At 56.5% G+C, this 271,319-nt stretch overlaps 19 protein-coding genes, 1 long non-coding RNA gene and 2 other non-coding genes across 48 annotated transcripts; 8 read left to right on the top strand and 14 right to left on the bottom strand.

Annotated features, from left to right (window-relative positions):
- Positions 1-6,965: 6,965 nt before the first annotated feature.
- Positions 6,966-29,525, bottom strand: LOC122458390. 2 transcript variants are annotated; one of them, XR_006278423.1, is made up of 3 exons: positions 28,678-29,525; positions 26,397-28,158; positions 6,966-8,519 (listed from the first exon to the last, which is right to left on the bottom strand). It is a non-coding gene; the product is annotated as an uncharacterized LOC122458390 (long non-coding RNA). The 2 variants fall into 2 exon arrangements; XR_006278422.1 differs by lacking the exon at positions 28,678-29,525 and having other exon boundaries at positions 26,397-28,254.
- IER2 (immediate early response 2) lies at positions 7,150-9,743 on the bottom strand. The gene has a single exon (XM_038378709.2). The coding sequence runs from the start codon at positions 9,572-9,574 to the stop codon at positions 8,852-8,854; it is 723 nt and encodes a 240-aa protein (XP_038234637.1). The 5' UTR covers positions 9,575-9,743; the 3' UTR covers positions 7,150-8,851.
- On the top strand, positions 14,265-25,322 carry STX10 (syntaxin 10). 3 transcript variants are annotated; one of them, XM_043506936.1, is made up of 8 exons: positions 14,270-14,430; positions 14,829-14,998; positions 16,101-16,195; positions 16,758-16,820; positions 17,328-17,444; positions 18,173-18,279; positions 18,772-18,866; positions 24,780-24,919. In XM_043506936.1, the coding sequence occupies exons 1-8, from the start codon at positions 14,396-14,398 to the stop codon at positions 24,908-24,910; spliced, it is 813 nt and encodes a 270-aa protein (XP_043362871.1). In that variant the 5' UTR covers positions 14,270-14,395; the 3' UTR covers positions 24,911-24,919. The 3 variants fall into 3 exon arrangements, with proteins under 3 accessions (XP_043362872.1, XP_043362871.1, XP_038235174.1); XM_038379246.2 differs by having other exon boundaries at positions 14,276-14,430; positions 19,340-25,322; XM_043506937.1 differs by lacking the exon at positions 18,772-18,866 and having other exon boundaries at positions 14,265-14,430; positions 19,340-25,322.
- A 5,631-nt stretch (positions 29,526-35,156) lies between the features above and the next one.
- Positions 35,157-59,879, bottom strand: NACC1 (nucleus accumbens associated 1). 8 transcript variants are annotated; one of them, XM_043506932.1, is made up of 7 exons: positions 59,659-59,816; positions 43,416-44,352; positions 41,916-42,095; positions 39,137-39,242; positions 38,688-38,785; positions 36,893-37,148; positions 35,157-36,506 (listed from the first exon to the last, which is right to left on the bottom strand). In XM_043506932.1, exons 2-7 carry the CDS (start codon positions 44,305-44,307, stop codon positions 36,494-36,496), a joined length of 1,545 nt encoding a protein of 514 aa, XP_043362867.1. In that variant the 5' UTR covers positions 44,308-44,352; positions 59,659-59,816; the 3' UTR covers positions 35,157-36,493. The 8 variants fall into 8 exon arrangements, with proteins under 8 accessions (XP_043362867.1, XP_043362866.1, XP_038234076.1 ...); XM_043506931.1 differs by having other exon boundaries at positions 35,157-36,493; XM_038378148.2 differs by having other exon boundaries at positions 41,916-42,098; positions 59,659-59,815.
- A 7,163-nt stretch (positions 59,880-67,042) lies between these two features.
- TRMT1 (tRNA methyltransferase 1) lies at positions 67,043-83,044 on the top strand. 4 transcript variants are annotated; one of them, XM_043506929.1, is made up of 17 exons: positions 67,043-67,159; positions 68,986-69,370; positions 69,814-69,869; positions 70,553-70,680; positions 71,412-71,599; positions 72,212-72,327; positions 72,677-72,789; positions 73,479-73,627; positions 73,892-73,975; positions 74,363-74,432; positions 74,516-74,650; positions 74,843-74,928; positions 75,326-75,434; positions 75,719-75,795; positions 76,461-76,580; positions 77,207-77,321; positions 83,000-83,044. In XM_043506929.1, the coding sequence occupies exons 2-17, from the start codon at positions 69,006-69,008 to the stop codon at positions 83,012-83,014; spliced, it is 1,926 nt and encodes a 641-aa protein (XP_043362864.1). In that variant the 5' UTR covers positions 67,043-67,159; positions 68,986-69,005; the 3' UTR covers positions 83,015-83,044. The 4 variants fall into 4 exon arrangements, with proteins under 4 accessions (XP_043362864.1, XP_038234068.1, XP_038234070.1 ...); XM_038378140.2 differs by lacking the exon at positions 83,000-83,044 and adding an exon at positions 77,462-77,697; XM_038378142.2 differs by lacking the exon at positions 83,000-83,044 and adding an exon at positions 77,462-77,697 and having other exon boundaries at positions 67,058-67,159; positions 68,955-69,370.
- MAN2B1 (mannosidase alpha class 2B member 1) lies at positions 78,083-100,551 on the bottom strand. Its single transcript, XM_038378139.2, has 24 exons — positions 100,377-100,551; positions 98,500-98,602; positions 96,739-96,912; positions 94,606-94,799; positions 94,128-94,260; positions 93,163-93,305; positions 92,135-92,251; positions 91,640-91,722; positions 90,967-91,087; positions 90,521-90,599; positions 89,918-90,027; positions 88,526-88,633; positions 88,154-88,270; positions 87,268-87,486; positions 86,520-86,617; positions 86,025-86,142; positions 85,311-85,429; positions 84,601-84,702; positions 83,914-84,001; positions 81,527-81,607; positions 81,010-81,246; positions 79,530-79,679; positions 78,887-78,989; positions 78,083-78,576 (listed from the first exon to the last, which is right to left on the bottom strand). The coding sequence occupies exons 1-24, from the start codon at positions 100,446-100,448 to the stop codon at positions 78,449-78,451; spliced, it is 2,997 nt and encodes a 998-aa protein (XP_038234067.1). The 5' UTR covers positions 100,449-100,551; the 3' UTR covers positions 78,083-78,448.
- Positions 100,552-103,490: 2,939 nt separating this feature from the next.
- Positions 103,491-107,656, bottom strand: LOC119845754 (PAT complex subunit Asterix). Its single transcript, XM_038378456.2, has 4 exons — positions 107,503-107,656; positions 106,229-106,334; positions 105,212-105,309; positions 103,491-103,709 (listed from the first exon to the last, which is right to left on the bottom strand). Exons 1-4 carry the CDS (start codon positions 107,550-107,552, stop codon positions 103,643-103,645), a joined length of 321 nt encoding a protein of 106 aa, XP_038234384.1. The 5' UTR covers positions 107,553-107,656; the 3' UTR covers positions 103,491-103,642.
- LOC119845752 (WD repeat domain-containing protein 83) lies at positions 107,623-113,747 on the top strand. 2 transcript variants are annotated; one of them, XM_043506924.1, is made up of 10 exons: positions 107,623-107,736; positions 108,411-108,567; positions 109,028-109,148; positions 109,536-109,641; positions 110,251-110,299; positions 110,421-110,547; positions 110,884-110,951; positions 111,577-111,685; positions 112,167-112,281; positions 112,413-113,747. In XM_043506924.1, the coding sequence occupies exons 2-10, from the start codon at positions 108,465-108,467 to the stop codon at positions 112,566-112,568; spliced, it is 954 nt and encodes a 317-aa protein (XP_043362859.1). In that variant the 5' UTR covers positions 107,623-107,736; positions 108,411-108,464; the 3' UTR covers positions 112,569-113,747. The 2 variants fall into 2 exon arrangements, with proteins under 2 accessions (XP_043362859.1, XP_043362860.1); XM_043506925.1 differs by lacking the exon at positions 107,623-107,736 and adding an exon at positions 107,795-107,871.
- DHPS (deoxyhypusine synthase) lies at positions 112,995-118,767 on the bottom strand. Of its 3 annotated transcripts, XR_006278420.1 has the most exons (11): positions 118,659-118,767; positions 118,145-118,381; positions 117,750-117,914; positions 117,365-117,486; positions 116,879-116,975; positions 116,342-116,428; positions 115,343-115,448; positions 114,860-114,963; positions 114,481-114,606; positions 113,869-114,340; positions 112,995-113,828 (listed from the first exon to the last, which is right to left on the bottom strand). XR_006278420.1 is itself a non-coding variant. In XM_038378446.2 (10 exons), exons 2-10 carry the CDS (start codon positions 118,346-118,348, stop codon positions 114,245-114,247), a joined length of 1,107 nt encoding a protein of 368 aa, XP_038234374.1. In that variant the 5' UTR covers positions 118,349-118,381; positions 118,659-118,767; the 3' UTR covers positions 112,995-114,244. The 3 variants fall into 3 exon arrangements, 2 of the variants coding, with proteins under 2 accessions (XP_038234374.1, XP_038234375.1); XM_038378446.2 differs by having other exon boundaries at positions 112,995-114,340; XM_038378447.2 differs by lacking the exon at positions 116,342-116,428 and having other exon boundaries at positions 112,995-114,340.
- LOC119845753 (guanine nucleotide-binding protein G(I)/G(S)/G(O) subunit gamma-7-like) lies at positions 118,736-125,429 on the top strand. Of its 2 annotated transcripts, none has more exons than XM_038378455.2 (3): positions 118,736-118,868; positions 122,604-122,696; positions 124,065-125,429. In XM_038378455.2, exons 2-3 carry the CDS (start codon positions 122,604-122,606, stop codon positions 124,188-124,190), a joined length of 219 nt encoding a protein of 72 aa, XP_038234383.1. In that variant the 5' UTR covers positions 118,736-118,868; the 3' UTR covers positions 124,191-125,429. The 2 variants fall into 2 exon arrangements, with proteins under 2 accessions (XP_038234383.1, XP_043362862.1); XM_043506927.1 differs by lacking the exon at positions 118,736-118,868 and adding an exon at positions 121,481-121,575.
- LOC119845748 (F-box/WD repeat-containing protein 9-like) lies at positions 125,428-140,953 on the bottom strand. Of its 5 annotated transcripts, none has more exons than XM_043506920.1 (11): positions 140,821-140,953; positions 137,857-138,282; positions 136,581-136,717; positions 135,752-135,979; positions 135,180-135,292; positions 132,478-132,569; positions 129,190-129,338; positions 127,880-127,993; positions 127,176-127,265; positions 126,584-126,649; positions 125,428-126,183 (listed from the first exon to the last, which is right to left on the bottom strand). In XM_043506920.1, the coding sequence occupies exons 1-11, from the start codon at positions 140,891-140,893 to the stop codon at positions 126,109-126,111; spliced, it is 1,563 nt and encodes a 520-aa protein (XP_043362855.1). In that variant the 5' UTR covers positions 140,894-140,953; the 3' UTR covers positions 125,428-126,108. The 5 variants fall into 5 exon arrangements, with proteins under 5 accessions (XP_043362855.1, XP_038234366.1, XP_038234367.1 ...); XM_038378438.2 differs by having other exon boundaries at positions 135,851-135,979; XM_038378439.2 differs by lacking the exon at positions 140,821-140,953 and adding an exon at positions 140,021-140,175 and having other exon boundaries at positions 135,851-135,979.
- LOC119845751 (WD repeat domain-containing protein 83-like) lies at positions 140,822-145,701 on the bottom strand. 2 transcript variants are annotated; one of them, XM_043506926.1, is made up of 10 exons: positions 145,585-145,701; positions 144,754-144,910; positions 144,173-144,293; positions 143,680-143,785; positions 143,022-143,070; positions 142,774-142,900; positions 142,369-142,436; positions 141,820-141,928; positions 141,224-141,338; positions 140,822-141,094 (listed from the first exon to the last, which is right to left on the bottom strand). In XM_043506926.1, the coding sequence occupies exons 2-10, from the start codon at positions 144,854-144,856 to the stop codon at positions 140,939-140,941; spliced, it is 954 nt and encodes a 317-aa protein (XP_043362861.1). In that variant the 5' UTR covers positions 144,857-144,910; positions 145,585-145,701; the 3' UTR covers positions 140,822-140,938. The 2 variants fall into 2 exon arrangements, with proteins under 2 accessions (XP_043362861.1, XP_038234379.1); XM_038378451.2 differs by lacking the exon at positions 145,585-145,701 and adding an exon at positions 145,495-145,538 and having other exon boundaries at positions 144,754-145,056.
- Positions 145,689-149,626, top strand: WDR83OS (WD repeat domain 83 opposite strand). Its single transcript, XM_038378457.2, is given in 5 exon segments — positions 145,689-145,818; positions 146,851-146,956; positions 148,090-148,132; positions 148,135-148,186; positions 148,941-149,626. Coding segments are annotated over 5 exon segments (318 nt in total). The 5' UTR covers positions 145,689-145,768; the 3' UTR covers positions 149,008-149,626.
- A 3,023-nt stretch (positions 149,627-152,649) lies between these two features.
- FBXW9 (F-box and WD repeat domain containing 9) lies at positions 152,650-163,051 on the bottom strand. Of its 3 annotated transcripts, none has more exons than XM_038378443.2 (11): positions 162,900-163,051; positions 160,613-161,038; positions 159,316-159,455; positions 158,588-158,716; positions 157,917-158,029; positions 156,725-156,816; positions 156,370-156,518; positions 155,107-155,220; positions 154,396-154,485; positions 153,811-153,876; positions 152,650-153,410 (listed from the first exon to the last, which is right to left on the bottom strand). In XM_038378443.2, exons 2-11 carry the CDS (start codon positions 161,034-161,036, stop codon positions 153,336-153,338), a joined length of 1,392 nt encoding a protein of 463 aa, XP_038234371.1. In that variant the 5' UTR covers positions 161,037-161,038; positions 162,900-163,051; the 3' UTR covers positions 152,650-153,335. The 3 variants fall into 3 exon arrangements, with proteins under 3 accessions (XP_038234371.1, XP_043362858.1, XP_038234373.1); XM_043506923.1 differs by having other exon boundaries at positions 162,731-162,936; XM_038378445.2 differs by lacking the exon at positions 162,900-163,051 and adding an exon at positions 162,134-162,464.
- A 2,221-nt stretch (positions 163,052-165,272) lies between these two features.
- TNPO2 (transportin 2) lies at positions 165,273-195,359 on the bottom strand. 3 transcript variants are annotated; one of them, XM_038378437.2, is made up of 25 exons: positions 195,079-195,359; positions 192,397-192,510; positions 191,974-192,049; positions 190,545-190,694; positions 189,412-189,518; positions 186,644-186,777; positions 185,223-185,304; positions 184,192-184,314; positions 183,209-183,327; positions 181,483-181,543; positions 179,163-179,331; positions 178,732-178,884; positions 177,614-177,839; positions 176,654-176,825; positions 175,858-175,944; positions 175,487-175,594; positions 174,944-175,102; positions 174,766-174,853; positions 174,010-174,108; positions 173,302-173,397; positions 172,404-172,479; positions 170,325-170,424; positions 169,369-169,443; positions 168,399-168,529; positions 165,273-166,971 (listed from the first exon to the last, which is right to left on the bottom strand). In XM_038378437.2, exons 2-24 carry the CDS (start codon positions 192,493-192,495, stop codon positions 168,422-168,424), a joined length of 2,667 nt encoding a protein of 888 aa, XP_038234365.1. In that variant the 5' UTR covers positions 192,496-192,510; positions 195,079-195,359; the 3' UTR covers positions 165,273-166,971; positions 168,399-168,421. The 3 variants fall into 3 exon arrangements, with proteins under 3 accessions (XP_038234365.1, XP_043362854.1, XP_043362853.1); XM_043506919.1 differs by lacking the exon at positions 195,079-195,359 and adding an exon at positions 193,533-193,658; XM_043506918.1 differs by lacking the exon at positions 195,079-195,359 and adding an exon at positions 193,455-193,547.
- Positions 177,104-177,174, bottom strand: LOC119846171. Its single transcript, XR_005289772.1, has one exon. It is a non-coding gene; the product is annotated as a small nucleolar RNA SNORD41 (small nucleolar RNA).
- Positions 180,302-180,369, bottom strand: LOC119846170. Its single transcript, XR_005289771.1, has one exon. It is a non-coding gene; the product is annotated as a small nucleolar RNA SNORD41 (small nucleolar RNA).
- Positions 195,360-197,157: 1,798 nt separating the features above from the next.
- Positions 197,158-203,492, top strand: LOC119845707 (RING finger protein 11-like). The gene is made up of 3 exons (XM_038378322.1): positions 197,158-197,351; positions 200,081-200,250; positions 201,626-203,492. The coding sequence occupies exons 1-3, from the start codon at positions 197,232-197,234 to the stop codon at positions 201,795-201,797; spliced, it is 462 nt and encodes a 153-aa protein (XP_038234250.1). The 5' UTR covers positions 197,158-197,231; the 3' UTR covers positions 201,798-203,492.
- Positions 203,493-206,144: 2,652 nt separating this feature from the next.
- On the bottom strand, positions 206,145-218,768 carry TRIR (telomerase RNA component interacting RNase). Its single transcript, XM_038378321.2, has 3 exons — positions 218,241-218,768; positions 208,291-208,368; positions 206,145-206,814 (listed from the first exon to the last, which is right to left on the bottom strand). The coding sequence occupies exons 1-3, from the start codon at positions 218,520-218,522 to the stop codon at positions 206,707-206,709; spliced, it is 468 nt and encodes a 155-aa protein (XP_038234249.1). The 5' UTR covers positions 218,523-218,768; the 3' UTR covers positions 206,145-206,706.
- A 120-nt stretch (positions 218,769-218,888) lies between these two features.
- Positions 218,889-228,168, top strand: GET3 (guided entry of tail-anchored proteins factor 3, ATPase). The gene is made up of 7 exons (XM_038378320.2): positions 218,889-219,294; positions 220,077-220,224; positions 220,840-220,988; positions 222,825-222,975; positions 223,369-223,476; positions 226,747-226,944; positions 227,516-228,168. Exons 1-7 carry the CDS (start codon positions 219,134-219,136, stop codon positions 227,645-227,647), a joined length of 1,047 nt encoding a protein of 348 aa, XP_038234248.1. The 5' UTR covers positions 218,889-219,133; the 3' UTR covers positions 227,648-228,168.
- A 5,835-nt stretch (positions 228,169-234,003) lies between these two features.
- On the top strand, positions 234,004-240,486 carry BEST2 (bestrophin 2). Its single transcript, XM_038379129.2, has 9 exons — positions 234,004-234,941; positions 235,223-235,317; positions 235,912-236,145; positions 236,940-237,094; positions 237,648-237,725; positions 238,209-238,361; positions 238,637-238,717; positions 238,966-239,120; positions 239,348-240,486. Exons 1-9 carry the CDS (start codon positions 234,733-234,735, stop codon positions 239,925-239,927), a joined length of 1,740 nt encoding a protein of 579 aa, XP_038235057.2. The 5' UTR covers positions 234,004-234,732; the 3' UTR covers positions 239,928-240,486.
- Positions 240,487-245,760: 5,274 nt separating this feature from the next.
- Positions 245,761-266,523, bottom strand: HOOK2 (hook microtubule tethering protein 2). The gene is given in 24 exon segments (XM_038378862.2): positions 245,761-246,069; positions 246,282-246,353; positions 247,278-247,350; positions 247,352-247,386; positions 247,725-247,828; positions 248,117-248,199; positions 248,453-248,487; positions 249,962-249,967; positions 250,769-250,856; positions 251,061-251,198; positions 251,965-252,034; positions 254,021-254,108; positions 254,335-254,445; positions 254,634-254,835; positions 255,879-256,019; positions 256,359-256,507; positions 259,202-259,282; positions 259,490-259,552; positions 259,804-259,871; positions 260,562-260,694; positions 261,239-261,289; positions 261,794-261,866; positions 262,285-262,370; positions 266,366-266,523. Coding segments are annotated over 24 exon segments (2,229 nt in total). The 5' UTR covers positions 266,477-266,523; the 3' UTR covers positions 245,761-245,901.
- Between the last annotated feature and the right edge of the window lie 4,796 nt (positions 266,524-271,319).

Here is a 271,319-nt window from a genome sequence, read left to right as displayed (position 1 = left end):
AGCACCCCTACTACAGAGCCCCCCCCCATGTCCCCATGTCTGTCCTGGGGCCAGCTCGCTGTGGTGCCAAGATTCCCCCCAAAGCTCTGTGGAGAACTCGGCGGGGGGGTACTGTGGGGGGAACTGTGCCTTTAAGAGGGAGAGCACCCCCCCATACACACATATCAGAGTCTATTTTAACCGTGGAGACTTGTTGCTTCTTCTTGCCTGTCCCTCCCGCCCAGGTGCCAGGGACCCCCCTCCCCACACACCTTCCGGGGAGCTAGGCTGGGGGGGGGGCGGGGCCAAGGCTCTGTCACTGATTTGGAATGTGGGGTGCAGGGGAGAACAGGCAGGCACCAACACGCCCCCCCCAGTCTTACTCCATCTCGGCTCCCAGATCCCAACTCCCTGTGGGGCAGTGCCCAGCCAGCTCCATGCCGACCTAGATTCACCTGCTGCCACACGTCGCTGCCTAGTGGTTGGAGCAGGGGACGCTGGGAGTCAGGACGCCTGGGTTCTGGCCCCGCTGCTCGGCTCTGAGGCTGGCACCCGGCACTCCTGCTTCCCACACAGGGCCAGGGCGCAGACTGGAGCAGCCGGTTCAGTGACTGACAGTTTCAGCCTGTGGCCCTGGGGCAGCGTCAATCTGGGGCGCGTAGGCGTGTTCCCCCATTCCAGGGCGGGGAGCGCCCAGCCCTGCCAAGCCAGTCCCTTACCCCCCCAGCCCAGCCACACGGGCCCAGCTGCTCACCGCATGGCCAACCCGGGGATGGAGCCCAGCACTGGACAGAGTGCGGGGGGGGCAGACCCAGAGCTTTGGGCTGGCAGTACTAGGGAGGTAAATACCCCCACCCACCCACCCCCCACACATGTAGCCAGAACCCTGGAGTTCCGACTCCCAGCCTACTCATCCCCCTGCATCACTAACCTGCTCTAACCCCTAGACACCACTCCTCTCAGAGATCCAGGAGGCCTGTCTCCCATTCCTCCCCCAGCATCAGTTTAGCTCTACTAGTGGGTTGTGGGGATCCTGTGTTTGGTCTAGTGCCCCCCCCAGACTGTCCTGCTTTGGGACAGGCCCCAGCTCACTGAGCAATGACCTGTGGAGCAAACCCGTCTGCACCCACCCAGCCGGCTCCAAAGGTCAGGTGCTGGGCCAGGGCCCCATAGGCAGTTGCCCATGGGGCCGTGAGAGTGACCAGCCTAGGGAAGCCACCGGGTGGGGGTGTCATCAACAGACATCCCACACACACCTCCCAGGGGCTGATGACTGCACCCAGAAATGCAGCTCTGCTTCCAGTCCCCTCCCTCCATCCCCCCACACTCGCCTCCCAGAGCTGGGGAGGGAGCCCTGGCTCCCGGCCTCCCCCCTGCTCTAACCACTCCACCCCACTCTCCGCTCAGAGCGGGGCTAGAACCCAGGAGTCCTGGCTCCCAACTCCCCCCTGCTCTAACCACTAGACCCCACTCCCCGCCCAGAGCTGGGCTAGAACCCAGGAGTCCTGGCTCCCAACTCCCCCCCTGTTCTAACCACTAGACCCCACTCTCCTCCCAGAGCTGGGCTAGAACCCAGGAGTCCTGGCTCCCACCGCACCTCCGCTCTAACCACTAGACCCCACTCCCCTCCCAGAGCTGGGATAGAACCCAGGAGTCCTGACTCCCTCCCAGCCCCTTCCCCTGCTGTAACCACGAGCCCGCCTGTATGTGCCAGCCGATAACAGATGCCCTAACAGGCCCCCACAGGGGTGTGCCCCCCTCTCTACCTGCCTCGCCTTCCCCCCATAGCTCTGCAATGGCCTGGGCCCCTTCCCCTGTGGGAGCTAGAGAGCAGGAGGGAAGGGGTTACTACAGAGCAGGGGGGGCTACCCCACCCCCCATTGTTCAAGGCCTCCTCCCCCAAGTTTCACCCCCCCACACGCTTGGCGCCCTTCCTGTCTGCACAGGCTGCGCTTGGAGGGGTTGGCTGGGCCTCAAGAGGAAGAGGAAGCAGGCGAGGCCTTGGGGGTGGGGGAGGCAGCTGCTGCCTCAGAGAGATTGGAAGCTTCTTTCCCCTTGCAACGTCCACTCCCTGCAAGGAGAGAACCCAGGAGTCCTGGCTCCTAGTCCCGTCCCCCCACAACCACTAGACACGACTCCCCTCCCAGAGCTAGGCATAGAACCAGGAGTCCTGGCTCCTAGCCCCCCCCAACCACTAGACACCACTCCCTCGCCCCAACCTCACCTTCCAGAGCCAGGCATAGAACCCAGGAGTCCTGGCTCCCAGCCCCTCCGCCCTCAAAAAATAGTACCTGCCTTCCCCCAAACAGCCTCTGCCCTATATACAACTGTCCCACCTCCCCACATGTGCCCCTGCCTGCCCCCTATCACTACAGCATGTGCCCTCCATATGCTCCCCCTCCCCCATAAAATACCCTTCAAACCTCTGCACAGGGAGGCTCGCCTGGAGCTCCCTTTCCCCCTCCAGGAAATCCTTACAAAGCCCTTTGGGGCACATGCCAGCAGCCCCCGCGCCCCAGCCTGGCGCCGCACCCGGCGTTGGAGCCACCGCCCTGGGTGGGGGACACGAGTGGCCGGGAGCGGTTCTCCATTTTCCCAGGCCGCCTCCCTGAGCCGCAGGCATGTCAGCCCATGTGGAGCCAGGGCTGAGCGGGGGGCGGGAGCCTGCATGGGGGCCAACCCCCCCGTAATGCACCCCCTCCCTATGCCTCCCAGGAGAGGACTCATCTCCCTTCCCCTCCCCAGGGAAGAGAATCCCCCACCTGGCCTGGGACAGAATCCCTCACCCGGGAGAGGGATCACAGCCCCCCTCCCCCCGACTCCCAGGGTGGGTTGGGGGGAGAGAATATATATGTGTTTGTGTGTGTGCGTGTGTACGTGCGCACACCCACAAACACACACGTTAGAATTCAACAACATAGAAACACAATTTACACACACACACCCTTGCCCCCACCTCACCCCTGCTCCAGCCAGAGAGAGAACTCAGGAGTCCTGAGCCCCAGCCCCAAGTGGAAAGCTGCATGATCACGTGTAGGTACATGACAGGCTGTCTCCATCCAGGAGATTTCCGTCCCCTCCCTGGGCCCCTCCGTGTCCTCCCTACGTTCCCGGGGTGTGCGGGACTCCCACATTCCCTGCACACCTCAGAGCATGGGCAGGGAGGGGCCAGACAGGCTTATTACAGAGACCCAGGCTGGGCAATTACAGGGCACGCCTCAGACCCATTTAGCACCACCAGGAACTGCCTCCCAGGGAGGCAGCGTAGTCTGGTGGTTAGAGCAGGTGAGGGGAGTCAGGACTCGTGCGGTCTGTGCCTGGGTGTAGCAGGGGAGTGGGGTCTAGTGGGTAGAACAGGGAGGCTGGGAGTCAGGACTCCGGGGATCTACCCAAGCTCTTGGAGAGGAGTGAGTCTAGTAGTTGGAATGACTTGCTGGGTAAGCCACTGTGACTCAGTTTCCCTACCTGTTGGAACAAAGATAGCCCTGCATGCAGTGGGAGTGGGGAATTGTGCAAGTCCCATGGGAATCGCACTCTAGAGGCTGCACTTCAAGCCTTGAAGCTCTTTGACCATAAACTCTTTTGGGTCTCTAACCCACTAGCCCCACTGCCCTCCCAGAGCTGGGGATAGAACCCAGGGGTCCTGACACCCAGCCCCACTGCTCTAACCATTACACCCCACTGCCTCCCTGGGTGGCAGTTCCCTAGGGCCCTGCTGTTAGAGCAGCAGTATTTGTCCAGCACGGCAGCCCAAGGCAGGGCAGCAATAACCAGGATCAACAACTATCACCCTCTTGGCCCTGCCACTGGGCCTGTGTGTGCTCCCTGCCCGCCCCCCCACCACGGCTCATGGGCGCCCGAGGGTGCCCGGCCCCTGTGAGAACACCGGAACCTCGCCTGTGGCCTGGGAACCGGCGAAGCAGAATGGGCCCATCCGCCCCAGCATCCTGTCTCTGATGGGCGGCTGCTAGAAAGGAAGTCGTCCTCTAATACCACTGCACGGAGGGCAGGAGGGCTGGATTCTGCCAAAACCACCCTCTTGTCAGGCCCTGCTGCAGCTGCATGGGGGAAGAGGAGGAGGGGGGCTGGAGTCTGCCAGACACGCCCCCCCCAGGCAGCCTACAGCTCTATCCTGTCCCACTGCAGCTGCTTCCCCACCATCTCTCTGCTGCTCTGTTTCCTGCCCAGTTGTCCTTTCCCTTCCTGCCACAAACCTCCTCTGAGCGCACCCCGGGAGCTTACCACAGCACTTCCCATCATGCGAGGAGCTGCCATCGGAAAAGGGGGGGCAGGCTGAGCTGAGGTGGGGGTGTTCCTCATATGATCATGACACACGCACACAAAAGCTAGATGAAAACCCCAAAATACTCTTGTGGGAAGGTTGTGACATCTCACAACTTTTATTCTTAGACTCCAGACCGAGAACAAGCAAGGACCCAAAACCAGAGACAGACAAATTCAGGCTGCTCCCTAAGGCAGAGAAATGCAATTCACCCCATCGTACTCGAACCTGGCTGCTTGGCCCAGATCACGCACATCCCTACAGAGCCCCTGCAACCAGGCCCAGGAAAACCCCAGCCAACATAAAGCAACAACATTTGCGCTGCGCCACAGAAAGTGGTGGTCAAACCACAGATTTTGGCTGCTTTCAACCCCCAATTTTAAAAATCAGCATGAATTTCCAAGTAGGACAGCTATCCTCACTCCTGCCGCACACCGGATTTCACAGCAGCATCTGGGAACAAAACTCATATCCTCCTGCACTCGGGCCCCCTTCTTGCTTGAGCAACAAGAGACTCACCACTCAGTGTTTACACTACAGGGACTATGACACACCAATGAAAAGTTTGGACTCCAGCCACTAGAGGGGAGCTGCACAGACACAGTAACCAGCTGTTTAAGCTGGCTACAATATCAACCATGGGGGCTTTATTCTGTGGTAACCTTAAAAAAAATACATGGTTAAGATACTTGTTAAAGGGTGACAACGCCTGCCCTGGCATTTCATTTACTTGGACTTCACCTATGCAAAGAGAGGCAGGGCAGCCCAGTGGTTCAGCATGAGCCTAGGACATGGGTTCAATTCCCTACTCTGTCACATGCTTACCATGTGACCTTGGGCAAGTCATTTAGCCTCTCCTGGTTTCCCATCTGCACACTGGGGATAGCCTTGCTGAAGTAGAAACCGACCTAGATCTGTTTTAGTCACTTCACACTAGTGCAAACATGGCACCATCAGGCTCAAAGCATGTGGCACTAGGGCTTCCGCATATCTAGGTGACTGATTGGAAATACAGCCCAGCCTGGAAGTAGCAAGAAGGTTGAATGCCTGGGTTCTCTCCCCAGCTCCACCAGTGACCTCAGGCAAATCCCACCCCTGCTCAGTGCCTCCGTTTTCCCTCTTTCTGCCACTCGTCTATGTGAGCACTTGGATGCACTTGTTTGTACAGCACCCAGAACAGGGCTGCCGGAAACAGCTACAATAGAAACAAGGAGATGCAGCATTGGGCAGCTGCGTCATGGACTCGTCTGTATTAAACACCTTTGATTTTAACAGGGCTAGAAAGGTCAGAGGCTGCACGAGCCATGGAGACTCCCAGTGTGGAAGGCTACGGCTGAACACTTAACGGGAACACACACACAGCCCTTAGGGGCGTCATGGATACACACACTGGCTGTAAAAATCCTGCACCAGTGTAAATCCAGCCCAGATGCATTAACTTTGTTTGACAGGGTCCTTTACACAGGGCTTTTGGGGGGCAGTTGGAATCAACCTGCCTGCCTTGGTGGGGGGCGGTCAATGAATGGATGCGAAACTGAGGTTTGCCTTGCTGCAGTCTGGATCACGCAGAGCAGAATTCCTGAAGCCCAACCCCCAGCCTGGCTTTGACCACGGCCGAGGAACTGATCCGGTCACCGGCGGCTGGGGTGAGCGGTTCCAGGAGACAATACGCAAAGTCCTAGCCCCTTTAACGCTGGGGAAATAATCAAAGAAACCCCCACAGGCCTGGCTCAGATTACCAGCCAACAGTGCTTTAAGTCCAGGGATCCATCGTTCCCTCATTTGTGCCCCCGCCAGGGCTGGATCACCAGGACACAGGTTACGCTTTCAATGCCCTACCAGCAGCAATTGTGAACCTATCCCCCACCACAGCTGCAGGACCCCTGAGCACCCTCCCGTACCTTTCTATACAGCTTGATTATTTTGCAGGGGCATCACAGCAAGGCCAGAGGTTGGCTCCCAGCTCACAGGGATTGCACCTGCCTCCAGCAGATGTGCTTCAAACCTGCCTCTCTTGTGCCAGACCAATAAAAGATCCATTTTATCTCGCCAGTTATAATCCCCTCGCAGCCATGCCAAGCTCGCTCATCTACCTCCACGGAAGTCATGTCAACTGTTTCAGAGGACACAGAACCAACCCCTCCCCCAACCTGAATAGTTTTAACTGCCCCCTCAGCTGGCAAGATGCCCATGTTTATAAGGCAATATTTCTAACTAGTTAGAAGTCTGCAGTTACTAGGCCATTTAAACCTCTCCTGTTTGCACTCCCACCACAACCCAAGGGCACTGTTACGCAACTTGATATTTCTGTCACCCTGGCATGGGGTCACCCAAGGGGGAGGCGGGATCACAAAGGGATATAGAGGCCCACACTTGGGGGAGGGAGAGAAGTGGGTAGATACTGGCTGGGCCAATGGAATGAATCAGCCTCCTTCCACACTGGATCCTCTACTGTGTACAGCACCAGGGACCTACTGTAATAAACAGAATTCACAGCCAGCCTCATCCACGAGGGGTTAGGAGCCCATCTAGTTTTTGCTCAAGGCCTGACATCAGTGGCAGCTGCGTCTGTCCAGCCTGGAACAGGCCAAACCAAAAGAAAAGAAAAAAGAAAAATGCATGCCACTAAGTTTAGCCAGGCCTTTACACAAAGCACACAAAAACCCACCCATTTCCATGACAAATGCAGAGCGCCACAACTTCGCCAGTTTCACAAATGATTTTTATTTAACACAAAAACTTAAGGACACAAGAGGAGGAAACCCCAGTCCATGCGTTTCCCCCCCCCAAGACAATAAAAAAAGGGGGAGCTATAGATATAAATTACAAGTATTCAAGACACATGAGTAACATTTAAAAAGAAATGTCTCAACTGTGTAGGGTTTCCCCCCCCCCATTTGTTTTAATCCATTTGCTAGTTTCCTCTGCAGGCAACTAGCAAACTCAGGGACCAAAGAATGATTTTTGTTCATACATGTACATAAAGCCATCATGACATTCACAAACACAGACTGATCTGTCCCTCCTCTCCTTAGACTCGAGGAGAACTTAAGGGGCATCTGATTTTAAACAAGACAGTGGCGTGGGGAGGGATCTTAGACCCACCAGCCATGACAACAGAAAGATGGCCAATTGTCAGTGTTTTACAATGGGATTTGAACATGTGACAATTTTCCTTTGAAAATTCCAGGGTGGCGGTGGGTCACCAGGATTTCTCCCCTTCTCCAACACGCTCTTCTCTTTCGATCTTCAGCAGTTCAGATCAAGAATTTTAATAATCATACCTTACACTGATTAGTTCAAATAACTCAAAACTCTGAGTAAAGGAAACTTCCCTCCACCACCCCCAGACTGAGGAGGAAATAAAATCCCTCCAGAGTCTATGATTTTCGTAGGGTTATTTTTTTTTAATTATTTTTAAACTTTTATTTGATTTTTAAGAGCAAGCAGCACAAGACAGTCTCCTCTCAGTTCCCCTTTACAGGGTTAAATGAGTCAGGCTGACACATACCCCACCCACACCTTGAAAAACCAGCTCCACACACACACACAAACCTACAGGCGGTCTGAACAGGAAATTCCCCGCTGCCTTTCTAGATCCAGTGTGATGCAATGACTGGTCATATGAGTGGCGTGTCATAACTTGTAGGCCTGGTTGGAAGTGGGTAAAGTTTCCTTACTGAATCCTGCTTTGAGAGCTTTTTGTTGGTTAAAGGAAAAAAGGCCTCTTGGAAAAAAAACAAAAAACAAAAAACACTTTTTTTTTTAAAAAGTACCCCTGAGGAAAGAAATCTAGTAAGTAGGACACCCATCTTCCACCATCCCCCCCCCTCTCTGGGGGTGCTGGAGAACGAAGTCTAGGAGGAGGGCTGGAGAAACCCAGCCCTCCCTCCCTCTGGACACAACAGATCCCTTTCTTGAATATTTCTCAGCACTGTCCGCTCTCTTTTAAACCCCTTTATCTCGCAGCTGGCCGCCAGGTCTGCAGCCCCTCTCTGTCCTCCCCCCCCCCGCCAGCAACCATGCTGCGATCACAAGGACACAGAACACGGAGGAGAACAGGCCAAAAAAAGTTTCAAGTTACCAAAAACCAAAAAAAACACAACCCCAACCTTTCCCCCCCCCCGCCGCCACCCGAGGGTTGGGGTTATGGAATAGCACCAATTGATCCCAGGTCCGCGCACAGCATTTCTCTACACAAAACTAAACCATCTGTCAGTGAGGAGCTGGCAGGAAAAGCTCGGCCCGGTCTGCGAGTCTCTGGGCCAGAGCCCCCCCGGCACACATAGCGGCGGCGTCTCTCGGTCCTTTTGTCTCGCCTCCCCCCCTGGACCCAGCAGGGTGGGGAGGGACGTGCGTGGGGAGGGGAGGGGAGTCCGATCTTTCTTCCGCTGTCCTCTCAATCCATCCCCGGCCTTCGTGTGCCTCTCTCCCGCCCCCCCCCCCTCCGCCAGGGAGAGGGGGGCTGCGCCCCCAAAAGCGACCCCCCCTCCTGTCCCATGGCTCCCGCCAGGAGCCGAGCGAGGCGCTGCGCGCCGCGGGGCCGGTCCCCCAGCCACGAGTCCCCCCCCAAGCGGCGGGGAAGGGGATTTAAAAGGCCACCACGGCTCGGACCAGTATGCTGAGCACCCCGTCCCCGGGCCGGCAGCCCGGCGTGGGCTCGGGGCCCTTGGGCGGGCCGCCCCGCAGCATCCCGGAGAAGCGGGTCTGCAGGACTTTGGCCAGGCTGGGGAAGGGGCCGTCCTGTCCCTGGGGCTGCCGCTCGCCCTCCTCCTCCTCCGCCGCCTCCAGCCGGGCCTTCTTGGTGGGCACCAGCCCGGCCTCGGCCGCCCCCGGCTTGTCCAAGCTGCTGCTCCGCCGCTTCCGGCTGGCTTTGCCCGGGGGCGGCAACGAAACCCCCCGCGCCGGCCGCCTACCCGCCCCGGGCGCTGAAGCCGCCAGAGCGGCGGTCGCCTGGGGCAAGTCCCCGCTGCTGTCCTGCGTCTCCATGGGCTCCGGATCGCCGGCGCCCGAGCCGATTCCACGGTCCGCGGGGGCTGCCCGCTCCTCCGGGGCCGGGGGGCCGGGGCAGGCGGCGGCGGCCGGCAGTGGGGGCTGGCCGGCCCCTTCCTCCCCCAGGCAGGGCTGCGGCCCAAGTCCCCCCTCCTCGTCCTCCTCCAGCTTGGCGGAGAGATAGACCTCCCGGGCGCTCCGCATGACCAGCGAGAGCTGCAGGCTCCGGTGCAGCCGGAGGCCGCCGCGCTGCAGGCGGGAGTTGTACATCTTCCACACCGACAGGGTCATGATGCGCTGGGCTTCCTTCTGCACCTCCATCCCGGCCGGCGGCTGCTCCGGCCCGGGGGGCTCCTGCGCGGCTCTGGCGGGTGCGCGCGGCCGGCACCCTTTGCACCGACCGGAAAAGTGTGGAAGCGGGGGGGGCGGAGAGAGGGCGGGGCTGCGCCGGGGTCTTCCCACCCCCGCGCCGCCTGCTGCTGCTGCTGCTGCTGCTCCGGCTCCGCCGCCTTTTGTTGCTGAGCCTTTTACGCCTCGAACCCACCGCCAGGACTAAGCCCAGCCGCGCCCAGCTCCGTTGCTTTTATACCCCGGGTGATCTCAGCGCCCAGGCCGCCCCCGCCCACTCCGTCAGCCGCATCCGGCCTGTGCAACGCGCCGCCACCCCCAGTGGCTACTGGGGGGGAGGGAAGGGCGGAAATGCCGAGGAGTGGGGGAGGGGAAGGAGGAGGAGAAAGCCGCCAGCCGCAGCAAAGCGGCTGAAGCGGGGGGGGGGTCAATGCAACAGAAACACCCCCCCCCCCCCCCCTCCACGTCTAGCCACGCGCGACCTCTTTTGCAAAAGCCGCCAGACGCCCGGCCACTTTGTGCTTTATTATGCGCGTCCAAGGGAGCGATCGGCGCTGGTCTGCGCGCGCAGTGCAGCCGCTGCCCCCGGGTCGGCTGCGAGGCGCCAGCGCCAACTGGCTGTGCAGAGCCAGCGGCGCAGCAACTATTGCACCATGCCTGGGTGCGCGCGATGTATTGATTGCTGCGGCTGCTGCACGTGCACGCCCAATGCGATAAATAAATGCAGCCACTGCACGCCGTGCAATACAGCCCGCTGCACAATCGAGCTGTGTCTGCAACGCAATAACGGGAGCACAAGCACTATCGCTGTGTTAAGTGCAAATGCAATCAGCCAATGCAGCCTGTGAGTGGAACCCTCAAAAGCAGTATTTCTGTGTCTGAGCAAAAAGCACTATCTCCGTTTAATGCAGTCTGCCAAATAAATCCGTCTCTGCGTGCAATGCAGCAGAAGCAGGCAATCTCTGCTAGATAAAAGGCACTTTGTGTGCATGGAATGCAACCTCCAGGGCAAATGCAAACATCGCTTTCTCTGGTTTCAGAGTAGCAGCCGTGTTAGTCTGTATTCGCAAAAAGAAAAGGAGTACTTGTGGCACCTTAGAGACTAACAAATTTATTAGAGCATAAGCTTTCGTGAGCTACAACTCACTTCATCGGATGCATCCGATGAAGTGAGCTGTAGCTCACGAAAGCTTATGCTCTAATAAATTTGTTAGTCTCTAAGGTGCCACAAGTACTCCTTTTCTTATCGCTTTCTCTGTGTTTTTAGCTGCAACTCTGTTTCAACCCACGGACTGGAGTCATTGCAACCTCTGCGTGCCGACTGCAAAATGTGTGCCTGTACAATGCAATCGTTGCGTCTCCGTGTCATGCCCATAAACAAACCGTACTATAGCAAACCCCGAATCTGAGCCAGGACTTGTCGTGAATGAAATTTTACTCCCTTCGTTTAGGATGCGTGTGCCGGATGCAAGCGGCTGCATTGCAAAACTGTTTCTACTCCCCTCATAAGGTACTAATGCTTAGCACTGGTATAGCGCTCGAGCCACCCCAAAATCGGTGTTGGCCATGCAATCTTTCTGTAGTATTATTTTATGCAAAAATCAGCTTCATGCCACCTACATGAAATTGAACGTGCGAGCGCGAGAGATGGAGCCAGTTTAATCTCACCACTTAAGCTGGCTCCAGAAAACCCAAACCCTCCCAGGCAAAGCTGCTTTAAGCCCCTACAGCGACTGCAACATTTCCCCGAATTGTTAGAAGCGCCATTGTAAAGAAACCCCGGGGCGACGCAAGGGGGGCTCGAGCTCCAACGCCAACCTGCTGTCCCCTCTTTTCCTTAGGATCATATTCTCGGGGCTGCAAAGAGGCCGCAAGGAACACCTCCCCCGCCCGCCTACGTTGAGGGAATGCAATGCAGCGGGCCCCGGCCACGGCCAGGGGGGTCGGTGCTGGGGCGCACGAATGGGGGGGGTTAAAGGCAAGCCCCCACCCCCGCATCTCCACGCTTTGCCACCTGCCCCACCGCAGGCCCGGCCCCCCAGCCCCTGTTCCCCAGCGATCGCTTTAAGAGGAAGGAAGAGGAGGATGAGGCTCCGCCCCACTTCTGAGGTCACCCGAGCCTCCCGCTGGTTACCGTTTCCATGACTATATTAGGGGGCCATGACGACAGGGGGCGGGATCCGAACGCCGCGCGCACCAACGTTCCAAAAGGGGCGGCGTTTGCAACCGCCTCGCTTCCTCTTTCCGTATAAGGGCAGAGGCTGGAAAGCCCCGTTGTGGCCTATGGGGAGCGTCCTTCCGGGATCCTACGGGGGGGGGGAAAACCACCTGCTCGCGCGACAGATCCCGCCCCCGCAGCCTGCCTGTGCGTACAGCACGTGGGACTGCACCCAACCCGGTGCCCCCCCAATCTCCCTCCATCCCCCCCACCTGCCTGTCACCCCACAGCCCCCCAATCTCCTCCCACCACCTGCCTGTCACCCCCACAGCCCCCCTACAGGCCACAGCCCCACCAATCTCCCCAACCCACTCACCATCTGCCTGTGATCGCCCCCCACTTTCCCCCCAGCCATACCCTACCTGCCTGTCACCACCCCACCCACTCACTCACCACCTGCCTGTCACCCCCAATCGCCTGCATCTACCACCTGCCTGTCTCCCTCACAGCCCAACTACATGACAGCCCCCCACAATCAGAATACACACAGCGAATCTTCCCCCCAACTCCCTCCATAATGACTACATGACACAACCCATGTCCCCCACCACCTTCCTGTCACCCCCACCCACACAACTCCCCCCACAACCCATCTACACAACACATCCATCCACAATATCCCCCCTACAATCCGACTAGATGACACAACCTCACTACACACATCTGAGCACAGTCTGACTGTACAGAGCCTACTTCTCTCACCCACTCAACTCCCCCACACTATCTGACTACTCACAATCTGCCTCTACATCCCCCCAACCCATAGCCTCCCTCTACACATATCAGCCAACTCTCCCCCAACTCGACTCAATAGAACCTGAGGACACACATCCCCTCATAATCCAATTGTACACAACCTACCTGTAAACACCTCACACACGCTGCCTGTCCGCCTCCCCCCCCCCACAATCTGACCACACACATACCCCACAATCTGACCACAACCACACCCAATCTGACTGGACACAGTCTACCTGTACATAGCTCAAACACACATACACCCTGCCTGCATGCCACACAACTCCCCCACACACCCTGCCTACACACGTAGCACACCACCCTCACACTATCCTCCACAACCTGACCATCAACAAACCCCACCTATTATGTCAGATGCACACAGCCCCCCCCACCCCATGGCTACACATAAAGGCTCACCCCACCCACCCTGCTGTCCTTAAGTGCTCAGTGTCACCCCTCACGAGGCCTCCCAGCAGCAGCCCCCGCGGGGCCAGGGGCCCATGGAATCAGCTACCAAGAGTCATGAGAAATCCCCTGGGGCAGGAAGGGGACAACCAGTAACCCCACAGCAGGGACTAGTCCTACTGGAATGAAATAACCATGAGGAGGAGGAGCTGGAAGTGGAGTCTAGGGGCTGCGGGGGGGGGGCTGGGTTCTAGTTGGGGGGCAGAGGAGCTGGGAGTGGAGTCTAGGGGCTGGGTTCTAGTTGGGGGGCAGAGGAGCTGGGAGTGGAGTCTAGGGGCTGGGATCTAGTTCTAGTTGGGGGACAGAGGAGCTGGGAGTGGAGTCTAGGGGCTGGGTTCTAGTTGGGGGGCAGAGGAGCTGGGAGTGGAGTCTAGGGGCTGGGTTCTAGTTGGGGGGCAGAGGAGCTGGGAGTGGTGTCGAGGGGCTGGGTTCTAGTTCTAGTTGGGGGGCAAAGGAGCTGGGAGTTGAGTCTAGGGGCTGGGGGGCTGGGTTCTAGTTGGGGGGCAGAGGAGCTGGGAGTGGAGTCTAGGGGCTGGGTTCTAGTTCTAGTTGGGGGGCAGAGGAGCTGGGAGTGGAGTCTAGGGGCTGGGTTCTAGTTCTAGTTGGGGGGCAGAGGAGCTAGGAGTGGAGTCTAGGGGCTGGGTTCTAGTTGGGGGGCAGAGGAGCTAGGAGTGGAGTCTAGGGGCTGGGTTCTAGTTGGGGGGCAGAGGAGCTGGGAGTGGAGTCTAGGGGCTGGGTTCTAGTTCTAGTTGGGGGCAGAGGAGCTGGGAGTGGAGTCTAGGGGCTGGGTTCTAGTTCTAGTTGGGGGGCAGAGGAGCTGGGAGTGGAGTCTAGGGGCTGGGGGGGCTAGGTTCTAGTTGTGGGGCAGAGGAGCTGGGAGTGGAGTCTCAGGGCTGGGGGGCTGGGTTCTAGTTGGGGGGCAGAGGAGCTGGGAGCGGAGTCTAGAAGTTAGAAGTGGGGCGGGCTCAGAGTCAGGACTCCTGGGTTCTAGTCCTAGCGGGGGGAGGGGCTAGGAACAGAGTCTAGCAGCGGGGTTGGGGCTGAAGTCAGGACTCCTGGGTTCTAATCCCAGCTTCCGAGTGGGGGATGGGAGAATCCGGACGCCTGGGTTGGGGGTTGGGTTCCAGCAGGTCCGTGGCGGGAATTCGGGGTCAGCTCAGCCTGGCCCCTCCCCCGCCCGCCTCTTTCCTCCATGGACGGTTGTGAATGGGGGGAGCCTCGCCCCCCCCTGCAGCTGCCTCCCGCCCGGCTGGATCCGCCCCGCCCTCAGCAAAGGCGGCGGCCGGAGCCTCGGCGGGGCCTGGCCAGCGCCGGTCACATGGCGGGGAGCGGCGGCGGCAGGCAGCGGAGCCGGGGGCCGGGGCAGCAGCATGGCCCTGGAGGACCCGTTCTCCGCCGTGCGGAGGTGAGCCGGCCGCGGCCCGCGCAGAATCTCGGCCCCCCCCTTAAAATGGGGCTGAAAATAGCACCGATGGGACCCCGTGCAGAGAGCCCCGCGGGGAAACCCCCCCTCCAGCCCCCTTCCCTTCCCCCGCTTGGAGGAAGAGCCCCCGCCGAGACCCCCCTCCCATCCCCCGTGCTGCGGGAGAGATCCCTTCCCATCCTCCTCGGGGGGGGGCGACGGCTGTTTAAACCGGATTTCCTTGCGGGGTGCTGAGATGCAGCCACCTCTGGGGTGGGGAGGCGGAAGAGAAGCCAGACAGGGTTCGGCAGCGCTGTGCCGTCTCCCTGGGGGTCCCCTCCCTGCTCCTCACTAACCCCTCACCCCCCCTTTCGCTTTGCCAACCCCCCCCCGCCCCCCAGGGAGGTGCAGAAGGCGGTGAACACGGCCCGGGGGCTCTACGGGCGCTGGTGCGAGCTGCTGCAGGAGACTCGTGTGGTCAGCGCGGAGGAGTTCGACTGGACCACGAACGAGCTGCACAACAGCCTGCGCAGCATCGAGTGGGACCTGGAGGATCTGGAGGAGACCATCCATATCCTTCTGGGGCCCGGGTTCCCCTGGGGGAGCCCCCCCGCCAGGGCTCTGCCCCGCTCCCCACAGCGCCCCCTGCTGGGAGTAGCCGGGAGCCCCCCCCCCGTGCCAGGTCTCTGCCCCGCTCCCCACAGCGCCCCCTGCTGGGAGTAGCCGGGAGGCCCCCCCCGTGCCAGGTCTCTGCCCCGCTCCCCACAGCGCCCCCTGCTGGGAGTAATTGGGAGCCCCCCCCGTGCCAGGTCTCTGCCCCGCTCCCCACAGCGCCCCCTGCTGGGAGTAGCTGGGAGCCCCCCCGTGCCAGGTCTCTGCCCCGCTCCCCACAGCGCCCCCTGCTGGGAGTAGCTGGGAGCCCCCCCGTGCCAGGTCTCTGCCCCGCTCCCCACAGCGCCCCCTGCTGGGAGTAGCCGGGAGGCCCCCCCCGTGCCAGGTCTCTGCCCCGCTCCCCACAGCGCCCCCTGCTGGGAGTAATTGGGAGCCCCCCCCGTGCCAGGTCTCTGCCCCGCTCCCCACAGCGCCCCCTGCTGGGAGTAGCTGGGAGCCCCCACAGCGCCCCCTGCTGGGAGTAATTGGGAGCCCCCCCGTGCCAGGTCTCTGCCCCGCTCCCCACAGCGCCCCCTGCTGGGAGTAGCCGGGAGCTCCCCCCCTGTGCCAGGTCTCTGCCCCATTCCCCACAGCGCCCCCTGCTGGGAGTAGCCGGGATCACCCCCCCCATGCCAGGTCTCTGCCCCGCTCCCCACAGCACCCCCTGCTGGGAGTAGCCGGGAGCCCCCCCCATGCCAGGTCTCTGCCCCGCTCCCCACAGCACCCCCTGCTGGGAGTAGCTGGGAGGCCCCCCCCATGCCAGGTCTCTGCCCCGCTCCCTACAGCACCCCCTGCTGGGAGTAGCCGGGATCCCCCCCCATGCCAGGTCTCTGCCCCGCTCCCCACAGCACCCCCTGCTGGGAGAGTCCATGGGAATGAAGGGCAATCCAGAAAGGTGTTTGAGGTCTATGGGCTGGTTGGGGCCTCTTCCACCCCACCCACGCTCTCCCCTCCTCTGCTCCCCACTCCCACCCCTGGACTCTGTCTGTGCCCCACGCGCTTGGTCCTTAGCTCTGGCGCACGCATCGTGGACTCAAACCCTCGCAAGTTCAGGATCGAAGCCAGCGAGCTGACGGAGAGACGGGCCTTCGTGAAACAGATGCGGGACTCTGTCAAGGTGGGGAACCCCTGCCCCAATGCACCACGACCCGGGGTCCTGTGTGTGTCTCTGTCTAAGGCACCGCGCCGCCCCCTACTGGAGGATTATGGGAACTTAGACATCCTCTGAGTGTGTGGGGTTCTGCTGCCCTCTAGTGGGGCACAACAGCTAATGCAGTAGAGGGACCCCAATAGATCAGGGAGGAGGAGAAACTGAGTCAGGGATCATGGTTTCTAGCAGGTTGTTTTGAAACTGTGTGTGTGTGTGTACTGGACAGAGCAAGGGGCTGAGAGCCAGGACTCCTGGGTTCTATCCCCAGCTCTGGGAGGGGAGTGGGGTCCAGTGGTCAAGGCAGGGGAAGTCCAGGACACCTGGGTTCTGTTCCTGGTCTTGCTGGCTGTGAGGAGGTCCCTTCCCTTCCCCATGCCCGCATTTCTGTCTGTGAAGCTGACGGGGAGGGGAACCCCCATGGAAGTGCCCCGGGCTGCTGCTCTCCCAAGGCTCCCCTCTCCCCCCTCAACAAAGCCCTCTGCTTCCAGATCAATCTCGTTTTTAACCCCTTCCCTTTCCTCCATCGCAGGAGATGCGGGATCACGTATCCAGCCCATCAGCCCTGGCCGTCACTGAGCGGAAAAACAGAGAGGTACCTGGTCCTGTCCTCCCTGAGCAGCAATAGGAGCTCCTGGGGGGGGGGGGGAGCACAAGCCCACAGCACCGCCCAGGCCGCTGCAGGGACGGGTCCCATAGAAAGGCCTATAGCCCATCCCATGCCCTGGTACGCTGTCCTCTCTGTCCCGCAGCCGCTGATGGGTGAGGCTGGAGTGGCAGCCCCTGGTGGCTGGGATCCTCCATCCAGGGACAAGCTGCCCAAACCCTGTGGTTTGTTTGGCCCCCACTCCTCTGGTAATGAGGGTCTTGCTGTGTAGGGGACGGGCTGACAGCAGGGGGAGGAGGCCAATAGCGTGGAGTTTGCGTTGCTATCCTCCAGATCGGAGCCAGTGCCCCCTAGAAGGGAAGGGCCCTGTCCCCCATTCCCCACCCCCCTGAGCCAGCCAGTCCCCATCTCCCCCCTCATCCCGAGTTACTTGCTACCCCCAGCCGTGAGTTGCCTGGATGGGTCCCCGATCAGGGCTCTGCTCTCTCCCTGCAGATGCTGATTGGTGGTGGGGCCAGCCAGAAGCCCCCCCTGGAGCAATACGGCCCGCTGCGTGCGGAGCTGGTGTCAGCCAATTCCCGCTATATTGAGGAGCAGCAACTGCATCAGCAGGTGGGGAGCCTTCTGAGGCCACAGGCTGGGGCTGGGGGGCCAAGAGGGGACAGAGATACGCCCTGCTGCGTCCCTAGTCATGAAGATTAGGAGGAACACGGTGTCTCCCCCCTGTGACCTGGGGATGGAACCCAGGGTCAGATGTTCTGCTCTTGCTTTAAATCAGAGTGAAACTGATGTCACTCCCCTAAAGCTGGGGTGTGGGGGGGACGATCTGGATTTAAACCAGAGGGATTAGAAGCATGACCTGGCTACATGTCAGACCCATGGGCCCATCTAGGTCTGTATTTCTCCCCCGCCCCAGATCCCTGTCCTCTGGATCAGACCCGGGCCCATCTCCCGTCTCCATCAATGGCTGGCACCGGCTGCTCCAGAGGAGGATTCCTCCCTTCCAGCCCCTGTAGTGATTAGCTCCGGGGGCCTGGGGCCGGGGCCTGACATCCATCCACCCCATCTGAGAGCTGGACCTAAAATTACCCAAGCTACCACCCCCAGGCCCTGCATGTTGAACCCCTTGCAGCAGGGAGTTCCACAGCCTGGGGATTAACCCAGCAGGCTGGAGGTTGCAAACTTTGAGGGGGTGGGGGCAGCAAATCCTCCATCCCGCCATCCCAGTTCCCTTCTCCCATCACCGTTCTGGTTCTGATCCAATCCCCCCATAACGGGACCCTGTCACACATCCCCCCCGCAATGACCCACTGGCTTTTCCTACCTCCCTTCCCCGGCAGCTGATCATAGACCAGCAGGATGAGCAGCTGGAGCTGGTGTCAGGCAGCATCCGAGTCTTGAAGCACATGTCGGGCCAGGTTGGGGATGAGCTGGAGGAGCAGAGCTTGTGAGTGGGGTGCGGCGTGGGGAGACCTGCTCTCAGGCCTGGGAATGGGACATGAGGCCTTTCCCCACTAGGGGGCACCAGCTCTGATCTGGCCCCAGGGCAGGAGATTGGCTGGCTGGGGGGGGGTGGGACAGGAGGCTTTTCCCCACTAGGGGGCACCAGCCTCAGATCTGAAAATCCTTCCTATCTGGCCCCATGTGTGAGGTGAGTTTGGCGGGTCTCAGCCCAGTTCTTAGAGGGATGACAGGTTCTCAGAGGAGAAGCCCCACCAACATGGGGGGGTGGAGGGAGGGAATGGGACAAGCCCCCTCCTGACACCTTGGCAGGGGACTGAAAGCAGCAGTGACTGGATCCCCTGACACCAGGAGCTAGGCATATGTGGGGGGGGGAGGTGGCAGGGCGGGTGTTTCCATGCCTCTCCCTGCTTGACCATAGCCCCCTCTCTGGGTGGGTGCTGCACCCCGAGATGACCGCTTGACCCTGGCTTGGCAGGATGCTGGAGGAGTTTGCCCAGGAGATGGACAGCACCCAGTCCCGCATGGATGGCGTGCTGAAGAAGATGGCCAAGGTGTCCCACATGACCAGCGGTGAGGAAGGCATTGGGCAGGGGCAGATTTTTCAAAGCATCTAGGAGACTTCAGAACCTGAGTCCCCTTCCTGTCTCTGGGAAGGGAGTGGGGTTCAGTGGTTAGATCAGGGAGGGGCTGGGAGTCAGGACTCCTGGCTTCTATCTCTGGCTTTGAGAGGGAAGTGGAGTCTAGTGTTTAGAGTCAAGAGGAACAGAGAGTCAGGACTCCTGGGTTCTATTCATGGCCCTGTGTGACTTTTGGGGCAAGTCCCTTCCCCGCCTCAGTTTCCCTTCTGTAAAACGGGAGGGGGGGGTAGTGATCTCTACTCCTGGGATGTGTGTGCAGGTGGGAGGGAGATTTCTTTAATATACCCCAGGCAGCCTAGAGGTCCCTAGTGTTGGTGCTTAAGCCAAACCCCCTCCATCTCAGAATCGCCCCTGCCACTCCACCCCCCACTCGCTGCATCTCCCCCTGTGCTTCCTCCTCCCCAGACCGGCGCCAGTGGTGTGCGATTGGCATTCTGCTCGTTCTCCTCATCGTGGTGCTTATCCTCTTCTTCGCTCTGTAATCGACTGGCCAGGACTGCGGGGGGGGGGGGGCGGGAGGCAGCACTCTCCTGACCACCCCCCCCTCCATGCACATGCCTCCATCCTTGCTTGGCAAGCAGCCTGGGAGCTGCCCACCCGGTGCCTTTCTCTGACCCTTGGGGCTGGCACCTGTGGAGAAAGAAACGGCACCTCCAGGTACCAGGGGAGATTCCTGCTGGAAATCTGGTTCAGGTCCCCCCCAGCCTTTGCTTCCACAGCGGGGGCATCCTCAGCCTGTAGGGGCAGTAGCAACGTGCTGGAATGGGAGGGCGCTTCTGATCTCTCCCCAGATTTGGGAGGGAGGGGAAGCCAGTTAATTGGTACCTCTACCCCCCATCTGCAAAGCTAGGAGCTGGGAGGAGAAGCAGCTTGCCCATCCCATGTTCCAGGATGGGATGGGGCAGCACAGCCTGTGCCACCAGGGGACGCTGACTAATCACACCAGCTCTCTGCAGCCTGTTGCAGGTAGAACAATTCCTACGAGCATGAGATGCAGACTCAGCGGTTAACAACCTCCCCTGCTGCATGGGTTTAGGGCTCCCCCACCTTAAAGCCCAGCTGCGCTTTGCCAGGCGTGTGCTCACTCCTCTCCCCTCCCTGGTGGGGCCGTCATTCATTTTTTGTACGAAAAGACGAAATAATTCCTCGGGCGGGTTCTCATGCGAAGGGTTTTCAGTTAAAGAAACTGGGGGTCTTGTTGCTGGATTTTTGCTGCCTTAGTGGGGAGGAAGAAACCTGACTGCTGTTGTTGTTAATTATTTGTATTATGGTAGGGCCGTGAGGCCCCCATGGTGCTTGGTGCTGTACAAACATAACCAGGACGGACCCTGCTGGTGCCTCTGCCACGGGGGAGAGACTGCAGTGCATACTGGGAGATGTAGTCTGGCCAGGGAGCAGGGCCCATGGGGGAACCAGGAGTATGAGACACTCGTTTCTACAATTCCCATGATGCACTCTGGCAGCTGAGCAGCTAGGAGAGACTGCAGTGCATGATGGGAGATGTAGTCTGGGCAGGGAGCTTGGCCCACAGAGGAAAACAGGGGTGGGAGTGACTCCCAGCTACTGCCCAGTGACTGGGCTATAGGGAGCGAGCACAATGCATTATGGGAGATGTAGTCCAGCAAGGGAGCAGGACCTGTCGGAGGAAGTAGAGGCGTAAAGGACCTCCAACTACAGCTCCCGTGTGACAGGATCCTAGAGTCTCACGGCCTAGCTGGAACCTGAATTTCTAATGTAAAAAAAAAAAAAAATTTTTTTTTAAAAAAACCTTTAAACAAATGCACAATAAAGCAGCAAAACTGAGGACCTGAGCCCAGTTTTTTGTCCCTTTAAAGGGGCCTGGTTTTTGTCAGTGGCTCCGTGCGCTGAGATGGGGCTGGCCTTGGCAACGTTTAGTGCTCCGTCACTGGGGAACTTTGCAGTGCTCTGAGAAGTGACTTTTAAGACCAGCTTAGCGTGGGGGCCCAGCTCCCCAGCATCTGTGAATCATCCATCACTCCACTGGGGTCAGTGGGGCCAGATCCCCAGCTGCTGTAAAGTGGCGTTGTCCCATCGGGATCAATGGGACTGCACTGATTTACACCTGCTGAGGCTGTAACTGTCCCGGTTGTGTGTCTAACATCAGTGGCGGGGCTCCGCAGAGGGTGTTAATCCAAGTGGCTCCTTGGCCGTTATGCCAGCTGAGAATCTGGCCCCCGGCCTTCCCAAGCGCTGCCTAGAAACGGGCCCAGCCCTGAGCATGCAGCAAGCCCGCAGGCAGAGCCGGCACAGAACGCGACGGCGCCTCTGGGCGCTGCGGGGGCCTTGTTGCGAACACAAAGTCACCGGGGCTGGGTTTTGTCCCTCAGAGGCAGCGGATCTGGCTCCTGTGGGGATGGGAGGGCATAAGAAGAAGAGATCTGGGGGCAGATCCCAGGCACGAGGCGTAGCTGGACACGGGCCCAGCGTCCAGCGCTTGTAATTGTGGTAACCTGCAAGGTTCTGGGTCTCTCCTGGGGAAACAACACATTTCCCCCCCCCCGCCCAGCCACTCTCTTCTCCGCAGGCAGGAATGGGGCTGCGAATGGCATTGGAGCGGCTGAATGAATGGAGACAGCTGCTAACGAGGCCTGCCCCTCCTCCCCCCGTTATAAAGGCTGGATGAGTTTGGGTGACTGTTGGCAGCTGGGGGCGGGGGGTGCCTTTAAGCCACAGGGGGTCAACTTCTCATGGTGCTACACCTGGGGGGACAGGGCGGGGTGCTGCTTGGTAACGTAATAATGAATAAGCTCATGGGAGCGCCCCAGCAGGGGCTCCCTCTGCTCTGTCACCCCCTGCAGGGTGCAAAGGGAGCTGCAGTGGGCCTCTCCCAAGAGTTTCTATCTGTAGCCAGAGGCGGCTGTGTGTACAGCCACTGCACTGCTTCAGAGGGGCAGGGGGTGATGCACGGACACCCCTGCAAGGCGCCCTGCCTGTGCTGTGATGGGGTGTATGAACCCCCTACTGGGCAACATGGGGTTAAGGGATTATTTTGGGCCCCGCCTCACTACTCTTGCAGCAAATGTTCCATCTACGGAGGGAATTAAAAGGCCGGGAATGAGCTTGTTTGGGGGGGCAGTGCAAAGGGAAGCCTCGAGGCCCTGACACAGCTGCCCCAAGGGGACCCACACCAGAGAGGGAAGGCTGGACCCACACCAGAGAGGGAAGTATGCTGTGGTCCTTGGACATTGGTAACCACCCCTCCTTCCTTAGGGTGGTTTGGATTTCCCCACCCGGAGAAATCCTTGGACTAAGCTGACTTTGTTGGTGGGGGACAAGAGGAAGAGGCCAACCTTGTTTGCCAGACTGCTGGTAGCCCACATGGGCCTGGGTGGGAGCCCCGTGGAGCGAGAAGGCCCGGGTGCCCCTCCCCACACCCCCCTTGGTAGTCAGAGGTTGTGGCTGTGACCACTAGGTCACTCTCCCCAACCAGACCCTGCGTGAGGACTATTACAGTTGGATGGTGCCTGCTACCACGTGGGAAATGAGCCCCCACACCTGCCCCAAAGCCATGTGCTGCTTTTCCTGGGGTATCTGAGAAGCTAAAGAAATCTTTAATAATGGGGTTTTTATATTCTCTCATCACCGCTCTCTGTATCACGTTTTACAGTATTTTAAAATTCCAATGGAAATTGGGTAACAGGGGGATGTCACGGCCTGAACCAGAGTTGATGAGTCTCCCTGAAATGATCTGTAATCTGCTAGAGGCTCCAGCTGAGTGGGGGGGAAGAGAGGGTGTCTCGTCTTGCCAGGCGCTGCCCCCACACCCCCCTAGCTGAGATCAGGGCCCTCGTCCCGCAAGGCGCTGCCCACACACCCCCCTAGCTGAGATCAGGACCCATGTCCCGCCAGGCGCAGACAGAGGGTCGCCTGGCTCTCCACGCCTACTGTCAATCTGGAGTCACTCCGTTACAGCCAGGGGCTTGGCATAGACTGTGCACCAGCTCGGCACCGCTGTGCTTTACTATCATGGTTTTCAGTGCCCTGGGACCCATCCTGGCCTGCTCTGCACAAACACGGGAGGCAGCTGGCTGCCCTGATGTGCTAACTAGCCAAGCTAGCCCCCAAGTGGGGACAGAGGGCTGGCCTCCAGGGGCAGTGGGCTGGCTGCAGGGAGCACGGGCATGCCCCTTGCTGGAATCCTGTGCCCAGGCCTGGTGGCCGCACAGCCAGGAGGCTGGGGCTCAACGAGTGAGGGGGGCAGACACATGCCACGGAGCGGATTCAAGCTTTGGAAAACCTGCTGGGCACTCCAGCTGTTCCGCTTACCCAGAAAGTTAGGGATGATGTGATAGCCTCATCGCACCCTGGTGGCATCACGTGGCTTGGCTGTGCTGCCTCTGGACTTCGGCTTCACTCAGACCTGGGAACTGAGAACAAGGTGCCCCCTTGGCGGGGGGTCTCATCGCTTCACTCCTTTTGAAGAGTACAAAGAACCCCCAGGAGTCCCTCAAGTCCAGCCCTGGGGTTACTGCCGACGAGTGGCCCCCCAGCAGGAGAACCCTGCTCCAGGTGCTGGGCTGCGGGATGGTGCACAAGAAACTTGCGCTCCTGACGGTGGGTTATTCTTCATGCTGGCCCTGCACTTCAGGCTGGCTCCTTGTCCGGGGCTCCCTTTCTGCGCTGGCTGTTTCCCTGCTGGCTTGGCGAGGTGGACAGGAGTGTGCGCATAAGGCTTGACCCCGCCACCAACAGGTCTTTTAGCAGGGCTAAGTGCTTGTTGGTCAATGACCTGCCCAGATGGGGTCCCTCCCTTGGGAGCAGCTCTTCAGGGACGCATCAGGCCCTGCCTCCCCTTAAAGGGGCCGGCCAGCCCAGGACATATGACTCAATCCTGGACTGTAAGTACCTACATGGGGAACAACTCTTGGATAACAGAGGACTGATCAGTCTAGCAGCCCAAGGGTCAACATGAGCCAAAGGCTGGAAGTTGAAGCTAGCCCAGTGCAGACTGGAAATGTGGTGTGAAGGTTTTAACCGGGAGGGCATTTAAACACTGAAGCAACTTACCTGGGGTCCTGGTTGAGTCTCCACCACTGGCAATTTGTAAATCAAGATCAGATGTTTCCTTAAAAGATTGTCTCATAGTTCAAAGAGGAATTAATTTCAGGGAAGTCTTCTGGTCACAGAGAGCCCTTCTGACCCTAAATAGGTAAAGGGAGCAGAACGATCCCCTATTTTTGATGGGGAAACTTAGGCACAGAATTGGCAATGACTTGGCCAAGCAACTAAACCCAGCTATCTCAGGTGCCTTAAACACCAAGCTCCAGCTGTTGGCAAATGCCTGGGATGTGCACGTGAAATCAGGATAGAAAATAACCAACCAGGTGTGCAAATTTGTTACAAACCTTTTTATTTTTTATTAACATTTCTGAATTCCTCTTTTTTTTTTAAATCTTTACAGTAGTTAATGTGCAATTGTCGATACTCTCAGGTCACAGGAATGAGGGAGTCACAAAAATTTCTTGGCACTTATAACACAGAACAAATACTGGCATTATTGGGGGGCGGGGGCAGGGTTAGAACAACAGCAGGGGGCGCCGGGGAGCAAAGAGTGAGTTGCATTAAAAAAAATTTTTTTTAAGGTTTTTTTGTTTTGTTTTCCTCTTTGTAAGTAAGTTATGATGGGGGGGGGCAGAGACGGGGGCATCAGGGGGAGAAACGCTTGAGATTATAGAAGCTAATTGCATGAACTGAAAGCACTTGGAAGGTGTCCATGCTGCATTGGCACGCTCTTTGAACAATCAGGCGTTCGTGCTTTTTAAAATGTAAATTAGAGATTTTTTTTTCCCCTCAGTTCGTTCTTTTTTGTTGTTGTTGAAAAAGAAAACAAAAATCAACGATGATGGCAACAAAAGGGAAACCAACCCAAAAGCAGCGAAAAAACCCAGGTGCCGCCTCCCAACTCAAATACGTAAAGTGAAGTCCCGATTGGAAAGAAAACTCAAACCATCATGAATAAATTTGCCAGCTCAGGAAAAAAAAAACCCATTTTGGCAGGGAGTCGGGGGGGGGTGCTTCCCACTTGAGCCTGGTGCTGCGGGGGGCAGATTGCCAGGTTTCTAGCATGGTTAATTTGGGGCGAAGGGATGTGTGGCTAACACACTGGGGCCTGGGGGAGGAGTGTGTGGCTAACATCTCGTTCCCAGGCAGGGATCTATGGCATAGACTCTCCCCTGGCTCCTGCGATAGTGTCAAGTACACCGACGTGCAGGGGCATCTGGGACTGCCGGCACATTGCGTAAGGCACAGCAACCCCCATCTTTGGGTCTCCCGAGTTACAGTGTCAATGAGGCTGGGAGCACGCTGGGTGGGGGGGAGGGGTGTACGCCCATCTCAGCCCTCTTGGAGCTGGTGGGGAAGGATAGGGGCAAAAAAAGAGAAAATTCAAGCTGCAGAAAGTGAGACCTACACCCATCTCAGTTCTGGTGTCAAGCCGGAGTCACTCCTCTGAGCTCCGGACAATTCGGAGTCACTCCATTACAACCAAAACATCAGCGGCGGACTTGCACTGGCATAACCCAGCTCAGCTAAACGGGGCTGCGGCAAACCCATTCCCACTGGGCCCCCCGCTCCAGAATCCCCTCCCCCTGCGTTATAAACTAAAGCCCAGGTCCTGAAAGGCATTCGCATGCCCAACTCCCCTGGAAAGTAAGCATTTAACTCCAGAATCTGGGACTGAAATCGCTTTTCCCTTTTACAATATTAAATCTAAAGGCCAGTTTCCAAGCAGGGGAAGGAGAGGGGAGTAACCAGCAGAACCAGCCCCCATGCAGAACCAGTTCCAACGCCACCAGATTCCTTATTGTGAGCTACTTTCTCCCCCAACCCCAAAGCTTTCTGGCAGGCCAGCCGGTGTCTGCCCACATGCCTGGGAAGTTTTGGGTCCGATTCCCCAGCAGCACAAAGGGATCTGAAAGTGCCTATGGGGTGCACAGGGCCTGGGAATTCCACCCTGCATAGGGTGCTTCCCAGGTAGTGGAAAGAGGGGGCAGACCAGGCTATTCTGTGTCTCCCCCAAGCCTGAAGCGGGAGGACGAGGCAAGGGAGCAGAAAGGGAGCGTAGAGCTTGGGCACCCCTCCCATGAGGGGTTCAGTTTGATCCCCCCGAGAGGATAAGCCCAGGCCATCCTTTAGGCCGAGGGAGTGGGATTCTGATCTGGCACTCAGGCCCCAGAGAGAGGAGAACCAGGACGATCCTTGCTCCTGCCACATCCATCCCATCACTATTCCCTTCTCCCTCAGATCCTCCCCCCTGGCCCTTCCTCATTACAGGCCTAGATGCTTTAATCTCTAGGTTCCCACCAACACAGGTTAAAACCCACCGGGGGGAGGGATGGGGGGGGGAGTGTTCACTTCAAAAGATAGTTCCCCCCGCCCCATACTGATGCGGACAGCAACAGCACCACCAGGTGGCCCATCTGGGGAATAGCAGCATTCAAACCTCTCTTGCCCACCCTTGCCATGTGGATCGAAGATCATGCCATGGCTCTGCACTGGCTCAGGCTGGGCCAAATCAATCCACGGGCCCCAGTGTCTGAGCTAGGGTGGGTAAGCGGGAGTGAAAGGGTTAAAGGGAAATTATTTGGGAAGGGTCTGAGGTCGGGCATGGGAAGGACCCCAGCCCTCCTTTGCAAAGCAGAGACTGGTTCAACTCATCACATGCGAGGGTGCTGACACCTGCCACCCCGACACTGGGAGCCAAAGGGAAAAGTTGGGAGCTCAAGCTCCAGTCAGACGGTCCCCAAACCACACAGACACAGGCCACACTTCCGAATCTCCCCTCCACGCCTGAAGCCCTGGGCTGACATCACCCCAGATGGCAGGGATCCCTGCTGTGATCTAGTGCAAGAACAGGGATCAGGGAGATCTTAGAAGCAACCCCCATCCCAGGGGATCTCCTGCTAGCATCCAGATCTGGCTGCTTTTCCCCAACCCTCACCACACTACGTGCCCTGCCACATCCTCACCACAAACATTGTCAGCTTGCACTGCCCTCGTCCCCTGTTGTTCACCAGGCTGGGTCAATATTCCCTCCATTTCAGTGGGGGGGAACTGAGGCACAGAGATGGAAGGGACACCTCCCTGTCACAGAGCTGGGAAGAAAACCCAGGAGTCCTGGTGTGATGGCCACACCTCTGGAGCTAAAAGCAGAAGCTGCTACAGCTTGTGCCAGATTGTCTGCGGACCAGGCACAGAGAGGGAGAACGTAACGGGGCTGCACGCTGATCCGCAGCTTTCACTGGCCACAGTCCCTATCCACCCGGTACTGCCCTGCTCCGTTCACGTGACAGCTCCCTTCCTGCCTGTGTAGAGCAGATCCAATCACAGTACCAGCCCCGGCAGCCTGCGCTAGAAAGTGACAGAGCCTCAGTGCTCTATAGCCAAAGGCTCTAGCAGAACAGGACCATCCACTGGTAGCTGTGCTATTCTGGTCCCTAAGTCAGATCCTGCCCCACTTCCTGTTCACCAGGGGGGAGGATTTATATCCTGGGCCAAGGAATCTGTCCCAGTCAGCGTAAATGAACGAAACATTACAAACAGCCAGCCAGGCAGGGCGGCACAGTGGGGAAGGCACTTGGCAAAGTCAGGAGAGCTGGATTCTGAGTGGGAGTGTGATCTAATGGTTAGCGCTGAAGGAAGGGTAGGGGGAAGAGGGAGCCAGGACTCCTGGGTTCTATCCCCAGCTCTGGGAGGGGAGTGGGGTCTAGTGGCTTAGAGCAGGGGGGGCTAGGAGCCAGGACTCCTAGGTTCTATCCTCAGCTTTTCTACGGATTCCTGTGGGTCCTGGGGCAAGACACCTCAATGCCTCCCTTTCCCCACCTGCAAGACAGGGAGGGTCCCCCCACGACCCACTTTGAGAGGCCCAGACCCCAAGCCCCTGCAAATAAGTATTGTAGGAAGGCTCTGGAGAAGTTCACCCCCCACTGGCGTGACTATATTACCACACAGGAATCCTACGCCACCGGAATGCAGGACTCCAGGTCAAAAGTGGGACAACCTAGAACGTCGTGGGGGAAGGATGTGGCCCCTGGCCTGACTGTCCCCACCTGATGGCCGACTCCACCTCTACTCCGGGACTCACAGCCCCGTCCCCCACCTAGAGACAAGACGGCTCGCAAGTAAATTCAGTGCAGCGGGGGCCTGTGCTAGGCAGATGCTGTGAAAGTTCGACCCCACCTGTGCCGGTGCCCCTCAATCCTGACCTGCAGCCCCCTGCTCTCCCAGCCGTGCCGGTGCCCCTCAATCCTGACCTCCAGCCCTGGGCTTCCCTCCCTGCTCCACAGAGCTCTGCCGGTGCCCCTCAATCCTGACCCGCAGCCCCTTGCTCTTCCAGCCATGCCGGTGCCCCTCAATCCTGACCCACAGCCCCCTGCTCTCCCAGCTGTGCCGGTGCCCCTCAATCCCGACCCGCAGCCCCCTGCTCTCCCAGCCGTGCCGGTGCCCCTCAATCCTGACCTCCAGCCCTGGGCTTCCCTCCCTGCTCCACAGAGCTCTGCCGGTGCCCCTCAATCCTGACCCGCAGCCCCTTGCTCTTCCAGCCGTGCCAGTGCCCCTCAATCCTGACCCGCAGCCCCCTGCTCTCCCAGCCATGCCGGTGTCCCTCAATCCTGACCTCCAGCCCTGGGCTTCCCTCCCTGCTCCACAGAGCTCTGCTGGTGCCCCTCAATCTTGATCCGCAGCCCCTTGCTCTTCCAGCCGTGCCAGTGCCCCTCAATCCTGACCCACAGCCCCCTGCTCTCCCAGCCCTGGGCTCCCCCCTGAGCTCTTCCAATGCCCCTCACTCCCCACCCTCAGAGCCCCTTTGTAAGGACTATGGTATGTGCTTCAGATAAGCATCAGCGAGGGGCAGGTAACAGCCGAGCGGAGCGAACTCTCAGATGCTGTATCTATCTAACAACCTAGGCCCCACTTTGATCCCCCTCAAAGCCCGGCCGCCATCTCAGCTGACACCCTGGGGCACGGAACCGGAGACCCACCCCAGGGCTAAAAGCAAGAGCTGTCACACATCTGCCCTAGCCCCAGAGAGCAACCCACACCCTCTGGCAGAGGACAGAGACTGGGCAGCTATAGGGGAAGTCAGCTATTTCCCATCACCAGGCGCCTGCCCCTTGCTGGACAAAGGCTTCTAGGACTCTCAAACAACATAGACCACGCTAAAACAAGTCACTCTCACATTTCTTTAAAGGGCTTTTTTACCCCTGCTCTAGGCTCTCTGTTTTCTAGACTGTTTTCATCGCTCTGGAAAATAGGATTTTTGCGGGTCTGGTTTCAATATTTAAATCTTATCACCTCCCTCCCCCGCCCAGAGGGGAACTCAAAGTGAAACTGACTGGGGAAGAGAAATATTAAAAGTGACCACGAAGCGAATGAACCACCATGATTCTCCTGTAACACAGCGGGCTGGGGCTATCATGGGCAGAGTAGGAAGATCTGAGTTCTGATCCTGAGGACAAGAAGCAACGGGCTAAAATTGCAGCAAGGGCAGTTTAGGTTGGACATTAGGAAAAACTTCCTGATTCTCAGGGTTGTTAAGCACTGGAACAAATTACCAAGGGAGGTTGTGGAATCTCCATCACTGGAGATTTTTAAGAGCAGGTTAGACAAACACCTGACGGGGATGGTCTAGATAATACTTAGTCCTGCCTTGAGTGCAGGGGACTGGACTAGATGACCTCTCAAGGTCCCATCCAGTCCTATGGTTCTACGGACAGGGCAGGCATTGTACAATCCCCTCCAGTCTCAGAATCCCTGGTGGTTATAAGTAAAACAGCTGAAGACTTTGTAAAAATATGTTGTAACAAACCTATCGCCACCCCAGATTTAACTGTTATCACTTGCAATTTCACAGCAGGATTAGAACTCAGATCCTCCTGTTCTGTACATGAGAACCCCCCAGCCCTCTGTGCTACAGGAGAACCAGGTTCCTAGATTAGCAGTGTTGGGCTCTTGTCCCACAGGTGAGCAGTTCAGATTTCAGCCGGCAGAGTAGCACGGGGCTCCCAGCCATGAGCCTGGCCGCTTCCTGTCAAGCTTTACAGAATGTGCCTCTCTTTAATGACAGACAGACATAGTCCCATTGAATTCAGTGCCCAGAGCGGAGCATACAGGCTTGGGGCCCTAACAATGCTTTGACAGTATCCTTTCTGACAGTGAAATAAAGTCAGGTTATAGTGTCATTGGGAAGCCAGTTATTCCCCTCCCCCCCTTCATAATGATTATTTTTAAATCAAGAGGGGGGGTGGGGTGGATAGCGAAATCAGTAAAAATATGCACCAAAAAAAACATTTCATACACCACCACATTTACAAACCACACGTTGAAATAAAGGAGCAATTAAAAAAAAGTTATTTCAAATAACTAACAAACAACACACGCTCGTCTTTGATTTCTAGTGAGTTACCATGATCCCAGTGTCTTGACTTTTAATTTCTTCGAAAGCCAAATGAACAGACGATGCTGATCTAGTGACAAGTTTTACCACGCAAGCCACCAGCAGCCAGACCAACGGGCTCCTGAACAAGAAATCTTTCCAAACAAATTGCGATAACATAGGGATGGGAGGAAAACGAGGGGAGGGGATAGACGAGTGACATTTGGTCCAAATTTGGAGCTGTGACCAAGTTTCAAAGTTTGTCCCAGCGTGAAGCATTTTGCCGGGGTTCTTCACAGCTGATCAAAAGCCCAGAAAGAAACACTGAGAGGGGGAAAAAAATAAAATCAAAACCTTTTCCTCCAACATTTGGAATTTTGCCAGTGGGCGGCGACGTTTCTGAATTGTAGAAAAATCTCACCCAAGCTCTGGGCTCAATCCCACGGCCCTAGGGCCCGATCCAGCAAAGCGCTTAAGCCCATGCTTAACTTTAAGCATATGAGTCGTCCCACTGACTTCAACAGAACTTCTGGCGAGCTTAAAGTTAAGCAGGCTCCATGGGGCTTCACTGATTCAGGTCCTAGTGCTCAGCATCTCACAAGAGCAGGACTCAAGTTATCCGAGGGTAATGCACAAGGGGGCGGAGTCTGCTTTTCCACTGACAAGTTGGCATACCTGGCAGAAGGCTGTTCTTAATGGAGCTGCAGCCAATTCATACCAGCTAAGGATCTGGCCTCACTTACTTTAGTAGAGCTACACAGATTTACATCCGCTGGGGATCTGTCCCACTAGGTGGAATTCACACTGGCTCGTGTCTTTTTTGTCACGTTAAGTTCTAGTTCAAGAGTGTAAGTGACACATAGATCTGGAGCCAGCCTGCTGAATGGGGGTGAATTTTACATATTCTGATTTAAAAAAAAAAAGTCTTCCAATCAAAGAATTATATTTTGATATTACACTCTTCAAGTGTTAAAAATACATACACTAGAAACATTTCTGTGGGAAGGTGTCTCAAACCCCCCACAGCTGGTGGCTTAAAAAATATTGATTAAGAGGATTTATGCTCTTACAATTTTTGGAAGTGGAATTTTTGCAGGCAGCTGTTTTCCAAACACACAAGACTGGTTCATTTCTTTCCCCCGACTCCTCTTTTCACTAAAAAGAAGATCAAACGGTCAGACATTCCAGGCGAGGAGGAAAAGTTTTTACTAAAAAAAAAATGTAAGCAAAAAAACCCTCACCCTTTTTTTCTACTGCAACTGTGGGCGTGAGAGAGAGGGGAATGCATTTCCAGTTAAAAGAAATCATGACTAATAAAGATTGTAAGCAGCTTTCAGATCTATTGATGAAAAACACTATATTAATAATATCACCCCACTCTTATACATAGCGGGAAGATCTGGATAATTAAAAATCTGATACAAAATGCAGCTGCAAGTGTGTGATCACCACACCATTGCAGAGTGGGCAGAATGGTTTTACAGCCACTCATACTTCGCATGGGGATATTCGGCAAAGTAGTTTAATAGGGAATAAAGGACACAGATCCATAGAAATGTAGGTCTGGAAGGGACCTCGAGAGGTCACCACATCCAGCTCCCTGTGCTGAGACAGGGACAAGTAAAACTAGACCTTCCCTGACAGCTAATTGTCCAGCCTGTCCTTAAAACCCTGCCACCACCTCCCTGGGACGCCTGTTCCAGAGCTTAACTCCTCCTCTGGTTGTAAAGCTTTTCCTAATATCTGACCTCAATCTCCCTTGATGAAGTTTAAGCCCATTCCTTCTTGTCCTAGCTCCAGTGGACACGTCCCCTTTATAACGGCCCTTAACACGTCCGATACCCTCCCCCTCAAGTCTCCTTTTCTCAAGGTTAACCATGCTCAGGTTGTTTAACCTCTCCTCATTGGCCAGGTGTTCAAAACCTTTGATCCTTTTCCGCGTTCTCCTCTGGCCTCTCTCCAGTTTGTCCACCTCTTTCCTAAAGTGTGGCACCCAGAACTGGACACAGGATTCCAGCTGAGGCCTTACCAGTGACCCTCCCACACCTTACCCACCACCCTCCTGTTAGTACATCCCAGACCGATACAAGGCTTTTTAGCAACTGCCTGGCTTTGGTGGCTCACATTCATCTGTATCTAGAACTCCCAGATCCTTCTGAGCCATCCGACCTCCTGCCCAGCTATTCCCCACTTCATAGCTGCACATTTGATTTTTCCTTCTCCAGTGAAATACTTTGCCCTTGTCTTTACTGAATTTCATCTAGCTGGTTTCAGACCAGTTCTCCAATTTGTCCAAGTCGTTTTGAATTCTAGCCCTGTCCTCCAAAGTGCCCACAACCCCACTCGGCTTGGACATCTGCACATATCATAAGCGCGCTCCTCACTCCATTATCCAAGTCATTAATAAAAATATTGACTAGAACCAGACCCAGGTCTGACCCCTACGGGATGCCGCAAGAGATGTCCTCCCAGTTCTACAGCTGTAACTCCTCTGAGTCTTCCCGCCACCCATCTTATACTAATTTCATCTAGATCACATTTCCCTCATTTGCTGATGAGAAGGTCATGTAGGGCCGTGTCAAAAGCCAACCTAAAATCAAGATCTACCATGTCTACTGCTTCCGTCCACCTGCAAGGCCAGTCACCTGTCAAAGAAGGAAATTAGCTTGGTTTGGCGTGATTTGTTCTTGATCAATCCATGCCGGCTATTCCTTGTCACCCTATTGTCCTCTAGGGGCTTATAAATTGATTGTTTAATCATCTGTTCCACAGCCTTTACAGGTATCAAAGTCAGGCTGACTGGTCTGTGATTCTCGGGGGTCTCTTTGCTCCCCTTTTAAAGATCAGCACTATGTTTGCCCTTCTCTGGTCCTCCGGGATTGCTTAAATCCTAATGACCCTGCCTGGGGTAACCCACACCAAGGGCTCCATCCAGCATAGCATTTCCTCCCTGAACACCATCAGCTTTGCATCTACACCAGGTCTTGTGGGGGACAGCTGTGCTGGGAGGAGGTTGTGATTATGTCACACACCTGGACAACACAGCTATGCTGGCAAACCTCTGTTGCTAGACTAAGCACTACACACAGTTGCACCGGTTTAAGGTCAATCGGTTTAGTTGTGTGTGGACACACTTATATGGGTTTCAAACCGGTTTAGCTTGCGCCTGTAACTTTAGAGGCACGAGTCAGGTTTAAAGTCGTATAGGAATGTCCACACACACACAAACACACACATACATACACAAACATTGCATCTAGTTTAACTGCATCGGTGTGAAAAATCACACCCTTTGATCCAGCAATATAAGTGCGGTTGGAGGGTAGGTTTGAGAGAAGGCAAGCGCTTCTGGCTTTGTCTTCTCGGCAGATTTAACCCAGGTTCAGGTGCTGGTTTCCCCCATCACATGCTTCTTATTCAGATACCGCTACCCAAGCCACAAGGTGCAACTGCCACCAGGCTCCAAGCCACATGGTGCGGATGCTAAGTTAGCAATAGGAGGGATAAGCTAACTGCAGTCACAACAATCCATAGATGATGGTCCTCCAATCCCTTCCCACAAGCCCCCGCAGTGGCCAATGCTGGGTATTCTCTAGCCGTATGACCCAGGGCCAGAAGCGATCTGCCTTCACATGCCTCTGCTTAACGTCCTCAGGTTCACACCACTGCAGCTTCACCCTTGCTTCCCTCAGGAGGCTCAGGTGAATGCTTCCAGCACAGCACGGCCACAGTTTGAGCCCTCCAATCGGGCGGAGCATGGTGGGTGTGAACTCCCCCGGAGACAAGCCAACAATGGTTTTGATTTTCTAGCTTTCTACTAATCCCCTCTCCCCATCCACCGTCACACGCGCAAATTGATCCAACTTGCTACAGCAGCTAGAGAGACCGTCCGCACGGTGTTACGCCTCCATCCTTAACCTCGAACAGCCAATTGCCCCAGTCTGATCCCGCTGGGGTACATGGCTACACAAGGGGGATGGGAGAGGGGGTCGGACCCCAGCAAAGTTACTATTCACAGTCCCCAACCCCTGAAATGTAGATTTTTTTACATTACATTTTAAATGTTTTTTTTAAAACTTGCCCTGTCCCCATAACATAATTATGGGGAAAGTTTTATTTGCTCCAAGTGGTACCAACTTCCGGGATAGGGCACTGGCTAACAAAGAAAACAGAAGGTTGCAAAAAAAAAAAAAAAAAAAAAAAAAAAAAAAAAAAAAATTCTAAAAGGGATAAAAATGTTTTCATGTTGGCATTTTAATTTCCAATTTGGGGGTCTGGGAGGGGAGGAGTGTGGTCGTTTGTTTAAATTTAAAAATGTTCACAGATTCAACAACCACAATAGTAATTATACTTAGCAGCTTTTCCAAGGCAAGAATCATTATCCCCATTTCACAGATAGGGAAACTGAGGCACGGAGAGGGAAAGTGAGTTGCCCAAGGCCATGCAGTAAGTCGGTAGCAGACCTGAGAACAGAACCCAGGAGTCCTGACTCCCAGCCCTCTGTGATAACCACCAGTCCACACACCATTCCCAGAGCTAGGAACAGACTCCAGGAGTCCCTGACTGCAAAGCACAGAAGTGAAACTGACCAGAAAGGGAAGGTGAAATTAACCAGTGTCATTTCAAGAAAACATACAGCATCAATTCCAGGAATGAAAACAGGCCCTAGTGCTTAAGAAGCAGCATGTGAATAGGTCAATGAACACAAACCATCCTTACAGATGAATCCTGTCTGTGTTTGCAGGATTAGGGTTTACATTTTTAAAATCACAACTTGGGATCCTGCCATTAACAGGAAGGGATTCAAATAGATTACCTTTTTTTTTTTTGGCCTCGACAATGCCCCGTGCTATTGAAAAAACAAGCATGGCCTTGCATATGGCATTCAGGGTCTCATCTCTATGGGATTTTGGTTTTACATCAGTGTAGCTATAGCGCCGTCAGCGTCAACTCAAAAAAAAAAAAAATCAGAAAAAAGTTGCATCAGTTTGAACAAAATCCGTTCGCCCTGAAGCCGAATGTTTTATTTGCAGCGTTTTTTTACAGTATTTCTAAAATAAAATGGAAGGTCATTTCTAAACCAAATGTTACGATGAAACGCTGAAATAGTTGCATCCGATGAAGTGAGCTGTAGCTCACAAAAGCTTATGCTCTAATAAATTTGTTAGTCTCTAAGGTGCTACAAGTCCTCCTTTTCTTTTTATGGATACAGACTAACACAGCTGCTACTCTGAAACCTGAAATGGTTTGAAAATGTCAAAAGAAAACGTTTTGGGGGAAGGGGTTGGCCAAAACAATTTGGTGAAACTGCCCCGTTTTGGTGGCGAATCTGCCTTTTCCAGCCAAAAGAGATTTCAGCCAACGAGCTCAAATTTCAAGTTAGCATAACATGACACCCCTTGGCTGGAGACTGAATCTCAGACTTGAGGCGATAAAAGCCAAAACTACTACTGGGTGAGCTAAAAGATGTGACCCATTAGAGGATTCAAACCTTTACATGCCGCCTGGCCACTCGAGGGAGACAAAGCAACAGGGAATTAGGTTGGCTCTGCCCAAAGTTCAAATCCCCATAGAGGTCACTTGTGAGTCGCTGCAATAGGATTTTACACTACCTGGTTGGAAGGGGAAAAAAGAAAAAAATCCAGTGTAGACTCAATGTGAAAAGACATTACAGCCAGGAGCGTTGCTTTGTCACTTGCTTTAAAAGAAAAAAGCCCCCATTCAGAGAGACACACGTTACGACCCATCCTTATTCTCCACCCTCGTCACTGCAGCCCGTGGATGGATGAAAGAAATCAGTGGGACTTTAGCACTTAAGATGAATAAAGTCAAATGCCCATTTTGACTGAATTCAAGAGGAACATAAAGAGGTGCTTAAAGTTAAGCGCATGCTTACATGCTGTCTTGAACAGATGCTTTTTAGAAATCAGGGTCTTAAATTCAGATTTTTATTTTCCTGTAAAATCGTACGGTCCCACTTTGTACGAAGGCTCCATTCGTGAGCAGTTTGCACAGGGTTCATAAAGCTTGAATGCATGGTTAATCAGTTCTCAAGGATGGCGATCAAATCCAATGGGAAGCTTAGACCCAGCTGCAACACATCCTACGCTTCTGTCTTTGATATGCTTGAAACATGATCCATCATTTATTACCCCTTTGCAAACCACCTATAAAGAGAACCTGCATATAAAGCGTGATCAATTATTTATAGATCTATTTAACGAGAGGTCATTAAAACCATGAAGGGGAGGAAGGGGGGAATTTCCCCAGTTTGACTCACAGGGCTACCCAAGAAAACATCCACCCGCCCAGTAAGAACAGTGTGAGATTGAAATTGCCCACGCCACCGACTCCTCTCTCATTACCCACACTGCATTAGGAACAGAGGATGATTTTGTTTTTTTAAAGAGACGGTGCAACTTTTTTCCCCCGGCAAACCGAAAAAAAACCCCAAAAACACACATTAAAATCAAATCAAAGTGGGACGCTAAAAATAATCAACTTAAGAAATCAAAATAAAATAAATCAGTGAATGGAAAGGGCTAACGGGAGGAAACGGTTTTTACTGGAGGCTCTCAGCCGAGGTCCCTGCATCCCCGTCGTGACTGCCTGTCTCAAAGCTGTGCTCCACTCCCATGATGTCCGGCTCCATCTTCCCAGTGTCGTTGATGAACGTGGTGTAGGTGTCACCTTCTGCCATCAGCAGCTTGAGCTTGGGGATCCAGCTCTTACGGACCACGCGCCGGGCGTTCGTGCACATGTCGGCGGCGATGGCGTTCATCTCACTCTCCTTGAAGTTAGGGGCAAAGTTCTGGCAGTAGACTGGGGTGCGGGGCGGAAAAAAAAAAAGACACTTATTAGTCAGGCAGCCACGCTAGCACCCCCCGGCAAGTGTGTTGCGAGATCCCCCCCTCCCAGTGCCAGATCCACAGAGGACAGGAGACCATTACAGCCCAGTTCAGGGGCCCAGCGTAATGCTAGGATGGGGAAGCGAGGGGGTGTTAAGTAGAACAGGGCAAAACACTTCCCCCCACCCCAATGAAAAATGCAGCTTCAGTAACACCAAAGTGTTTTGCAAATTCACGTTCGTTTCACCTAATTGCTCATTTAGGGCAAAAGCCTAAAAAAAAAATTATACAAAAAAAGAATTGATTTTTCGGTTGGAAATGACTTTTCGTTTCACTGTTTCCTTCCAAGTTCAAAGAGAGTTTTAAAATGGTCAAACCAAAACACGCTGTTTTCAACGAAACAATATGTTTTGTTCCACCCAAAACTTTTCTTTTTCCAATCTTTTCATTCGCCAACAATTTCTGAACTTTTTATTTTCATTCCCACCAGAAACTAAATTTTTTGTTCCACCCAAACTATTCATGGTTTATTTTTACTTTTTGATTCACCAAAATTTTGAAACCTCTCCCCTCTCCTCCCCAACTTTTCTAAATTGTCAACAAATGAAAAATCTTCTCTTTGCCCTTCTGTAATGTTAGAAACCAACTATCGCAAAGCAACCGACAAACAAAAATCCCGTTTTCCAGAGTGATTAAAATAGTCTAAAAAGTGCCGAGATCAGATATGGGGTATAAACGGTGGGAATTATTATTATTTTAAAAAACAAGAAGCTTTTTAGTTTGGGCCTACATTTTTTGACTATCTCTCTGCAGCCTCTGGCCAGCAGGGGCATGATCTCAGTGATGGGAAATACCTGTCTCTGCCTTTAGATCCCCATTCTCTACCCTACCCCGCCCCGCCCCCACACATAATGAGTGTAATTCTCCCCCTGTGTATCTGGGGTCCTCCTCTATGCTGTTCTGCAAAGGAGTCTGGCCCTTTAACAGGGGGCGGGGGAAGGATTATCCCACCCCTTCCCCAGATGGAGAGTACAAGGGTCATGTGATGGGGAGCATGTGACTCAGAACTAGGGTGACCAGACAGCAAGTGTGGACGGGGTGGGGGGGTAATAGACACCTATAGAAAGAGCCCTGAATATCGGGACAGTCCCTGTAAAATCGGGACACCTGGTCACCCTAGTGAGAACAGAATGCAATGTTCAGAACCAGAACCAGAGCTCCTGGAGACTTGGCATCACAGCCCCGTTCTGTGCCAGCTGGGTCTCTGGGCCTGCCCCCCGCTGGTCTCTGGACGCTCAGGCCAGGATCTCCGTAATGAGCCTGATGCAAAGGGCATGACACTCAATGAGGAAGACACAACGGGCTTTGGGTCAGGCCCCAGAGTGTCACTGGGATGTGGGGCAGTACCATCTGCTGCGAGACAGGCTTTCGGACCCTGGCTCATCCCCCACGGGGCCCAGAGGATGCAGCCTTGTGGAGCCCCTGGGCCCAGCAGAATCACCCCTGCACTCACACTTCACGGCATGCAGCACCCTGCTGTCCAACGGCTTCCGGCTGGGGTCGTTGGTGGACGAGCGGATGCCAGTGCCACAGCTGTTTGCCAGAGTGTTCCTAGCCAGGGGAAAGGACGGAGAATTAGAACTAAAGACCCTCTCGCCAGTGCCCTGCTCTGACCCCTAGACTCCCATCCCCTACTCAAATGTGGGCAAAGAACCCAGGAGTCTTCGCTCCCAGCGCCCCCTGCTCTACTCCCGTCAGTCCCTTACCATTGGCTGGGGAGAACCCAGTTCTGATTCCTGGCCCCTTGTGCTCTAACCACTAGGCTCCACTCCGTTCCTGGAGCTGGGGCTAGAATCCCAGAGTCCGGACTCCCAGTGCTGCGTCAGGCCTGGCAGGGCAGGGAAGGGGACAGGAAGAGAGAGACGCAGGCCCACCCCCACAATACAGAAAGCCGAAATTCACCGATCAAAAAAGGAAGCCAGAAGCCGCCTCAGAAGCACTTTGTGCCGCGTCCCTGCGCTGACATGGCAGTTCATCAGCTGTGCCCGGGTGATGTACACGTTCGTTCCTAGGCGGGGTGGGGAAAAAAAAAACCATTATGACCCAGACATGTCCCTCTGACCCCCCACAAGGGGGTGCCACTAGGGAACAGCCTCCATTCCTGCCGAGCCTGCCCTTGGACCCAACAGAACGGAGCTGGAGCAGGAGCCTCAATCCCCGACCTGGCAGTGACAGACAGTGGCTTCTGCGTCGCGAGGGAGGTCCTGGCTTTGGGGCAACATGGAATAGGGGATGGGGCTGTAATGCTGCATACTCTAGGGCACGGGAGGTTAACGATGATGATTGGGGCCCACTGCTGTGCCCAGCACCCCATGAATCCCCCCACCATGACCAAATTCGGGGTCCCCTGCTATGCCAGGTGCCCCACAGACACCCCATGGATGAGATCAGGGTCCCCTGCTGTGCCACATGCCCCATGGACTCCCTCCTCCAACCAAGATCAGGGTTCCCTGCTGTGCTGGTCACCCCACAGACCCCATCCCCAGCAGAAATCAAGGTTCCCTGTTGTGCCAAGCACCACACAAGCACCCCCCAGCCAAGATCGGGGTCCCCCCAACACTAGGGCCCTACCAAATTCACAGTTGATTTGAGTCAATTTCACGGCCATAGGATTTTTTAAACTGTAAATTTCACGGTTTCAGATACTTAAATCTGAAATTTAATGGGGTTGTAACCCTGGGGATCCCAACTCAAAAGGAGGTCATGGGGACGGTGGGGGGGGGGGGTCGCAAGACTATTGTAGGGTGGGTCGCCGTATTGCCACCCTCACTTCTGCGTATGATGGGGAGCGGTGTCATAAATATACAGCTACAGGTAGCATAAAATCTCTCCTTTACCTGTAAAGGGTTAAGAAGCTCAGATAACTTGGCTGGCATCTGACCAAAAGGACCAATAAGGGGAGAAGATACTTTCAAATCTTGGGGGGAAGGTTTTTGTTTTGTGTTTTTTCTTTGTGTTCTCTCCTGTGAGGAACCAGGGCAGGGAAAATACATCTACTAAAGCCATATCCAAACTAAGCATCTAAGATTACAAATTGTAAGTAATAGGAAGGAAATGCATTAGATTATCTTTTGTTTTAGCTTGTGAATTTTTCCTGTGCTAAGAGGGAGGTTTATCTCTGGTTTTTGTAACTTTGAAGTTTTGCCTAGAGGGTTATCCTCTCTGTTTTAAATCTTATTACCTTAAATAAGATGTAAAATTACCTTCCATCCTGATTTTACAGAGGAGGTTTTTTACTTTTTTTTTTCCTTTATAATAAAATTCTGTTTTTTTAGAATCTGAAAACCCAGGGGTCTGGTCTGTGCTCACCTTGTTTACCTATCTGGTTGGTAGATTATTCTCAAGCATCCCCAAGAAAGGGTGTGAAGGGGTTTGGGGGAATATTTTGGGGAAACAGGAACTTCAAGTGGTCCTTTTCCTGAATCTTTGTCTAACTCACTTGGTGGTGGCAGCAGTACCCATCCAAGGACAGGGAAGGATTTGTGCTTTGGGGAAGTTTTTAACTTAGGCTGGTAGAAATAAGCTTAGGGGGTCTTTCATACGGGTCCCCACATCTGTACCCCAGAGTTCAGAGTGGGGAGGGAACCCTGACAGGGAGGGCGTCCTCACTTTTGAGGGAGGGGGGGATGGCCTATACCATGGTTGGGAGGGTGACAAGCCCAAGGCCTCTTTGACCTCCGAACGCTGGGACACTGCGCCCGGAGCCAGGGAAAGGCAGGGCTGGGGTTGCCCTGGCTGAGGTGCTCCTACCATATGGCAGGCTCCAGCTGCTGGTCCTGGCCAAGCTGGGAGGGACAGGACTTCCTCTTCCCCTGCAGGGGTTGCTCCCAGGGTCAGGTCAGATCCATCTCCAGGAACTTCCTGCAGCTGCAGGAAGCTCCACGGCTGCTGGCAGGGAGCCCAGCTCTGAAGGCCGCACCACCGCCCGCAGAAGCGCAGAAATAAGGGTGTCGTGGCAGGGTATTTGCCACCTCTGGCTGCGGCGTTGCTTTCCTAGCTGGGCAGCCGGCAGCATCCACCACTCTCCAGCCGCCTTGCTCTGAAGGCAGCGCAAAAGTAAAGGTGGCAACATCGCAACCCCCTACAATAGCCTTGTGACCCCCCACAACCGCAGTTTGGGTTGAGAACCCCAGTTTGAGAAACTCTGGTCTCCCCCGTGAAATCTGGTCTTCTGTGTACTTTTACCCTGTACTATACAGATTTCACGGGGGAGACCAGATTTCACGGTCCAGTGAATTTTTTAGGGCCCGCTCCCCAGACTGAGATTGGAGCCCTCTGTTATGCTGGGTGCTGCATAGAGAGCTCCCGCCCTTGAGCGAGTCCCCATCAGTCCAGGCCCTGCACAGACCCAGGGTGGGATGGGAAACTGAGGTACAGGGTTGGGGGAACTTGCCTGAGGTCACCCAGTGGGGCAGTGGCAGAGTTGGGAACAGAACCCAGGTCTCGTGAGCGCCAGCCCATTGGGCCTCACTGCCTCTCCCGTCACTGGCTCCCATTTGCCAACGCGCAGGAACACGTGCTCAGCTCCCGGTAAGGGAAGAACCCCACTGAGTTTGGATCAAGCCCTAAAATAGGGGCAGCACATTCACATGCTGCAATTTAATTAGCCCCCCGCCTCCGACCCCAGAATGGTCTCTGCCTCCTCCCCCGAGTTGGGCCCCCCCCACACGCGCACACACACCTGTCACAAGCTCCAGCTTCTCTGCAGGGTCACCCTCGTCATATAGCTTGGGGTGACACCGGTTCCCGATCTGGTTGATGAGCTCGGCCGGCAGCGACGCCAGGTCCTGCCGCACCCGGATCCGGTTGCGAGACTCAGAGGCCACCTGGTCGGGCAGGGCTTCCACCTTCTCTGCAGCCGCTGCTGGTTGGGGCCCAGGGGAGTAGAGGATGAACACACAGAACACAGATCCTAGGCCTAAACATTCAGTCTAGTGGGGTGGGAGGGGGGCTAGGAGCCAGGACTCCTGGGTTCTTTACCTGGCTCTGGGAGGGCAGTGGAGTCTAGTGGTTAGAGCAGGGGGGACTGGGAATCCGGACTCCTGGGTTCTATTTCCAGGTTTGCCGCCGACTCACTACAGCGACTAGGACCCGTGATTTTTTGTGTCAGTTTCCCTTTCCCGAGGTGCCGACGATGGTCATTTTTAACCCCTGCACAGATGGGATCTGGAGCGCGAGGGGTTTGTCTTTCCAGCTGGAGAAGAGCGAATTCTCCCCTATTACAATGGGGACCACCGGCCCAGCTCCTTTCCCCGGCCATGGGTCAGTGTGAATTTATCCCCTGGGTAATCGCCCCCTTGAAGACAGGCTTCTCTAGCCGCCGAGTGGGGTGAGCCCCGAGAAAAACCCGCAGCCTCACCAGTGAGCCCTGCTTTGATAGCAAGCTGGGTGTGTCCAGCCTGCTGGGAACTGGGCTGAGACTCAGCGAAACTCAGGACACAGATGCTGAGCCTTTATCCAAGGAGAAGCCTGGAACAGCTGGAGAAACCCCAGAAAAACCAGATCTCCAGGCCTCGCCCAGGTCATTGATTTAAGGTTTCTACGCCCAGATGTTGCAGCTTGTCCTTGTCCTACCCCCACCCCTGGGGTATTTCTCCTCACCACACTCCTAGGAGACAGGGCAGGGATCCCCAGTGTACAGATGGGAAACTGAGGCACAGAGAGACTGAGCAACATGCACACGGTCACACTGGGAACTTGTGGCGGAGCTGGGAATTGAACCCGGGTCTTCAGGGCATGAGGTATCGCCCTCACCACTGGGCCACCCTTCTTCTCGGTGGTTCTCTAAGCTCTTCCAGGCCAGACTCTCCAGCTAGTGTAGCTGGATTCACCTTGCAATGAAAACAAGCCCTTGTCCTCACCTGCCCATAACCCTGACAGCGAAGGTACCACACCCAGCAGCAGAGCAGAAGCCCCGCCCCATCCCTCAGCCACTCCCCAAAGGGGTGGAGCAATACAAGTCCCTCCCCTTCCCCCAGCCACTGCTCTAGGGAGAGAGCAGTATAAGCTGCGCCCCTTCCCAGCTCCCTGTGCCATGCCCCCAAGGGGGCAGAGCATTAGCTCTCCTCCCCTTTCCCAAGCCCCTCCCCAAGGGGCGGAGCATTAGGGCCCCTCCCCTTTCCCAGGCCCCTCCCCCAAGGGGTGGAGCATGGAAGGCCCCTCCCCACCCAGCCACTCTCACCTGTCTGCCCTACATTCATCATGCTGTACATCGTGTACATGTTGCAGATCTGCCGGTACTGCTCATCGGAGCCTTCCTCGGCCGCGTCCTCCTCTTCGTCCTCCTCGTTGTGATAGGAGCTCGGGCTGTCGCTCGTGTAGGCGCTGGACGTGCCGGGGCTGGTCTGGTCGGACGTGCTGGGCCCGCTAACGACACCGGACCCGCCGCCTCCTGCTTGCGCCCCCTGCTGCTGCTGCCGGTTGCCTCCGAGGTCCTGCGTGGAGAACTTGGCCATTTTGCGGCTCCCGTTGTTGCCTCCTCCCCCGCCACCTCCTCCCTCCTTCTGGCCGTTGTCCCAGAGCCGCTTGACCACGAAAGTGCACTGGACGGAGTCCGACTCCTGCTGCTCTGTCTTGACGCGGGACACCAGGGGCAAGGGGGTGTTACAGGAGGGCCAGGTGGAGGTCTGGGCCACGGGGCTCTGGGGCTCGGAGGAAGGGGTCTCCTCGGCATGCAGGCCCTGGGAGTCGCAGCTGGGGGAGCTGACCTTCAGGAAGAACTCAGTCCCTTTCTCCATGATCTCCTGGATCTGGAGGAAGCCGGCCGTGTACATCAGCAGGAACTGGTCTCCCACGTTCATGCTCAGCCGGCCCGTGTAGCAGAAACTGAGGATCTGCTGGAAGGACTGGGGCTGCACAGCCGCCGGCAGCTCCACCACCGCGCTCTTGCTGTTGTTGAAAAGGTCCCGGAAGTAGGAGCTGCTGGCCGCCAGGACGGCCCGGTGAGCCTTGAAGGCGTGGCCTTTCACCACCACTGAGACGTCGCAGTACAGCCCCTGAAGGCGCTGCTCGTTCAGGCACTCCAGGATGCTGTTGCCAAAGTTGGGGATCTCCATCTGCAGAGTCTGCGCCATAGTCGCCTCCTCCTGGCTTGGGGTGGGGAGGCGGTGGGGGGTCTGCTGGAGACAGGGAGGAGGGGAAAGATATGTGGGGGGGTGGAGAGGAGGAGATGGATGGATGGATGGATACGTGTGACCAGGGGTGGGCATGCACCACAATGGACGGGTGGGTGGGTATGGACCACAATAAGATACATCAGATGCATGGTGATGGACAGATAGGTACGGATGATAGCAGATGGAGACAGACAGGTGGGTGGGTAGGTATGACGACAGAGACAGACCGACGGGGTAGATGGATGCAGACATGGAGAGGGGAGAAGAGAAGACAAGAGGAAGGCAAACAGGGAGAGCAAGAGAGGAGTGAATGGCGGAAGAGAACCAGAGGTGGAGAGACACACGGAGACACAGGCAAGACATGGAAGCAGGGGGTGGGGGGAATGATAAAAGGGAGCAGGGGGCGGGGATATAAAAAGGGAAGTGCGTTAGCTATTTGCCTGGCTGTGGCGGAGCGGCCCCATTCCATCAGCCAGGTTCACATTAAGATCTTTAGGATGCCGCTGCATGGGGCCCGCTTTGTATCTAAACCCCAGGGAATGACACCCGCAATGGGGTCCAGTGGAAGCGGTTGAACCTGACACTTCTGGATCCCACAGCTGGAGTCCCTCCTGAGCTAAAAAAGAAGCCCATTCGCTCAGAGGCAACCGCAGGCTAATAAAACACGATCCATGTCCATAGGATACTTTCACAGACCCCCCAAGATCAGAAGAGACCATTGTGATCTGTAGAACCCAGGCCAGAGAACGGCCCCGAAAGAATTCCTTGAGCAGAGCTTTTAGAAACAGACCCAGTCCAGACTGGAAAACGATCAGTGACGGAGAAGCTGTCGGTACGTTGTTCCAGTGGTTACTCTCAGCATGAAAAATGCTCACCTTGTTTCCAGTCTGAATGTGTCCAGCTTCAACTTCCAGCCAGAGGATTGTGTTAGGCCTGCCTCTGCTGGACAGAAGAGCCCGTTACTCCCCAAGTAGATACTCAGACTGCGATCAAGTCACCCCTTAACCTTCTCTCTAATAAGCTAAAAGAACTGAGCTCCTGGAGGCAGGTTTTCTAATCCTTTAGATCCTTCTCATGACTCTTCTCTGACCCCTCTTCAATTTATCAACATCCTTCTTGAATTGTAGGCACCAGAACTGGGCACAGGATTCCAGCTGCGGTTGCCCCAGTGCCAAACACAGAGGGAAAATCACCTCTCTGCCCCTACTCCACATTCCCGTTTATACATCCCCAGATCCCACTAGCTGTTTTGGCCCCAGCGTAACGCTGGGAGCTCCTGCTCAGCTGATTATCCACCACAACCAAATCATTTTCAGAGTCCCTGCTTCCCAGGAGAGGGCCCCCAAGCCTGGAAGCACGGCCGATGCTCTTCATTCAGAGCCAGATACATTTACAGTTAGTTGTAATAAAACATAGTGTTTGCTTGCGCCCAGTTTACCATGGATCCAGATCGCTCTGTGTCAGTGACCCATCATCTTCATTGTTTACCCATCCCCCAATCGGTGACAACTGCAATACCTCACCCCTCCCAAACCGTAACGGTTTTATCTTCATAACCCGGCTGGAAGGTAGGGCGGTGCTGTTCTCCCCATTGTACAGATGGGAAAACTGAGCCACAAAGAAGCCCAAGGTCACACGGGGAGTCTGTGGCAGAGCAGGGAACTGAACCCGGGTCTCCCAAGTCCCAGACTGGTGTCCCACCCAGTAGAAATCCTGACACTTCCAGGGGAGCAAACATTGGACCCCTGCATCTTAAAGCCTTTGCTACCTCTGCTAGAAGATTCGGCTCTTTCCTCCAAGGCTGGGCCAGGCTCATCAAGCTCTAAGTGGCCCTGTCACCACTCCAAGGAGCCAGAGCAGCACACCCCATGGGCGTGGTGTGCACGTCCAATCCCTCTTTGACTCTTGCCAAGTTTTTGGTCTCCGCACCGTCCTGTAGCAGTGAGTTCCACAGGCTAATGATATGTTGTAGGGACAAGTATTTTCTTTGATCCATTTTGTAATGGTTACAAAGACACAGCACACCCGGGTGCGTGCACAAGCTCCTAGCGACACGGCCATCTTTCTCCACATGCTTGCTAACAAGGCAGGAAATCAGAGCCACTCTCAATTCCACACTCCCATCCCCGTCACTGAGACTTGCCAAGCCTATCAAATCGCTATGGAACAAAGCTGGGAGGAGGGTTAATTTATTCATGATTAGCAGAGCAATTTGTTAGACTTTTTTTTTTAAGCTAATTGATTTTTTTTTTTTAAATCCCAAGAGAACAGGAGAGACTCCACCTGCCTCTGACTCACAGGGCGCCCACCCTGGGTCTGGATTGGAGCCAGCACCCCCCAGAGAAGAAAGAGGCAGTGTCCCATTTCCTGGTCCCCTGAATCAACCGCTCCCCTAAGCTGGGGCTGGATGAAAGCTGGTGCCCCGTAAAGGGGAAAGGGACTGAATCCCATTCCCTCCTGCCCCTGAGCCAGCCAGTCCCCTAACCAGGGCTGGATCGGAGCGGACCCCCCGCAGAAGGGAAAGGTCCCATACTCCTTTCCCTAACTGGCCCCTGTGAATTGTACATCTTTTATGAGCGTGGGGGAGGTGAGATGCAGTGAGCAACGCAGGTCTATCCCGCACCATTTCGAGCTGTGGCAGACACTGAAACCAGGGGAAAAAACCATAAAGCGAGCGAGCGGAGAATAAACACTGGCTGAACTAGCCATGCAGGGATGCAAAGCAGGAGCACGGAAAGGTAACCAAGTGAACAGAGTATTGACTTATCCACCACGTGGTGCGCTTGTCTCCACAGACTTTACTGCTGGGAGCCGGGGACGGACATGTGCTGATCCGAGTACCCCAGCGACATCTCCCTAACCCCAGATCGGGGAGAAAACCAAGCCCCCTGTGGCTTTGTTGTCTCATCAGCCCAAGCCCTGATAAGCCGCCTTCTCTCCAGCCCTGGATTTAGCCATTTCAAGAAAGCCCAGCCACTGTGGGTACACCTGGGTGTGGGGCATCCCACACACAATTTTACATGGAGGTGTATGCGTGGAGGGGGGAAGAACAGCGAAGGTACAGGCAGGAGAAGGGATTTGCCTAAAGCTGCAGAGTGAATCAGTGGTGGAGCTGTAGAGAGAACCCAGGAGTCCTGGCTTCTAACTCCCCGCTCTACTCACTAGGCACCACTCCCCTCCTACAGCTGGGGATAGAATCCAGGAGTTCTAGCTTCTAGTCCCGACCCCCACTGCTCCAACACGAGACACCATTGCCCCCTTAGAGCTAGGCACAGAACCCAGGAGTCCTGGCTTCCCGCCCCTCCTCTCCCATTCTAACAGTACGGAATCCTCCACTCCCTGCCGCCCCAGCCTTGTTCCTTGGTAGCTGCCATGGAATTCCACCTCGTCGGCACCACGGCAGCACTTTGTAATAAACACAAAACTACAATCCCGAGCTCTCGTCTAGCATGTCTCACAAACAGATCTCAAAGAAGGTCATTGTCATCCTTGTTTCACTGATGGAGAAACCGAGGCACAGAGCGGGGTAAGTAACTCACCCAAGGGCCCCCAGCAGGCCAGTGGCAGAGCTAGGAATAGAACCCAGGTCTCCCGAGACCACTAGGCCGCACTGTGCTAGGCACTGTACAAACGCAGAACAAGATGACAGTCCCACTCTCAAGCAGCTCATGCCCCGTCGTAAACTTATTCGTTCTCTGCTCCTCCCAGTGCCAGAATTCCGAATGCAAACCTTTCTGGGCAAAGGCACCATCATAACAAGAGCAAGGGCAAGTTTTTCCTCCGCCTTATTCTGCAGGCTACTTATAAGATTCCTTCTAAAAAAAGAGAAGCAAAAGGAAGGTCTTGTGGTGAAGATAATGGACCGGGACTCGGGGGCCCGGGCTCTGGCGTCGCTCGGCTGTGTCTACCTGGAAAAGTTGAACTGGTTTAACTCGCTTTTTTGTTTTTTCTTTAAAGACCCAGGTAACCCCTGCACGGATGATCTGATTTCAGTCAAGTTTAAATCTGTCTCTAATCTACTTGAACCAACCCCAGAGAAGCCGCTTTTACACCAAAACCAGAGCGCCCCTTGGCACCGCTTTCACCCCAATTGGCTTACATTCACACCTTCGCTTCAAAACCAGCACAACTTTTTCATGCAGACAAGGCACTTCACATTTCTGGGACACAGTCCCCTCAGTGATCAACCAGAGGGACCCATCCTGCCTTTGTCTCTTTATTTATAGGGCAGCAGGGTTTAAGACCAGGAGGGACCATTAGATCCTCTAGCCTGACCTACTGTAGGCCCAAGATCTTCAGTTTCACCCATTTACCCCTGTGCTGAGCCCAGCAGCTGGTCTTTGGCTATAGCAGAGGCACCAGGAGGGATCTGGAGACTTCACAAGATGTAGGTTCCACCTCCTGGAGGTTTGTTCCAATGGTGAATCTCCCTGAGCGTTAAAACCTGCTGCCTTATTTCCAATCTAAATCTGTCTGGCTAGACTGAAAGCTCATTGGAGCAGGGCCAGTCCCTCACCCTCTGTGTGCGCAGAGCCTGGCATGATGGGGCCCAGCTCTCAGCTGGAGTGGGGTCTGTGCAGTGCCTGGCATGATGTGGCCCCCCATGCAAGACTCAGCATGAAGGGACCCCCAATCTCAGACGGAGGAGGGTCTATGCAGGGCCCAGATCCCTGCGGTGGGCAGGTATCTGTGCGGGCCCTGGCATGATGGAGCATCTAATCTCAGCTGGGGGAGTGGGAGGGGTTTGTGCAGGGCCCGGCAAGAGAGGGTCCCCAATCTTGGTTGGGGGGTGCATGACATAACCAGGCCCCAATTTCGCTCAGCACAAGCATCCTACGGAGACACGGTGATCTTTAGGTGAAATCCTAGCCCAGGGCAAGTTATCCTACAGCCCAAACTTTGCTAAGCAACGCAGCAAGAGAATAAGACTGCGATCTTCTCAGCCCTGTTCCCCCGACCATCATCTTACCCAACGGCCAGCCCCTACCGATCAGAGCTGGCTGACCCTCTGCCCTGATCCTACATACACAGCTCCAACTCTGAGCCACACCAGCTCTTAGCTTTGGAGACCTCTGTGGAGTCTGGCTCAGCCCAGCTCCCACCCTCCCACAGGTCGGTTGGTGCTGGATCAGCTGTCCCTAAGACTCTATGTAGCCCCAGCGCAAGACTAGCAACCTAACTTGCCTCTCTGTCTCAGGGACCCGCCTCCGGCGGGGAAGGGAATTCACTTGTTGTCCCTTCAATCCCGCTGACTGCAGCAGCCAAGGAAGAAACAAGACTGAGACCTGACAACTCGTTCCACCTAAGAGGCCACCTCCCCGATCGGGGTGGCTTTTCACCTCCCCAATCGGGGTGGCTTTCCACCTCCCCCAGTCCAGGGAAGATTAATACCTTCAGCCCAACTAGCCCCCCACGGTCCCAACCTCTCTCTCCACCCACTCTTGCATGCTCACCACCTGGTTCAGACACCTGATACCCCCAAATCGCAGGAGGAAGGGGTAGGGTAACCATCAGATCAGAAGGAGCCTTTCACATCAAACTCAGGGACACTGACAGACGGGCTGGGGAAGCGGAGACAGTGGTTCCCTTGAGAAAACCCCCCTGCACTTGCTATTGATTTGCATTAGAGGCCCTGACCCGCATCCCTGACCCAAAGATCTTTTAGCCTCAATCCACTAAGCACAGACACGATGGCACGCTACCATCTCTGCCTCTCCTGGGAGGGAGAGGGATACCACAGCCTCTTTAGTGGGGGTTCCCCTCTGCCAACCCCACTCCAAGCGAGGGGAACCCCCTGGTGGGCAGAGCCCAAAGGCCCTAGATTCCTAGGGAAACTGAGGCACACAGCGATGCAGGATCAAACCCAAAGTCTTGCCCCAGGGCAGTGGGCTCCCCCACAAGGCTGCCTCTGTGCCTTGGGTTTTGGAACATGGGTGACGTTGCGTTTTTAAAGTCACAGCAGCCCAGAAGGATCACTCTTTTTGCCCATGATCCACCAGAGAAACCGACTGCCTTGACCTATTTGCAAGCAACAGAGAGGAGGGCAGCAGATGAGCCGGCTTTCCCAGCAGCTGGCACATATGAGAACGAGACACCGGCAGGTTAGAGCATTTAACAGAACCTCAGATCCTTCAGAAAAGGAAATCTGGTGCAGTTTAAAGGTGCAGTCCCACTGCACATGCAGCAGGGTCTAGCCAGGGCTCGGGATACCTGGGTTCTGTTCTCCACCAAAGACCTGGAGTAAGTTACCCTCTGGCCTCAGTTTCCCCTTCTACTACTTGTTCACTTAGACTTTAAGTCTGTTGGGACAGCAACTTGCTCTTATAATGTATCTGCAGCACCTGTGCAACAGGCGCCTGATCTCACCTGCGGCCTCTAGGTGCTACCCGAATATGCCTAATAAGGGTCAAATCCTGCATTACTGGAGTCAATGGTGCAGGCTCAAGGGATAAGGAGGGGTAGTCCCTGTCCCAAAGAGCCTCCACACTCTCCTTTACTTTTGACATTTATCTCAGCAGGGCAGGGAGAAAGTTCTTTGTCAGTTTCATCTTCCCTGGTCTCCTGAAATCAAGGAGGTTTGAGAATCCTGTTTTGGTTTTTTTAGATTAATTTTTAAAACCCATTTAAATCAAAAAGTTTTTCTGCCCATAGTAAGTTCTGTAAAACCATTACAAACCCTGAATTCTGGGCCTGTTTATTGTAGACAGCAACAGACTCCAGAAGCTTTGCCTCTGTAATTTAACAGAGTGATGGTTAAGGGGTGACTTGATCACAGTCTTTAAGTACCTACCTGGGGAACAAAATATTGATCATAAAGTGCTCTTCAGTCTAGCAGACAAAGATCTAATAAGAGCTAGTGGCTGAAAGTTGAAGTTAGACAAGACACAAATTTTTAAGAGGGACAACTTACTAAGGGCTACCGTGGATTTGCCATCACTGGCCATTTTTAAATCAAGTTTGGATATTTTTCCAAGAAATCTGCTCTACCGGAATTGAAACCGGAATTAATTCAGGGAAATCCCACAGCCTGTGTTATTATACAGGAGAGCACACTAACTGATCACAGTGCTCCCTTCTGGCTTTATAATCTATGAAGAAAATGTAATGATTCTACCTTTAATTTGACTCTCAATAATATAAACCTGATGCTCATTTCTTCCAAGGTTTCACAGTATTCTGCACATGATCATTAACCAGCCTCCACGTGCAACCCACACTCCTTCACCTGAGGATGAGTCAGTATCATTATCCCCATTGTATTGATGGGGAAATTGAGGCACAGAAAGGCGAGGCGACTTGCCAGAGGTCACCCAGCCAATCAATGGCAGAGCTTGGAATCTAGAAGCTCTGGTTTCCAGCATCTCCAGCTCTCACTTCCAGACCACAATCTGTGCCAAAGACAGGAATAAGAATGGAGGAGTCCTGGCTTCTACCTTCCTATCCTAACCACTAGATTCTAGACTAGACTCTACCCTCCACCCACCTGGGAACAGAACCCAGGAGTCCTGATTTTCAGTCCTCCATCCTGACACCGATTTACAGGTACCTCCATACTATGGAAGCACAAGGCGTACAACATGAGGGCATTGCCAACCTCACCTCCAGCTAATGAGAACATTTGCCCCCAGTTTGAGATTCAGGAATTTTGGTGGGAGTCAGGACTCCTGGGTTCTATTCCCAGCTCCGCCACTGACCTCAGGTAAGTCATTCCCCCACTCTGTGATTCAATTGCCCTTCCCACCTGTGCCTGTGAAGTGCCCAGTGAAGTAGGGTCCCTTGATCTCAGCTGCAGGGGTCAGCGCCTGGCGCAGTGGGGGCCCACTGATATCGGCTGGGGCCTTTAGGTGCTCTTGCAATACAAGTTACTATCATCCAGTGGGAGGAAAAAAAAACGGCTTTGCCTGATCTGCACCCCCTAAAAGCCCTCTTGGTTTTTCTGGGGGCCAGATCGGGGCACATTGTGAAGCATGTTTCACACAGGCCACAAGAATAAGGCCTGTCTCTAGCTTCTCTAGGCTACCTTCAGACCTACCCACACAGCCACCCACTGCTGCATGTTTAATATCAAGTATCCAACTCCAGCTCTGTCAGAAGCATCAGAGGAATAAGCTGCCCATCAGCTGGAACCCTCCCCACCCAATCCAGCACCTACTCCTGCCACTCTCACAGATCAGCCTCCTTCGCTGCCCGGGGACCCAGAAAGCCACATGCCTGGCTCCTGCTGGGATCACAACCCTGATGGTTCTGTTTAGGCTTAAACTCAGTGCTCCCCAAGAAGGCACCGTAACTCATTGGCCTCTGTCCCAGGATCCCAATCACCCTCCCATCCAGAGCCAGGAGCAGAGTCCAGGAATCATGGCTCCTAGTCCACTAGTCCTGGAGCCGGGAGTAACCCCATGCGTCCCGACTCCCAGCCGCCCTGCTCCGTCCACTAGACTTCACCCCATCTCAGCACTGGGACGAGAACCCAAGAGTCACGGTTCCCAGCACTGTGCTCTAACTACTAGACCACACTGCCTCCCCAGTGCTGTGACAGAGCCCCAAGTTGCTTAGGGTTTGTGGTGTAGATTGGACGCTCCACTAGACTGTTATAGAGGCAGCCCTCAGACCCAACTCCCGCGCAAGGAATTGACAAGGAAGCAACACTGAGATGCAGGGATCGGGCAGTGCACTGGGGATCTGGAGACCAGAGTCCCATTCCCAGCTCTGCCACTGACTCTGGGCAACCCATTTCTCTGCTCTTTGCCCCAGTTTCCCCTCCCACACAATGTCTATTTAGATTGCAGGCTACTTGGGGCAGGGACTCTCTCGCACCCTGTATCTGTGTAGCACCCAGTACTATTTTAGGTACTTATATGGCCTCCCATTACCAGTATCTGAGCACCTCACAACTCCTACTACATTTATTCCCACCCCGGTGAGGCAGGGCTGGGCTATTATTCCCATTTTACAAATGGGGAAACTGAGGCACAGAGAGAGTACGGGATTTGGAGGTCTCTCAGGGAGTATGCAGCAGAGAAGGGAATTGAATCCATATCTCCCAAATCCTAGGCAAGTGGCCTAACCTATAAGGGGCTGAAGTCTGTGTACCTCAGAGGTAGCCCATATACATAATTCAGCTTGCTACCACTCTGTTTCCACACAGTTGTAGCTAACTGGATGATGATCCTGCCGGGACCGCGGACTGAGCTACACAGACCCCAGAAAAGGTCCAGGGATGAAGTTCAAGCTTAAAAAACAGGATTTATGCACAAGACACAGATACCACAACCTTTCCCCCCCAAATCCATAAAGAACTGCAACCCCCAAATTGCAACCTAATCAAAAATGTATTGAAAAAAATATACAATCCCCAAATAGAAATAGTAACCCAAACAAAATAATACATTAAAATATATATGTAATCCCAGCTTGAACACTGCAACCTAAACAAATGGAATAAAAGTGAAACACAACCCAAACAAAACAATGCACTTATATATATATATATATACACACACACACACACAACCTGAAACTTGCAACCCAAAGAAATAGAAAAGGGGAAAATGCAACACAACGTGTGTTATTATACACACGCTCTACATAAACCAGAAACCTGTGACCCAAACACAGCAAAAGAAAAAAAAATTAAATTAAATCAAATGCAACCCAAACCAGACAGTTAAACCTGCCCCTGCCCCCTTCAAAATGTAAATAAATAAAAAATGTAAACAATTTGCAACAGAAACAAATTGTAAAGCTTTTTTGGTGACGTGAAGAAATCCTCGCTACATGCTCACGTCAACCCACTCTGGGGTTGTTCCAGTTGCACGAGCCACAGAGTTTATCCAGGAAAAACTTCCTGGTTTTTTGTTTGGTTGGATTTTTATTTATTTTTTACAGGGGGAGATCACCCCTTTATCCCTCCCTCCCCTTTACCAAATACCACAAACTCCCAACACATGGCAAGGAGAAGGGCAGTCTGCCCCCCCCCCACACACACAACCTTCCGGCCTTGCTACCCCCAAATTCCCAAGTAGCTGAAGTTTACTTTAGGCTGGTGGCTTTCGGCCCTTCCCTTGTGGCTGGGAGTGCAAGAAGCAAGATAACAAAACAAAAACACATCTAGGCACAGGGGGCTGCTAGGATGGGGAGACCCCAACTACAGCTAGGAGACCCCATAAGAACTGCAATAGAAGGGTTTCTCCACCCAGGAGCCTGATCCATTGGGGAGATTCATCCCTGCCCCCACCCCCTCACCTCTACCCAGAAGGGGGTGCGTAGGGGGGAGGCCTCACCAGAGTTTATTGTGGGGGATGGTGATTCTCTTCCCGGGAGGGTGGGGGAAGGTCCCCTAACGTCGAGGAGATTGGGAGGGTCTAGGTGGAGAGTGGGGGGCAGCTAGAGAACTCCCCATGGGGCAGAAAGTTTCCTGAAGGCACTGTGGGGTGGGCAGGGGCTGAGCTGAGAGGCCTATTGGGGAGAGACGGGACCTGGAGAAAGGCCTAGCACCCCTCCAGACCACCCAGGGGAAGGGGTGAGTCAGATGGGGGGACTGCGGCAGAGGGAGGCATAGCCTGTCCCCTCAGCATCAGGGAACAGAGATAAGGGACTGCAGCAGAGGGGGAGCAGAGCAGGTCCCCCCAGGATCAGGGGGTTACAGTGGGAGTGTCAGATGGGGAGACTGCAGCAGAAGGGAAGTGGATCAGGGGATGCAGGGGGGTCAGCTGGGGGCTGCAGCAGAGGGGGGCTGAGCAGACCCCGCGGATCAGGGGGTGCAGTGGGGGGTGCAGCACAGGGGGGCAGAGCAGGTCCCCCAGGATGTGGGGGTGCAGTGGGGGTCAGGTGGGGGGGCAGCAGTGGGGAGGCAGAGCAGGTCCCCCCAGAATCAGGGAGTGCAGCAGCGGGGGGCAGAGCAGGTCACCCCAGGATCAGGGGTGCAGTGGGAGGTGCAGCACAGGGGGGAAGAGCAGGTCCCCCCAGGATCTGGGGGTACAGTGGGGGTCAGGTAGGGGGGCAGCAGTGGGGAGGCAGAGCAGGTCCCCCTAGGATCAGGGAGTGCAGCAGCGGGGGGCAGAGCAAGTCCCCCCAGGATCAGAGGTGCAGTGGGGATCAGACTGGGGGGGAAGAGCAGGTTCTCACCAGGATCAGGGGGCACAGTGGGGGTCAGGCTGGGGGGCAGAGCAGGTCCCCCAGGATCAGGGGGTACAGTGGGGGGGCAGCAGAAGGGGGCAGAGCAGTCCCCCCCAGGATCCGGGGGCGCGTCAGGCTGGGGGGGGGCAGAGCAGGTCCCCCCCAGGATCCGGGGGCGCGTCAGGCTGGGGGGGGGGCAGAGCAGGTCCCCCCCAGGATCCGGGGGCGCGTCAGGCTGGGGGGGGGGCAGAGCAGGTCCCCCCAGGATCCGGGGGCGCGTCAGGCTGGGGGGGGGGGCAGAGCAGGTCCCCCCAGGATCCGGGGGCGCGTCAGGCTGGGGGGGGGGGCCGAGCAGGTCCCCCCAGGATCCGGGGGCGCGTCAGGCGGGGGGGGGGGGCAGAGCAGGTCCCCCCAGGATCCGGGGGCGCGTCAGGCTGGGGGGGGGCAGAGCAGGTCCCCCCAGGATCCGGGGGCGCGTCAGGCTGGGGGGGGGGCAGAGCAGGTCCCCCCAGGATCCGGGGGCGCGTCAGGCTGGGGGGGGGGGCGGCAGAGCAGGTCCCCCCAGGATCCGGGGGCGCGTCAGGCTGGGGGGGGGGCGGCAGAGCAGGTCCCCCCAGGATCCGGGGGCGCGTCAGGCTGGGGGGGGGGCGCAGAGCAGGTCCCCCCAGGATCCGGGGGCGCGTCAGGCTGGGGGGGGGGGGCGGCAGAGCAGGTCCCCCCAGGATCCGGGGGCGCGTCAGGCTGGGGGGGGGGGCGGCAGAGCAGGTCCCCCCAGGATCCGGGGGCGCGTCAGGCTGGGGGGGGGGGGCGGCAGAGCAGGTCCCCCCAGGATCCGGGGGCGCGTCAGGCTGGGGGGGGGGGGGCGGCAGAGCAGGTCCCCCCAGGATCCGGGGGCGCGTCAGGCTGGGGGGGGGGGCGGGCAGAGCAGGTCCCCCCAGGATCCGGGGGCGCGTCAGGCTGGGGGGGGGGGGGCGGCAGAGCAGGTCCCCCAGGGTCCGGGGGCGCGGCGGGCGGGGGGGGGGGGGGGCGGCAGAGCAGGTCCCCCCAGGATCCGGGGGCGCGTCAGGCTGGGGGGGGGGCGGGCGGCAGAGCAGGTCCCCCCAGGATCCGGGGCGCGTCAGGCTGGGGGGGGGGGCGGCAGAGCAGGTCCCCCCAGGATCCGGTGGGCGCGTCAGGCTGGGGGGGGGGGGCGGCAGAGCAGGTCCCCCCAGGATCCGGGGGCGCGTCAGGCTGGGGGGGGGGGGGGCGGCAGAGCAGGTCCCCCCAGGATCCGGGGGCGCGTCAGGCTGGGGGGGGGGGGCGGCAGAGCAGGTCCCCCCCGGATCCGGGGGCGCGTCAGGCTGGGGGGGGGGGCAGAGCAGGTCCCCCCAGGATCCGGGGGCGCGTCAGGCTGGGGGGGGGGGCAGAGCAGGTCCCCCAGGATCCGGGGGCGCGTCAGGCTGGGGGGGGGGGCAGAGCAGGTCCCCCCAGGATCCGGGGGCGCGTCAGGCTGGGGGGGGGGCAGAGCAGGTCCCCCCAGGATCCGGGGGCGCGTCAGGCTGGGGGGGGGGGGCAGAGCAGGTCCCCCCAGGATCCGGGGGCGCGGCAGGCTGGGGGGGGGGGCAGAGCAGGTCCCCCCAGGATCCGGGGGCGCGTCAGGCTGGGGGGGGGCAGAGCAGGTCCCCCCAGGATCCGGGGGCGCGTCAGGCTGGGGGGGGGGGCAGAGCAGGTCCCCCAGGATCCGGGGGCGCGTCAGGCTGGGGGGGGCAGAGCAGGTCCCCCCAGGATCCGGGGGCGCGTCAGGCTGGGGGGGGCAGAGCAGGTCCCCCAGGATCCGGGGGCGCGTCAGGCTGGGGGGGGGCAGAGCAGGTCCCCCCAGGATCCGGGGGCGCGTCAGGCTGGGGGGGGGGGCAGAGCAGGTCCCCCCAGGATCCGGGGGCGCGTCAGGCTGGGGGGGGGCAGAGCAGGTCCCCCCAGGATCCGGGGGCGCGTCAGGCTGGGGGGGGGCAGAGCAGGTCCCCCCAGGATCCGGGGGCGCGTCAGGCTGGGGGGGGGGCAGAGCAGGTCCCCCCAGGATCCGGGGGCGCGTCAGGCGGGGGGGGGGCAGAGCAGGTCCCCCCAGGATCCGGGGGCGCGTCAGGCTGGGGGGGGCAGAGCAGGTCCCCCAGGATCCGGGGGCGCGTCAGGGGGGGGGGGGCAGAGCAGGTCCCCCCAGGATCCGGGGGCGCGTCAGGCTGGGGGGGGCAGAGCAGGTCCCCCCAGGATCCGGGGGCGCGTCCGGCTGGGGGGGGCAGAGCCGGTCCCCCCAGGATCCGGGGGCGCGTCAGGCTGGGGGGGCAGAGCAGGTCCCCCCAGGATCCGGGGGCGCGTCAGGCTGGGGGGGGGCAGAGCAGGTCCCCCCAGGATCCGGGGGCGCGTCAGGCTGGGGGGGGGGCAGAGCAGGTCCCCCCAGGATCCGGGGGCGCGTCAGGCTGGGGGGGGGGGGCAGAGCAGGTCCCCCCAGGATCCGGGGGCGCGTCAGGCTGGGGGGGGGGGGGCAGAGCAGGTCCCCCCAGGATCCGGGGGCGCGTCAGGCTGGGGGGGGGGGCAGAGCAGGTCCCCCCAGGATCCGGGGGCGCGTCAGGCTGGGGGGGGGGCAGAGCAGGTCCCCCCAGGATCCGGGGGCGCGTCAGGCTGGGGGGGGCAGAGCAGGTCCCCCCAGGATCCGGGGGCGCGTCAGGCTGGGGGGGGCAGAGCAGGTCCCCCCAGGATCCGGGGGCGCGTCAGGCTGGGGGGGCAGAGCAGGTCCCCCCAGGATCCGGGGGCGCGTCAGGCTGGGGGGGGGGGCAGAGCAGGTCCCCCCAGGATCCGGGGTTGCAGTGGGGGGTGCAGCAGAGGGGAGCAGAGCAGGTCCCCCAGGATCCGGGGGTGCAGTGGGGGGTGCAGCAGAGGGGGGCAGACCAGGTCCCCCCAGGATCCGAGGGAGCAGTGGGGGTCAGGCTGGGGGGCAGAGCCGGTCCCCCAGGATCCGGGGGAGCAGTGGGGGTCAGGCTGGGGGGCAGAGCAGGTCCCCCAGGATCCGGAGGTGCAGTGGGGGTGCAGCAGAGGGGGGCAGAGCAGGTCCCCCAGGATCCGGGGGTGCAGTGGGGGGTGCAGCAGAGGGGGGCAGACCAGGTCCCCCCAGGATCCGAGGGAGCAGTGGGGGTCTGGCTGGGGGGCAGAGCCGGTCCCCCAGGATCCGGGGGAGCAGTGGGGGTCAGGCTGGGGGGGCAGAGCAGGTCCCCCCAGGTCCGGGGGTGCAGTGGGGGGTGCAGCAGAGGGGGGCAGAGCAGGTCCCCCAGGATCCGGAGGTGCAGTGGGGGTGCAGCAGAGGGGGGCAGAGCAGGTCCCCCAGGATCCGGGGGTGCAGTGGGGGGTGCAGCAGAGGGGGGCAGACCAGGTCCCCCCAGGATCTGAGGGAGCAGTGGGGGTCAGGCTGGGGGGCAGAGCCGGTCCCCCAGGATCCGGGGGAGCAGTGGGGGTCAGGCTGGGGGGGCAGAGCAGGTCCCCCCAGGTCCGGGGGTGCAGTGGGGGGTGCAGCAGAGGGGGCAGAGCAGGTCCCCCAGGATCCGGAGGTGCAGTGGGGGTGCAGCAGAGGGGGGCAGAGCAGGTCCCCCAGGATCCGGGGGTGCAGTGGGGGGTGCAGCAGAGGGGGGCAGACCAGGTCCCCCCAGGATCCGAGGGAGCAGTGGGGGTCAGGCTGGGGGGCAGAGCCGGTCCCCCAGGATCCGGGGGAGCAGTGGGGGTCAGGCTGGGGGGGCAGAGCAGGTCCCCCCAGGTCCGGGGGTGCAGTGGGGGGTGCAGCAGAGGGGGCAGAGCAGGTCCCCCAGGATCCGGAGGTGCCGTGGGGGTGCAGCAGAGGGGGGCAGAGCAGGTCCCCCAGGATCCGGGGGTGCAGTGGGGGGTGCAGCAGAGGGGGGCAGACCAGGTCCCCCCAGGATCCGAGGGAGCAGTGGGGGTCAGGCTGGGGGGCAGAGCCGGTCCCCCAGGATCCGGGGGAGCAGTGGGGGTCAGGCTGGGGGGGCAGAGCAGGTCCCCCCAGGTCCGGGGGTGCAGTGGGGGGTGCAGCAGAGGGGGGCAGAGCAGGTCCCCCAGGATCCGGAGGTGCAGTGGGGGTGCAGCAGAGGGGGGCAGAGCAGGTCCCCCAGGATCTGGGGGCGCGGGGGGCCCCGCCCCGGGGCGCGGGCCGGCTCCCACCTGTGCACAGGGGCGGTCTCCGCGCAGGGCTCAGCTCGCCCTGGCCTCGCGGCAGCAGCAGCCATTCATTGCCAGCCCAGGCCGGCTCAGCCGAGGGCCGAGCGCTCCGATGCGGCAGCGGCCGCCGCCGCCAGCCGGGCCTCCCCTTGGATCAGGCGCACACACGCCCAGGCGCGGCTAGCTGAGCCCTGAGCTGGCTGCTCCCTGCTGGGCCCAGGGGCGGCCCCTCCCCCTTCCCCTTCTCCTGGGCTGGCAGGGAAAAGGCTCTGGGTGAACTTGCCAGCCAGGCTTTGGGCTTATCCCTGAGGAGGGGGGTGCAGAGAGGGAGAGAGATGGGGTGCATGGGGATAGATAGATAAGAATAATAGAATCATATGAATCTATTACGTACACACACAGAATAATAGAATCACAGAATTATTCTATAAAAAGAACAGGAGGACTTGTGGCACCTTAGAGGACATTAGATTTAGCATGCATATATAAATATGGAAATAAGTTTAGAACAGAGAAATTATATATGTATAATAGAATCATGAGTCTATTATTCTTATCTATATATACACACAATTTTTCTGCACTTAACTTTATCTGTATATTGTTGCTGTGTTAAAATTCTACAATCATATAGTATGTAAAAAAGTTTACTGCATAGAAGTTGCATAGAATAATTCTGGTTTCAGAGTAGCAGCCGTGTTAGTCTGTATTCGCAAAAAGAAAAGGAGGACTTGTGGCACCTTAGAGACTAACAAATTTATTAGAGCATAAGCTTTCGTGAGTTATAGCGCACTTCCACGAAAGCTTATGCTCTAATAAATTTGTTAGTCTCTAAGGTGCCACAAGTCCTCCTTTTCTTTTTGCGAATACAGACTAACACGGCTGCTACTCTGAAACCAGAATTATTCTATGCAACTTCTCTGCAGTAAACTTTTTTACATACTATATGATTGTAGAATTTTAACACAGCAACAATATACAGATAAAGTTAAGTGCAGAAAAATTGTGTGTATATATAGATAAGAATAATAGACTCATGATTCTATTATACATATATAATTTCTCTGTTCTAAACTTATTTCCATATTTATATATGCATGCTAAATGTAATGTCCTAGCATTACATTTATATATATATATATATATATATAATGTTTATAAACATATATATAAAGTAATATGATTAAAATATCATATATATATGTTTTAGCACAGCAATATATATATAAAAAGTTTAGTACACAGAAATAATATATGTAGCTATATATCAGAATAATAGAATCATACATATATTTTCTCTGCACCAAATGTATGCATGTATTTCTCTGCATTAAACTTTTTCCTTTCCTGTATATATATCAGTGTAAACTTACATATATATATAGATATATATTACATTTAGTATCCTATCACTAAACTTATATATATATAGTTTTTATAAACTAATATATATATAATGTAATGATATATCATAAACATATATATGTGTATAAAGTCAATATATTTTATTATAATTATATACCATTTTATGTAGAGAAATATATAAAGTTTGGTGCAGATAAATCCTATGAAATGGAAGGGTCAGACTCAACAGATCTATAGGAGAGGCAGGTACCATGCTTAGGAAGTTTGGATCCAGAAGCAAAATGCATCTACAAAAAAAAAAAGTTGGGGGGGTTGTTGTGGGAGGAATGGATTAGAAGGAGATTTTCCCACCTCTAAATTTGGATCCGGGGTAAAAATGTGGCTGGGAGGTTTTCCCCATGATTAAGCCCAAAATATTCTCTCTCTGTCTCACACACACACACACAAAGTAATTTCTGGATTTGGAGTAGGGGGAGGTCATCCACTGCTTTGGATCTAAATTGACCCCCCCCAAAAAACTAAAATTTGGGGTTTGGATTGAAGGAAGTTTCTCCCAATTTTGGATCCAGAACTGATCCCCAAAAACACAAATAAGTGGGGTGGAGTAGGAGGAGAATTAACTCCTGAAACCATAATTTTTGGAGGCAGATTAGAAGGAGGGTTCCCCCAAATTTTGGACCCAGAACTGACACTTTAGAAAGAAAAGTTGGGGTGGTTGAATTAAGGGAAATTTCCCCCATATTTGGCTCCAGAAATGACTCCTTTAAAATCTTAAGAGGAGAGAGGAGATAAGGAGAAAATTCCCTCCAAACTGAGGGGGAGAATGTGGATTTTCCAGGTGGGGTTATTCCTGGATTATTCCTCACCCACATTCCCTTAAACCTCATTTTTATGGCCCTTATCCTGCCAGGTGCACCCCTGATTGGCAGGAGGAGTTGGGTGCATGGGTGGGTCTTTTTGGAGAGGGATTGGATTTTCCAGTGGGGTCTGGACCCCTGCCCCCTTTTATAGCCCTGGTTCTGCTGGGGGCATCCCGAATTTTCAGGATGTTCAGATCTGGGTTGCTGAGAGGGCATTTGGATCCTCTCTATATTTTGAGGGTCGTGTTATTATCTGGGGTTCTGGCTCCACATCCTAATCTGAAATTCAAGACCAGCCAGGAGAAAGATTTGACAGACAGTTGAGTAGCCATATGTGGGGAAGGACTAGGATGGGCCAAAAGGCCTTGTCTGGCTGTGGAGTCTGCAGGCCTGGCATGCACCTGGGGACCCTGGAGCGGGTGGGGAATCAGCTTCATTTGCAGCATCCCCACCCCTTCCTGGGATGCTGCTGAGGGCTCTCGGAGGGGTTCAGGAGCCTCATGGGGGGAGATGACATTGACACCCCCCCCCCAAGCCTGTGCAGAGGACTAGGGAATGGGAATACAGATCTATACCCACTGAGCCCCTCTGCTCCGTGGGGAGGGGCGGAGGAGGGGGAGGATAGGGCCAGTTATGGATCTCCAACCCTCAGGTTATGTGCGGACCTCAGGGCATCTGCTGGATCCCGATGGGACTGGGGGTCGGGAACCATAGCTCAGTCCACAAAATGGCCCTTCGAACCAGTGGCATGTTTTGCATCCCTGCTGCCATGAGGCTTTCTTGACATGGCTGCATTTTGCGGGATACTCGATGGATGTCTCATGCCGCTCCCTGTGTTGTGCCATGGTGATTTCTATCAGGTTTCAGAGTAGCAGCCGTGTTAGTCTGTATTCGCAAAAAGAAAAGGAGTACTTGTGGCACCTTAGAGACTAACAAATTTATTAGAGCATAAGCTTTCGTGAGCTACAGCTCACTTCATCGGATGCATTTGGTGGAAAAAGCAGAGGAGAGATTTATATACACACACACAGAGAACATGAAACAATGGGTTTATCATACACACTGTAAGGAGAGTGATCACTTAAGATGAGCCATCACCAGCAGCAGGGGGGGGAAGGAGGAAAACCTTTCATGGTGACAAGCAGGTAGGCTAATTCCAGCAGTTAACAAGAATATCAGAGGAACAGTGGGGGGTGGGGTGGGAGGGAGAAATACCATGGGGAAATAGTTTTACTTTGTGTAATGACTCATCCATTCCCAGTCTCTATTCAAGCCTAAGTTAATTGTATCCAGTTTGCAAATTAATTCCAATTCAGCAGTCTCTCGTTGGAGTCTGTTTTTGAAGCTTTTTTGTTGAAGTATAGCCACTCTTAGGTCTGTGATCGAGTGACCAGAGAGATTGAAGTGTTCTCCAACTGGTTTTTGAATGTTATAATTCTTGACGTCTGATTTGTGTCCATTCATTCTTTTACGTAGAGACTGTCCAGTTTGGCCAATGTACATGGCAGAGGGGCATTGCTGGCACATGATGGCATATATCACATTGGTAGATGCACAGGTGAACGAGCCTCTGATGGTGTGGCTGATGTGATTAGGCCCTATGATGGTATCCCCTGAATAGATATGTGGACAGAGTTGGCAACGGGCTTTGTTGCAAGGATAGGTTCCTGGGTTAGTGGTTCTGTTGTGTGGTGTGTGGTTGCTGGTGAGTATTTGCTTCAGATTGGGGGGCTGTCTGTAAGCAAGGACTGGTCTGTCTCCCAAGATCTGAGAGAGCGATGGCTCGTCCTTCAGGATAGGTTGTAGATCCTTGATGATGCGTTGGAGGGGTTTTAGTTGGGGGCTGAAGGTGATGGCTAGTGGCGTTCTGTTGTTTTCTTTGTTGGGCCTGTCCTGTAGTAGGTGACTTCTGGGTACTCTTCTGGCTCTGTCAATCTGTTTCTTCACTTCAGCAGGTGGGTACTGTAGTTGTAGGAATGCATGATAGAGATCTTGTAGGTGTTTGTCTCTGTCTGAGGGGTTGGAGCAAATGCGGTTATATCGTAGCGCTTGGCTGTAGACAATGGATCGAGTGGTATGATCTGGATGAAAGCTAGAGGCATGTAGGTAGGAATAGCGGTCAGTAGGTTTCCGATATAGGGTGGTGTTTATGTGACCATCGCTTATTAGCACCGTAGTGTCCAGGAAGTGGATCTCTTGTGTGGACTGGTCCAGGCTGAGGTTGATGGTGGGATGGAAATTGTTGAAATCATGGTGGAATTCCTCAAGAGCTTCTTTTCCATGGGTCCAGATGATGAAGATGTCATCAATGTAGCGCAAGTAGAGTAGGGGCATTAGGGAACGAGAGCTGAGGAAGCGTTGTTCTAAGTCAGCCATAATAATGTTGGCATACTGTGGGGCCATGCGGGTACCCATCGCAGTGCCGCTGATTTGAAGGTATACATTGTCACCAAATGTGAAATAGTTATGGGTCAGGACAAAGTCACAAAGTTCTGCCACCAGGTTAGCCGTGACAGTATCGGGAATACTGTTCCTGACGGCTTGTAGTCCATCTTTGTGTGGAATGTTGGTGTAGAGGGCTTCTACATCCATAGTGGCTAGGATGGTGTTTTTAGGAAGATCACCAATGGACTGTAGTTTCCTCAGGAAATCGGTGGTGTCTCGAAGATAGCTGGGAGTGCTGGTAACGAAGGGCCTGAGGAGGGAGTCTACATAGCCAGACAATCCTGCTGTCAGGGTGCCAATGCCTGAGATGATGGGGCGTCCAGGATTTCCAGGTTTATGGATCTTGGGTAGCAGATAGAATACCCCAGGTCCTGGCTCCAGGGGTGTGTCTGTGCGGATTTGTTCTTGTGCTTTTTTCAGGGAGTTTCTTGAGCAAATGCTGTAGTTTCTTTTGGTAACTCTCAGTGGGATCAGAGGGTAATGGCTTGTAGAAAGTGGTGTTGGAGAGCTGCCTAGTAGCCTCTTGTTCATACTCTGACCTATTCATGATGACGACAGCACCTCCTTTGTCAGCCTTTTTGATTATGATGTCAGAGTTGTTTCTGAGGCTGTGGATGGCACTGTGTTCTGCATGGCTGAGGTTATGGGGTAAGCGATGCTGCTTTTCCACAATTTCAGCTCGTGCACGTCGGCGGAAGCAGTCTATGTAGAAATCCAGGCTGCTGTTTCGACCTTCAGGAGGAGTCCACCTAGAATCCTTCTTTTTGTAGTGTTGGCAGGAAGGTCTCTGTGGGTTAATATGTTGGTCAGAGGTGTGTTGGAAATATTCCTTGAGTCTGAGACGTCGAAAATAGGATTCTAGGTCACCACAGAACTGTATCATGTTCGTGGGGGTGGAGGGGCAAAAGGAGAGGCCCCGAGATAGGACAGATTCTTCCGCTGGGCTAAGAGTATAGTTGGATAGATTAACAATATTGCTGGGTGGGTTACGGGAACCATTGTTGTGGCCCCTTGTGGCATATAGTAGTTTAGATAGCTTAGTGTCCTTTTTCTTTTGTAGAGAATCAAAGTGTGTTTTGTAAATGGCTTGTCTAGTTTTTGTAAAGTCCAGCCACGAGGAAGTTTGTGTGGAAGGTTGGTTCTTTATGAGAGTATCCAGTTTTGAGAGCTCATTCTTAATCTTTCCCTGTTTGCTGTAGAGGATGTTGATCAGGTGGTTCCGCAGTTTCCTTGAGAGTGTGTGGCACAAGCTGTCAGCATAGTCTGTGTGGTATGAGTATTTGCTTCAGATTGGGGGGCTGTCTGTAAGCAAGGACTGGTCTGTCTCCCAAGATCTGAGAGAGCGATGGCTCGTCCTTCAGGATAGGTTGTAGATCCTTGATGATGCGTTGGAGGGGTTTTAGTTGGGGGCTGAAGGTGATGGCTAGTGGCGTTCTGTTGTTTTCTTTGTTGGGCCTGTCCTGTAGTAGGTGACTTCTGGGTACTCTTCTGGCTCTGTCAATCTGTTTCTTCACTTCAGCAGGTGGGTACTGTAGTTGTAGGAATGCATGATAGAGATCTTGTAGGTGTTTGTCTCTGTCTGAGGGGTTGGAGCAAATGCGGTTATATCGTAGCGCTTGGCTGTAGACAATGGATCGAGTGGTATGATCTGGATGAAAGCTCGAGGCATGTAACCACACACCACACAACAGAACCACTAACCCAGGAACCTATCCTTGCAACAAAGCCCGTTGCCAACTCTGTCCACATATCTATTCAGGGGATACCATCATAGGGCCTAATCACATCAGCCACACCATCAGAGGCTCGTTCACCTGTGCATCTACCAATGTGATATATGCCATCATGTGCCAGCAATGCCCCTCTGCCATGTACATTGGCCAAACTGGACAGTCTCTACGTAAAAGAATGAATGGACACAAATCAGACGTCAAGAATTATAACATTCAAAAACCAGTTGGAGAACACTTCAATCTCTCTGGTCACTCGATCACAGACCTAAGAGTGGCTATACTTCAACAAAAAAGCTTCAAAAACAGACTCCAACGAGAGACTGCTGAATTGGAATTAATTTGCAAACTGGATACAATTAACTTAGGCTTGAATAGAGACTGGGAATGGATGAGTCATTACACAAAGTAAAACTATTTCCCCATGGTATTTCTCCCTCCCACCCCACCCCCCACTGTTCCTCTGATATTCTTGTTAACTGCTGGAATTAGCCTACCTGCTTGTCACCATGAAAGGTTTTCCTCCTTTCCCCCCCTGCTGCTGGTGATGGCTCATCTTAAGTGATCACTCTCCTTACAGTGTGTATGATAAACCCATTGTTTCATGTTCTCTGTGTGTGTGTATATAAATCTCTCCTCTGCTTTTTCCACCAAATGCATCCGATGAAGTGAGCTGTAGCTCACGAAAGCTTATGCTCTAATAAATTTGTTAGTCTCTAAGGTGCCACAAGTACTCCTTTTCTTTTTGGTGATTTCTATCGTCAGGCTGCCGGGGTTGCAGTCATGATGCGGCCACATTAAAGGGGGAGCAGCCTGACAGTGATCCCCAAAAGAGGGACAAGCCCCCCACCTGGCAGGACTCCTCTTTAACCCAGTCCCTCGCTCAACTGCCCCCCACTACCCATTCTCAATGGGATTGATTTTCCGGTCGCGTTTTGGTCACAGCCGCCAAGCTGTTTGTCCCTCTAGCCGCCCTGTACGTGGCACCTCCCATTGGCCGAATGGGGGCCACCTGATCGCTCCCCGCAGAATACAATATGGCGCCTCCCTTGTAGCTGCTCCTAGAAGGCGTGGAGGGAAGGCTGAGCTTGCTGCGCTCTCTGGGTGAGGGAAGCCTGGGGTGTTAATTGGGGGAAGGGGATGCTCTGCCCCGCACCCCAGGGAGGGCCCCGTGGGCTCAGGATTAATTTAGCTTTTGGGGGGGGCACCTCAAATTTCAGCTCTCAAATCCTCTGCCGGGGGGGATTATTCTTCCCCCTTCCTCAGAGTTATCCTGCACGAGCTCAAAACCTGGCATCGGCTCCTCAAACGGAGTCACCCCCCCCCGTTCCTCCCCCACTTTAATTCTGAGGGATCGAGGCCCCCTAGTCCTTCAAGCAGTTTGAACTGGCTCCCAGAAAATATCAGGCTGGGTGGGGGGGGATGTGGGAATGTCTTTCAATGTCATTGTAAGTATCATGATACTTGGTGGCTTGTTCTCCCCCCACCCCTTCCGAAAACCTTGGCTCCTTGTCTTGTGTGACTACCTGAGAATCTCAAGCTTTTGTTTAAGAAAAAATAACCATCCATCCTCTATTAGAGTCGCTACCAAAAACCCCCAAAACCCACCCTGTGGTATCTGAACTGTTTCATCGGGGAAAGCTACTGCAAAAAAAAAAGGGATGAATATAAGAATGACCCTACTGGGTCAGACCAAAGGTCCATCTAGCTCAGTATCCTATCTACCAACAGTGACCAATGCCAGATGCCCCAGAGGGAACGAACAGAACAGGGACTCATCAAGAAATCCATCCCCCTGTTGCTCATTCCCAGCTTTGGTGAACAGAGGCTAGGGACACCTTCCCTGCCCATCCTGGCTAATGGCCATTAATGGATCTATTCTCTATAACTTTATCTAGTTCTTTTTTGAACCCAGTTATGATCTTGGCCATCACAACATCCTTTCCTGGGGAAAACCTAGACTGGTGACCACCCTAGTCCTTGAGCTTGTGGTGAAAAGCTTGAAGATGTGAACCCCCATGGCACGCATGCCAGAAATCAAATAAAAAGAACCCCATGTGTTGTTTTAAAGAAATCTGATGACTAATTCTTGGATGCATGGGGCTGACAATGCTGTTGGATTGCAGTAACTCCTAGGAGTCCAAGCCATGGAGTAGGGTCCTGATGTGCGAGGCGCTGTATGGACACAAAACAAAAAGATGTCTTGTCCTACAGTGCTCATGATCGAAGGGTTTGTCTACACATGGTTTTTGCACTGATTTTTTTTTTTCCTATGTATGTAGTTAAATCATTGCAATGCCTTTACTGGGGCTGTGGTTATAGCAGTATAAAGATGTGCTGGTAAATTTACCAAAACAAGCTCTGTTGATCTCAAAACCCTTATGGGGCAGGGCTGCATCCACACCAGATTGTTGCAGCAATTTAACTAAATCAGTTTTTTTGCAAAATGCAGATAATAGCACACAGTGGTCATGAGTAGAAAGACATTAAAGATTGTGCAGTGCTTGGGTGCTGCAGGAATGAGAGCTACGGAAGTAGTGTTTGCATGCTCGTTGGCAAAGCCACTTCATTGTCCTAATTCAGATTCCTCCTTAACTCTCCTTTGCCATGATGACTACAAAAAACTTGGCAGTACAGAGACCGCTGTCCATCACGCTCGCTGATAGTTTCCTTCTGCTCCCCTGTCTACAGCCATCTGTTCCCTTTTCTTATATTTAGATTGAAGGCACTTTGGGGCAAGGACTGTCTTTGTTCTGGGGCTGAACACTGCCTAGCACAGTGAGACAGTGGCTGTGACTCTTAGGTGCTACTGCAATACACCTAATAACGAGCCCAGTGCACTACCACTATACAAACCGTAGTAAGACCATAGTTTATAAAGTATTTGGGGATCTTTCAGGGACTATTTCTCTCTTGTATCCTGGAGACAGCTGTGACGCAAGATGTTCTGATGAAGGCTAAGTTCACTTCACTGGCTTGGTTTATAAGACACTGCATCTTGCAGCAGGGCAGAACTGTAACAAATCAGCTGGCTGGAAGGGGCCAGAGATTCCTGCCACCTGAAGATCTGCCAGCTAGAAAGCTCTGTCCTTCCAAGCACATGGAGGGGGAATGCCCACAGGAAGCCAATGGCTCCCATCCAGAGCAGCGTGAGGAGCAGCCGCCTACATCTGATCTAGCGATGGACACTGGGAGCTGCGCTGGCCCCATGAAAACTGGGGAGACCGTGATCATGGAGGGGAAAGCGAAGATCATCTTCCCCAGTGCCAACGAAGTGTTCTACAACCCCGTGCAAGAGTTTAACCGAGACCTGACGTAAGTACAACCAAGAGGGGGGCCTAGAACTGTCTATACTTATCTGGCCCCCATCACGGTAATATATGAGCACTTAGTGCTGCCCAGCCTCACAGGAGGGTTGCAATTATCCCAAGACACCAAGGTTAAGTGATTGGCCCAGGTTCACACAGGCAGTCTGTGGCAAAGCACGGAATTGAACCCAGGACTCCAAAACACCACCGTTCCTCTCCTATTAGCCCATCCTTCTCTAGTGCTAAGCACCTGCTGTTGCGGGGGCCCTAATGTGTCACCAGTCAGGACCCCCAAAATCCAGTCACTTTTGAAATCAGGGCTAATGTTACAATAGAGAGAATTGCTTGGAAAAACTGAGCAGGAGCATGAGTCTACCAGGGGATGTGGCCTAGATCTGAGCCTTAATGAGCACTAAGGCCTGCGTGTGTCTCTCTGACCTTCCGCCTCAGGTGTGCCGTGATCACAGAATTCATTCGCCTTCAACTTTCGGCCAAGGGGATTCAGAGTAAGTGGAAATCTCTCTCTCTCAAGAAAATCCCCTGCCCCAATGCAGTGAGCAGGATGGTTAAATTAGTATGACCGTCACTAGCACGCTAGCTTTCAAGGCCAGACGGGACCACTGTGACCCTCTGGCCTGCTGTCCCACCCCGAGACTCCTGCCTTGAGCCCGGTGCATCAGGACAAGGGAATGCCAGGAGCTCGGCTCTGATTCTTAGTTATTCCCTTTCTGCGCCGCTTGCGGGCGGGAATGTTAAGCTGCTCTGTGCTCTCCATAGTTTGGGCTCCACAGGGGCCTCCTTAGCCCAAAGCTGAAGCTAGGCTGCTCTTACACGCTGCTCCCTATCGCCCCTGGGATGCAGGGAACAGCCAGAGTGCTGGATACTTTGGCATAGTGGGCAGATCGGGGTGTGGCGAGAGGCTGGGAACAGGGATGGTTCAGGGCCTTCATGTTAGCTCCTCAGCCTGGGAGGGTCCCCTGCACAGAGGGGCATCCCCTCCTTCTGCCCCCCCCAACCACAAACTGCAAGGCCTCTTTGCACGTCAGAGCAGCTCAGAGCTAGGTCCACTAAGATCTGAACCCAGAGATGCTGCCCAGTCCCCTTAACACCCAGATCTGTTGCAGTGCTGGAGTGGGGGGACGGGTGACACCCTCGCATCCGCCCCCACTGCTTGCTCTGTCTCTTGCAGTTGCCGTGCCAGGAGAGGAGAAGGTCGAGAAGGTGGTTGTGGATCTTTCCGAAGGGGAGGAGGCTGGGTCAGAACCAGTGCCTGAAGGGGAGGGGGCAGCGGCAGTGGCAGTGGGAGAAGTGTGCAAGGTGCGTATAAACCTAGCACTAGCTTTCCCATAGTGGCAGGGCCATCGTCTTGCCAGGCGTTGCCCAGAGTGAGAAACAGTCCCTGCCTCAAGGAGTTCACGGGCCAAAGAGACAAGCCAATCTCTTTTTGGGTAGGATGGGTGGGTTCCCCAAAATTTCTCCACCCCAGCTATGGCCCTCCCACTGCCTGATGTCTGATGCAGGGTGTGGGGAGGAGAGAGTCTCCCTTGACCATCCCCCTGCCCCAGTTCTTGGGCAGAAGCCGAACCACCTCCCTATTTATGCTGCAACTTTTTACTGCCTTCATCCGCTGCATTGCAAACAGTCTTGCTGCGAGCAACCTCCAGGCAGGTCTGCACTGGCCCCTCCAGCTCGGTGAGCATGCTGGGTCTTGCTTAACCTTGCAAAAGAATTGGAGTTTGGCATTCAGGCGGATGGAGAAACTTCCTAATCCAGAGCTGACTGCTGGGCTCCTGGCATCAGTGTCTGGGCAGGAGCCTCCAATACGCTGATGCATGTAACCCACATGATGGCTGGGCCGTGGGCAGAGGTGGATGAGCCTGCTTCAGCTGTGGCTACAGATCTGGGGCTTGTAGCTCGGGCATCAGGGGTTTGTGCTGTTGGATCCAGAAGTCCCGGGTTCGATTCCCCACCGATCGGTGACCCAGGGGGCGTGTGGGCTTTGGCTGAAATGTGGTCCCTTCTCTCTACCCTCCCCCTCCCCCGCGCAGGAAGGAGTGCGGATCTTGGAGGCCTTGGCCGCCTCAGGGCTCCGCTCTATCCGCTTTGCCAAGGAGGTGCCCGGCCTCCGAGCTGTGGTGGCCAACGATTTCTCCTCCAGAGCCGTCGAGCTCATGGCAAGGAACATCCAGTTCAATGGAGTTGGGCACCTGGTGACGTCGAACTTGGCTGATGCCAGGTAAAGCTGGAGGGATGGGCCACTCTGGCATCACGTGCGCTGAGCGGGCTGTTCTCAGCCACTCACCGGGTTGGCCTGAGCTTCCCAATCCAGCTGGCTCAGAAGCAGGAGGGTGAATGGCCTTGTGCCTGGAGGATTTTGGAGGGGACTGGGACTAGTTAGTTCTGGTGATGGGATCTGGAGACATCCCCAGGTGGCTGGTTAGCAGGTAGCAACTCTTGTGTCTAATGCGGTGGGCGGGTTTGGTGGACAGGCCTCCAGCAGCCACTATTGCTAACAACTACCCGCTCCTGTTGGCAGAGAGGTGGGTCGCAAGCTGTTTGGGGCAGGGATTGTCTTTGGGTTCTGTCTCTGTACAACACCAGGGGGCCCTGGACCACAACTGGGCACTTAGACGCTACTGTATTACACCTAATAAATAATCAGCCAGGAGGACTGCCCTATGCAGGGTCTCCAGCGCAGGGGCTGGGGGAGGAGCTGTGTGGGTGGGGGGCTTGGCCAGTCCTGCAATATCCTAAGCTGCGAACTGGCCCTGCAGACCTCCCCGGCTCTGCATTTAGGGACCCCCTCTCTCCCCCCCCCGCTCAGTGTCTGTCCCCATCCTGCCTGCAGGATGCTGATGTATCAGCAGAAGGCGGAGAAGCATCCGTTCGACATCATCGACCTGGACCCATACGGCAGCCCTGCCACCTTCCTGGATGCCGCCGTGCAGGCAGTGAGTGAAGGAGGTGAGTGGTGGTGGGGGGGAGCACCAGGGCTGCTGGGGGCAGGGGAGGTGGCGCTGCGAGCTTCCTCGCAGCAGTGACTTGCCACATTTGCAAGCTTCCACTGATGCCTTGGATGTAGGATCTGGTGGTTTAGAGGAGGGTGGCCAGGAATCCAGATTCCTGGTTCTATCTGTCCCAGGGGTAGATCACTTCCCTCCTCCACCTCTGAAGTGGACCCCAGCGGCTGTCTCAGGCTCTGGACTCTAGGCGGAGACCCATCTAGGCTGGTTTTTCCCATCCTGGAGCAGGTGAGGTCAGTGGCTAGGGGAGGAATCCTGAGCTGAGCGCAGCCGGGATGTCTCCCTTGCAGGCCTGCTGTGTGTTACCTGCACCGACATGGCGGTGATGGCTGGGAACAGCGGGGAGACGTGTTACAGCAAGTACGGAGCCATGTCCATCAAGGGCAAGTTCTGCCATGAGATGGTGAGTGGGGGTGGGGTGTCCCTGGGGGTGGGCGGGGCCTCTGCCCCCATGCCCCGTCCCATCCACCTGCCTCTGCTGTGCACCCTAGGGCAGCGGTTTTCAAACTTTAGCAACCCGAGGACCCCCATTTTGACTTTAAATTTTTTGTGGATGCCCAAGCCGGCTTCTAATTTTCCCTGGGGGTGCGCAAGCCTCCACTCAGCCCCAGGTCCTGCCCCCACTCCACCCCTGCCCCCAAGGCCCCACCCCTGCTCCACTCCCACTCCTCTTCCCCTCCCCCGAGCGCACCCCATTCCTGCTCCTCGCCCTCCCTTCCAGAGCCTCCTGCACGCTGCTGAACAGCTGTTCTGCAGTGTACAGGAGGCACTGGAAGGGAGGGAGAGGAGTGGATCAGTAGGGCTGGCAGCCCCGGACATGACTCGTGGACCCCCTGGAGAACCCTCGCTGACCCCAGTTTCAGAACCACTGCCCTAGAGCGAAGGGGAGCTCAGCCTGCTCACTGGCCCATTTATTCCTTGGACCCTATGTGCGATGGGAACGCTGGTCCTGTTAGGGCTGGGCTGAGACCTGGCGCACTTGTGTCCCAGGAGAGCTAGGCTGGGGAGATCAGGCCCAGTACTGAAGGGGAGCATGGCCCCCTCCCCACTCCTGCCTCACAGGCAGATCCTAGACCCCGTTTCCACACGCAGGCCCTGCGGATCATCTTGCACAGCCTGGACCTGCGCGCCAATTGCTACCAGCGCTACATCGTGCCGCTGTTGTCGGTCAGCGCCGACTTCTACATCCGGGTCTTCGTGCGGGTCTTCACTGGCCAGGCCACAGCGAAAGCCTCTGCCAGGTGAGCATTTCATCCTAGGGGCTGCCTGGGGCACCGGCCAGAACTGGCCCAAGAAGCTGAACGTTCTGTTAGCCCGCCCTGCTCTACACAGCACCCCCTGCTGGAGGGGCCAGGAGTGGAGTAGCCAGGTGCTCGTGTCCCCGTCCGTCCCCCCCCAGCCTTTCTGCCCTGCAACACCCCCTGCTAGCATCCCCACTGCTTGCTGTGCCCTGTCCCCACTCCCTGTTCCTCGGCCCATTGTCACTGAATCTCCTGTCTCTGCAGCAAACAGGCCCTGGTGTATAACTGTGTGGGCTGCGGGACGCACCGCTTCCAGAGACTCGGCAAGATGACCAGCCACGGGAGCAAGTAGGGGGCTCTGGGTTTTCCCTCACCCCAGGACAGTGCAGCTGTCCCCACCCACGGGACAGGGGCTGACTCCAATTCCTGGCCCTGGAGAGCAATGGGAAGGGACCTGTCCTCAGAGCTAGTGTCCACTGGACGGGAGAGTCCAGTGCTGGCCTGTCCCTAAGAAGATGCAGAATGGATGCAGGGAGTGGAGAGGGGATGACTGGTCCCTGGAGGGGGGGGGTCCCCAGCTGGAGGCGGGCCTGGCCTAGGAGAGCTGGGGGGGTGGAGCTGGACTAGGATATCTCAGGTTAGGAAAGGGGGCTGGGGGGGGCTGGGATGGAGGGACGCAGCTGGGGGAGGGGCTCTGCCCCATTAGATCTCTAATCACTCTTCTGATTGATTCAGTTTTAAATACTCGGCTGCCTCTGGCCCCCCAGTGGGCTCCTCCTGCGAGCATTGCCACCAGCGGCACCAGGTGAGCCCCCGGTTCCCTCCGGTGCACCCCACTCCCGGACGGCCGGGCATGCTGCCCTTACCTGCTCTGTTCTGTTCTCCCAGCTGGGTGGCCCCATGTGGGCGGAGCCCCTCCATGACCTAGCTTTTGTCCAGAGGGTCCTGTCGGCCTTGGGGAGCAACCCGGGACGGTTCGGGACACAGGATCGGATCCAGGGGGTGCTCAGCATGGTCACCGAGGTGAGGGGCCAATTGGGCAGCACCTCCGGGGGAACAAGCAGCATGGGGCCCTGCTGGGGAATCGGGTAGTCTCTTTTGGGTCTGAGTTGGGGAGCAGCTGGGAGGGTGGGACCCCTGGAGTGGGGGGCGTGGCCAGTTGGGTTTCTGGGGGTGGGGTTCCTGTGCTGAGCCACTGTGTTCCCCTCTGGCCAGGAGCTGAGCGATGTCCCGCTGTACTACACCCTCGACTGCCTGAGTAGCACCATCCACTGCAACACGCCCTCCCTGCTGCAGTTCAGGTACTCGGGGGCCTTACGGGACCAGCCAGCGGGCGCCGGGCAGAGCCAGGGGCAGCCCCTGCCCCAAAGAGCTTCTGTTCTAAACACCCCTGGAGTGGGTGGGAAAATGGGGCACAGAGCGGGGGCAGAGCTGGGATTGAAACCCAGACCAGGGGCCCCCTGCTCCACCAGGACATGCTGCCTCTAAGGCAGGGAGTGAGGCTGGGGTTGGAAGCATCACATAATTCCCCTGGGGGAAAGTGCCCCCCCTTCCACTCACCACTAGGGGGTGCTAGGCAGGGCCCAGAGGGGGAGAGCGCCCCCTCCTGAGCTGCCACCACCTCGGAGAGCCCAGGGGCCCGCAGGCAGCAGAGGGCTCCCACCCCAGCATGGCCTCAGGGCTCCCCTCCGGTTCCAGATCTGCCCTCCTCCACGCCGGCTACCGCGTGTCGCTCTCCCACGCCTGCAAGAACGCCATCAAGACGGATGCACCGCCCTCCGTCCTCTGGGACATCATGAGATGTTGGGTGAGTGGGGGTGGGGGGTTGGACTTAGCGTTTCTCATCTGCCCCTCCCAAATCAGGTCACCGCTGATGGGGATACCTGGAGCCAGTGAGCTCCCTCCATGCGAGCCCTGGCTGGCTGTGAGGCTGGTGAAGGTAGCAGGGGGAGGCAGGGTTTGGGGAGGAGCGGGGGGTCCTATCTGTTGCAGCTCAGGATTGAGGGGCACCGGCTGAGCTGCATGTGAAGGGAATCCAGGGCTGAGGGGGAGGGGAAGTCAAGGGAAAAATGACCTGATCTCTCTCCCCAGGAGAGAATCCATCCTGTGAAGAGAGAGCGACTCTCGGACACCAGCCCAGCCTTCCACATCCTCTCTGTGGAGCCCACGTACGGCCTGGGGGTTCAAAGGGAATCAGGCCGGCGCCTGGCGCGCTGCCCTCTTTTCTGCTGGGGGCAGGGGCTGGTGGGATGCAGAGGGGAGGCAGGGTGGCCTAGGGGGGAGAACGCTGGACTAGCACTTGAGACACCTGGGTTCTAGGCCTGGCTCTGCCACTGGGTCATGTCCCTCTGTGCCTCAGTTTCCCCATTTGTAAAATAGTGATCCTGATACTGACCTTCTTTGGCGATCACTGGGTAAGATGCAGGGATGTGGGGCTGGTATAACCTCTCCAGGGCCGGGGCAGTAGCTGGACCAGGGCCTGCCCCTGCAGTGCAGAGGGTCTGGGGGACGGCCAAGCCCTGCTGCTTCAGGGCAACGCAGCTGTCCAAGGCGGATTAAGGAGGAACTTTCCCCAAGACAGGTTATTCCACCAGGTGTGTTGCACAGCTGGGAGACATGGGCCTAGAGTGGCTTTGAGCCCAGTGCCCCCCAGCCCACTGGTCTGAGCCAGGGCAGCAGGGGATGGTGGGTGAGGAATACCAGGCTAGATGGGCTCATGGGGCTGATCCACTCTCCCCGTGCCTAGTTCTTCAGGATTCCCCACTCTAGGCTGCTCAGGAAGCCCCTCCTGCAAAGCACTGAGCCGTCTGTCTCCCTCTCCTCCATGCCCTAGGCTGCAGGCATCCTTCACCATCCGCGAGGACGCCAACCCCAAATCCAGGAAGCAGGGTCTGAAACGGTTCCAGGAGAATCCCGAAGCGTACTGGGGCCCTAAAGCCAGAGCTAAAGCAGGGTACGAGAAGCCGATGCACTGGGCCAAGATTGAACAGGTGGGGGAGGGTGCTCAGATGCAGGGCTCTGTGGTTCTATTCCTGGCTGTGTGGGCCAGTTCCTTCCTTTCTTGCTGCCTCAGTTTCCCCAGCTGTAAAGTGGAGGTAGGACTGACCCTATCTGCCTCCCTGGGGCTGGTTGGAGACGTCACTTATGTGCAAAGTGCATCTTTGACGGAAAGGCACCAACGGTGACAGCTGAAGAGGACACCTGGGGCCTGTGGGGAGGAGTTAAGGCTAGGGGGCTGCTGTTGTATCTTGAATCCAACTCCAGGCCAGGATGACTCTGGATCCGGATCAGAGCAAGGTCCCACCCCTGTGTGGCTACTACCCAGTCAGGCTGGTAGCCTTATCCTGCTTCCATTTGGTCTCTTTAAAGCCTCCAGCCCCAGTGGATACGTGAACGCTCCTCATGGCCCGCTGCTGCATGCTGTTATACAGCTGCTGTGCTCCACCCCAGAGCCAGCTGCTGTCACTCCTGCCCGTAGCTGTGCAAACTCCACTGCAGGGGCTGGAGCCAACCCTGGGGGTTAAAATAGTACTTAGACCCCAGCAGCCCTCCTCACCCAGCCCCCTCCTGCCTTTCCAGGGGGGGCATTTCCACCTCCCTGCAGGACAAGAGGAAGCTGCATCAGAACAAGCGGAAGGAGAGAGCGGAGGATGGGGCCCACTTGAAAAACATTCCCTGCAAGAGGCTCAAGGAGGTGAGGACTGGCCGGGATGGGAGGGGGAGCTAGAGCTGGGATGAAAGGGGCTCAGGGGGGATCAGAGGCATGGCAGCTCCTGGCCCCGGTGCTGCTGTAATAACCCATAACCCTGACACTAGCTTCTCTCCCTCTGCTAGGGGAGCTGCGCAGGGGCTGAGAAGAGCTGCCCCTCCCCTGAACCGGCCCCACAGGCTGTGAAGACCAACAGTCCCCCCCAGTAACCCGGCCCTGGGCAGGAACGGATGCTACAGGGCTTTATTTTTTTAGTTCAATGAAGGTGCAAGCTTTTTGTTTTAAGACTGACTGACTGTCTCCCCCACCCTGAGCCTCCGTGCGGCCAGCCATTAAAACAAGGGTCTCTCCTTTTTAGGGATAAGCCCAGACTCATGTGAGATGCTTCTGTGTGGGGCACACAGGGGGGAGCTCAGCTCCCCCCCCGACACACACACACACACACACACACACACACACACACACTTCCCAAAGCAGGCACCATGGGGAAGGCAAGGCTATGCCATGATCCCCCCGGTCTGGCAACTCTTCTTCCCCGCCTGGGCTGAGGAAGGGCCCTTCAGCCACAGCCTGGCTGATTGGACTCCAGGCAGGATGGTGGAGCTACGCTGCCTCAGTTTCCCCCCAGGCAATCGATCAGGCATGTGGGGGAAGACAGGACTCCTGGGTTCTATTCGCAGCTCTGCCCCTGCCCTGGTATGTTTCCTCTGCCTGCATCCCCCGAGCAGGACTTAGCCATAAGCACCTAGACTTGAGGTCCTTGTTTATTAACAATGGCACTTAGACCCACACAACCCTGGCCCCAGGCTGAAGGGGCAGGTGGGTAGAAATCAGAGGCTATGCTAAGGAGGTTTTTTCTGGGGGGTGGGCGGGCTGGACTCTGCCCTTCCCTTCTCCCCCAAAGCTGGCACTGCCTTAAAGCAGGGCCTGACAGATGCAAGTTTAGCTCTTGCAGCAGCCAGTATGTGGCCCCCGCCCCCCCATCTCTCCCTCATTCCCACCAGTCAAGTTCTCAGGTGGGCAAGGCCCCACATGGCTGAGTAGGGCGGCAGCAGTTCAGGACTCCACCTGGATGGCTTGATCCTGGGACGGAGGTGGGGGGCTGTCTCCCACTACAGCTCAGCCTGGCCCCCACTGGGGCCCGTGTACTGGATGGTGGCCAGGAAGGTGCGAATCTCCATGGGCTGCAGTGTGACTTCCAGCGGGTTAAGCGGAGGGTAGGCCTGGCGCCTGGCTGCACCTGGGAGAGGAAGCCAGGGGTTAACTGCCCGGGGCAGCAGCTGGAGTGCCCTGGGCCTAGAGGCTGCCAGCTTCTCCACCGGAGGGTGGACACAACCCTCCCATGTGTCCGTGAGTCCCCCCCGCCATGAGTACAGCTGAGGGGCTCTGGCCACATGCAAGACAGGGCCTCCCCCAAGGGCCCAATGTGCCAGCTGCCCACCATCCCCTAGGTAAGGAGGCAGGCACTGGCCGTGCTGTGCAGAACGGGGGGCACAGCATCAGGGCTGCTGGACACTGATCCATGCTTTAGCGCGGGGGTGGTGACCTACCTGTGGCTGGCCTCCAGCTGAGCTGGTTCATGGCATCTCGCTTCTGGTTGGCCACCAGGTTCATCTCCTGCAGGGAGGTGATGGTGAAGGAGGAGAACAGGTGCTGGTTGGGGAGAGACATGGTCAGCAACTTCCTCAGGTGGACCCTGCCCCCTTCTGGCCAGTAGGCAGCAGCAGCAGCTCTGCACCCCACCCACCCCTACAAAGGGGACTCCCGCGGTCTGGTGTGAAAACAGGATTCTGTGCTGCCTGTCCTCAGCCTCTGGGTGGGGCTGCTCATTCATGCTCCACCCCAGAGCTGGGTGCATTTCATTGCAAGGAATGGGAGCCCTGAGGAGACAGCAGCACCCACCTCTGGGGGCCAGGGGTTAGCATCAAGTGGGTGAGAGACCCCTCTATAAAACAGCTGTCATGCCCTATACCTGCTGCACCTTGTGTCTAAGGATCCCTTTCCCCATGTGGATGTGCAGCCATCTCTGGTGTGGGACATGGCAGCTGTTTTATACAAGGATCCTTTGAGTGATGCTAAGATCCACCCCAGAGGTGGCTGCATCTCAGCCCTAGGCAAGGGAGCCCGAGACTGTCAAATGCTTTAGATGAAAAAGCCTCTAGGCCAGCGGCTCAGCAAGTCCCAGGTACCTACCAGCAGGTCAACAGTGACGGGCTGGGAGCAGTTTGCACTCTCCCCTCTCTCGAACTGGTGCTCCAGGCGGATGAGGACGGAGCTGGGGTCCCACTGGGCCAGAGTCAGGAGATGGACAGAGGGGGGAAGCTCTTGCTTCAGAGCAGAGAACTGGGGAGGAAAGGGAGATATGGTGTCAAGCTGCCAGAACAGGACCACTAAAGGGACAGTTTCAGCAAACTTGAAAAAAAGTCACCACCTGCCCCTGAACTATTTCAGTTCCCCAGGCTCTGTCTGTGCCTGCAGGGCAGCACAGTGTGGCTACAACGCACTCCCCTTCTTGAGGGGCTGGCCTGCATCTCCCAGCATGCAGCAGTGTCCCCCTACCTACAATGGGAAGGGGGGACAGGTGGAGCCCTGCTTTCAGCAGAGCGCGGCTGGCTTGTCACAACCCCTCCGTTTACTTGATCCCTCAATTTTCTGTGGAAGATCAGCTTGGACAGAACAGGTGGTGATGATCCCAGCTGCCCTCACAAGTGAGTCACCCCAGTGTAGGATTCACTGGGGGGGCGGGGTGTGTAACCCCATTCTTGGGAGTTGTCCCCTCACAAGCAGGGAGCACAGGGCCATCAGCTCTAGCCCCTTTTGGCAGCAGATCTCAAAGCACTTTATGCAGGTCAGGCTTAGCCCCATTTTACAGATAAGGAAAGTGAGGCACCTGGTGGGGGGGAAGGGACTTGCCCTAGGTCACTGTGTTCTACCCACTAGACAACACTGCACAGTCTCTTCCAGACAGCACAGATTGAAAACAGGACCCTGGTATACAGCTGGCAGGGGTGGAGATTACAAGATTTGTTTTCACGCAGCGAGTTGTTTAGCCAGGAATGGCTATTGCCAACTTAGCAAAGGGAGGAGATGGGAAGAGAGGAGTTTAAAATCCAGTTATATTTAAACATCCCTGACTTAACGCTAAGTCTTGGCCAGGAAGAGGGCAAATACCTCTCCGCCCTCTGAAATTTTCCCAGGGGAAAATCTGGAGTCGTCCTGCCCTCAGCAAAGCTTCCCACAAAGGGATTTTGGCCCTAGCAATTTTCCTGCCTGAATTTAACCTAATGAGCAGAAAGGAGGCACCCGCTCCATGTGGGGGGTGCTTGACCATGATGGGGTTAACCTATAGTTCACCATAACCCCCCCCACCCCCCGATCAGTTGGCACTGGGCTGTGTTGGGGCGGGGGCAGGAGCTGTAGGACTGGGAGAAAGGGGAGAGGCATAGCGATCAGAAAGACAAGGATTTCCCTCCTTGTCCAGCTCAAAGAGCCCTGCTTTGGCGGGAGGTGAGTTGAGAGCTGAGGCTGTGTCCATGGAGAGCAGGGCTGAGACCCCCCCTCCCCAACTCATTTCACAAGTGGGTGAAGCAGTTGGGAACAAGCAGCCCCTGGCAGGATTCAAACCAGCAGCTCACAGTTCCCCTCCCTAAAGCACAGAGCCCTGCCCAGGCACCTGCTTGAGGCTGCGCTGCCCCCGGTGGAAGGAAGGGCCCCCTCCAGGTGCCAGGACCAGCTGGGGGGCCATGAACTCCTGCTGGGCCTGCAGGCGGTGCCGATCAGCTGAAGACTCCACCGTGTCCAGGAAGACTAGGTGCCGGCCCCGCACCACCAAGCCGTCATAGTAGACCCCAGGCTCCAGCAGGGGCTCCCCCACGCCGCGGTTGTCGTCGTAGAGCAGCCGCCGGTGCACCTAGCCGCAGGGAGGGAATGTCACAGCCGGGCGGCCCTCGCTGTTCTGCTGCATGGGGGGTGGGGGGGGGGGTGGGAGCGCCACCTGCTGGCCAGGCCTGGGCTCTGCACAGGTGCAAGTCTGGGGCACATGGGGTGCCACCTGCTGGCACAGTTCGGCTTCTGCAGGAAGGGGAGGGGAGTCCACCCTTTCTCCTCCCCATCCACCTCTGCCCGGGGGTGGGGGGGAGGAGGAAGAAGAGGGGCAAGATTCTTCTCTCCCCCCTTCCCCAATCTCTCACCATGAGCTCCATGGAGCCATCAGCCACGCTGCTGCCCCCCTGCGAGCGATCTGTCAGCACCGTCAGCTGGAACTTCTTGTTCTAGAGAGAAGAGCGAGCCCAGAGCTAACGGGGGTGGGGGGTGTGATGCCCTGCCAGGGAGGGTCACTCACCAGCACCCTCTGCTCCCTACAGCAGGTGGCAATGGGAGCATTCCCCCCTACCCCCCAGCAGCTCTGTTGCTTTTCCATCCTCTTTTGTCTGCCTGCAGCTTCCTGACCCCTTCGTGCACTGCATTCCCCGTCCCCGTGGCTGTAGGGGGAGCAGATAGGCTGGGATCTATGCAGGGAGCACTTGGCGGGGGGGGGGGGGAATCAAGAGAGTGGCAGGTGGGGCTGCATTTCTTCCTTCTGGAACGGCCTCCTTTGTGTGTCTCTGCAGCAGCAGCTCCTGCGCTTGTGACACTACATTCCATATTCCTCAGTGATATTTCAATACACAATTATGGCATAATTATGATGCATTTTGCACAAGATGGGTCATGGGAGGTGTCAGTGGAAAAGGGACGATTTGCTGAATGATTATCCTATTTGTATGCATGGATCATTTTTGTATCTGAAGTTATATATATTGGCTGTGTATTTCAGATGTATTTCATTTGAGGCTACGTCTATACTACGCACCTTTGAGCGACCCAGCCATGCCACTAAAAGGCACGCAGTGGCACTGCTGTTTGTTGGCAAGACTGAGCTCTCTTGCCAACAAAAATCTTCCACTCCCAACAAGCGGCGGTAGCTTTGTTGGCAGGAGAGCACTCCTGCTGACAAAGCTGTTCACGCTGGTGCTTTTCCTCTGCAAAACTTTTGGCGTGCGGGGGTGGGGTTCACACCCCTGAATGACAAAAGTTTTGCAGACAAAAGTCCAGTGTAGACAAAACCAGAGTAACACCCACAACCAGCCTTTCAGGTACAACAGGGAATAGCTAGTCAGGGCTGCTGGACTATGAAAAGGCTTGGCCTTCTTGTAAACGTTTCAACCGGCCTGTAAGTAACAGCTGCTATTGACCCAGCAAGGGCCTGAGACCAGACCACATGATACTGGACTCCATGTTGGGTACCTGTATTTTTCCACAAACTGGGTGGGATCTGTTGTTGAAAAAAAGGGTTCCCACCATATGTTTAAGCTATATAAGGTGGGGTGTGACAGCATCTAGGGGCCTCACTCCCCACCTAAGAGAACTCCCGGAAACACGTGAGGACCAAAGACTGAACTGGGGGAAGTGCTGGGCCCAGGCTAAAGGGATTTCTAGCCTGTGAATGGAAACGCAGTATACTGCTTGTATCAACAGCCAAGGTGAGAGATTATTAATTCATATCCAGTCTGTCATTTTAGGCTTCCTTTGCGGTTTTGTTTATTTACTAGGTGATAGATTTTAAGTGATAGCAAACAGAACTTGTCGTTAATAAACCTGTTTTTTTGCTTTATCTAACCCAGTGTGCCTTTGAGTGAAGTGTCCTGCACCACCCTGATGAGCCACACCTGGCATGGAGGGGCAGGGCCCTGGGGTGTTTCTGGGGCAGGCCGGGTCCTTGCACTGTGTCAGAGTTGGGTGCAGCCTCACTGCTGAGTATGGCCCAGGGGGAGCTGCACAGTGATCTCCCACCTCTATGCAGCCAGGAGCCTGTGTGCCCCAGGGCCAGGCTGGAGCCTCCACATTTATTTGACAAAAAAAATTTGCAGAATTTTCAAATATTGTGTGCAGAATTGTTAATTTTTTGGCGCAGAATGCCCTCAGGAGTATCAGGTAGTTTAGTTTGGGTGTGTGGCACCACCTGCTGTCATGTTGGGTGATAACAGGGCCTGGTGAGACTGGCTGTATCTCCGGCACAGCAGTGTGGGCAGGGCCAACCCAACTGTGTGTCCTACATGGGCGCAGCGGTTCTCAAACTGCACCCCGGGGTTGGCAACCTGTCACACCCGTCTCTGCCTTTGCTCGAGCCACTGCATGGGCCAGAGCAGATCTGGAGGTGTGGGAACGAGTGACCAGCAGCAGCACCACCTGCTGGCCAGCACTGGTGTCTGCAATGCTTCCCCCCCCAGGATCTTTACCATATCTGGCGCTGTAGGAATCAAGCCCTCGCCATCTTTATGGCATTTACTCCCCCACCCCGTTCCTGTGCAGACAGGACAGTGCTTTATTGATAGGGAAACTGAGGCATGGGGACACGCTGTCACAAGCTCCCACAGCAGACTCATCGGCAGAGCCAAGAACTGAAGGCCCAGGCCAGTGTCGCTACCTACTGAACCATCTCTGTATCTCTCCCCCCCCCCCCCACACACACACACACTATAGTGATGGGGAGGGGACCCAGCAAGATGCCAACAGGGGCCCCCAGTGGCCCTGGTACCTTGATATAGATGCGACTGTTGACGGGATAGTAGTTCCCAGCCACCGCCTCCGTCTGGCTCAGGTTCCATGTGGCCCGATAATCCCGCCTGCCATAAGCACCAGAGCCTCATTAAGCCCCGTGTCGGCCATCTCCCCCCCGCCCCTAATCCGGGGGGGTGGGGGGGGCAGTTTGGGCCTTGCAGTCCGGGGCACTGGGCAGATCCCGAGCGACAAGGCTCCCAGCCCGGCCCTGGCTGGGGAATGGACTGTTCCATAGCGGCAGAGGGAAGCTCCCCCTGTACCTAGCCCTGGTGTACCCAACATGCTGCCACAGTCCACATCTGACACCCCGCAGGGGGAGGCTGCTGGCTAACCATGGGTGGGTGTTGGCCAGGGCTTGTTGGAGTAGCTCATGCAGGGCCCTCCATTCAGGAACCTCAAACAATAATTAAGGCCTGGACGTTCATTAAGACACAGCCCCTTTTTACCAAGGGGAGAAAGGACTCGATAATTCAATGGAAGACATGAGGATGGAACCCAGGAGTCCTGACTCCCAGCCCTGCCCCTCCTCGCTCTAATCATTAGACCCCACTCCCCTCCCAGAGCTGCAGGGAGAACCCAGGGGTCCTGACTCCACCCTGGAATCATCCCCTCCCTTGCCCAGGAGGGATCGCCCCACTCCCAATGTCTCCCCGCCCCCCTTTACCTCCGCTCCAGAATCTCCCGCCCGTTGGAGTCCGTGTAGAAGCGTCCGTCCGTCTGCAGGGTCGTCTTGAAACGGCTGATGATCTCCTTGCCCAGCCCGTCACTGCGGCAGAGGGGGCAGCAGGGTCAGACGTGGGGTCTGGCAGCACACGGATTCCCCCCACCCCCAACACTTTCCATCTCAGCTGTGTCGATGGGGGGGGGTGCTCCCCTTGAAAAGCATCATGGGGATGGACAAATTGATGTGCCGTCAAAACTCCCAAATACTTGCATTTGGCAGCAGGGCTGCAGTGCCTCCCATTTTATAAACCTGGTTCCCTGGTCAGACTATCTCTCTCATGCGGCACCAGGGCCAGGGACTCCCATAATGCACCACCTCCTGCCCACAAGAGGGGAAGCTGTGGTGCATCGTAGGAAATGCTGTCCAACTAGGGAGCCCAAACCAGAGAGAATGGAAACGTGAGGCACTTGAACTACAACTCCCATGGCGCATTGCTCCAGCCCCCACCCCAAGGGGGAGGCTGTGGTGCACCATGGGAGATGTAGTCCACCCAGGGAGTCCAGCCCAGAAAGGAAAATGGGAGCATGAGGCACCAAAACTACAACTCCCATGGAGCATGGCAGCAGCCCCTCCAAGTTGAAATTACTTTGGTTTTCAGGCCGTGTCCTGTAGCAAAACCCTTCCATTTCCCACCCAGCTCTCACACTCACTCTACAGGGATGGGCCCCACCGTCCACTCCAGCTCCACATAGGCCTGCCCTGCATAGAGCCGCACCACCTGCGAGCACCACGAAGAGAAGTTCTGGTAAACCTCGTGCACCAGCTTGTTCTGGACCAGAGAGAGAGAGAGAGAGAGAAACACGTGTGTGCGGGATCCCCTCACCCAGCACTGCCTTGCAGGCACTTCTGGGTTAGGGCATGGGGGGGTGGGCACAGTTCAGAGCAGGATCCCACATCCGATGCTGAAATGCAGCTGCTTCTGGGCCGGGCTGTTAGCAGCCCACAGAAACTCAGCACAGCGTTGGAGGAGAGTAAGGAAAGGATCCTGTATTCAGCTGGAAGTGCAATGAGGGGAGATTGCAGGATCCTGAAAGGGGTTAGCTTTGATTGAGACATCACAGTAAGGTTAAGGAACATGCAAGGGGATCTTCAATGGTCATTGCCAGGTGGGACCATAGTTTTAAGTCTTACCCAAGAGCTAGCAACTCTGCTCTAACCCAGTGGACTCCAGTTCCCCAGCCAGACTTGGGAATAGAACCCAGGCATCCTGGCTCCCAGCCGTCCCCCCTGCTCTAACTGCTAGATCCCACTCCCCTCCCAGCTAGCTCAGGGCTAGCGGCATAAGGGAATAGGAGACAAGAGACTTCGGCTCCGACACCCAGCCCCCTGGAGGTTCCCACACGGGGGATGCCCCCACCACCTACCTTCACCAAGTACGTGCGGGCTCGCCTAGCCACAGGGAGGGGCTCGGATTGGTTGGGCCGGAAGATATATGCCCCGGAGGCCTGGTCGCTGTCGTCATTGCCAATGCTGGCATTGTACCTTGGCCAGGGGCAAGAGGGGGGTGGGTGGTGAGACAGCAGCCCCTGAGGAAGGTCCAATTGGCTGCCCAGAGCATCATGACCCCAATGCCAGGGAGACACACTCCGCCCTGCCCACCTACACACAGCTTCAGCACTGGCCAAGGGATCAAACTCTCTCTCCTGGCTATTACCCTGCTTTACAGCTGGGGAAACTGAGGCACAGAGGGACAGAGAAGAAGGTATTCACTTGTGCTCAAATGTGAGTCAATGACAGAGCTGGGAATAGAACCCAGTAGTCCTGATCCCCAGTTCCCACTGCTCTACCCACTAGAGACCACTCCCTCCCCAGAGGTGGGGATAGAACCCAGGCGTCCCAACTCCCCCCAGCTCACTGACCAGAAAAAGTTCTGAGACACAGGCAACGAGATGCTTTTGTCCAGGTTCTGAATCTCCATCAGGAGCCCAGTGACCGGGTCGAACAGAACCCGGAGGTGCTGTGGGGAAGAAGGCAAGAACATCAGTAGACCATGACCGGAGGGACAACCCACTGCAGGGCCCTCATTCCTCCACCTCCGATTACCCTCCCCTCCACCTGGGGGTCCCCCAGAAGAGATGCCCTGGGTCAAACAGACCAGTCCCTACCTGGTCAGATCCTCCCAGTCAGAAACTAATCAAGCGTCATCTTAAAGCTCGTTAGGTTGTTTACCTCCCACTGCTCCTATTGGAGGCAATTCCAGACATGGCTGCCTCTGATAGTTAGAAACCCCCTTCTCATTGCCAGCCTGCATCGATTCCTGGCCCGTTTATCCCCCTTTGTTCGTGTGCCAACATTATCCTTTAGCTTCAACAGCTCTTCCCCCTCCCGAGAAGCCTATTGCACAATATTTATTAGGCATATTACGGTAGCGCCTCCAAGCCCCAGTCATGGGCCTGGGCTGTATTGCGCTAGGCGCTGTACATTATTTATTAGGTGTATTACGGTAGCGCCTCGGAGCCCCAGTCATGTACCAGCTGGAGGTGGACTGACAAGAACAGAGACAGTCCCTGCCCCAAAAGAGCTGGCTGCTCCCTTGCCCTAGGAAGTGAAACTGACCTGACAAACAAAGTGAAACTGACCAGGCTGCACCCTTGCTCAGGACAGTACCTCATTCTGGATCTCCCTGAGGGACCAGGTGTCCACCCGGGGCTGGGCCTGCTCCCAGATCCGCTTGGCTAGCCTGGAGCGCAGGTCCCTGTTGGCCGTCTTCGAGATGGTGTAGGTGCTGTAGCCCAGGGGAGGGGCTGAGGCTGGGAAGATCAACTCGTGGGTGGCGTCTCCCCGGCCTCGCCTCACCGCCCGGGTGAAGTTTGAGACGGGGACAACCTGGAAACAGAAAGAAAAGCCGTCTGAGGCCCCATCGGGAGAGTCCGAACAGAGATTGTGCCACATGGGGACACCACGGGACTGATACACGGAGCTCTCAGGTTAAGCAGAGTCAGGCTTGGTTAGAACGTGGATGGGAGACCAAGGAAAATCCAGGGAGGGGGCTGTCTGTCAGCTCCTCAGCACTCCCCCCTCACAGTCAGTGCTGGCCCCAATGCCACAGAGCAATGCTAGGGGGCGCTGTGCTGCAGGGAGAGGGGTGGGAGCTCAGGAGGGGGCACTCCCTCCTTGGGGTCAGCGCTGGCCCCAGTGTGCACTAAGGGGCACTGCGCAGCAGGGAGCGGGAGCTCGGTAGGGGGCACTGACCCCAATGCCCCAAGTATCTGTGGACACCATCGCCCCCTAGAGGATGCAATCAGACCTGCTCGAGCGCATGCAATCGTACCACCCTCTAGTGGTGGCAGCAGGCAGAGCCTACACGAGCTGCAATGCTACTGCCGCTAAGAGACCCTCCTGTTGCTAGAAGATGCCCGAGCCCAATCCCAGCTAACAACTGAATCCCCTACAGGCCCACGACACGGGGGGCTGGGGGGGGGATGGAAACAGGTCAAGCAGGCAGCCGCAGGGAGGAGAGAAAGAACCAAGAAGGAAGACGCTCTGGCCCTACCTCATTCGGCACCATCTGTCCGTTGGGATTGGTCACCGAATACGAGGCTCCTTTCACAGGCAGCCGGACGTTCCAGCTCACACGCCGTCCCAGCGGGTTGTAGAGGATCACCATGAACTGGACAGACAGACAGACCCAGGTTAGCGGGACGCCCACCCGATCCTCCTCACCGCCAGCCAGAGGGAGCGGGTGCTATTCACTGGCTGAGCCCGGAGAGGATAAAAGCCGTCCTACAATCGACACGGTAAGGGCGAGTCTCCTCTAGCTCAAGTAGCCACCTGCCTTCTTGGGGCTGGTGGAGCTGGGTTCTAGGCCTGGCTCCCCTCCCGCAGTCTATACAACAACAAGGTCCCACAACTTGACTAGCCTTACGGTGCCGGCGAATTCGGTGAGCGGGCACACGCTGATATTGAGGTAGTTGCAAAAGATGAAGTTTTCTTTGTTGCCACTGATGCTGGCCAGAGCGTTACTGACCAGGACCTGCAAGAGGAGAGATGCCTCCCATCAGGTGAGAGACGAGAGATTCATCTCCTCACACACACACACACACACACACACCAGCTGTGAGTTTGACTCTAAGGGGGGCACTGCGCTGCAGGGAGCAGGAAGGGGGAGCTCTCCCTTCACAGTCGGTGCTGACCCCAGCAGCTTCCTGGGCAGTGATGCGGCCGAGGGGGGGGGAACCATCAGCCCCTCCCCTTCCTCCCTGTTGCGCCATCCTGCACCGCCTCCCTGGAGACGCAGGTGAGGGACACGTCGCTCAAGGAGCGAGGCGAGGAGGCGAAGGGGGGAGGCGAGCAGTGAGTCAGCAGTGAGTGGGGGTTCTCGCGGCAGACTGGGGTGTCTGGCAGGGGAGTGAGGAGGCGAGCGGCGGGTAGGGGACTGAGGAGGGATGCAACAAGCCAGAGACGGACGGGCAGGGGGGGCAACCCCCCCAAAAACCTTACCTAAATAAATGACAATGATCTGGATGTCTACATGCGCGTATTATTTTATTAACTTGAGGAAAAAATAAATAATTTTAGGAAAAAGTGTCAGTGTGGCCACAAGCAGGAGTTGGTGGCCGCACTCTGAGGCCACCAAAAGATTTGTTGCGAGAACCCCTGCACTAGGGGGCACTGCAGGGAACAGGGTGGGGACCGCTCCTCTCACAGTCAGTGCTGGCCCCCGATTCCCTGCACGGAGTGGGGGGCCCCAATGCCAGTATGGACCCCAATGCCAGAGGGTGGCACTAGGGGGTGCTGTGCTGCAGTGAACAGGGCGGGGCACTCTCCTCCCATGGTCAGTGGTGGCCCCAATTCCCCAACATGCAACTAGGGGGGTGCTGCGCTGTGATGGGCTTGATAGAGGAGGGAGCTCTCCCCTTGGGCCCAGCATGGACCCCAATGCCTGAGGGCAGTGCTAGGGCTCCGCTGGGGACTAGAGAGGTTAGCTGAGGATGCACTAAAGAGCATGCTTAGGCCACGAGACAGATATTGCCGGGTCTCCACAGCAAGGCATCACCAGGGCCACCCTTTGCTGAGGAGAGGAGTAGGGAGTTATTAGGGGGGTCCCCTTTAACTGAAGAAATCCCCTTGCCCGGGGCTGAGATGCAGCCACCTCTGGGGTGGGGCAATAGCAGGTCCTTGGCTACACCGACACCCCCTCTAAGCTGCCTTTTCCTTGGACCACGAGGCATGCTCGCTGCAGGGCGACTAGAGGAGGCAGAGTCAAGTTCCGGGATCTCTGGAGGGGAACAGGGGGCCAAGGAGCCAGGGCACGTACCTGGCAAGCGTCCCAGCCGGCAGCCAGGCGCTTGGCGTAGTCATTAGCCACGTGCTGCTTCTCCGTCCCGCTGACGGCGTCATGATGCTGGGCCACCGCCATGGCCCGGCCTGTGGAGGAGCCAGGGCATCAGGGGCGGAACTGCGCCAAACCCACGGGGTGGGATGATGCAGGGGGCAGGGAAAGGGGGATTGTGTGGCCAGACACCCCCCAAATCCAACCTCTCCAATAGGGGGCTGGACCTGCACCTCTCCTGCCTGGCCTGAAGACTCCCCCCGGCCCCCAAGCTCCAGCATCAACTTGGCAAACTGCCCAAGGCCACACAGACAGAAGCAGAACCCAGGAGTCCTGACGCTGTCCCCTGATCTAACCACTAGACCCCACTCCCCTCCCAGAGCCAGAGCCCAGGAGTCCTGACTCCAATCCCTGCAGCACTGCTTCACGTTGCTGGACGCCTGTGTATGGAGGAGGCAGCACTACTCTCTGCTGGCTGCGACAGGAGCTGTTCCTTTGTTCTATCTTCCCCTAGTGGCTGCAGGGGGCAGGATAAGTTTGGGGGGAATCCCGATAATGGGGTGATTCACGGCGCAGTGGCTCACGTACGGAGCACGGCACTGTCTCCTTCCCCGTAGGGGCCCGTCCTCGCCACCGGACCGGCCAAGGCTTCCAGCTGGTTGCAAACCTGCAAGGGGAGGGAGGGGGAAAAGTGATGAGAAAACATTTATTGGCATCTGGTAATTCTCCAGGAGGGACTCGCCGCTCCCATTTCATAGAGGGGGAAACTGAGGCACAGAGAGGGGATGGGACCTGCCCAAAGTCACACAGAGCCAGGGACTGAACCCTGGCTCCCAGCCCCTCTGCTCTAACCACTAGACCCCACTCCCCTTTCAGAGCTGGGGGACAGAACCCTGGAGTCTGGCCCCCTAGCTCAGACCTCCTCGCTGTCCTGCTCAGGGCAGGGCGCTGGGAAGACCGACAGGCAGCAGGTCATAGGGAAAAGGGACATGGGCGGGATCCCGGACTCCCTGCCCCCAGCTGGGGACGCCCACCTGTAGGAAGTTGTTGCTCAGTCGCTCGTAGCGTTTGAAAGCCGGCCGGCTGGTGAAGTAGCCTGTCCAGAACTGGTGCGGCCCGTCAGCGTAAGGGAAGAAATCGTCGTATTTGAGGGACCTGTGCGACACCAAAGAGGATCTCCTCTGCAACTCATGGGTCCAGGAGACCCGGACCTTCTCCCTTCTCAATCCACCCCACCCGCACACCGCCTGGCCAGAGGGGGGTAGCCTGCGAGCCAATGCCATAGCTCAGCCCCTGAACCCAGCACCAGCCACTCCCAGGGCCCGAGGAACAGAGAGGAGGGTTATAATGGCATGAAAGAAACTAAAGACAGCTGTGCTCATTTATATACTCCAGTGCGGCAATAGGGGATGCTGTGCAGCAAGGAGCGGGCTCAAGCAGGGAGCACTCTGCCCTTCCAGTCAGGGCTGACCCCAAGGCGGCACTAGGGGGCGCTGTGCAGCAGAGAACAGGGTACAGGCTCAGTAGGGGGCGCTCTGCCCATCCGGTTGGTCCCCAGGGCGGCTCCATCTTTACCCCTCCAAAGGAGAAGCACCAGGGGTTGGCAAGACCATCCTCTCCACCCTAGCATGGGGGGTGTGGGACAGCGCAGGCCACCCCAGGTGGGTTCCCGCCAGCCCCACGCCGCCCTCCGGCCCCGGTGCTCACCACGACAGGTTGGCTTTGAAGAGTTCCCACAGGTAGCAGGTGGGGGTGGAGTAGAGCACGTGAACCTGGCTCCCGTTGAGTTGCTGGAAGAGACACAAGGGGGGTGGAGGAAGTGGTGGGGCGATCGGGCCAGGTGGGGGATGGGCTCTGTCGTCCCCTAGAGGCCAGTCAGGGTAAGGAGTCTGCTGCAGCCTCCAGCTACCGGGCCTCGTTCCATAGCTCAGGCAGCACGGCCTGCCGCTCCCAGAGCCCGAGGACCCGGGTTCGAGCCCAGCCGTTGTCCCATCAAAGCAGGGCCCTGGCGAGTGCAACAGGCCTCGTGCGTGGGCCACACGGCTGCCCCCAGGGGCCTGGCCTGTGCGTCAGGAAGTGGGAGCCTAACCCTCTGCATCTGGAGCGGGGGAGCCTCTCCCGGCCCAGTATGCATCCCAGGTGGGTCCCCACCGGACAGGGGAAGCCCTGCCCCCAAGGGGCTCCTGCCCCTCCCTCCGTTACCTGCGCGTTGACATGTTTGATGAGCTTGTCCATGTTCTTGTACCACAGGTTGGCGTTCTCGTACTGGAAATCCGAGCCCATCGTCATGACGATGTGGTTGGTGCGGTAGTGCTTGGCCTGCAACAGAAGGAGACGCTTCAAGCTCCCTGCTCGGAGACACCCCCGGGCTCGGTACCCAGATCCTGAGCTAAGGCCTCCCCGTGGCGAGAGCCAGGCAGACAGCCAGCACAGGGAAGAGCAACATTGTTTTGGCAAACCAGAAGTGTTTTTTCTGCAGGAAATTCTGGCTTTGCAAAACGGGCAGTGGGCGGAAAAGTCATTTTGACGCGTTTCTGACCCTGCGGGGCAGGGGTCCCGGGGCACTGGGCCGACACACCGGTCACCGGAGACCGCCTGGAGAGTCCCCCAGGGAGACTCCCCCAGGGCGATCTTGGGGCAGAGGAGGAAAATGGAGACTGGTCCAAAATATTCAGCTGCGTATTGCAGCTGAACAGAGACTGGCTGCATGTCACAGGGGCTGGAGCTGTCCCTGAGGCAATCCCATCACAAGATGTGATCCTTACGCCCCTTTCTGGGGCTGGTCTGTTATTACCGAGCACAGGCACCGCGTTCCATACTCTACACGAAATTATTACATCGGGGCAGAAACGGCATCCGGCCACACAGTGGTGAAGCTAACAATGGACCCAAGAAACTCACATCCCCCAAAAGGGGCTTTACTACAGCCCCTCTCTGGCTATAAAATGTCACTTTCCCCCATGGACCAGCAATTCCCCACCCAATCTCCAAGCAGCCTCTAAGTGCCAGCCAATCACAAAAGTCAGCCACGAACAGCTGAGCGTCCCCCGACAGTGGAGGCAGGAATCGAACCCAGGAATCCTGACTTCCAGCCCCTTGCTTGAGCCACTACACCCCACTCCCTTTCCAGAGCCAGAAACAGAACCCTGGAGTCCTGGCTCCCAGGCCCTTTGCTCTAACCCCTAGACATAAGGCCAGCTGGCTGCAGAGGGTCCCCTCCCAGCTCTCACCTGGGCAGCCGCGGTTCCCAGGAAATACGCCACCAGGCTGTCCACATTGTTCTCATCGCTCACGTCATCCACGATGGGGCTGTCGGAGCAGAACTGGTCCCAGCAGAGGGACTGGGGTGGGTTGTAGCCGTTGGGGAGGACACCTGGATGGAGGGGGGTGGGGGAACAAGATCACCGGGGGCATAGGCACCTGGGTGGGATCCAGCCAGTGATACAAGGGACGATGCGGGTGTCGAGGGCCAGCACAGAGCCAGGGCCCACAGCTCTGCCTTGTGAGGGCCTTGTGGGGCCCACCCACTGATGAGCACAGTGGCAGGCAAAAGGAATTGGCCCACAGGGGTGCAAATGCCAGGGAGGGAGGGGGCTCTGGGGGAAGAGTGAAATCCAGGCCCCGAGGGGGGAAGATCAGACTCTGTCCAGCCAGGAGTACAGGCAGCATGGCCCAAGGGTGCTTGCTCCCAGCCCGATAGGGGCAGAGGCTGGCAGTGGGGAAGGGTCCCTGGCCCCTCCCCTGATCTGAAAGGGCCCCCAGCACTTGGCTGGGTGTGGGGGATTCCCAGGTAGACAGGGGAGCGTGTGCTCCCTGGGCACCTCCCCAGGCACCCAATCTCTGCCCCCACCCCCGAGTAGGGATGCCACCTCTGAAGTACAAAAAAGAGAGGGGGGGGGGAACAAAAAAGCCCAGGGGGCGGGACCCCCAGGCCAGACCCTCTCCTCCCCTCCATCCTAGGCCCCCAGCTGGACACCCCAGGTCCCATCAGGTGGGTCGGCCTGGAGGAAGCCTTTCTGCTTCTGCCACTGCCTCCCCCTCAACCATGAGTCTGCCCCCCTCCAACACACACACCTGGAGCCCACCCACCTGCCAGCCCTGGCTGCCCATTAGTCCATGGCACCGTCTGTCTGTGGCACAGGTGCCCCGCCCCCCAAAACTGGGACGTTCCAGACTTGCCAGAACTCCAGCTCACCGGTGAAGAGGTCAGCCCCGGGAGGCTGCAGGCTGGCGCTCGCTCTCCAGATCTGCTCCATCTCCCGCAACTGCTCCCGGTTGGCTTTGTCCTGGTAATCCAGTCGGCCGAAAAAGAAGCCGTCAAAACCCATCTGGAAAGGGGATGGCGGCAGGGGGGGTCAATGCCAAGAGCCTCAGAGAGCCAGCAAACACTGAGACCTCGCAGCTAGAGCACTAGACAGGAACTCAGGAGACCTCGGTTCTATTCCCAGCTCTGCCACTGGCCTGCTGGGTGACTTGGGGAAGTCCCACCCCTACTTCGTGCCTCGGTTTCCCCACCTGGAAAATGGGGACAATGCTCCTGACCTCCTGTACAAAGCACTTTGAGACCTGCTGATGGAGAGTGACACACACTGTCCCCAGCAGGCTACCCCCTTGGCCTCTGAAGTCCCTGCCTGTTGGGGGGGGCAGTTCCAGGCCCCCCCAGGGGACCTCACCTGGGCGAAGAGGGAGGCCTGCTCTCGGGAATGGCCGAAGGGGTCAATGTGCCAGGCGGCGCGGGGCCGGCCGCACTCCCCGAAGGTCTCCTGCAGGAAGCGCAGCCCCAGCGTCATCTGGTCAATCATGGCATTGTAGTGGGCGGCCGCCTCGTCATTCATGCACCAGCCGCCATTGATAAATTCCAGCTGCCCTGTAGGGAAGGAGAGGGGGCGGGTCGCCCTCAGCGCCAGGCGAGCAGGGAGGCCGGGCACCGCTGGGATCTGCAGCTGCCTGGTGGTGCCGGGGAAGGAGAGAAGCCAGGGACTTTCTGAGGGTGTGGGGCAGCGTGGACATAAGATGACACTGGCCGATATCATGTGTGCATGTGAGAGATGCTGATTCACACAAGCAAACACTGTGTGTGTGAGGCAGACACACACACTCACACGTGTAGGCTACCTGCAGCTAGGAGTGTCTGTCATCTGCTTTTTTACACCATGCCAATAAAGATCTGAATCAAGTTGTGCGAGAGACACAAGGCAACCCAAGCAGAAGCCCCACATGTACGTGTGCGAGAGACACACCCCAGACTTTTGCTCCCTCTGTGAGTGTTTGTTGTGAGGTACCCACCAGTACAGGCAAAGGGTCAGTGTGGGAGAGCGAGATCCACACACTGGGACAGGCACTGGTGTATACAGTACAGGCCAATGCAGGGATCTGATGTGTGCGCTGGCACACACACACAGGGAGTTTGGCTGGGTTGTTGTGTGTCCTGCCATGCACACCCACTGACTGACCCAGGCATATTATCTGGCATGTGTCTTTCACACACTAGCCTGTAGTGACATTGCACTCCATATGCTTTGTAAAAATATGTTTATAAGTGTGAGTATGATGTAACTGGAATATGCTGTATGCAAAAGATCTCTTGTAAGGCATCATTACAAAGCTTAAAATCCACTGAGTGTGGTCATCCTATTCGTATGAATGTGTCCTTCTTGGATCTGAAACTAGGAATTTGAAGTATAACTCTGAGGTCCTATTGTAATTATGCAAAGTGTGGGCCAATTAATGATGGTTTAGAATCTTGATGGCTCCCACTGACCAGGACAACTGGTTGTAAATGGTTTGTTTACCTGCAAGCCTTCCTGCGTACATGTATAGAAGAATGAGGTCTTACAGTGACATGTGATCAACCCCATCTTAAACCTGGAGCTTTTTCCATTTAGAAGGGGGGGGTGGGGACCCACAGAGACAAAGGATTCCTGCCTTGTACCAAAGCTATAAAAGGGGGTGGAACAGAACAAAGGGGGCTGCCAGTCATGAGAAATGTCCTAGTTACCACCTGAGCTGGAACTAACAAGGTCTTTACTAGGGGAAAGGATTGGGCCCAGACTAGGAAGGAATCTAGTCTGTTGAAAAAGCTTATTGGAACATCACTGAGGGTGAGATTTACCTGAAATCAGTTTCTTAATGTATTAGGCTTAGACTTGTGTGTTTGGTTTTATTTTGCTTGGTAATTTACTTTGTTCTGTCTGTTATTACTTGGAACCACTTAAATCCTACTTTTTATACTTAATAAAATTACTTTTGTTTATTATTAAACCCAGAGTAAGTGATTAATACCTGGGGGAGCAAACAGCTGTGCATCTCTCTCTATCAGTGTTATAAACGATGGACAATTTATAAGTTTACCCCGTATAAGCTTTATACAGAGTAAAATGGATTTCTTTGGGGTTTGGATCCCATTGGGAACTGGGTGTTTGGGTGGTGGAGACAGGGGACCTGCTAAGCAGTTTTTGGTTAAAGTCTGCAGCTTTGGGGGCATGGACCAGACCTGGTCTGTGATGCAGTAGGCTAGCGTGTCTGGCTCAACAAGGCAGGGAAAACAGGCTCAGAGGTAATTTCAGCACATCAGGTGACAGTCCCAAGGGGCACATACCTGGTGCATGTGTCAGTGTCAGAGACACACACCCCCACACCCAACTGAGGCAAAGAATCCCTGTGAGTGTGTCTCCCGCTCCGCATCTGCCCCACCTATGCAGACGCCCCTCTGTATGAGCGGGCTGGGGACACCACCAGACCCAGCAGTGCAGGTCACTCCACCTTCTGCCGCAAGAGCAGCACCCGGCTGGCAAGGGGTCCCTTACCCTCGCTGACCAGCTGCCTCACCGCCTGCTGCATTGGCTTCGCCTGCAGCCGCCACCAGCGGTAGAAGAAGGCCACCTCGACGTAGATAAAGCGCTTGGTGGGGTCGGCCAGAAGCTGGGGAATGACTGAGTCCAGGATGTACTGCACACCGGCGTGCTGGATGTTATTGCGTGCTGCGAAGGGAAGGCATGGGGCTGAGCGGAGACGTCCAGGGACCCATAAAGCAGGGACAGCAGTGAAGCCAGATCCCCCCTACCCAGCCATAGCACCTCCAGGAGGGCTGGATCCCCCCCTAGCCAAGGATAGCACCCTTGGGAATCTCAGATCTTTCTGTCTCTCCAGAGCAGGGATAAGCCTCCCTCCCCATAAATGCTCTGCACCTCCTGCAGTTCAAAAATCCGTCTCCCCCCAGAGCAGGGACAGCATCAAGGTGAGATCAGTTTGCACACACAGCACCCCCAGAGTCTCAACCATCCACCAGCCAGCCCCCACCCCATGGTCCATTCCCCACCCACTAAATCAGCCAGTTCCCACTCCCCCCGGCCTTGGTTGAAAGGCCCTGTGACCTAGGCTTCTGCTTAAGTCACACCCATCCTGCACTGCTTTCTCTATGGCCTGAGAGATAAGATGCTCCAAAAGCATTAATGTTTCCACTAACTATGTGCTGGCCTTGACTGATGTCATGGAAAAGCCGCCCACGTGAGATGCGGCCTCTAAAAGGTGAGTAAGACCACGGGCTTATTATGGCCTGCGGAGAACAGCAGGGAAGGACAAAGGTTCAACACGTTCCTTGGCCTGGCAAGGACGGATACAAAACGCTCTGAGGAAGCATGATGTAATGATGGGAGGGAGGTGGTGGGGGTTAGATTCCTGGCTTCTGGGAGAGGAGTGGGGTCTTGTCATTAGAGCACAGGGGTTGGGGAGACAAGGACTGAGGACTCCTGGGTTCTATTTCCAGGTCTGGAGAGGGAGCAGGGTCTAGTGGTTAGCGCAGGGTGGGGATTTCGGGACTCCTGGGTTCTAATCCCCACTCAGATTCACTGTGTGACCACAGGCAAGTCCTTTCCCCCAACCGTGCCCCGTGAAGCTAGGACACTTAGTCTGTGAGTGCATGTGAACTGCCATGAAATATTCTGACAGGCGACACAGACTTTATCAAGTATCTGGCAGGGAGGCAAGGTGGGATCTTCCCCCAGGCCTGAGATAGGTCCCTACAGCCCAGCCAGGGTTGGGAGGTGCTCTCTACCTCCATCAGAGGAAGTAAATATGACAACGAGATTAAGATCTCTGAGCAGCGCTTCCTCCCCTGCCCACACCTTGCTGCAGAAAGTAGCCCTCCCTCAGCTTGGACTCATGCAGGGTCATAGCCAGCTCTAAAGCCAACAGAAACAGGGATCAGATAGCGACACTGGCCTTCAGATTTGATCCCCCTGCGTGGGCTGGCTGGCTTAGTGTGTTTGGGGAAAGGGGATCCGGGGTGTTTCTGTTCTCTGGGAAACAGGGACAGCCAGAGTCTATAATTTCTGGTTCTGCCACTGGCCTATTGGGTGACCTTAGGCAAGTCTCCTCACTCTGTGCCTCAGTTTCCCCACCTATAAAATTGGGATGACAACACTGAACTCCTTTGTCAAGTGCTTTGAGATGTACTGATGATGAGCCTGAGGTAAGAGACCGGGATTAACCCACTGAGTCTGACGGCAGCAGCTCTGGTGCACGGAAACCCTCCCTCCCGCCCCTTGCACGCCGTCTCCGCCACATACCTCCATAAAAATACTGATCCACTGTTTTCAGCCAGCCCACGTCGTTGTGCGTGTGAGGGATCAAGTGGACATTCAGCATGTCTGGTTTAGTGGCCGGGCAGGACTACGAGGAGAAAAATAACTAGACATACTGCAAACTGGAGGGGAAGGCCACAGCGTACAAACAAACGCCATTGTAAGAGTTCTCGGGGCCAATAGGAGATACCTATCTGAACGGATATTGCTCGATGTAGCCAAAGAAGTTGCTAGAGGTGGAAAGAGGCAATTGTCTTCTTCGCAGCCCCCTGCTCAGAGCTGGACTGCTCCCTGCACTAGATTCTCCAGGACAAACAGTTACTAAACAATAAATCATGTGCCAACAGCAGACTGAAGGAGTTTTTCCATTGATGTAGTTAATCCACTTCTCTGAGAGTCAGCAGCTAGGTTGACAGAAGGATTCTAGCTGTATCTACTCCAGGGGTTAGGTTGTCCTAAGTCCAGCACTCATGGCACTAAATATTTCCACAGCCCTGAGCGACAGAGCTCGGTCAATCTAAGTGTTCAGGGTAGACCAGGAGTACCTGGCTGGGGAGTCAGGACTCTTGGGTTCTAGCCCCAGCTCTGGGAGGGAGGCAAGGTCGGTGGTTAGAGCAGGGAGACTAGAAGTCAGGACTCTGGGGTTTGATCCCCAGCTTGGTAGGAAGAGTGGGTCTAGTGGTTAGAGCAGGTTAGAGCTGGGTTCTACTGTCTGCAACCTTGAGCTGCAGGCTCCCCAGCTGTAAAATGGAAAGATTTCACCCTGGCCAGGGTGCTCAACTTTGCAGAGCTCACAATGGGAGGTGGCTAATTATCGTAATCATCATCTCACTGAGAGGAAGCAACAGTTTAGGGAGATGGTGCGGGAGGAAAGGAAGAGGAACAAGCTGCAGAAACAGACAAAGGCACCAATCTGCACAGTATTAATCCCCTAGAGAGCCCCCCACCCCACCTCCAGCACTGCTAGTGCTCAGCCCAAGCTCATGTGTTCAGTGCTCCCTGTTTTACTGAACTTGGGAGGGGCGGGGGTGACCCTGGAAAAGGTTAGTTATATGCTACTAGGACGAAGCATTGCTTTGAGACCCAAGCTCCCTGCCACGGCCAAGAACTGGGCGGGGGGGGCCCCCCCTCTGGAAATTAGACCCAGCCACTGCAACTGTCATCTAAACTCTGGACTGTCCTGCCTTCCCCACAACACAAGAGCACCCCCCACCCCACTACAGATCCTCATCCCCCCTTCATCCCAGTCTCAGAACCCCCAATGCAGCTGGGCCCTCCTCTCACTCCTTCACCTCCCCCTTCTCCAGCCAAAGCTCACCCACCCCTCAGAAACCCCTTCCCCTAGCCCCCTTTACCCCTTCCCCCAACCCTCCCTCACCTGCTGCTCCCCCCAAGAGATCTCCCCTATCCCACCACTGCCCACTTCCCCAGAGCCCCCCCAGTGTCTCCCCTTCAGTCAAAGCCCCCTATTTATCCCCTCCGCACAAAGCCTCCCCCAAAAGCTCATCTCCCCAGACCCCCTACTTCCATTAGCTCCTCCACAGGCTCCCACTTCCAGCCCCCCAGACCCTCGCTCTAATTCCATCCTACTGCCCCTCTCTCTCTCTCAGCCCCTTTGGCTTCTTCGCCCCACCTCGCTCATCCCAAGAGCCCCCCTACCCCTTAATCCGTCTCCTCCCCCGCCCCCCAGCAGCCCACTCTCCCCATGTCCCTCCCCTGGGGCTCCCTGTCTCCTCCGATTCTCCTCTCCTGCCCACTGCCTGCCCCGCTTCCTCAGTCCCTCTCCCTACCCCCCACCCAGACCCCCGCCAGGGCCCCCGATTCTCCTCCACGGGCCCCTGTTGCTGCTCCCCCCCCCTCACCTCGTAGCCACAGCCGGCCGCGGCCGCCCCCAGCAGCCCCACGCCCAGGATCAGCCCCACGGGCAACCCCATCGCCCGCCTGCAACCGCGTCCCCCGGCGCCTGGCGAGCCGGCGGCTCGCGCGATCACGTGAGCAGGCCTCCACGTGACTCCCCGGCCACGGCGGCCCGCTTCGCCCCCCACGCAGGAGCCAATCCGCGGAGACGGGGCGGGGCCACGATCTCCATTCGCACGTTGATTGGCTGAAGGGGAGAGGGCGGGGCCATGATGGAGGGCGGGAACGAGGGAAAGGAAAATATTGTAATTGACAGGCCATTTCTCCTATCATGTGCAAGGAGGCGGTAGAACAGAGGGCAGAGGGCGGGAGCGAGGACTTACTTCTACAAGGACCAATGGGAAGCAGAGCGAATTGACTGACACATCCGACCACCTATGAATTGCAGGTAGGAAGCGGCGTCTACAAGCCCCGCCTCTTATTCCAGAGACCAATAGACTACCTGGGAACGCTTGAGCGACAGTTGAAACCGCCTCTCACACGCAGGGACAGCCGGCAACAGCGTTATTAAACGGCGGCCGGTTCCCGTCTTCCAGGAGCCCGCGCTGGGCTCTGATTGGTAGAGAAGAAGAAGATGGGCAGGGAACGCAGCCAATGAGGCGTCGAGTAGCATTGTCGCGTGCAGGCCGCTCTTTCTCCTCAGACATGGCCTCCCTCGGGTCCAGGGACCCCAACCCCCGCATCAGGCCAGCCCCAGCCGGGCGCAGTCAGGCAGGGAAGGAGCAGCAGGCGCTGAGGGGGCCACAACTGACCCTAGGCTCCCCTCCCCAACCACGTGTTCCCTGCCAGCCCCCCCTCCCACAATGCCCCTTGGCTCCAGCCCCCCCACTTCTACTAGCCCCCCCAGCCTCCCCAGGCCCCCAACTGCTACTAGCCCCCCCAGCCCCCACAATCCCCCTTGGCTCCAGCCTCCCCAGGCCCCCAACTGCAACGAGCCCCCCCAGCCCCCACAATCCCCCTTGGCTCCAGCCCCCCCCCGGCCCCCAACTGCTACTAGCCCCCTCAGCCCCCACAATCCCCCTTGGCTCCAGCCCCCCCAACTGGTACTAGCCTCCCCATCCCCCACAATCCCCCTTGGCTCCAGCCCCCCCGGCCCTCAACTGCTACTAGCATCTCAGTCCCCACAATCCCCCTTGGCTCCAGCCCCCCGAACTGGTACTAGCTCCCCCAACTGCTACTAGCCTCCCCATCCCCCACAATCCCCCTTGGCTCCAGCCCCCCCAGGCCCCCAACTGCTACTAACCGCCTCAGCCCCCACAATCCCCCTTGGCTCCAGCCCCCCCAACTGGTACTAGCCGCCTCAGCCCCCACAATCCCCCTTGGCTCCAGCCCCCCCAGCTGCTACTAGCCCCCCCAACCCCCCCAATCCCCCTTGGCTCCAGCCCCCTCAATTGCTACTAGTCCCCCTGACCCTCCCCCAGCTCCACAACCTCCTCCTGCCACCCCCATCTTCCCTGCAGCTCCCACGATTGGCCCTAATTCCCAGTTCCCACCCCGCACCTAAGGCACCGCCCCCAGTTCTCACAACCCCCCCGACATTCCCATGCTCCCCCCAGTTCCCACAACCCCCCCACACACACACCTTTGGCCCCTGCCCATAGACACCTCTCCTAGCTTCCACAAAATCCCACCCTATGCACCTCCATCTAGCCCCCTCCCAAAAATGACTCCCCCATTGACAGCAAGCCAGAGGGCAGGGAGTGGGGACGGCTGAGGTGACCCTCTCCCAGGGGGCCAGTCTCTGGGGCAGGGATCTCAAACTCAAATCGCCACAAGGGCCAGATGAGGACGAGCACATTGGCCCAAGGGCCGCATCCCTGACACCTTTTCATATGACGATACAAAAGCATAGGCAAAAATGAAGACTAATCTAATAGTCTAATCTATTAAAATTCAATGAATTCGCTTTCTTAAAACTGTAAACACTCAGCAATGCACCTCACTCAAATGACAAAACACATATGCTTTTAGAATTACTTCTGTTAAAGCCCCCACCTTTGCCCCTGCCTCACCCCCACTCCACCCCTTCCATGAGGCTCTGCCCCTGCCCCGCCTCTTCCCACCCCTTCCCCAAAGTCCCTGCCCCAACTCTTCCGCCCCCTCCCTGCCCCTATTCCAACCCCTTCCCCAAATCCCCGCCCCATCCCTGCCTCTTCTCCGCTTCCTCCCCTGAGTGCACCATGTGCCCGCTCCTCCCTCCTAGAAAGTCCTAAGTGTCGCCAAACAGCTGTTTGGCAGCAGGAGGCGCTGGGGGGGTAGGTGGAGGAGAGGGGAAGCAGCACGCTCGGGGGCAGGGCGGGGAGTGAGGGGAGCTTGGCTGCTGGTGGAGTTGGCGCCTATGGCAGGCCGCAGGAAATAATCCACAGGCCGCACGAGTTTGAGACCCCTGCTCTAGGGGATGCCTCCTGAGACCCAGTGTGGGGCTCCCCCTTTGGTGGGCATCGTGGCCTGGAGTGAATCTCCCAGGGAGCTGAGGCTCGCCCCTTTGTGTGGGGACGGGGGCCAGGTTTACACCACCCCAGCCCTCCGTCCACATGCCTGCTGAATCTGAAGCCTCAGCCCTCCTCTGTGAAACGGTGCGAGTGCTTCTTAATAACCACGTTCCAGGCTCAAGCCCCCAGCGCTGCTGGCCTCGGACGCGAACTACAGCCTGCAGCATCCTGCTGGTTTGAAGCAAAAGCGTGTATTGATCTAGTGCTGGTGAAAAGGTGCCAACAGAACAAACCTCTGAGACTTAAGTCCTCTGTCCACAGAGCAGATGCAACATGGCCAGGAGCCAGCTTAAGCTTCCCCCTTATGCCGACCTCTCAGTGGGCGAGGACCCCACCCAGCAGAGAGCAATCTCTGTGGCCGAGTCAACACTTGGCCTCTGTGCTATCAACAAGTCAGTTAGTGCCAGTCATGGTGAGTTATTTTTACAATGGGGACCCTCAGAAACTGGACTGCGACCCACAAAATATCAGTTCGATGGTAAGTACTTTCAGCCCCTATGAAACCGGTGACAAAGAGATGAAAGGCACCATTCTACATGCGCAGAGATTGTTTTTTTAAACCAAAGCTCCTACAGCAACAACCCATTTATTTTGATAGCCGAGTGTTACAACACACTGCTTGTACAAACAGATGGTTCTAGCGTGTGAATCCTTCCTCTCTGCCGATAGCGTCTCTCTGGGATTTGCAAGAAGGAGGTGTGCAATGAGCTGTAATCTCTTCACCAAGGCGGGGACATGGGTTGGGGATTCTGTAGATAGGACATCACCACAGCAGAGATAGACAACCTGAATCCAGAGGAAGAAAATCTATCATTTTAAAACCCAACCAACCATGAGGTTTTTTATTATTTCAATATCCACCGTCATCTCTGGGTCTTGTACAGCATTAGCATGTTGGTGAACAATTCCCAGGGATTCGAAAGTACTTGCTTTCTCCACCATGCATACGAGGATTGCTCACCCACACAGAAATGGAGCCACCTCTACAGTGGAAGGCAGCAGCTGCTTAACATCGAACACTGTACAGTAACTCCCCACTTAACATCCTCTCGCTTAACGTTGTTTCGACCTTAGGTCCCTGCTCAATTACAGAACATGCTCCTTTAAAGTTCTGCAATGCTTCACTATAACGTCATTTGGCTGCCTGCTTTGTCCACAGCTAGCAGGCCCCCATCTGCTCCTCTACGTCCCGCTCCCCATAGCGCCTCCTGCCCACCAGCAGACCCCATGGATCAGTGCCTTTCTCCTCCTCCCCCAGCTTCCTGCCCATGGCAATCAGCTGGCTTACAGCATTCAGGAGGCAGGGGAAGCCTGCGCGCCAAGTCCTCACTCCTCCCTCCCGAGCAGGAGTCGGGGAGGGAGGAGGAGCAAGGACATGGTGTGCGGAGTAAAGGGGGAGGAGGGGGGGAAGAAGAGGTGAGTTAAGGGTGGGGGCTTGGGAGAAGGGGTGGAGTGGGTGGGCCAAGGGTTGAGCCCCCCACCCCTGGTTCTTGCAGAGTAGAGGAAGCTGCCACTGCTGGTGTGCAACAAGTTTCTCCTAGCCTACAGCACCTTCAGCCTCCTTGCCCGCCTCATTGTCTCCAGTGCCAGTGGGCTGTCCCTGTGTGGGGTAAGGTGAGGGCACCTCCCAACTATAGTACTGTACTGTACAACAACAACAGCAAAATTTCCCTGGAACCTAACCCCCCATTTACATTCATTCTTATGGGGAAATTGGATTCGCTTAACATTCGTTTCACTTTAAGTCACATTTTTCAGGAACATAACGACAATATTAAGTGAGGAGTTACTATATCAGTTTTTGACGAAATTTTTCATCCAACTGGAACTGCAGTGTAGGTATTTAAGGAAACAGACTGTAGATTCCAGAGTTGGTAATTGGTCAGGACACGGGTTCACTGCTCCGCCTTTAGGAAGATACCATGGAATTTAATATTCAAGAACGAATGAGACCTTGGTTTTAGATCTCATTCAAATGATGGCACCTCCAACAGACCAGCCATCTATCACCAAAGCACCATGCTGGGGCGCTGGTTCATTGCTGACTAGGATAAAGAGTGCTCTGTACTAATCACCAACACCATTTTACAGATGGAGAAATCAAGGCAGCAGGAAAGTGTCAAAATGCAAAATCATGCCGTATTAGTGGCAGTTGGGCACAGAATCCAGAAGTTCTGGCTTCTACTCCTCTGCTCTAACCACAACACAGACAGGCAGGCACATTCGGATGTATGTTTTCCATTCACATGGTGAGTCAATAAGACAGTTAAAGGAAGACAATGACTCACATGAAGCTGCTCATCATCTGTTTGGTGTCCTCTGAGCTTCTGGAGTTGGCAAAGCTAATGAAGGAGCAATAGACAGCAATCCAAGCACACCACTTCAGCTAGAAACACAGAGGAACTAATGTAAGAGCCTCAAAGTGGGCACTTACGGGATCTCTCAGGATCTTCAAAATCTGATAATACTGGGCAAATCTCAGAGCTCTTTAAAACATTCATTAAACAAAGATCACAATCCCTGCTCCCTCGTGACGTTAGTTAGTATCAGTACCATTTCATCACTCGCCTAAAGTCACACAGCGAGTCAGTAGCAGAGCTAGGAAGAGGACCCTGTAGTCCTGGCTCCCAGTCCCCTGATTTAACCAATAGGACACACTCCCTCCTCCAGCCAGGAAGAGACCACAAAAGCTTTGACTCCCAGTTCCCTTTTCTACCCACTAAACACTGAACCTGGAACAGAAGTTGACTCTTTCTCTTCCAACCCTGTTTCAGTGCAATGGCTTAGACCACTCTAGGTCTCCCCCTCATCCTCCACCAAATCATTTAACATAGGGAGGCTGTGGAATCCCTGTCACTGGAGGTTTTTAAGAACAGATTAGACAAACGTTTGTCAGGGATGGTCTTGGCATACTTAATCCTGCCTCAGTGGGCTGGGGGGAGATGCACAAAGCGGGAGGGTCTTGGAGCCCAGGCTCCCACCTGAGCGGGAACGTCTACACTGCTATTCTTAGCCCTGCAGCTGAGCCAGCTGATCTGGTTCTGAGACTTGGTGCTGTGGGATTTTCATTGCAATTCAGATAGACACTAGGTGATCTCCTGAGGTCCCTCCTTGCCCAGCATTTCTAGGATTCTGTGAAAGAGCAGCCAGTTGGTTAAGGGAACAGGCACGGTGAGGCTATGGAGTGCTACAGCGCCCCGCTGCACAGATGTCCTTTATAATAAAAAGCACGCATCTCATGTTTGCTTCACCCTAGAAGGCATCTTATCTATGCAAGATCTAATGTTCATTCCTTTCCTGCTCACTTTAAGCATTAAGCCGCACATGCTGAAAATCATCCCCAGCAGGTTCATGTAATCTGGAGTGGGATCTTCCAGCGTGGGATTGTTCTCTGTAGATGGAGGCTTGTACCTACAAAGCAAGCATGAAATGGCATGTTACGAGGGGGAGTCTTAACTCACACTTGGAAATTATTAGCCCTCTTCTCCATAGGTAACGTGAAGATAAACAGGGATCTGCAGGGGTGTGGAATGGGATAAGGGGCCTTTCATCTCCAGGTCACTGGTATCAGGCCAGCCCTAGCTCAAGCAGAGTGGGTGGCTCAGGGTGGGGATAAGGAATCAAACACGGGGGCTTTCTCATCTAGAGCAGTGGTTCATATCCACCCCCAGGCCTGAGCAGCTTAGTACAACCAGGGAATGAGATATGGAGCTTTTCACCTCTGTTAACCAGGTCGAATGCTGGTAGAGAGGGACCTAAAGTCAGTCCCAACTGAGGTCAGTTCATGGGAAATGAGGTGGCAGGTTTCCGGTTGGTTGCCCGGGGGGGGTGGTCTTGGGAACAAGGATAACCTGGGGTGGGAGGTGCCAGTATCTCCACTTCCCTACTCTCTGCCATAACCCTCCGACAACTGGCCAGATTCCTGCCACCCACCCCTCAGGGTCCCGCTGGGCAACCCCACCAGACACAGAGCCCATGGCGATGACCCACCCCGCGGGGTCCCGCTGGGCAACCCCACCAGACACAGAGCCCATGGCGATGACCCACCCCGCGGGGTCCCGCTGGGCAACCCCACCAGACACAGAGCCCATGGCGATGACCCACCCCGCGGGGTCCCGCTGGGCAACCCCACCAGACACAGAGCCCATGGCGATGACCCACCCCGCGGGGTCCCGCTGGGCAACCCCACCAGACACAGGCCCCACAGTGATCGCCCCTTCCCATTTAACAGGACAATTTGCCCCTGCCCCAGGGCTTTGGTTATCAAGGGGCTGCCATGTGGGGCACGCTCCAGCCTTCCCTATGGGGCAGCGCCATGGCCTCACTACGGGGACCCCAAACCTGTCAGCTCAGGGGTTCTCAGACTTGTGTCCTGGTGACCCCCTGTCACGGAGCAAGCCTCTGAGTGCGACCCCCCCCATTGGAAACACTGTTTATCTATTTCACACCGTTATAAATGCTGGAGGCAAAGCGGGGTTGGGGGGGGCGCTGACAGCTCGTCACCGCCCGTGTAATAACCCCCAGTTTGAGAACCCCCGACCTACGCCCCGCCCGCTCCCCCCTCGCCCCGCCCGCTCACCTCAGCACCTTGTTGGGCCGCCGCGGGTCGGCCATGCTGTTGCTGGACATTTGCTCCCGGGGGGCGCGGATCGGTGTAACACCCCGCGGCCCGCAGCAATGGTTCCGGAACAGCCCCCGCCCCCCGCGCCTGGCCGGGGCGAGCCGGTCCCCGAGCCTGACCCCACGGCGGGCAGGGGACAAGGCGGAGCCAACAACGAGCCCTGCAGCCCGCGGCGGGTCCCGCTCAGAGCAGGTGGGGCCAAGCGGGGCGGAACCAAGGGAGCCGGAACCTGCGGGGCCGGGGGACGGGAATGGGAGGTGGACACGGAGGCCCCTCTCCCCGGTATTGCGTGGGGGAGAGGAAGCAAGGGGGGGCGGGGGCTGGGGGGTGAGTGAGTCTGATGGGCTGGGGAGGGCTGTGGCGGCTCGGGAGCATTTAAGGGGATGATTGAGCCTGTAATAGGCTGGGGAGGCTATAGGGGTTGGAAGGAGACTAAGGAACTGGGGGCTATAGGGGGCTCTATAGGTGCAAGGCTGGGGAGGCCACAGGGGGTCTCTGTAAGAGCTGGGTTGAAGGACGCTGCACACAGCTCTATAGGGGATGGCTCCAAATGTGTGCAGCTCCATAAGGCTCCCTGGGTCTTAATAGGATGACCTCCGCGTCCCCGCCTGCACGTCGAACCCAGCCACGGCCTAGATCTAGCGGGGGTTGGATTTTCCCTTTTCCTGCCTCCTGTGGCAGCAACAGCCACCAAATCACTTCCTTGTTGTTTTCTTACAGGATGGCACCAACTGCTTCCCCGAGCTTGTGAGCGAGTGTCTCCAGCCCGCAGGGAGATGCCCGTAAAGCTGGAGTGTGGTGAGAGATTTGTAATCTGCCCCAGCTGACCCCTATTGTGTCACGTCACCCCACCCCCACGCTTACAGAGTCCAGATCTCCCAGATTTAGCCACCTTAGGTACCGGCCGCTTGGGTCCCATCATGGCGTTTCCTGAACCAAAGCCCAAGAAGCCAGAACTGCCAAAGAAGCTGGTGCAGAATCTGGAGTGCAAACAGGGAGCAGTCAGGGCAGTGAGGTTTAATGGTGAGTGTGTCCTCACGGGCCCCATGAAGCGACTCAGTGGGCTCTAGTGGGTTGAAATGAGGGCCAGGACTCCTGGATTCTGTTCTCAGCTCTGGAAGGGGAGTGAGGTTTAGTGGTTAGAGCAATGAAGTCAGAACCGTGTGGGGCGTTTAGAGCTCTGTTGATGTCAGCAGATGTCAAAAGTCCAGACTCTTAGTGTGTTCCTTATTGTTGTGTCCTGGTAGGAATGAGGGGAGGGTGTGTCTTAGTGGAGATCTGCCCTTAGTTTCTTCCATTGTTTTGGGGGTTGGCTTGGTGGGGGCAGCTGGGAGAGCATGCATGGGACTAGCAGGGAGCCATACAGAGCAAGAGGACAGCAGGGAGAAGAGCACAGCTGTGGAGTGGAAATGCTGGATGTGGGGCTGGTGCCTCTGTGGGTTACGCTGTCCCTTTGCATCATTCTCCATCCTGTCTCCGGCAGTGGATGGAAATTACTGTCTCACCTGCGGAAGCGACAAGTCCCTGAAGCTGTGGAACCCCCACAAGGGGACCCTCCTGAAGACCTACAGCGGCCATGGCTATGAAGTGTTGGATGCGGCTGGGTAAGGGCAGGGGATGGGCTCCACTTCTCTCATAACCCAAGGCACTTCAGGATCAAACTACTTTCGAGTGTTTAGCATTCAAGTGGTTAGAGGAGGTGGGGAAGGGTAATAGCAGAGTGAGGACTTTGGGGTTCTATCCCCACCTCTGGGAGCGGGTGGTTTTTAGTGGGTTCTGCAGGAGGGACACTGCTGGGAGTCAGGACTCCTGGTTTGCAGTGTGGCACATCCCCACCTTATGCCTCAGTTTCCACCTATCCGTAAAACAGGAACAGCAATGCCAACATGCCAAAGGGATGCAAAGCCTCATAAATGCATGTCTGTAACCTCTCCCTGAGGGGTCGGATCCCCACGAAAACGCCTAACCTTGTCTCTCTGCTTCCCCTACAGCTCCTTCGATAACAGCCAGCTCTGCTCCTGCGGGGCCGACAAAACAGTCGTCCTGTGGGACGTAGCCAGTGGGCAGGTGATCCGCAAGTTCAGAGGTCACGCGGGGGTGAGGCCCGTTTGGTTACTGCAGTGCTGCTTGGGTTGGGGTGTTGCAGGCTGATGTCCGCCAGCCTGCTACATGTGGGGAATGACTTGGCTGGGTGTGGGGAGGCGCCAGGGGAGGCCCAGCTACTCTCTCCCTGTCCCACTGGGCCTTAGTGCAAGTTACAAGTGTAGCTGGCTGCCCCATCGCTTATTACATCAGGCTGGGGAGGCTTCCTTGCTCTCAGCCAGTGGGTGTGACAGATGGTGACCTTAACCCTTAGTGTTACCAGGGTGGGGACTGAATCGAGGTGTTGCTGCCTAGGGGGCACATGGACAGGTGCAGCAAATGAGTGTGGGCACGGGGGGAGGGTTATAGGATGGTGAAGCAGGTCGGGGTCACAATGAGTTGTTTGTAGGGAGCGTTGGGAGGGGAGCTGGGGGAGGCTGTGGGGAAGCTGCAGTCAGGTTCAGGAGGGGCTGAGGGGATCAGTGTGGCTTGGGGGAGATGCTAACGAGCTGGGGTGATAGCTCGGGGATGGCCCAGCGACTGCAGGGAGAGCACCCGAGGGCCATGCACCGTGTGCTGAACTTGGCCCTGGCTGTCCTTCCTGACCTGTCTCTCCATCCACAGAAGGTGAACTGCGTGCAGTTCAACGAGGAGGCCACTGTGATCCTGTCGGGTAAGCAACCCGGCTCTGAATCCCCAGCTGACTCATTGCGAGTCCTTCAGGAACTCCGGGGGCTGGCAGGGCTAGATCCTGCCAGGCTGTTACTCCGAATCTGCTCTGTGCTCTCTCCTAGGCTCAATTGATTCCAGCGTCCGCTGCTGGGACTGCCGCTCACGCAGACCCGACCCAATCCAGATCCTGGATGAAGCAAAGGACGGGGTGTCCAGCCTGAAAGTGTCAGATTACGAGATCCTCTCTGGGTGAGGGGCTCCGAGTCAGGGAGGGGGCCGTAGACCCAAGGGTGAGTTAGAACAGCCAGCGCCCCCAGGACCCAGACCAAACAACCTTCATCAGGGTAGGGAAAGGCAGGTAACCTTCCCCATCAGGGATGTGCCATCTCACGTTTGACCCTTGTGGGTTGCCACATTCGGGAATGGAGTTGGTTCAGGGGCTTGACTCCCCCCTTCTCCAGCTATATTCCCAGGAGCTGCCCTGGGAGCGCCCCAGCTGGGCCTGGGCAGTGTGTGTGTTGGAGGACTGGGCATCACATCCTCTGTACTTGCCCAGTAACCCCTTCCCCGTTGCCCCCCCCCCAGCTCTGTGGACGGCCGCGTCCGGCGCTACGACCTGCGCGCAGGGGAGCTGTACTCGGATTACGTTGGAAGTAAGTGAGAGAAAAGAGCTACCGCCAGGAGCCCTAGCCACGGAGCCTAGGCCAGAAGGGGGCACGGCGATCTTCTGGGCTCACTGCCTCTATAGCACAGGCCAGAGAACGTCCCTGGGTTCAGTCCTGCTTGTAGGAGACATCCCACCAGGACTTAAACTTGCCAGGGATAGAGAATCCCCCAAAAATGCCACATGCAGTGTGGGCAGGAATGTCCCCGTGGGATTAAGATCCCCCCACTGCTGACTGACACCAGGTGCCATGGGGGAGGGGAGCTTGGCTTGGCTGATTAAGGGGTAGGGAATGACCTCTATGGGGTGCCAGTTCCAATGCTGCTCCAACGTGGGAAACAGGCTGTCAGGGAATGTGACACAGAGACCTTCCCCTCTAGGGCCGCTGGTTCCGATCCAGCCCTAGGGCAGGCTGGGTGGAGGTTGGGGGAAATGGGTCACTGGCTCTGATGCGTCCCGAGGGCAGGGGGCTGGCTAGCCCAGAGGGAATGGGGCGCTGGCTCTGATCCAGCCCCAGGGCAGAGGGCAGGCTGGCTCAGCTTTTACCCAGCACCCCCCTCTGTGCCAACTCCTGGTTTCCATCAGCTCCAGCATCTGCTGCTTTGTCCTTGCAGGTCCTGTCACCAGCGTGTGTTTCAGCAAGGACGGGCAGTGCACGCTGGCTGCCAGCCTGGACTCCACCCTGCGTCTGCTGGACAAGGACACCGGGGAGCTGCTGGGAGAGTACGTGCCCCCCTCGCCTTCTGGCCAGGAGCAGTCATTGTTGGGGAGACACACACACACACCCCCCTCACAGAGCTGGGGCTTAACATGGGGGCTCAGCTAGTCCCTGGACCCTTATTGCACCAGAGTCTCATGCTCGCTCTCTCTGGGGCAGCCCCTCCTTGAGTCTTGGGTCTCAGACAGATACTGCCTGCTCTGGGGGTCAGCGACTAACTCTGAGCTCTCCCCTCCCCCCGCACTGCAGCCCCCCAGCCTAACCCCTCAGGCCCAGCCCCTGAAAGATATTTAGGCACCTGCCTCACTGAAATCCAGGGCCACTGGTCCCTCAGGAGGGGCCGCTCGCTGCACTAGGGCCCTGTACACAAGGAAAGGTGGCTTTGGGCCAGCCTGGGGCACCCATGGTGTAATCCGGCAGGGGTACAGCAGCAGGGATTTCCCCGTTCTCCCCCATGCAGACCCTGTCTGGTCTGTTCCGCTCTAGATACACCGGCCACAAGAACACTGCCTACAAGCTGGATTGCTGCCTGAGTGAGAAGGACACGCACGTGGCCAGCTGCTCGGAGGACGGGAAGGTGTATTTCTGGGACCTGGTTGAGGTGAGGGGGGGGGCTGTGCAGGGCAAGTCTAGCCCACAGCGGGCAGAGGCCCCACTCCTTGCCATGGGGGTCGGGCCCCTCCTTTCCTAGCTACCCACGTTCTCACTGGGGGGTCTTTCCTCCCCCCACAGGGCTCCCTGCCGCTGAGCCTGCCCGTCGGTAAAGGCGTGGTCCAGTCCCTGTCCTTCCACCCCAGCGAGCCCGGCCTGCTCACCGCCACTGAGGGGCGCGTGCAGTTCTGGAGAGAGGAGTCCCACACGGCAGGGGAGCAGCCACCAGGCTGTTGAGCTGGAGCATCAGGCGTCCCTCCCTCCAAACACACACGGACTCAGCCTTGGGGCAGCTGCTTTATTGAGCCATGTCTCCGAGTCGGGGCGGCCGGGACTCTACAGACTCTGTGGGGGAGCAGCAGCAGCAGCGAGCCCCAGAGCAGGGCAAGCAGGAGTGGGGTGAGCCCGCCTTCTTGCCCTACGCATGCAGGAGTCATGGGCCTGCCCAGCACCGCTCTACCAACCAGTGACCCTACAATCCCCATCTAACTGCCTGGCCCCCCGCCATCACCCCACACTCCATGGGGCGGTTGGACACAGCCACAGCTCGCTCGGAGGGCCTGGGAGACTTCAGAAGACACTAGGAGCTAACGTTATTAGGGAGACACCCCCCTAACGCCCCAAGGGCTCTGATCATCCTCTGTCTGGGACTTTTAAAAGAAAAAATCTTCCTCAAAATCCATCCCCCAGGGCCTGGGCCCAGCTACTGCTGCTAGGCTCCTTTCCATCTGTCAAGTACCCCGCAGTGACCCCCCCCGCCCCCCTTGCTTCAGCCTCAGCTGTCCCTGGTCCGTTCGAGCGCCCCACGAGGAAACTGACACCTGGGCACCAGGTCCAGACAGGAGCTAACTCTGTTTTCCCTGCTGCAGATGCTGCTCTTGAAGAGCAGCGGCCAATAAATCACTCCTAGGCAGGGGTGGGCAGGCGCCGGAGCTCAGCACTGCGGGCAGTTCTCTCTCCACTGCAGAAGGGGGTGTTCCTAGCGCAGATTAGAACAGCAGGTGCCCGGGCTCTCCCCATGGGGGCACAGCTCACATTCCCCCCAGGCTGCCCTTGCGACTGTGCTCGGGGCATTCTCCCCTCGGGGTCGCAGGGCGCGGAACACGCAGCAGTGTGGGTTTAACGCAGCTCAGCCACTGATGCACAAGGGGAGCCGGGGGTGAGCTGCTAACCCCCGTTGAAAGCCGGCCAGCCGGATCTTCGCAGCTGGTTTCACCTGAGGTTAACACCCGGGGTAGGGCAGATGTCCTGACCAGGTGGGATGGGAACACAGGGAACATTTTCTTTCTCAAAAGCCGAATAATAAAATCATGTTTGTTAAAACTTGCCATGCATCAGCAGACCTGGGCCCGGGCCTGGCCATGCTGCCCCCAGCCACCCAAAGTGTCCAATCACTAAACAAACAACTGGAGGGAAGAACAGGCCCCAGCACAAGTCCATGGGGCCCAAGGTGGATGCGGGTATGGGGGTCTGGAGGTGCCAGGTTCTGCCAACACCCTGGGGGGAGCTGGTCACAACCCTACCCTCACCTAACAGCCCAATACACTGAGCATCACAGCCCCTGAGGGCAGGCAAGGCCACCCCCATTCTCCGGGGGGTCGGGGATCACCCAACCAGTCAGCGGCAGAGCTGGGACTTGAACCCAGGAGTCCTGACACTCAGGCACGCCCCAGCCCTTGTGAATTTGGAAGCAGGGTGTTAAAGAGAGGGACAGGGATAAAGCCAGACTCTCCCCCACCTCCCTGGGATCCCAGGGCAAGCCCAGCACAGCCACAGGGCAGAGGTGGGGGCAGGTGCAGTGTCTGGTGACAGGCGGGGGTATGAACCCATTTGCTCCTGGGGCCTAGGACTCCCCTCCCCATCTGGACTCTGCACACTGCGTCCCAGGCCAGGGCCCTGCTGGGCCAGGGGTCTCAGTCATGCTGCTTCTCGGAGCCGAAGGCGCTGGCTTTCTGGGCGAAGGTCTCGGCCACCAGCAGCGGGAAAACCAGGGAGGCGTCGGCATAAACCTGCCACCGGGAGAGCGAGTGGGGACGTGAGTGCAGGCACCCAGATCCTATACCCCCGCCATGCCGCCATCCCCCAATCCCTCCAGCTCCCCGTCCCCCAACACGGCCCACACCCCCACCCTCCAGCTCGCCACACCAACCTTCACTGGCTTGGCGTCCATGCGGATCTTCCCCCAGGATACCGCCTCGTCTGGCCGCGCCCCTGAGTCGGAGCCGTCGAACTCCTGTGCCGTGTTAACGTAGACGGCGTAGTCGGCACCGTTTCTCTGCAAGGCGGAGAGAGAGGGAGTGTGACACCAGGGCGGGTTTCTCCCAGCCCGCTCCCCCAAGCATGACGGGGGGAGGGAATGTGCAGTTTGAGGTGATAAATTTAATCCCCAATTAAATGTTGGACCTAAAGCTATGGCACCACTCTTAGATACACCTAGGTTAACACACATGAGCCCAGTCAGCAGGGACACACCCACCCACCCACCATCCCAGGCCGCAGCAGGGGTCCCAGCCTGAGCCCTCCCTCACCATCAGGTTGGCGTTGGCGATGTGGTGCTTGACCAGCCCCCCTCCCAGGATGATCATGCCCGTCTTCTTGGCGAAGATGGCCTGGGTGTTGATCAGCCGGAGATCTGCCAGGAGAAAGAGCCAAGGTGACCCCCTTCTTCCTGCACCCTCTCCCACCCAGGAATAGGACCAGGAGTCCTGCCCCGCCCCCTCCTCTGCCTTAACCATTAAATCCCCCTGCCCTCCCCCAGCTGGGCTAGAACCCAGAAGCCCCTCCTCGCCTTGTCTGGGGTGGGAGGTCTCAGCAGGGTGACAATCTGTATGCTCTTCGGTAATGCAGAGAGGGTTCCCAACAGCTCGGTATGAAGGGGGTCCCCCCCCCACTAGGAATCTTCCCCAGCACTGCAGGGAGGGGGCCTGCAATTCCTGCCCAGTCTAAGCCAGGGGGCTGGGAGGGGGGTGCTGCAGAGAAAGGACAATGCCTGTGGGGAGGGAGACAACCACCTTCCACGATGTCCAGCACCAAACCCGGGTTCTTGTAGGAGTGGAAGAAGATCATGTCCCCCAGGGATCCATCCGTCAGGGCTGGGCTCAGTACCGGGATGTTGTTCTGCAAAGGGGCATGAGTGGGGCAGGGAGTGTGGGGTGGGGCAGAGGAGACGGGAGGGGGAGTTTGCATTAGATCCTCCATGGAAATTAACTGAGGGTGTGGGAGGTAAAGCAACACCCTTGTGGGGGAGAGTCTCCCTCAAAGTAGTGTTTGTGGAGGAGCAGGGCCACTATATTATGGTAGAGCCTAGACCTCCACCCAACTGAGATTGGGGCCCCCGCCATGCCAGGTGCTGCACAGACCCCCCCCCACCTTTCCCTCACTGAGATCAGGGCCCCTGTCATGTCAGGTACTGCGTGGACATATAGCAAGAGATGGTCCCTGCCCCCAAAGAGCTCACAATCTGAAGAGACAAAGGGTAGGAAGGGAAACTGAGGCACAGAGAGGGGAAGGGACTTGCCCAAGGCTACCCAGTGGCAGAGCTGGGAACAGACTCCAGCTCTCCTAGTCTGCCCAGCACTCGCCCCACTGGGAAACGCTGCCTCTCGCGCAAGGAAAGACTGAAGGTGCCGAATACCGAGCTTGGCTTGATGACAACCACGGAGGGTGGGAGTTAGAGGGGGCAGCTGGGGTCATGGGGTGGGAGAAATTTGTTCCCCCGTGATGTGTGTAGGGCTGTGGATTTGCCCCCCAGGCTGAAGTCCGAGGGAACAGGCTGCTGATCCCCCCTCAGACCGGGTGGGACCCAGGGGGCCATTGTTATCTAGCCTGCTCTTAAAGGGGCAGCACTCCGACCAGCCAGTCACCCAGGCTCTCCCAGAGAGGGACTCGGGGGGGTGGGGGTGGATGGCAGTGTGGTTCAGCTAACAGTCAATCCTAGCCCAGAAAGGGTTAGCCAGAACCCCAGTGGGAAAACAGGACCCCCCCCCAATTTCCCCCCCACCCCAACTGACCTTCTGTGCCCAGTAATAGACCGATTCAGGGTTGTTTATTTCCTTGCCCAGTCGTGCGATCATCTTGGACGGGGTCCATTTCACAGCCTGCAGGACCCAGGGGTCAAAGCTGTGGTGAAACCCCCCTTCTCCTGCCTGGGTGACGCAACCTGACCTCCGCCCCCCACTCAGAGGGAGTCATCAACGTTCATGGGCTCATCCTCCAGCTCTCCCCATTACGGTACAGATAGGGAAACTGAGGCACAGAGGGACGTGACTCTCCCAAGGAGTAAAACCCAAGAGTCTTGACTCCCAGTGCCCACCCACCCACTCTCTGCTCAACTCACTAGACCCCCAACTCCATTCCCAGAGCCATTCCCCTTTCTCTAACCACTCCCTTCCCATCTACATATGCCAAGTATTTTGGTGAGGGGGGAGGGTGTTGGGGGTGTTCAGTAGGGATCAGGTCAGAGACTTTCCCAGCATCCTACAGGCCCAGCACCATCCCTCCCCCGGGACACGGCCTCCCCTGATGCTTCCCCCACCCCCGGCTCTCACCTCCATGTTCTGCTCAGCGACCATCTGGTCCAGGATGGGCATAAGCCAGTCTTCGAACTTGCAGTAGTTGTCGTTGGGCACCAGCAGGTTCCCGATCCTGGAGAAAAACAAGCAGGTTCAGCCCCCGGCCCCCCCAAAACCAGCTGGACTCAGCCTCTCCACGAGCCCCGCTCTGTCCCAAGGAACAGGGACACAGCTGGCATTTCCTGAACCCCACAGATAGGAGGTGGGGAGAGCAGAGAGGATCCTGGCGGAGTGGCTGGGAGCAGGAAATGGAGCCTTTCACCTCTAGAGCATCAGTTCCTGACCCCCAGCCTCCCCACTCTAACCCCTAGACCCCACTCTGCTCCCAAACCTGGGACAGAACCCAGGAGTCCTGGCTCCCATCCCCCACTACTCTAACCACTAAATCCCACTCCCCTCCCAGAGAACCCAGGAGTGTGCCCTCCTGGCTAGACTGGAGCAGCCCCCCTGACCCCCCTGTACCTGTTGATCCCGCTCTGCCGAAGCTCCTTCCCCCGCAGGCTGAACTCCCCCACGTAGGTAGGTGCCAGGCATTTGATGAGATCCTCTTCCACGCCACCTGCTGTGGTGACCAGCACATCCACCTGCACAGCACAGGGACCTCGGCCCGTCAGAACCCCCTGCCCTGGGACCCCAGTGCTGGGAGCCCCGAGCTGAAGGGGCGGGGGGGTGGCCGATGTCGGAGCCCAGCACTGGGTTAAGGGGGGATATGGCAGCAGCCTGGGTGTCAGAGCCTGGCACCGGGAGGGGCCCTCAGGTGCTCAGTGCCACGGGAGCACAAGGGACACGGGGGGGGGGGGGGACAGTGCTCAGCGACCGGGGGGAGGGGCCGGAGCCAGGGCCATACCATGTTGTGCTGCACCAGGTAGCGGATGGTCTCGCGGATGCCCGAGCTGATGAGGTTGGAGGTGTACCCCAGGAAGATGGTGCAGCCCGAGGGCTGCCGGCGGCAGGGGTTCAGGTCGGCGTGGGTCTCCTCCTCCTCGCCCAGCGGCTCCAGCTTCGCCGCGATCTGGGAACCGGAGCAGCCACATGTCAGGGGCACCCGGTCTGGCGGGTCGGGGCACTCACCCCCCCCCCGCACAGGTGCCCAAGCTACCGGCCCCCATCCTCTGGCTCTCCTGTTAGCAGCCTCAAGGAGCAAAAGGGACATGGAGAAACTGAGGCACAGAGCGGGGCAGTGGCTTGCCCGCGGCAGAGAGGTACAGAACCCAGGCGCCCTGGCTCCCAGCCCCCCCTCACCATCCTGTTGATCTCCTGCACGGCCTGCCCGAAGCTGGTGGCCTGGAAGCCGGTGGTGAGGTAGGACTGGAGCAGGGCGCGGTGATCCAGCCCGCGGTCGAAGTCGTAGCCCCGCACCTGCAGGCTCTCCTCGGGCAGCCCGGCGCTGGGCTTCAGCACGGCCGCCACGGCCGCGGCCGGGAACCGCTCCCCGGGGCTCTCCATGGAGCCGGAGCCGGAGCCGGAGCCCGCGCGGCTCTGGGGGGACGGGGAGAGACAGGGCGGGTCACGGACCGGGCAGGGGCGGCGGCTCGCCAGGCCCCCGAGCGAGCCCCGCCCCCAAGCGAGCCCGCCCTCCCCGCTCCGAGCCCCGCCCCCAAGCGAGCCCGCCCTCCCCGCTCCGAGCCCCCGAGCGAGCCCCGCCCTCCCCCGCTCCGCGCTCTCGTGCGAGCCCCACCCCCGCTCCAGGCCCCCGGGGAGCGCCACAGAAACCCGCCCCAGCTCCGCCGCAGCCCCCGGACCGGCTGGCTCGTACCGGCGCCTCAGGCCCCCGCTAGCCCCGACACCGGACTGCTGCGCCTGGCCGCCGCCATGTTGACCCCGGCCGTCTACGGCAGCTCCGCTGGGTCACGCATGCGCCTCGGGGAGGAGCGCGTCCGTACTGCTGGACGCTGCCATCTTGACCCTCAACTTCCGCAGCGCTGGATCCGTACGTGTGGGAGACGCCATCTTGAAGAGAAGCCGGGTACGGCGGCCCTCAAGGGTCAAGTGTTCTCCAACTCCAACAGCCTCCTAGCTTAGGGCATCTGCAGAGGTTTCCAATGGGCCAGGCTCAGGCCCGACAAGGAGCAGCCCCCTACCCCGGCCCACAGTGCACCCCTATATAGCTGCCCTATACCTAGAATTGCCAACCCTCCAGGATCGTCCTGGAGTCTACAATAATTAAAGACGAATCTTTCATTAAAGAGTATATTGTGATGAATCCTCCGGGAATACATCCAACCAAAATTGGCAACCCTATCTATACCAGGCCAGGCCAGTTAAATCAGATCAGCTTCCCCTTGTGTGGATGCAGGTCTGGCACTACTATTCCTGCATGGGAAGGGGAATAAGCTACACCAGCATAAGGCACCTTTATCCCAGTGTAACTGTGTCAACTCTAGGGGTTGTCCCCATTTAGGTCATCTGGGGGACAGAACCAGCATCCTGTGCGTGTAGATGCATGAGCTGTGCATGTAGCTCACAAAAGCTTATGCTCTACTAAATTTGTTAGTCTCTAAGGTGCCACAAGTCCTCCTGTTCTATTTGCGGATACAGACTAACACGGCTGCTACACTGAGACCCAGGTGCTGAGTCAGCAGCCAGCACCACACCGGGCTAAGTGGTTCCCGAAGCACATACCGGGGCCTGTTCCCTCTGAAAGGCAGCATGGCAAAGCAGCCCAGTTCTGTGCCCAGCTCTGCCGGCTGTGAGCACAGACCAGCTCTCTGTTCTGGGGACCTGTTCTCCGGAAACCATCAGCTCCTAGCGGGGCTTTCACAGCACAGAGCCCGCCTGGAGGTGTATGTGGTGAATAGTGAGGGTAATTAACCACAGGAACACTTTGCCAAGGGTCCTGGTGGAGTCTCCATCCCTGACAGTGTTTAAATGAAGACGGGATGTTTTTCTAAATAATCCACTCTCTTCAAACGGGAATTGAATCCTACCAGGGAAATTCCATGGCCGGTTAGACAGGGGGTCAGACTAGATGATCAAGCCGGTCCCCTTGGAATCTATGAACTAACCCCGGCAATCCTGTGCTGGCTGGAACGTGTCCCGTCACCCTGAGGCTGCCTGCAGCCAGGGTCGAAGGGCTCATTGCTCAGACTCTGTTCATGGGAGCGGGCAACACCACACGTGCTACTCCTGCTCCTCTGAGCCACAAAAACTGGGGGGCAGGCTATATCGCCTCCACCCCCCCAGCTCCTTTCATCTCTAAGTAGGCTCTTCTACTGCGCCCATCATGGTGGTATCGAAGTTACCCCTCTTTCTGGTTCCTCTCCCCCCACCTCTGCCCCTTTATCACCCACCATCGCCAGCCGGCGCCCCCTGCCCGCTTGCCACTCTCCGGTGGGGCTGAGGTGGGGGAGCAGTGGATGCGAGTCCCGATCATGTGCTGAGCAGCAGCCATGTGAGGCCCAGCCTGGACAGATCGGGCATCCTGCTACCCAGGCCCCATGAGCAGACTTCTCCCCGCTTCCCACCTCACCTCTATGCCAACAGCCATGACCCCTGGGGCCCAAAGTTGGGGATGCGGGTGAATCTCACCCATCCAGATGGGCGGGATGCCCGGGGAAAGGGAAGTCTGTCTTCAAAGCAGAGTGACTGCCACTGACCTACAACCCTGTCTGCCAACCTCTGGGGGTGCCCTGCAGTCTGGAGGTGGGACAAGGCAGGATATCGTGGCTGGGGGAGACCCCGGAAATCCAGGGTTCAGTGTCACTGCACAACCACCCCCTTTTCCCAGCTGCAAGGCCCAAGATCCAGCGAGGGACCCCACATTCCTGCCCCATGTCAAAATGGGAATGGGGAGGTGCTACAGCCCTGCAGCATCCAGAACTGCCCACGGGAGACAGATTCCACAGTGGGGACTGCAGCTGTGTCCAAACCAGCCTGGCAGGTTGGAAATGCCCCACCCCTGCTGGTGGGTTAGAGCCGCCGTAGAGAAGCAGCTCCCTGTCCCCCAGATACCCTCGTCCTTTGGAAGCAGATTGACTGAACTCCTGCAGCTCTTCCCAGGAGGACCCTGGGGTCCCGTAACAGCAAAGGTTTACCTGTGGTCTCATGAACACAGCAGTGGGAATCGGGACTCCTTGGTTCTTTTTCTAGAGCAAGGAGGGGAGTGGGGTCTAGTGCTTAGAGCAGTGGGGGCTGGGAGCCAGCTGGGATTCCTGGGTTCTATCCCAGCTGTGGGAGGGGTGTGGGGTCTAGTGGTTGGACTGAGAAAGGGGGGATCTGGGAAGGACTCCTGGATCCCAAGGCATGATTTCCACTCTCGCCCCTCTCCCACCACCGCAAGCCCTTCACCCCAGGCCTGGCTGCATTTTGGCTCCGGCTGCTCTCAGGGCTGAGATGCTGGAGCCGCCCTGCTGGGGAAAATGCTGCCCCGGCCCAGCAGGAGGTGTCCCCCTTAGCCCTGGAGCTGCAGCTACACTTTACTGGGTGACATTTCGCTCTGTGCATGGCCCAGCTGGCTTCAAAGGCAACAAAGCATGTGGGCGGGTGGGGAGGCCCAACTGAACCTCAGTCTCTTCAGAGCGAGAGCAGACAGGGGGCGGCCTGGGGAGGGGGAATAAATAGGGCAGAGGCGGGGGCATTGGGAGGCTGGTGGAGACTGACAGAAACGGGCAGCGATACAGCATCTGGGGAGTGTGCCAGGCTGCAAACTGTGGGGAAGTGTTTTGCCATCTCAGGTGAGCAGAGCAACCCTGTCAGTGGGGGGGCAGGCAGAAAACAGGCCCTGATTTTGATCCCCCCTCCCCTAAATTGAGACAATGGGGGAGGCCGTATAATTGACAAAAGATTCGGATCAGAGCCAGGCTCAAATGCTGGTTCTCAGGACCGAAGGGGATGAGTTTCACTGGTGGCTGGATGACTCAGATGGCTCCCCGGGACAGGAGCGACAAACAGGTGCAGCGATTAAACCCCAACAGTGTGTGTGACCCCCATCCTGAGCTTGGGATAGAACCCAGGAGTCTCAGTCCGGGAGGGGAGGGGGAGACCGAACTCCTGGCTTGGAGCCCTGCTTCTGGAAGGGGAAACTGTCCAGAGGAAGAACTGGGTGTCAGCGCTCCTCGGTTCTATCCCCTGTTCTAAGCATGGGATCTAGTGGTTAGAGCAGGGTGGGGGTGGGAGTCAAGCGTCCTGCATTCTAACACAGCTCTACCACTTGGTTGGTGACCCCAAGCTAAATCACTGCCACGCTCTGTGCCTCAGTTTCCCCACCTATTCAGTGGTGCCATTACCTGTGTTGCAGAGAAGAGGGCGGGAGCGTGAACTAACTTTTCCAAAGTTCTGCAAGACCCTTGGGCATCTGGAGGGATGGGAAAGGATTATTAATGTGACTATAAACAACATGCAGTGTGTTTGCACAACACCCAGCACCATGGAGTCCTGCTCTATGAGAGGAGTGGCTGAGCGCTACCGTAATACAGCTAATCAATAATAATGGAAAGATAAAGGGGATGGGTGCCCAGGCTTCCAGGCCCAAGATTTAGTGCCTGCCCCAAACTGTTGTTGTGTGCTGTTATATATCTGCCATGCCCCACCCCAGAGGTGGCTGCATTTCACAGGCATTTGGGAGTCTTCAGCTCTGCTGCCATTTAAATGTCACATTCTTTTGCCTGCTGCTTTGGTTCTCGCGGAGCAGCCTGCGTGCTTGTGGAGCTCAGCATCTTCACCCCCTCCAGTTGGTGTAACCCAGCCCTTCTTTGCCCTGCAGATGTTGGGGAAGGTGGTCAGCTGCAATCACACAAGCCAGGACCAGAGGGCAGTGGAGCAGCTGTGGACAGAAGCTGGGCTAGAGAGAATGAAGGTGACATGACCCCCCTCACAGTCCTTACACTGGGGAATTCATTTGGTGCTGGATTGGCGGGGCCCAGCTTTTCCCCGCCGCTGAGGGTGAGACGGGAGTTAGCAGGACTCCTGGGTTCTGTTCCTCGCACAGACTCTGTTTCTGCCCTACCCTCCCACTAGAAACCAGCCTGAGGCCTAACAAACCCATGTCATGGGGAGTAGCACGAGAGGCGACGAACCAACAGCTGCTGCCCAGCTGGAGCAGAAGATTCAAGTCCTAAATGGGGACCTAAGGCCCCTCTTATCCACACACACTTACCTCGGAAAGGGGGGGGGGGAAACTGACATGGCAGGGCAGTTAGAGGGGATCTTTCACCCGGGGGGCAAGCCCCAGAGGCAGAACCATTTGATTTTGGGGGAGAAGGGGGGGCCCAGCCAGAGCTCCCCGCCCCTGCCATGGCTCAGATCCCCATAGGATAGCACCACACAGGGGCCTGAGAAGGGGCAGCTGCTGCTCCCCAGTGGGGAAGAGTGGGGAGTCCCTTTCCTACACTTCTGCCCAGGGCAGCTGCGACACGGCTGTGGGGGGCGGTTCCAGCCCTGCAGCGGCTGGGGTGCATGCCAAGTTCAGTCTGCTCTGTCCTCAGGCCCACAGGAGTGTCACGGGGGAGCACAGTAATTGCCCAGGAGGTGGTGGCTGTGTCAGGCCAGCGTGTTCCTTTCAGGTGTGGTTTAGCAGGGCGCGGGGCCCAGGAGAAAAACAGATCCTGCTGGGATCAGCTGCAAAGTCGGCTCTGAAAGCAGGAGGCAGGGTGGGGGGGGAAGCTCTAGGCCTCTTTCAACTCTGCTGGGATGGGGCCCTCCCCACTGGCACCGACCCGTGCCAGGCCCTTCTGTAAAGCTTAGCCTGGGCTCACTCTGCCCAGAGTTGGTCTCCCCCTCAGCGAGATGGTGCTTTGTGGTGGCAACCTGGCTGGGGTTGTGGGGCGGGGGCTGGAAGTCAGGACACCTGGCTTCTGTTGCCAGCTCTGGGAGGACAGCAGGCTCCAGTGGTTAGAACAAGGGAGTGGGAATCAGGAACTCGCACTCCAGGACCACCCTGAGACAGGGATAGAACCAGGGAGTCCTGATTCCCAGCACTCCCCTGCTCTGGCCACTAGACCCCTCTCCCCTTCCAGGGACGGTGCTGGGAACCAGGACTCCTGGGTTCTGTCCCCATCTCTGGGAAGCCCCACAGGCTAAGGTCCTGACTTCCACTTCCCTCCCTGCTCTGGGAACAGAACCCAGGAGTCCTGACTCCCAGTGCTCCCTGCTCTAACCACTAGCCCTGCCCCCCCCCCCCCCCGCGCTGTTTGGCTTTGTTTAGCTGCCTTCTCCCCTGCTCTAGGTCTCCCAGGCAGCCAGTGAGCTGCTGCAGTACTGCCGGGCCCATGCCCAGAGCGACCCGCTGCTGACCAGTGTCCCTGCCTCTGCCAACCCCTTCAGAGTCAAGAAAACCTGCAGCATCCTGTGAGGACCCTGGACCTCCAGCCCGATGCGGACAACACGGAGCAGCCTCTGAAGAGGGGAGCAGGCTCGTAGGGGGCATGACGGGGTTCCTGCTGTATCCCACCCTATCACCCTGCTCCCCTCCCCACATCAAGGTCAGCGCAGCCTCTGTGTGCAGAGAGCAGGAGACTTTCCGACCCCTGGGGCCCAAGCCCTCCTGGTGTAAATCAGGTGAGAGGAGGAGCAGGGAGTTGGGGGGGAAAGCATGGCCCTGCTGCAGCCGGGGGAGCATACCATCGCTTTCAGCGCAGCCAGGCTCTCCCCCAGGTACAGCAGTCCCCTCGTCAGTCACAGCCTCTGCACACAACATGGGGAAGGGGAGCCAGGCCAGGCCTGACTGCAGGGCAGGGCCGGGCCGGCCAGACCCAGGGTCAAGCCCGGCCTAGCAGTCCTGCTGCCTTTCAGGTCCCCATTCACTCCATCCCCCTGGGGCAGGGGGGGAGACAGACTGGACACTGGACAAGCTGCCCCCACTCTACTAAGCTGCCTCATCCCTGGCCGGAGGAACCCCCATTGGGGGTGAGCACAAGGGGGAGGAGCTAAGACACAATGGGTCATTCTGTTCTCAGCCCCCTCCCTGGGGAGATGGATGCCCAACTCCGCCACCGACTCCATATGTGACCCTGGGCAAGACACTTCCACTTCCCCGTGACTCAGTTTCCTCATCTTCCCAGGAGGGGGACTGCGAAGCACTGGGTTACTACGGTGATAAGGGCCTGGTAGGCAGACAGCTACAGCCTGCCATTGCAGGGAGCCCAGTAGGTGGCAGCCGGTTCTGCTGGGTACTGGGCCCGGCCGTGCCAGCTCATTGCACACAGGTAGTAAGGCCCCTAGATCCCCCCTGACCTGGACTGGATCAGACCCAGGAACCTCGAATTGCATTTTGTTCATTTTGACAGTGAGCTCTTGGAAGCCAGGACCGTCTCACTTTGTGTTTGTGCAACCCCCAGGGCCCTGATCATGGCTGATGCTCCCAAAACACCCCTCCTAATAAAGCATCTGCAGCCCAGTTCCCCCCCAGTGCCAAGTGCTTCCCTTAGCTTGGAGATCGAAGCTAGCCTGAGCCCATTTGTCTCCTACTTGGCTGGTGCCGGGAGGAAGCTGCCGTGCCTGGATTTTCAAGGCTACAGGGATTGAATTTAAAACTAAACACGTGATTTCACTGGGAAGGGGATAAAAACCCACTGACATCTCTAATCAGATCCTGTCTGGCAGAAGAGTTTAATCAACAACATTAGAACGTGCGTCTCAACTGAGTCCCTGTAAGTTACACATCAGCTCTGGACTCTGTTTCGATCTGGTCAGCCCTTGCGTCTGTTTTCCTCAACCTTTAGCAGGAGCACCCTCAGGCTGGTTGGAGCTGGGTTGGATGGTTACTGGTTCTGACCCCTTACGGCCGTCCCCTCCCGCGCTGTGACCTGAGAGATTTTTGGAACCGGCCCCGAAGGAGCAGCAAGAGCCCTGCACCATGGAGAAGCAGGTGGGAGGTAGACAGATAAGTAGCACAGGCCGCCTGGCAGTCAGGCCAGGGTTGTGCTAACGAAGGAGCCCAGAGGGTGGAAAAGGGGACAGTGGTGGAAGAATGTGAGCCAGAGAGAGCTAAGTCAGTGCATCTAGCAGGGAAAGGCTGGCCAGGCTCCGATCCCTCTGGAAACTCAGGCATGGAAATCGCTCTGGGAACGGCAGCGCCAGGGCGAGCTCAGGCAGTGAAGCTTTGACCTCCCAGCTCCTCGGGCCTCTTCCAAAGAACAACGAACAAACGAATGACAAACAAATGCTGGAACTCTGGTCCCTCCCCTGGGCAGGAACACGGGCGCCCGGGTGCAGCACCTGCCTCTGGGGCCGCAGCTGCAAGACATGGCTCTGCGGATCCAGGCCTCCCATCAGGCATCGAGCCTCCAGATTTCCAAGGACAGGCCCCCGGAGGCAGCTACTACAATGTTGCCTTCTGCGCTGACCTGTGGGTGAAGCAGGGAGCGGAGGGGTGGGTGTAAACAGGCGCGACAGGAACCGGGGACTGAGGCCATGTCAAGCCGGGAGGCCAGGGGACTGGCTCCAGGGTTCCTGCTAAACACACCCTGCCCCCGCCCCGAGTTCAGCCACAAGGACAGAGTGTCCAGCATTCAGCACGGCCTCAGATTCACTCCTCGGGGCAGCAGGGTCGCTCCCCTGTGCGCAAGGGGAAGGGAGCGCCCCCTCTGGCTGATCTGAGTGGTCGCCCGCCCTGACCAAAGGAAGAGAGCCGAGAAGAGAGAGAATTCCACATGGACATTCCCCCACAACAGACAAGCTGGCGGGAAGGGCAGAAAGCCCAGGGGTCCTCGTTCCCCAGTTCGGAGTCCGAGCGCCCCTCCTTACCCCATTTAGTACGTTGTTGTGCATCTGTGAACAGATAGTGCGAGGCGGGTCCGTCGGAACGTGTATCTGGAAAGAGAAAACTCACTGGGGGGGTTGCCCAGGGCCGGGTGAATCCATGGGGAGGAATCGGGGGAGCCCTTCTCTGTGCTATTTTTAGGAGGGCCCACTGGTTCTTTGGTCATCAACTCTAGGGGGCTGCATTGGTGCAGCTAGCTTGGGACTGGCTACAGGTGGCCGGAAGTGGGGCAGGCAGATCCCCAGCCCAGACGAGGGTGTTACTGACTTGGAATCAGAAATGGCTTATTTGCACCATCCTTGCTGTTCGCATTATAGAGAAGCACGTTCAGGGGATGAAGCTGAGTGTGCAGAGGGCTCTTCCAAGGGCCAAGACACAATCCTCAGAACCCTCCAGGAAGCAGGAATTACCTCTCTTCCCCCAGGTGGGGAAACTGAGGCACAGACAAGGGAAGTGGCTTGCAGCTGAAGTCACAGAGCTGGGATTGAGACTCGGGTGTTCCTGGCTCCCAGCCTCTATGAGTAAACCGTGGGGAGTGGGAGGGTGGAAGGATTGCTAGGGAAGCATGGACCTTACCCGCAGGGTCTTGTCAGTGGAGGTCGTGTACAGAGTGCCCAGGGAGTGCCAGACCCCAGTGATATTGGACTGGTGACCCACGTCAAAGTACTGTGGGGAGGAAAGAGACAGTAAGCCCTCTGCATACCTCCAGCTGGGACGTACCACAGGAGTGGAATCCAAGGCACCTCTCTCTCTCTAGCCCATGTGGGTCCCATGCATCTCTCTGTTCCTAACCCATCACCTTCATGCCGGGGACTCTCACACATATGGATCCAAGTCCGACCAGTGGTTCCCACTCCAAGGTGCTTCGGAGGGCCCAGTCTAGGATGTTGCAGGTCAGATCACACCAGGACCCCATGGCAATCTACGTATTTTCGGTATTCATCTGGCCCCACCAGTAGCAAGTAACAAATGGGTCATTGAGAACCATCTCCCGTTCCCTCCAGGGCATGGGGAATGGAGACCCCATTCAGCATGGGGTTAATGGAGGAGAGCCCTCAAGTGAAACTGACAATGAAACTGACATTGGCTAAGTTCACAGCCCCAAGCTGCAGGCAGGCAAACAAGCAGCAGCCCTGGTGTTAATCCTCTGGGGTGAAATCCTGGCCCAGCAGGACCTGAATTTCACCCCAGGGTGAAAGAGGGCAGGGGGGAAAACAGACGTAATGCTTAGGAAGCCTGCATCCCTCTTTTAAGCCCTGGATCAGGGGAGGCCTGCATACCCGGATGTGCTGGAAGCGGCCTTCTCTGTTTTCAAAGACGTAGAGTCGTCCCTGGTTGTCCCCGGCCCACAGCTGCGTCCCCTGGTAGGACATGGAGAGCAGGTAGGATTCCAGCTGGGGAAGGAAAGGAGCAAACAGAGGATGGCACAGCTCTGGGGGCGGATCCGTGTATTCGTGAGAGTGGATCACACAACACCCTCTGCCTATTCTAAAAGAGTTCCTTGAAATTGGAATGCATCAGGCTGCCTGTTTCCTGGTTCCCTGCAGGACACCACATGTCATAGACAACTGAGGCCTGATGAGTGGAACAGGAGAAAAAGGCTCAGGTTTCAGGGGGATCTAGAATGGGGGGGACCCACAAGCCCCAGAGGTTGAGCCTGGGACACCAGCCCTGCAGCCTGTTTAATACCAGTCTGTTTCTTATAGTGCAGCTTCCCTCATTGCTGGTGAATGAGCAGAATGCCTGGTTAATCTGGCAGGAGGAGCTAGAAGTGCTTCACCGCAATTAAGCACCACAACCCTTCTTCTATGAAGGAGGCATCTGTTACCCCACTGTACATATAGGGAAACTGAGGCACAGCAAATGACTTGCCAGAAGTCAAACAGTATGTCACTGGCAGACATAGGCCCTTACTCCGTGGGTGCTCCGGGGCTGGAGCACCCTCGGGGAAAAATTAGTGGGTGCTCTGCACCCACTGGCAGCCAAGCTCCCCTCCCCGCCCCCCCTCAGCTCCTCCTCTGCCTCCTCCCCTGAGCGCGCCACGTCCCCGCTCCTCTGCCTACCTCCCAGCGCTTGCTGCTGCCAAACAGCTGTTTGGCAGTGTAGGAAGCTCCGGGAGGGAGCGGGGAGAAGCCAGAATATGGCATGCTCAGGGGAGGAGGTGGGGAAGAGGCGACGCCGGGATGGGGATTTGGGGAAGGGGTCAGAATGGGGGCAAGGCAGGGGTGGAGTCGGGGTGGGGCTGGGGGGGTCGAGCACCTACCAGTGAGAGTAGAAGTCAGCGCCTATGGTGGCAGACCCAGGAATCCTGACTCCCAGCCCCACTTGCTTTAACCACGAGACCCCACTGCCCTCTCAGAGCTGGGGATAGAACCCAGGAGGCCTGACTCCCTGCACCCCACACCCTCCTACAGATGCAACCAGTTGGGTCAGGGACTCTCTAAGGATTACATATTCTCCTCCCCCAAAATGTCCTCAGGCAGGGAGCGTCTACAAACGCCCATCTCCTTCCTCTCCGTGGTGATTCCAGGCAACCTCCACTGCCTTCAGCAGGTAGGAGGGAGAATAGTCACCAGCTCCGGCCACCCACCTGCAGCCTCTGGAGGATGCTGTTGGCCCGGCGGTCGAAGACGACCAGCGTCCGGTCCTTGCTGCCTGAGATGATGAAGCGCTCGTCGGCCACAAGGGACAGGACGGCGCTGGAGTGGAGCTTGCGGCTCTTCAATGGGGCCTGGGAAGCTGCCGGGAAGGGAACAGTGTCAAGATCTTTGCCGGGACAGAGCTCTACTGGGGAGACTGTGGGATCCTAGGCAGGTGATGCCTGCACTGGGCCCTGGGTCAATTTCCCTCCCACATACCCCCTAATGTGGTTGGGAGGGGAAGTAATGTTCTATCCTGCACCCCCACCCACACAGCCAGGGGGCCAGCAGATCTGCATCCCATCCCACCCCTGGAGTCATGAGGCAGATCTCCATCCCAACCCACAACCCACACCCTGCAGTCGGGAGGCAGCAGATCGTGACAGTCTGTACCCCTATGTTCGCCCATTTTAGAGGATTATGGTAAAACCTGTACAAAGTATGCCTTGTGAGGTATCATTTGAAAACTCATGATTTGCTGATCCTTGTTGTCTTGGTAAAACGTGTGTGATAACATTGTATGTAAAGTTACAAGAGACCACGGTGACACATTATTGAGCCATGTTCCTACGTTCTGGAAGGCAGTCACAAACCAGCTTCTCAGAGACAAAAGGCTAGACAATGCCTCAGCTTGGTGGCAACGAGGTCAAGAGGACCATCACTGCATTAAGTGGCCCCACTTCTGCTGGAGACAGGGTGTGGGCAAAAAAAAAAAAAATCTACATTTTGACAAAGAAGCAGCTTGAGGTTCCTGGCCACCCATCCATCTTATCTGGAGATGATTCTTGCCCAAGAGAAATGACTCTATTGGGAGAGTGAATGCCCCAAACCATCTCTCCTGTTCTCTCTGCCCAGGGCATCGACACCACTTAAAGAACAAAGGAAGCAGCACTGGACTGGGGAGGGATCCTGACTGAAAGATTCAGCCAGTCAGACTGTTGGAACTTGTGGTGTGAGAGACCTTTGAATTCCCTTAGGGTACGTCTACACTGTCAAGTTTCTGCACAAATCACACCACTTTTATTAAAGCGCTGGAATGAAACCGCGGTTGTGTGTTCACTGTGCTCTTTGTGAGGGTGGAGCGCGTCCACATTCGCAGCTCTTGCAACATCAAAGAGAGCAGTGCATTGTGGTAGCTATCCCACTGTGCAACTAGCGACAGGGTGCTTTGGGAAGGGTTTGCAATGCTTCATGTGGCAGGCACAGTGTCACATGATGTAGGTTTCCCAATCCCATTGTTCCATGGGCATCCTACTACATTTCCAGCTGCTTTTCAACTGAAGGGGGGCGGGTCAGTATGTGTGACAGAGTGTGTGTGTATGGAGGGTGGGAGAGATTGTGTTTTGGGGGACAAAGAGTGTGTCAGCATGCTGTATTGTAAGTTCAGACCGCAGCAGGAAGCAGGCAGGGGGGAAACTCCATCAGCTCCCGCCTCCCTCGCCAGCTCTCTGCACAGCAATCACAATCTCTCTCTCTCTCTCTCTCTCTCTCTCTCACACGCATGCACGCACGCACGCACACCCCCCTGCCTGTATTCAACAGCTCGAGCATGCCACATGAATGGTTACTGTCAGAAACAGAGCTTGGAAAGGGGAGGGGCGCACATCTCCAGGGCAGCCCAGTTCAAAACAAGGAGCAGAGCAGCCACTTGAGGGATTATGACAGGTTTCAGAGTAGCAGCCGTGTTAGTCTGTATTCGCAAAAAGAAAAGGAGTACTTGTGGCACCTTAGAGACTAACAAATTTATTAGAGCATAAGCTTTCGTGAGCTACAGCTCACTTCATCGAATGCATCCGATGAAATGAGCTGTAGCTCACGAAAGCTTATGCTCTAATAAATTTGTTAGTCTCTAAGGTGCCACAAGTACTCCTTTTCTTTTTTTGAGGGATTATGGAACACGTCCTTGTCCTTCCAGGCTGTAATGCGTTTACACTGCTGCTACAGCACTGGACACCTCTGCTGCAAGACTTCCGACTCTCATCAAGGTGTTTTTTCCCCCAACGCCGGAACTGAGGAGTTTCTGTGCCCAAAGTGGCTTGGCAGCGTGTGCACCTCGGGAGTTACACTGCAGAACGCTGCTTTCCTGCGCCCTATCTTGCCCGTGTAGACAGGGCCTTAGCTCATTAAGTTAGGCGGCAGCTGCATTTTACTTCTTTGTAACCAATTCCGATTTTCATGCCTTATTACTTGTAGTCACTTTCTGGGGTTAATAAGTTTGCTTGCTTTATTGTTTTATCTAAACCAGGGTATTTGGATTGAAATGTTTGGGAAACTTCATTCGGGATAACAGGATTTGTGCAGATCATTTTCTATTAGTGTGATGATGGACTTTCTGTGAGCTTAGCCTGTCCTGGAGAGGGCTGGACTGTACACGCCCCACATTTCCGGGGGGAAAGCCTGGGCCGGGCATTTGCTGGTGTTGCCCTTCAGTGCCGTTCACAGGGGCTGGCCGAAGCACTCATACAGCATAACTGGGAGTCACTTACATGCTGGAGGTTGGGTGTGAGCAGACCTGGAGTGGTTGCTCCCATGGCAAAGCAGTGTAAAAGGCACCCCAGGTTGGAGAATTGAGGGGCCACAGCTGTCCATCAGTCCAGTCTATACCCTGGGTAAAGTTACACAGATCTTCACCTCCAGCCAATGGATTTTCCCTCCCAGGTCCCCACTAGGTGGCAGGAGTGGGAGAGGGGTTGCCCCAAGCCCGGGGTGCCCAGAAACCCCACTGAGTAGCATTCTCGCTACTCAGGCTGAACTGGGCCAGCTCCGCTGAGCAACAAGCTCCAGCAGCATTGGAATCACTCCCCTACCCCACTCCTGCTCATGGGATCCCCCCTTCGCACAGGTTACATGGGACCCGGATTCCCAATCTAGATGGGAAAAAACAAAGGGTCTGTTTTTTCTTGGCTATAAACTGAACTGCTGGCCTGGGATTCCTGGGGGACTCGCTGCTCACAGGGCCTAGCGAGAGGAGGTTCAGGTATAGCAGGCCCTTTGCACAGCCCTGGTGACTTTCACCCAGAGATCTCAAAGCACTTCATCGAGCCAGGTGGCTCGGTATCATCAGCCCCGTTTTACAGAGCGGAAAGCTGAGGCAGAGAGAGCAAGTGGCAGGAGCAGAAAATGAAGCCTCAGGGCCATGGGACTGTGAAAGGACCTGCTGCATTGGGCCTGCTGGGCTCAGGGGTGCAGGGATGAGCCCAACCGACAGCTGGAGCCTCAATCCTAAAGCAGACACTAACCTCGTGGGTCGTACACCGTCACCTTCTTGTCGTAGGTCCCAGTGACCAGGATGTCGGGCAGGTAGGAGAGACACAGCACGGGAGCTTTCCCACTGGGAGTTGGGGAGACAAGACAGCGAAGGGAGAACAAATATGATCCTTCAGGACGAGCCTCGCAGTCGCCACCCCCCCCCAGGGCTGGAATGCCCAAGGCCTTTGGTCCCGCTGTGCCCAGCCTCTGGGCGTGATCCCGATGACGTCTGCACAAGACCCTTCTCTTCTGCTGCTCCTCCCGAAGGTACTTATCAGATCCCCATTACCGTAATGTCAGAGCACCTCCCAATCTGGGCCCCCCCCCCTCACATTACTGTAATGTCAGAGCACCTTGCAATCTGGGCCCCCCATTACCATGTCAGAGCACCTCGCAATCTGGGTCCCCCATTACCGTAATGTCAGAGCCAATCTTGCCAATCTTTAATGCACGTATCCTCACTAACCCTGTAGTATAGGGCACTGTTCTGTCTAAGCTGTATGTGCGCACACAGATACTAAACCCCCGTGCACACAGCGAAACACCGCGCGCACAAAAAATGAAATACTACATCAGAGCCAGGCTGAAATATAATTTACGGGTAACTTTTGACATTGTTTGCCTGCCATCTATCAACACAGCCAGATTCTACTAGCTGGCAAGGGGGGGGAAAAGGGAAAGGAGGGCAATAAATCGTACCCCTCCTCGCCAGCATTTCGAATGTGGAATGTTGATCACGTTGGGAAGGTCAGGACCCACATATCTCCATTTTCCCGTGTTTTTTTACCGCAGATGCATGGACATGATCGGAGGTATGCACAAACTTCCGGTATTCTGATCTGAATGACCTCCCGTTTGCCCTTTTGTCGAGTCATGCTGTTAAGCGCATTGAAATAGTAGTCATATAATAAAAGCGGGAGAATTTTCAACAGGAAGAATGTGGAACGATGTATGGAAGTTGGATTTCTTAAAGTGTCATCTGTCAAATCCTTATGTTCAAAATACGAAGGCTTTCTTGCTGAACAGATTGTTATAGTCAGTCAGTAAAATGATTTCAAGTTTGCAGTAGCTGAAAGAATCTAAAGCCAACTGGTTTTAAGTTTCCCGGATATGGTGACATTTGCTCACCAGAACCAACAGTTTCAGGATCTTGCAAAGTTGACGGATATTGAAGGAATATTCCTAGCATCAAATGCAGACTGTGAGCGTGGCTTTAGCTTAACGAACGCTCTAAAAAACAAACTACGGAATCGTTTACAAGTAGATCATTTGGACATGCTGATGTGTATTAAGAGTTACCAGCTGGATGGAGGACTGAGAGATCTGGACATAGTTTATATTGAATGGGCAAATGAAAAAGATCGCAAGGAAAAACAGTAAGGTTAGTTTAGCAGTCTTTGACATTTTGACCAATAAGGAAATTAAAATACATTTTAATTACATATCTTATTCTTGGCTGATAATCATTTATTGATTTTTTTAGGAAAATTTTAAATTTAAAACTCAAACTCTTGTTTTTCTTATGATGTCTATCTGAAAACCCATATAAATTGACATGATGGCATACTTATTACATTGTCTTTATTATAGGTTTACCAAAATCTTTTCAGACGTGTATAGAATGAAAGGTGAAAGTGGACACCAATGGGCAGAAGCCTATGCACTGATAATGATCATGATTAATATGTGCTTGATATATGCTCGTGATTGCATATAAAAAAAGATCATAAAGCATAACGCTTAAAACTAACTTCTGCTTCATGAAGAATGGTTAAATTTCCTTTTTCTAAGTATTTAAAAATGACATTTATAAAATAACATGGTGTAAAATTATCACAAATTACAAATTAAAACTTTTTAAATATATAAGCATTTTACTCGCTTGGGTGCATTTGCCTCATGGCGCACAAATTTGAACTCTGCTTCAAAAATTTGCACAGAAGTAATTTTTCGTGCACATGGCCTGTCAAAAATTAGAGGGAACATTGGTGCAGGGCAGTGCAGTTAACTCTACTGTATGTGTGGGGAAATGAGGGCCAGATTTTTATAGGTACCTAGGCACCTAATGCCTTCAGGATCTCACTGGGAGTTAGGCACAGAGATCTCTTGAAAAATCTGTCCCCAAGTAACTGGCCCGAGGTTCCACTAAACTCTGTGCTGAATCCTGCTCTCGTGTGCCAGACCAGCGCTCCAACCATTGCACCCTCCCTCCTCTCCTGCCTAGCAGCAGTCTCCGTTGATCATCTTTGCTCTCGGACAATCCAACTGCCCCCCGGCTGCTTTTTAAGACCATGATGTGGTCTGGCAGGGACTGCACAGAGCAGAACCAAGTTGTAGTAAGCCACCCATCGAGATGCAAAGGAACAGCTTCTTGCCCGGCAGCCCCCAGCTTCAGCCCATATCCCCGGCCTGAGCCCTTGGCCTCCCCCACTTCAGTACTCTGGTCAAGACTCTGCCCAGCAGCACCATCTCCTCCCCTCTCCATCGAGCATGGCTGCCCCGACCCCAGTCTCTAAGGCACAGCAGATTCCACTGATGGCTGAAACTCTCCAAGGTCTCCCTCTCCCAGGGGGCAGAGGCAGGAAGGCAGCTGGGAGCACCAGCCATGTGGCCAAAGGAGAAGCTGGTAGGAGGCAGGCTGGGGTCGCTTCCTGGAGGGCCTGTGGTGCAGGGGGAGGAGGGGAAACGGTACCTGATCTCCCCAAACTGCTGCCCGTTGGCCTCTATGTCCCACAGTTTCACCGTGCTGTCCCAGGAGCCTGAGCACACCTTGTTGTCTCTTGAAGCCAGTGACCACACCCAGCCCTGCACCAGGAAAGGGAGAGAAAAGGGTTAAAGTAGGAGGCTGCCCTTTCCTGCCCTTCTCTGGTGTCTTTCCCCGAAGCCGTTTAGCCCCACAGACTCCCTGCGATACACAGAGTTAACCCCATTGTACAGACAGGGAAACTGAGGCGCACAGCAGGAACATGAACACAAGAGGTCCCAGTGCCCCATTCCTGTGCCAGTCACTAGACACGCTGTCCCGGCTCAATCCAACCCAACAGAAGGGAGGAAGAAAGCTCACATTCAGCACAGGCATGGGCAAAGGAGGGCACAGGGAAGGGGGGACTGGGCCAGGGGGCATTTCCCATCCAGGGGTCTCAGTAGGCCTGGCATCCCCAGAACAAAACCCCCATCTCACGGCTACTGGCACCAATTAGCTCCCCTCGTCAGGGCAACAGCCAGGGCTGGGGGACAGCTCGCTCTCTGGCTGCTTGGGCATACCCGTGCTGAGGACAGAGTGCCATCGGCGCCTTTCTCCAGCTCAGAGGAAGCCTGGTCAGACCCCTCCCCGCCCCGGGAGGGTGAAGGCCAGGTTCCCACCTTGTGCGTCCCATTGCGCTCCGTGCCCAGTGCTTTCACCAGCACCTTGTCCGGGGACTGGCCCAGCTCCCGCAGATCCCACAGGTCGACGTTCCGATCCAGGGAGCCTGAGACACAGAGAGCCCCACCCTGCAAGGGAAGGAGACAGACTGGCTACAGGTCCTTTGAAATGGGAGAAACTGGTCAGTCATTGGTACAGGAACAAAGAGATGATGGGATGCTCAGAGGCAGGGACTCAGAGGTTAGAGCCGGATGGGGCTGGATGTCAGGACTCCTGGGTTCTATTCTTGATTCTACCAAGAATTTTCTATAAGACATCAGGCAAGTTGCTTCCCTGGTCCATGCCTCAATTTCCCGCTGTGAAAAAGATGTGAGCCACTCAGATACATGTAAAAGTATCGCCTACTCTCACCCTACAGAACTCCTGGAGCCAGAGACCAATGTGGGGAGCCGCCCCAGCTAACAGGGCTCGGAAGATACCACCACCACAACCAATTGTACATGGGAAGAGTCTTCCACACCTACTCTAGCCAACAGCTGTGTGTCATGATCAGAGATCAGCAGCTGCTGAACCCAGAAATAGAACCCAGGAGTCCTGACTCTGCTCTACCTCATACTCTTCCCTCCCACAGCCAGAAGTCAAACCCAGTAGTCCTGACTCCCAGGCCCCGCCACACCCCACCCCACCCCCAGACATCAATGGCCAGCAAAGGAGGAAATCAGACCTCACCTGCAAGAGCAGAACGGAGTTGATGGAGGAGAAGTGGCCGTTGGCAAGGGAGAAGTACTCTGTTCTCCTGCCATCACAGGCCCAGTGTCTGAGATGCTCCTCCAGCTCCATGCAAGCAGCCGGCCAGTCAAAGTCCTCTGCATAGATAGGAAGAAATCACAAGGATCGGGGTGTCCTCCTCTGGGCATCCCAAAACTGCTGGGAGCTTTGATCCCACAGCCACTCCCCATCCCCTGCACCAGGTCGAGGTGGGGCTGTGTAAAAAAATCGCTTTCTTCAGGGCAACGGCTCTCAACCTTTCCAGGCTACTGTAACCCTTTCAGGAGTCTGATTTGTCTTGCGTAACCCAAAGCTTCACCTCACTTTAAAACTACTTGCTTACACAATCAGATGTAAAAATACCAAAGTGTCACAGCCACGCTGTTACTGAACAATGGCTTGCTTTCTCATTTTTATCATGGAATTATAAAACAAATCCATTGGAATGGAAATTTTGTACTTACATTTCAGTGTATAGTCTATAGAGCAGCAGAAACAAGTCATTGTTTGTATGAAATTTTAGTGTGTACTGACTTTGCTAGTGGTTTTTATGTCACATGTTGTAAAATTAGGCAAATCTCTAGCCGAGTTGATGGACCTCCTGGAACACCTCTGCGTACCCGTGGTTGAGAACCACTGCTTTAGAGTCCGTAAACCCTTCTCTTCCCAAGGACGGGGATATGTCGCCTCTAGAGGATCCAATGCGGCCCCTTTGAATGGATGGGCAGCAAAACTAAGCCACAGCATTGCTGCCTCAGAGCATCCCAAACCACCTCCCATCCCTCGATCCAAGGAAGGGCGGTGGGAGAGCTACTGCCATTTCAGAGGTGAAGCCAAGGCAAAGCAGTGAGGGGACTTGGCCAGGATCACGTAGTGATGTCAGCTGCAAAGCAGGGAACAGAAGTCTGGTGTCCTGATTCCTAGTGCCCCCCTCCACTGGAACCACTAGACCCCCTTCCAGAGCCAGGGATAGAACCCAGGAGTCCTGACTCCCAGCCCCTACCTTAACAGCTGGGGATAGGACCCTGGAGTTATCGTTACCCGCTCCCACATAGCTCTAACCAGCACCAACTAACTCTCAAGATAGTAAAGTTAACTGAGGGACCTCTCTGAGGCCCATGAAATAGCATCTGGTCCTACAGTAGATCCCAGGAGTCCTGGCCCCCAGTCCTGTGCTCAGCCCTTTGCCTCTCCTCCAAGTCCCACCTCCAATGAAGAAAGTCCAATGGAGATCTACCTTCCACTACTGGGTTACACCCACTGATCCTTTTCTGAAAGCGAATCCTCCAGGTCACTGGGTCCTGCACAATATCCCTGAGGGTCCGACAGACCAAGGGCAAGACATTGAGAAGAAACCTGGCTTCCAGGTAAGAGCAGATCTCCAGGATCAGCTCCAGAGGGAGGGCTAACAGCCCAGAGGTCACGTCGTCGCTTGCAGGAGACTTCTTCAGCTCCAGGGGAGACCTGTGCTCCGATGCATGGGCCCTGGGCCCCACAGAGAGTGATTCGGGAGGTGGGCACTGGGCCTTGTGGCTGGGCTGAGCAGAGCTGAGGATGCGGTCGATGTACTCCTGAGCCTGCATGTCTGGATCAACCTTGTTCTCTGTGTCGGAGTCATTGTCGGAGCCTTGGGGGTCCTCGGAGTTTGGTGCCAGGTCCATGGCTGCAGAAGCAGTAGGGACAGTGAGAGTGGTGAGCGCAGCATAGTAACCAGTACAGCATATCATATGTAGCACAGAGCAGAGCATAACATTGGCCATTCTACCCCACGCAGCCAGTACAGCAAGGGACAGGTTCAGTCCACCAGTCCCTTTCATTCTGCCAGCTCATCTGGCGGCTGTATGCGCTCAGGGATGGAGTTTAAGGCCCGAAGCGATCATTAGATCATCTGGCCTGATCTCCTCTAGATCACAGGCCATTCAGTGACCCCAGTAACTTGTGTTTGGCTAAAGCATCTTTCAGAAAGACAACCAGACTGGAAGACAAGACAAGATGAGATGGAGAATCCACCACTTCCTTCAGAGTCTGGTCTAAAGGTTAATCATCTTCCCTGTTAAAAATCAGTGTCTAATTTCTCATTTGAATGTGTCTGGCTTGAATTTCCAGCTATTCGTTCCTGTTCTGCACTCGTTCTCCACCTGCTGTACCAGCTCAGACCCACATTCCTATGTCCTCAGCTTCCCATCCTCTTGTTCTGCAGTGTTTCCCAAAATAGGGGGGGAAAAGGAGAAGTGAGGACTGACAGACTTCTCAATTGTTCTCCAGAATCTCAGCTTTCATAATTAATTAGTCTTCAGCTCTTGTGGTTGTGAAAAAAAAACAAACACATGCCCTGACTGTAACACTGCTGAAGTCTGCAAAGAGCCTGAGATGAGGCTGTTGCCCTAAGCGTGACTGACACAGCAACAGTGCCTGAGTTTGCAGAGAGCCTGAGCCCATTGCTCTGAGTGGAGGAGAGGTGCTTCATTCCAACAGGTTCTCCCAGATGCCCTCTCTGACAAAGTGGGAATTTTCCTCTGTGTACGTCCTATGTATTTGGCTTGCTACCCAGGGTGGAACAAAAGGCTTATCTACTATTTGGGGCAGATAAGGAGATACCAGGGAAGGATGTGATGTAACTGTCTGGGGTGGGATGAATGGGTCACTAAAGGACTGGCTGAAACAGCAGTATCCATGGAGAAGCTGGAAAGACAACAGGAACCCCAAAGGCTAAAACAGTCACACCTAGCAACCAAGAAGGAGGAGATCCCCCTTCCCCCAGGACGTGGAGCAGCCCACGTGGAGGGACGTGGAGGCCCCAGCTGGAGAACGAAGTGGACAGGTGTCAGGGAGAAGGGCTGGCCTCTGGGGAGCCAGAGAAGCTTTCACTTGGGGCTGACAAGGAGACAGACAGGGATGGATTCCACAGCAGCTTGGCTGATGGGCCCGGCTTGGCCCATGGTTTACCTCTGCCTCTGGGCGCTAACCTAAGGGCATTCGGATGCTACAGCCAGGTGACTGCCCTGCCTGTGTCGCTGAGGGGGAGCGCGCAGGCCACCCGCAGGAGGCTGGCTGGGCTAGATTTGCTGCAGGGAGCCAGGGACCGGGGGCCGGCGGGCTCAGGGGCCGTCGCCCCGCCCCCCCCCCGCAGGGACCTGGGGACCGGCGGGCTCAGGGGGCGTCGCCCCCCCCCCCCGCAGGGACCTGGGGACCGGCGGGCTCAGGGGGCGTCGCCCCCCCCCCCCGCAGGGACCTGGGGACCGGCGGGCTCAGGGGGTGTCGCCCAGGGGCCGGCTGCAGCCGGGGCCGAGCTCGGAGCGGGGGCCGGGAGCGCGCAGGAGGCTCAGGCTGGCGGGGGCCGGGCAACGGACGAAGCCGCCTCCCCCGGGCCCAGCCTCTCTCTGCCCCGCCCCCCTTCTTACCCCGGCGGGGGCCGAACCGCTCGCCTCTGACAGCGGAGCCCCGCCTCCTCTTCCTCTCCACTTCCGGATCCGGCGCGTCCGCTCCCCTCCTCACGGCCGGGGGCGGCTTCCGGCGTCGGAATATGACGTCACAGAACGGACGTACTCCCGCCCCTCCTTCTCACGTGACCGCCCCCCCCACCCCCGGAGACCGAGGTCGTCCTCCGGAGGGTGTTGTTCAAAGACCGCCCCCGTGTCATGACGTCAAGGCATTCATGTGACCTCATAGGGATGACATAACCCTCTTATGACATCACAGCATCAGTGTCTTCCCCAGCCTCAGGCAACCGCCTTCCTTCGCCCCCAGCCACCGACCCCCCAGGGGCAGCCTGGCAGGAGCCAGGCCCCAGCTGGGCTGCCCATCCCAGCTCCTCCCTGAGACAGACCACGGCTGGGTCTGCCCTGCCAGACGCTGTCCCAGACCCTACCCCAAACCTCCACCTGTAGAGCCCCCGCCCCGCTCCCCACTCACCCCCCAGTAACCAGCGAGCTGGGCTCCTGGCTGCCTCTTGCAAATCCATAAGCAGGCCCAGGCAGCAAGACAGCACTGAAGGCCCCTCAATGAGGCCAGCTGCCCAAAGCACTTGTGACCACAGTCTAAGAAGTTATCCTCATGCTCCATTTTTGAGATGGGGAAATAGAAGCACAGAACTTAAGTAGCTTGCCCCGTATCATAGGAGTTAATGAACCCAGGTCAGTGCCGTTTAAGCACACCCATATGCTAATTCATTTTTTCATGTGTTCTGTAAATCTTCACACACCTTTACAAAGGAGGTAAGTATTATTCCCACTTTTCAGATACGGAAACTGAGGCCCAGGGAGAGGAAGTAACATGCCCAATATCAACTCCTAGGCCAGAGGGACGCCTAATTCTCCAGCTCAACAGCCTGGTGGCTGCTCCCCTGCCGTGTGGGACTCCTCTCTCCAGAACTGCACGCGCCCCTCAGTGGCGGTGAGCAGGCCGGGCTCGCTGGGGTGGAAGGACAGGGACTGGACCACGCCTTTACCGACGGGCAGGCTCAGCGTCAGGGAGCCCTGTGGGGGGAGGAAAGACCCCCAGTGAGAACGTGGGTAGCTAGGAAAGGAGGGGCCCGACCCCCATGGCAAGGAGTGGGGCCTCTGCCCGCTGTGGGCTAGACTTGCCCTGCACAGCCCCCCCCTCACCTCAACCAGGTCCCAGAAATACACCTTCCCATCCTCCGAGCAGCTGGCCACGTGCGTGTCCTTCTCACTCAGGCAGCAATCCAGCTTGTAGGCAGTGTTCTTGTGGCCGGTGTATCTAGAGCGGAACAGACCAGACAGGGTCTGCATGGGGGAGAACGGGGAAATCCCTGCTGCTGTACCCCTGCCGGATTACACCATGGGTGCCCCAGGCTGGCCCAAAGCCACCTTTCCTTGTGTACAGGGCCCTAGTGCAGCGAGCGGCCCCTCCTGAGGGACCAGTGGCCCTGGATTTCAGTGAGGCAGGTGCCTAAATATCTTTCAGGGGCTGGGCCTGAGGGGTTAGGCTGGGGGGCTGCAGTGCGGGGGGAGGGGAGAGCTCAGAGTTAGTCGCTGACCCCCAGAGCAGGCAGTATCTGTCTGAGACCCAAGACTCAAGGAGGGGCTGCCCCAGAGAGAGCGAGCATGAGACTCTGGTGCAATAAGGGTCCAGGGACTAGCTGAGCCCCCATGTTAAGCCCCAGCTCTGTGAGGGGGGGGTGTGTGTGTGTCTCCCCAACAATGACTGCTCCTGGCCAGAAGGCGAGGGGGGCACGTACTCTCCCAGCAGCTCCCCGGTGTCCTTGTCCAGCAGACGCAGGGTGGAGTCCAGGCTGGCAGCCAGCGTGCACTGCCCGTCCTTGCTGAAACACACGCTGGTGACAGGACCTGCAAGGACAAAGCAGCAGATGCTGGAGCTGATGGAAACCAGGAGTTGGCACAGAGGGGGGTGCTGGGTAAAAGCTGAGCCAGCCTGCCCTCTGCCCTGGGGCTGGATCAGAGCCAGCGCCCCATTCCCTCTGGGCTAGCCAGCCCCCTGCCCTCGGGACGCATCAGAGCCAGTGACCCATTTTCCCCACCCCCCAAGCCCTCTGCCCTGGGGCCGAATCAGGGCCAGGGCCCCATCTCCCCAACCATTCAGTTCCCTGCCCTGGGGCTGCATCAGAACCAGCACCCATTCTCCCCCAGGCCCTGGGGCTGCATCAGTCAGCACCCCATTCCCTCTGGGCCAGCCAGCCCCCTGCCCTCAGGATGCATCAGAGCCAGCCCCCTTCTGGCCTTGGCTCCGTGGCTAGGGCTCCTGGCGGTAGCTCTTTTCTCTCACTTACTTCCAACGTAATCCGAGTACAGCTCCCCTGCGCGCAGGTCGTAGCGCCGGACGCAGCCGTCCACAGAGCTGGGGGGGGGGGCAACGGGGAAGGGGTTACTGGGCAAGTACAGAGGATGTGATGCCCAGTCCTCCAACACACACACTGCCCAGGCCCAGCTGGGGCGCTCCCAGGGCAGCTCCTGGGAATATAGCTGGAGAAGGGGGGAGTCAAGCCCCTGAACCAACTCCATTCCCGAATATGGCAACCCACAAGGGTCAAACGTGAGATGGCACATCCCTGATGGGGAAGGTTACCTGCCTTTCCCTACCCTGATGAAGGTTGTTTGGTCTGGGTCCTGGGGGCGCTGGCTGTTCTAACTCACCCTTGGGTCTACGGCCCCCTCCCTGACTCGGAGCCCCTCACCCAGAGAGGATCTCGTAATCTGACACTTTCAGGCTGGACACCCCGTCCTTTGCTTCGTCCAGGATCTGGATTGGGTCGGGTCTGCGTGAGCGGCAGTCCCAGCAGCGGACGCTGGAATCAATTGAGCCTAGGAGAGAGCACAGAGCAGATTCGGAGTAACAGCCTGGCAGGATCTAGCCCTGCCAGCCCCCGGAGTTCCTGAAGGACTCGCAATGAGTCAGCTGGGGATTCAGAGCCGGGTTGCTTACCCGACAGGATCACAGTGGCCTCCTCGTTGAACTGCACGCAGTTCACCTTCTGTGGATGGAGAGACAGGTCAGGAAGGACAGCCAGGGCCAAGTTCAGCACACGGTGCATGGCCCTCGGGTGCTCTCCCTGCAGTCGCTGGGCCATCCCCGAGCTATCACCCCAGCTCGTTAGCATCTCCCCCAAGCCACACTGATCCCCTCAGCCCCTCCTGAACCTGACTGCAGCTTCCCCACAGCCTCCCCCAGCTCCCCTCCCAACGCTCCCTACAAACAACTCATTGTGACCCCGACCTGCTTCACCATCCTATAACCCTCCCCCCGTGCCCACACTCATTTGCTGCACCTGTCCATGTGCCCCCTAGGCAGCAACACCTCGATTCAGTCCCCACCCTGGTAACACTAAGGGTTAAGGTCACCATCTGTCACACCCACTGGCTGAGAGCAAGGAAGCCTCCCCAGCCTGATGTAATAAGCGATGGGGCAGCCAGCTACACTTGTAACTTGCACTAAGGCCCAGTGGGACAGGGAGAGAGTAGCTGGGCCTCCCCTGGCGCCTCCCCACACCCAGCCAAGTCATTCCCCACATGTAGCAGGCTGGCGGACATCAGCCTGCAACACCCCAACCCAAGCAGCACTGCAGTAACCAAACGGGCCTCACCCCCGCGTGACCTCTGAACTTGCGGATCACCTGCCCACTGGCTACGTCCCACAGGACGACTGTTTTGTCGGCCCCGCAGGAGCAGAGCTGGCTGTTATCGAAGGAGCTGTAGGGGAAGCAGAGAGACAAGGTTAGGCGTTTTCGTGGGGATCCGACCCCTCAGGGAGAGGTTACAGACATGCATTTATGAGGCTTTGCATCCCTTTGGCATGTTGGCATTGCTGTTCCTGTTTTACGGATAGGTGGAAACTGAGGCATAAGGTGGGGATGTGCCACACTGCAAACCAGGAGTCCTGACTCCCAGCAGTGTCCCTCCTGCAGAACCCACTAAAAACCACCCGCTCCCAGAGGTGGGGATAGAACCCCAAAGTCCTCACTCTGCTATTACCCTTCCCCACCTCCTCTAACCACTTGAATGCTAAACACTCGAAAGTAGTTTGATCCTGAAGTGCCTTGGGTTATGAGAGAAGTGGAGCCCATCCCCTGCCCTTACCCAGCCGCATCCAACACTTCATAGCCATGGCCGCTGTACGTCTTCAGGAGGGTCCCCTTGTGGGGGTTCCACAGCTTCAGGGACTTGTCGCTTCCGCAGGTGAGACAGTAATTTCCATCCACTGCCGGAGACAGGATGGAGAATGATGCAAAGGGACAGCGTAACCCACAGAGGCACCAGCCCCACATCCAGCATTTCCACTCCACAGCTGTGCTCTTCTCCCTGCTGTCCTCTTGCTCTGTATGGCTCCCTGCTAGTCCCATGCATGCTCTCCCAGCTGCCCCCACCAAGCCAACCCCCAAAACAATGGAAGAAACTAAGGGCAGATCTCCACTAAGACACACCCTCCCCTCATTCCTACCAGGACACAACAATAAGGAACACACTAAGAGTCTGGACTTTTGACATCTGCTGACATCAACAGAGCTCTAAACGCCCCACACGGTTCTGACTTCATTGCTCTAACCACTAAACCTCACTCCCCTTCCAGAGCTGAGAACAGAATCCAGGAGTCCTGGCCCTCATTTCAACCCACTAGAGCCCACTGAGTCGCTTCATGGGGCCCGTGAGGACACACTCACCATTAAACCTCACTGCCCTGACTGCTCCCTGTTTGCACTCCAGATTCTGCACCAGCTTCTTTGGCAGTTCTGGCTTCTTGGGCTTTGGTTCAGGAAACGCCATGATGGGACCCAAGCGGCCGGTACCTAAGGTGGCTAAATCTGGGAGATCTGGACTCTGTAAGCGTGGGGGTGGGGTGACGTGACACAATAGGGGTCAGCTGGGGCAGGTTACAAATCTCTCACCACACTCCAGCTTTACGGGCATCTCCCTGGGGGCTGGAGACACTCGCTCACAAGCTCGGGGAAGCAGTTGGTGCCATCCTGTAAGGAAACAACAAGGAAGTGATTTGGTGGCTGTTGCTGCCACAGGAGGCAGGAAAAGGGAAAATCCAACCCCCGCTAGATCTAGGCCGTGGCTGGGTTCGACGTGCGGTCGGGGACGCGGAGGTCATCCTATTAAGACCCAGGGAGCCTTATGGAGCTGCACACATTTGGAGCCATCCCCTATAGAGCTGTGTGCAGCGTCCTTCAACCCAGCTCTTACAGAGACCCCCTGTGGCCTCCCCAGCCTTGCACCTATAGAGCCCCCTATAGCCCCCAGTTCCTTAGACTCCTTCCAACCCCTATAGCCTCCCCAGCCTATTACAGGCTCAATCATCCCCTTAAATGCTCCCGAGCCGCCACAGCCCTCCCCAGCCCATCAGACTCACTCACCCCCCAGCCCCCGCCCCCCCTTGCTTCCTCTCCCCCACGCAATACCGGGGAGAGGGGCCTCCGTGTCCACCTCCCATTCCCGTCCCCCGGCCCCGCAGGTTCCGGCTCCCTTGGTTCCGCCCCGCTTGGCCCCACCTGCTCTGAGCGGGACCCGCCGCGGGCTGCAGGGCTCGTTGTTGGCTCCGCCTTGTCCCCTGCCCGCCGTGGGGTCAGGCTCGGGGACCGGCTCGCCCCGGCCAGGCGCGGGGGGCGGGGGCTGTTCCGGAACCATTGCTGCGGGCCGCGGGGTGTTACACCGATCCGCGCCCCCCGGGAGCAAATGTCCAGCAACAGCATGGCCGACCCGCGGCGGCCCAACAAGGTGCTGAGGTGAGCGGGCGGGGCGAGGGGGGAGCGGGCGGGGCGTAGGTCGGGGGTTCTCAAACTGGGGGTTATTACACGGGCGGTGACGAGCTGTCAGCGCCCCCCCCAACCCCGCTTTGCCTCCAGCATTTATAACGGTGTGAAATAGATAAACAGTGTTTCCAATGGGGGGGGGTCGCACTCAGAGGCTTGCTCCGTGACAGGGGGTCACCAGGACACAAGTCTGAGAACCCCTGAGCTGACAGGTTTGGGGTCCCCGTAGTAAGGCCATGGTGCTGCCCCATAGGGAAGGCTGGAGCGTGCCCCACATGGCAGCCCCTTGATAACCAAAGCCCTGGGGCAGGGGCAAATTGTCCTGTTAAATGGGAAGGGGCGATCACTGTGGGGCCTGTGTCTGGTGGGGTTGCCCAGCGGGACCCCGCGGGGTGGGTCATCGCCATGGGCTCTGTGTCTGGTGGGGTTGCCCAGCGGGACCCTGAGGGGTGGGTGGCAGGAATCTGGCCAGTTGTCGGAGAGTTATGGGTGACAGTCTTCTGGCAGAGAGGAGAGAAGAGGAGATACTGGCACCTCCCAATCCAGGTTATTCTTGTTCCCTAGTCCCCACTCTTGCCAATGGCAACCAACTGGAAACCTGCCAACTCATTTCCCAGAGCCCCAAGAACAGACCTCAGATGGGACTGACTTTAGGTCCCTCTCTACCAGCATTAGACCTGGTTATTGGAGAGGAAAGTCTCCATATCTCATTCCCTGATTTTACTAAGCTGCTCAGGCCTGGGGGTGGATATGACCCACTGCTCTAGATGAGAAAGCCCCCGTGTTTGATTCCTTATCCCCACCCTGAGCCACCCAGTCTGCTTGAGCTAGGGCTGGCCTGATACCAGTGACCTGGAGATGAAAGGCCCCTTATCCCATTCCACACCCCTGCAGATCCCTGTTTATCTTCATGTTACCTATGAAGAAGAGGGATAATAGTTTCCAAGCCTGAGTTAACATTTCCTCCTCTCTCTCGTAACATGCCATTTCACGCTTGCTTTGTAGGTACAAGCTTCCGCCTACAGAGAACAACCCCATGCTGGAAGATCCCGCTCCAGATTACATGAACCTGCTGGGGATGATTTTCAGCATGTGCGGCTTAATGCTTAAAGTGAGCAGGAAAGGAATGAACATTAGATCTTGCATAGATAAGATGCCTTCTAGGGTGAAGCAAACATGAGATGCGTGCTTTTTATTATAAAGGACATCTGTGCAGCGGGGCGCTGTAGCACTCCATAGCCTCACCGTGCCTGTTCCCTTAACCAACTGGCTGCTCTTTCACAGAATCCTAGAAATGCTGGGCAAGGAGGGACCTCAGGAGATCACCTAGTGTCTATGTGAATTGCAATGAAAATCCTACAGCACCGAGTCTCAGAACCAGATCAGTTGGCTCAGCTGCAGGGCTAAGAATAGCAGTGCAGACGTTCCCGCTCAGGTAAGAGCCTGGGCTCCAAGACCCTCCTGCTTTGTGCGTCTCCCTCCAGCCCACTGAGGCAGGATTAAGTATGCCAAGACCGTCCCTGACAAACGTTTGTCTAACCTGTTCTTAAAAACCTCCAGTGACAGGGATTCCACAGCCTCCCTATGTTAAATGATTTGGGGGAGGATGAGGGGGAGACCTAGAGTGGTCTAAGCCATTGCACTGAAACAGGGTTGGAAGAGAAAGAGTCAATTTCTGTTCCGGGTTCAGTGTTTAGTGGGTAGAAAATGGAACTGGGAGTCCAGGCTCTTGTGGTCTCTTCCTGGCTGGAGAAGGGAGTGTGTCCTATTGGTTAAATCGGGACTGGGAGCCAGGACTTTGGGGTCCTCTTCCCAGCTCTGCTACTGACTCGTCTGATTTTGGGCGAGTCGGTGAAATGGTACTGATACTAACTAACGTCACAAGGGAGGGTGTTTCATTGTTTTATGAATGTATTAAAGAGCTCTGGTTTCAGAGTAGCAGCCGTGTTAGTCTATATTCGCAAAAAGAAAAGGAGTATTTATGGCACATTAGAGACTAACAAATTTATTTGAGCATAAGCTTTCGTGAGCTACAGCTCACTTCATCCAATGAAGTGAGCTGTAGCTCACGAAAGCTTATGCTCAAATAAATTTGTTAGTCTCTAAAGTGCCATAAGTACTCCTTTTCTTTTTTTTTTTTAAAGAGCTCTGAGACTTGCCCAGTATTATCAGATATTGAAGATCCTGAGAGATCCCGTAAGTGCCCACTTTGAGGCTCTTACATTAGTTCCTCTGTGTTTCTAGCTGAAGTGGTATGCTTGGATTGCTGTCTATTGCTCCTTCATTAGCTTGCCAACTCCAGAAGCTCAAAGGACACCAAACTGATGATGAGCAGCTTCATGTAAGTCACTGTCTTCCTTTAACTGTCTTATTGACTCACCCTGTGAATAGAAGACATACGTCCAAATGTGCCTGCCTGTCCATGTTGTGGTTAGAGCAGAGGAGTAGAAGCCAGAACTTCTGGGTTCTGTATCCTACTCTGCACTAATACTGCATGATTTTATACTTTGACACTTTCCTCCTGCCTTGGTTTCTCCATCTGTAGAATGGGGATAAAATGGTGTTGGTGATTAGTACGGAGCACTCTTCACCCTAGTCAGCAATGAACCAGCGTCCCAGCATGGTTCTTTGGTGATAGAGAGCTGATCTGTTAGAGGTCCCATCATTTGAATGAGATCTAAAACCAAGGTCTCGTTTGTTCTTGGATATTAAATTCCATGGCATCTTTTCCTAAAAGCTGAGCTGTGAACCCATGTCCTGACCAATTCCCAACTCTGGAATCTACAGTCTGTTTCCTTAAATACCTACACTGCAGTTCCAGTTGGATGAAAAATTCTTCATCTGTCAAAAAACTGGTACAGTGTTTAATGTTAAGTGACTGCTGTCTTCCACTGTAGAGGTGGCTCCATTTCTGTGTGGGTGAGCAATTTTCGTATGCATGGTTGAAAAAGCAAGTACTTTGGAATCCCTGGGAATTGTTCACCAACATGCTAATGCTCTACAAGACCCAGACATGATGGTGGATATTGAAATAATAAAAAAAACTCATGGTTGGTTGGTTTTTAAAATGATAGATTTTCTTCCTCTGCATTCAGGTTGTCTATCTCTGCTGTGGTGATGTCCTATCTACAGAATCCCCAACCCATGTCCTCGCCTTGGTGAAGAGATTACAGCTCATTGCACACCTCCTTCTTGCAAATCCCAGAGAGACGCTTTCAGCAGAGAGGAAGGATTCACACGCTAGAACCATCTGTTTGTACAAGCAGTGTGTTGTAACACTCGGCTATCAAAATAAATGGGTTGTTGCTGTAGGAGCTTTGGTTTAAAAAAACAATCTCTGCGCATGTAGAATGGTGCCTTTCATCTCTTTGTCACCGGTTTCATAGGGGCTGAAAGTACTTACCATCGAACTGATATTTTGTGGGTCGCAGTCCAGTTTCTGAGGGTCCCCATTGTAAAAATAACTCACCATGACTGGCACTAACTGACTTGTTGATAGCACAGAGGCCAAGTGTTGACTTGGCCACAGAGATTGCTCTCTGCTGGGTGGGGTCCTCGCCCACTGGGAGGTCAGCATAAGGGGGAAGCTTAAGCTGGCTCCTGGCCATGTTGCATCTGCTCTGTGGACAGAGGACTTAAGTCTCAGAGGTTTGTTCTGTTGGCACCTTTTCACCAGCACTAGATCAATACACGCTTTTGCTTCAAACCAGCAGGATGCTGCAGGCTGTAGTTCGCCTCCGAGGCCAGCAGCGCTGGGGGCTTGAGCCTGGAACGTGGTTATTAGGAAGCACTCGCACCGTTTCACAGAGGAGGGCTGAGGCTTCAGATTCAGCAGGCATGTGGACGGAGGGCTGGGGTGGTGTAAACCTCGCCCCAGCCCTAAAGGCTCCTGGTGACAGCGTAAAGCACAGCTGGCCCCCGTCCCCACACAAAGGGGCGAGCCTCAGCTCCCTGGGAGATTCACTCCAGGCCACGATGCCCACCAAAGGGGGAGCCTCACACTGGGTCTCAGGAGGCATCCCCTAGAGCAGGGGTCTCAAACTCGTGGCCTGTAGGCCATCTGTGGCCCGCGAACCTCCCCAGTGTGGCCTGCGGGGCTCCAGCAGTTTTGGGGCCAGGTCTCTCCCTTGGCCCCACCTGCCGCCCCCCGGAGCTTCCCCCCCAAACAATTTAAAATGGCCAGGGGCCCTGGCAGTGCAGTGGACCTGAGCGGCATCTGCCTACTTGCTACACGTGTCTGCCAGCCCCTCCCTGCGGCCCCGGGGTGGGGTTGTGCCTCCGCATGCTGTCCCTGCGGCCTGTGGGAAGTTATGGGACTGGTGCCTGGGGGCAGCAGCACATGGAGTCCCCCCGGCCTGCCCCACCTTGGAGTCCCAGGTAAGCACCGCCTCCAACCCCCTCCCAGACCCTGCATCCCCACCCCCCTTCCTACCCCCAAACTCCCTCCCAGAGTCTGCACCCTAGACCCCCTTCCCCACCCAAACTCCCTCCCAGAGCCTTAGTCAGGTGGCAGGCAGGTTCTGGGCGGCACGAGTAACATTATTGGCCTGTTGGGAGGATTTGAGGACTGGCACTGGGTCTTAGGTTAATTGAGTTTGAGATCCCTGCCCTAGAGACTGGCCCCCTAGGAGGGGGTTGTCCCAGCTCTATCCACTCCCTGCCCTCAGGCCTGCTGTCAATGGGGAAATCAATTTTGGGAGGGGGCTAGATGGAGGTGGGTGGGGTGGGATTTATTGGAAGCTAGGAGAGGTGTCCATGGGCAGGGGGCAAAGGTGGGGTGGGTTGTGAGCTGGGGGTAGCATGGGAATGTCAGGGGAGGGGGGCTTGTGGCAGTGCCTGAGGTGGGGTGTGGGAGCTGGGGGGAGCATTGGGGGAAAATGGGAGAGTCGGGAGGAGGTGGTGGAGTGTTGGGGGGGGTGGAGGCTCCTGGCCTCTTTCAGCTCTGCTGGGATGGGGCCCTCCCAGTTGGCACCAACCCATGCCAGGCCCGTACGTAAAGGTTTCCCCCTCAGCAAGATGGTGCTTTGTGGTGGCAACCTGGCTGGGGTTGTGGGGCGGGGGCTGGAAGTCAGGACTCCTAGGTTCTGTTGCCAGCTCTGGGAGGACAGCAGGCTCCAGTGGTTAGAACAAGGGAGTGGGAATCAGGAACTCGCACTCCAGGACCACCCTGAGACAGGGATAGAACCAGGGAGTCCTGATTCCCAGCACTCCCCTGCTCTGGCCACTAGACCCCTCTCCCCTTCCAGGGACGGTGCTGGGAACCAGGACTCCTGGGTTCTGTCCCCATCTCTGGGAAGCCCCACAGGCTAAGGTCCTGACTTCCACTTCCCTCCCTGCTCTGGGAACAGAACCCAGGAGTCCTGACTCCCAGTGCTCCCTGCTCTAACCACTAGCCCTGCCCCCCCCCCCGTTTGGCTTTGTTTAGCTACCTTCTCCCCTGCTCTAGGTCTCCCAGGCAGCCAGTGAGCTGCTGCAGTACGGCGGGGCCCATGCCCAGAGCGACCCGCTGCTGACCAGTGTCCCTGCCTCTGCCAACCCCTTCAGAGTCAAGAAAACCTGCAGCATCCTGTGAGGACCCTGGACCTCCAGCCCGATGCGGACAACACGGAGCAGCCTCTGAAGAGGGGAGCAGGCTCGTAGGGGGCATGACGGGGTTCCTGCTGTATCCCACCCTATCACCCTGCTCCCCTCCCCACATCAAGGTCAGCGCAGCCTCTGTGTGCAGAGAGCAGGAGACTTTCCGACCCCTGGGGCCCAAGCCCTCCTGGTGTAAATCAGGTGAGAGGAGGAGCAGGGAGTTGGGGGGGAAAGCATGGCCCTGCTGCAGCCGGGGGAGCATACCATCGCTTTCAGCGCAGCCAGGCTCTCCCCCAGGTACAGCAGTCCCCTCGTCAGTCACAGCCTCTGCACACAACATGGGGAAGGGGAGCCAGGCCAGGCCTGACTGCAGGGCAGGGCCGGGCCGGCCAGCCCCAGGGTCAAGCCCGGCCTAGCAGTCCTGCTGCCTTTCAGGTCCCCATTCACTCCATCCCCCTGGGGCAGGGGGGGAGACAGACTGGACACTGGACAAGCTGCCCCCACTCTACTAAGCTGCCTCATCCCTGGCCGGAGGAACCCCCATTGGGGGTGAGCACAAGGGGGAGGAGCTAAGACACAATGGGTCATTCTGTTCTCAGCCCCCTCCCTGGGGAGATGGATGCCCAACTCCGCCACCGACTCCATATGTGACCCTGGGCAAGACACTTCCACTTCCCCGTGACTCAGTTTCCTCATCTTCCCAGGAGGGGGACTGCGAAGCACTGGGTTACTACGGTGATAAGGGCCTGGTAGGCAAACAGCTACAGCCTGCCATTGCAGGGAGCCCAGTAGGTGGCAGCCGGTTCTGCTGGGTACTGGGCCCGGCCGTGCCAGCTCATTGCACACAGGTAGTAAGGCCCCTAGATCCCCCCTGACCTGGACTGGATCAGACCCAGGAACCTCGAATTGCATTTTGTTCATTTTGACAGTGAGCTCTTGGAAGCCAGGACCGTCTCACTTTGTGTTTGTGCAACCCCCAGGGCCCTGATCATGGCTGATGCTCCCAAAACACCCCTCCTAATAAAGCATCTGCAGCCCAGTTCCCCCCCAGTGCCAAGTGCTTCCCTTAGCTTGGAGATCGAAGCTAGCCTGAGCCCATTTGTCTCCTACTTGGCTGGTGCCGGGAGGAAGCTGCCGTGCCTGGATTTTCAAGGCTACAGGGATTGAATTTAAAACTAAACACGTGATTTCACTGGGAAGGGGATAAAAACCCACTGACATCTCTAATCAGATCCTGTCTGGCAGAAGAGTTTAATCAACAACATTAGAACGTGCGTCTCAACTGAGTCCCTGTAAGTTACACATCAGCTCTGGACTCTGTTTCGATCTGGTCAGCCCTTGCGTCTGTTTTCCTCAACCTTTAGCAGGAGCACCCTCAGGCTGGTTGGAGCTGGGTTGGATGGTTACTGGTTCTGACCCCTTACGGCCGTCCCCTCCCGCGCTGTGACCTGAGAGATTTTTGGAACCGGCCCCGAAGGAGCAGCAAGAGCCCTGCACCATGGAGAAGCAGGTGGGAGGTAGACAGATAAGTAGCACAGGCCGCCTGGCAGTCAGGCCAGGGTTGTGCTAACGAAGGAGCCCAGAGGGTGGAAAAGGGGACAGTGGTGGAAGAATGTGAGCCAGAGAGAGCTAAGTCAGTGCATCTAGCAGGGAAAGGCTGGCCAGGCTCCGATCCCTCTGGAAACTCAGGCATGGAAATCGCTCTGGGAACGGCAGCGCCAGGGCGAGCTCAGGCAGTGAAGCTTTGACCTCCCAGCTCCTCGGGCCTCTTCCAAAGAACAACGAACAAACGAATGACAAACAAATGCTGGAACTCTGGTCCCTCCCCTGGGCAGGAACACGGGCGCCCGGGTGCAGCACCTGCCTCTGGGGCCGCAGCTGCAAGACATGGCTCTGCGGATCCAGGCCTCCCATCAGGCATCGAGCCTCCAGATTTCCAAGGACAGGCCCCCGGAGGCAGCTACTACAATGTTGCCTTCTGCGCTGACCTGTGGGTGAAGCAGGGAGCGGAGGGGTGGGTGTAAACAGGCGCGACAGGAACCGGGGACTGAGGCCATGTCAAGCCGGGAGGCCAGGGGACTGGCTCCAGGGTTCCTGCTAAACACACCCTGCCCCCGCCCCGAGTTCAGCCACAAGGACAGAGTGTCCAGCATTCAGCACGGCCTCAGATTCACTCCTCGGGGCAGCAGGGTCGCTCCCCTGTGCGCAAGGGGAAGGGAGCGCCCCCTCTGGCTGATCTGAGTGGTCGCCCGCCCTGACCAAAGGAAGAGAGCCGAGAAGAGAGAGAATTCCACATGGACATTCCCCCACAACAGACAAGCTGGCGGGAAGGGCAGAAAGCCCAGGGGTCCTCGTCCCCCAGTTTGGAGTCCGAGCGCCCCTCCTTACCCCATTTAGTACGTTGTTGTGCATCTGTGAACAGATAGTGCGAGGCGGGTCCGTCGGAACGTGTATCTGGAAAGAGAAAACTCACTGGGGGGGTTGCCCAGGGCCGGGTGAATCCATGGGGAGGAATCGGGGGAGCCCTTCTCTGTGCTATTTTTAGGAGGGCCCACTGGTTCTTTGGTCATCAACTCTAGGGGGCTGCATTGGTGCAGCTAGCTTGGGACTGGCTACAGGTGGCCGGAAGTGGGGCAGGCAGATCCCCAGCCCAGACGAGGGTGTTACTGACTTGGAATCAGAAATGGCTTATTTGCACCATCCTTGCTGTTCGCATTATAGAGAAGCACGTTCAGGGGATGAAGCTGAGTGTGCAGAGGGCTCTTCCAAGGGCCAAGACACAATCCTCAGAACCCTCCAGGAAGCAGGAATTACCTCTCTTCCCCCAGGTGGGGAAACTGAGGCACAGACAAGGGAAGTGGCTTGCAGCCAAAGTGACAGAGCTGGGGTTGGGACTCGGGTGTTCCTGGCTCCCAACCTCTATGAGTAAGGAGTGGGGTGGGGGAAGGATTGCTAAGGAAGCATGGACCTTACCCGCAGAGTCTTGTCAGTGGAGGTCGTGTACAGAGTGCCCAGGGAGTGCCAGACCCCAGTGATCTGGGACTGGTGACCCACGTCAAAGTACTGTGGGGAGGAAAGAGACAGTAAGCCCTCTGCATACCTCCAGCTGGGACGTACCACAGGAGTGGAATCCAAGGCACCTCTCTCTCTCTAGCCCATGTGGGTCCCATGCATCTCTCTGTTCCTAACCCATCACCTTCATGCCGGGGACTCTCACACATATGGATCCAAGTCCGACCAGTGGTTCCCACTCCAAGGTGCTTCGGAGGGCCCAGTCTAAGCTGTCACAGGTCAGATCACACCAGGACACCATGGAAATCTAGGTATTTTCGGTATTCATCTGGCCCCACCAGTAGCAAGTAGCAAATGGGTCATTAAGAGCCATCTCCCCTGACCTCCAGAGAGGGATGTTCCCTCCAGGGCATGGGGAATCGAGACCCCATTCAGCATTGGGTTAATGGAGGAGAGCCCTCAAGTGAAACTGACATTGGTTGAGTTCACAGCCCCAAGCTGCAGGCAGGCAAACAAGCAGCAGCCCTGGTGTTAATCCTCTGGGGTGAAATCCTGGCCCAGCAGGACCTGAATTTCACCCCAGGGTGAAAGAGGGCAGGGGGGAAAACAGACGTAATGCTTAGGAAGCCTGCATCCCTCTTTTAAGCCCTGGATCAGGGGAGGCCTGCATACCCGGATGTGCTGGAAGCGGCCTTCTCTGTTTTCAAAGACGTAGAGTCGTCCCTGGTTGTCCCCGGCCCACAGCTGCGTCCCCTGGTAGGACATGGAGAGCAGATAGGATTCCAGCTAGGGAAGGAAAGGAGCAAACAGAGGATGGCACAGCTCTGGGGGCGGATCTGTGTATTCGTGAGAGTGGATCACACAACACCCTCTGCCTATTCTAAAAGAGTTCCTTGAAATTGGAATGCATCAGGCTGCCTGTTTCCTGGTTCCCTGCAGGACACCACATGTCATAGACAACTGAGGCCTGATGAGTGGAACAGGAGAAAAAGGCTCAGGTTTCAGGGGGATCTAGAATGGGGGGGACCCACAAGCCCCAGAGGTTGAGCCTGGGACACCAGCCCTGCAGCCTGTTTAATACCAGTCTGTTTCTTATAGTGCAGCTTCCCTCAGTTCTGGTGAATGAGCAGAATGCCTGGTTAATCTGGCAGGAGGAGCTAGAAGTGCTTCACCGCAATTAAGCACCACAACCCTTCTTCTATGAAGGAGGCATCTGTTACCCCATTGTACATCTAGGGAAACCGAGGCACAGCAAATGACTTGTCTGCCAGTGATGTACTGTTTGACTTCTGTCATAAGCCCCCACTCCGTGAGTGCTCAGGGAAAAATTAGTGGGTGTTCTGCACCCATCAGCAACCAAGATCCCTCCCAGCCCTCCCCCACCTCCTCCTCCTCCCCTGAGCGCGCCGCATCCCCGCTCCTCTGCCTATCTCCCAGCGCTTGCTGCCGCCAAACAGCTGTTTGGCAGTGTAGGAAGCTCCGGGAGGGAGCGGGGAGGAGCAGGACTATGGCAGACTCAGGGTAGAAGGCGGGGCCAGGGCTGGGATTTGGGGAAGGGGTCAGAATGGGGGCAGGACAGGGGTGGAATCTGGGCGGTCGAGCAGCCACCGGCATGACTAGAAGTCAGCGCCTATGGTGGCAGACCCAGGAGTCCTGACTCCCAGCCCCACTTGCTTTAACCACGAGACCCCACTGCCCTCTCAGAGCTGGGGATAGAACCCAGGAGGCCTGACTCCCTGCACCCCACACCCTCCTACAGATGCAACCAGTTGGGTCAGGGACTCTCTAAGGATTACATATTCTCCTCCCCAAAAATGTCCTCAGGCAGGGAGCATCTACAAACGCCCATCTCCCTCCTCTCCGTGGTGATTCCAGGCAACCTCCACTTCCTTCAGCAGGTAGGAGGGAGAATAGTCACCAGCTCCGGCCACCCACCTGCAGCCTCTGGAGGATGCTGTTGGCCCGGCGGTCGAAGACGACCAGCGTCCGGTCCTCACTGCCTGAGATGATGAAGCGCTCGTCAGCCACAAGGGACAGGACGGCGCTGGAGTGGAGCTTGCGGCTCTTCAATGGGGCCTGGGTAGCTGCCAGGAAGGAAACGGCATCAAGATCTTTGCCGGGACAGAGCTTTGCTGGGGAGACTGTGGGATCCTAGCGATGTGATGTCTGCACTGGGCCCTGGGTCAATTTCCCTCCCACGTAGCCCCACTGCATTGGGCCTGCTGGGCTCAGGGGTGCAGGGATGAGCCCAACCGACTGCTGGAGCCTCGATCCTAAAGCAGACACTAACCTCGCGGGTCGTACACCGTCACCTTCTTGTCGTAGGTCCCGGTGACCAGGATGTCGGGCAGGTAGGAGAGACACAGCACGGGAGCTTTCCCACTGGGAGTTGGGGAGACAAGACAGCGAAGGGAGAACAAATATGATCATTCAGGACGAGCCTCGCAGTCGTCACCCTGCAATGCCCAAGGCCTTTGGTCCCTCTGTGCCCAGCCTCTGGGCGGGATCCCGATGACGTCTGCGCAAGACCCTTCTCTTCTGCTGCTCCTCCCAAAGGTACTTATCAGATCCCCACTACTGTACTGTCTGAGCACCTCGCAATCTGCCTCCCCCCCTCACATTACTGTAATCTCAGAGCACCTCCCAATCTGGGGCCCTCATTACCAGAATGTCAGAGCACCTCGCAAGCTGGGGCCCCATTACCGTAATGTCAGCACACCTGCCAATCTTTAATGCACTATCCTCACTAACCCCGTTGTGTAGGGCTGTGCAGTTATCCCTACTGTATGTGTGGGGAAACGAGGGCCAGATTTTTTATAGGTACCTAGGCACCTAACGCCGCTGGATGTTACTGGGAGTTAGGCACCGAGTTCTCTTTAAAAATCTGTCCCCAAGTGATTGGCCCGAGGTTCCACTAGACTCTGCTGAATCCTACTCTCTTGTGTGCCGGGCCAGCGCTCCAACCATTGCACTCTCCCTCCTCTCCTGCCTAGCAGCAGTCTCCGCTGATCGTCTTTGTTCTCGGACAATCCACCTGCCCCCCCCGGCTGCTTTTTAAGCCCATGATGTGGTCATCTAGGGGACAGTCTGTCTGGCAGGGACTGTACAGAGCAGAGCCAAGTTGTAGTGAGCCTCGCATGGAGATGCAAAGGAACAGCTTCTCGCCCAGCAGCCCCCAGCTTCAGCCCATATTCCCAGTCTGAGTCCTTGACCTCCCCCACTTCAGTACTCTGATCTAGACTCTGCCCAGCAGCACCATCTCCTCCCCTCTCCATCGAGCATGGCTGCCCCGACCCCAGTCTCTAAGGCACAGCAGATTCCACTGGTGGCTGAGACTCTCCAAGGTGTCCCTCTTCCAGGGGGCAGAGGCAGGGAGGCAGCTGGGAGCACCAGCCATGTGGCCGAAGGAGGAGCTGGTGGGAGCCAGGCTGGGGTCGCTTCCTGGAAGGCCCGTGGTGCAGGGGGAGGAGGGGAAACGGTACCTGATCTCCCCAAACTGCTGCCCGTTGGCCTCTATGTCCCACAGTTTCACCGTGCTGTCCCAGGAGCCTGAGCACACCTTGTTGTCTCTTGAAGCCAGTGACCACACCCAGCCCTGCACCGGGAAAAGGAGAGAAAAGGATTAAAGTAGGAGGCTGCCCTTTCCTGCCCTTCTCTGGTGTCTTTCCCCGAAGCCGTTTAGCCCCACAGACTCCCTGCAATACACAGAGTTAACCCCGTTGTACAGACAGGGAAACTGAGGCGCACAGCAGGAACATGAACACAAGAGGTCCCAGTGCCCCATTCCTGTGCCAGTCACTAGGACATGCTGTCCTGGCTCAATCCAACCTGACAGAAGGGAGGAAGAAAGCTCACATTCAGCACAGGCATGGGCAAAGAGGGCAAAGGGAAGCGGGGACTGGGCCAGAGGGCATTTCCCATCCAGGGGTCTCAGCAGGCCTGGCATCCCCAGAACAAAACCCCCATCTCACGGCTACTGGCACCAATTAGCTCCCCTCGTCAGGGCAACAGCCAGGGCTGGGGGACAGCTCGCTCTCTGGCTGCTTGGGCATACCCGTGCTGAGGACAGAGTGCCATCGGCGCCTTTCTCCAGCTCAGAGGAAGCCTGGTCAGACCCCTCCCCGCCCCGGGAGGGTGAAGGCCAGGTTCCCACCTTGTGCGTCCCATTGCGCTCTGTGCCCAGTGCTTTCACCAGCACCTTGTCCGGGGACTGGCCCAGCTCCCGCAGATCCCACAGGTTGACGTTCCGATCCCGGGATCCTGAGACACAGAGAGCCCCACCCTGCAAGGGAAGGAGACAGACTGGCTACCTGTCCTTTGAAATGGGAGAAACTGGTCAGTCATTGGTACAGGAGCAAAGAGATGATGGGACACTCAGAGGCAGGGACTCAGACGTTAGAGCAGGGCGAGGCTGGATGTCAGTACTCCTGGGTTCTACTCTTGACTCTGCGAACAATTTTCTACATGACTGCTGGAAAGTCACTTCCCTGGTCGATGCCTCAGTTTACCCCATGCACATGATGTGAGCAGCTCAGATACATGTAAAAGTATCGCCTACTCTCACCCTATAGAACTCCTGGAGCCAGAGACCAATGTGGGGAGCTGCTCCAGCTAACAGGGCTCAGAAGATAACACTACCACAACCAAGCGTACATGGGAAGAGTCTTCCATGCCTACTCCAGCCAACAGCTGCGTCCCATGATTAGAGATCAGCAGCTGTTAAACCCAGAAACAGAACCCAGGAGTACTGACTCTGCTCTACCTCACTAGACCTCACATCCTTTCCTCCCACAGCCAGGAGTAGAACCCAGGAGTCCTCACTCTCAAGCCCTACAACATCCCTGCCACCAATGGCTAGCAAAGGAGGAAATCGGATCTCACCTGCAAGAGCAGAACGGAGTCGATGGAAGCAAAGTGGCCGTCGGTGAGGGAGAAGTACTCTGTTCTCCTGTCATCACAGGCCCAGTGTCTGAGATGCTCCTCCAGCTCCATGCAGGCAACTGGCCAGTCAAAGTCCTCCTCTGCGTAGAAAGGAAGAGATCGCATAGATCGGGGTGAGGAGTGTCCCACTCTGGGCATCCCATAGCCTGGGTGGGGAGGGAATCTGGGGCTTCCAAAACTGCTGGGAGCTTTGATCCCACAGCCACTCCCCATCCCCTGCACCAGGTCGAGGTGGGGCTGTGTAAAAAATCGCTTTCTTCAAGGCAATGGCTCTCAACCTTTCCAGGCTACTGTAACCCTTTCAGGAGTCTGATTTGTCTTGCGTAACCCAAAGCTTCACCTCACTTTAAAACTACTTGCTTACACAATCAGACATAAAAATACCAAAGTGTCACAGCCACACTGTTACTGAACAATGGCTTGCTTTCTCATTTTTATCATAAAATAAATCCATTTTGTACTTACATTTCAGTGTATAGTCTATAGAGCAGCAGAAACAAGTCATTGTCTGTATGAAATTTTAGTGTGTACTGATTTTGCTAGTGGTTTTTATGTTACATGTTGTAAAATTAGGCAAATCTCTAGCCGAGTTGATGGACCTCCTGGAACACCTCTGCGTACCCGTGGTTGAGAACCACTGCTTTAGAGTCCGTAAACCCTTCTCTTCCCAAGGACGGGGATATGTCGCCTCTAGAGGATCCAATGCGGCCCCTTTGAATGGATGGGCAGCAAAACTAAGCCACAGCATTGCTGCCTCAGAGCATCCCAAACCACCTCCCATCCCTCGATCCAAGGAAGGGCGGTGGGAGAGCTACTGCCATTTCAGAGGTGAAGCCAAGGCAAAGCAGTGAGGGGACTTGGCCAGGATCACGTAGTGATGTCAGCTGCAAAGCAGGGAACAGAAGTCTGGTGTCCTGATTCCTAGTGCCCCCCTCCACTGGAACCACTAGACCCCCTTCCAGAGCCAGGGATAGAACCCAGGAGTCCTGACTCCCAGCCCCTACCTTAACAGCTGGGGATAGGACCCTGGAGTTATCGTTACCTGCTCCCACATAGCTCTAACCAGCACCAACTAACTCTCAAGATAGTAAAGTTAACTGGGGGACCTCTCTGAGGCCCATGAAATAGCGTCTGGTCCTACAGTAGATTCCAGGAGTCCTGGCCCCCAGTCTTGTGCTCAACCCTTGCCTCTCCTCCAAGTCCCACCTCCAATGAAGAAAGTCCAATGGAGATCTACCTTCCACCACCGGGTAACACCCACTGATCCTCTTCTGAAGGCGAATCCTCCAGGTCACTGGGTCCTGCACAATATCCCTGAGGGTCCGACAGACCAAGGGCAAGACCTCAAGAACAAACCTGGCTTCTAGGTAAGAGCAGATCTCCAGGATCAGCTCCAGAGGGAGGGCTAACAGCCCAGAGGTCACGTCGTCGCTTGCAGGAGACTTCTTCAGCTCCAGGGGAGACCTGTGCTCCGATGCATGGGCCCTGGGCCCCAAAGAGAGTGACTCGGGAGGTGGGCACTGGGCCTTGTGGCTGGGCTGAGCAGAGCTGAGGATGCGGTCGATGTACTCCTGAGCCTGCATGTCTGGATCAACCTTGTTCTCTGTGTCGGAGTCATTGTCGGAGCCTTGGGGGTCCTCGGAGTTTGGTGCCAGGTCCATGGCTGCAGAAGCAGTAGGGACAGTGAGAGTGGTGAGCGCAGCATAGTAACCAGTACAGCATATCATATGTAGCACAGAGCAGAGCATAACATTGGCCATTCTACCCCACGCAGCCAGTACAGCAAGGGACAGGTTCAGTCCACCAGTCCCTTTCATTCTGCCAGCTCATCTGGCGGCTGTATGCGCTCAGGGATGGAGTTTAAGGCCCGAAGCGATCATTAGATCATCTGGCCTGATCTCCTCTAGATCACAGGCCATTCAGTGACCCCAGTAACTTGTGTTTGGCTAAAGCATCTTTCAGAAAGACAACCAGACTGGAAGACAAGACAAGACGAGATGGAGAATCCACCACTTCCAGAACAGAGTCTGTTCTAAAGGTTAATCATCTTCCCTGTTAAAAATCAGTGTCTAATTTCTCATTTGAATGTGTCTGGCTTGAATTTCCAGCTATTTGTTCCTGTTCTGCACTTCTCTGCTATGGTCCCTCTAGACCCACCATTGCATCCACCTGCTGTACCAGCTCAGACCCACATCCCTATGTCCTCAGCTTCCCATCCTCTTGTTCTGCAGTGTTTCCCAAAATAGGGGGGGAAAAGGAGAAGTGAGGACTGACAGACTTCTCAATTATTCTCCAGAGTCTCAGCTTTCATCATTAATTAATTAAAGTCTTCAGCTCTTATGGTTGCAAAGAAAACCTTCAACACATGCCCTGACTGTAATACTGCCAGAGTCTGCAAAAAGCCTGAGCTCATAACCCTGAGACAGGATTGTTGCCCCAAGTGTGACCGACACAGCAACAGTGCCTGAATTTGCAGAGAGTCTGAGCCCATTCTCTCAGATGCCCTCTCTGACAAAGTAGGAATTTTCTGTAATATTTGTTTGATTCCTACGTGTACCTCAGCTGCCCTATGTATTTGCCTTGCTACCCAGGGCGGTACGAAAGGCTTATCTGCTGTTCGGGGCAGGATGTGATGGGAAGGATGTGATGTAACTGTCTGGGGTGGGATGAATGGGTCACTAAAGGACTGGCTGAAACAGCAGTATCCATGGAGAAGCTGGAAAGACAACAGGAACCCCAAAGGCTAAAACAGTCACACCTAGCAACCAAGAAGGAGGAGATCCCCCTTCCCCCAGGACGTGGAGCAGCCCACGTGGAGGGACGTGGAGGCCCCAGCTGGAGAACGAAGTGGACAGGTGTCAGGGAGAAGGGCTGGCCTCTGGGGAGCCAGAGAAGCTTTCACTTGGGGCTGACAAGGAGACAGACAGGGATGGATTCCACAGCAGCTTGGCTGATGGGCCCGGCTTGGCCCATGGTTTACCTCTGCCTCTGGGCGCTAACCTAAGGGCATTCGGATGCTACAGCCAGGTGACTGCCCTGCCTGTGTCGCTGAGGGGGAGCGCGCAGGCCACCCGCAGGAGGCTGGCTGGGCTAGATTTGCTGCAGGGAGCCAGGGACCTGAGGCCGGCGGGCTCAGGGGCCGTCGCCCCGCCCCCCCCCCGCAGGGACCGGGGGCCGGCGGGCTCAGGGGGTGTCGCCCCGCAGGGACCGGGGGCCGGCGGGCTCAGGGGGTGTCGCCCCCCCGCAGGGACCTGGGGGCCGGCGGGCTCAGGGGCGTCGCCCCGCCCCGCCCCCCGCAGGGACCTGGGGGCCGGCGGGCTCAGGGGCGTCGCCCCGCCCCGCCCCCCGCAGGGACCTGGGGGCCGGCGGGCTCAGGGGGTGTCGCCCAGGGGCCGGCTGCAGCCGGGGCCGAGCTCGGAGCGGGGGCCGGGAGCGCGCAGGAGGCTCAGGCTGGCGGGGGCCGGGCAACGGACGAAGCCGCCTCCCCCGGGCCCAGCCTCTCTCTGCCCCGCCCCCCTTCTTACCCCGGCGGGGGCCGAACCGCTCGCCTCTGACAGCGGAGCCCCGCCTCCTCTTCCTCTCCACTTCCGGATCCGGCGCGTCCGCTCCCCTCCTCACGGCCGGGGGCGGCTTCCGGCGTCGGAATATGACGTCACAGAACGGACGTACTCCCGCCCCTCCTTCTCACGTGACCGCCCCCCCCCACCCCCGGAGACCGAGGTCGTCCTCCGGAGGGTGTTGTTCAAAGACCGCCCCCGTGTCATGACGTCAAGGCATTCATGTGACCTCATAGGGATGACATAACCCTCTTATGACATCACAGCATCAGTGTCTTCCCCAGCCTCAGGCAACCGCCTTCCTTCGCCCCCAGCCACCGACCCCCCAGGGGCAGCCTGGCAGGAGCCAGGCCCCAGCTGGGCTGCCCATCCCAGCTCCTCCCTGAGACAGACCACGGCTGGGTCTGCCCTGCCAGACGCTGTCCCAGACCCTACCCCAAACCTCCACCTGTAGAGCCCCCGCCCCGCTCCCCACTCACCCCCCAGTAACCAGCGAGCTGGGCTCCTGGCTGCCTCTTGCAAATCCATAAGCAGGCCCAGGCAGCAAGACAGCACTGAAGGCCCCTCAATGAGGCCAGCTGCCCAAAGCACTTGTGACCACAGTCTAAGAAGTTATCCTCATGCTCCATTTTTGAGATGGGGAAATAGAAGCACAGAACTTAAGTAGCTTGCCCCGTATCATAGGAGTTAATGAACCCAGGTCAGTGCCGTTTAAGCACACCCATATGCTAATTCATTTTTTCATTTGTTCTGTAAATCTTCACACACCTTTACAAAGGAGGTAAGTATTATTCCCACTTTTCAGATACGGAAACTGAGGCCCAGGGAGGGGAAGTGATATGCCCAATATCAACTCTCAGGCTTGTGGCAGAGCAAGATCTAGACACCCCTTCAGGCTTATGAGAAGTATGAAGAAACATGGCAGCGAGGAATGCAGACCACAACTCCTGGTAGATAATACAAGACCCTGTAAGTCAGTATACTTCCTCTCAGATTCAGTTGTGCTCTGGAGATGGACTGAGGGAGCACAGGGATCAAATAAAGTGGTGAGGAGAGAATGGCAAAGTTTACAAACCCAATATTTACTTAAGAAAAAACACTGATCTTAGACACACCTGAAGACTGGAGTCACATGAAATTTGCCTTTTTTTTTTTTTTTTTAAGTTGACAAAATTATACATAAAATGAGAAAAATCTCATTTCAGCAAGGTGCAAGCAGCGGCTTCAACACTAGGTACACTGTCACCATAGGAAACAGTACAGCACATTTACAAATATACAAATCCAGGGCTAACAAACAGGAGGCAGAAACTAGAAGCACTTATACAAAAAAAAATCCATTTCTAGAGGCAGTCAGGTCAAGTAGCTTAAACTTCACTGTTTGAGAAAGAGTTCACAGCCTTCTTTCATCTTCCTACGCTTTGGGAACTTTTAAAAAAAAAATTGTGTTAAGTGTTTAATATACATCAAGCTGGGATGCCACTTTACTTAGCACTATAGTTCTTGTTCATGCATTTAAAAAGATCACACCAGAACCCTGCTCTAATGGAAATCCATGTTTCATCCCTCTCTGGAGGAGGAATGGAGGGAAAGGGAATGCTTAAAAATAAAGCATCAAAATGCAAAAGAGAGAAAAACATCTGATAGTTTCCCAGAGACCTGCTCAAGTCTTATACAAATAAAAAATAAAAATAAAAAAAGGAGGCTGAATTGAAGGAATGCATCTATTTAGTTCCCCATCCCTTCCTTCCTCTAAGGTAGATATGCACTTAGGGCTGAATGCTGCTTGAGTCTCTCCCCACTACTCAGATCTTCAGCAGGAGAGACAACTAGGGGCTACAGTAAAAGCAACAGTAGACACTAAGCCAGCCAGGGTGCCATGCTCAAAATTTTGTGATGGAAGGCCTATTGGGATATTTACCCAGTGAACTCCAGTGCAAGAACTTGGAGGGCATTAAAAGAAAGCTTTAAAAAAAAAAAAAGTATAGAAAAAGGAGGGAAAGGAAGTGCTGAAAAATAACCAGCGAGGATGAAGGGAAAGGATCAGTGAAGCTTAAGTTACTGAGTGATCCCACAAACAAATGCTTTCAATAGACACAGGTGCAGCATGACTGATCCTACAGTGACCAACTGCTGCTTTAGTAAATTGGTTCCCCCCACCCTGCATGACATTACCACCCAAAAGGAGATGGTGGGTTCCTCACTGCAAGGTACTTTTGCAACAGTTGCGGCTGCAGCCTCGAGAAGGGTCAGACTTTCCACAGTTCAACCACAGGTTCATCCTGCTGTCACCTGAATGACTTTCAGTTTTTTGTTTTGGTTTGTTTAAAAAAAAAAAAAAAAAAAGAAGGAGTCAGAAAACAGAAATCCAGGAAGGAGTTGGTGAGGAGTTCTCCCCAACCTGCACTCGGAGAAAATCAGTGTCCCAGCAGCGCTCTCCTCTCAGGCGAACTGGAATTTCCCTTGATGAGTGTCACTTCAGGAAATGATTTCTCTTCATCCCATAGCTCAGTTGATTACAGACAGATCAAGCAGACTCAAACACTTCCCGACAACTGGCCGCACCCCCTGCCCACTCAGTTATTCTTGCACTTCAAAGGATTAAACCTTCCCCCTTCTTTCCTCCTCATACAGCTGCCTTCTGACTAGTGGCAAGTCAAAAACCACCCAGGCTGTCAAATGATGCTTTCACAGCACATTACCTCATTTACAGTTAAAAAGTTGTGGTTACACCAAGTCAAAAGCTTTCAGCATAACCAAACCCAGATTTTTGGGTTTTTTTGTTTTTTAAATAAACCGGGGACTAAAATTCATGGGAGTCTTTTGTCAAGACTCCAACTGAGCATGTAGCAGAATTTATGGACTTGTCTTAAAAAGAAATTTGACTGTTGCCTACACAAAGCTACCCTCCCATCCCCTCTGTGCTCTGCTACCTTGACTGCCCTCTTTTATTTTGTAAACGGAAGTGGCAGAAACTCCATTAAGACAGAAAGCGTAATTAACCGTAACGAATTATGTTACTTGGGACTGAGTGCAGTACATGTCTCCCTGATCAGGTGCTCCATAAACCAGGTGAAGACTGGATGTCTAGCCTATGCATGATACAACCGCATCACTTACAATTTCACCCTAGTCACTTTCACCTCCCTCTGTCTGTAGCTGAAGGACAGGTTAAGAGAATTCACTGCACTGTGCATGTTGATTTTTTCTTTTCTTTTTTTATATAAAACACATGCTTCTCCGACAGTATTTGTTACAAGGGCCCCCTTCACAATAGAAATCGACTGGATCTCAGCTCAGGAGGTCCTTACGGGTTGGGGTTTTTTGTGTATCGCGTCCAGTAAACAACGCCATGGAACTATTTCAGAAAAGGTTTTTCTTGCTGTTTTAAGTTTCTAGATGAAAAACGATTACACGTAATTATGGGCTACTCACAGGATTGCTAGTCTACTTCGGTCACCATGCAGTCTTGAAGAGGTGAGGAAAAGCTGATCTCAAACACCGGTGACTGGTAATATTTATACAGTAGTATAACCTTGGTTTTATTATAGTTTAACCCTTCCGTTCTTGACAGCTCGATTTTTAACCATTAGAACTTTTTATCCAATTTTAGCGTTGTATTCATATCTTTGTTTTTAAAACCTAGCCTTTAAATGTTTTTTTTTAAATTATTAATTATTATTATAATAAGCTAGTCCTTTTCTATTATGGCCCTAGTTAGATCCCTTTCTCAGGAAGTGTTGCAGTTTAAGATCGCTCCCCTATTTCGGCCCACGGCCAACCCCCACCCCATCCCCATCTACCAGAGAGGACCTCTGAAAAAAAAAGAGGAAAGAGCCCCTTTTCCCAATCACTGAGATTCCCTGGTTGCTTGTTTGAATTGATCTCGGAGGTCCCCCCACTTCAAAATTTCAGGAGATGGGAGGGAAGTCATTTTATGTCCCACAATGCTCCTCCCTTCCTCCCTAACCCCCCATTAACAGGGCTCTGCAACACCTGTGGACGAGTTCCCAGTAACCCTCCCAGCACATACAGGAACCTAGAGGAGAGACAAGAGAGAGAGCACCAGTTAGTCGAGGTACACATGAGTTAAATGAAACCCTCTGAAAGGGACTCAGAATAGCTGCAGTCATTATTAGCCACAAGTCTCATCTCCCCTGCTTTTCCTGGAAGACTCTGGCAATGGGAAAAACTAGCAGATTATAGCAGCACATGTGATGTGGAGGAGGAAGAGATTTGTATCCAGATTGGCTGAAACTTGTCATAACTCAAATGTCCAACAAACCGTTGGGAGACGAGCTCTTGGTTAAAAATCCAACACCTCAGTGGGTGGGCAGACAGAGCTCATAAGCCACAACCTAGACAGCCAAGGAGTCCTCCACCAAAATTAAGGCAGATGAGATTTGATAAACCCTGCTGTTTCGAAGGCAAAACACAAATGGCCAATCAGGCTGACTTCATATTCCCCCACTTTGGGGCATCAAATCAGCTTTGCAAACTGTCCATCTGCTAACTTTACAAGTCAAAACTCTTTGTTCCAGGTAAGAGGGTTTGGGGGTTTTTTTTGGGGGGGGGTTATGGGGGGAGAAGAGAAATATTTAAGCCAAAGTTTTAAAGCTTGGGTGCATTATAAATGAGAGACCCGATTCTCAGCACCCAGAAATCCCCAGCTTCAATGGAAGCTAAAGGTCCACAAGGATCAGGCCATTTTTATTTAAGTGCCTAAAGCCTAAATCTGTGTTTAAATTGACCTTCGTCTCTTTGTCCTCATGTTAAGGGTGGGCAAATAGATCAAGCGTCTGGGCTGGTAAGTCTTCCCGAGTGTGCTGCCTCAGGGCGTATGATTTTTTTCACACTTCACACCTCTTTTGCTCAGAAACCTCAGCACCTCTGAGAGGAAGACTGAGCAATCATCCTCGTTTTACAGAGTGGAAACTTGAAGGAGGAGTCCTGAATCCCATTCTGCCACTCTAACCCTCAGACAACACTGCCTCTCCACACTTCCCAGACACTAAACATTTGCTCTGCTTTTCCTCAGTTCTGCTCTTCTTGCCATTAGAAACTGACATTTTGCTCGAGGATCTTAATGCAGGGTCATAAATCACCGTAAGTTCCACCCTCAGCCCCAACAAGGGAGACATCACACTTCCACTACAGATGGAGAAACTGAGGTAGAGAGGAAGTGACTTTTCCAAGGTCACAGTGAGTCAGTGACAGATCCAGGAGACTGCCAGCTCCCAGCCCTGTGCTCCAAACCCTTCACCACCCTGCCTTCCCACTTAATCTCTCCATCAACTTCTTATCATGTTAACGCTTGAAACCTATTTGCCAGAGGAGTGAAGCAGTGGGGAGGGGCAATGAGTGGTTTTAGCCCCATGAGAACGGGAGCTAAAAAAGTCTACACCCATCACCACCACACTCGCTGATCCATCAGAACCAGCCACGGTCCCCTGCGTCCAAACTCACCTAGTTCGGTTTCTCTGTGTTGCCTAGACCCCATAGAATGCAGCTAGCCTCTCCTTCAGCAGAGGAGGGAACTGCTCCGAGAACTGCTGCCAGTTCTCCTCACCAACTTGGTCTTTGAAGCCATGAAGAATCTGAGGACGAAGAGCAGCGAGATGAGACTACACAAGCTTGTGTGTGGGCAGGGGAGGTGGAAATACAGGCGCATGGCTAAGCCTACAGCCCTCCCTGTTACTGCAAGACTCCTGGGTCAGCAGAACGGAGTTAGAGGAAGATGAACAGCTCCACCCGCTCTCTGTGCGCTACAGAGGGAAGAAGTGGACTCTACCACTTCGACGCTGCAGACGGGCCAAACGCTGCAATCAGCATACACTAACCCAAAGCGGCGGGGATTCATGCTGGGGGCCCTCTGTTGAGGCCAAACAACAAATCCAGCCAACGCTGGTGGTTCCAAGCTCCACCCGATGGCAGCTGCAGCTGAACTGCTCAATAAGGCACTGAAGCTGCTGGAGTGCTTAGTAATGCTTATCCCCTACACAACCAAGACACGATGACAGTGTCGCACTCCAGATGGAGGCCTCTGAGCACTATATACACATGAACCCTCACCACCACCCTACAGGAGCTGGGCTCCCCGGTTTATAGATAAGGAAGTGGAGGCATAGACAGCTGAAGTGGCAGAGCTGGAAAGACCCCATATCCACCCAAAGCCATGAAAAGAACCCAGGTGTCCTGACCTCCCTAGCTCTAGCCATTGGACAGCGCACCCTCTCCGTCAGTGAATAAATGGAGCTAGAGATCAGGCCCATCACTTCACCTGCTTGCGATGTCAAGGAAGCCCCTTGTCAGTTGAAAGTTCAGAAAGAGGGACCCCCCTCTCGCCACAATATTAGTCTGCAAAGATCCATAACTGAACTGAGGGCTCAGCTATGTGAGGCATCTCTTGCCCTCCTCCTTAGGACACGTTACTTACCTTATAAAACATGTCCCTCAGATCATCCTTTGGGCTCACCCACGAAGCAACAGCATCACAGAAGAAAATAAAGTCCTGGAACAGGATAAAGGTGCTTGGGAAAGAGCAGACACAAACCCCAGCACAGCGTGAATGAAGAGTCCCATTTTAAGGCCAGACGGGACCTTTAGATCCAGTCTGATTTCCTGCAGAACAGAGGCCAGGGAACCTTCCCCAGCAATTCCCATAGTAAGCCCAGCGCTTTTGGATGAGCTACAGCAAGTCTTTCCAGGAAAGCTCTCTTTTTAAAGTGCTGCTCACCCTTAACGACAGCAGCACTAATTCCACTCGGATACCAGCCTTGACTTAAAGGCTGTGAATGATGGAAAATCCACCATGCCTCTAGGTAAGTTGCTCTAGTGGTTAATTACCCTACTATTAAAAAAAAAAAAAAAATCACCCCTATTTCTAGTCTGAGTTTTTCTACTTTCAGCTTCCAGCCATTGGCTCGTTATGTCTTTTTCCTGCTAGATTAAAGAGCTGGGTCTATAGTGTGAAGCGACACTGCCGTGGGGACCTGTTCGATATCAGGAGCAAAGCAGGTCAGGGCTTACCAAGGCAAATCTCAGGTTGCTTCAGGGAGAGCGTGAGTGACTTGGGAGGGGGCACTTCCTTTGGTCGGTGCTACCCCGTGTGGTTCTACAGGACACTAGGCTGCAGGGTCAGAGACTCAGCGGGGGGAACTCTCCCCTTGGAATCAGTACGGACCCTGATACCCCAGTGCAGCACTGTGCTACGGGGAGCAGGGTGGATGACTCCGTGTCAGGCACCCACTCCTGGAGTCAGTGCAGGGTTACACAGTTCTGTGGCTGTGGGGATTCCCTTTGCAGCTGGGTAGGAGGGTGCTGTGTGGAGGGAGGTCCAGCCAGCTACTCCAGCAGTCACGTGGCCCTAGAGAATGGTTGAAGCGCTGTTACCTGCACGACTCCGCCGGGATTCACCCCAATCATCATGCAGATGCCGCGGAAGGCAGAGTCCTTCTCTTCGTTATCACGGATGTTCCGTAGAGATGTACACCTGGAAGGCAGAGCACACCCCACAATCAGTGCCAGAGGGGCTGGGCAGAGAACAGGGAGGGGGCCGATTAGGCTGAACAGCTGCACATCCAGCAATGCCAGTGCACTGGTGCAACCACAGCTAGGTAGATGAGCCCGTGGCAGTGGAGCCCAAAAAACCAGAGCTAAATTACTCCCAAGTACTAGTAGAATTAGCACCTGGGGATCCCTGGCATTCCTGCAGAGACACCCCCATGCCAATATTAGCTGCTCATCCTTCAGTCCCTAGATGCTTGACAAATGGATCTCCCCAGACTCAATAGCAGCGTTGGAATTAGAACCCAAACGCCCAGTCCAGTACCTCTCCATTGGCCCATCCTGCCTCCTTCCCCTCTCAGTAACTCATCCGAGGTTTCAGATACTGTGATAACTCAGGGCCTTGTTTCCCTGGAAGCCGGCTCTGTGCTATACTTGGCCTCACTCGCCTGCTGGGGCTCGGTCTGAGCTACCGTTCATGCAGTTACACTGAGCACTGGCAACCTTGTCAGAACACGGCAGCGTTGAGATTGAAAATCCACCTGGGGAAGTTGGGGGGTTATTTTTAAACAGAACACTGAGCTAGCTGGAGTCCAACTCCCCCGCAAAAAACTTCTGTAAGATCCCAACCGGGGGTAGGTGGAGATAAGAAGCAAAACGAAAAGGAGGATGTGTGTCACCTTAGAGACTAACACATTTATTTGAGCATAAGCTTTCGTGAGCTGTGAGCTGTAGCTCACGAAAGCTTATGCTCAAATAAATGTGTTAGACTCTAAGGTACCACAAGTCCTCCTTTTCTTTTTGCGAATACAGACTAACACGGCTTCTACTCTGAAACCTGTCATGAGAAGCAAAGAGTCTCTATTAAAAGGTAACCAGTGCCGCACTGCAGATGAGGCAGGCAAGCTTATCTCCAGAGAAAATTGGAGCTGCAGGCTCCCCGGGGGAGGACTCTGCTGCTACTGTTCCCCGCCTTTGTTTATGGAAACAAGCCCCGGGTTGTATTCCCTTCCCTCAGGGGACTGGTTTAGTCAGCCACTCGGCCAGAGAAATGGGGGAGTCTGTTGTGGAGGTCCCCCCAGGACAGAAGCTTGCTCAAATACGTGCTAGTTCAGTTAGAACCTCTCCCTGGTGTGGGATCACACATCAAGTTTCACCAAACTGCTTGCCATTCCCTTTTGAGAAACTGTGGCGTGCAAGGAGCAGTCGATCCTGAGACTCAGAAAGAGCACCATAGGGAGGAGATGGGGGGCAGGCTGAAATTATTTCTAAAGCCTGGCAAATCCCCCACCCTCAGAGAAGATGGAGGATGAAGCTCCAGTCACACAAAGAGACAGTCATGCAATACGCAGCCTTCAGCAATAGCAGGTAAGTGTCACATCCACACAGAGCAGGCCCAGGTCTGGACATGTCAAATGCTATTTCAGGTAGTTTCATGGCCCCGGTTGCTGTAGTATCTGAGAACCTCCCAATCCTCCTCATGCTTATCCTCACAACAGACAGGGCAGTGCCATTATCCAGATGGGGAACCTGAGGCAAGGACACTGGGTGACTTGTCTAAGGTCAGAGGAAGTCAGTGGCAGAGCAGGGTCTTTAATGCAGGTCCCGTTGAATCCCCATTTCAAGCATAGACAGGCATGAATGCTGCCCCATTTCACCCAGCTCCCTCTCACAGGCAGGGTCTCATTTGGAAGTTACCCAAAAAACCCTGCTCCCACAACTGCACTGGGAAGTATGGGCTTAGGGCTTTAGGATCCCAGAATGCACTGGTGCAAAGAGCTAGGCAGAAGAGCCTGGATCACTGGAAGCTTTTTGCCAAGTTGTCCATCAGGCCGTGCTGCATTTGCCCGTCACTATCACCTGGAACAGACCTCCCCCCAAGGGAGCAGCCCCGAACCCTTCAGCCAAACACCTGTTCTGCACCAAACGCTTTATTTCCCCCTCTCCGACTGCGATTTCACTAACCAGGGTCTGATAAACTGCTGTAGCATCGGCGCGACTTCTTGAGGGCAAACATAACCCAGGCGTCCGATGGTGATGGCTGGAAGAGACACAATCCCATCACGGATCTGAGCAGCGAGTCAGGGATTCGAGTATGTCCTGAGGACGCGGCACACGGCAAGAGAAGCAACTAGGGGACTGGGAGAAAAACGCCTTTCCCCTCTCGAGTGGCCAGGTCAGGGCCGGCCAAGATCAACAGCAAGCTGATAGGCCGTTTGGTAGCATTGGTCCATTTCCTCATGGGAAAAGCATCTACTTTGCATGATCCCACAAGTCGCTGACCTTTTTTCCTGCCAACCTCAGCTGCATAACACAAGACTGGATGGACCAAAGACCCAACTCCCATCTTGGTCAGTGGATGCCCGTCAGGGTGGAGTCAATGCTCAGAGGCATGAAAGGGAAGCTTGCCCTGTTGCTCTCAGGACTGTACGGTGTTGATTTTGGCTGTTGACTGGCTTCTTTCATCAGGCACAAGGTCCCTACCGCAGGGAAACCACCTGTAGAAGGATGGTCTACCCCTTAAAGGTCCAGGGACCAGCTGTTCCAGGGCAGAGCCCCTTTAAAAATAGGTGCTTGGGCGTGATTCTGGGCTGGTGGACAAGCCAGCAGCCCTACACCCCCATTTAAGGGCGGCAGCAGGGAAAGCAGCTCTTCCATCCCCCCTACTGACTCCCATTTAGACACATTTCAGGCCGATGGCAAATTGGGGTCTCCCGGGCCAGACCTTGTTCCCACTGGCGTCAAAGCCAGTTTCACCCTTGGGAGTGGGATAAAATAGCAGGATTCACTCCAATCACTGCAGTCCCTCCTACATGCACAGAACCAGAGGTTGGGGGTGACATGCTGGGGGTCCCCAACTCACCTGTGTTCTCCAGCAGTGTTTTGGGAGTGTTTGGCCGGTTAATAATCTCCACTAGGTTGTTCAGGACCATCTGGACATATGGCTGCATTTCCGCCCCTGCCAGGAAGGAGAGTGCTGTCAGCTCCATCTTTGACTTGGCTCATTAAGCTTCCCCCTAGACCAGCCGTTCTTAGGACGGATCTCAGTGAATGAATATTCATTCACAGCCCCTCTGAGAGGCAGATCAGGATTAGCGCCACTGCAGATGGGGAAACTGAGGCATGGATAAGGAAATGTCCAAGATCAGTGAGTGGCAGACTAGACTAGGACTAGAATCTAGGAGTCCTGACTCCCAGCCCCCCTCCCCATGCTGTACACACAATGCCAGAGCCATTGCATGAGGTGGGATCTCTACCTCACTGTGGTGCGGGGACCAATCTAGCACCAAACGCCAGGGTTCCTGTATCGAAAGAAAGCCGGGATGCAGCTCCCACCCATGCACCCTGCTCAACAAGATCAGTGCAATCCACCCAGCCCCAACACCTGCCGGTGCGAATTCCGACACACTAGACAGCTCCGGGAGATCACCACCCCTCCCCTGAGAAAGTGTGCTGGTGCACTACCCTCTCCTTGGCAGGGAAGGACGCAATGTGGTCGTCCCCAACAGCACTGGTGTGGGAGTGAGCGAGCAGCAGACGCCAGGGCCAGCCTGACTCTTGGCACGCTTACCCATCTGCATGCAGATCTCCCCGATGGCCCAGGTAGCGTTATTGCACACAGAGATAAACTCCGGGTTCAGGTTGGTGCCCAGGATAGGCATGAACTCAGCTGAGCAGAGAGGAAGAGGAAGGACATGAGGTTAATGCTGGAGAGGTTGCAGGTGGGGCACATACCATCTAAGGTGTTGTACCGCCCCTCTGCCCCACCCATCATCGTAGTATCTGGGCACTTTCTAGGTAAAGTCAATAGCAGCAGCAAAGCCCTTGGTTTGCTTCCTAGAGTCTCTGGCTCTTCTCGGGACCAGCACTGTCTGAAGTGGCCTACAGAAGAGCCAGTTCTTCCTCCACATGGTACTGGCTGGAGCACCTACCTGAGGTTGGGGCCTCATGGTGCCAGGAGCTGTCCAAACACAGAGCGAGACAGTCCCTGCCCCCAAGAGCTCGCAGGCTGGACAAAGGAAAGCATCATCACCTCCATTTTACAGACGGGAAAACTGAGGCCCGTAAAGTATTTAATGACTTGCCCGAAGTCATGCAGGGAACGTGTGGCAGAGCTGCGATTGAACCCAGCGTCTCCCATGTCCCAGCCCTGCTCCACAATCACAAGGCCAGCCTGTCCCTCTCTGCCATTTCCTCTGGATCAGACAGTATGAATACTGGGACAGTCATAGCAAGAGCTCTGCTCTTTGAACTTCTCCATCACTTCCAGAAGCAGAGGGCCCCTGTGACAATGGTAGCAAAGTGAGGGCTTGGCACAGGGACCTACCGATACAGGGCTTGACGTGCATGAAGCAGGCTTTGGTGAGATCTCCCAAGAGGGCGAAGGAGCTCTGCCGAACCTCCGGCATGGTGTCCTGCATGGAGCAACAGTGAAGGGTTAGACTGGGAGCGAGTCAATAGCCCCAGGGACACAGCTGTTAAGCCAGGGTCCAGAGCCAGCTCACCTGCATGCACTGGAAGAGCAGCGTCATGATGTTGCTTCTGGCCACCAGCTGCTCCACATGGCATCCTAAGCCCTCTGCCAAGCCGCTCAGCAGATCCAGGGCCACGATCATGAAGTCTTTGTCGGGAGCCTCGTACTGGTCCGGTTGCTGATTGTACATCTGATCGGGAGAGGGGTTAAAGGCAAAGTCTTTTCCCAAAGGGAACCCCCTACCCCCAGCTCAGAGCCCTATGTGCTCTGGAGGGGAGGGCCTGTGCTTGTGGCTACGGCACTGTGGCACTCAATAGACCCAGGTTCAATTCCCAGCAGAGCACGTCACACCCCCTCTCTGGGTCCCATCTGTAAATCGGGGAGAAGGATGCATCCTTTGTCTTATCTATTTCAATCGCACGCTCTTTGGGACAGGCTCGTCTCTTAGTAGGTGTCCCAACAGCTCTTAACAATGGGGCCCCACCTGCACGTGATGCTTCCAGGCACTACTGCACAACGAAGGACAATAGCCCAAGTTCCCTGCCACATCTGTCGCGAGGAGTCCGGCACTTACCATGGCCTGCGCGAGTGTTTTCTGCACCAGCGTCACACAGCGCTGGTAAACGGGTTCACAGTATGGAAGGAAGCCACTCTGGAGAGCGGTTGCTACGGACGATAAGCACTGGCGAGAGACACGCAACACCTCAGAGAGGACGTTCACAGGGGTCCATCAGACCCAAGCCCTCCTTTAATCCCAATCTCACACACTTCTGTTCCAATTCACATATCACAGGGTTTTATCCTTCCGATCCCACCTCTCTCCCTCCCCTGTCTAAGCCACCACAGTACAACTCAGGCATCAGCTAATGCTGAAGTTGGGAGACCCTGATACACAACCATATCTCCCAGCATGCTTTCTCCTGCCCATTTCTCACAGTCACTCACTTCTAACAGAGGGAAGAGATCCTTGTCCTCATCCTTCAGTTCATTCCACTTCTGGATCAGAGGGGGCATCAGCTTCTGTATATACTCCTGCAGGCAGGGGGCAGGAAAAAGAGACCAGTGTTATCATGGGGTGGGTTTTACACTACGGTCTAGCATGCGAACTTTTATATACTCCTCCCAACCCCAGCATCACCATCTGATCCAAGTACACTGCTGCTCTGTAGGGCTGTGCTCTTGTCCCCATTTTATAGTTGGGGAACTGAGGCACCTAGAGACTAAGTGACTTGCCCAAGGTCTCATGGGGAGTCTGTGGCGGAATTAGGAACTGAACCCAGGTCCCCATGCCCCAGGCTAGCATGCTAACCACTGCACCGTCCCTCTCCAGCAATCTAAGCTCAGCCCAGAACTCTCAGAAAAAGAAAACATTCCACACATTGCTTCAGGATTCGAATGTCTTGTATTTCCTTCCTTCATCATCGTTCCTGGGTGCGGAGCGGCATGGAGAAGGCACCAAGGGAATTTGGTAATGCAGCTGCAGTGGTTACTGGCAAGGATGTGCTGCACTGTGCAGCTACTGGTACTCACTCCACCCACGTCAATTGCTATCCCCTCGGCAGCAGCAGGTTTGTAAGGACAAGGAATGGAGGGATCAGCAGACATCGGAGAAAGCATCCAAGCCGCTTTATTACTGTCACGCTGTGCGCGGGAAAGGAGGGGGCAACGAAGCGTTGGTGTGTGAATGTTAGTACCGGTACCCCCGGCAATCAGTCAGATGGAGGGTGTAGGCGGCACGTACCGGCTGGTTTAGGTGATGCCCCACAGAATCGGCGAGGGTGCCAATTGCATCATACAGGATTAGTAGGTTCTTGTGCTGGTATTTCCCGAAGGCAAACACCAGGGTGTCCAGGATGAAGCTGAGGTAAGGGACCAGCTCCGTGCAAGCCTCCTCCTCCAGCGTTGCAAAGGCGCTGGGATGGGGAGAAAAAAAAACAAAGCAGCATTAACCCAAACAAAGAGAACTTGATGGGTCCCAGGAAGCGACATGAAGCCAGCGACAAACTCAGCAGAGGGCAGCCAGGTAAGTCCAACTTAGAAAGCAGATGAAACCCACTTCTTGTGATAAAACAACCCACGAAGCAGCTCATTCGAGCCACCATGAGCTGGCTCCCCACACCCCACGATAACCACCCCAACTGCTGGCTTTGACCAGAAGCACTGGGCCATCTCCCCACCCCACGGTAATTCTCTGGATCAGACAGTATGAACACACAGTCAGTCATGGTTAAGATCAAACTTCAAGTTCCTCATCATGTCCAGAGAAAAGCATTGCGGGAGATGGGGAAGATCCAGCTTGAGCAGCGACCAGGCCTCAAGCCAGGCCCCACATCCAGGACCAGTCCAGGCAGACCGTGGATGTTGGAGATGATGGTTCAATGAGAGAGAGTTACTGCTCTCCTCAGTTCATCTGCTGTAGCGGAAATACAGGCTCCAGTGGCTGGTATTGGGAAGCCGATGCTAGCCCCAGATCGTAGCCAGGGTGACTACAGATGCTGGTTAAGAACAGTGGCTTGTGTGGCCACCGGCAACCTTTACCGACATTCCGGGGCACGATTCAGGATTAAAGAAGCTGGGGGACTGCAGCTGTGGAAGGGGAAATCTGATCACAGGACTGTCTTTAGCATGGGGAGACCTCTCGGCACTGGTCTGCCACTGATTCAATTCCCACGCCCCAACACCGCCCCACGCTCCTGGGTACCTGCAGGCTGCCTCCTGTACCCTCTTGTTGCTGTCGAGGATGCGTTTGAGCAGCTCCGTCATCAGCGGCTTGAGGTGCATGTCGGGGGGCTGGCTCACCACCCAGTGGGCGTAGCGGCTGAGGGTCCAGCAGGCGATGGAGCGCACTAGGGCCTTCTTGTCCGAGAGGCACTGGATCAGGTGCGGGATGAGCTCGGGAAGGTAGGGCACCATGCCCTGCATGCAGCCTGATAAGAGAGGAATGCTCATAGCCCAGAAGAGGAGGCAGAAATGTATGCCCCTCTAGCCACTATTAGACTGTTCAGCCATGGCTCTCTCTAGTGATGCTCCTAGGTACTGCTGGGCCTAACTACAGCAGGCAGAGCAAGGACACTAACTAACCCTGATCCCCGTCCCTTAGCAAGCATTGTGGGATCTCTGGGGAGGATCAGCTTCTGGGACACAACCCTCCTTGACTTATTTTAAAAAGAAAAAGGCTATCATGTGACACATGTTCCTCAGTCCCAGAACACCCGAGTCAGGTGGCAGGAAATACCAGTGCCAGTGGACCTGGGCACAGAGGATTGCAGGCCAGGGTTCAGTTACAAGCCCCAGAAACCTCTGGAACTCATTGCCACAGGATGCCACTGAAGCCAAGAACCTAGCAAGGTTCAAAGAGGGGCTGGATGTTTATATGGATAACAAGGATAGCCAGAGGCAGAGCAGTTAGTGCTAACAAAGCATTGGAGGGACATAAAGCCTCATGCTTTGTGGTTTAAGCTCATCTGACAATTAGGGGTCATGAGACCTCCATGGGGGCAGATTACCCCACATCTGCTCCTGCAGGGCTCCTTTGCCTTTCTCTGAGGCATGTGGTCTGGTCAGTCAAAGAAAGGATACCAGGCTAGATGGGCCTTAGGCCGGATCCAGTCTGGCAGTTCCTGTTGTTGTACAATAAGGCTACAGGACAAGGAACAGCTGAGAGACGACCACCCAGTGAGTATTCTCCCCCTCCCCACCCTGTACAGCACTGCACACTAGATCGGTTATGTTGCCTCCCAACCACCAAGCATCGACTGGCCCCTACAGGTTGCTTGGTGGATGTGATCCATCACCACAGCTCCCACGCACGGCACTTGCCTTCAGCAATGGCCCCCAGGACTAGAATCCCAGACTCTTTGATGACCCACTCGGGGTGGAAGAGCAGCCCCTTGAGCAGTGGGAGGAGGTGTGGGAGGAGCTCGTCTCTGAACACGTTGGCCAGGACATCCAGGGCTGCAGCCGAACACTTCCCTGTGGGGACAGATACAAGTTCATTATTTATACTATGGCAGAGCCAAGAGGCCCCGACCCCAGCTCAGGGCCCTGCTGCGCCAGGTGCTGCACACACAATCCAGACTGTCTCCAGCAGGCAGCACTTAGGACACCCGGTTTTTCTGGCCAGAGTGAGGACTCTGCTGCACTATAGCCAATGCCTTGCTATGGTGTTGCCCGACCATCCCCTAAAGTTACATCGACAATGCTCTGCCCAAACCGGACCTGGGCGCAAGCCCAGCCCCTCCCCAACATACTCAGGTTCCAGTCCGACAGCGTGTCATCGTCATCGTCCTCATCCTCCCCATCCTCATCATCCTGCGTCCGGTCCTCCTCGTGCTGCAGGGTGACGGTGCGTGACTTGTGGAAGCGGGGCTTGATGTCCTGCTCGCTGTCTGGGATGGCCTCGTCCTCTTCCACATCACCCTGGGGCGACAGAAAGTGGTTCAGGTACGACTGACAGCCGTAAGACAGTTCTCAGTGTGGGGCACTCCGGAGAGCAGCTGCTAGCAACCCTCTGCCCTTCCTTTTAAAGGGGAACCACAGTCGGACCCCAACAGGCGTCTGGGAGTCTGGCTACACCTCAGCTGGAGCTATAATTTCCAGCCCGGAGAGACGTACCTGTGCTAGCTCTGATCGGGCTAAAGCACTTAAAATAGCAGCACAGTCACAGCGGTTCAGGTTAAGCATCCTGAGCACGATTCTGTCTGAGACCCCGGGTACATACTCAACCAGCTAGCCCATCATGACTACACGGCTGTTTTTAGCAAGCTCGTTTGATCGGAGCAAGTGTGGGTGCATCTCCCAGAGCTGGAAATGCCATGTCCTGCTGCAGTATAGCTGCACCCTAAGATTCAGCACCTGGGAATTCACATACCCCCACTGCACTGCTTGCGCGGCAGTATTCCTGAAGTGCTTTGGGGAAATTCTGGGTGCTCACCTGCCCTCTGTGCCTTTGAAATTCACCGCCATGGCTTCGAAACACGCTGCTCAAGCCCTCATGCATCTGCTCTGCACACTGAGCGTGTGTCAAACCCCCTCTCTCCACAGCGAAGGCATGGCACCCAACCAGGAAAGCATTTTACAAGGGAGGACAGTATCATTATCCCCATTTTACACGGGGGAAACTGAGGCACAGAACGGGGGGCGGGGGACTTGCCCAAGGTCACCAGTGGCGGAAATGAGAATTGATTCCAGCTCTCCCGAGTCCCAGTTTCCCGTGCTACCCTCCACTAGAAATGAGGGGCTGAAGGATCAAGTCTCTGGGCTCTTGCAGGCACAGTTTTGCCGAGATCTCACAGCAGGACAGGACACCCAGCCCCAGCTAAGGCCACGCCTGTACCTAACATGCTCCTGTTTTAGATCCCCTTTCACAGCAGCTGCCGGTCACGCCTCCTTGGATCAGACAGTATGAATACAACAACCATCATTGTCATCAGGTTGGAAATTATACATCACTTCCAGGAGGTCATGAACTGGTACCTCTCACTAACCTATGACCTACAATATTGCTAAAAGTCCTCTTCCTTATCAGGTGCATTACGGCAGCGCCCCAGGATCAAGGCCTCATTTTGAAGACAGTGCCTGCCCCAAATAGCTTTCACATGCAACAAAGTATTATTCCCACTGCACAGATGGGGAAACTGAGGTGCACAACGATTAAGTGACATGCTCAAGGTCACAACAGGGAGTATGTGGCAGAGCCAAAAATTGAAGCTCGTCTCAGTGCAACACCTTACCTGCCAGCCCATCCTCCCTCTAGGAAGGATCCCATGGAACAGGGAACTTCACTGCCAGCAATCCACAGACAGCTCCAAGGCTACCCTTTCAATAAGCGTATGTAACACAGCCCTGGACATAATGGTCCTGGAGACTGACACACTGCCCAGGGTACAGCAAGCCATGCTTCACTCCTAACACCCACCTCACTGTGCCTCAGTAGTTGGATCTCAGCCTGGCCCCCTCCTGACCATGCCACAAGAGGGGGCTAACTAGTGCCAATGGTGTGTGGGTCCCAGGACGGGACTGAGACCTGGCAACTAGCTTCACTCAGGCTACCCTATGGCCACGGCGTCCAGTAACAAAGACTTGGGTGCTAATATTCTATATATTATGGTATCACCTAAGAGCCCCAGTCATGGGCCAGGATCCTATTGCACTGGGTGCTGTACAAACAGACCAAGATGACAGTCCCTGCCCCACAGAGCTCTGAATGCTTTGCTGCACTGCAAACACAATTGCCCTAATAAATCAATACGGCTGGTACGCAGCTCATTAAAACAGAGAGGGATTCTCTTGATTTGCGAACAATGATCTAGGTAACTTGGAGGCAGATACAGCTCCCTGCCCTTTGAAGGGATGATTTGAGAAGAGAATTTCACACACAGCATGTTTCAGCGATTGTATTTAGCAAGCATTAATCCCATTTTACAACCAGGAAGGACTAAGGCAAAGAGAAAGGAAGGGACATGGCTGAGGCCACAGGAGGAGTCAGTGTCAGAGCTGGGATAGGAACACAGGCATCCTGGCGGGCCCAAGCACACCCTCCCCTCTCTCTTTGCATCGACAGACACGTACCTTTAGCAATATGATATCGATTTCAGAGTATTTCATTCCATTCACCAAGATCGGAATCAATCTGTCAAAAGGAGGGGGAATAAGGGTGGATTCAAAAAAAATCAAGGTCGGAGTAGAGGGAGGTAGAAATCACAGAGTGGGGCAGGTGTCTATAACCAGCCAGTACTAGAGAACAAAGGGGACAACCAAGCAAGTTGTTTTGTGTTCTAAATGCCTTAAAATGTTCGGTTATTGAAACCACTTGCAACGAGCCAAGAGCTTCAGGCTGAATCTGCTTGTGCAGAGACCTCCTAGCCAACAGCTAGACAGGCACATGACACTGGAGACCAAGACTACACCTAAAATGCTACAGCAGCACTGCTGTCGTGCTTCAGCGTAGACTCGCTACAGCAACAGTTCTCCTGTCGCCCTTGTTAATCCATCTCCATGAGGGGTGGTAGCTGGGTGGACGTAAGAATTCTTCCATTAATCTACCACTGTGTTTACTCCAGGGGTTACAACTGCATAGCTGTCTCTCTCAAGAGTGTGGATTTTTCACACCCGAGAGACGCATCTATGCCAACGTAGGTTTCCAGCATAGATCAGCCCTGAGCAATAACCAACGTCCAACCCACCCTGTTCAGGCGTATCCAATACTTGGAGCTATACAGTCAGCTCTCAATGGCCCATTTTACAGACCAGCAAACAGAAGCGACTAGCTCTTGCAGCAAATCAGTGGCAGAGCAGGAAAGAACCCAGGAGTCCCGACTCCCAGCCCCCACCACTCTAACCACTCAACTGCAGTCCCTTCCCAGAGCTAGAGATGGACTCCAAGAGTCTGGACTCCAAGCTCCCAATGCACTAGCCCATAAATACCATCTTCAATTATTTAGTTACAAAAACAAACCCTCTTTGCACTAAGCGTTCCTTCTTTTTAAATAGAAGGAAGGAAATTTTACGGTGGTGTCTGCACATTGCATGGAACCTAGGCATCCTGACTTCCAGTCCCCTGCGCTAAACTCTAGATCACACCCCCCACAGCTGGAAATAGAACCCAAGAGTCCTGACTCCCAGCCCTGTGCTCAGTCCTTCGCCCCTATCTGGGAAGCCTCATCAAGGATACTGATCAATTTGCATGCGTCTCATTGGTTTATTGCTTCACCCTTAGGAGGTTAGTATGGTCCCTTTACTTTACGATGTGGGGGGGGGAGGGGAGGGGTTTGAGAGCTCTTGGAGGCAGGTAATGAACCCACTCAAGGACTGAGTGCTCTGGTGCTGCTTCAGCAGGGGTAGCTCAGTGCCTGATCTTTGCCTAGGGTGTGTCAATAAACCAATGAGAGACATGCAAACCCAGCTAAGACACAGACGAGCCATAGTCAGTTTCACTGTACTGTAGACAGCTGGTTAGGTGAGCTCACATGCACACTACTTACCAGTAAGAGCAGCAGCAAAGCTGAACTGGCAGCAAGAAGGGATGTGTGCCTGGCCTTAATCTGACCACCTGTATCACCGGCCAGCTATCCTTGTACTTAGCCCAACCTCCAGCCCCAACCAAGAAACACTTAAGCATCAGCAGGGAAGCAAACGCACCCTCAAAAGCAACAATATTTGCCTGTCCTTTCCTAGCGGGCCTCCAGGGTTGCTACCAGCCCAGCTCTCTGAACCAGTCGCCCCTTACTGGCCACAGTGGCAGCCCCAATAGGCTTACCGACTCTTCCCCGGCTCGTACAGAAGCAAAGCTACTCACTGCACTAGATGCGAGGACAGCACCTCTTTGCAGATGGGCTGCTCAGCTAGCGTCAGCCAGAACTCGCAGGCTTCCAAGGCCACGTTCTCGTCATTGTCCTGGGTCCTCTGCAGCATGTACTGGGGAGAAGAGCAGCGATGATCAAATGCCAGCTTCAGGGCAGGCCTGTGGCAAAGTTACTCAGCTCCCCCTGCACGTGCTTTGTTTCACCCACTGTGCAAGGAGAACCTCATGCACTTGGCTCCAATAACCCAGCCAGCCTGAAGACGGAGCTTGATACGTTTCTGAACGTTATTTGACATGACCGCCTGGGGTGGCCTGTGGTAGCAGGGAACTATAGTCAATGACCCAGGAGGTCCCCGACAATCCTACGTGCTGAAATGCCAGGCGGCGGACCAACCTGGCTGATCTCAACCTACACAGGGCTCAGCATGTTTCACCGTGAGTCTCCATGAAACCTGATGCTAGGGGGCACAGCGTATGGGGAATTAACCACCATCTCAAAGCTCTGTAATCAAGCCAGCATCACATCTCCGGGTAGGGGCAGTCACCTGTGTCCTGACCGAATGCCAACTGCGGTGGGGGTGGGGAGGGGATTGCCTTTAAAACACAGATGTGAAACTGGTTGCTCAGCAAACCAATAGCCTAATGTATCAGGATGTGATCCCTACCTCAGAGGTTATACCAGAGAAGCCCAGCTTCCTGGACTTGTCTGAGCACAAGAGCAAACCCAGGCCGGGCGTGGAGAGGGCAAGCAGCAGCCAAAGGGGGGCACTCACACCAACCTGAGAATCTGATTACAGTGTAAGCCAGTTTACTAGCAGGTCTGTTGCTCCTTCTCCCCACCCATGCTTGGGCCAGCGTTTACATTAACCCCCTCCCCACAAAGCCTGGACACAGTTAATTGCTGATTTGGCCCACAGTGTCCCCAGAAAGCCCAATCCACCACAGAAGAGCCTGCGGGATCCCGCTCTGGGACTCACCTGAATGATACTGTGCATATGAGGGATCAGACGATCGATCCGGACCTCTAGCAGCATCACCAGCGCTCGGCAGACGTTCTTCCGAACCTCGGGGTCTTCGTCCACCGCCAGAGCGAACAAGTGCTATGGGGAAAGAGGGAGCTGAGACTCCAACAGCAAGGGTCCTTAGAGCAGGAATTCCCTTGCTGACTTCCATGACATGGAACAGAGAGGCCTAGCCAGTCCCTAGACTATTGCCTGACAGGGCTGGAGCAGGCTTGGCTTTCAAACAGTGAGGTTCTGGTTTAACCTGGGTGGGGGAGGGATTTCTACACACTACAGAGCCTGGGAAAAGCCAGGAGAGAATTCCAGGGCACCAGGCAGTTTTGCGCGGCCCTACGCAGAGGCAGACCTGTAGTGCATGAAGCTGCAGGTATATTCTGGACTCCTCAGCATAGGCCAGACATCCGGGAGGGTTAAAATGGATGCACGAGTCAGAGGCTAACACAGGAGGGAGATACGAGGTGGTGTTTGTACAAAGGAGCCAGACAAAGCTTGAGAATATTTGTCTTGTGGTCGCCCTGGTCATGGAGACCCTTAAGCATCAGCAGGGGAGCAAACGCAGGGCTCCACGGTGCTCAGCACAGATATAATAATGGTCCCTATCCGCACAAGGCAGACAGCGTGGCTCAGGGATAGCACTCTGGATGAGGAGGCAAAAGACCCAGGTTCTATTCCTAGTTCCGCTGGGTGACTAATGCAAATCACTTCACCTCCATGACTCAATTTCCCCAAATGTAAAACCTCCTTCATAAAGCATTTTGAGCTCTACAGAAGAAGAGCACAATATGAGCTGGGTGTTATCACCACACTTCAGAGCAGCTGGCGTTCTCTGTGACTGCAGGCTGTGGTGCACTCAGGGAGGTTTGCATACAGGTGCCTTACGGGAGAGCTGAGCAGACGAGCAGCATTAAGCTGGGCACATCTGTCTGAAACCATCCAGACACCTGGGTCTGGCCTGCCAGCAAGAGTGCATTTAAAGGTCTCCTCACCTCGATGAAGGTGTCAATGTTATCCATCAGTGCCTGAGCTCGGTCCATGATGAACTGATTCACACAGGCGATGGCATGGGACCTGATGGGGGGAGGAAAAAGATAGTGGGTCACTGAGGTATTCCAGGTGGTGACCCCTGCCACCCTCCCAAAAGGGTTTTTAGTGAAATAGACATTAGTAGGCAGTGTGGCTCCCGTGGATATTCCTGTCTCTGGTGGCTTGGAGACATTGGGCAGGTCACTTTTCTTGGTGCCTCAGTTTCTTCACCTGTAAAATGGGACTGACCTCCTTTGAAAAGCATTTTGAGATCTACAGATGAAGAGCTAGGGATTGTGAGCCCAGTTTCCATGCACAAAGGAGGTATATGTCACTGCTCAAACAGCAGCCCGTCTAGTCATTTCAGGGCTTGACCTCCAATCTTCCCATGGGTGGGGACATTAGTGGGACCAGTACACAGCTTTGATCTCAAGGGCTCTCAACTGTTCTGTAGGCTGCACACACAGCATGCAGGTCCAGCTCAGCCCTTTAGCCTCTGCAGATGATGGAACCCAGTTGCATGTAGCTCACCAGGAGGGGGTTCTCTTGGGAGAGCCTGTAGAAACCAGGGCGTCCTGTCTAGACATTGGGGGGGGGGGGCGCTGCCCTGGGGTTCCTGGACCGAGTTCTCCTCCTCCACTGTGGTGCAGAGAGTAAGTTAGTTGGGCATTTCACCCCAGGAGGGGCAGCATGGAGATTGAGAGGAAGGATGTATACTGGTTAGGGCACTAACTAGAATTCAAAGATGCAGTTTCAATTCCCTGCTCTGCTACCTACTCCCTGCGTGACCTTGGGCAAGTCACTTAGCCTCTTCGTGCCTCAGTTCCCATCTGTACAATGGGGATAATAGCCCTGCCCTGCCTCACAGGGGAGTGAGGACGATTAATACATAAAAGATGGTGAATCTCAGATATTGTAGTGATGGGGGCCAGACAAGTAAGATAAATCTTACAGGAGAGATGCTACTTAAATCTCATCCTGAGCAAAACGCAGCATAACATTGTGTAGCAGGATTGCTGTTCTAACTGGCAACTTGAGCAGAATTCTCACTGCTCCTTCTGAGTCAGCTGCTGAACACTGTTCAGCTTACAGCTAAGCATGAGGCCATGCATTCTGCTCATCAAGAAATAGCCAGGGTGTGGGGGGAGAGATCCTCCAGACACTGGGAAGCTCATTGGCATCTCGCCAGCAATCGTGGTTTGGCTCTGGGACCAGCCCAGAGACATCCCCCGAAGCAGAAAGCGAATGCACTCAGGAAAGGGAAGTGGGATGTTACAAAGGGGTGGGCTCCGTTGAGGTTTCATTCACACATTCCCAACCTGTACCCCAGCACTACGGCAAAAAGCGCAGCGCTCTCCACACTGCCAGGCAAACTAATACGCACCTGATCTTGGGGCTGCAGTGCTTGAAGAACTGAAGGAATTTTGGAATCATGATGTTCAGGGGTCGATTCAGAGCATCGCTGTCCAGGAGTTCGGAAGAATCCTCACAGATCTTCTGCAAGGCACCAAAGGCCCCCTAAACATAACAGACTCGTCAGCTCACTCGCAGAAGGGTCCACAAGGGAAGAGGATATGTTACAGCCTTGTAAATAAGAACCCCAGGTTACTGAGAATTCCTCTAATCCAGAGGTTCTCAAACTGTGGGTCAGGACCCCTCGGGCATCACGAGGTTATTACGTGGGGGTTTGCAAACTGTCAGCCTCCATCCCAAACCCCGCTTTGCCTCCAGTATTATAATGGTGTTAAATATGTAAAGAAGTGTTTTTAATTTAAAGGGGGCGGGGGGTCGCACACAGAGGCTGGCTATGTGAAAGAAGTCACCAGTACAAGAGTTTGAGAACCACTGCTCTAATTCAAGATTCCTTTTTAGCCTTCCCTCAGAACCTCAGCCAACTACCCCAGAAAGCAGCCAGTGAAGGGCCCAATTAAACTGAGGGTTCTTGCAAGAACCTAGATCTTCAGATCTTGTGCTATCGCACAGCAGGTTCTGTCCTTCAGTGGGGATACTCCTGAAAGTGACACAGGCTAGCAGTCCAAGCATCCCACTGGAAGCCAGGAGTTCCGGAGCCCCACCCCCAGTTTTAGGGTTAACTCTGTGGAATCAGGCAAGGCACAGTACCTCAGTTTACCCACCTGTAATCTAGGTATTTATCTAGCCTCCATCCCAGTTTCACCTGCACACCTCAAACTGGGAGGTGTTCCTTAAGGCTGTGAAGTACTATCCCACCACAGCTGGGGAAACGGATGGACAGAGAGATTTGGCTAAAGTCCCACAGGGAGTCTGTGGAGGAGCTGAGATTAGCACCCAGATTTTCAGAGTCCCAGACCAGTGCCCCACCCCAAGGCACAAAGCTGGCAGCTGACTGCAGAGCGAAAGGGAAGATTGATGTTTTTATGGTGCTTGGGAGAACAATGCAAAAATAGCTTTGTACAGACACATGCAGGTGAAATCTAAACTCAACCCATGAGCGTTTACAAAGAAGGGATGGAAAATGTAGCCTGGCTGCTTGTGTACTGCTGTTAGCATTTCCAGACCCAGCGATGTCTTATACAAGCACCAAGCACAATGGCTACCATTAAAGTTGCGGTGATAACCATAGCTATGTAGAAGGCAATGCTATCACCATCAAACTTGAGGAAGGCAGTGTGGTCTAGAGGGTATGTCACTGGACGACCTGCTTTGTGACCTTGGGCTTCCCATTCTGTGCCTCAGTTTCCCCCACTCACCCTCTCTCGTCTATTTAGACTGTAAACTCTTTGGCACAGGGATCACCACTCCCCCTGGCAACTTGAGATGGAAACAAATTGGGGTTTCACTGTAACTAGACAGTAACTGGACCCAAGAGTGCGCCGCTGCAGGTGGTGGGAAAGTACTTGGCAGCTCCTTGCAAGATTTAGCCTTATCTGCATCTCTGCTTTGCACAAAATCCAAGAGTTTCACAACTAAACCAAGGCACTGCTGTCCCCCACACTTTAAGTCTCGAACTAAACAATAGCAGAATTGATGGAATCATCTCGACCCCTCCCCTGATCGCTTTGGGAAGGCATTCATTTCAAAGGCCAGACAAGGCAATGTAAATGCTATTAAGCAAGGACCGTCTAAGCCCTTGTCTATGTAGGGAAACTGAGTGGATAGCCTTAGCAGAATAGCTAACATGAGTGCTGGGAGGAGTTCTGTCCATTTCCTGTTCTCTTTATGTCCCCCTGGTCATCCTGACTCCAAGATGGAAGGATCAGGATTGGGGGGGGAAGGGAGGGTGCAATTTTCCCTGGGCCTCCCTTTGAGAGGGCCTCCAAACTAAGTGGCATTGCCACCTGGTGCTAAGACCCTCTGTGACTGGTCACAACGCCACTCACTCAAGCTTGACCTAGCCCTCCTCTGTTATGACAGAGGGGCAGCTGGACCAAACCAGCAGTGGGGAGCTGGGTCCATCCCCCTGAGCAGGAGCCATCACTAAGGGGTGACCTTGCTCTCCAGTATCCCCATCCCAAGTGGCTTTTTTTTTTGTTTTTTGGTGTGTTTTTTTGGGGGGGGAGGGAGGGGGAAGAGTGGGGATCTCCACTTTCAGATTTTGCCCCAGGCCCTGAAAAATGCCCATGCAGCCCTGTGAAGGACAGTACTTTACCCTACCCCAGTGTTTTCAATCTGAGGAATTCCAAGTGCGCTCCCCTCACAGAACCCTTGTCTAGGTATTTACCTCATCTACCAGTAACGTTGGTGAAAAATGAGATGCTTTGGGGGGTGCGGTCTGCAGGGGGGAAATCACACTGGGGACCTCTAGATCTAACAGCACGAACTTCTACTGTCTGAGCTAGAAGACCAAGGTTTGTCAGCTCAAAAGTTATACAGACTCATGAACTATGTATTCTGGTTCAATCCAACAGCTAGAGAACCACACTCCGTAAGTGTGGGCTACATTAGGAAAGCAGACCCATTTTACAGAGGGGAAACCGAGGCACAATACCATAATACAGAAACATGGACATTTATCCCTATGGGAACCAGACTGAGATTTGACAACTCAGTTCACTTCAGGGCCACCCAGCCAGGCTGGATTTGAGCAGGTGACAGAGTTCGCCTTCTCTATGCCCAAGTTGAGAGAGACCCTCATGTAATCCCACGGCCTCCTCTCCCCCGACACTGTCTTACCTCACACGTGTTGTAGTCTTCAGAGTTCAGCAAGTTGCATAGCTGCGGCAGGAGCTCTGGCCACATCTGAAGCTCCCCCTTGGAAGCTATGGTGGTAATGAGAATCCCTGCCAGTTGGAAACACACAACATTACACTCCTCATGCTAAGCTTTGGCTTGTCAAATCAAGTGTTCCACTCATTCAGTCTCTCAAGGTCATTTACACACACACCCAGGGGAGGTGTCATTTCCCACCCCAAATAGGCATTATCATGAACCCCTCCCCAACACCTGCTCTAACACAGTGGGTTTAATCAGGCCTCCAATCCCATTGAACCAGACTACAGTCAGACCTTCTATCTGTCTGCTACTCCTTTAGCAGTAAGAAGGGCAGGTCAGTTCTCTCCAGGAACCACGCGTTCCAGAAGCAGCGATGCTACCAGAACTGCTAGGCAAAGATCAGGACCGCAGGCTTCTATACAAGATGATTCCCGAGCATTAGCACATAAGCACACCTGTCTCATCAGACACTTTCTTGCTCCGCATCTGTTCTGTGCGCCTTTGACCCACGCACACTCATTTTACTGACTTCGACCTGACCTACAATTAAAGTTTTACCCACATAACTAGGTCAGTGAAAGGCGTGATTATTTTAGCAACAGATCTGCTGGTAGAAGCTCTAGTACAGACACTGTATAAGGGGCTTTATATCAGTGTAACTGCATCTACATTAGGAGACAGGTTTGCTGCTTTAGTTTTGCCAGCATAGTTACGTCACCACACTTGAGGGTAGACCAGGCTAGAGTGTTTTATTCCTACTGGCCCTGCAGGAAGCATACAGAAGAGCAAGCGGGGCTGTATCCCACCTCCTGCATCAGCTAAGTTCCCATCACAAATTCTTCATTGCTGGTGAAGCAAGAAGAACTCGGCACCAGCAATTAGAAAAATTTTCTCCTGGTAAGGTGACAACACAACATGGGCCATTGATGATTTTCCATGGCAGCAAACACAGCCTTGCTTTAATGGAATTACAATATACACCTCTCCCCTACATGCAAATTAACTTACATGACATAAGTGAGTGCCTGTAAACGCTACTTGAAACTGGACTCACTTCCTACAGTGCAACCCTGTCTCTTCCCCACTGCTCTTACCAATAGTGGCTCGGATAAGAGAGGAAGCGTCGCCAATGTTGTTCAGACATTCCTGTTTAATGAACTCTGCCACGGGCTGGGGGAAGCTCTGGTAGTGTGCCTTCACATTGTTCTTCAGGATCAGCCCACTGAGCGAGCGAGTCGGTTCATCTGGTTTGAGAGAATTTTTGGAAGGGTGGGAGGGAGGGGAAGAGAAAATTAAAAAATTCCATAAACAGCTGTTGCTGCTCACCTCACAGGTGGCTGCTTGTCTGTGAGTGACGAGTGAGAAGAGATTCCTATACATATCTAGTCTGTTGAGCACTCTGACAGGCTGTAGGGTGAAAGGATGTCCAGTACATGGGTTTGCTGCCCAGGTACAGGTGCCTATAATCTCAATGCAGGCAAAGGTTTAGGATGCAGCTTTCACACTATACCTTCATCTACAAACACAATGACTTGTCATTCCTCTTTGAACACAACCCCCGCTTCGCAATGCACTCCAAGGCTTTGCATTACGCCGAGACAGAGAGCACCAGCCCCATTTTGAAGATGCCCAAAATGAGCAGGAGGTGAACTCAGTCACTGAAGAGGTCTCAGCAAGTTCAGCTGGGAATAGAAGCCAGGAGTACTGGCTCCCAGTGCCCCTATTGTAACCACTAGCTCACAATCTCTCCCACAGTTGGGAACAAAACACTGTACTCTCAGCTTGGAGAGGAAGGCTGGCCAAGTGGTTAGAGCACTAGCCTGGGCCATGGATTCAATTCCTACTCCCCCTGAGCGATCTTGGGCAAGCCATCTAGCCTCATCATGCCTCAGTTTCCCATTTGTACAATGGGCATAACAGCGCCTCCCTGCCTCATGGGGTGTGTGAGGGAGAAAGATTATGAGGCATCCAGATACTATAGTGATGGGGGGCATATCAGTACCTACCAATCACAGACTTCCCATCTCCTGCTCAACTACTGACCAAGTCTCCCTCTCACAGTGAGGCAGAGAACCTAGGCACCCCGATCCCTACTCTAAGCACCACCTCAAAGTTCTTAGGAAAGTCAGTCACTTGCAATAGAGGGTGTTTTTTTTTGTTTTTTTTTTGTTTTTTGCAAGAACACCTGTGGAAAAATCATTATACAGCTATTCACAAAGAAACATCAGCAGACATTTCAAGTTTACCAAATACTCCAGCAAGAATCTTGAGGGGCTTAAAGTGTCAGGCCTAGATCAGATACAAGCTCATTTAAAAAGCAAGAGAGCCTAACTCAGATGTGTCTGTGGAGAACCTCCCCCACCAGGAAACCCACCTCCCAACACTTAATTTTCTAGTCACATACTCACATGAGTTATCCCAACAATCCCCAGTTAAGGAATTTTGCATACAAGACACACTTAACGGCACAGGGACAAGTCCCCGTGCATCTTGCATCCACTTTCATCACAGCAGATAACGTACCTTCCGATTTCAGCCGTGTCAATACAAATATCAGGTAGTTATTGAAGTCGGGGAATTGGTTCAATTGCTTCAGTTTCTACAGCGCTAGGTTAAAGAAAAAGGCTCACAGCCCAAACAGGGATTTTAAAGGAAGGCTGATGCACAGCATCTGTTTGGACTTTGCAACATTAAGGACCAGGTGGCAGGTACCCTGCCAAGCTGCATGTCAGCGACACAGATTCTTCCAAGATAAAAAAATAAATCCACAGACAGGAGTACTAAAATACCCCCCTCCCCCCCATTTTAAGGCTATGCAAGGCACCTCAACTTAAAGGGTATTAGTTTTCAGCACAATTTACACAGCAATGAGCTAGGGAAGCAAACATAAACAACTTGGTTCTGCAAAGACTTTCTAGAGCACAGCCTGGCTTATTCCAAGGATACATCTTGGACAACCCGCTGCGTGGCAGTGTTAGGAGACTGGGAATCTTTGAGTAACTGCAGCACTTGCTGTAGTCCCTGCTCATCTGGCTGCCAATCCATGGTGCAGAGCTGTAACTACACAGGAAGGAAAAGAGGTTAATGACACTCCATTCAGAGCATCTCACTAAACTGCAACGAAGATCATAAGGCATTGCAGAACTCTGGCTATCAGCCAGGATGGACCTGCACTAGCTATGACTGGACACAGCTTTGATCCATGAGCCGACGGCTGCCTAAGAAAAGGACTTCTCAATGCATATAGGTCCTTCCTGCCTTCATACAGAGGCAAGAAAAGTTTCTGCTGTTTCTGCAGGGAAGAGACTTACTGAAAATGCTATTTTTGTTTTAAGGTTTGGAGGGTGGGTTTAGTGGGGATAATATTAGCATGGCATATCACAGAGCTAGAGTGCCATCCAAAGCACATTTAAATCAATGGAAGTCTTCCCAGGAGCTTTAGTGGCTGCTCGATCAGGCCCTCTGCCCCCCCAGCAGCATCACATCCATCTCCAGGGGAGTATAGATCTAGGAATAATGGCAGGGAAACTGATGGAGAAAGTTTAGGCTGACAGTGGGAAAGGTTTCCTTATTGCAAGGGATCTATTGCACTGTGGAATCAACTTCTCAAGGGAAGCACCATCATTTGGGATATTTAGAATTGGACTGGAGAACAAACTACTGGGGGGGAATAGGCGGGGAAACCCTCAAACTTATATGGTCCCTCAAATGCTTATCACCAGGAGACCAAGCCAAATGGGGAGGTCAGCGGAAGAGGAGCACTCAGTGGATTTGGAGATGCAGAGATTTTTTTGGAGGGGTATGCCCTCATCGTCTCTCCCTTGAAAATAAGTTAGTGAGAGTTTTCATGGAACCCAGTACTCACAACCCAGAGAGACACGTGGAGAGAGACTGAGCCTCCACCCTCATCATTTCCTCTCTGCCCCACCCTTTTCAGAGTAGGCCCCACTTCCTCCTAACCCACCACCAGTCTGGGCCTGCCTTTTCTAAACAGCCCCCCTTACCAGTCCCTGCTGATCCAGCCCCAAATCCCCCTCTCCAGCCTCACCAAGCTTCAGGATGAGGCAAGTTGTCAGGGTTATCTTGCATGGTGCCATTTGGGCTGGTGGGAAAGAAGAGGGTCCCATCTTCCCACAGCCCTGAGGCCAACTACCCCCGGCCCTCAGCCCAGAAAGAGGAACAGGCCCGGGATCCATCCACAATTCCCTGCCCCAGATGCTTCTTTCCTCTCCCGCACCCTACATCCTCCAGTGACTGCTCCCAACCCCAATCTCGCCCTGGAGCCTTCCCAATCCCAAATAGCTCATCCCTCCCCCCTTCCACACACCTCTGGGCTCCATCCTGGCCTCCCTGCATTTGATCTCCCAACGACCTCCCTTCCACCTGGCCTTGCCCAGTTTCCTACCCCTGTGACCCAACCCTCCCGCCCCCCATCCTCTCCTCCCCCGCCTGCTCCTCCCGCCCCCCATCCTCTCCTCCCGCCCCCCATCCTCTCCTCTCCCGCCTGCTCCTCCCGCCCCCCATCCTCTCCTCCCCCGCCTGCTCCTCCCGCCCCCCATCCTCTCCTCTCGCGCCTGCTCCTCCCGCCCCCCATCCTCTCCTCCCCCGCCTGCTCCTCCCACCCCCCATCCTCTCCTCCCCCGCCTGCTCCTCCCACCCCCCATCCTCTCCTCCCCCGCCTGCTCCTCCCGCCCCCCATCCTCTCCTCCCCCGCCTGCTCCTCCCGCCCCCCATCCTCTCCTCTCGCGCCTGCTCCTCCCGCCCCCCATCCTCTCCTCCCCCGCCTGCTCCTCCCGCCCCCCATCCTCTCCTCTCCCGCCTGCTCCTCCCGCCCCCCATCCTCTCCTCCCGCCCCCCATCCTCTCCTCCCCCGCCTGCTCCTCCCGCCCCCCATCCTCTCCTCTCGCGCCTGCTCCTCCCGCCCCCCATCCTCCCCTCCCCCGCCTGCTCCTCCCGCCCCCCATCCTCTCCTCCCGCCCCCCATCCTCTCCTCCCGCCCCCCATCCTCTCCTCCCCCGCCTGCTCCTCCCGCCCCCCATCCTCTCCTCTCGCGCCTGCTCCTCCCGCCCCCCATCCTCTCCTCTCGCGCCTGCTCCTCCCGCCCCCCATCCTCTCCTCCCCCGCCTGCTCCTCCCGCCCCCCATCCTCTCCTCCCCCGCCTGCTCCTCCCGCCCCCCATCCTCTCCTCCCCCGCCTGCTCCTCCCGCCCCCCATCCTCTCCTCCCCCGCCTGCTCCTCCCGCCCCCCATCCTCTCCTCTCGCGCCTGCTCCTCCCGCCCCCCATCCTCTCCTCCCGCCCCCCATCCTCTCCTCCCCCGCCTGCTCCTCCCGCCCCCCATCCTCTCCTCCCGCCCCCCATCCTCTCCTCCCCCGCCTGCTCCTCCCGCCCCCCATCCTCTCCTCCCCCGCCTGCTCCTCCCGCCCCCCATCCTCTCCTCCCCCGCCTGCTCCTCCCGCCCCCCATCCTCTCCTCCCGCCCCCCGCCTGCTCCTCCCGCCCCGGGTTTCCTCAGCTCCCCCAACGCCCGCCCCACCCCGGCTCCCCGCGCCCAGGCGGCCACGCTGCCCCCGCCCGCCTCTCGCAGGCCCCGGCGGGCGCTGCGGCCTGGCCGGCCCGGCGCGGCGGTACCTGCCCGGCTGCCAGGGGCGGGCGCGGCGGCCTCTCTCGCTCTGGCGGCGGCTCCGGCTGCCCGGCGCAGGAGGGTGGCGGCGGCGGCGGCGGCGGCAAAACGAGGCGAACGCGACACGCGGGCGCTGACCCCGGCCGGCCGCCGTTCCCCGCCCGCTGGCGGCCGCACCACGTGACGTGAGGGAGGGAAACTGAGGGAGGGTCACGTGTTGGGGGAAAGAAACGGGCCCTGGTCACGTGATAATAGGAAGGGGCGGGCTCGGCTCCCAAAAAGAGACCATAGCCACGCCCCCTTCCCTCAATCTGATTGAAGGGTGGAGCCCGGACGCCTGGGCTCTGTCTGTAGCTCTGGAAGGAGAGTGGGAGCTAGTGGTTAGAACATTGGGCTAGGAGCCAGGACGCCTGGGTTCTATCCCTGGGTGGGGTCTCGTGGTTAGAGCTGGGAGCCAGGACGCCTGGGTTCTAGCATCAGCTTTGGAAGGGGAATGGGATTTAGGGGTTATCTGTATTACAGTAGCATCTAACCCAGTGGTTCTCAAACTTTTTTACTGATAGTAAACCTCTGTGTGCGATCCCCCTTTCAAATTAAAAACACTTTTTTACATATTTAACACCATTATAAATGCTGGAGGCAAAGCAGGGTTTGGGGTGGAGGCTGACAACTTGCAACCCCCCATGTAATAAGCTTGTGACCCCTGTGGGGTCCTTACCCCCAGTTCGAGAACTTCTTTTCTAACCTGTTAGATGTGTTGTACATACCTGAGGTCTGGTCTACACACAGTCATACTGGTTTAACTATAGGTGTCATTTTTAAACCAATTTTCGTTAAATTGCTACAACAGTGGATGCTTTTAAATCAGTTGAAACGTGGAAGACACACAGGCTGGGAGCAGAAATTGAGAAACAGAGAAAGGAAGTGACTTGCCCAGGGTCACATTGCAGGTCAGTGGCAGAGCGAGAATAGAACCCAGGTGTCCTGAGTCCAGAGGCGGATTATGGTTTTCTGGGGCCCTGGGCCAGCCCAAGAGGGACCCCTCCCCACCCCTTCCACCTGCAGTCCCAATCTCTCCCCCCCACCACCACTCCTACTGGGAAAATGGGGTCAGGGCATAGGGACTTGCCCATCTCCACCCACCCACCTGGCGCTCCTGCTGGGGAGCGGGGTTGGAGCACAGGGGCTTGCCCCACTCTGCTTGCCCAGCACTCCTACCCGGGACCCTGCTCCCCTAGCAAACCAGCCATGCTCAGTCACCCCCAGACCAGACAACCTTAACTCTGCCCTCTGTTTGATGCCAGCATGTGATGATGAATCTGCAATCGTATAAGACAAGGAAAAGAAAAAATCTTCCAGGCTTTCTTCATGGACCCTGAAGAAGCAAATGAGGGGCAAGTGGGTAGGATCAAGGCAGGAGAAAGTGGCACATTTAGTCCAAGTTTCAGAGTAGCAGCTGTGTTAGTCTGTATTCGCAAAAAAGAAAAGGAGGACTTGTGGCACCTTAGAGACTAACAAATTTATTTGAGCATAAGCTTTCGTGAGCTTCCACCGAATGCATCCCATGAAGTGAGCTGTAGCTCACGAAAGCTTATGCTCAAATAAATTTGTTAGTCTCTAAGGTGCCACAAGTACTCCTTTTATTTAGTCCAAGGTTAGGTATATTCCCAAATTATGAAGGTCATGTGGGGTGAATCAAATCAATTCCCAAATGGATTTTCACCAGTACATCCACCTGGGGAACAAAATGCTGTCAGCCTTTTGTCACTGGGGGGATGTCCCTTCTTTACAGCCCCTCTCGTCCCTTCCACACACTTCCCTTCCCCTCTTCTCCCCTTTCCCCAGCCCCTTCCTCACAGCCTGTTTCCCCTACCCCGACCCAGCCACTCCCTGCTCTGCCCCCTTCCTCATTGCCCCTCCTCTTTCCTACCCCCCTGCCCTCCCCTTCCTCGCTGATTGCTCCCCCTCCCAAACCCACACGCTCTCCCCTCTACGCACGCCTGGAGCCCCGCCAAGGGCGCCAGGACTCCAATTCCCGTGATGCCCCGGGACGGAGGGCTGTACCATTGCCAGGCGAGGGGCGGGGGGAGCGCGCGGCGTCGCTCTCTGCCCCTCCCCCTCCCCCCAGCGGAGGGCCGGGGGTGGCAGAGTCCGGCCGGGGATGGGGAGCTGCCTCTCCTCGCAGGCGGCCGATGACCTCTCGCTGCTCAACGACTCGGGGGACGGGGCCAGCCTGGGCCCCGGGGACCCGCCGCCCCCCCCGGCTCCGCCCCCCTACCAGGTACGGGGCGGCCTGGCGGGCTATGGGGCCCGTGGGGCCATAGGGGGAGCGGGCGGGGGGGCCTGGCGGGCTATGGGGCCCGTGGGGGGACTGGGGGGCCATAGGGGGAGCGGGCGGGGGGGCCTGGCGGGCTATGGGGCCCGTGGGGGGACTGGGGGGCCATAGGGGGAGCGGGCGGGGGGGCCTGGCGGGCTATGGGGCCCGTGGGGGGACTGGGGGGCCATAGGGGGAGCGGGCGGGGGGGCCTGGCGGGCTATGGGGCCCGTGGGGGGACTGGGGGGCCATAGGGGGAGCGGGTGGGGGGGGCCTGGCGGGCTATGGGGCCCGTGGGGGGACTGGGGGGCCTGGCGGGCTATGGGGCCCGTGGGGGGACTGGGGGGCCATAGGGGGAGCAGCCCGAGGGGGCGGGGGGTCCTGGCGGGCTATGGGGCCCGAGGGGGCGGGGGGTCCTGGCGGGCTATGGGGCCCGAGGGGGCCCGTGGGGGGACTGGGGGGCCATAGGGGGAGCAGCCCGAGGAGGTGGAGGAGCCTGGGGGGCCATGGGGGGGCTGAGGAGGCTGTGGGGGGGAGGAGCTTGGGGAGCTATGGGGCCTGTTGGGGGGGCAGCCTGATGGGGAGTCTGGAGGCAGGGGAGACAGAGGGGTGGCCCATGGGGGGGCAAGGGAGAGGCCACGCCGGGAAAGTATGGGGGGAGTCTTGGGGTGGCCTGTAGAGGAAGGAGGGGCTCATGGGTTGGGGGGGAGCTGTGGGGAGCAATTGGGGGTTGGCTCGGGGTGGGGAGGACTGAGGCCTATGGGGGTGTTCCCAGGAGAGGGATGTATTCAGAGGTGTGGCTCATGGGGCAGGTGGGTTGCCAGGAGAGGTGAGAAGTTGGGGGGCTGAACTGGGAGGAGGGGGCTACCGCTTATGGGGATGGGATTCTGGGTGGGGAGGGAGGCTGCGCTATGGCATATGGGAGAAGCTCACTGTGCAGCTAGTGGTGTGACCCCTGGGGAGTATGGGGGATTTGCAACCCCATGGGGGGTGGGGGGGAGGGCTCTTGGGGTAGCTGGCTCTGCAGCTGGGAGAGGAGAACAGCAAGGGATATGGTCCGTGGAGTAATTCTGGGGGTAGGGGTGCAGCTCATGTGATGTGCTGGGGGTGGCCCACTGTGGGCTTCCTTCGGGAAGGGTACTAGATGAGGGTGGGGTGATGTCTCCTACCTGATTTAGCCAGCAGCACTCCCAGTCCTGTATGGGTGCATGGCTGGGCACCAGGGGCCAGCAGGATCCTCCCTGAAACTCCTGGGTTCCAGGCTTATTCTTTTCCCCTTGCCAGCCTTTGGCGGGCGCTGGCTTTGGATATGGGGCTCTGGCATTCCCAGACAAGCCAGGCTGTATTTCCGACCAGCTCCCATCAGCACCTCCTGCAAACTGGGAGCCAGAGAATCCTGGCTTGTCCAGCTTGGGATTTTCTCCATGGGCTATTTCCAGGCCTTTGGTCCTAGTCTGAAATGCCCCAAGCAATGGAGCTTCTGACAGTCTCCCTTGGGAAGACTGTACCCTGATACTCAGCCTACACTGTGCTCAATTTCAGTCTAGCTCCACCCTAAACATTCCTCTCCCAGCTTGGTGTCTCCACCCTGAAGACACAGCTGTCTCCGGGGTGCTGTAGAAACGCCTAGTTAGATTGGAAGAGATCTGCCCAATGCACAGAGCCATTTAAACTCTAAGGCCGTGTCCACACTTGCACTTATGTTGGCAAAACTTTTATCGCTCAGTGGTGTGGAAACCCTCCCCCAGTGTTGCCTGCACAAAGGCTTGGATGCACAGCGCTCTGTTGGTGTCTCCCACTGATGTAGCTACCACCGCTGCCTTGGTAGAGGTACACCAGATGGGTCTGAAGCCGCATAGACAGCCCAGTCAGTGTCTTCTGTCATTGTAGGGGGAGGGATGTGTATTACACACTGGGGGTGGGGGGAGGGATTAGCATGTGTGTGATGAACGGCTTGACCCTGTGCCCCTCAGATCATGGCATCAGGCTGGGTCTCCGGCCTGGCGTTTTCTCAGAAGCAACGTTGGCGTTCTCCATTGGTGCTTGAGTTCAGTAACACCATGAAGAACTGTCCACAGCCCAGCGGTGGGAGGCAAAGAACAGGGCTCTGAAAACTCCCCTTTGTCATGATGCCTCTAGAAACCTTGACACCAGCTAGGCAGCTGCTTTGCTGAGTGCATTGCTCATTATGCTGAACAGTCTGGTTTCCTTGGGCTTCCCTTTCTGTCTATATCCATCTGTCATCCCTTGTCTTACACTTGGATTGGAAGCTCTTTGGAGCAAGGACTGTCTTTTCTGGTCTGTTTGTACAGCACCTAGCATGCTGGGGTCCTGATCCGTGATTGGGGTACTGAATGCTACCGTAATACATCTAAATAATGTACAGCACCTTGCACACTGTGGTCTTGATCCAGGACTGAGGCTCCTGGGTGCTACTGCAGTACAAATAAGGGCACTTCAAGTCTCCTACTTCGATAGACTGCAAAATGAACTCCTTAAATAGCATAATAGAAATGCCAGGCTGGAAGGAACCTCAAGAGGTCATCTAGTCCAACCCCCCCATGCTGAGGAAGGGTTGAGTCTACCTAGCCCATCCCTGCCCGGTTTGTTTTCTGTTAAAATCAGGAGAAGGGGGGACATTCAGCCCTGGGTGCCTGTTACCAGGGGAATGAACTCTTGTCTTTTGATTTTTGAAGGAACATGAGCCAATCCCAGTTTATCACCCCACGCCGAGCCAGACCCGACTTGCCACGCAGCTAACGGAAGAGGAACAGATCCGAATCGCCCAGCGGATCGGACTGATACAGCACCTGCCCAAAGGGATCTTCGATCCAGGCACGGAACCATCGGAAAAAAAAGTGAAAGAGTAAGTCCTTTGCGTTGGACACCCTTCATTTCTTCTTTTAGCCCAGGCTGAGCTGACGGCAATTGCCATAAGCTGAAAAATCCGCCCCTAATGCATGTCTAAACAGTCCTTAGAATTTACTGCCTAAGTTTGCAGTAACTCCAAAATTGTCATGGAAACTTCCCAGGCTTGGCAGAAAATCCACTCACCCCTCTAGGGAAAACAACTGACTAGCTCCAAGCCTGTGGTATTACACAAGGCTGGATGACGTCTGCCTAGAATGGAAAGTCTTTGAGGACCGAGTCCTTGTCTTCATACCTCTTTGCTAGAGCAGCCAGCACGCAATTTGCCCTCTGCAAATATTTTTCTATCTAGTGGGCTGATCCCACTTCTTCCAGACAGCTCCACTTTATCTTCAAACCCTTTCTCAAACATAACCAAGCCTCCATGAAAGCTACTGCTTGTTAAGTTTTGCGTTTCAGAGTTCAGCTGGTATTTAAGGGAGTCTCCCATTGGAGGGTTGAGGTGGGAAGTAGCCCGTTTTTTCTGTTTAGAATAGGGTGCTGGTTGTACTCTCTCTATTGACTCTCATAGAGCTTAAGGTCAGAAGAGACCATTAGATAGTCTAGTCTCACCTCCTGTATATTACAGGCCATTAAAGCATTTCAGTCGTCAGGAGACTAAACTCTGCTCCAAGTAGAGAACAGGCGAGAGATCAAGCTGCCATCGTGCCCAAGGCTCCTGCGATGGCAGGGAATTGATGACAGATGCCTACACTTCAAATGCTTGAGTTTTCCTGTAGGGGTCAGGAAATCAAACCGGAAAACTGTCCAGTCCAAAAGCCAGTGTGTTAAACTTAAAGGCATGTGAAAATGAGAATGGAAATCACTTTGCTAGCCTCTATGTTTGCCAACACCTTGAATGCTGTGTTCAGCTGGATTCACCCTGCTCAGATAGATGTAGCAGCCCCTACTGCGTAGATGGGGCGGGGAGAGGAGAGGATTGCATTCACCTTCCTTGGAAGCAGCTAGTCCGGGGCGCTGTGGGAGGTAGAATACTAGTCTGATGAAGCCTTGCAGTGCCTGGCATCAAGTCAAGAGGCATTTGATTGTACTCAACTCTGTGCATCAGCTTATTGGGTCAAGACTCCTCCCTCTGAGCATGCCCAGGCTGGGAGTCTCTAGATGCTGCTCTGCCAGAAGAAAGTGGCTTTTCTCTCTTCCCAGGGCTCATGGGAAGCAGAGCATGAAGTAGAGCAGCCTCAAGGCTACTCTAGCTTGACAGGTCCCTGAACATAGGAGGGGTAAAGCCCCCAGGGTATGGATGGAGACAGTGGGGTCAGGTATCTCCCCTGCAGCTGGTGAGCTAACAGTACTTCCCCTCTCTCTGGCCACAGGTGTGTGATCTGCATGCTGGATTTTGTGTACGGAGACCCCATCCGGTTCCTGCCCTGTCTGCATATCTACCACATGGATTGCATCGACGACTGGCTGATGCGCTCCTTCACCTGTCCCTCCTGCATGGAACCGGTCGACGCTGCTCTGCTGGCCTCCTATGAGACTAATTGAGGCCAAGTGTTGTCATCGTGGCCCACGCTAATGCTTCAAGGCTGGTGGTGCCTGGGGAGGTCGGACAAGTGTGGAGGGCTGGGGGCTTCTTGTTTTGCACACTCACGGCATGCACCAAAGACTCCAACGGCAAGGAACTCCAACCCTGCTGCCTTGCAGATCATCCAGAGCCGTTAGAACATGGCTCTGACTGAATGTCAGTTAAAAGCTCCCTCTTACAAGCTCTGTATTAGTGTGTCAGGCTGAGGTATTGAAAGTTCCCTTCCTGGGCCCTCCCAGAAAGCAGCACCTGCTCATGCCATGCAGCCTTTCCAAGTAGCTCCTTAGCGAGCATGGCCCGGCTCGGATGGGGATGGGGAGAGGTGCTGTTCAGCTGCAGCCCCTGTGTGAGTGTGACGATATTAGCATAACGCAGAAGTGAAAGAGCAAGAGAGAAATGGATGAGGTTAAATAAAAACAAGTGCTGATCCCCTCGGTAACAAATAGAATGTGCAAGAGGGTAGAGGTGCTGGCTGCTCAAGATTGAGCTTGGTTAGGGATTTTTTTCTGTTCCTCTCTGCTTTAAATAGTCACAACTCAGCTCCTTTAGCACCTGTCTTTCCCTTCCCCTGGGTGGGGGCAGCTGTGCTTAACCCCTTGACTGCCTGAAACCAAACTGCCCACCCCCCAATGGGCTGGAATGATGAAAATAAGCCCCGGAGTGGCTCCCCACCCCCCATTACTCAAACAGGAGTGCCAGAGAAGCAACCTTCTCCCTTTAGTGGGTGACTTTAAGTAGCAACATGACAGCAGGACTCTGTGATTCTAGCATGCCGAAGGGCACCTGTGAAGGCGCTGACCTCCTTAGTGTAAATCTTGGGTTTGAGGAAGGGAAACCAAACCCTGCTCATTTTCTCTCTCCTGCTTTAGAGATTATTCTCACCAATCAGATTATGTTCTAATATTCCACCTGGCACATCTGCCTGAACAAAGCTATTTCCTGGAGGAATCTCTCTCACCCCCAAAAGGTTTTATAGTCCCCAAAATAAATTATTTCCATTAAGCCAAATCTGCTTGGCACAATGTGATTTTTATCGGGTCACAACTGAATGGCTTTAAATAACCAAATGCAGATTTCTTCCCTAATGTTATTTTAAGTGCTTGTCAGGTGAAGGGCAGTTGCTTTTGATGAACTTTCTCCTTTTTTGAAGGCAGGGCAGCAATTAATTTGTTCCCTTTGAGATTGCAACTTTAATACCAGTCATTAAACTCTACAATATGCAGATCTGCTGCCTTAGCTGGCTCACAAGGTAACAAAGACTAATCAAAACTACAAGAGTAGAAAATTGAAAACAGAGGCCATGTTTGCTCCATGAAATAGGAAGTTTTCTTTCGCATGATGGGAGCACCAGGAGCTTCCCTTGTTGCCTTGAGACTTAAACCCATCCTAGCAAAGCCAGCTTGTTTGCCTTCCACGCACTCGGCCAGCAGATGCCACTCATCGTGCAGGAATTGACCCGGCCCACTGAGCTTAGCACAATTTTTTAGTGAGCTGCCAGTTGGACAGGCTGGCCTGTGCTCTGTTAGCAGTTCCCAGGTCAGAGGCATGAAAGGGCTTTTCCAGTTATGTATTGTCCTTAACAAGGATTTAGCACTTGAATGTTAAGACTGATGTACATTGCCTGGGAAGTGAACAATAAAATAGATTGCCCATGAGCGCTCGGCCGCATGGATTTCTGGTGGTGAGCCTCTCATACTGTTCAGCCTCACAGCTTTGACTGCAGAGCATCTTACAAAGGTCTAGACACAGCACACACCTCTGAAGGATGGACATGTCAGCCCTAAGCCCAGGTGGGGAGTAGAACCCCACAGCCCTGCCAAGACTCAGCACTAGACCACATTTAAGACTCCTGTAGCCATCTCTGTCATGACTACTTACATCACTACCTGCCCCATACAGGAACTGATACAACTACTGTCATGGTTTGCTGGGGGACAGCAATGTATATCTCATGCAGCTTGAAATCTGTCAGGAGCATGGGCCTAAACTGTGCTTCTGATGGACCAGGCCACGTTACAGAGAATGGCAGTGCTAGCTGCTGGAATAGGATGTGCTTGTGGGAGATTTAACCTGGACCTGTGATCTTTGTCCAAAACTGCTACCCACCATCACAGCCATTTGCATCAGCTGTGGCTACCACCTCCTGCTGCGTCTGACCATGTACACCACCTAATTGTACATGGTCAGAGATACCCTTTGTCTTAATTGAGGTCTCAAGGCTACATGTGTCCACTGCAGTTAACCTGGGGGAGCAGTGCCTGGGTGTGTCCCCCCAGCACTGAACCATGTCCTCTGTTTCTGCTTTTGCCTGTGTGTCTGGGTTCTCTGGGGTGAGACGGTCTGGGATTCCTTCCCAGTCGATTATGGGAGAAACCGTCCTTCCTTCAGGACAGGGAATTGGGGCAAGAGCATTGGAGGACAAGCAACACCCAAGTACTTCAGCTTGCATCCTCACTGCAAAGCCTGGGGGTTCCTGCCTGGGTTCTAATCCACCTCCCCAGCCAAGTTAGCTAGCCTGGCCTTAAAACGCCTTCAGACCCACCTCAGACATTTACGGGACAGAAATGGGGTTTGGGAGGATTCTAGGTTAATGGTGCAGTGTAGACATAAATACCCTGGGGGAGGGGGGGGTATTTCCATAGCTCCTTCTACCCAATGAGCTCAAGGCACTTACCTCAGCCCCATGAGGTAGGTACCACCCTCTTTCTCCAGCTAGGGAAGCCATGCTGTAGTCAACAGCTTACTGTGCTCTGTTTACAGCAGCTGTACCTGTGAATGGCTTTACTGGCAGCAGACAGCTAATTAATTACACATGCAAAACAGAAAGCATAGACAGAAAACAGAGCAACACTTCCTGTGAAACAGGCCTACCGCCACAGTAGTATGTGCAACAGGACTTTATTTTAAACAGCCAGTCTGGTAAGAAAAAATTGTGAGCAGCTCTGAGCTTGGCCCATAAGAGTGATACAAAGAGGGATGAATCAGGTGGACAGCCACAGGGGATATGGCACAGCAGCTCCAAGGCCCAGCCGTTCACTTAAAGCCTTACCTAGGTAGGATGGGTCAGCTAGGATACCCACTATAAGCCTCAGGTCACACTAAATAGAACCTGTCCCAAGATTCATGTCACTCAATTCTACCTATTAGGGGATCCAGCTTCCCCCTCCCCCTGACTTGTAGAGAAGATACACTGACTGGAAACTACACCCTTCCCCCAGCTCCTCGCAAGAGCCATTCATGGGGAAAATCTGACTCCAAAATATTCCAGGATTAATTGGTAACTGCACCTCTCTCTCCTCAAAGGTGCTGCTAGGTAGGAGCATCACTAGCTGCTCACCGTGAACAGGTGAGAAGAGCCAGCTGAAGGCAAGTGGTTAAAAATGGCACAATGGGCCTGATATTTAAACCCAACTGGATCCCACACTTGAGGAAATAAAGGCCCAGAGCAGAGACCCTCAGACTGAAGCAACTGGTTACAAGCTTCAGGCCCCACCTTTAAGCCATCACTTAATTACAGGTGGATATTTAGTTTGCGATTGCCTCCACCTGGCAGATCATGCTAGCAACACTTGCAGCCTTCACCACTGCCAGCAGCTGGAGTTTCAGATGTCACAGCATTGTAGAAACTCTCCTGCTGCCCACCTTTGAAGTAAATATCTTGTGAGTAGGGAAAAGGCACAGAGGTGAAAGGAGGTTGTCACAGCTGCAGCGAGTCAAGGGTCTGACTTCCAGCCAGGCCTGTGGCTCACATCACTCAGCCACTCTGATTTAGTGCAAACCTCACCAGGATGACATGGCCAATTTGTGATCAGGCTGCTGTAAGAGGCATTGCCACAGCTGATTGGATTCTTCAGGAGCAGTAGCAAATTTTTACCACTTCAGTCTGTTTCCCCTCCCCACATACATCCCTGACTCATTAGACCACCTGCTAGTGCCAAGTCTCAAGCTGCTTAGCTTACAGGAGCGACCACAGGCCTCCCATTCACTCGGACAGTTCTGAGAAACACCCCTCCCATTCCATAGGTAGCAATTGGGGGTTGCAGTCGCAGGAGTTTGTTAGGCAGGCAGCGATCGGGCTGTCTGAAACCACTGGAAGTTGTGTGAAGGAACTGGGGAGAGAAACCAGCATCACAGAATAGATACATGGAAACCACCACATGAGATGTTAACCCAGTAACCCTTGATTGGTCCTGAAAACGCTGAGAAGGGTAACGGAACAAAGGTATTGCAAGGAACCAACTGGGAACCCTTCAACAGGGCTGCAGGGAAGGCAGCACCGGCATCAAAGACACCCAACAAAGCAGGAGCAGCTTAAAAATATCCAAGGTCTTTAATGAGTAAATGCAACTGTGGCATCCACATTTACTTTTAATAAAGGAGTTTGATGCCCACCCTCTACCACCTACAGTTTCTACTCAAAGTTCGCTAGTATGAAGCTCAACTTGCTGAGACGGCTGGAGTCCTCAGTGGGTGAGAGGGAAGAGCAGGGGTGGTGGTTGTGTACAGATGTGGAAGTGAGTTGTATCTCACATGCGAGAGCTGGTGATTAGATTTTGCTTTGACAGCCGCAGAAATATACAATATTGTCGGGATTCCACTAGTTTGGATTCTTTTAAAAAAATAAAAGCTACAACTAATTCAGAGTCCGTACTTCCCAGAAGAAACCAACGAAAACCAAAACTAAGTAAACAACAGACTAATGAAAGTCTCGGCGCACCTGGGTATATAAAAAACATCTGTGGGAACCATCCATTGGAGACAATGCTAGAAACAGCTGTGTTAAGTTCACAGTGACTAGCTACCCTCCTTCGCTGTTTTAAATAAGTATGTACAACAGAGCGTCCTCATGAAAGTCAGCAGAAAGAAGGGCTATTTAACAAGGGGTCTTGTTTTGTCATCATCGCTACATTGGTGGGCTTTGTATTTTTTCACTTCTGCCATGTATTTGGCCCAGGCATCTCCTTTACTTGTCAAAACCTGCAGAGAGAGAATGGGGCAATTCAAAGGCTGTAACCAAAACACATGCACCGAGTGGATTTCGTTTTCAAAGGGCTTTACACTAATTAGCTACCTGCCAACACCCTCACCAGGTAAAGTAGCCGTTATCCCAAGCAGGGACATGGACAGGAAGACTTTTGCCCAAGGCCACAGCAAGACAGTGACAGAACTAGAACCCAGGAATCTTGACTCCCAACTCTGATCGCTAGGCCCCACCCACCCTCCCAGAGCTGGGGACAGACCCCAAGAACCCTGATTCCCTGCCCCACCTCTGCTCTAAGCACCAAAGTCCCCTTCTCATGCCAGGAATAGAACCCAGGAGACCTGGCATCCAAATTTCTGTTCTAATCCTATACACACCTTGACTGTTATACCGAAGCCCCTTTCATCACTGACAGCTTAAAGTGCCCACAAGTGACTCCCTGCAAATCTCAGCTGCATAGGACGCTGGTGTACAATTACCACAAGGGCTCTCCAATGACCCATCCTGCCCTCAGCCGAGGCATGGGACAGGAGCATGGTTAGGTAGCACTGCAGATACTCTGCTTCCCAGGGCCACAGGAAACTGTGTAACCTGGAGCAGCTCAGAGGCTCTTCTGTCTGCAGAGGGAAATAGCCCAGAACTACCACGTTGGAAGTGGATTCATCTAAACAGAAGTAGGCCTGCTTATTCCACACTTGGGAGTGTCCACATAGACAGAACAGCTTCAATACATGGGCAAATAGCCCACAATAGCTATTCTGAGCTAACGCTCCATGTATATGCTCTTATTCAGTCTCCCTTAACCCAGCCCCAGAATAGGCGAGCATAAAGGTGGCTCGAAGTCTCCTCCAAGTAGCACAGGACCTGGGTCACTCAGAACTCATTTCACTCCAGAACCCGCTGCCCAGATATGATCTTTGATTGATTTTTCAAGAATGTTTACAATCACCAATCACAGTAGAACCTGTGTTTTGCAACACCAATCTTACAAACGACCAGTTACACAAACACCTCACCACACCCCCGCCATGTGAGATGGGGAAATCACATAATGAAAATGATGTTGACGAAGAACAATGTCAACTTCCTTCACATTCCGATGCTGTCAATGCATTGGAAACCGCTTTGCAGCAGTCTGAAGGACAAGCAATCAAGCTACGCAGGGCACAATCCTGAACTTATGCACCAGAAACCGTCATTTTGAGACCACCACATTTATGAACTCTTCAGTTCTCAGTTGGTTTGTAAAATACAGGTTCTATGGTCATCCCTAGCTCTTCTCTAGCATTTTTCCCACCAGAGCTCTCAAAGCACTTAAAGATCACCCCATGTTACAGATGATGAAATGGAGGCACAAAGGGTCATGAATTGCCCAAGAGCACCCAGCAAAGCAACGCCAGGAGCAGAAGCCAGGTCTCCCGAGTTCCAGTCCAGTGCGCTATCCACTAGGCAATCCTGCCTCCGCCACTTACCTCCTCCTCAGTCTTTTGCTTCTTTGCTACCACTCCTGTCTTCAGGGCTAGTTTGTTGCCACCTCTCCGCTTGCCCACCTGGGTGAAGGGACAGAAGACTGCAACCGTTATACGAGCCCTGGCAGCTGCAAGGGTAATGTTGCCCACTATATAATGGAATAGGGAGTCCTTCAATTAGATCATCTTAACGCGTCACGCCTGTTCTTCAGAAAAAAGCTGCCAAGCGTTACCTACAGCCTGCGTCCCACCACAGCCACAGATGCTTGGAGAAGACAAACGCACTTCCAACAGCTGGCTACCGATGCACCATTTGGTTTAATCCAACCACAAGCAGATTCCAAGGGAATCGGAATCCTAACCCAGAGTTCTTCCCCATCCCAATACGAGCCATTACAGCAGGGCTGTCCCCTCAGGAAGCTTTCATTTTTCGAGCCTCATGCATCCCCTTCCACTACCTCAAATACGCCTTAAGTGGTTTCACCTACAGACGTTTCACCTACAGACGTCGGCAAGCATCAATAGGGCATGCTGAGCATTGCACAGCCTATCACATGAAGCTGTCTAAACCTACCTTCTGTTAAACTACTGCCCCATGTGTAGTATTAATGTGGATTTTCACAAACTTGAGGAAGTGCTCCGGGCACTCTAGAAATCTCTGCATCAAGTTTATAAAGCTAGTGGGGTATTATTTTTATGCAATGATGCAAGTAGAAATTATGTGCATTCAGTAATTAGCTAAGTAGAAAGTCAGGGGAAGACAAACATTTTGCATAGGAACAATTATCTCCAAGGGTCATTCCTTCATGGCCAACATCCAGTCAATCAGGTTGCTGGGACTCCCAACCACAGCCTTGGGGAAACCCTACTCCTGTTCCCACTCTCCAGCTTGCAAAAGTCTGAATCTGACAATTCATAGACTCATACACTTGAAGTCAGACGGGACCATTATGATCATGTAGTCTGACCACCTACGCCACGCTGGCCACAGAATCTCACCCACCCACTTCTGCAATAAACCTCTCACCTATGTCTGAGCTATTGAAGTCCTCAAATCATGGTTTAAAGACTTCACGGCGCAGAGAATCCTCCAGCAAGTGACCCATGGCCCACGCTGCAGAGGAAGGCGAAAAACCCCCAGGGCCTCTTGCAATCTGCCCTGCCCTGCCCTTCCCGACCCCAAATATGGCGATCAGCCTGAGCATGTGGGCAAGACTCACCAGCCAGATACCCAGGAAAGAATTCTCTGTAGTAACTCAGATCCCAACCCATCCAACATCCCATCACAGGCCATTTGGCCTATTTACCACAAATAGGTCAAAGATCAATTAATTGCCAAAATCATGTTATCATACCATCTCCTTCATAAACTTATCGAGCTTAATCTTGAAGCCAGATAGGTCTTTTGCCCCCACTGCCTCCCTTGGAAGGCTGTTCCAGAACTTCACTCCTCCTTCGTCTAATTTCAAGTCTAAACTGCCCGATGGCCAGTTTATATCCATTTGTTCTTGTGTCCACATTGGTACTGAGCTTAAATAATTCCTCTCCCTCCATAGTATTTATCCCTCTGATATATTTATAGAGAACAATCATATCTCCCCTCAGCCTTCTTTTGGTTAGGCTAAAGAAGCCAAGCTCCTTGAGTCTCCTTTCATAAGACAGGTTTTCCATTCCTCGGATCATCCTATTCAAAGGACATTCGAGCAAGGCACGAGGCCATGAAATTCCTGCTTCCTCCTACCCCAAAAAAGGAGATCCCAGCTCCTGTTCCAGCCAAGCTGCAATAATACTGCAAGCCTTGAGTGACAGCCCATCTCCCTCACTACCAGTCCCAACATGTGCTAGGAATGTGACAGCATGGAGGCAAGGCTCTACAACACAATGTGTGCAATTGGTACTTCATAACCAATTAATACACGTAAAAGTAAAGGGGAGGAAACCCTCCTCCATGGTCTTTGCACTTGGATTTTCATTCTCTACAATCCCTGTTGATCCTGAGTTAGAGCAGGCAGAGGGAAAATGGGTTTTTGCTTCTCAGTCCATACAGCTCCCTGGCACACAGAAAAACATGGTCTGCCGGTTGCAATGAATAAAAGCCATTAGCTCCACATAAGGGAGATCAGATTTGTGCCTTTATCATCATTCAGGTCCAGTTTTCAGAGATCTACTGTACTATGTTCCGACACTCACTGGCCTGCACATGAAACCCCAAAATAGTGTTTAGTACCAGTAAATGTGCAAAATTCATCCCATGGAGTGGCTATTTTCTAAAAGGCAGCTAAACAGCTCTCACTAACACCCCTACGGTAAGGTGGCATTCAACATGAAGGGAATAGAAAAACACAGTACCAAAGCCTGTCCTGAATGCCATAGAGCAAACAGCTTTACCTTGGTTAGGGCCCAATTCAGCAAGGTACACAGACATACAAATAACTTTTTTGCATATTAATAGCCTCATTACAGAATAATGTTAATATCTTGGTGAATCAGGGCCCATCCGATGCATTAAGCAGGCACCAGGATGGCCAGCAATGCTACTGATTATCAAAGCTATGATTTTTTCAGAGGTCGAGGAAGTCATGGAATCCTTGACTTCAGCCTGTGGCAGCTGCAGAGTCCCCGTGCTGCCTAGTTGGGGTACCCCACTGCTCCAGGCCAGTGGGGTGGTCCCCCCGCAGCTCCCTAGCCACTGCAGGCAGTGTGGGGACCCCACAGCTGAGCTCCCAGTTTTGTCATGGGGTCACAGCTTCAGTGAATTTTTCTTTATTGCCCGTGATGTGTCCTTGACTATTAAAAATATCCGTGACAAAAATCTTATCCTTACTGACTATTCAATGTACTCTGCTGGGGGTTTCAAAGGGCACTGTGAGTGACTAGCACTGCAAGCAGGAAGAGGAGTATTAATAGCTGTGGAGGCCAGGTCTGAATGCTGAAGCCCAAAGCAGTCGAGGCTCTGAACCTGTTTAACATTTGCAAACATCACTGCAGTTTTCATACACACCTATCACCACTTGTACAGCTAGTATCCAAGACAACTGGGAAAGGCAATGGTTATTCTTTAGCATTATTTTATCTCACTCAGTTTGCTGTCCCCATCCAGCTCGCAACAACTGTTTCTGACCTTTGCTGTAGCTAGCATAGTTCAAACTCTTGTGGGGACAGGGCCCAAGATGTATTTAGCCCATCATAGTTTGATAAGTGACCTAGATATTGTAATGGAAGGGCAGGGGATTTGCTTTAGCATCATTGCAATCTTCAGAAGTTACAGCTAACAAGCTCCCAAGCACTACAGGGAAACAGTGCTAATAACTGTTAAGGAAGCTCACTATTCAGTGCAAACGGGGCTCAAATAAATGTGTTAGTCTCTAAGGTGCCACAAGTCCTCCTTTTCTTTTTGCAGAAACAGACTAACACAGCTGCTACTCTGAAACCTGTCATTACTCTGAAGAGTAATCAATTAAGCTGTAAAATTCCAGGGGGTTAAAAAAAATAGTCAGCAAGAGAATTCCACCCACATGCCAGGAAGTGAAAAATGTCATTGCTGGAATAAGTTTCTTCTGTAGCTCTAAAAAACTCTCCTTAGAAAGCAGCTTCATCCAGAGTCTCTATTTTATAAATACCGCAAGTATCAGCAATAGCTCATAGCATTTGTGGGCCCTTTACTGCTTCATTTTCTCTCAAAATCTGTGAAGAAAGAGTAAGGGACTTGCCCAAGGCCACAGAGTCAGCAGTAGAGTGGATATTAGAACTCAGGAGCTCCTGGTCCCCAGTCCCACGCTCACAAACCTGCCACAACCTTAAATTCCACAGCACTGACCATTTCACACAAAGCTCTAACTTCTCCAAGCTCAACTGGCTTTCAAGGCAGTGAGGGCCAGCTATTACAGCAAGGGGCGGGTAACCAAGAACAATGGGTTTGCCCTTCACATCTATAGGGGATATGATCTAGTGGTTAGAGATAGGGCTGCAACTCTGGACTGGGAGGGAGTGGGAGTCATGTCTACCAGGTTCTAATCCAGCTTTGCTACTAGTCTGCTTGCAGTATCTTCTGTTTTCCTGGGTCAAAATCAGGGATAATACTTACCTCTAAGGAGTGCTCAGAATTAGCTACTTAGCACTGCAATGATCTGAAGCACTATATAAACTCCAAGGATTTATTAGCCATCTGATAAGGGGACAGCCTTGATGAAGTACAAGCTCTAGTAATGACTTCATTCCTTAATGGGCACTCAGAGCACACATCAGATCAGCTGCAGCCCAGGATTGGCCATTCAAGTTCTACAGAAGAAACTTTTTGAGGACTCCAGCAATTAACATTTCCCACCCTGGTACTGGCACATGTGCACAGGCAACTAGTTGAAAGTAATCCATGAAGTGGTGCGAGCGGGGGATGGAAAAGGATAACCTCTGTGAGATGCATCCACAGCTTCTCCCGGGGACATTCCAGAGACAAATCAGGTTTGGGGCACCTACCAACAGGCATTGGAGGGAGGAAGTAATGCCACTGCCAGGGAGGAGGAAAGACTTTTCATGGGGGGGGAGGGGGAGAAGTTGCCTTCAGAAAGGGTGGAAATTATGGAAAGGGAACGAGGATGGGAAATATGGGTTTCCTCACTTGCAGAGGGTTCTAAAGCAGCAGGGGCTTCAGGAAAGTGAGTGGCAGGAAACAGCACCCCACAAAGAGGGACAAGAGAGGGAAGGCTGCAGGCTCAGAGAGTAAGGATAGGGAAGGTAGCAGGACAGGTGGTCCAGGAGTAAATAAATATCAAGGGGAAGAGATGTGCTAGCGAAAGTGAAGAGTGCAACCTCCAGTGATGGGGTAAGTGCCATGGGAAGGGGGGGAAGTTAATACAGTAAAAGGAGGTGCCTGGGAGTTGGGCACAGGCCCCCATGGGATGGGAAAGTCTGAGGTCCACAGGGCTGATGAGAGAGATGTGTAGGAGGATGAGGCCCTGGAGGAGAAAGGAAGTAAAGGCTGGGGGGTGCAGGGGGGAGAGTGAGAAGGGGAGGCCCTGAGAATGAGAGAAGAGGGATGGAAGCAAGAGAACAGGTGTAAAGCCCCATAATGGGTAAGAGAGGAAGGAGAAGAAAAGGAAGGAGAAAGGGGGTCAGGGTCTCCCAGGGGATGGGGTAGAAGAATGGGATTGGGGGTTTGAGGTCCCAGGGGAGATAGGAAAAATAAAAGTGGGGTGTAGAGGCCCTATGGGAGAACAATGGTGGGGGGGACTGGAAGGAGAAGTCGGTGGGGGAGGCCCCAAAGAACATGGGGCAGCAGGCTGGTGGTGTTGATGTCAGGGAGAGAAGGAGGGTGGGATTCATAGGAGCTAAAGGAAGATAAGACGATTGGGGCTGGAGAGCACAGTCAGGGGAAGGCCACAGGGGGAGGGGAGCAGTGCAAGAGACACTCTGGAAATGAGGGGGGGGGGAGAAGAAATCGCACTGAGGCCAGGGAAGGGAGTGGGGGTAGACAGGATGGGAAAGACCCCAGGGGGTGGAGGCCGGAGACTGGCGGCGGGGTGACGGGAGGCCAGAGAGGAGAGCGGGTGGGGTGCGAGGAGGCAGCGGGAGGCCGGGGGTAGATGGGAGGGGAGAGGCCCCAGGGGGTGGAGGCTGGAGACTGGCAGCAGGGTGAGGGGAGGCCGGAGCAGGGGGGTGTGAGGAGGCAGCGGGAGGCCGGGGGTAGATGGGAGGGGAGAGGCCCCAGGGGATGGAGGCCGGAGAGGGGAGCAGGGGGGGGTGAGGAGGCAGCGGGAGGCCGGGGGTAGATGGGAGGGAAGAGGCCCCGGGGGTGACGAGGAGGCCGGGGAGGGGAGCGGGGGGGGTGTGAGGAGGCAGCGGGGGGGGTGTGAGGAGGCAGCGGGGGGGGTGTGAGGAGGCAGCGGGAGGCCGGGGGTAGATGGGAGGGGAGAGGCCCCGGGGGTGAGGGGAGGCCGGGGAGGGGAGCGGGGGGGTGAGGAGGCAGCGGGAGGGGAGCAGGGGGGTGAGGAGGCAGCGGGAGGCCGGGGGTAGATGGGAGGGGAGAGGCCCCGGGGGTGAGGGGAGGCCGGGGAGGGGAGCGGGGGGTGAGGGGAGGCCGGGGAGGGGAGCGGGGGGTGAGGAGGCAGCGGGAGGCCGGGGGTAGATGGGAGGGGAGAGGCCCCGGGGGTGAGGGGAGGCCGGGGAGGGGAGCGGGGGGGTGAGGAGGCAGCGGGAGGCCGGGGGTAGATGGGAGGGGAGAGGCCCCAGGGTTGAGGGGAGGCCGGGGAGGGGAGCGGGAGGCCAGGGGTAGATGGGAGGGGAGAGGCCCCGGGGCTGAGGGGAGGCCGGGGAGGGGAGCGGGAGGCCGGGGGTAGATGGGAGGGGAGAGGCCCCAGGGGTGAGGGGAGGCCGGGGAGGGGAGCGGGGCGGGCGAGGAGGCAGCGGGAGGGGAGCGGGGGGGTGAGGGGAGGCCGGGGGTAGATGGGAGGGGAGAGGCCCCGGGGGTGAGGGGAGCGGGGGGGTGAGGGGAGGGGAGCGGGGGGTGAGGAGGCAGCGGGAGGCCGGGGGTAGATGGGAGGGGAGAGGCCCCGGGGCTGAGGGGAGGCCGGGGAGGGGAGCGGGGGGGTGAGGAGGCAGCGGGAGAGGAGCGGGGGGGTGAGGAGGCAGCGAGAGAGGAGCGGGGGGGTGAGGAGGCAGCGGGAGGCCGGGGGTAGATGGGAGGGGAGAGGCCCCGGGGGTGAGGGGAGGCCGGGGAGGGGAGCGGGGAGGGTGAGGAGGCAGCGGGAGGCCGGGGTAGATGGGAGGGGAGAGGCCCCGGGGGTGAGGGGAGGCCGGGGAGGGGAGCGGGAGGCCGGGAGTAGATGGGAGGGGAGAGGCCCCGGGGCTGAGGGGAGGCCGGGGAGGGGAGGGCGGGGGTGAGGAGGCAGCGGGAGAGGAGCGGGGGGGTGAGGAGGCAGCGGGAGGCCGGGGTTAGATGGGAGGGGAGAGGCCCCGGGGGTGAGGGGAGGCGGGGAGGGGAGGGGAGCGGGGGGGGGGTGAGGAGGCAGCGGGAGGGGAGCGGGGGGGGGGGGGGGGGGCGGGGGAGGGGAGCGGGAGGCCGGGAGTAGATGGGAGGGGAGAGGCCCCGGGGCTGAGGGGAGGCCGGGGAGGGGAGCGGGAGGCCGGGGGTAGATGGGAGGGGAGAGGCCCCGGGGCTGAGGGGAGGCCGGGGAGGGGAGGGCGGGGGTGAGGAGGCAGCGGGAGAGGAGCGGGGGTAGATGGGAGGGGAGAGGCCCCGGGGACGAGGGGAGGCCGGGGAGGGGGAGCGGGAGGCCGGGGTAGATGGGAGGGGAGAGGCCCGGGGCTGAGGGGAGGCCGGGGAGGGGAGCGGGATGGCCGGGGGTAGATGGAGGGGAGAGGGCCCCGGGGCTGAGGGGAGGCCGGGGAGGGGAGCGGGAGGCCGGGGGTAGATGGGAGGGGAGAGGGCCCGGGGCGGAGGGGAGGCCGGGGAGGGGGCGGGGGGAGGAGGCAGCGGGAGAGAGGGAGCGGGGGGGTAGATGGGAGGGGAGAGGCCCCGGGACGAGGGGGGACGGGGGGAGGGGAGCGGGGGCCGGGGGTAGATGGGAGGGGGGAGAGGCCCGGGGCTGAGGGGAGGCCGGGGAGGGGAGCGGGAGGCCGGGGGTAGATGGGAGGGGAGAGGCCCCGGGGCTGAGGGGAGGCCGGGGGGGGGGAGCGGGAGGCCGGGGGTAGATGGGAGGGGAGAGGCCCCGGGGCTGAGGGGAGGCCGGGGAGGGGAGCGGGGGGGTGAGGAGGCAGCGGGAGAGGAGCGGGGGGGGTGAGGAGGCAGCGAGAGAGGAGCGGGGGGGTGAGGAGGCAGCGGGAGGCCGGGGGTAGATGGGAGGGGAGAGGCCCCGGGGATGAGGGGAGGCCGGGGAGGGGAGCGGGGGGGGGTGAGGAGGCAGCGGGAGGCCGGGGGTAGATGGGAGGGGAGAGGCCCCGGGGGTGAGGGGAGGCCGGGGAGGGGAGCGGGAGGCCGGGAGTAGATGGGAGGGGAGAGGCCCCGGGGCTGAGGGGAGGCCGGGGAGGGGAGGGCGGGGGTGAGGAGGCAGCGGGAGAGGAGCGGGGGGGTGAGGAGGCAGCGGGAGGCCGGGGGTAGATGGGAGGGGAGAGGCCCCGGGGGTGAGGGGAGGCCGGGGAGGGGAGGGGAGCGGGGGGGGGGTGAGGAGGCAGCGGGAGGGGAGCGGGGGGGTGAGGGGAGGCCGGGGAGGGGAGCGGGAGGCCGGGAGTAGATGGGAGGGGAGAGGCCCCGGGGCTGAGGGGAGGCCGGGGAGGGGAGCGGGAGGCCGGGGGTAGATGGGAGGGGAGAGGCCCCGGGGCTGAGGGGAGGCGGGGAGGGGAGGGCGGGGGTGAGGAGGCAGCGGGAGAGGAGCGGGGGTAGATGGGAGGGGAGAGGCCCCGGGGACGAGGGGAGGCCGGGGAGGGGAGCGGGAGGCCGGGGGTAGATGGGAGGGGAGAGGCCCCGGGGCTGAGGGGAGGCCGGGGAGGGGAGCGGGAGGCCGGGGGTAGATGGGAGGGGAGAGGCCCCGGGGCTGAGGGGAGGCCGGGGAGGGGAGCGGGAGGCCGGGGGTAGATGGGAGGGGAGAGGCCCCGGGGCTGAGGGGAGGCCGGGGAGGGGAGGGCGGGGGTGAGGAGGCAGCGGGAGAGGAGCGGGGGTAGATGGGAGGGGAGAGGCCCCGGGGACGAGGGGAGGCCGGGGAGGGGAGCGGGAGGCCGGGGGTAGATGGGAGGGGAGAGGCCCCGGGGCTGAGGGGAGGCCGGGGAGGGGAGCGGGAGGCCGGGGGTAGATGGGAGGGGAGAGGCCCCGGGGCTGAGGGGAGGCCGGGGAGGGGAGCGGGAGGCCGGGGGTAGATGGGAGGGGAGAGGCCCCGGGGCTGAGGGGAGGCCGGGGAGGGGAGCGGGGGGGGTGAGGAGGCAGCGGGAGAGGAGCGGGGGGGTGAGGAGGCAGCGGGAGAGGAGCGGGGGGGTGAGGAGGCAGCGGGAGGCCGGGGGTAGATGGGAGGGGAGAGGCCCCGGGGGTGAGGGGAGGCCGGGGAGGGGAGCGGGGAGGGTGAGGAGGCAGCGGGAGGCCGGGGGTAGATGGGAGGGGAGAGGCCCCGGGGGTGAGGGGAGGCCGGGGAGGGGAGCGGGAGGCCGGGAGTAGATGGGAGGGGAGAGGCCCCGGGGCTGAGGGGAGGCCGGGGAGGGGAGCGGGAGGCCGGGGGTAGATGGGAGGGGAGAGGCCCCGGGGCTGAGGGGAGGCCGGGGAGGGAGGGCGGGGGGTGAGGAGGCAGCGGGAGAGGAGCGGGGGTAGATGGGAGGGGAGAGGCCCCGGGGACGAGGGGAGGCCGGGGAGGGGAGCGGGAGGCCGGGGGTAGATGGGAGGGGAGAGGCCCCGGGGCTGAGGGGAGGCCGGGGAGGGGAGCGGGAGGCCGGGGGTAGATGGGAGGGGAGAGGCCCCGGGGCTGAGGGGAGGCCGGGGAGGGGAGCGGGAGGCCGGGGGTAGATGGGAGGGGAGAGGCCCCGGGGCTGAGGGGAGGCCGGGGAGGGGAGGGCGGGGGTGAGGAGGCAGCGGGAGAGGAGCGGGGGTAGATGGGAGGGGAGAGGCCCCGGGGACGAGGGGAGGCCGGGGAGGGGAGCGGGAGGCCGGGGGTAGATGGGAGGGGAGAGGCCCCGGGGCTGAGGGGAGGCCGGGGAGGGGAGCGGGAGGCCGGGGGTAGATGGGAGGGGAGAGGCCCCGGGGGTGAGGGGAGGCCGGGGAGGGGAGCGGGAGGCCGGGAGTAGATGGGAGGGGAGAGGCCCCGGGGCTGAGGGGAGGCCGGGGAGGGGAGGGCGGGGGTGAGGAGGCAGCGGGAGAGGAGCGGGGGGTGAGGAGGCAGCGGGAGGCCGGGGGTAGATGGGAGGGGAGAGGCCCCGGGGCTGAGGGGAGGCCGGGGAGGGGAGCGGGGCAGGCGCGGGGAAGCGGGGCCCCGGGTCCTTACGAAGCTGAGCGCGCTCCCGCTCCTCTTCTTCCCCTCCGGCGGCCGCTGCTGCTCAGTCCCGGAGTCCCCCGGGGCCGCCCCTGCCGCCGGCTCCTTCCCGGGCCCCACCGTCCCGGCGGCCGCTGCCTCCTGCCCCCCCTGGGCCGGCGCCTCCCGCCCCCGCTGCTCCGCCTCCATCTTGCGCTTGAAGAGCTCCAGGAAGCTGCCGTCGTTGGCGAAGATGTTGACGCCGCCCGGGCCCTGCGGAGCCGCCGCCGCCGCCCGTCCCCCTCGGGCCGCCATCTTGTCCGCGGAGACCACCGCCGCCGCGCCCCGGGGGGTGTCGGGAAAAGCCAGCGCCGGCCGCGGGGCACGACGGGAGAAGCCCCAGCGGGTGCCGGGAGAGCGAGCGCTCTGCGGCCGCGAGGCCTTAGGGGAAGTCGCCGGGGCAAGGCACGCCGGGAATGCGAGGGCGTGCCCGCAAGGTTCGCCGGTCCTGCACGCGCTCAGGAGGACTGGCAGGCACCGGGACCAATGATCGGCCAGATCGCGACCCTCGCCTCCAATCAGGGTGGAAGTGAGGCTGTCGTCGCCCTATAATCCAACGAACCAATCAGCGCCCCTCTCTTTAGCCCAATCACGTAAGGCAGATGTCGTAGGGACCAATCAGATGAGGCAAAGGGGCGGAACTTTTCAGGGCAAAATCAGGGTGGGCGGGCTTGTTGCGTGACCCAGTCAGATGATGAGGGGGCGTGGTCGGACTGTACCATCGCTGTGGACTGCGGGGATAGTACGGCGAGTGTGACGGGGTAGGGCGGCCCAGCTCCGTCTTTCTGTCGTCGCGTGTTCACTCTGCGCTTCCTCCCTCCGCGAATGGTCTGGCGCACTAGCGAGTCACGTGAGCCGGTTCCAAGATGGCGGCGGCGGGGTCCGGCTGGGGGCCGGAGGTGGACGAGTTCGAGGACGCCCCCGATGTGGAACCCCTGGAGCCGACGCTGAGCAACATCATTGAGCAGCGGAGCCTCAAGTGGATCTTCGTGGGGGGCAAGGGAGGAGTGGGCAAAACCACCTGCAGGTGAGGGGGGTGGGTTAGACTGTTACAGCGGGCGGAGGGCCTGGGAGCGTGCGTGGCTGTACCACTATGGGGGAAGAAGGGGTGACAGGGGTTGGGATGTACCATTATGGGGGGGGGGAAAGAGGAGCAGTTGGGGGCTTGGGAAGGCCACCTGAAGGGGTTGGGATGTACCATTACGTAGAGAGAAGGGGGAGTGGTTGGGATGTACCATTACTTTGGAGAGGGAGGGATGACGGTTGGGAGTGTTGAGGCCACTAGGAAGCGTTGGATGTACCATCACCGGGGGGGGGGGTTGCGGCTGCCTGTAGATGAGGGCCCAATAGACTCTACCATGGCATTATATAGGGAGAATGACACCCTCTGTAGGCTAGAAGGGTTGGGATGTACCATTGTGTAGGGGAGAGGTGTGGGAAGATCTTTTGGAGGGGTTGGGATGTACCATTATAGCGAGGTTGGACATGTTATTACTGTGGGGGTGACGAGGGGGATAACTTGTGAGGAGTGCTTGGAATATACCATTGCACCAAGGAACAGGTGTCTTCTACTGGTGTACTTGGTATGTACCATTATGCTGGGGGGGGGGATAGGAGAACACTACTTGTAGGGGGAGCCGGAATCTACCATTGCAGCTGGGCAGGGGGAATGAGATGCTTCCTGCAGGGAAGAGGTGAAAGGGCCCCCTGCCCCCATATCCCAGGCCTCACCCCTCTCGCTATTCCCAACCCCTTGGATTTCCCAGAGCTGTTCTCCTTCTCATACCCACTGACTTGTTCCCCCCACAGCTGTAGCCTGGCCGTGCAGTTGTCAAAGGTGCGCGAGAGCGTCCTCATCATCTCCACCGACCCAGCCCACAACATCTCTGACGCCTTCGACCAGAAATTCTCCAAGGTCCCCACGAAAGTCAAGGGCTATGACAACCTGTTTGCAATGGTGAGTTAGGGCTGGGTGGGGGGCACAGGAGAGGAAATGGGAAGAGGATGGGTTTCCAGTGGCTCATTTTGCTGTGTGCAGGGCTGGAGCGGAGTCTCTCAGTGCTTGCAGTGACAGACCCTGCAGGAGTCCTGCTTCCAAGTTGCCTGTTTTAACCATGCAATCAAGCTTCTTAGAACTGGGAAGAGAGGGGAAGAGTCCTGACTCAGTTTCCCTTGGTCCAGCCTTTAGCCCCCACTTCCCTTTCAGAGGCAAGAGTTACAGCCCTGGAGTCCTGACTCTTAGTCTATCCGGCCCATTTCCCACCACCACCACTCTAAACACTAGACCCCACTCCCAAAGCAGGGAATAAAACCCAGGAGTCCTGGCTCCCAGTCCTCCCTGCTCTAACCACTAGACCCCACTTCCCTTCCAGAGCAGAGAATAGAATCCTGCAGCCCTACTTCCTAGGCCCTGTTCTAACCCATCAGGAATTCTGAAATATGTCCATCTCCCCTCTGTCATGCTCTCGTGTCAAAGGCAAGAGCCGGTGCTGAGCCAACGAGTCTCCCATCGTTTGGACAGCGATGGCCACTGTTCCCTAAACCCTTGCCCCCTTCTCCTCCCTTTCCCCAGGAGATCGACCCCAGCCTGGGAGTGGCTGAGCTCCCAGATGAGTTCTTTGAGGAAGACAACATGCTGAGCATGGGCAAGAAAATGATGCAGGAGGCCATGAGCGCCTTCCCCGGCATTGATGAGGCCATGAGCTATGCGGAGGTGATGAGGTGAGCTCGGCAGCCTGGCACTGGCCCATGATACTTGCCTGAAGAGATTGGGAAGCTTAGCTGATGTTGGAATAGATCTGACAAAAGGGTGACAAGGGCAGGCCGCCTATCACAGAGGAGGAGAGGTTGGCATGTACCAGTACTATGGCAGGGGGAGGAGAAGGGACAGACTACCTGTTGTAGGGGAGGAGGGGTTGGGATGTACCATTATGGGGGGAAAGAAGAAGGGGTTGGATGTGCTGTCAAGGCAGGGGATGAGACCACCTATAGATGAGGGTCACTAGAACGTACCATTACAGCACCGTGGGTGGGAATGAGACCATCTGTCGGTGAAAGAGGACTGTCTTCTATATAGGTTCTCATACTGCACTTGTCACTGGTCTGAGCATCTTCCTGTAGTGAGTTAAGCAATGTGGCTGCACATCTGTCACATGGGGATGGGACGGGGGTAAGAGACCATCAGCAAGGGGGTGGGGTGTACCATTATAGTCAGAAGGCAGCTTTAGGTCTTCAGGGTGGATACGTCTTCCCCCTCTCCCCCACCCCCCCGCATGGCTTCGTGCTGTGAGATCTGGATTCAGCTGTGACTCTGTGTGCGTACCTGTTGGTAGGGTCAGAGGGATGACCTCATGGACGGCATAAACTCAAGGCCTCTATTTGCCCGAGGCATCTGCTGTGACTATGGGCTAGTGGCTGTGGCTGTTAGGGCCTCAGTTCCCCAGCTGTAAAGCGGAGCTAAGAGCATTTCCCTTGTTCGGCTCTTCTCTTTGCCCCGTGAGCTCTTCGGGGCAGGGCTTCTCACGCTGTGCAGCGCCTGACACAGTGGGACCCTGATCTCTGCTGGGGCCTCTAGGCTCGATCATAATATTATAGTTATTGAGAACAATCACAAAGGCTTCTCAGTGAAGCATTTGGAAGTATAAACCGAGCAGACGCAAAACCCGTTCCCTCTGCCGCGTGTAGTTCACCTGGGACTCTTGACTATGGGAATGAAATTCTAGGTAGCCAATCCCAGTCCAGATCCACCCCCATCTGACAGCTCATTGGCCATGTGAGACAGCAGTTGGATGGCACCTGTTCCCAGAACTCTGAATCACAAAATCCACGCACTGCATTTGACACCACTGTGCCAATTTGTGCCAAGCATGGAATGGACCACAGAGGGTGAACTCTCCTCTAGGGCAGGGGTGCCACAGCTCAGCCTGTGCGGGGGGCCTATCTTGGGGACTTAGTTACCCAAATGTGAGTTTATTACAATGGGGAGGGGAGATATGGAGAATAAGCCCCTCCCCTGCACGTGGAAGGGCACTCTAGGCCAGTGGTTCTCAAAGCTGGTCCACCGTTTGTGCAGGGAAAGCCAGTGGCGCACCGCACTGGTTTGTTTACCTGCCATGTCTGCAGGTTCGGCCGATTGCGGCTCCCATTTGCTGCAGTTCGCCGCTCCAGGGGATGCGGGAAGGGTAGCCAGCACGTCCCTTGGCCCGCTCTGCTTCCCGCATGCATCCGATGAAGTGAGCTGTAGCTCACGAAAGCTTATGCTCTAATAAATTTGTTAGTCTCTAAGGTGCCACAAGTACTCCTTTCCATTACAGAGAGGTGCTCTGGGATGTACCATTATGCAGGACAAGACCACTTCCAAGGGTGTGGGAGGGGGAGGAGGGAGCCCTCTGGTATATACCACTACAGCCAGGGAGGCGGGAGACTCGTTTGCATAGTCTGATGCCTTTTACCAGCACTAGGAAGAAGGAAAGGGGTGCACCCCAGATTCTTGTGGGAATGAGATGGGGGGGGGTTTCGCTCCCGGCCCTGGTGCTAGTATCTGTCTGGCGCATACAGGCTGGTGAAGGGGATGAATTTCTCCGTGGTGGTGTTCGACACAGCCCCTACTGGGCACACGCTGCGACTGCTCAACTTCCCCACCATCGTGGAGCGGGGCCTGGGCCGCCTGATGCAGATAAAGAACCAGATCAGCCCCTTCATATCTCAGGCAAGTGGGGAAGGGAGCCGGGGAGCCATCGCATGGTTCTTCTCGGCAAGTAGCTTTCTTTCTAGATCTGGGGGGCTGGGCTAGACCATGGGCGGGGCCCTGGTGTGCAGCACTCGATTGCTCTGGCGTGGGCCATGGTGTGTCGCACTCGGCGGCTCTGATCTGGCGTGGGCCCTCGTGGGTATGGCTCTGTATTCCTCTGGCGTAAGTCAGGTTGGGCTTGGCTGGGGCTATGGGACACCCTGTCCTGGGGTCCAGCTGGCTGAGCCTGCCGTGGGACTGCATCCAGCCCATGGCATTGGGTTCAGAGTGCTAGCTACTGGCTGGTTCTCTGAGCTGAGCTGTGGCATTTCATCACCATTAACCCTGCCTCCCTCCCCTATCTCTCTCCAGATGTGTAACATGCTTGGCCTGGGGGACATGAACGCTGACCAGCTGGCCTCCAAGCTGGAGGAGACTCTCCCCATCATCCGGTCAGTGAGTGAGCAATTCAAAGACCCGGTAAGAAATCAACAAGGGGGCAGTGACGGGTCGATCGTTGCCTCTTTTGTCTGAGCCCAGCACCCGCACAGAACGCAGTGAAGACTCAAGGCATGTAGTGCTTAGACACTGTCACAATTAGTATCTGTCTGTATTCCAGTAGCACCCAGAGGCCCCGACCCAGCCCCATTGTGCTGGGACCTACACGTATAGATCCTAAGGCTAGAAGGGAGCAGTGTGATCATCTAGTCCAAGGGTTCTCAAACTTCATTGCTCCACGACCCCCTTCTGACAACAAAAATTATGACAAGACTTCAGGAAAGGGGACCAAAGCCTGAGCCCACCCAAGCCCTGCCACCCCGGGGGGGAAGGGGGCCAAAGCCACACTGCCCCAGGCAGGGGGCCTATAACCTTAGTCCTGCTGCTCAGGGCTGAAGCCCTCAGGTTTGGGCTTTGACCCTGGGCCCCAGCAAATCTAAGCCAGCCCTGGCGACCCCATTAACACAGTTTGAGAACCGCTGATTAGTCTGACTTGTAGGGCACCGGCCTGAATTCATTCCTGTCTGAACTAGAGCAGAAAAACAGCCAGTCAGGAGTAAAAAATTGCCAGTGATAGAGGATGCACCAGAGCCCTTATTAAGTTCTTCCAGTGATAAATTACTCGCCATGCCCCCACCTTTCCATCTGAATTGGTCCCGCTGCCGCATCCAGCTGTTGGAATTTGTTGGACAGTTCAGTCTAGAAGACAAAGCTCTATGGTCTGGTCCCCAGGGAGGTACTTACAGACTGTGATCAGGTCAGCCCTTAGCCTTCTCCTTAAGCTAAACAGACTCACTCCTTGAGGCCAGCGCTGTAAGGCATGTTTTCCACCGCTTTCCTCTCATGGCCATTCTCTGAAGGGTATCAAAGAGCTTACAGTTTAAGGCCTCTGTCTACGTTCTTACCTGGCTCTCATGGCCTGAGCTTGTCTACACTTGTGAGTTAAAGCGGATTTACATAGGATGCGAATTTAAAGCACACCAGCTGTTCCTGATGAACTCCGTGTTCCTTGTTCCTCTTTAGCTGAACCCACTTTGAAATCTGTTGTGATGGGCTCAGATCCAATCTTCGCAGCAGCCCTGCGAGGAAGGGAGGAAGCTCCTGCCCCATTTTCACATGAGGCATGAAGAGGGTTAAATGATTTGCCCGGGGCTCTGTTGCAGAGCTGGGGGGAGAGCCTAGTTTCTTGAGTCCCAGGCCAGTCTACACCCAAAACTTAGACCTAGCTGTGTCACACAGGGCTATGAAAATGTCACGCCCTGAGCACTGGAGTGAGATCAGCATGGCTAGTCCAAGGGAAGGATTCTTCCATTGACGTAGCTACTGCCTCCCGGAGAGGTGGATTCTCTACGTCAAGGGGGAAAAACTCCTTCAAGTGTTAGTAGCCAGGGTTGGGTAGGAAGGGGAGGGATCTTCTCGGTTGGGATGGCAACATCCCTGTAGCACCTGCCACCTAGACATCTCAGCAGTCCATTGGTGCTCTTGACATTTGTTTTCGCCTCCCTTTGGGACCGTGAAACTGGACCGGTCAGTTTGACCCCCTTGGTTGGTCAATTTCCAGTTCTCTGGCACTAGCCCAAGGCTAGTTGCAAACAGGCTTTGGAGAAAGGTGCTCTGTCTGGTATTTGATACAAACTGGAGTCTGACAGAGTTGGGCTGATTCCTGGTCCCTTTGTTCTTGCACATGGGGCAGGGATGAAGGACACGGCTTCCAGTCACTTTTGTGCTCCCTGCATTCTTGGGGGCCCTGCTGGTGCAAGTTAGAGCAGTCTTGAGGCTGCTCTAGTTGGTGCTGTGATTCCTATGAGCTCCGGGAAGCAGAGAATAGCTATAGGGCATAGGGTTGCCAGTTTTGGTTGGATGTATTCCTGGAGACTTCATCACATGACATAATCTTTAATTAAAGACTAATCTTAATTCCTGAGGACTCCAAGCCAATGCTGAAGGGTTGGCAACCCTAATAAGGCAGCATACTCCAGCCGCCACCCCCACCCCCCCACCCCCGACTTACACAGAGGTGTTCATGGGCAGGGAGGAGGAGTTTCTACCTTTTTAAGGGCCCCATTTGGGCTGCTCCAGCAGCACAATGCAACTGAGCATCAGACCTGGTATTGCCAAAGCCCCGAGCGGGGCAGGGCGACAGTGAATCCAGCCCCACCAGTCCCTTCACATTCCTGCAAGGCTGCTGTGGAATTCGCTGCCGCAGGGGGAACCCTCCTGTCTGCCACCATCTGTCTGCCCTGAAAAGCAAAGGGCCAGGGCCTGGCCTGGGGCCGGGTCACTTCTCGCCCATTAACGCTGCTGCTCCCAGCTCTGGATGCTGCAGGCAGACCGTGATTGCCTGCTGGGGTCAGGCAGGAATTCCTTCTCTTCCCACCCCACCCCCGCGGGTGCACCCTTCTCTGATGTAACCTCTTCCCTCCCCTGCCACTGAGCAATGTGGGCTGGTGGTTAGGACCCCCCCCCCCACACACACACACACACACACACACACGGGAGGATCCGGTGAACCATTGGTGGGATCTAGTGCGGCAGCAGTGACCCTGGGCGAGAGGACCCAGTGGGTCCCATCCTGGGAGTGGGGATGGGACAGGGTGCTGGGTGGGCATGTTGATCTAATCCTGCCTGGGAAAGCTCTCTTCTTTTAAAAGCGACTGCACATATTTATTCAGCGGTTCGCGGTAGCACCCCCAGGGCTGGCTGCTCGACAGACACAGGACAGACGGACAGCCCCTGCCCCAAAGAAGTTCCCAACTCAGCATAAGAAAAGATCAGTTTAAATCTGCTCTTAGGCTGTGCTGTCCTTGGTTTGGGAGCCTGCCTGGCTTTTAAGTTCCCTTAACAAACACTTCAATTGCTGTGTGTGTTTCCTGTGCAGGGCTCAATCAGTGACATGGGTTTTGGGAGAAGGTTGCATACAGGTCAGTGGGGTGAGATTCTCATTAGCTTTGTCCTTTGTCTGCCTTGGGAAGGGAGCATGGTCTAATGGGAAGAGCAGTGGGGACTCGTGGGTTCTGTTCCCAGCTCTGGGAGGTGAGTAGGGCCAGTAGGTTAGAGCAGGAGGTTCTATCCCCAGCTCTGCCATTGATGTGTTGTGTGATTCTAGGCAGATCTCTTCCATTCTTGGTTTCTCATTTTCCACCTCTGTCAAATGTGGGGGGCTAACACCACTCCCCCAACCCTTCCCCTCCCCGCTGGGGGTCCTGGAAGGGCCCTGAGAGCAGAGTAATGGTGTCATCCCCCGCCCGGCAGGAGCAGACCACCTTCATCTGCGTCTGCATTGCTGAGTTCCTGTCGCTCTATGAGACCGAGCGCCTCATCCAGGAGCTGGCCAAGTGCAAGATCGACACCCACAACATCATCGTCAACCAGCTGGTGTTCCCGGACCCGGAGAAGCCCTGCAAGATGTGTGAGGCCCGGCACAAGATCCAGTCCAAATATCTTGACCAGGTAGGGAGGGGGCTGGGCAGCTTCCCCCTGGACCCATACCTCTGGGTTCCCTCTAGCAGACCCCCTGCCCCTGGACTGGGCTCCTCCTTCTCTCCCTCCCCCTGCCTCCCCTCCCGCCTTCCCCACTGGGCACCTTCCAGCCTTCTCAAACTCCACCCCCCAGGGGCTGGACTAGGCTCCTTCTCTAGCACGGGGAGCTGAGATCAGTAGGTACAGAGGTGTTCTGGCCGCTGGGACCCCTTTGTTACAGATTCCAGTGGCTCCAGGGGTCTGCCAGCCCAGCCCTGGGGGCCTTAACCCTCCCTGCTGCTACATGAGACCCAGCACTGGTGGAGCAGCTTGGCCCCCCCCACCACCCTGATCCAGCCTCTAGCTCTGCTGCCAGTGCCAGCGTGTGACACATCTTGTCAGGCCTCAGCCCAGCTCATGGGGGGGCCACGGCTCCGAGACCAACGGCCGAATGGGACCACAGAGCCTGTGCCCCCTCTGGGGCGGGGGAGGAGGTGGTGCTCCCCTGTGCTGCAGGGGTGGGGGAGGCTGGTTCTCTCTCACCTCTCCCCACCCCCCGCAGATGGAGGACCTGTACGAAGACTTCCACATCGTCAAGCTGCCGCTGCTGCCCCACGAGGTGCGAGGAGCTGACAAAGTCAACACCTTCTCCAGCCTCCTCCTGGAGCCCTACAAGCCGCCCAGCGCCAACTAGGGACGCGCGGCCACTGCGCCGGTCTGGATCATTCCACTTTGTCAACTACACACCAGGACCCTGCCTCCCCTCTCCCTCCCCCCCCTTGCAGAGCACAATCCTTCCTGCCCTGTCTGTCACATGATAGGGAGGCTTGCAGTCAGCAGGGGTGGGGGTCATATTTATTTCCCTTTCCAAGGAGGGGCAGGATCTCTCTGCCACAGGGAGAATACTGGATTCCCTCCCTCCCCCTAACACACACCCCCCCCCGGTAGTCTCAAGGCTGCATTAAAAACCAGCAATCCACGTCCTTCTCCCCCTTTCTTTCCATAGGGGGCTGCACCACTACAGGTCACTAGATGGGTCCCTCGTCTTTCCCCTCCCCTCTTTCTCCCAGCATGCTCTGCTGCTCCCCCCCTCGGTGGAGGGGGTTCTCTGGGCACTGGGAGTCAGAGGGGGCTCTGCCAGGTGTTGTACAAAGCCGAGGCCCCGAAGCTTAAGGAAAAACATGTAAATAATAATAATAAAAAAATCAGAGGAAAGTATAGCTGTGGGGTGTTCTTGGGAGGGGCTGGGACTTTCTTTGGGTGGGGGAGGGGCTGCACATGGGAGTGGGGTGCCCCTTGGCCCAGCAGAGGTGGGTGTCAGCAAGGAACCTCTACATGGCACAGCCCACGTGGCTTCCTGCAGGGTGGTCACTGTGCTGTGTAGGGACTCAAGCCTTGATTTGGAGGCAGTATCGTGTAGGGGTTAGAGCGGGGGGTGGGGTGGGGCGAGGGCTCCCTGGTTCTGGTTCCCAGCTTGGAGAGTGTGAGGTCTAGCAAGTGGTTAGAGCAGGGACACAGGGGGTCAGGACGCCTGGGTTCTGTCGCTCCCCTTTCTGCACCAGCTGACGCAGGGCAGAGGGGCTGGGGAAGGACAATCATCCCACTGTGGGTGCGATTGATCCGTTGACAAGGGGGCTGGTGGGGACGGAGCCCAGTGACTGTTCTCCCACAGAAGGGAGAAAACCAACTCCTGGCACTGGCGGGAAAGCAGGGCCGGATTCTCAGTCACTCCATCCTTGCATGTGGGCTGAGGGGGTGGGGCTTCAAGTTCCCTTGGCGTTCCCTGTATTCTGAGCCCTATCATCAGTTAGAGCAGCCCAGAGGCTGCTCTGTCTCTCGCTTGGCTCCCCTTGCCTCCTGTGGGCGGCTTCCTCCAGCATGGCGGGGGATGCAGCTTCCCGCTCAAGCCCACATCTGCTAGGAAGGCAGGTTGGCGGCTGAGGCCCTCAAACTTGTGACCCCCAAGCTGTCTGTACGATGAGAGCCCCGGTCCTCCATGGGGAACCTCTCGACCCCCTAGAGAACTGTAAGGTTGTTCATCCAGGGAGGGCACCGGGTGGACAATGATTTCAAGTGGCAGCCAGGAGGCCAAACCCTCCGACAGGATCCCCTTGCAATGCCTGGGAACGGGGAGCAAGCCAAGGTGCTGTTGTTCCCCCCCCCCGGCACTGGAGACCCCAGATCTCGAGTGGGGGCTGCCCCCAGAAACGCCCCTCCCCTCCATGGGTTTGGTGACCTGGTTCCTTCCCTGACAGCAAGTGGAGCAAACTGGGGTGACCCTGGCTTGAATCCAGCCCCCTGTCAATTGCCTCTGCTTGGTGGAATTGGGCCCGGAGGCTGCTATTCAACTGGGCTTGGCAGGGCGCTGGGGGCTTACCCCATGGCCCATCTCTGCTGTCCTGCCCTGCCTGGGCACTGGGGGAAGGGGACCAAGTGCCTGCCTCGTTTGCCTGGCTCCTTCTCAGCCGCCTGAGGCTTTGCCGGGAAGCTGGAGGGGGGATTGCACCAGCCTTATCTCAAGGGGCTTCAACCCATAGTCATTAACGAGGAGGGTGGGTCTTGTGCAGGGGTTCTCAAACGGGGGGTTGGGGTCCTGAGCTTATGACATGGGCGGTCACGAGCTGTTGACCTCCACCCCAAGCCCTGCTTTGCCCCCAGCATTTATAATGATGTTAAATATGTAAACATGTTTTTAATTTATAAGGGGGGGGTCGCACTCAGAGGCTTCCAATGTGAAAGGGGGTCACCAGGACAACGGTTTGAGAACCACTGGTCGTGTGGATCAAAGCCAACAGTAGGAGGCAGGACTCCAGGGTTCTCTCACCAGCTGAGGGGGGGAGTGGTGTCTAACGGTTAGAGCAGGGGGGCTGGGAGCCAGGACTCCTGGGTTCCCTTCTTAGTGGGGCCGTGGCTGGGCCTCCCAGACTCTGGCTTTGCCTGGGCCGGGAGGGCAGGCTGCAACTGCACCCGCTACTGTCTCTGCCCGCCCTGCGCGCAAGCTCACCCACAGCAGGGCTGTGAGGCATCCGCAATGGGGTTGTGAAACACGTGGGGCCCCGTGTGCGCCCAGGAGGGGGTTATGTAAGTCTCTCCGCGCCCGTGTCTGGAACTTGCGTCTGCCCCAGCGAGGGGCTGGGGGGGCTCATTAGCACTGACCGATCAGCTGTGTGTCTCCAAGCTGCCCAGCATGGCACCCGATGCTGATCTTAAAGGGCCAGTGCCCTGCTCCATGGCTATTTCCTGTTAGTGCATGAGGGGGTGGGTTTCAGAGCTGGGGTGTTGACTCTGCCCAGTAGGGGCTGCTCTGGGAGGGGAGTGGGGTCGAGTGGTTAGGGCAGGGAGTCAGGACTCCTGGGTTCTACAGCCATCACTTGCAGGGGTGCCAGGCTGCTAGAACAGTATCAACCCCCTCCCTTGTACTGGGAGTGACGCCTCCCTTCCCCCCCACGCCACCCACCCCACTGCCCAACACGGCACAAGCTGCCCCCTCCTTGCTTGCCAGCCCATGGCTTTGCAGACAAACAGGAAGGGGGTGGGGGAGACTGCAGGCAGGTCCATGTGCCAGGGAGGAGTTGGGAGAGGAGATGATGGAGGAATGGGGGGTTCAGGCCTGGTATTGAGGGGGTGGGCTTGCATCAACCTCCAGCTAGGTGCTGCCCCAGTGACCCCTGCCAGCCCATGTGTGGGGAGGGTTGATGTCTGTTGCCCTGGGACAGGGCTGAGCTCACCCTGCCCTAGGCCACCATCAGGGAGCCCCCAGCCCGCATTGTTCCCAGAGGGCAGGGCTGATGGGGGGGGCAGCTGGGTGCTCAGCCAGGTATGTGCTGGGTTTGCACCAGTCCCTGCCCACAGGCACAGCAGCTGCCTTGCTCGTTATGGTAGCGATCATCACCCCACTTAGCAGTGCCCCAGGGCCCTGCTCGCTTGGGTCACACCTGGCCAGGGGCCGAGGGCAAGACCGGCACCCCACTCCCAGGAGTCCTGGCTACCATTCCCCCCTTGCTCCAACTACTGGACTCCATTCCTGCCCCCCGGCCAGGGAGAGAACCCAGGAGACTGGTCTCACAAGCGCCCCTGCTCCAACCACCAGACCCCACTCCCCTCCCAGAGCCAGGTATAGAACCCAGGAGTCCTGGCTCCCAGTCCCCCCCCCTTGCTCCAACCAATAGACTCTATTCCCCCTCCCTGCCCCGGCCAGGTATAGAACCCAGGAGTCCTGGCTCACAACCCTCCCCGTTCTACCCACCAGACCCCACTCCCTTGCCCCCAAGAGCTGGGGAGAGAACCCAGGAATTCCCGCTTCCCTGCATTTCTGGGAAGGGGAGTTGCAAAACTCTGGAAAATGTGCTGGGTGCTTTGGAGACTCCCGGCTGGAGCAAGTCCATTGTCTGGGCTGTTTGCCTGCTGAGGAATCAAACCTTGGAGGTGTTGACTTGTCAAACAGAGCTAGGGAAGAAGCCAATACAGGAGGGAGGGAGCCAGTTGCCTCAGGCCTCGTGCGTGGGGGGGGGGTTCTGAGAGGACAAAGGTCAGAGGGGTGGGCACTGAGGTATTTAAACAGCAGCCCAGGGGAGTGGGGTCTCTTTAAGTAGCTGCAATAGCTCCTTGGTGTCCCCCTGCCTGCTCCTGGAGGTCCCTGGGTGTCTTCACCTGCTTAGCAGCCAGCTCCTCCCCAGGCCCTGGCTCCTTTCGCTCCCCCAGGAGGAGAGTGCGGGTAGTTTTGCTGCTCGGCTGCCTTCAGTTTAATTTCTCCTCCACCAGTGTCTGATTGCAAAGAGACCCGGCAGATCCAGACAAGGTCAGTGCAAAGCTCCCCCGAACCCGAGGCCCCTGCCGTGGTGGGAATGGCGGGTGGGAGTGTGAGGTGCGGAGCAGACAGTGGGGACTTTGGGGTGGGGGGAGGGAGCCTGTATTGGGATCTGCACAAACACCCCCTCTTTCCCCATGGGGAGCTCCGCAGACCTGACCCTGGGCTCAGCTCCTTTCCAGACTGGAGCCTTGAGCTCTGCCTGTCAAGTCCCAGTCCTGCAAAGGATTAGGGGTTATTACAGTAGCACCCAGGATCAGAACCCCCCATTGTGCTAGGGACTGAACAGTATTGGGCTGTGAGGTGCTACTGTAATACACCTCAGTCATGCTGTACAACCCCTGGGGTGTGTGTAACTGATGTCAGTAAGTCCCCTCCACCCCACCCCAGTAGTCACAAAATCACCAGATGGGCGCCGACAAACATGGTCACCTGGGGGCTGTTTTTATTGGCCTTCTGTTGTCGCAGCTGCTGGAGCTGGACACTTTCAAGCCTTTTTCTGTAGCTAGCAGGGCGAGAAACTCCAGGGAGCGAGAAACTCCAGGGAGCATCTCCCAATCACATGACTCCGGGAGCTGAAGCTTGAAGGACAAAAAGACCCGAGATCAGAAGAATTGTGGTTAAAATACAGAGTCTCGGAGCAGTTGGGCCGGTTTGAAATGGGCTGCAATAAAATCCCAATAATGAGTATGAAAATCATTCAGGGGCTCAGAGAGATGACAGGCCTGGCAGGACAGTGAGATCATTAATCTGACCCCTGTCGCCCACAGATAGACCCCTGCTAGGTGTCAAAGGTGCAGTGCCACTGTCTGGAGAATAATAGTTCAGTTAATAGCAATTACTAGAGCATTGTATGTGCAGACCTGAAGTGCAGGCCTCTGGGTAGCTATTGAATTGCTATTGCTATAGTTAACAATAGCAGCTATTAGAATACTTTGGGAATATTTTTCATAATTGCTCTTTAATTATTTCTCATGGCTATCAGACTGGCTGAGCTGGAAATATGATGTTAATGGACTGGTTTAGTGGTGGCTATTGGCGAGCTTGGGAATATGATGTTAATAGTGACGCTCGAATTATTCTTGGAAAGTTTAGTTAGTTGAAGCTTTACAAATTTACCACTTTAAACCCCCTCCCCCACCTGGATACATTTGTAATGTCCCTTTGTGGAAAATGGTTTAAACTGGGAGCCAGGACTCCTGGATTCTATCCCAGTTCTGGGAGGGAGTGGGGTCTAGTGGTTAGGGCTGGGAGGGCTGGGAGTCGGGATTCCTGGATTCTGCTCCCAGCTCTGGGAGGGTGAGTGGGGTCTAGTGGTTAGGGCTGGGAGGGCTGGGAGTCGGGATTCCTGGATTCTGCTCCCAGCTCTGGGAGGGTGAGTGGGGTCACCTGGTGGTTAGAGTAGGTGGCTGGGAGCTGTGAACAGAACCCAGGAGTGCCGGCTCCCAGCTGCCATGTGTCCCCCTCCTACTCTAAGGGGCTAGACCTCCCCACCCAGCTCTGGGAGTCTGAGCGGGGGGGGGGGGGCTGGAGGGTGGATTCCCTGCTGTATGCAGACCCCCCTGTACAAGGTCGCTTAGCTCTGCTGGGAAAGAAGGAATGCTTTTAAAAAAGGCTTCTTTCCCCTAAGGAAATAATTGCAGGTGCCTTTTAATAGCCATGCAGGCGAGGCTGTGATGACATGGGAGATAGGAGCACAGACTTGCTGCCTCACTTGTATTTTCCCCAGCCTCTTTTCATGCCACTTGCCGGCCGTGTTTGCTCTCTGCCGGCTATTTCAGCCACTTTCTCGATTTCCATTGGGGTCCCGATCTTAGAGGTGTCTGGAGTCTCCCAGCCTAGGGAAATGACCCGCCCCAATAGGCTTACACCCCATTTTGACAGAGGGGCATTAAGAAGGCAAAAGTTGCTGATCTCCCATCAAATTCCCTTGGCTCGATCTCGCCTCTGTGTTTTCCTTTGTGTAACTCTCTGGCTCTGCCGGCCACCCTCGGCCCTGTCTTAACCCAAACCCTCCGATAACAGTGTTGGCCTTTTCATGGCCACCTGGGCTAAACATAGGGCCTGGCCTTAAAATCTCCATCCCCGGCGCAAAGGAAGGTTCTGGGCTCCTTGCGAAAGGCAAGACAAAGAGGAGGAGCGGGGTGGCTTCTTGTGAGTGGAATTTCTTTCTGCAAAGGGCTTTCAAACCTTGCAGGGGGGCGGGGGGGAGAGCAAAGCAGGCTGGGGACATTAATAATGAATTAGCCAATTCCTGAGCAGTCCAGAAAGGGGGCCGAGTCTGAGATCCTGGTGGGAATGGACAGACTTGCCATGGGCTGAGTTTCGTTTTTCCTTTCTTTTCTCCTCAACTTGGGGGAAACATCTGGGGGTGGGGGGGAAATTTACAAGGTGGGAATATTGACTCTGAGTTTACGGGCAGGGAGGGTCTCTTTCGCTGAGGACTGGTTAACATCCAGTGAGTTACTAGTGGGTTATGTGAAGACCCAGAGACTCCACATCCCCCCCCCCCCACAAGCTGCCTGGGTAGTGCCCCTCCCATCCCCCTCTGTGTCAGGGACTCCCTGCCCCCCATGCCTGGTGCTCTGTGACCCTTCCCCCAGGCCAGGGGCTGTGTGCTCCCCCATTATCCACTTCCACCCTTACTGGGGTCCACATTCTGCTCCCCCTCATGCCCGGGGTTCTCTGGGCTCCCCTGTTATCTCCTTATTTGGATTATGGCAGCCCCAGGACCACATTGTGCCAGGCGCTGTGCAGACCATGCCAACAGACAGGGTGTGCAGGGGAGGTGACACAACCAAGGCTCTAGCGGGGCCACACCTGGCGTGCAGGTGGGTGGCACCAGGCTTCCCCTCCCAAAGCGAGGGCGAGGGTCACCCCCCTGCTCCCAGTCCTGCCCCAGTGGACAGGGCAGCCCACATGACCTCCTGAAGTCCCTTCTACCCTTTCCCGTCTCTGATTTCTCTGACCCCATGGACATCGCTGCCCGTGTGTCTCTGCAGGGCCCGTGTCCCCCTCACCACCCCGCCATGACTGTCACCTACACGGCCCGCGTGGCCAACGCCCGTTTCGGGGGCTTCTACAAACTGCTGCTGCTCTGGCGCGGGAGCATTTACAAGCTGCTGTACAAGGAGTTCCTGGCCTTCTTCGTCACCTACCTGGGGCTCAGCCTGACCTACCGGTGAGGGGGGACCTTTTACATGCGCATGTGCCCCTGGGCCTGTGCACAGCTGTGGTGAGCGTGCCCCTTGCACACATGCTTGTGGCTCTTTGCACACGTGCACCTGGGTGGAGAGCAGGCCTCCGGCCCCTCACACGTTTGTGTGCCTGCGCTCTCATGGGGGGGAGGGGCGTGCAGCATTTCGCACATCTTGTGGACGCCCCATCCCCGTGCACGGTCTGTGTGGAAAACCCACGGGTGAGGGCACTGACCTTCTTGCATTTCTCTCCCTCCTGCCGCAGCTTTGTCCTGGCCGAGGATCAGAAACGCTACTTTGAGAAACTGGTGATTTACTGCAACAACTACGCCAACCTAATCCCCGTCTCCTTCGTGCTGGGTATGAGCCGGGACCCCCCACATTCCCCGCCCAGCCCCTTGCATGAGACAGGTGCCCTCCTCCCCCCAGGCCCTTTGCCCTCTCCCAGGGTAGGCACAGTAGGGTATACAGGCCCTACTGGATCCCCATGAAAAGGTGCTGGGAGGGGGGCAGAATGCCCCTCTGGGCTGTTTGTAGCACCATGAGGGGGGATGGGGGGCTTAGGCTGTGGGTGGGGGCTCAGCTCTCCCACGAAGGAGGGACCAGCCCCATGGGTTCAAATCCCACTAGATCCCTCAAGCCAGGACTGGGACCCTCCAGTCGAATGGGGTGAGAGCGAGCGACTCCTGCTGGCCAGCTGGGGAAGGGGCACTAATGGAGCCTCTCCCAGCCCCATTGGACCCCGCTGACCTGTCTGGGTTTGGGGCTTGTTTTCTGCCATCCCCCCACCTCCACCCCAGGCAGGGCTGGGGGCCAGCACGCCGGGTTTCTGTGGCCAGCTCGGCCACCACTCTGTTGCACACACACGCACCCCCCAGTAGGGCCGGGGGCCAGGATGCCGGGGCTCTGTGGCCGGCTCGGCCCCGACTCCAGGGTTTGTCCCTTTGCCTGCAGGCTTCTACGTCACGCTGGTGGTGAACCGGTGGTGGAGTCAGTACACTTGCATGCCCATGCCCGACCGCCTGATGTGTGCCATCTCCGGCACCGTGCACGGTGGGGACGAGCGAGGCCGGCTTTACCGCCGCACCCTGATGCGCTACAGCAGCCTCTCAGCCGTGCTCATTCTGCGCTCCGTCAGCACGGCCGTCTTCAAGCGGTTCCCCACCATTGACCACGTGGTGGAGGCAGGTCGGTGCCGGGGGGGTGCGGAGCTGCAGGGAGCAGGGCAGGGGCTCAGCAGGGGGCGCTCTCCTATCCCGATAAGAGCTGCAATCCGCTGGGAGACAAAAAGGGTCCGGGTCCTCACGGCCAGTAAAACTCCACTGTCACTTCACATTTGAGTTGCGGGGGCGGGTTGAACCCCGGCGTCCTGGCCGGCGTCCAGCACCGGGAATTCCTTACCACCTCCCTAACTCCCTCCCGCTGCTTCAGCTGTATCCAGATCTCACTTCATGGCCTGATCAAAACCTTGGAGCGGCTGTTCAGCTGTGAAACAGCCTCCGTGCCAAAAGCAGCTGCATCTCCACACCAGGCCAGGGGTCCCTGGATAAACAGCCCCTGCGCTCCACCCCAGGGGTGGCTGCATCTCAGGGCCGGGCCAGGGGTCCCTGTGTAAACAGCCCTCCTGCCCCACCCCAGAAGCAGCTGCATCTCAGCACCAGCTGAGGGGTCCCAGTGTAGCATCTGTTTAAAGGGTGGTGGGACTGTCCAGGGAGGCTGACGAAAGGGGCGTCTAATGGGGGGAGGGGCAGGTGGTAACAATACCCCCTTGCCCCCCCCCGCCTTGAGGCTGGGGCAGTTTGTGCCCCAGGGGTCCCGGGTGCTCATGCTGGAGGTGAACCCCATGTGCCTCTCCTGCTCCCCCTGGTGGCCAGACCTCACAGAGATGTGTGAGTCCCTGTAGCTGGGGCCGGAGGGGCTGCGGGGCGCAGAGCCCGCAGGTTTGGTCCCCGGGCTGGGTGACCCCTTCCTCTTGCCCGCAGGCTTCATGACCCGGGAGGAGCGCAAGAAATACGAGAACCTGAGCTCGTCCTACAACAAGTACTGGATCCCCTGCGTCTGGTTCACCAACCTGGCGGCCCAGGCTCGCAAGGAGGGGCGCGTCCGGGACAACTGCGCCCTCAAGATGCTGATGGAGGTGGGTGGAAACGGAGGTGGGGGCCTGACTGTGGACGCCTGGGTTCTGTGTCCAGCTCGGGGTGTGGGAACCCCAGATGCCTGGGTTCTGTGCCCGGCTCTGGTTGGGGTGGGAACCCTGGCACCAGGGGTTCTGTGCCCGGCTGTGGGTGGGGAGGGGATGGGTTAGCCCTGGCCACCTGGGTTCTGGGCCTGGTTCTGGGTAGGAGTGTGGGGGGCCCGGATGCCTGGGTTCTTACCCCTTGTCCCACCTGGTTTGAATCCAGGCCCTGGTGGTGACTGGCAAATCCAGGGCCTCATCTGCCAGGTAATGAGTTTGCTGGGTCTCTGCTCAGTCCCCAGCTGGCTGCATTCTGTCAGCACTAACTGGGGGCTGATGGGGGAGACTGAGCCCTCCCCAGCTCTAGAGGGGACCCCAGTGTGGGGAGACACCTTAGCAGTGGTGGGGGCTCTGTGCTGGGCAGGGGGCATTTCGTGGGGATGCCCCAAATCTGTCCCTGGGGGGCTGTCGAGCTGCCCCCCCAGCAAGGATCTGCCCCCTCTTCTCCCCACAGGAGCTGAATCACTTCCGTGCAAACTGCAGCATGTTGTTCCACTATGACTGGATCAGCGTCCCCCTGGTCTACACACAGGTGAGCACCGACCCCATGGAGTGGAAGCTGGGGGAGCCCGGATGCCAGGGTTCCGGGCCCAGTGCTGGGATGGGATGGGATGGGATGGGGAGGAAAGGGGCAGGGCTGGGGAGCCCGGATGCCAGAGTTCCAGGCCTGGCCCTTGGATGGGATGGGAAGGGGAGGGGCAGGGCTGGGGAGCCCTGACGCTGGGATGGTGAGGGGAGGTGACAAGGAGGAGAGAGGAGGGGAGGGGCAGCCCGGACGCCAGGGTTCCAGGCCCGGCCCTGGGATGGGATGGGATGGGATGGGGAGGAAAGGGGCAGGGCTGGGGAGCCCAGATGCCGGAGTTCCAGGCGGGATGGGAAGGGGAGGGGCAGGGCTGGGGAGCCCGGACGCCGGGGTTCCAGGCCTGGGCCTGGGATGGGGAGGGGGAGGGCTGGGGAGCCCGGACGCCGGGGTTCCAGGCCCGGCGCTGCCCTGACTCTCCACCCCCACCCCCAGGTGGTGACCATTGCCGTGTACAGCTTCTTCGTGGCCTGTCTGATCGGGCGTCAGTTCCTGGACCCAGCCCAGGGCTACGAGGGCCATGACCTGGACCTGTGTGTGCCGGTCTTCACCCTGCTGCAGTTCTTCTTCTACGTGGGCTGGCTCAAGGTGCGGGGCGGGGGGGCTGTTCTCTGACTCCTGGGGGGCGGGGGCAAGACAGGGGTCCAGGTTTGGGGCTGGCAAAGGGTGTCAGGCAGGGTATGGGGGTGGGAAGACTCCCAGAAGGGGGTGGAAGGGCAGAAAACTGGGGGGAGGGGCGGGACTAGTAGGGGTTTTGGGGGGGCAGGGGGCTGGGGGAGTGGCAGGACTGGCAGGGGTTTTGGGGGGCAGGGAGCTGGGGGAGGGTCTGCCCCCCAACTCCACTTGAGCCCTGCTCCCCACAGGTGGCCGAGCAGCTGATCAATCCCTTTGGGGAGGACGACGACGACTTCGAAACCAACCTACTGATTGACCGCAATTTCCAGGTGCCTCCCCCCACCCCCACCCCGCTGCCAGCCCCATAGACTGTGTGGTCCTGACAGACACTTAGCAGGGACCCTCCCCCCAACTTAGTCTCTGGCTCCAGCTCACCCAGTCAGTCTGGGGCAGAGCCGGGGATAGAACCCAGGAGTCCTGGCTCCCAGCCCTGCTCCCGCTCTACTCACTGGCCCCCACTCCCCTTCCAGAGCAGGGGCTAGAACCCAGGGGTCCTGACCCCTCCCCTGCCCCCCAGGTCTCCATGATGGCCGTGGATGAGATGTACGACGACCTGCCCCTGCTGGAGAAGGACCGTTACTGGGATTCCTCCAACCCCCGCGCCCCCTACACGGCGGCCACCGTCTTCCTGCTGCACCAGCCGTCCTTCCAGGGCTCCACCTTCGACATGACGTAAGCCTCGGGGGGCTCCCTTGGTTGGGATCCCAGGGGTACTTGGGCCTTTCTGCTGAGGTCTCACCCACGGGGGATGGGATGGTAACGATGCCGCCCCTTCCTGGAACCTGCTTAGTTCGGAGCCTCCCACCCCAGAGGTGGCTGCAGCTCAGCGTATGTATAATGAGCAGCTTTGCCGCACCCCAGAGGTGGCTGCATTCCAATCCCTGGTCTCTCCCTTGCAGGCTGCCCAAGGAGGACATGCAGTTCCAGCCGCTGGAGGAGATCGAGGAGGGGCTGGAGCCGAGTCAGCACGTCCCCCTGCACCTCCTGAACCGGCTGCTGTCCACGGGGCCCGCCCCGGGCAGCTTCGGCCGGCGCCTCTCGCTGCTGCGCCGCAAGAACAGCTGTGTCTCGGAGGCCTCCACCTCCTACAGCTGCCTTTGCCAGGACACGCAGAGCATGGACTGCAGCTGTGGGCCCCCCGCCCCCCACCTGCCCCCCAGCGAGGTGCCCGTCGCCCCGGAGCAGCGGGGCTGGGAGGGGGGCGAGGAAGTCGGGCGCTGGGCCCCAGGCAGCCATGAGGAGGTCTGGCCCGAGGAGTCGGACCTTGCCCAGTGGTCCCAGGTCTCCGTGCTTCACCCCGACAGCGCCGCCCCTGTGGCTGGCGGCTTCCCTTCGCCGCAGGATATGGGGCCCCTTGTGGACACATCCTTTCCCTTGCAGCCTGGAGCCGCCCAGGAGCCCCCCGCCCGGAGCAGCCCCCCCAGTGCCGGCTACCGCCCCTGGCTGCAGAACCCCATCGAGGAGGAGACCACGGCGTGAGCCGGGACGTGCCGCACAGAGACGCCCTGTGGCCAGGGGAACGAGGGGCCAAACCCCATAGCCGGGTGGCCCCCCCATAGCTGGGGGGGCCCCCAACACCTAGATGAGACTGCAGAGACGCCTGGTTCTGGGCCAAAGGCAGCTGAACCCAGATCTGGTGATGCCAGATGAACGGTTCAATTGGGGGGGGTGCTAATTGGGGGCCCATCAGTGCTCCCCATCCCCAGCAACCCAGACCCCTCTGCTCCCTGTCTCCCCAGCTACAGGCAAGGCCCTGGTGGTGCAGCACCCCCTGCTGGCTGACCCATGCTGGATCCAGCTCCGGTCCCCTCAACTCGCATCCCCGACAGAGCAGGGGGGGGCTCTGCTGCACATTTCAACCTTGGTGGCAATGTTTCATTAGCGCTGGATTGCCCCACCTCCACCCTTACTTGCCAGCCGGGACTGGACATGTGGGGGGAGCCTCACCCCTCTGTGGCTGGGGGAAATGGCTCAATCCCTTTTCTTTCACAGTCTGGCTCCTGCTTTTTTAAATATAATTGTATTAAGCTGCTCTTCAGTGGGGTCTTGTGCAGGGGAGGGTGGTGGGGGCATTGCTGGGAAGGCTGGCTGCAGTATGGCGGGAGTAGCTGTGTGCCTCAGTTTCCCCCTCTGCCACAAGTAACTACTATCACTCAGCTCTCTCATGCAGGACTGGTGCGCTCTGCTGGAAAGAGGCGATGGGGCCAGTCCCACCTCCAGAAACTTAGCTCATGTTTAAAATAAAGTGGGCTGGTGAAGGGGGCGGGGTAGTGGTGCAGGAAACACAGGCCAGAGCCCCTTGACCCAAGCGTTACTCTCTCAGTATCCTCCCATGGCTACACCAGCCCAGTACCTCTGGCTCACATTCCCTCAGTGGGGTAAGGAGCCTGGGCTAGGACCCTGCTGGAGAAGTGATGTCGGCCTGTGGCTGGACCAGGAACACCCCAGGGTGGGACCTGCCCCTGGGGGTAGACGAGGGAAAGGTCCTCATCATTAACTACAGCACTGCTCCAGCTCACAGCCCTGTTCTCTCACTTTTGCGCTATGGGGGTGGCAGTGGGGAGCTGGTATTTGGCCCCTGGGGGCAGGAGTAGAACCCCGGGAGGCCCCTGGATGGGGGTGGGCTGGCAGGTTCAGAGCCTAGTTTGAACAGCTGCATCTTCTGCTCTGAGTTGCATCTCAGCGCTGGGCAAGGGAGCTGCATATAAGAAGCAGCTGTGTCCCACCCCAGAGGTGGCTGCATCTGCGTATAATAAGCAGCAACTCTCCCAGCTGGTGCTTGAAACCGTTCTCCCTGGGCCCCAGGAAAGCCAGTCTCCCCTGGTCATGCTCAGGGCTTGAAAACCACTCACAGCTGGCAGGAGTCCACGCTGCCCTCACCGCCCTGGGTCGACAGCTCGCGGGGGGCAGGCTAATGTCAGGCTCCTAAGAGCCACTGCAGGGCGCGGACAGAAAAACCCCTTCGCTGGCTGCTCGCCCCCAGACCTGCCCTGAGCTCAGCTGAGAGCTAGCTGCGGTGATGGCTCTGCTCACAGGGAGGAGATTCCTGCTGGCCCCCGAGCTCGCAGCCTGAGGGCCAGTGAATACACATGCAGCTGGGCTGGGCAAGCCCCTAAGAGAGAGGGGGCAGAACCAGGGTTGATGGATTGCCCATTGGGGGCAGTTTTTAAGCCCAGACTGACCCCTGGCCTATGCAGCCGTGGGCCCGCTCAGGCAGAATTTGTGCTTGATCTGGAAGGCCGGGGTGGGGGGGGGGAGTTTGTGAGCTGGTGGCTGGAGATGGTCCCAATTTGCCCTTCTGCTCTCAACCCAAAAATACCTTGAGGCGGTGTAGCTGCTTCACCCTCCTGCCCCCCAGGGCTGGAAAGCCAGGCAGAGCAAGAGCTGGGCCAGCACTGATGGCACCTGCCCCAGCCCGGTTTGATCTACAGCCCAGTGCGCTCTCCCTAAGGCAGCTGGGTGGCTGGGCTCACAGAAATGCCCAGGGCCAGCTGCTGTGATTAAAAGCGGAAAGGTGGGGGTGCCACCTCCTTTGAGGGAGGGGGAAAGTGAGGCACAGCTGCCCAGGGTCTGCTTTCGAAGCAGGGAGCTGTCCACATCCCCTGAATCTGGGGAAGGTGGGGGGCTGGACTGAGATGGGTACAGAGCTGGCTTGAGGGCCCCCGTGTCCTCACCGGCCCGGCAGGGAATAGAGGCCTGGGTTTATCACTGTGTCCTTTAACTCCAGCCTCAACCCACCTTCAGCCAAACCGGGGCAAAAAACTCCAGGCCCCTTAACTCACGGCCAGGTTTTCAACTGAACTAACCCCACCCCCCACCAATAGTTTGGCTCCAGTTGAAATTGGCTCAAAACCCAGTTTGAATTAAGCCAGAGCAGCTGCTGTTTAGCCAGGGCCAAGGGAAGCAGCCCCAGCCCAGGGGTCCTGCCTGGCTCTCCTGCATGGATGGATGGCTTTAAACCTGCCCCCCCTGCAGGGCTCACCCCGGTTGTACAGAGAAAGCCTGTGAGGGCCTGGGGCCGTGGGTTGATCCTGCCACAACTTTTAAACACTCCAGCTGCTACCTTGCAAACTTTCAGGGCCCAGAGAGAGCCAGATGCCTCATGTGTGGGGAAACCTAGTGGGGGAGGAGAAATATAGGGGACACAGGGAGCCCCAGACAGCAGCTTAGGACCACTCCTGCAAATAGAGTTTCCACAGCTAGCTGTAGGGTCCAGACCCCCCATCCTCTCTGCCCCTGGGGCTGAGAAAGTGGCAAATTCACACCCAGATTTAGCTCCCAGCCAGAAAGAGAAGAGCCTGTGGGACAATCCCCGAGCAGCCCCAGCCCAGGGGAAGAATGGGGGATCTATGATTTAAGCTGGAAGGAGTAAATAGGGGCAGAGAACGTCTGGCGTGAGGGAGGCCCTGCGATGGTGAGAGGTTGGCAGCCAGGGGCGTGGGGAAGAAGTGGAGGAACACACAGGCCCTGCTCCAGGGAACACCATCTGCCTCCAGCGGCACCCAGAGCCACTCATGTCGCAGGAGAGAATTGGGCAGATAGCCATGGGCCGGGGGCTCTGCTCAGAGCATGGCAGCTCCTGCCTCCAGTCCTGCTGTTCTCCACCAGCAGCCCCTGGCACTATGTGCCAGCTCCTCCCGCATGCGGAAGTTTGTCTCCGCTTGGCCCTGGGAGATCACCCGCTTCCTGCAGGAGGGTGCTAGAGGGAACAGGGGGATCCCTCCAGCCTGGAGCTGCACTCGTTAAGTTCCATGCTCAGGGGTACCAACCACCCCCCTGGGAGGGAGCAGGGCTGCTATTCTCTTCTGCAGGCTGGAACCTAGAAGCTGCAGGGAGGATCTATTCCCAGCTCTGCCCTGGGCCTGCTGGGCACCTCAGTCTCCCCATCTGCTAAGTGGGGCTAACAATAGCGACGTTGTCTGGGGACCAGGGAGCTCTGCAGCTGAACAGTGCTGGAGAAGAGCCAGGGATCTGCTGCAGGAGTGTGCTGAGCCGCCAGGGCTGCTGGAGATTCTCCTAGCACAGGGCAGTTGCTGGGATGGGATGGGCGAGACGGGCCCCAGCCAGATCTCCTGCCTTCAGCTCCAGCGGGCATTGCCTGACGCAGAGGGGAGGGCTTCCCGGGGAGGGTTAACGCCTCCAGAGGCCAGAGAGAGGGAGAGGTGAGATGTCCCCCGGTGTTGCAGACTGCAGGGAGTTAAGTGCTTGCTGGGCACAGCACACCCTCCCTCCCAGTGCCACATTGGGGGTAGCACTGACCGGGGGGTAATTACCCTCTGCTGAGCCCCACCTGCCTGCAGCACCACTGCCCGTGACCAGCTGGGCTGTGGGCAGGGAAAGGAGTTCAGTTTGATGCCCAGTTCCAAGCCAGCAGCCAAGAGCCAGCCCCAGTCCTTGGCTAGGGCAGGAGCCGGTGTGAGATGAGTTTGGGGGGGGGGGTCCCAGCCCCGCCCCCAACTGGGCAGGGAACCATGCTGCAGCTTTCCCTATACAGTGTCACCCACCATAGGCCCTGCTCCACGACTGGGGCTCCTACGTGCCAGACCCTAATTATTAGGTAGATTACGGTAGCTCCTAGCACTATGGGGTGGGGGGGGGCGCTCTACCGTAGTACACCTAATAATCCCTAATAATCCGTGGACACCTGCTCTCAGACCCTAGGTGCTACTGTAATACACCTAATACACAGCCCCCAGAAAAACAGGGTCCTCTTCCAAGACAAGGATGCCTCCCGGCTACAATAATACACCAAATAATCCATGGAGGTGGGCTCCCAGACCTTAAGTGCTACCGTAATACACCTAGTTATAGCATCCAGAAAAATCCATGCAGCTACTGTAATTCACCTAATAATCCCTAGAGACCTGCTCCCAGACACTAGGGGACAGAGCAGCCAGATTATTGGGTCTCAAGAGACAGATGAGCAGGAACGATTCTAGCATCTTTATTGGTAGTGTAAAGATTCTGCACAGGAGCCAAGATGCCCCCGTACGCCACTGCAGGCTACCCTAGAGTAGAAAAATAAAAGATACGGGGCCCAGACCCACAGAACCCCTCATCGCTACCCTGTCACAGTTTTACAAAATATACACAGTTTGCGTCTTTAAAACCCCAGCAGCGTTTGCCTAAAATCATATTCTAAAATGAAGAGAAAAAATAAGAGGGGGGGCTCAGCGCAATCTGGACCCCCCACTTAAAAATAAAACTCAATCCACTTCAACTCATACAGAGCAGAGGTAAAAATACAGCAGATGACTTTAAAACCAAAAGACGCAGCTAGACCTGGCCTCGGAGGACGGATACAGAAACCCCCAGCGCCGGAGAACAAGGGGTGGGGGGGTGTTTGCGACAGGCTGTAGTGACCAACTCTGGGACCTGCCTTGCTCCCAGCAGCCTGGAGAGGTGTTTAGTGTTGAAGGAGAGGTTTGAAGCATCTCCTTGGCGGTAGCTTTAGCCCAAGCCCCTGGCTGGCCGGTTCTGTTGGAGGACTGGGAACAGAGCAGAACCCAGGCAACAGGGATCCAAGATCCCCAAAGTGAAGCCTTGGAACTGGTGACACCTGGTGCCACAGCAGCTAGGAAACGGACAAGGAAGTGGGGAAGAGTCATGGTGTGTGAAGATGTAGGGAAGGGGATGGCTGGCACAGTAAGTCAGAGGCTCCAGCAGTGAATTATGGAGGGGGCAGACCCCAGCCCAGAGGCTGCAAGCCATCTCCCCTCCCCCATGGGCACTGGCTGGGTGGCATGAAGCAGCAGAACCTGCCCAGTCCCCGACACTGATGGGACCAACCATGAGCACAGGAGCTGTGGTGCTAGCAAAGACCACCCTGGCGTTCAATGCCCCCAGCTGCACCGGCACCCGCCCTGGCTCAGCCCTGGAGAGGAGTTCAGCTGGGTTGCCACGTATGCTCTGAACACGAGCCAGCGCCCCCGCACCCGGCATGACCACAGAGGCTGACCGCTGGGTGCCTCAGCAGAGGGGCTCGTATTGCTGCGCTCAGGAGAGTGGCCAAGAAGGGGTTAAAATTCAAGGGGGTTCTTTCAGAGGGGGGAGCGAAAGGGTTCTTTCAGCTCACATGCTAGTGCTCAAAGGGACCAGCCCAGGGAGCATGGGGGGGAGCGTGTGTGTGGGGTCAGGGGCACTGGCTGATCCCGCTGCTCGCTCCCCCCCAGCATTCTAGTTGTGCAATGGGGGCTTGCAGCAGGGTCCCCCCCCCCACGCAAGATCATGGGCAGATCCACTCCCCGCAGCAGCGTAGGTCATTCTACCCCATCTCTGGGGGAGGGCAGAGGCAGAGTTAGCCCCTTGCTGCCTCCATTCCCCCCACTGCAAGCGACAGATGGCACCACTGGGGGTGGGTGCCATAGGGCAGCAATGGGCAAGGAGCTCCAGTTCCAAGACCCCCCCCACCCCACGCAGCCATGGAGGGGGGTGGGAGCGGGAGGGGCTCCAGTCAGTGCAGCTGTGGGGGCTTGTCTCCGTACTTGGCCAGCAGGGGCTGGGTCCGCCCCAGATGCCCCCTGCGGGCGTTGGTGGCCTGGCGCTGCTGGGCCAGGAAGGACTGGGCGCTGCTGGAGGTGGCCGACCGCTCCTCCGTGGCTTGCTGGTGGAGTGCCATGCCCTGCAAGGGGAGGGGGGGAGGTCAGCATGGGGGGCACAGGGACAGCCCCTGGGCATAGCCTGGCACAGAGGCCTGGCTGGGAGCTCAGCCCCCACCAGCAGGAATCATGGGTTGCTGGGGCAGGGGGTCTGGCCCAGCCAAGGTGCTGAGGGATTCAGTTGGCACCTTGCCCCCCAGAAGGCCCGGCAGCCTGGCGTGCCCCCTGCACTCACCGTGTTGTACCAGGCGCTGATGATCAGCTTCTCTTCCTGCTCCCGCTGGGATCTCGTTTTCTCTAAGTTGGTCTGATGGGGAGTGTGGGGGGGGGGAGAAATGGGGAGGGGGAGTTAGTGGGGGAGGCAGAGCCAGGCTGGCTCCTAGGGCTCAGGCTGGGCAGATGGGGTGCTCTCCCCGCACCCCCAGCTTTGAGTCCCAGAGGCCACATGGGGGCCTCCTCCAGCTTTGGCTCAGGGCCAGGCCTGGGGGAAGCTGAGACCTTGGAAGAGGAGGAAGCTGTGATGGGGGGGGGCCCCCCTTGGCTCCTCCTTCTATTCCACAGCGCAGGCTGACTGAATAATCCAGGAGCTGGTTCAGGGCGCTTGGCCGTGGCCACAGGTATCCCCCTAGCCTGGGACTGGATCCCTCCCTCTGGCTCAGCCCAGCTGCTAGTGGGCCGGCAGTGCACACCCCCCGCACTGCCCCGCGCAACTTGCTAGCTGCCTCTCTCGCCAATGGAGCCTTGGGCTGCCCGGGTCCAGAGGGTCCTTCCAGGGCACCACCCAGACCTTCCGCACCTAGGATCAGATCATCCAGTCTGACCCAGATAACCCCACCAGGTGCCCTGCGCTGCAGAGAAGGTGACCGTGACCCCCCACCAAGCTCCCTGACGATCTGACATAGGGGGAAGATCTGGTGACCCAGATGAGCCAGACCCACCAGCCAGGCACCTAGGCAGTGGATTTTCTGGCCCCTTCCGACTGGAGACCAAACCCTGATGCTTTGGAGGAAGGCAACCCCCCCCCACCCTCCCAGAACACAGATGTGCCTGGCAGGGGTGGGGGTTTCCTTCCTGACCCCTGCAGATCACCACTGAAGCCCTGAAGCATGAGGCTGGATTCCAGCCATCATCGCAATACAAAGCTACAAGCATTGTGAGGGCAGCAGCCGCCGTTCTGTCCTCTCCGGGCCCAGGAAGGAAGGAGACGAACCCCACAGCGCAGCGCCCTCACCTCCAGGTGATGGATCTTCACCTCCTTCTCCTGCAGCTGGTTCTTTAAGGCCTGGATCTCGGGGGGGGGGCTTGGACGGCTGCTGCTTGGGGTGCAGCGTCTTAATGACCTGGAATGGAGCGGATACAGTCAGAGGCGTTACCCGGGACATCCCCCTGCCCCATCCCGTGCCCAGCGGGCCAAGGGAGACCCCTCCCTCCCCTGCCCGGGGTGGGACACCTGCTGTGGCTGTCCGCGCTGCAGAGCTTCCCAGAGCAGCACCCCTTGCGGGGAGGTACAGGGAGGACGGCCCCAGTGACGCTGGGGTGACAGGGCCCGGCCCTGCAGCCCTGCCCTGGCTTGGGCCACTTGGGAGCGTCCCAAGCGATGGAACTGCCACAGCCCCGCCCCACCCCGGGGGCTCGCCCTGCCCCGCCCTGCCCTGGGGGCTCCCGGACCCAGCCTCACCGTGCAGGCCTTGTCCATGTAGCGCTTGTACCGCTCCTCCATGGCCTTCATGTCCTCGTCCTTCTTCTTCAAACACTCCTGCAGCTCGTTGATCTTCCTGGCGTCTAGGGGGAGGGGAGCATCAGGTGGGGGCCACATGAGCATCCTGTGGATCCCCCCTGCCCATGTGGGGAAACAGAGGCACAGAGCCACCCCAGGAGCACCTGGCTCCCCCAGTCCCATGCTGCAACCAGGAACTTTAAGTCACCCACTAGGGACATGCTGTGGACATGGCGTTGTAGGGGGAGCGACTGAGGGGCCAGCCCGACTGGATCCCCCTCTCCACCACCCCCCAGTCAGTACTGGAACCTCCCCCTCCCCGTGCGTCCACCCCTCCCCCCAAACCCCCATACTTGTGCTGTCCGCTTTGGGCTCCAAGTCCTCGATGTATTCCCGCTTCTTCTGCAGCTCCGAGTGGGCCTGGTGCAGCTTCTCCCTGGGGCGGGGAGGAGACCAGGGCTGTCAGGTGCCCAGTGCCCCCCACCTGCCCAGATCCTCCTCTCAGCCTTGATACCTTGTCCCAGCTAATGAAGGGTCAGGCCCCCTGCTAGATCCCCTTCCCCCCCCCCACCACTCTCCTTGGAGCTAGCTGGGGAACACCCATCCCTGAGGCCAGCTCATAATCCCGACACACTGAAGGCACCATGCCCACCCCGCCCCACAGGTACTCACAGAACACCACAACTTACAGGTGCTCTTCCAGCTTCCTCTTCAGCAGGCAGGACTAGGGAGGAAGAGGAGGGGAGGGTGAAGATTGAGAGCCCGGACCACGCAGGTTCCGAGGGGCTGGGAGCTGCCACCGGCAGCTGGGCCCCAGCGTTCACGGCCCCTCCCTGCTCTGGAGAGCTTTGGGGGGGACCGAGCCAGAGAAACAGCACCTAGAGTGTCTCCAGATCACCAGCTGGGCCCTCTCCCACCCCTGCTCAGTTCTCCCGGAGCCGGCCGAGCCCGAGATGGGTGCAGCTCCATCGGCACAAGTGGACACAGGCCAGCCTATGCCAGCCGGGTGCGGAGGGGGGGGAATTCCAGCCCTTCCTGCTCTGAAGCCCAGCGTCCTGGCGCTGCGGATGCCAGAGGGGCGGCAGAGCTACGCGGCTCCTGGACTCAGCCTCTGGCGCTCCACGCTGCAGGGGAAGCCAGGGCTACGCAGAGCGACTGTCACAAGCCTCTAGCTAGTCCCGCGAGTCCGTCCCCACCCTGGGCCTGACAGAGCAGAAGCGATTTTATGTTGATTGAGCCAGTGCGGGGGGGGGGACCCAAAACCCCAGGGGTTTAGATGGTAACCGTCAAAAGCGCATCTTAAAGGAAGTTTGCAGCAGCCAGCAGACACATATAACCAGGGGGCAGCTATGACGGAGCTAGGACCCGTCCGTTCAAATCATGGGCTTAGCTACATCTAGAAAAGACACGCCGCGATTTTCTGGGCCGCTCTTTAGAGCGAGTGTCTCCGTTTATAGCTAGGCCTGGAAGGAGTCGATTGTGTGTCAGTAAACATCAAATTCAAAATAACCTCCCCCCCAGTGAGGAAATCTTGCCAGAGAGATAATCACCAACATGCAGAAAGGCCAAGTACGATAAACATGGGTTGAGAACTTGTCAGTCCGGGATTGGAGAAGATTTACTGGGGATCTGTGGACAAGTTGTATTCTCAAGCTTTAGCTTTGTGAATCACAACGTGTGCCATTTGTCCAACCCCTCGCCTCGTTTCCCGCAACTGGGAAAAGTTAAATGGATAAAAAAAATGTAAATGATATACAAAAGGGAGAGAGAGTGTTCTGCCCAGCCTATGTATAAACCTAGGGCTTGTAATAGGGCTCCCTGCAGAAGCCAATGGGTAGCCAAATGGGCTGGAGGTACAGAATATTCTGCAGTTTCTCTTTCGATATACAGCTTGGTGCAATATACTCCTATCTCCCAAGGGAGGTTAATAAGCCAGGAAGCAAATTAAGCAGCATTAATAGGCTACAAGTAACAGCCAAGATTTCCGACAGCAACAGCAGTATTTTGGGGGGAGGTCCCCCAACTCAAGACCCCTTATAAGCCACCCAGTCCCCCACTCTCAGGAAGGGCTGGGCATCCACCTGGTAGATCAGGTGTTGTGGGCCGGGCCCCCAAATTCGCCATCCCCTCGCCCAAGCAATAGGAAAGGAGCACAGAGAAGCAAGGTGGATTTAAACAAGGGGCTGGTTGGTACTTACAATGGCCTGTAAGGGTAGGGGGACAATCAGCCAGCGAGACAGAGAGGGGTGGGGGAGAGAGAGAGGTGTTAGCGTGATCACAGCATAGAGTTGGGGTGCAGGGGCACACGAGATCGCTTTGACGATTTCACACACAGAGGCAGCAGCACTTGGGGAGGATGCGGCTGGAGGATAGCAGCGAGTGGGCTCCCATCCCGCCCCACATGGGACCCCAAGAGAACAGTGGGCTCCCCTTCCCAAGAAGGAGAAATCAGGGGAGGCTGAACCCCTTTCCAGCCGCCTCCTCCCCCGTCATCTCCAGCTCCTCCCCTCCCCCAACAGTGCTGTGGAGCAGACCATGCCCAGCTGCTCAAACCCAAGGGCACCCCTTCCCCCACCCCCCAAACCCAGTGCATTGAGTGGTAAGCTACTGCAGGTGCACTCAGCCACCCGGCAGCCTCTAGCCAGGGCGGAAGAAACGCAGGAGACCTTATTCCAAGTTCTCACATTCGGCTGGGTGCCCATGTGGGGAGGGGTGTAGCCCCAGGGGCCCTGCCATGGTGCCTGTGCTGTGCCCGCATACCCCAGGCTGAGCAGAACGAGCCATTAGCTGCTCCAGTGGCTTCGGCATGGGAAAGGGATGGATCAAGGGGGACAAAACCGATCAGTCACGGGAGAGGGAATCTTTCCCCTCTGTAGCAGGGCCCTAGGGTGCATGGCCAGGCAATGACAGTCCAGAATCTACTCCCAGGAGGCAGGTCAGAGCCGCAGGACGACAGGGCAGAGGTCGGGGAAAGCCATGTACAGCCCGTCCTCGGTCAGACTCACATCCTCTGCCTTGGTGCCCTGCTCCTGCAGGGCCTTCTGGAGCTCCTCCACCTGGGCCTTCAGCTCCGAGATCTGCTGCTGGTGCAACCTGGAGAGCAAGGAAGAAGGGAGGGGAAGCCAGCTGAGTGGGGGTAATGGATGGCACGACCAGGACCCTCCATGGGCTGAGGCTCCCACCCCCCATTAGCTGGATAGGGGGAGCCAGGGGCCTCTCAGGCGAGATAGGTTTGGGGGAGGTCTCAGGCTACTTAGATCAGCAGCCCCCCCTGCCTGGTCTCCCCACCCCCGTTACCTCTGCTGGGTCTCCAGCCGGTTCTTGGTGCGGTTGGACTCCTCCAGCTGCCCCTGCAGCTCAGCCAGCTGCTGCCGATACGTCGCCTCCTGCACACACAGCATCTTGTTCTCATGCTGCAGGCGCACGATGGTCTCCCTGGGGTCGGGGAGAGGGGTGAGGTCAGATGGCCCAAGGGCCCCCCAGCCTGCAGACCCAGGTGCAGCTCCTGGGGGACCACAAGTCCCAGCATGCAATGGTGGGTCTCAACCCAAGAGCCAATCACCGGCTTGGACTGAGAGGCAGCATTGCATGCTGGAACCTGTAGTCCCCCAGGGGCTGCAGCTCCTCATTGGGGCATCTCCAAGCCACCCTTTGGTTACTCACAGGGAGGCTGCAGGAGCTAACTCAGCCAGCCTGGTAGAGGTTTGGGGATGCCCCAGCAACCCCGGGGTGTGGGGGGCAGATAGGCAGGGTGGGGGCAGGCTGGGAGACCCCTCACTAAGGTGGGAGGTGCAGCAGCGCTAAGAGCCACCCCTCGCCCCCCTGCCAGGCACTGCCACCATGGCATGGGGGTTACCCTCCCTGCTGCGGGCACCAGGCAGCCTGGCTGTGCAGTGACGTGGCAGGGATTGAGCCCCTGGGCTAGGCGGGAGTTGGCCTGCTCCAGTCCATTTGCCACCCCCGGCCCCCGCAGCCCAAAGAGTCACCACCCCGAGGAACAGCTTAACCCCTTTGCTCCTGGCTGCGCAGACAGCTGGGAACAGCTCATGCGCCTGAAGGTCAGCAGCAGAGACCCTCCCTGCAAAGGGGACTAGCAAGATTCTGCAAACAAAACTGCCTCCCCCACCCCCAGTACGGTGGCGTAGAGGTGCCAACAGACACCACACCCCTCTAGCCCGATGGCTCCAGGACGGGAGCCTACTTGAGTTCAGTCGGCAAGATCTCAGCGGCCAGGTTGTCCATGGGAGAAGAGACTCCGTCCAGCAAGGCATCTGCAAGAAGAAGGGGGTGGGGGGGTTTTGTGTGGAGGAGCAGGGACCAGCCCTGACTTGGCAGATCTCTACTACCCCCGAGCATGTGGGGGGGGGGGAGAGAATTCTCCTCTGCCCCCGGCCGGGACTAGGGATGCGGAGATCCCAGGCTGGGGTCACAACCGGCAGCCTCCTGTTCTGGGCTAGTAGCATAGGCCATTGATGGAGCTGGAACAATGCTCCCCGTTCAGTGGGAGAAAGTTGAAGCCAGGACACGGCCAGCAGGGTCCAGGGAGGAAAAAGAGTAAGAATGCCCGCCTCCAGCAGACAGTTATGAATATCTTGCTTATGAGGGGCAGGGTCTCTTTCCTAGTGTCCCCCCTCCCCCAAGTTAGTTTATGTGCAGTAGCATGGGGGGCTCGTTTAGGAATGGGATACATTCTTGAATTCAGTATCTTGTGGCAATGAGTTCCACAGATTCTGTATCACAGTTAAAAAAAACCCAATGAATTAGAGTTGGTCAGAAAATGGGCTCCCCATCCCAGGGGCGGGGTGGGGAGGAGTTACAACTAAAATAGATTAATGATTTCAGGGGGTTTGGCCAAAATATTTCAGATTTAGAAGTGCCACTGCAGTGCCCCATCAGGAGTTGTAGTTCTGGTGCCTTGTTTTACCATTCGGGCCAGGCTCCCTGATGGGACTGCATATCACCCACCTGCCCCCATGAGGTGAGATCAGGGTGCATCATCGGAGAAGTAGGCTAGCTGGGGAGCCCAGCCCATGGAAGAAAATAAGGAAACAGAAATATACATACAGGTCCTCATTCTTCTCTCTTGGCCAGGTTCCGCAGCTGGCCCATATTCCTATGATGCACCTTGATCTCGCCTCACAGAGAGGGCAGGTGGGTGCCTCATGGGAGATGAAGTCCAAGGAGCTCAGCCCATAGAGGAGAACGAGGACATGAGGAAACCAAACTTCAGCTCCCACAAGGCACCATGGCGGTACAGCCAATCCGCCTATTTTGACTGCAATACACAATTTTCCCACGGAAAGCAGGTGCATGTCCCAAAACAAGTTTGTTTCGCCCAAACTCCCGTTCTCCACTAAAAAAAAAAAAAAAAAAATTGAACAAAAATTTTTGACCAGCCCCATAACAGACGCTTCCAACAAGGAGCCGGCTCGACTTCCATTCTCCAGTCCCTTGCCCCCAGCCAACGAAACGGGAGCTGGAACGTTCCCAGTGGGAACACGCCGTGCTCAGGAACGAATCGAGGTGGATGTGCCCTGCTTGTTACCACTCGCCTTCCATCAGCTGATAAGCTGCTGAGTGTAAAGTTCAGACACAAGGTTGCTGCGAGTTTGTGGATGACAACGCAGCTTGGAAGGAAAAAAATCAACACATGTTCTTGGCTGTGCAGATTCCCGGCCTAGGGAGCGGAGCCGAGTCATGTGGAAACGCAGCCTCTGACCAAGGCCTTGACTATGCTTGGCTTTATTCCTGATCTCAGCTAATTGTCTGAGGCTAGATCAGGGGGTGTTGCGTCTCCAGCTCTGGGCCTGCTGCTGTTTGTAAGGTCTCTGAATTACAGCGAGTCCCTATGACAGCGGGTTTGGTTTGAGCTGCAGTTAGAGCAAGAGGTTTGACAGCTTTTTAAGCATCACGCGTTTGTGGGCGCTCAGCACCTTGGAAAAGTCAGACCCTGGGTGTCGTGAGTTAGATCCCCAAAAGTCTGAGGGGCCTCCCCTAAACCTCCAAACAGAGTTTCCCGGTACTTACAGCTTCAAGGGAAGCCTGAAGAAGCCCCAATGCAGGGATGGCTGCCTGAGTCTGCAGAGAGCCTGAACCAGCTCAGAGAAGCGCGAACAGACATCTCGTTACGTTTGTCCCCTCCCTGCTCCAGGCCAGGCAGGAGAGGGGCAATTGCAGCAGGAGAGGCAGCTACTGCTCCTGTCCCCAGTCCCCCGCACAGCTCCAGACTGTTCCTATTCCAGCACAGCTGCACTCACCTGCTTGGCTCAGGTACGTCTGCTGCACTTGGATGCATCTCAGCTCCTCGTTGGCCTCGCGGAGGGAGTGCCGCTCCTCAATCAGGCGCTGCGGGGTAGGGAAGCAGCGGGGGTCAGCAGAACCCTTCACCCAGGTGGAGAGCAAGATCGCCTCACTCCCAAACCTGGGACTCCCCACGCCCGGGCAGTTGGCTCTAACTGCTAAATGCCACTCCCACGGCGGAGCTGGGGATACCGGGTATTTCCCACTCCCAGCCCCCACCCCCATCTCCCCCTTTAACCACTAGACACCCCCACCCCACTCCCGGCCTCACCTCCTTCTCCTTCACCAGTGCCTCAAACTTCTCCTTGAGGTTCCTGAACTCAAACTGCCACTTCTCGGCCTTCAAGGCCTCCTCCGAGTGTTTGCTGTGCAGCTCGCGCACCTGTGGGCCGACAGGGACAGGGTTCAATGCAGCTGCTGCTCCTTGGGTGCAGACCTCGCCCCCCCGGCTGGGACGCCAGCAGATCAGGGAAACCCCTCGCACCCCGCAGAGAAGTGGGGAGAGGAGAGAACCTCTGCTGGAGACGCCAGCCCCCCACTCCACCCGGGGACCCCAGCCCCGCTGCCCACCTGCCTCTTGTGAGTCTCCAGCTGGGAGCGGACAGCATTGGCTTTGCGCAGCTCCTCCTCCAGCTCGCAGGTGCGCTGCATGTAGACCGTGTTCCGCTCCTCCAGCAGCCGCACCTGCCGCCGCAGGTCGCCCAGGTCCTCCAGCTTCTTCTTGTACGTGTCCACCGCAGCCTCCAGCTTGCCCACCTTGTCTGATGAGTGCCTGCCAGGGGTGGGAGGAGCTCGGCCGTCAGCGAGGGGCCCGGCTAGTGGCACCCAGTGGGGCTGCCACTGTATGTGCAAGTTCTAGCCCCTCCTCTGTGGCTGCAGCAGATGTCCGGGTCATTGGGAGTAAGCTGGGGGAAGAATACGCTGAGCCCTGGCTCCCAGCTCATCCCCGGCTCTAACCCACTGGACCCCAGTGCCCCCCAGAGCCAGGATCAGAACCCAGGAGTCCTGTAAGGACCCCGGCACGCTCTCCATTCCAAGAAGAACGGCCACACTGGGTCAGACCAACGGCCCATCTAGCCTGTCTCTCGACAACGGCCGGTGCCAGAAGCTTTAGAGCAGTGGTCCCCCAGTGTGGTGCCTGCCATGGCATTTTTGTGCGCCCACAGGACACCGCGCCGCTGAAATACCACCAAGAAGCGTTGTCGTTTCTCGGTGGCATTTTGGTGGCCAGGTGTCCGGTGCCTGCCAGTCTTCCGGGAATAGCAATATGCTATTCCCACAGAAAGGCTGGGGACCACTGCTTTAGAGGGAACAATGAGAGCAGAGCCCTTCTCAGGTGCTCTGTCCCCTTTCCCAGAGACTTAGGGACACCCAGAGCGTGGGGTGGTTTGAACAGCTGCTGGGTCCAAGGCCAGCAAACCCAACTCGAGAGCACGGAGCCCAGCTTTGCTCAGTGTGCCAGCTGCGCCTCTAGCCCCATCTAGCAAGTGGGGAATCCAACCAAGAATCCCTGGCACCAGAAACTCAGCTGCTGGAGGGGCTCCTCCATTAGCTAGCAGTAGTAGGCTCTTATCTTCAATATGGAGTGCTCCTGTGCACACACGGGGGGGGGTAGGAAAAGGGGAGAGAACAACATGCCCTTAACCAGTGAGATTGCATCAGAACCCCACAGGAGGAAGACTTCCTCCCTGACCCTTGCCCTGGGGCATGAGAGTTACCTCCCCCCACCCTCACACTGGCAGAGTCTTAGGGTGCTGTGGTTACCCACCTGCTGGGCAGGTGAGGGGGGAATCCCATCAGACCCAGGGCTCTCACCTCAGCACATCCATCTCGTCCTTCAGAGCCTGGGCCTCCTCAGCCAGGCTGCTCAGCGCCTCGTTCCGACGCTGCAGCTCCTGCACCTCCTTCTCCAGCTCCTCACAGCGCGTGCGGACGTCCTCCTTCCCGCTCTCCAGCCTGCGGAGGTGGGCAGCCCCAGACAAGACACTGAACCTAGCTCCCAGCTCTAACCCCTAGGCCCCGCTCCCCTCCCAGCATCCCTGGCTCCCCAGCTCTAACCCCTAGGCCCTGCTCCCCTCCCAGAGCCGGGAACCGAACCCAGGAGCCGTGGCTCCCCAGCTCTAACCCCTAGACCCCGCTCCCCTCCCAGCGCCGGGAACCGAACCCAGGAGCGTGGCTCCCCAGCTCTAACGCCTAGGCCCCGCTCCCCTCCCAGCGCCGGGAACCGAACCCAGGAGTCCTGGCTCCCACTCTACCCCCTCGACAGCACTCTCCCTGCCACCCCACCCCCCCCACCTGAAGGTCTCCTCCTGCAGCTGCGTGATCTGAGCCTGCAGCAACAGCAGTTTCTTGCCACCCACATCCGACTCCAGCCGGTTCTTCTGCTCCTTCAGGGTCTTGTTCTCCAGGGTCAGGGTGTTCTTCTCTTCCACCAGGATGGAGATCTGCGGGCCGGGAGAGGGAGTCAGACCCCCACCAGCAGGTGGGGACAAGCAGACAGCCCCCCCTGCAGGGACCAGGAGATAGCCCTCGGCCTTCCCTTAGCACATGAACCTTTGCACTCGGTGCTGTCCAGAGCCAGCGGCTTCCGCCCTCCCCATGCTCTGTGCACTAGTGTAAATGGGGCTACCGAAAGGGCTCATCCAAGACCAGTCAGAGCTGGGGAGGGAACCCAGGAGTCCTGGCTCCCAGCCCTGTGCTCAGACTGGGCCTTTACAATGCAGAATTTGTGAAGCTTCCACTCTACAATGGGGCCCTCGGACCCACTCCGATGGACCCAGGAGCATCGTACCTACCAGCATGGGGGGATGGCTCAGGACTCGGCTGTGTGCTCCTGGGCTTCCTGCTATCCTGGATTCAGGCTGTCTATGGCCACACTTATGCCAAAGCCCCCCACCCACAGGAGCAGATTCCAGGCGCGGGGGGATACCAGCTCTCCCCTAAGTCTGGCATCCAAGTTAGGTCCTTGACTCAAGGCATCTAAGCAGAGGTGGCGGGGTGGGCTGTACCCCTTTATGAAAACAACGGATGGGGATACAAAATCAAGGCACTCCCACCCTTTCAGGGCAGGGTCACAGCTCTCCAGGGGGTCACGCCCAGGGCAGAGGACATGGCAGGCTGTCTGGCACATGCCTTGAGTAGGTGAACCCCAGATACTGGATGCCCTCTACAGCTAGGGAGGAGTGGCCCTAGCTGCTCTAACTCTGGCTACCCTTGTTAGATACACAAGAATCCAGTCCCCTCTTCTGATTCCTGCAGGGCTCTTGGCCTCAACGCCATCATGCGGCAGTGAGTTCCACAGGCCAATGACTGGGAAAGAGCATCTTTCTGTTGATCTGCGAAACTGGAAAGCCATAAATTCAAATCCGAGCGCCCCGTCACTCTGGTGCTTCTGGAAATGGGAGAACAGACACTCCCTTCTCTACCCCAGTCATTTTAGATTTGATTTATCACAGCCCCCCTCTCACTGCATCTCATCACTGAGGATCTTCTCGCTTGTTCCACAGAGTTTTCCCAGGGCCTCAGATAATTCTAGTCCCCTTCCTTGGAACCCCAATAATTCAGCAGTCTGCTTTTAGAGATGTCAACAACCCCCCCCCGAACTTTGCAGAGAGGGGAAGACAGTTTGGAGTATAGAGCTCTGGAAGGACGTGAGTAGGTAAGTGCGCCGCGCCAGGGCCGTTTCAAGCAGGTCCATGACACATGCTCATGCAGAGAAAATGAACACGACGGCGTGCGCAGCTTTGTCAGTAGCTCTGTTACTGCAGGGGAGAGAGAGGGGTGGGGGCGAACGGCGAACTCACCTTCCCGCAGGGGAACCGCGTCTCCAGGGATACGTTAGCACCTTACGGGAGCAAAGGGGGCCGTTTATGGAGAGCGAGCGGCTGGGGGACCACTGCACTTTGCACCACAATGGGGGAGGCTCTTGCTATATGGGCATCCGAAGCAGAAACCCACCCCAATCCTCTGCAACTGGGGAGCGAGGATTCCCCATCTATCCTGGTCAGTGTCAGAAGCTTTAGAGCCAGCCAGGAGCCCTCTTCATTCTGGAGTCAGACACCTTCCCTCATGCACCCAGCTGGGATCTTGTGCCCCAAAGCTGACAAATCACTAGGATGGCTTCTGAGGCTTAGCTACCTGGGAACTCCTTGCTGCAGGAGGCATACGCAGAACAGAGCTGGGTTTCCTTCCCCCCAGTTCAGTTTGCTGCCTTCACATAGTTGCAGATCTGTTCTCATACTAGGGGATGAAGGTAAACAACCCGATTGGCATATTGCTGTTAATACCAGGTCTCTCCAGCCATTTGCTACCCCATACCTGGCTCTGCGGTAGCCATGTTGGACCCCAGAGGGGCACGGAGATGGCCATGGTTGCCTGGCCACTCAGCGGCAGAGCCAAACAACAGAACCCAGCTGCACAATCTGTGCTGAGGGCACCCCCACCAAAAAGCCTGGGTTCGATTCCTGGCTCTGCTACCACCTCCCTATTGGAGTCACTTCATTTCTGTCTCAGTTTCCCTCCTCTGAAGCAAGGAGAACAGTCCATCCATTCACCCCACCCTTTGCTCGGCTATGTAGATTGAGCAGCTGTCCCTGCTCAACATACATACAGAACCAAGCACAACAGAGCCCCAGCCGTACAGAGAACTCAGGGGTCCTGACTGAATCTCATTTACATCACGCCAGACCTGCTTTAGCCCTTGTCTGCTAACCCGCCCCACCCCTCCGAAAACATACCCAGCTCCAAAAGCAGAAGAGCTACGCCACTAGGTGGGGAGAGATGCAGAGGCCCACACGCCACGCAGCCCCGGAGCGGACACACTGCAACCACAAGCCAGCCGGAGAGGAGACACCCCAGAGAGCGCAGACGGACCATTGATGGGTGGGCGGGTTCCTTGGGCCCGCGCGACAGCTGCTGCAGCAGGGATCAAACCGGGGATGCCCGGAGCCCCTACAACTTCAGCAGGAGACTCAAGGGTCTGGAGCCAAGAGAGCAGCTGACCCTCTGTGGGCTGGGCCGAGACACAGCTGCGTTGCCTAGGGTCCTTTCGAAGCCAGCTACCCAACCCCCCAGGCCTGAGCCGGGTGAGATTAACTCTGGCTGCCCCCAGCCCAGAGCCAGGCCGGTGAAGAGCCCACCTGTTGCTCCAGTTCCTGGCAGCGCTGCTGCATGTCATCCGGCTCCTCCAGGTCCTCGCTGAGGAAATAGTACTTCCGGGACTGCAGGACAGAGGGGGTGACGTTAGAGAAGGGGATCACACAGACAGATCCCAGCACAGCACCTTTCCCACCAGGGGCGGGGATCAGGAGCCCTGGAGCCAGAAACACTCCACCCCCCCCGGCAAGTCACGGCCATGGCCCCAGAATTCTCTTTTTTTTTTTTTTTTTTTTTTTAAAAACACAGGTGAGGAAACTGAGGCATGGAACCTGGCTATCGAAGTTGCCGTACGTCTCGGAGGCCAACGTGTCCAGCGGGTCCTTGGTCATCAGCTGCAGGACAGAAAAGGTTACAGATGTTCAGGAGGCGGCTGGCAGGAAGCAGATGGGCCAGCACAAAGCCAGGCAGTAGCTGCACAGTGGTTTGCATTGGAGGGGGGGTGAGAGAGCAAGGGGCTGCGGGTCAGGAGGGAGGAGCACCATCGGCATCAATCTCATACCCATGAGTGCCAGCCCCAGCGAGACCCCCATCCCCCAGCGAGCCCCCCCACCCCACCCTCCCAACCCAGCCAACCCCAGCTCACCTCCTGAATGGCAGCCATAACTACGTGCTGGACGGACTCCTCCAAGGTCATGATCTGCTGGATGTGCTCTGGGATGGAGGAAGGGCAGCAGCTGAGTCCTGGCCCCTCTTCCACCTGCCCCCCAACCACACCAGCCTCTCCCTCCAGCATGAACCCCTTTCCCCCTGCACAGCATGGGGGCCAGCCCCCATCCCAGGGATATGGAGGCCAGCCCCCCGCCCCCCATGCAGCATAGGCTCCCAACCCACATGCCAACGTCAGAGGCCTCCATGCCAGGCGCTGTGGGGCTGAGGGCAGGAGGCACAGAGCAGCAGCCCCCAGGGTAATTCCACAGGGGGATCTCTGTGCTGCAGGGAGGGGGAGGAAGGATTGGGGGAGGGGGCAAGGAGGGGAACGTGGTGAGGCCACATGCTCAGGCTCAGTGAGGAGAAGGCTCCTTTGCCAGCCACCTCCCCTGGGGTTCCTGAGGAGGGAGGGGGAGCTGGGATTCAATCCCCTCCCCTGCACTAGCCATGCTATTGGGGAACAGGCAGAGGGAGCTGGGTCTGTCCTGGGGGGAATCTGAACTAGTTTGTGGAAGGGGACTCTGCACATGGAGACCATGGAGCCCTTAGGCTGGGGCGGAGAGGATCGTGCTACTTTTTGGGGACCCCAGAATGGCACCTTCCAAAAATCACATGCAAAGACATCCCACCCCCGGGCAGGGAGTAACCACCTGCCTCTCCCCTGCACTTAGCCAAGCCCCCCCAGTCTCACACCTTGCTTCTTCTCACAGCTGATGGCACATCCCAGCACCAGCTGCAGCAGCTTGCCCAGCTCTGAGGTGTCCGAGAACTCCCCGATCAGGTTGACGTCTGGCAGGTGGCACTCTGAGATCTGGTGACCCAAGACCTGGGGGAGAGATGGAGGGTTCTGGAGGCAGCAGGGGGGCCCAGACACCCCCTGCCCCCCACAGACACCTGCCCCTCCTCCCTATGTGCTCGAGCCGGTGCCCAAGGGGGTCGGTGCATAGACCCACCAGACTGGGGCTTCCAGGCTGACCTACAAGAGCCAGCTGCAGAGCCCCCTGGGACCAGGCCTATTGGGGCAAGGAGGTGCTCAGAGGAAACAGACAGTTTAAACCTATCTCAAGACATACAGGGTGAGTGAGGGCAGCATCCCGGGGCTCTTAGAATCTTCCTCCCCATCAGAAAGGGCAGCGTGGTCTAGTGCACAGGGCATGGGCTAGGAATCAGGACACCTGGGTTCTAGTCCCGGCTCCGCCATGGACCTTGGGCAAGTTGCTTTCCTTGTGTGCCTCAGTTTCCCCCCCCCATCCTGTAGGATTCTAGACCATGAGCTCTGCAAGGCAGGGGGCTGATCTCAGCCGGGGCCCTCTAGGTACTACCGTATGGCACCTAATAGCCACCACCCCCCTTCCCTCGGGGACACTCACATCTTGGGAGTACTCCAGCACGCTCTGCAGGATCTTTTTCAGGTTGCTCACCTGGAAGACAGAGCGTTGCAGGGTTCTATTGCCGTATGCACCGGATCCAGGCAGAACCCCCCCACCTCCAACTGGGCTGACGCTGATCTCACTGGGGGCAGGGCTGAGAACCCACAACTCGGCTCAGGCAGCTGCCAGAGCAGACCGGCGCTCAGCAGGAGAGCTGCAGGGTGGGCGCTCGGCCTGGGAAGGGCACACAAGGCTGCGCCATGGCTGGCTCGTAAGCAGGGTGAGGGGCAACCAAGCCCCCAAAGAGGATGGGAACAGCCAGCTAGGAAGCTGCAGAGTGGAGAGGGGCTTCAGTCACTTCGTGCTCGCCAAACCCCATGGCAACCTCCTGCCTCCCACATCCTACAGTCCCAGGGGAATGGGAACAGACTGAGACTGTCCACACCCAGCCCTGCTTGAAAGGATACCAGGGCCTTCACAATTGGGGTGGCAGGGGGGGGGGAAGATGAAGAGATGGTTTAAAACTCTCCCCCCATCCCCATTCAAGTCAGTTACCTTGAGCCTCCAGTTGTCACTGGTGTCGTCTTTGATCCGCAGGAGCCAGGTCTCGTTGAACCAAGAGGAGTCTCTGAAAGGGAGGAAGGGACAGGGCAGGCAGAATGGGGGGGGATGCGGAATGGGGGGGAATTCCTGGCCTGATAAAGCAGCTGCCAACTCGAGGCAGGATCCGGTTTCCCTGCTGGCCGCCCACATCCAGGGTGGGCCGTAGGCAGGGATCTGGAATCTTGCTGGGACAAGGGACAGGAGGTGGGGGCAGATGTGGGCACAGGCCTCCTGTCAGCTCCAGTCTGCCCTCCCTACAGGCCCCTTGCTCCAAAATCCTCCCCCCACCCCGGGAGCCCAAAGCACCAGAGATCCAAGCCCAGTTGCCCCCGGGTCTGGTCAGAGAGGGATGAGCCCCAGTCTACCCCTCCCCCCCGTCAGCCCTGCCACCCACTCTAGCTTTAGACGGCTCCCATCTCTGGGGGCTGCAGGCCGGTACTTACATCCTGTGCAGGACCTGGGCAATGGGGACCCCGCTGGTCAGATCCTGGTAGGTATGGCACGGAGATGTGACGTGGAAGGTCTGCAGCTGGGGAGAGGGACACAGAGGTGGCTCAGCAAGGCAGGGAGTGAATGAGATTTGTGGGGGGGGGGGGAGAACAGGAAAAGCCACCCAGAAACCCAGCAGGGGTAACCCTTGCACCCTGGGCAATTGGCCGGCACTGTGGATTGAATCTGGGACCTCTGGATTCTTAATGCTGGAGCTAGCTGTTAGCCAAAGCAGGAGCGCGGCCCCACCCCTCCCTCGCACCCAACACAGCCCCACCCACCAGGGAACTCTCCAGAGCAGGCGCAGTCTATGGGGCTGATGGTTCGGGACGTCCAACCCCAGCAGAAGCTGGAGGGAGACACAAGGAACTCCCCCACCCCCAGGGCAGCCAGCCAGCATCCCCGCCCTCGGGCAGGTTTGGAGCCAGTGCCCCCTAGAGGCGAATCCAGATCCTAGCTGCTCACCCTCCCTGCGGGCCGGTCGTGCCCACATCCTACCCCCGCCCCCAAACCGGCCTTCCCTGCCACGGGGGCACAGACCACCTGCTCCAGCACACTGCACGAGACAGGTGCTAGCCCAGCGTTACAGCCTCCCCCGGATCACGCTGGGCCAAGGGATGGGACCAGCCACCCCTGACTAACCCAGGCGCTGAAATCCCCTCCCCCATCCGCCCCCCTGCCCCACATAAAGCCGGCACCCCAAACCAAGAAGGAACCAGCCGCTACCCCAGCAGCCGAGTACGATTTCACATCAGGGCAGCGACGGACGCTCGATCAAGCTAGCGTCCCCCCGCCCCCCCCGTGCTGTGACTCCCTCTGTATGCGGCAGGTTCCCGCTTAAACCTACCCCCAGCCCCCTAGAGAGACTCCCCCCACTCTGGTCTGGGACCCGGCTTCAGTTTCTAGCCACCTGTTGCAGAGGCTTCCTGAGGCCCCCTCCCCCTTTGGGGTGGTGCTGGAGGGAGCTAACTGCCAGCACCCCCCCCCACAAGGCAGGAGCTCCCCCCCCCCCCCCCGCTGAGCCCACTGGCTGAGTCACTGCACTCGGCTGCCAAGAAGGGCAGAGCGGGCTACAAAGCCACAGGGCAAATGGCTTTTCTACCTCTTCACCCCACCCCGCTTCGGAAAGGGGTAGAAAAGACACACACACACACTCCCAGCAACAACAGCCCCTCCCCGGCTGGCTGGCCACAGACTTAACCAGGCAGCATCAGATCTCCAGGTCAGACTAGATCATCGAACAGTCCCCTGCAGGCTGGAGAACTACGAATTGCTCCCCCTCGCCCCAGCCCCCACACCTTGGCCCATCCCCAGAGGACCCCCCCCCACTCCCACTCCTCCAGCCAGGGGGCAGTTATCAGTCTCTGGTGCCCCCATGGCCTCACAAAGGTGACCTACGCAGCTCCCGCCCCCATGAACCCCAGCCATGCCGGGGGGTTCGCACCATGGGTTCCTGTCTCACCAGGAGACAGGCTGAGACCCAGAAATTTGTTTCATAGGTGGGCCACTGAGTGGTCATCAGCTGGAGTATTGTCTGTTGTGTCCCCCCCGCCCACCCCAACAACTCAGAATCAATGCCCCAGAGGGGAAGGCCCAGTACCCCATCCTCTGAGCCAGCCAGCTCTCTTGTCCTGGGGCCAGATCAGAGCCAGCATTCCCTAGAGGGCAGAGGCCCCAGACCCCATTCTCCACCCCCCAAGCCAGCCAGTCCCCCACCCTCTAGAGAGCGCCATACCCCATTCCCCAACCCACCACTACAACAAGACTCCCCCCGGCCCCAGGCAAATTAACTGCCCTGCTACTGCAGCACGGTCATTAGTTAACGGGGTTATTACAGCAGTGCCTAAGGGCCGGCCGAGATCATGTGTACAGCTCCTAGCGCACTCCCAGTAGCAGACACCCCCCCACACACACACACACACACTGAGGAGCTAACAGCTACGGGACATTGTTGCCGTGGTTTTATGACCGAGGTGCATGGCAGCGACTGGCTCGCCTGGGGATTGCCGGGGGTGGGTGGGGGGGGAGGCAAGGGGATTAAAAGGCTGCTCTCAGGGCAGAGCCCAAGCCATTGGTGCTGTGTAACTGCCCCGGGATGGTACCAATGGGTTGGGAAAGGTCTGGCTGGAGCTGCCCCAGCTCAGGGGAGGATCTGGTACCTAGCCCACTGACAGGGATGCCCCAAGGGACCATTTAAAAGGGACCCCATGGATCCGTGACTCCAAGGTGGGGGAGAAGCACAGAACACACAAGCCCCAGGTGGCAGAGTCCCCGTGGCCGGATCTCGCCTGCAGCAAGAGCGGCTCAGCCATGACCTCCCAGCACCCCAGCTGCCTGAGCAGGTCTGGCCGGGTTTTCTCAAAACATAGTACTTGACCGGGGTAGCTTTGATCTCCTGCCCTGATCTTCCAGCTCCATAATCCTCTCTGGCAGGGCTGGGCAGAGACACAGGAACGGCTTTCGGCTCAGGCTCAGCCATGCGGGCCTTAATCATGGTCAGGCTGGGACACCTTGTCCCCCGTCTTCTCTCCTCTGTCCTGGTACAAGTCACCCCTGCTTGTCTTGCCACCAGAAGTATTAGCCAGGGCACTGCTGCGGGGGAGCTCACAGCACCAAAGTCTGTGATTTGAGCCATTGTCTTCTTCCTGCAGACCTGTGCCGAGCTCACCTGTCCTGCCCGCTGGGGGTTGGGACAGGAGGTATCAGGTGTTCGGCCCTTGGAGCTTCCATTGTCTGGCCAGAACCTCCAGGGACCTGGGCCGGTTTCAGCCAGACCTCTCGGCCTATTCACCCCAGCCCTTCACATACCCCTCTCAGACAACTCCCGCCCCAGATCTCCCCCCAGGAGAGATCTCCGTCCTAACCCGCTGTGCTCCCCAGATAGCAATCCCCGGGCCAGCCAATCGCTGCCCTGCGCTCCAGAAAACACCCCAGCGTCCTGGGGGCCAGCCTGTGGCCAGGGGTCCCTGCTTGGGTCAGCTCTTCCTTCGCAGCTCCTGCTCCAGCGAGGTGCACTCAAGGCTGTGAACATCAGCAGGCAGTGCCCCAGGGTGCTGGCAGGAGAGGGACACAGGGGGCATCGTGGAAAACCGATGGGTCTGGAGCACTGTAACTGGGCACGGTACGGTAGGACTCTAAGGGAGGAATGGAGATGTGGGGGTCTGAAGGGATTGGGAATGGGGTTTGAGCATACAGACCCCCTCACCCTACACAGGGGGGTGCCCCACAGGTCTGGAACTTGGCTCTGACGCTCAGAGGGGCAGGGTGGATGGGGGGGAAACTGGGGTATAACATGTGTACAAGAGGGGGCCTGCGTATGGGGGGCATTGCCCATGGCAGAGAGCAGGGGGCTGGAGGAGACCCAGCGCATGGAGGCAGCCAGTACAGACCCAAAATTTTAACCAGTCATAGAATATGAGGGTTGGAAGGGACCTCAGGAGGTATCTAGTCCAACCCCCTGCTCAAAGCAGGGCCAATCCCCAATTTTTGCTCCAGATCCCTAAATGGCCCCCTCAAGGATTGAACTCACAACCCTGAGTTTAGCAGGCCAATGCTCAAACCACTGAGCTATCCCTCCCCCCCATAATACCCAGGGCAGGTGAAAAGGGGGGAATGGGGGAGGGGAACAGCCCAGGGTTAGCCCCCTCCGACTGATGGAGAGGGCACAGCTATAAACCAGGGGCAGCTCCCCCCATTCCCTGCCCAGTCCTCTCCCCATAGCCTGGGGACAACACCCTCCCCCATAGCCCAGGGGGCAGCCCCCCATTTCCAGCTCCCCCCAGCCCAGTCCTCCCCCCACAGCCTGGGGGCAACACCCTCCCGCATAGCCCAGGGGGCCACCCCCATAGCCTAGTCTAGTCCCCCCCCAGCCTGGGGGCCACACCCTCCCCCCCATAGCCCAGGGGTCACCCCCATAGCCTAGTCCCCCCCAGCCTGGGGGCCACACCCTCCCCCCCATAGCCCAGGGGTCACCCCCATAGCCTAGTCCCCCCATAGCCGGGGCCACCCCCAGGGGACCAGCTCCCCAGCCCTCACCCAGGTGAGCAGGGGCCCGCAGAGCTCGGCCTTGTCCACGCTCATGGCTCCGGCCGCCCCCCGGGGCCAGGCACGATCCGGCCGCCGAGCGCCTCGGTCCGCCAGCACCATAGACCCCGGGCCCCTCCCCGCCTAGAACGACCCCGCCTGGCGCACGTCGTCCGCTCCGCCCACAGCCGACATCTTTAGCCCGGGCAGGCGGCGCTCTAGCGTAGCGCTGGGCTGCGAGTCTCTATGGCGACGGGACGTTCTAGGCACGTGGAGGGTTGTTCTCTGTGGTCTCTGTGCTGGAAATTAGAGGGGAATATTTATCATAAAATCATAGAAGATCAGGGTCGGAAGGGACCTCAGGAGGGTCTAGTCCAACCCCCTGCTGAAAGCAGGACCAACCCCAACTAAATCATCCCAGCCGGGGCTTTGTCACGCCAGGCCTTAAAAACCTCAAAGGATGGAGATTCCACCACCTCCCTGGGGAACCCCTTCCGGTGCTTCACCACCCTCCTCGTGAATAGTGTTTCCTAATATCCAACCTAACCCCCCCCACCCCACCACTGCAACGTGAGACCATTGCTCCTTGTGCTGTCATCTGCCACCACTGGGAACAGCCAAGCTCCATCCTCTTTGGATACCCCCCTTTAGGTAGTTGAAAGCAGCTATCAAATCCCCCCTCACTCTTCTCTTCTGCAGACGAAACAATCCCAGTTCCCTCAGCCTCTCCTTCTAAGTCATGTGCTCCAGCCCCCTAATCATTTTTGTTGCCCTCCGCTGGACTCTTTCCAGTTTTTCCACATCCTTCTTGTAGTGTGGGGCCCAAAACTGGACACAGGACTCCAGATGAGGCCTCACCAATGTCGAATAGAGGGGAACGATCATGTCTCTCAATCTGCTGGCAATGCTCCTACTTATACAGCCCCAAATGCCGTTAGCCTTCTTGGCAACCAGGGCACACTGCTGACTCATATCCAACTTCTTGTCCACTGTAACCCCAGGTCCTTTTCTGCAGAACTGCTGCTGAGCCATTCGGTCCCTAGTCTGTAGCAGGGCCTGGGATTCTTCTGTCCTAAGTGCAGGACTCTGCACTTGTCCTCATCAGATTTCTTTTGGCCCAAGCCTCTAAATTTGTCTAGGTCCCTCTGTATCCTGTCCCTACCCTCCAGCTTATCTACCTCTCCTTCCAGTTTAGTGTCATCTGCAAACTGGCTGAGGGTGCAATCCACACCATCCTCCAGATCATTAATGAAGATATTGAACAGAACCAGCCCCAGGACCAACCCTTGGGGCACTCCTCTTGATACTGGCTGCCAACTAGACTGGAGCCCTACACACATCTAGCCCTACACACTTATCTATCTATCTATCTATCTATATATCTATCCCACCTTTTCAGATCCAAAGAATCTCATACCCAGCAATGAGCATTAGAGGCAGCATTTGAGAGCAATACCCCGCACTGACACTCCCAGCCCCTAAGGGTGCATCCACACTGCATTGTAAACTTGGGTTTCCAGTTGCTGGCCCCGGGTCTCACAGCCGCGCTGACACGGTCACACTGTGTTCTGCAGCCCTGGCTCGGGTCTGCGGCTCGACCTGCATCTACACTGCGTAGCAACAGGGCTTGCCCTGAGTCATAGCAGGACTCGCTCTGAGACACACACCCCCCCCAGCAGGGTCCTAGGACCAGGGTCCGAGTGCTCGATGACTCCTCGTGGGCTGATTTATGTGTGGACAGAAGCTGGTCTTGGGCTCAAACCTGAGTCAGAGCCCAGGTTTAGTGCGAGGTGTAGACAAAACCCTGTGGATCTCACGCTGCCCTGTGGAGTTTGGAGCCCAAGCACAGGGCTGGGGGGAGGGAAGGGGGTGGACACTTCATAGCCTGTTGGTGCAGGGGGCTGTGGGCCCATTGCAGCACTAGGGGGCGTCAGATGCCTTGCAAACTGCCCCAGACAGCAGCGGGTAGGAATGGGGTGGCCAACAAGGAGCTGGTGCTGTGGGGAGAATAGAGTGACACAACGAGGGGGCTGCTTCTCTGTAGGCCCCCAGCACCCCTGCCCTTCCTGCCCCCCTTTGGTGCCAGCAGAACTAGCCAAGTTTCTGAGCGGGGGTGAGGGGAGCTGTGGTTCTGGTGCACTGTGCACCCCATGGCAGCGCCCTGCCATTGGCCATAGGCTGTGTGTGTGTGTGTGTGTGAGGATATCAGCTCCTCCCAGAGAGATATTCCCCATTGCACCCCACAGCCCCCCTGCACTGCCCCCAGGCCCCTCATTGCTCCCACTCCTGGCCATTTCCGTAACTGTGCACCACCCCAGAGGTGGGTGCATTGCTCTGGCACTTGCATGCTCTGGCACTCGCCCCAGCCACAGACCAAAGGCCCCGTTGCCTGCAGCCACAGCAGTGAGTCCAAGGGGGGGAGAGTACATGGGTTTGGGGTGGCGCAAGTGGTGCTTGCCTAGTGCAGGGGGGTCTTTGGTGGCAAGATGCCCAGGAGAGGCTAATGGTTTTGGGGAAGTGGCAGCCCTGGGACTCCCCAGCCTCCTGATTTGCATAGCTGGAGGGGTGAGTCCAGGTTGGGGGGCTTCCCCCAGGGAACTGTTTTGGGGAAGCTGAACTGCAGGAGTTCCCCGGCAGATGAATCAGAACCAGGTTGGGACTGACCTTCTGCAGGCTCTTCCAGCTCCCCAGTGGGGGCTGGGTGTGTTCTGAGTCCCACTTTGGCCTTGTTCTACCAGGGGTGTTTGCGAACAACAGAGGGCAGGGAGCAGGGTGCGGCAGCTGTGGGGTGGGGAGGCGCAGGGGGGCTGGTTACCAATATTCTGTGTGCTGGGACTGACAGATGGGAAAAGCAGGTGGTGTTAGCCAGGGCACTGCTGTGGGGAAGCTCACAGTACTGCCAAGTATTGGGGGGGTAGCTGTGTTAGCCTGTATCCACAAGAACAGTGAGGAGTCCATCACAGCACTGGGATCTGGACTGATGTTAGACAGGGCACTGCTTCAGAGAAGCTCACAGCACTGGGATCTGGACTGATGTTAACCCGACCAGGGCACTGCTTCAGGGAAGCTCACAGCACTGGGATCTGGGCTGGTGTTAGCCAGGCCAGGGCCCTGCTGCAGGGAAGCTCACAACAGTATAGAGAGACGCCCTGTTTATCCTGAGCATTTAGGGATCCCTATAACCCCCTCCCCCTTCACCTCCCCTGCAGCGCGGCTGGGGCGGCTGCGGCCCCCCAGAGGCCGGTGCGGAGCATTGGAGCCCTGCAGGGGGCGCTGTTGGGCAGCCCAAGGCTCCGCGCAGAGACGGACAGTGCTGAGCGCGGGCCGCCAGAGGGCAGCGCAGCACGGCGGATCGCGTCCCTACGGGGTAGGGCCCTGTTAACCCTTCACACACCAGCCTGGGCCACCGCTGCTGGTACAGCCAGTTCCCCCTTACTGCTCTCCCCTCCCCGGCGCTGTGAGCTTCCCCACAGCAGTGCCCTGGCTAACACCCAGATCCCATTGCTGTGAGCTTCCCTGAAGCAATGCCCAGCCTAACACCAACTGATATCCCAGGGCTGTGAGCTTCCCCATAGCAGTGCTGTGGCTAATACGAGCCTAATCCCGGCGCTGTGAGCTTCCCCGCAGCAGTGCCCTAGCTAACACCAACTGAGATCCCAGCACTGTGAGCCTCCCTGCAACAGTGCTCTGGCTAATACCAGCCCAATCCCAGTGCTGTGAGCTTCCCCACAGAAGTGCCCTGGCTAACACCAGCCCAGATCCCATTGCTGGCCAGAGGAGACAGCTGGAGGGGGTTTCAGTTTAGAGCTGGCTGGGGAAATGGAGGGATGCCCAGAACCAGGGTCTGGGCTCCCTACCCCCCAAGATGGACCTGAGTGAGTGGTCCTGTTCTCTGTACCTACAAGCTCTGTTTTAGACTGTGTTTCTGCCATCTAATAAACCTTCTGTTTTACTGGCTGGCTGAGAGTCATGGTGAATTGCAGGAAGTGCGGGGTGCAGGGCCCTGACTCCCCCACTCTCCGTGACAACTGGTGGGAGTGGTGGGATGTACTGCACCCCGTGGATGGTGCTTCCTGCAGTAAGTGACTGGGGAGCAGTAAAGCGAAGGGGAAGTAATGTGAATCAGGTGTGCTGAAGCCTCAGAGAGGAGCGGTTTCTGGAGGTGGAGGAGCTGTGCTTAACCCCTGGGAGTGTGTGACTAGCGAGAAGGACAGGTGCAGTAATGGGGTCCTCCTGGGGACTGCGGTGAGCAGTTCCAGGGGCAGAGTCGTCTGCGGCTTGGCCCTGGGAGAGAGGTGGTGACCTGGAGAAGGGCTGGCACAATAGGGGTTCTTCCTGGAAACCCTGGGGATCTGAGAGCACACAGGCCTGTGAGTCCACAACAACTTGAGAACAGCAGAGTGATGGCTTGTCACCATCTCCTTAAGAAGGACATTGTAAACCTGTGCAGAAAGAGAGGGTTACACATTGGAAAGTTCACCAAAGCACAGTTATTTGTGCAGCTGGAGGACGATGATCGTTCTAAGGAGCAGATTCCTGACCCAAATGGGGCTACAAGAGGATCTGGGAGCAGCTGCAGTGGTAGCCAGGCATCCCCAGACGAGCGAGAGGACTGTGAGAGACAGCAAGAGCCCGACAAAGAGCTGCAGGAGAAGCAGCAGCAGCATGAACTGACGATGGTGGAGCGGAGAGGCATAGGGGACTTCCCAGGGGTGAGTGGGGATAGACCCTGGGGTGCCAGTTCTGCAGGGAACCTCAATGCTAAATTGCTGCCCTTGGTTAAGGAGGGGGGGATGTAGATGTCCACCTCACTGCCTTTGAGCAGGCTGATGATTTGAACAGGGGGACCCTGCAGAAAAGCCCCAGTATCTAGCTCCCTTGCTGGGTCCCAAGGCCATAGACTCTGTTAGACAGATGGGTGGGGTGGTGGACAGACTTCCACTCCTGACCCCGGCCTATATGTCTG

The sequence above is a fragment of the Dermochelys coriacea genome, chromosome 20 (genome assembly GCF_009764565.3).
Source record: "Dermochelys coriacea isolate rDerCor1 chromosome 20, rDerCor1.pri.v4, whole genome shotgun sequence".
NCBI lineage: Eukaryota > Metazoa > Chordata > Testudines > Dermochelyidae > Dermochelys > Dermochelys coriacea.
Note: the sequence above shows the minus strand (reverse complement) of the source record. Positions and strands in the feature narration are given on the sequence as shown.

Coding starts and splice junctions, on each gene's coding strand:
- BEST2 (XM_038379129.2), top strand. CDS start 234,733: ATGGACATCGCTGCCCGTGTGTCTCTGCAGGGCCCGTGTCCCCCTCAC. Junction 238,362..238,636: donor TCTACGTGGGCTGGCTCAAG/GTGCGGGGCGGG, acceptor TGCTCCCCACAG/GTGGCCGAGCAGCTGATCAA. Junction 239,121..239,347: donor GGCTCCACCTTCGACATGAC/GTAAGCCTCGGG, acceptor TCTCCCTTGCAG/GCTGCCCAAGGAGGACATGC.
- MAN2B1 (XM_038378139.2), bottom strand. CDS start 100,448: ATGGGGTTGCCCGTGGGGCTGATCCTGGGCGTGGGGCTGCTGGGGGCG. Junction 86,143..86,519: donor GTGTCTCAGAACTTTTTCTG/GTCAGTGAGCTG, acceptor CCCCTGGCCAAG/GTACAATGCCAGCATTGGCA. Junction 81,608..83,913: donor ACAGTCGCATCTATATCAAG/GTACCAGGGCCA, acceptor TCTTCTCTCTAG/AACAAGAAGTTCCAGCTGAC.
- LOC119845751 (XM_043506926.1), bottom strand. CDS start 144,856: ATGGCGTTTCCTGAACCAAAGCCCAAGAAGCCAGAACTGCCAAAGAAG. Junction 142,901..143,021: donor GGCCACTGTGATCCTGTCGG/GTAAGCAACCCG, acceptor GCTCTCTCCTAG/GCTCAATTGATTCCAGCGTC. Junction 142,437..142,773: donor GATTACGAGATCCTCTCTGG/GTGAGGGGCTCC, acceptor CCCCCCCCCCAG/CTCTGTGGACGGCTGCGTCC.
- LOC119845707 (XM_038378322.1), top strand. CDS start 197,232: ATGGGGAGCTGCCTCTCCTCGCAGGCGGCCGATGACCTCTCGCTGCTC. Junction 197,352..200,080: donor CGGCTCCGCCCCCCTACCAG/GTACGGGGCGGC, acceptor TGATTTTTGAAG/GAACATGAGCCAATCCCAGT. Junction 200,251..201,625: donor TCGGAAAAAAAAGTGAAAGA/GTAAGTCCTTTG, acceptor CTCTGGCCACAG/GTGTGTGATCTGCATGCTGG.
- LOC119845753 (XM_038378455.2), top strand. CDS start 122,604: ATGTTGGGGAAGGTGGTCAGCTGCAATCACACAAGCCAGGACCAGAGG. Junction 122,697..124,064: donor CTGGGCTAGAGAGAATGAAG/GTGACATGACCC, acceptor CCCCTGCTCTAG/GTCTCCCAGGCAGCCAGTGA.
- DHPS (XM_038378446.2), bottom strand. CDS start 118,348: ATGGAGAGCCCCGGGGAGCGGTTCCCGGCCGCGGCCGTGGCGGCCGTG. Junction 116,976..117,364: donor CGGCAGAGCGGGATCAACAG/GTACAGGGGGGT, acceptor GTTTTTCTCCAG/GATCGGGAACCTGCTGGTGC. Junction 114,341..114,480: donor TGGACGCCAAGCCAGTGAAG/GTTGGTGTGGCG, acceptor TCCCGGTGGCAG/GTTTATGCCGACGCCTCCCT.
- TNPO2 (XM_043506919.1), bottom strand. CDS start 193,646: ATGGATCCCGGGCCTGTTCCTCTTTCTGGGCTGAGGGCCGGGGGTAGT. Junction 177,840..178,731: donor CCTGGGGGCCATTGCTGAAG/GCAAGTGCCGTG, acceptor CTCTCTTATCAG/GCTGCATGCAGGGCATGGTG. Junction 172,480..173,301: donor AACACTGCTGGAGAACACAG/GTGAGTTGGGGA, acceptor TGTCTCTTCCAG/CCATCACCATCGGACGCCTG.
- LOC119845754 (XM_038378456.2), bottom strand. CDS start 107,552: ATGTCCAGCAACAGCATGGCCGACCCGCGGCGGCCCAACAAGGTGCTG. Junction 106,335..107,502: donor CGGCCCAACAAGGTGCTGAG/GTGAGCGGGCGG, acceptor CTTGCTTTGTAG/GTACAAGCCTCCATCTACAG. Junction 103,710..105,211: donor CAGATGATGAGCAGCTTCAT/GTGAGTCATTGT, acceptor CTCTGGATTCAG/GTTGTCTATCTCTGCTGTGG.
- LOC119845752 (XM_043506924.1), top strand. CDS start 108,465: ATGGCGTTTCCTGAACCAAAGCCCAAGAAGCCAGAACTGCCAAAGAAG. Junction 109,642..110,250: donor AGTTCAGAGGTCACGCGGGG/GTGAGGCCCGTT, acceptor CTCCATCCACAG/AAGGTGAACTGCGTGCAGTT. Junction 112,282..112,412: donor ATTTCTGGGACCTGGTTGAG/GTGAGGGGGGGG, acceptor CTCCCCCCACAG/GGCTCCCTGCCGCTGAGCCT.
- NACC1 (XM_038378151.2), bottom strand. CDS start 44,307: ATGGCGCAGACTCTGCAGATGGAGATCCCCAACTTTGGCAACAGCATC. Junction 42,099..43,415: donor GATGAATGTAGGGCAGACAG/GTGAGAGTGGCT, acceptor GGCCCCAACCAG/CAGCGGCTGCAGAGAAGGTG. Junction 37,149..38,687: donor GGTGCTGCATGCCGTGAAGT/GTGAGTGCAGGG, acceptor CCCGCACCCCAG/TCTACTGCCAGAACTTTGCC.
- FBXW9 (XM_038378443.2), bottom strand. CDS start 161,036: ATGGACCTGGCACCAAACTCCGAGGACCCCCAAGGCTCCGACAATGAC. Junction 158,030..158,587: donor AGCGCAATGGGACGCACAAG/GTGGGAACCTGG, acceptor TTCCCGGTGCAG/GGCTGGGTGTGGTCACTGGC. Junction 154,486..155,106: donor GCCGCTTCCAGCACATCCGG/GTATGCAGGCCT, acceptor TCCTCCCCACAG/TACTTTGACGTGGGTCACCA.
- STX10 (XM_043506937.1), top strand. CDS start 14,396: ATGGCCCTGGAGGACCCGTTCTCCGCCGTGCGGAG. Junction 14,431..14,828: donor CCGTTCTCCGCCGTGCGGAG/GTGAGCCGGCCG, acceptor CCCGCCCCCCAG/GGAGGTGCAGAAGGCGGTGA. Junction 14,999..16,100: donor GGATCTGGAGGAGACCATCC/ATATCCTTCTGG, acceptor GCTCTGGCGCAC/GCATCGTGGACTCAAACCCT.
- TRIR (XM_038378321.2), bottom strand. CDS start 218,522: ATGGCGGCCCGAGGGGGACGGGCGGCGGCGGCGGCTCCGCAGGGCCCG. Junction 208,369..218,240: donor GCGGGAGCGCGCTCAGCTTC/GTAAGGACCCGG, acceptor CCCTTCACCCAG/GTGGGCAAGCGGAGAGGTGG. Junction 206,815..208,290: donor AGCAAAAGACTGAGGAGGAG/GTAAGTGGCGGA, acceptor CTCTCTCTGCAG/GTTTTGACAAGTAAAGGAGA.
- LOC119845748 (XM_043506920.1), bottom strand. CDS start 140,893: ATGTTACTTCCTCTCCCTGGGCCTCAGTTTCCGTATCTGAAAAGTGGG. Junction 127,994..129,189: donor GCATCCTCCAGAGGCTGCAG/GTGGGTGGCCGG, acceptor TTCCTTCCCCAG/CTGGAATCCTACCTGCTCTC. Junction 126,650..127,175: donor CCACTGACAAGACCCTGCGG/GTAAGGTCCATG, acceptor TTCTCTTTCCAG/ATACACGTTCCGACGGACCC.
- IER2 (XM_038378709.2), bottom strand. CDS start 9,574: ATGGAGGTGCAGAAGGAAGCCCAGCGCATCATGACCCTGTCGGTGTGG.
- TRMT1 (XM_038378140.2), top strand. CDS start 69,006: ATGAAGGCTAAGTTCACTTCACTGGCTTGGTTTATAAGACACTGCATC. Junction 75,796..76,460: donor ATCCTCTCTGTGGAGCCCAC/GTACGGCCTGGG, acceptor TCCATGCCCTAG/GCTGCAGGCATCCTTCACCA. Junction 77,322..77,461: donor CCTGCAAGAGGCTCAAGGAG/GTGAGGACTGGC, acceptor TCCCTCTGCTAG/GGGAGCTGCGCAGGGGCTGA.
- GET3 (XM_038378320.2), top strand. CDS start 219,134: ATGGCGGCGGCGGGGTCCGGCTGGGGGCCGGAGGTGGACGAGTTCGAG. Junction 219,295..220,076: donor GTGGGCAAAACCACCTGCAG/GTGAGGGGGGTG, acceptor TTCCCCCCACAG/CTGTAGCCTGGCCGTGCAGT. Junction 223,477..226,746: donor GTGAGCAATTCAAAGACCCG/GTAAGAAATCAA, acceptor CCCGCCCGGCAG/GAGCAGACCACCTTCATCTG.